The sequence below is a fragment of the Oncorhynchus mykiss genome, chromosome 27, assembly GCF_057628025.1.
Source record: "Oncorhynchus mykiss isolate SJ-2025 chromosome 27, ASM5762802v1, whole genome shotgun sequence".
NCBI classification, from domain to species: domain Eukaryota; kingdom Metazoa; phylum Chordata; class Actinopteri; order Salmoniformes; family Salmonidae; genus Oncorhynchus; species Oncorhynchus mykiss.
Window position 1 is genome coordinate 21,288,732 of NC_143048.1, and position 223,091 is coordinate 21,511,822.

At 42.5% G+C, this 223,091-nt stretch overlaps 4 protein-coding genes, 1 long non-coding RNA gene and 1 pseudogene across 10 annotated transcripts; 4 read left to right on the plus strand and 2 right to left on the minus strand.

Moving 5' to 3' along the window:
• The first annotated feature begins 3,153 nt into the window (after positions 1 to 3,153).
• Positions 3,154 to 113,016, plus strand: LOC110507730 (calcium-binding protein 8). Of its 4 annotated transcripts, none has more exons than XM_090223571.1 (6): positions 3,194 to 3,921; positions 29,442 to 29,566; positions 45,306 to 45,449; positions 51,362 to 51,474; positions 106,694 to 106,850; positions 110,985 to 113,016. In XM_090223571.1, exons 2-6 carry the CDS (start codon positions 29,449 to 29,451, stop codon positions 111,110 to 111,112), a joined length of 660 nt encoding a protein of 219 aa, XP_090079697.1. In that variant the 5' UTR covers positions 3,194 to 3,921; positions 29,442 to 29,448; the 3' UTR covers positions 111,113 to 113,016. The 4 variants fall into 4 exon arrangements, with proteins under 4 accessions (XP_021443605.2, XP_090079697.1, XP_021443604.1 ...); XM_021587929.3 differs by lacking the exon at positions 3,194 to 3,921 and adding an exon at positions 5,135 to 5,662; XM_021587930.3 differs by lacking the exon at positions 110,985 to 113,016 and having other exon boundaries at positions 3,154 to 3,921; positions 106,694 to 108,703.
• Positions 113,017 to 118,750: 5,734 nt separating this feature from the next.
• On the minus strand, positions 118,751 to 139,885 carry LOC110507731 (polypeptide N-acetylgalactosaminyltransferase 17). Its single transcript, XM_021587933.3, has 12 exons — positions 139,121 to 139,885; positions 138,572 to 138,983; positions 138,055 to 138,238; positions 135,289 to 135,455; positions 130,712 to 130,886; positions 129,968 to 130,165; positions 129,674 to 129,791; positions 129,166 to 129,351; positions 128,559 to 128,696; positions 128,278 to 128,373; positions 127,490 to 127,651; positions 118,751 to 119,038 (listed from the first exon to the last, which is right to left on the minus strand). The coding sequence occupies exons 2-12, from the start codon at positions 138,807 to 138,809 to the stop codon at positions 118,904 to 118,906; spliced, it is 1,797 nt and encodes a 598-aa protein (XP_021443608.2). The 5' UTR covers positions 138,810 to 138,983; positions 139,121 to 139,885; the 3' UTR covers positions 118,751 to 118,903.
• An 18,106-nt stretch (positions 139,886 to 157,991) lies between these two features.
• On the plus strand, positions 157,992 to 164,599 carry LOC149971270 (uncharacterized). The gene is made up of 2 exons (XR_016492506.1): positions 157,992 to 158,566; positions 163,540 to 164,599. It is a non-coding gene; the product is annotated as an uncharacterized LOC149971270 (long non-coding RNA).
• A 5,518-nt stretch (positions 164,600 to 170,117) lies between these two features.
• On the plus strand, positions 170,118 to 209,827 carry LOC110507733 (flotillin-2). Its single transcript, XM_021587936.3, has 11 exons — positions 170,118 to 170,379; positions 177,057 to 177,138; positions 178,216 to 178,306; positions 180,348 to 180,471; positions 197,756 to 197,874; positions 198,338 to 198,451; positions 200,010 to 200,129; positions 200,465 to 200,679; positions 200,992 to 201,175; positions 205,489 to 205,638; positions 205,919 to 209,827. Exons 1-11 carry the CDS (start codon positions 170,331 to 170,333, stop codon positions 205,955 to 205,957), a joined length of 1,287 nt encoding a protein of 428 aa, XP_021443611.2. The 5' UTR covers positions 170,118 to 170,330; the 3' UTR covers positions 205,958 to 209,827.
• Positions 172,247 to 177,002, minus strand: LOC149971271 (uncharacterized; annotated as a pseudogene). The gene is made up of 2 exons (XR_016492446.1): positions 172,600 to 177,002; positions 172,247 to 172,505 (listed from the first exon to the last, which is right to left on the minus strand). The product of XR_016492446.1 is annotated as an uncharacterized LOC149971271 (transcript).
• Positions 209,828 to 210,142: 315 nt separating the features above from the next.
• LOC110507734 (protein FAM222B) lies at positions 210,143 to 217,482 on the plus strand. 2 transcript variants are annotated; one of them, XM_021587938.3, is made up of 3 exons: positions 210,143 to 210,230; positions 212,327 to 212,457; positions 212,638 to 217,482. In XM_021587938.3, exons 2-3 carry the CDS (start codon positions 212,373 to 212,375, stop codon positions 214,824 to 214,826), a joined length of 2,274 nt encoding a protein of 757 aa, XP_021443613.3. In that variant the 5' UTR covers positions 210,143 to 210,230; positions 212,327 to 212,372; the 3' UTR covers positions 214,827 to 217,482. The 2 variants fall into 2 exon arrangements, with proteins under 2 accessions (XP_021443613.3, XP_021443614.3); XM_021587939.3 differs by having other exon boundaries at positions 210,184 to 210,485.
• Positions 217,483 to 223,091: the final 5,609 nt, after the last annotated feature.

Genomic DNA, 223,091 nt, shown 5'->3' on the forward strand with positions numbered 1-223,091 from the left:
AATTAAGCTAATTGATTACACCCAATTGGCCATTTTAATGTATAGGAATCATATAATATTCAATATTTATTGTACCTAAGATCCGATTTAGACCAAACTTTTTTCTAAGAATGAGCAAGACATGAGGGTCCAAAGAAATAGTCAAAAAGCCACCCATGACCCCCCTATACCCACATCAATCCCACCCTTCTCTTTCCATGACAGACTGACCAAGTGAATCCAGGTGAAAGCTATTATCTCTTATTGATATCTCCTGTTGAATCCACTTCAATCAGTTTATATGAAGGGGAGGAGCCAGGTTAAATAAATATTTTTAAGCCTTGAGACAATTGAGACATGGATTGTGCATGTGTGCCATTCAGGGGGTGAATGGGCGAGACAAAAGATTTAAGTGCCTTTGAACGGGGTATGGTAGTAAGTGCCAGCGCACCGTTTTGAATGTGTCAAGAACTGGGTTTTTCACGCTCAACAGTTTCCCATCTGTATCAAGAATGATCCACCACCCAAAGGACATCCAGCCAACTTAACACAACTGTGGGAAGCATTAGAGTCAACATGGGCCAGCATCCCTGTGGAACGCTTTCGATACCTTGTAGAATCCATGCCACGATATATTAGGAAGGTGTTTATTATGTTTTGTACACTCAGTGTATAGTATCAGTTATTTATGTTTGACAAGTAGTATGGAGCTGGAGCTCAGAGTATTGTTTCTTCATGTAATGTATTCTCAGTGAATTTGGTTATGTTTTTTTCCCCTGTTCAGAGAAATGTGTCATTGAAGTAGTTGGGTTTATGTCCCATCCATAGATGGTGCTGTTCCTGCTATTAGGTCGTTATTTTTTAAAGAATCACCCAAATTACAAAATGACATATTGGTTTTCTTAACCTTTAAGCAGTCTATAGACCAGGTATGACAACAACTCATGTTTGGGTTTAGTTTACCTTGCCACTGTTTCAAATGCAAACTTTTTAGCATTTGTGGCACAAATCCAATGCAAGTCAATGGTACCTATATTAGCATTTCCACGCTTCATATACAACTCATCTTTAAGTAACATCATTGGGTTACACAATCCATTTTTAGATACTTTAGGATGATTTGGACATGAAGTGTGAAAATGCTAATATATGTACCATTGACTTGCATTGAATTTGTGACACAAATGCTAAAAAGCTAGCATTTGAAACGGTGCCCAACAAAACAAACTCATGGATTGGGAAAACCAATATGTCATTTTGTAATTTGGATGAACTAACCCTTTAACATTGAACCATCTAGTGGTCCAAACTTGGTAATATCAGGATGTTGGATGGGATATAAACCTAACAACTTCAACTTCAGTGGGTGTCAAAATCCTCTTCTTGTGCTTTTTGATGCTGGTTGCAGTATGGTGAGTATGTGCCAGTGTCTCTCCATCAACCTCCATCCGTCCATGTGGTTGGACATAGCAGGCGGGAACTGAAGTAGGTAATTGCAGTATGACAGTAAAAAAAAGAGGGTGACATTTTAAGTTGAGTCCTTACTTGTGCTCTATGGTACTGAAGATGATGGATATACTGACAAGATACATGTCTCTCTGCCCTAACAATGGGAGTCATTGTCCACAAAGCAGCACAGCGGGCTGTATAGCTCCCGCCTATCCTTTCTTTGGATTGGTGGATGCATCTCATCATTGTAATCCGTTCTGGAATATTTGATGTGGGTTGTTGACGTCAACCGACTGTATTCAATGGAGAGAGATGTTATGCTACTAGCCTTGTACCATGAATATGCATAGCCATATTGAGACAACTCCGATATAAAGTGTTTTTTCCCAAAGTTGTCCTACTTACTTCCTACCTGTACACTCGTAACAACTTAAGCATTATGAAACTTATATTCGATCAAATAAACCTCACGTAGCAAATAAACCATTCATTTTTTGTTGTTGTTGATCAAATTCAACACTCTAATTGACCTCCACACAAAATCTCCTGGCGAAACAACTAAAAAACGCCACCTGCTGGAGAGAGACAGATTTTCCTGCCGAGTTGGGCCTCTTCCTCTTCCTCTCTGATAGTACGTACCAATGGACACATTGGCCTGGATCCACATTGTCTCTAACACCTACAGTGATGAAAGACTGTAAGTAAAGTTATTCATTAAACTAATGAGTGTGGATGCGAAACTAATTTAATCATCTAAGTTACCATGAAATGATAATGTCATAAGTAAATCAAACTTCAAGCTTGCTGCCTCTATACTACAGGCCTCACAAGTTTCAAATCAAAACTGACTTTAAATATTATGGTATAAGCACATTTTCTCACCCAATCCAGACACATGGGATTCAGCTGCAAATCTAATGTAATCTTCATTATGAAGCTAAACAAATCCCTGGGATATATTTGTATTAAATATTAATAGAAACGAACTTATTAATGATAAGTTAATTAATGATCTTATCTGTTTTTATCTACAGAACCGATTTCAGAACAATCTGAAAAGGTGGGTGTCATGGCTAATTTAATCATCTAAATATGCTTATCTGTCAAAAAAAATGCCCTTGTATGAGTCTCAAAGAAAAAATGGACAGTGTGGGGGCCTAACAGAAAAGAATGGTCCGGTGTGTTAGAAATGCCAAAGCCAATTTTTGGTCACAGTCCTCCTCCCGGGGAGGAGTGCCTGTCAAGAGAATTTCTGGAGATATGGCTCAGTATAATGGGGAAAATTACAATTATTCTGTTGGCGACTGTGAAATCTATAGCAATCTCGCTCTATTCATGCAGACTATAATGTTGCAACAGGAGTCTCCGGAATGGTAATTATACAGTGCGTTTAATCTTCTGAAAATGCCTGAAAGTCTAGAACACCCAAAAGGAAGATTAAAATGAAGTATTGAAAAACATGAATGAGATGGATTTAGGTGACCAATGACCATTTCATCTAAATTTACTCAAATGTATGGAAGACAATTAATGGGCTATATTAGCCATTTGTAACCTCAAAATGGTAATGGCTATGCATGTCCATTTTTTAAATGTTTTTATTTATATTAAAGTTCCCTAATTGTATAAGATAAACATTTTCATTATTGTTGTAATTTATTTTGGAGCATCCCACATTTCCAAATTGGGATGCAGATTGGGATGCAAATGAGCCCACTTTTCGATAAGGCGCGCAGACCTGACGGATAGTAGGCTGTGCTAAACCAGTTGAGCAAATGACTCTTGCCTGGTCAGTTTCTCCTTGTTGAGCGCGGGGGGCACATTGGTTAACAACAGCCTTTGGAAGAAGAACTTATGACTGAAGCATTTTCATAAGGTTGGGAACTGTTTCTCCGTAGAAAACCTAGAATTTACATAAAAAATGTGGATTGGCGAGGCAAACAACCGTTAAACACCGAACTCCTGAGACACTGATTGTGTGGGAGCGTCGTCTTGAACGCCGCTGAAGGCTCTAAGCGTCAACCTCTCCAGGCGTTCGGCACCAATACATCTGCCAGCTATAGGACGGTTACACGAAACAAACGGCTTGTGTTACGTAGGACACATTTTATAAGCAGTGAGCACCTAATATCAATGTAGCACATGGATATGGTGTGGACTGATAGGGGCTGTTAAAATTAATGGGACTTGGTCCAAAAGTGCTACCGTTCAATTGCGCCGGCTGGAACTGGGGCAGTGAATGTGCCCATTCGGCTACGCATGGATTTGTCAATAGAAAGACGATCAACCAACGCATCCTTTTGTTGTGGTGGATAAATTGTTCCACATTGTAGCTAAAATTGAATATTTTATTCCAACAATAAAAAAGACCAACATTTATGAGAATTCAGGGAAGGTATTTTAACTGGATCCAAGTGCGTCTAACTCGGGAATCCTGTCGACTACGGATTTGATTAATCGCTTTCAAAGACATCCCACTGCTCTCCAAAAACGGTAAGTCTGGAATTCAAGATATCATTTGAGTCATATTCAGTAACATTTGAACTTCTCGGTACCCATTGGAAATAGCCCATTTTCGACTGCTTAGACAAGGTGGTAGTTATACACTTGTTGTTATTTAATAGCATACGTTCCTCTGTCTAGTATGATTGGTCATTCTTTGATGGAGTGAATATAATTTTGGATGGAGTATTTCAGAGTGTTCCAGTATGATGTTTGAATTTTAGAATTGCTTAAATTTGTGTTATATGGAATCGAATTCATCCTCTGGCTTTATTTTAGAGTAGGCTTAATTAATAGCAAAGTCTTCATCAGACCATCATTTATTGTTGGTGTTATTGTGATAGAGAACAGGCTTTATTCGAAAATCAATAAATTAAACATTTTATTTTGACATTATGAAGTAGATAAAGAAAAAAACTAAGCTAATCACAGCACTGCATCATCATTTCGATCTTGTATGGCAGGCCTACTATGGCATGAATTAGCGAGTTCATTTGGATTTTGATCACAAGACACTGCACATTTCAGTGTAAATAAGAAAAGACCAAGACAAATTGGCTCCCGAGAGGCGCAGCAGTCTAAGGCGCTGCATCTCAGTGCAAGAAGGGTCACTACAGTCCCTGGTTCGAATCCAGGCTGTATCACATCAGGCCGTGATTGGGAGTCCCATAGGGCGGCGAATAATTGGCCCAGCGTCTTCCGGGGTTGGCTGTCATTGTAAATAATACTTTGTTCTTAGCTGACTTGCCTAGTTAAATAAAGGTTACATTTCATTTTAGTGACTGATAATTGATCCAAATGTATTATGATTATAAGATCATTCCATGTCAACACTGACCCTCTATCATACTGATGATGAGTGTGTTCTTAACAATTTACCGGAAGTTCTTCTGGAGAGCTGTGATGTTCTGGAGGTGTGAATTTCTGTGTTCACACATTTCATTAGAACACCTTGCCTCAGCGAGCCGATTGTCCATCCCGCGGGGGCTGTGAGGCGCAATGGGCGCTCCTCTGAGCCTGTATCACTGCTGAGCCTTGCAGTGACGCCCGCTTTTTACGCTTGCTTATCGTTGCATGTCACATATTTTTAAGAATGTCGCGCACCAGGTAGCCTTTTTCGACCTCTTGTCGCACATGATGCTGCTACGCGCTGTGAATGCACGCTGCTAGGTGTGAGCGCTAGCGCAGCCGCAGAGGAAAGGCCGTGTCAGTCATTGGGACTCAATAAATCAAATCAAATTCAGGCGGTTGAAGACTCATTATTGAGTCTTCAACGTGTTTCCCCCATGTGGAGGAATGTTTGAGTGAGTGAGTGAGTGAGAGAGAGAGAGAGAGAGAGAGAGAGAGAATGGGAGAGTCAGTAAAGTGAGTCAGTGAGTGAGCCACTTCCATGGCTCAAATATTAACAACGGATTTCCTTATACTGATGCTGCTGCTTTGGGAGAAGCCCAAATTCGGGAGGAAGCAGTCGGGCTCAGTTGTCTGGGGACAGGCACCCTGCTGCTGCTGTGTTTAGGACTAGGAATCTCTGCCTGCGGAGCCGTCCGATGGAGGAGGAGATGACAGAGCAGGAGCCTCTGGGTTGGACAGAGGAGCCTGTACCTGAGGTAGGAGGAGAAGGAGAGGGAGAGTTACCAGGCTTAGGAACCCCTACACTAAGAGACCTGATGGAGAGCCCGGTGAAGGAGCCTGTTGCACTGCATCTGTACCCCAACACAGAGTATCAGTATGGGTAAGCAACATAACAGCAGGGACTGGGAAACTGGGGTCTCCAACAACCTGCTCACATACACGTATAACCTGTGTAGTAGACTGAGCTGTGTGGGACTAGGAATTGTGTGCTTGTCTTTTCACACAGTATACTATAGTTGCAGAATATTTATTTTGTTATCTTTCCTTTGTCACTTGAATATATAATACCAGAGTTGTAATCGATATTGGTGGTATACTTTAACCTCAGTTGTCTTCAATAATAGTTTGTCTGTCCTTTTGCGGCTAGTATTTAATGGCTGTATTGAAAGGTTTTTAAAGTTCAGATTAAAGCCATAGAGCACATGGCAGATGATGACTCAATGGAGTTGTTCAATGTCATTTCAGCAAGCCATGACACCCACCTTTTCAGATTGTTCTGAAATCGGTTCTGTAGATAAAAACAGATAAGATAAGCATTCCGGAAAATAATTTGATCTCTGCGATATTAAGCTAATTGGTCGCACCCAAATTGGCCATTTTAATTTATAGGATTCATATAATATTCAGTAATTATAGTACCTAACATTCCCTTTGGACAAAGACTTTTTCTACAATGGGTGAGACATCAGGATCCAAAGAAATTGTCCAAATCTGAGATGGTGTGTGACGAAATCCTCTTTCTTGTGCTTTTTGAGGTGTAAAGACCCAAAGGTCTTTACATCATGAGGAAATGTATCATGTCATTGTGCCATTTAGACTTCTCCACTGGAGGAAATGTAGCAGAGGTACTGCTGTTGTCACCCTGCTGCACCTTACCTTCAGTAGTTGGCTAAAGGCTTTATACTGTATACTGTATTTATTTACACCAGACTAGTCATGGTAAAGGAGGTATAGGTAGGTTCTGGGTTTAGTAATGTGTTGACACGGCTCTTCTCTTAGAGACTGCAGATAGAGTAAATTGTGTTGTCAGTAAGCATGGACAGGTTATGATCTGATATCAACTGTCAGCCATGGCCACATTGGCGGGTGTCAATCCTCAATCTTCATTTCTAGTTCTACAGTATCATTGCTTACTTTGTGTGTAGGATAGATAAACATTATCATCATTCCTTTTTTTGGCTATGTACGCTGTACACACCGGTGAAGGGTTTTCATAACTAGAGATGTTTTAAAGCAGTGTGATGAGGGTGTCTTTAGCCCTCTGTGGAGCCGAAGGAGCTATGAATATGAACTACAGGAAGGATATTCAGCACCAGCTTAACTATACAGTATAACAGTTACGACCTTGGCTGTTGGGTGTCTTGCATTGTGCGCATTGTGCTGTGTACCTGCTGCTGCACTGTAACTTAAAGTATGCACTACTGTTCAACAGTTTGAGGTCACTTAGAAATGTCCCTGTTTTTTAAAGAAAAGCCATTTTTTTTGTCCATTAAAAGAACATACAATTGATCAGAAATACAGTGTAGACATTGTTAATGTTGAAAATTACTATTGTAGCTGAAAACAGCCAATTTTTTAATGGAATACCTACTACAGAAGCCCATTATCAGCAACCATCACTCCTGTGTTCCTGTGGCATGTTGTGTTAGCTAATCCAAGTTTATAATTTAAAAAGGCTAATTGATCATTAGAAAACCCTTTTGCAATTATGTTAGCACAGCTGAAAACTGTTGTTCTGATTAAAGAAACATTAAAACTTGCCTTCTTAAGACCTGTTGAGTATCTGGAGCATTAGCATTTGTGGGTTCGATTACAGGCTCAAAATGGCCAGACACAAATCACTTTCTTCTGAAACTCTCATTGTCAACAGTGAAGAGGCGATTCCGGGACGCTGGCCTTTAGGCAGAGTTGCAAAGAAAAAGCCATATCTCAGACTGGCCAATAAAAATAAATGATTTAGATGGGTAAAAGAACACAGACACCGGACAGAGACTGGTGTTTTGCGGGTACCGTTTAATGAAGTTGCCAGTTGAGGACTTGTGAGGTGTCTGTTTCTCAAACTAGACACTCTAATGTACTTGGCCTCTTGCTCAGTTGTGCACTGGGGCCTTCCACTCCACTTTCTATTCTGGTTAGGGCCAGTTTGCGCTGTTCTGTGAAGGGAGAAGTACACAGCGTTGTACGAGATCTTCAGTTCCTTGGTGATTTCTCGCATGGAATAGCATTCATTTCTCAGAACAAGAATAGACTTACGAGTTTCAGAAGAAAGTTCTATGTTTCTGGCCATTTTGAGCCTGTAATCGAACCCACAAATGCTGATTGATGCTCCAGATACTCAAATAGTTTAAAGAAGGCAAGTTGTATTACTTCTTTATTTAGAACAACAGTTTTGAGCTGTGCTAACATAATTGCAAAAGGGTTTTCTAATGATCAATTAGCCTTTTAAAATGATCAACTTGGATTAGCTAACACAACGTACCATTGGAACACAGGAGTGATGGTTGCTGATAATGGGCCTCTGTACGCTTATGTAGATATTCCATACAAATCAGCCGTTTCCAGCTACAATAGTCATTTACAACATTAACAATGTCTACGCTGTATTTCTGATCAATTTGATGTTATGTTCATGGACAAAAAATGGTCTTTCTTTCAAAAACAAGGACATTTCTAAGTGACCCCAAGCTTTTTGACGGTAGTGTATGTGTGAATCAACTTAATTTTGATAAGATTTTGCACATGAATTGCATCTTCCATAAGTTTTGTGTGTATTTTGTTTAGTGTGGCCCTATGATCATTTGTTGTTGTTCTGATCCAATTCTGAATATCTTAACACCATACGTTACGTTGTCTAACGCCATCATAAAATGTACTTTGTGTGTGTGCATGCTGTGGCCTTGGAATGAGGACTGGCCATCAGGTCTCCCCAGGCATCACAGACAAGGCCAATGCATAACACTGCTGCAGCCTGCAGTCAGCCTGCAGTTTGATTAGTCATGCCTACCCTCTGGAGTCTGGACACACAGTTGGTCCTTTAGCAGCAGGTTGATTCGCCATGCCTTGCTCTGCCTTGCCTTCAGGACATGGATTTCATATTTTGTTGAGCAGCAGGTAGATTAGTCATTCCTTAGGATAGGACACACACACAGGCTTGGCCTTCACTGACACAGCAGGTTGATTGGTCATGCCTTGCTCCCCTCTGTATGCCTCAAGACATTGGTGTCATGACTAGCCTCTGGACACAGGCACAATCCTAAGTGAGACAACAGGTTGATTAGTCATGCCTTCCAGCACTCTCTTAGGACTGAGGCTACGTACCCCTGTAGGTGGCAGGCTAATGGTCATACCTTGCCTCCACCTCTCCCCCACAGATATCTGCATAGCCTTCTGACCCACTCCCTGGGGGCAAGCCGTAATAGACAATATCATTTGTGGTCTGGTGATGCAGTGGGGCCTGATGCATAATATTCCAAGCAGGAGGAATGTAGCTTCTCTCTCTCGCTGTCTCTCACCGGTTGGTTTTAAAGCACACCATTAGTAATGAGTTTGCCATTAGTAATGGGTATATGACAAATCATTATGTACAGGACATTGTGCTCATTTTCACAAAACCATTACAGTTAGGTGTTGTTTTGGCAACTGTAAAATGAATTGTCGCTATGCAATGTTTACTACACATAGTGCTGTACACTGTCCTGATTTCCCTCCCGATTTAACAGACTAGCCAAATGCAAGTTTAGTGCTCTGTTTGGGCTATGATGTAATGGTATACATTACAGACTGGCTGGCTGCGTCTCTGTTTTACAGTCTATTATTAATGCAAATTAAATGGGACAACTTTTGAAGACCTCTGTAAAAAAGACATCTGTCATAGAGAATATACAGGCATGCTTCCAGTGTTAGAGGTGAAAGTTTGCATACTGAGAGTCTAGCCTACAACACTCTGAAATATTGATGCTTGATCTAATGATTATATCTCAATATGAGGCATTTCTACTGCCTATTTTATTAGGCTGTAAATCTTAGAGTGAAATCCAGACCACCTCTGCTTTCTGTATTGTACGCCTATATTTTAACTAATGGGGGGTAACATTATGCATTTGAATCACTAAATAATGAAAAGACAATAATTACTTTTCTAGAGTGGGATTTGTTGCCACTTCAGGTCAGTCTACTGCTGGGTCTGGAGCTAACTCTGTGTGTGTGCGTGTGTGTGTGTGTGTGTGTGTGCCTGTGTGCATGTGTGTGTGTACTCTGTCTCTCACTGATGTTTGTTCAACTCTGTCCTGCTGTTTGAAGTATGTATACAGTACAGTAGTGGATGGTTTAGTTAGCCCAGCACTGTCCTGCTGTTTCAACTATGTATACAGAACAGTAGCGGATGGTTTAGTTAGCCCAGCACTGTCCTGCTGTTTCAACTATGTATACAGAACAGTAGCGGATGGTTTAGTTAGCCCAGCACTGTCCTGCTGTTTCAACTATGTATACAGAACAGTAGCGGATGGTTTAGTTAGCCCAGCACTGTCCTGCTGTTTCAACTATGTATACAGAACAGTAGCGGATGGTTTAGTTAGCCCAGCACTGTCCTGCTGTTTCAACTATGTATACAGAACAGTAGCGGATGGTTTAGTTAGCCCAGCACTGTCCTGCTGTTTCAACTATGTATACAGAACAGTAGCGGATGGTTTAGTTAGCCCAGCACTGTCCTGCTGTTTCAACTATGTATACAGAACAGTAGCGGATGGTTTAGTTAGCCCAGCACTGTCCTGCTGTTTCAACTATGTATACAGAACAGTAGCGGATGGTTTAGTTAGCCCAGCACTGTCCTGCTGTTTCAACTATGTATACAGAACAGTAGCGGATGGTTTAGTTAGCCCAGCACTGTCCTGCTGTTTCAACTATGTATACAGAACAGTAGCGGATGGTTTAGTTAGCCCAGCACTGTCCTGCTGTTTCAACTATGTATACAGAACAGTAGCAGATGGTTTAGTTAGCCCAGCACTGTCCTGCTGTTTCAACTATGTATACAGAACAGTAGCAGATGGTTTAGTTAGCCCAGCACTGTCCTGCTGTTTCAACTATGTATACAGAACAGTAGCAGATGGTTTAGTTAGCCCAGCACTGTCCTGCTGTTTCAACTATGTATACAGAACAGTAGCAGATGGTTTAGTTAGCCCAGCACTGTCCTGCTGTTTCAACTATGTATACAGAACAGTAGCGGATGGTTTAGTTAGCCCAGCACTGTCCTGCTGTTTCAACTATGTATACAGAACAGTAGCAGATGGTTTAGTTAGCCCAGCACTGTCCTGCTGTTTCAACTATGTATACAGAACAGTAGCGGATGGTTTAGTTAGCCCAGCACTGTCCTGCTGTTTCAACTATGTATACAGAACAGTAGCAGATGGTTTAGTTAGCCCAGCACTGTCCTGCTGTTTCAACTATGTATACAGAACAGTAGCAGATGGTTTAGTTAGCCCAGCACTGTCCTGCTGTTTCAACTATGTATACAGAACAGTAGCGGATGGTTTAGTTAGCCCAGCACTGTCCTGCTGTTTCAACTATGTACAGTTGAAGTTGGAAGTTTACATACACTTATGTTGGAGTCATTAAAACTAATTTTCCATCCAGTCCACAAATTTCTTGTTAACAAACTACAGTTTTGGCAAGTCGGTTAGGACATAACTTTGTGCATGACACAAGTCATTTTTCCAACAATTGTTTACAGACAGATTATTTCACTTATAATTCACTGTATCACATTTATAGTGGGTCAGAAGTTTACATACACTAAATTGAATGTGCCTTTAAACAGCTTGCAAAATTCCAGAAAATGATGTCATGGCTTTAAAAGCTTCTGATGGGCTAATTGACATAATTTGAGTCAATTGGATGTGTACCTGTGGATGTATTGCAAGGCCTACCTTCAAACTCAGTGCCTCTTTGCTTGACATCATGGTAAAATCAAAAGAAATCAGCCAAGACCTCAGAAAATAAATTGTAGACCTCCACATGTCTGGTTCATCCTTGGGAGCATTTTCCAAACGGCATGAAGATACCCCGTTCATCTGTACAAACAATAGTACGCAAGTATAAACAACATTGGACCACGCAGCCGTCATACCGCTCAGGAAGGAGACTCGTTCTGTCTCCTAGAGATGAACGTACTTTGGTGCAAAAAGTGCAAATCAATCCCAGAACAACAGCAAAGGACCTTGTGAAGATTCTGAAGGAAACAGGTACAAAAGTATCTATATCCACAGTAAAACGAGTCCTATATTGACATAACCTGAAAGGCCGCTCAGCAAGGAAGGAGCCGCTGCTCCAAAACCGTCATAAAAAAACAGACTATGGTTTGCAACTGCACATGGGGACAAAGATCGTACCTTTTTGAAAAATGTCCTCTGGTCTGATGAAACAAAAATAGAACTGTTTGGCCATAATGACCATCGTTATGTTTGGAGGAAAAAGGGGGAGGCTTGCAAGCTGAAGAACACCATCCCAACCGTGAAGCACGGGGTGGCAGCATCATGTTGTGGCAGTGCTTTGCTGCAGGAGGGACTGGTGCACTTCACAAAATAGATGGCTTCATTAGGGAGGAAAATTATGTGGATTTATTGAAGCAACATCTCTTGACATCAATCAGGAAGTTAAAGCTTGGTCTCAAATGGGTCTTCCAAATGAACAATGACCCCAAGCATACTTCCAAAGTTGTGGAAAAATGGCTTAAGGACAACAAAGTCAAGGTATTGGAGTGGCCATCACACATCCCTGACCTCAATTCAATAGAAAATGTGTGGGCAGAACTGACTCAGTTACACCAGCTCTGTGTAAGGGATCTTGTCCTCCTCTTCTGAGGAGGAGTAGCGAGAAGGATCGGAGGACCAATTTGCAGCGTGGTAAGTGTCCATAATGTTTATTTTAATACATAAACTGAACACTACGAAATACAAAACAATAAACGTGAAATGAACGAAACAGTCCTGTGTGGTACGAACACTAACACGGCAGACAAACACCCACAAAACACAGGTGGAAGAAAGGCTACCTAAGTATGATTCTCAATCAGAGACAACTAACGACACCTGCCTCTGATTGAGAACCATACTAGGCCGAACACAGAAACCAACATAGAAAAAAAATAGACTGACCACCCCAACTAACGCCCTGACCATACTAAACAAAGACAAAACAAAGGAACTAAGGTCAGAACGTGACAGTACCCACCCCCAAAGGTGCGGACTCCGGTCGCAAAACCTAAACCTATAGGGGAGGGTCTGGGTGGGCGTCTGTCCGCGGTGGCGGCTCTGGCACGGGATGTGGACCCCACTCCACCATAGTCCTTCTCCGCCTCTCTATTCGCCTCCGTGGCCTCTTAAGAGTGGTGACCCTCGCCGCCGACCTCGGACTGGGGACCCTCGCCACGGGTCCCGAATGGACGGGAGATTCCGGCAGCGCTGGACGGACAAGAGATTCCGGCAGCGCCGGACAGGCGGGGGACTCCGGACAGGCGGGGGACTCCTGGCTGACTGATGGCTCAGGACAGACTGGCGGCTCTAGCAGCTCAGGACAGACTGGCGGCTCTGGCAGCTCAGGACAGACGGGAGACTCTGGCAGCACTGGAGAGGAGGAAGGCTCTGACAGCACTGGACAGGCGGGAGCGCCTGAAGGGAGAAGACGGGAAGACAGCCTGGTGCGTGGGGCTGCCACTGGAGGGCTGGTACATGGAGGTGGCACCGGATAGACCGGACTGTGAAGGCGCACAGGAGGTCTCGATCACAGAGCCTGCCCAACTTTACCTGGTTGAATGCCAGGCCAGTGCGGCGAGGTGGAATAGCCCGCACTGGGCTGTGCAGGTGAACCAGGGACACCATGCGTAAGGCTGGTGCCATGTACACCGGCCCGAGGAGACGCACTGGAGACCAGATGCGCTGAGCCGGCTTCATGGCACCTGGCTCAATGCCCACTCTAGCCCGGCCGATACGAGGAGCTGGGATGTACCGCACCGGGCTATGCACACACACCGGGAACACCGTGCGCCTCACGGTATAACACGGTGCCTGCCCGGTCCCTCTCTCTCTCCGGTAAGCAATGGAAGTTGGCGCAGGTCTCCTACCTGCCTTCGCCACACTCCCCGTGTGCCCCTTCCCAAGACATTTTTGGGGCTGCCTCTCGGGCTTCCAGCCGCGCTGCCGTGCTGCCTCCTCATACCACCGCCTCTCAGCTTTCGCTGCCTCCAGCTCAGCCTTGGGGCGGCGATAATCTCCAGCCTGTGCCCAGGGTCCCTTGCCTTCCAGAATCTCCTCCCATGTCCAGGAGTCCTGCGATCGCTGCTTCTGCTGCTGCTGCCCGTTACCACGCTGCTTGGTCCTTTTGTGGTGGGTGTTTCTGTAAGGGATCTCGTCCTCCTCTTCTGAGGAGGAGTAGCGAGAAGGATCGGAGGAACAATTTTCAGCGTGGTAAGTGTCCATAATGTTTATTTTAATACATAAACTGAACACTACGAAATAAAAAACAATAAACGAAACAGTCCCATGTGGTACGAACACTAACACGGAAGGCTACCTAAGTATGATTCTCAATCAGAGACAACTAACGACATCGGCCTCTGATTGAGAACCATACTAGACCGAACACAGAAACCAACATAGAAAAACAAACAGACTGCCTACCCCAACTCACGCCCTGACCATACTAAACAAAGACAAAACAAAGGAACTAAGGTCAGAACGTGACACTCTGTCAGGAGGAATGGGCCAAAAGTCACCCACTTATTGTGGGAACCATGTGGAAGGCTACCCGAAAAATTTGACCCAAGTTAAACAATTTAAAGGCAATGCTACCAAATACTAATGGAGTGTATGTAAACGTCTGACCCACTGGCATTGTAATGAAATAAATAAAAGCTGAAATAAATAATTCTCTCTACTATTATTCTCCTCAACTTTACATTCTGACGAGGGATGTGTGTTCCATTAACGTGTTGGTATGACGAGCATAGCTATTGCAATTATAGGGCCTTGTTCGTTCCACTGAGTGCAACAACACTGCTTGTACTGTCATACGTATCTGAACCCAGGACGTAGAGAAAATGAGGTGACTGTGTGGTTAGGGAAGTAAGGTATAGATGTAGGAGGTAGCTATAGGTTTACAGTAAGTGGGGTGGATGGCTCTCAAGCTGGAAACCATACAGAGCATGTCACACATTGCTCAGCTGGAGAGTGGTTGCAAGCCAAACCATGACAAAAGTCCCTCAATTGAGAGTGTTGGTTGGGGGAGTGTTCAGCTGAGAAAGTGTAGCCCTTTGGCCTATGAGCTACATGGTTCTGAGTGGTACAGTGGATTTTAAAATGTTTATATCACACATAGCCTCTTTCTTTTAACTCCTCATTCAGTTTCAAGAGGCGTCCCCCCATCCTCCTCTCAGTGTCTAATCAAAACAGAAGCTAATTAGAGCAAGGAAGTGCTTGCGCCCAAATCCCCTGCGCTCTCTCTCGCTCCCTGTTTTTATTTTCTGTTCTGTGATACCCCTGGGCTTCGATTTATTCAATAATGAATAGGAAAACATACCCCCTTGTTATGCTGGCATCACAGTGGGAGAGATTATTTATTATTACTTTTTTATGGGGGAGTAGATCAGCATTATTATTGCAGATAGATTCAAATCAGATGAAATGTACAGTGCCTTGCGAAAGTATTCGGCCCCCTTGAACTTTGCGACCTTTTGCCACATTTCAGGCTTCAAACATAAAGATATAAAACTGTATTTTTTTGTGAAGAATCAACAACAAGTGGGACACAATCATGAAGTGGAACGACATTTATTGGATATTTAAAACTTTTTTAACAAATCAAAAACTGAAAAATTGGGCGTGCAAAATTATTCAGCCCCCTTAAGTTAATACTTTGTAGCGCCACCTTTTGCTGCGATTACAGCTGTAAGTCGCTTGGGGTATGTCTCTATCAGTTTTGCACATCGAGAGACTGACATTTTTTCCCATTCCTCCTTGCAAAACAGCTCGAGCTCAGGGAGGTTGGATGGAGAGCATTTGTGAACAGCAGTTTTCAGTTCTTTCCACAGATTCTCGATTGGATTCAGGTCTGGACTTTGACTTGGCCATTCTAACACCTGGATATGTTTATTTTTGAACCATTCCATTGTAGATTTTGCTTTATGTTTTGGATCATCGTCTTGTTGGAAGACAAATCTCTGTCCCAGTCTCAGGTCTTTTGCAGACTCCATCAGGTTTTCTTCCAGAATGGTCCTGTATTTGGCTCCATCCATCTTCCCATCAATTTTAACCATCTTCCCTGTCCCTGCAGAAGAAAAGCAGGCCCAAACTATGATGCTGCCACCACCATGTTTGACAGTGGGGATGGTGTGTTCAGGGTGATGAGCTGTGTTGCTTTTACGCCAAACATAGCGTTTTGCATTGTTGCCAAAAAGTTCAATTTTGGTTTCATCTGACCAGAGCACCTTCCTCCACATGTTTGGTGTGTCTCCCAGGTGGCTTGTGGCAAACGTTAAACAATACTTTTTATGGATATCTTTAAGAAATGGCTTTCTTCTTGCCACTCTTCCATAAAGGCCAGATTTGTGCAATATACGACTGATTGTTGTCCTATGGACAGTCTCCCACCTCAGCTGTAGATCTCTGCAGTTCATCCAGAGTGATCATGGGCCTCTTGGCTGCATCTCTGATCAGTCTTCTCCTTGTATGAGCTGAAAGTTTAGATGGACGGCCAGGTCTTGGTAGATTTGCAGTGGTCTGATACTCCTTCCATTTCAATATTATCGCTTGCACAGTGCTCCTTGTGATGTTTAAAGCTTGGGAAATCTTTTTGTATCCAAATCCGGCTTTATACTTCTTCACAACAGTATCTCGGACCTGCCTGGTGTGTTCCTTGTTCTTCATGATGCTCTCTGCGCTTTTAACGGACCTCTGAGACTATCACAGTGCAGGTGCATTTATACGGAGACTTGATTACACACAGGTGGATTGTATTTATCATCATTAGTCATTTAGGTCAACATTGGATCATTCAGAGATCCTCACTGAACTTCTGGAGAGAGTTTGCTGCACTGAAAGTAAAGTGGCTGAATAATTTTGCACGCCCAATTTTTCAGTTTTTGATTTGTTAAAAAAGTTTGAAATATCCAATAAATGTCGTTCCACTTCATGATTGTGTCCCGCTTGTTGTTGATTCTTCACAAAAAAATACAGTTTTATATCTTTATGTTTGAAGCCTGAAATGTGGCAAAAGGTCGCAAAGTTCAAGGGGGCCGAATACTTTCGCAAGGCACTGTATTTATAAAGCCCTTCTTACATCAGCTGATATCTTAAAGTGCAAAGATTGTGGCTTCTATCAATGTCGTTGTCTGCAACATTTCCAATCCCCCATATATATATTTTTTGTAAATATATATTAATTTAAATATATACTGTATTTTATTATTAAATATATTTTCCTTCTTTATTATTTTCCCCTAACCCTACCAACCCTCCGCTAATTGAAGTAAACTAATGGACAACAATACGTAGGCTTCCATTTCCATTTTATACATACTATACTGAACAAAAATATAAACGCAGCAGTCCTATGCTTTAGCTGAAATAAAAGATCCCAGAAATGTTCCATATGCACATAGGCTTATTTCTCTCAAATTTTGTTTACATCCCCGTTCGTGAGCATTTCTCCTTTGCCAAAATAATCCATTCACCTGACAGGTGTGAAATATCAAGAAGCTGATTAAACAGCATGATCATTACACAGGTGTACCTTGTGCTGGAGACAATAAAAGGCCACTCTAAAATGTGCAGTTTTGTCACACAACACACTGCCACAGATGTGTCAAGTTTTGATGGAGCGTGCAATTGGCATGCTGACTGCAGGAATGTCAACCAGAGCTGTTGCCAGATCATTTAATGTTAATTTCTCTACCATAAGCCTCCAACATCATTTTAGAGAATTAGGCAGTACGTCCAACTGGCCTCACAACCACAGACCACGTGTAACCACGCCAGCCCACGACCTCCACATTCGCCTTTTTCACCTGCGGGATCGTCTGAGACCAGCCTCCTGAACAGTTGATGAAACTGAGGAGTATTTATGTCTGTAATAAAGCCTTTTTGTAGGGTACACTCATTCTGATTCCCCAATGGGTGGGCCTTTATCCCAAGTGGGTGGCTGCATCCCTGCCCAGTCATGTGAAATCCATATAGATTAGGGCCTAATGAATTTATTTAAATTGACTGATTTCCTTATGAACTGAAACTCAGTAAAATCATTGAAATTGTTGCATGTTGCATTTATACTTTTGTGCATTTATATTTTTGTTCAGTATATAACATTTTTACAGACACAGTATATTTTACATTAGTAATCTTTAAAAAAAAAAAATGTTTAGCTACCCTCAACCCCTCCCATCTATCTCTGAAAACCATCCAGTTTTGATTTCTAATTCCCATATATTTTTCAATTGTGCTGTGATGTTTCACAAAAGTTCTGAATCTTTCTATTCTCATAGTTTCTATGGATTGTAAATTGAAGATAAACATTTTTGCTAAGATTATTATTATATTATTGATCGACTGACTATGGCTTTTCAAGTCAACCAGCAGTGCTATTTGCAGAGTTAGCTCCAGGTAAATGTTACAATTCTTCAGCCATTCCTGAAGCTGCGAGTGGGAGAGTGTAACTACTACTTTGGCATCTGAAAATATGGACATCGTCACTTTTTGTTTGTTTGGTTTGTATTGTGTGTTTTGATTATATCACGTGGGAAAAAGGTAACTCAAGATAGTTCTCAGTCTCCAATTAAGGGTCTACTTTGGACTCAGCATGTTGTTTATCTTTCTAGTAACATATCCCACTAACTCACTGTTGAAGACCATCAGTAGGCTTGTGTGAGCAGCAGCATAGTGAGTCTCTAAGCTCACAGACTATCTGATGTAGACGGTGCAGGCTCAGAGAAGCCTCAGTAACTCCAGCCCTCACTTCCCCTAACCTGCTATAATTACTGCTATTCAGATGAACTGGCAGTGCCAGTGTTTCCTCTTCATCACGTTCAGCACCATGTACTGCAGGCTAATGATAGAGGTCAGCCATGTTTGGGTTACAGCTTGTTGTATGGGCACTTGGGCAGACAGACAGGAGCTCTAGTCTAATGACTGCACTCGCTTTTCCTCTCTCTCTCTCTCTTGTTTCCTTTCTTTCCTCTCTCTTTGTTGTTCTTCACTCTCTATCTCAACACGGGGGCCCCTCAGGGGTGCAAGACAATGGAGCTGACCGTGGACTACAGGAAGCGGAGAGCTGAGCACGCCCCCATCCACATCGACAGGGCTGTAGTGGAGTGGGTTGAGAGCTTCAAGTTCCTCAGTGTCCACATCACTAAGGAATTAGCATGGTCCAAACACACCAACACAGTAGTGAAGAGGGCACGACAACACCTTTTCCCCCTCAAGAGGCTGAAAATATTTGTCATGGGCTCTCAGATCCTCAAAAATGTCTACAGCTGCACCATTAGCATATTGACTGGCTGCATCACCGCTTGGTATGGCAACTGCTTGGTATCTGACTGTAAGCCATTACAGAGGGTAGTGCGTACGGTCCAGTACATCACAGGGGCCAATCTCCTTGCCATCCAGGACCTCCATACCAGGCGTTGTCAGAGGAAGGCCCCAAAAATTGTCAGACTCCAGCCACCAAAATCATAGACTGTTCTCTCTGCTACCGCACTGCAAGCGGCACCGATGAACGAAGTCTGGAACCAACAGGACCCTGAACAGCTTCTACCCAAAGCCATAACACTGCTAAATAGTTGGTTAAATATACTGAACAAAATTATAAACGCAACATGCAAAGTGTTGGTCCCATGTTTCATGAGCTGAAATAAAAGATCCCAAAATGTTCCATACGCACAAAATATTTTTTATCTCTAATTTTGTGCACACATTTGTTTACAACCCTGTTGGTGAGCATTTCTCCTTTGCCAAGACAATCCATCCATCTGACAGTGGTGGCATATCAATAAACTGATTAAACAGCATGAACATTACACAGGTGCTCCTTGTGCATGTGACATTAAAAAGGCCACAGATGTCTAACATTTTGAGGGAGCGTGCAATTGGCAGTACACCCAACTGGCCATGTGACCATGTGTATGTCGTGTGGGCGAGCGGTTTGCTGATGTCAACGTTGTGAACAGAATGCCCCATGATGGTGTTGTGGTTATGGTATGAGCAGGCATAAGCTGCGGACTATGAACACAATTGCATTTTATCTAAGGGAATTTTCCTGTTGTCGTGCTATTCATCTGGCGCTATCACCTCATATTTCAGCATAAGCCCTATATCGCAAGGATCTGCACACAATTCCTCGAAGCTGAAAATGTCCCAGTTCTTCCATGGCCTGCATACTCACCCGACATGTCACCCATTGAGCATGTTCGGGATGCTCTGGATCAACGTGTACGACAGCGTGTTCCCGTTCCAATATCCAGCAACTTCCCACAGCCATTGAAGAGGAGTGGGACAACATTCCACAGGCCATAATCAACAGCCTGATCAACTCTATGTGAAGGAGATGTGTCACACTGCATGAGGCAAATGGTGGTCACACCAGGTAATGCCTGGTTTTCTGATCCAAACCTTTTTTTTAAGGTGGATGTGACCAACAGATGCACATCTTTATTCCCAGTCATTTGAAATCCATTAAGGCCTAATTCATTTAAATTGACTGATTTCCTTGTATGAACTCAGTAAAATCTTTGAAATTGTTGCATGTTGTGTTTATATTTTTGTTCTGTGTAGTTAACGAAATAGCTACCCGGACTATCTGCATTGGCCCTTTGAGTCATCACATACGCTGCTGCTTCTGTTTATCTTGTCGCCTAGTCCCTACCTGTATGTACATATCTACCTCAATTACTCAAGTTACTCATTGTATATTTTTTCATTGTGTTATTATTTTTTAAATCATTTTTTAAATTTTTCTCTGCATTGTCGGGAGTTTCACGGTTAGCGTTTCACGGTTAGTTTACACCTGTTGTTTTACAAATCATGTGACACAACATTAGATATATTTCTCTCTCTCTCTCTCTCTCGCCAATTCAATTTAAGGGTCTTTATTGGCAAGGGAAACATGTGTTTACATTGACAAAGCAGGTGAAATAGATAATAAACAAAAGTTAAATGAACAATAAAAAATGTACAGTAAACATTACACTCACAAAAGTTCCAAAATAATAAAGACATTTAAAATGTCATATTATGTCTATATACAGTGTTGTAATGATGTGATAGTTAAAGTTCAAAAGGGAATATAAATAAACATAAATATAGGTTGCATGGTGTTTGTTCTTCACTGGTTGCCCTTTTCTTGTGGCAACAGGCCACAAATTTTGCTGCTGTGATTGCACATTGTGGTATTTCACCCAAAAGATATGGGAGTTTATCAAAATTGTATTTGTTTTCGAATTCTTTGTGGGTCTGTGTAATCTGAGGGAAATATGTGTCTCTAATATGGTCATACATTTGGCAGGAGGTTAGGAAGTGCAGTTCAGTGTCCACCTCATTTTGTGGGCAGTGTGCACATAACCTTTATTCTCTTGAGAGCTAGATCTTCCCTCTGCGGCCTTTCTCAATAGCAAGGCTATGCTAACTGAGTCTATACATAGTCAAAGATTTCCTTAATTTTGGGTCAGTCACAGTGGTCAGGGATTATACCACTGTACTCTCTGTTTAGGGCCAAATAGCATTCTAGTTTGCACTGTTTTTTTGTTATTTCTTTCCAATGTGTCAAGTATTTTTTTCTCTCTCGTGATTTGGTTGGGTCTAATTGTGTTGCTGTCCTGGGTCTCTGCGGGTTATGTTTGTGAACAGAGCCCCAGTGTCACGCCCTGACCTTAGAGATGTTTGTTTGTCTGTTTATTCTCTATATTTTGGTTAGGTCAGGGTTTGACTAGGGTGGGTACTTTAGATTTTGTATATCTATGTTTTCTTTTTCTTTGTTGGCCTAGTATGGCTCCCAAACAGAGACAGCTGTCTATCGTTGTCTTTGATTGGGGATCATACTTAGGCATCCCTTTTTCCCACCTTCAGTTGTGGGATCTTGTCTTTGTTTGGTTGCATGTATTTTTACACAAATAAACTTTTCGTTCGTTGAATTGTTTATTGTATTTTTTTGCTGGTTCACATTTTAATAAAATATGATGAACTCAAATCACTCTGCGCCTTGGTCTACCCTTAACGACGAACGTTACACCCAGGACAAGCTCGCTCTTCTCCAGGTTAATTTCTCTGTAGGTGATAGCTATGTTATGAAAGGTTTGAGAATCGCTTCCTTTGAGGTGGGTGTAGAATTTGTGTTGTGGAGAAATGACCAGGCAGGAGACGGGAGTACAGTTTGTTTCGCTTAGTCAAAACCTCTCGTGCTATACAGCCCCGGTCCAATAGTGCCCATGTGCATTTTCTTTTAGGTATAGTAACACAACACTTCCGTTATACATTACTGCTTAGTAACAGCATAGTAACTAATAATATAAACCATTACTTTTGTCTTATTGAGATTTACTGTCAGGGCTCAGGTCTGAGAGAATCTGTGCAGAAGATGTAGATGCTGCTGTAGGCCCTACTTGGTAGGGGACAGAAGCACCAGATCATCAGCAAACAGAAGACATTTGACTTCAGATTCTAGTAGGGTGAAGCCGGGTGCTGCAGACTGTTCTAGTGCCCTTGCCATTTTGTTGAAATATATGTTGAAGAGGGTGGGGCTTAAGCTGCATCCCTGTCTCAACCCCCGGCCCTGTGGAAAGAAATTTGTTTTTTGCTCATTTTAACCGCAAACTTGTTGTTTGTGTACATGGATTTTATAATGTCGTATGTTTTTCCCCCAACACCACTTTCCATCAATTTGTGTACCAGACCCTCAAGCCAAATTGAGACAAAAGCTTTTTTGAAATAAAAAAAACATGTCTTTGTTTGTCTTTGTTTTGGTTTGTTTGTTTGTCAATTAGGGTGTGCAGGGGAAATATGTGGTCTGTCGTACGGTAATTTGGTAAAAATACATTTTGACATTTGCTCAGTAGTTTGTTTTTGCTGAGGAAATGTATGAGTCTGCTGTTAATGATAATGCAGAGGATTTTCCCACGGTTGCTGTTATTGTGGTCAAATTTGTCTTGGGGTGATCAGTCCTTGGTTCCAAATATTTGGGAAGATGCCAGAGCGGAGGATGATGTTAAAGAGTTTAAGTATAGCCAATTGGAATTTGTGGTCTGTATATTTTATCATTTATACCATCAACCCCACAGGTCTTTTTGGGTTGGAGGGTTTGTATTTTGTCCTGTAGTTCATTCAATGTAATTGGAGAATACAGTAGGTTCTGGTAGTCCTTAAAAAGTTGATTCTGTCACGCCCTGACCATAGTTTACTTTGTATTTTCTATGTTTTGATTGGTCAGGGTGTGATCTGAGTGGGTATTCTATGTTTCATGTCTTGTTTGTCTATTTCTATGTTCAGCCTGATATGGTTCTCAGTCAGAGGCAGGTGTTCGTCATTGTCTCTGATTGGGAACCATATTTAGGTAGCCTGGGTTTCACTGTGTGTTTGTGGGTGATTGTTCCTGTCCTTAGTGTTAGTTTGCACCAGTGTAGGCTGTTTCGGTTTTCATTACGTTTATTATTTTGCACTGTTTGTATTTAGATTCATGTTGCTATAGTCAATAAACATGGATCGTAATCTACACGCCGCATTTTGGTCCGACTCTCCTTCACATACAGAAAACCGTGACAGAATCACCCACCACAAAAGGACCAAGCAGCGTGTCAACAGGCAGGAGCAGCGCGAGGAGATGCGCAATAAGGATTTCTGGACATGGGAGGAAATCCTCGACGGGAGAGGACCCTGGGCTAAACCAGGGGAGTGTAGCCGCCCAAAGGTGCAGCGGGAGAAGAAACAACAGGAGCAGCCCAAAGAGGAGTGCAGTATGGAGTATACGACTTGGGAGGAGATCGACAGGTGGGCGGCCGACCCAGGGAGAGTGCCGGAGCCCGCCTGGGATTCGATGGAGCAGTGCGCGGAAGGATATAGGAGAATGGAGTTTGCGAAGCAAGCAAGGCGGCGCGGACGGAGGCCCCATAGTCAGCCCCAAAAATTTCTTGGGGGGGGGCTCAGGGAGAGTGTGGCAGAGTCAGGAGCCAGACCTGAGCCAACTCTCCCTGTTTATCGTGAGGAGCCAAGGAGGAGAGCAGAACCAGAGCCGGTGTTGGAGGTGAGTGAAACAGAGACTGTGAAGGAGTTAATGGGGAAATTGGAGGAGAGAGAAATGAGGGAGTTGCTGTGTTGGTGCATTTTGCATAGAATTCGCCTGACGGAACGTGTCAGGGATTTGATGGCACCTGGGTTAGCGCTCCATACTCGTCCTGAGGTCCGTTTTAGTCGGCTGGTGAAGTTGGTTCCAGTCTCACGCATCAGGCCTCCTGTGCCCATCCCTAGCCTTGCACGTCCTGTGCCAGCACTATGCATCAGGCCTACAGTGCGCCTCGCCTGTTCAGCGCAGCCAGAGCCTCTCTCATCTCATGCGCTATCGGAGTCTTCCGCCTGTTCAGCGCAGCTAGAGCCTCTCTCCTCTCCTGCGCTGCCGGAGTCTCCCGCCTGTTCAGCGCAGCCAGAGCCTCTCTTCTCTACTGCGCTATCGGAGTCTCCCGACTGTTCAGCGCAGCCAGAGCCTTTCTACTCTCCTGCGCTGCCGGAGTCTCCCGCCTGTTCAGCGCAGCCAGAGCCTTTCTGCTCTCCTGCGCTGCCGGAATCTCCCGCCTGTTCAGCGCAGCCGGAGCCTCTCTCCTCTCCTGCGCTGTCGGAGTCTCCCGCCTGTTCAGCGCAGCCAGAACTGCCAGTCTGCATGAAGCAGCCCGAGCTGCCAGTCTGCAAGGAGCTGCCAGTCTGCAAGGAGCTGCCAGTCTGCAAGGAGCTGCCAGTCTGCAAGGAGCTGCCAGTCTGCATGGAGCAGCCTGAGCTGTCAGTCTGCATGGAGCAGCCTGAGCTGTCCGTCTGCATGGAGCAGCCTGAGCTGTCAGTTTGCAAGGAGCAGCCAGAACTGTCAGTCTACATGAAGCAGCCAGAGCTGCCAGTCTGCAAGGAGCTGCCAGTCTGCAAGGAGCTGCCAGTCTGCAAGGAGCTGCCAGTCTGCAAGGAGCTGCCAGTCTGCAAGGAGCTGCCAGCCTGCAAGGAGCTGCCAGTCTGCAAGGAGCCGCCAGAGCTGCCTGTCTGCAGGATGCCGCTAAAGCTGCCAGCCTGCAAGGAGCTGCCAGCCTGCAAGGAGCTGCCAGCCTGCAAGGAGCTGCCAGCCTGCAAGGAGCTGCCAGTCTGCAAGGAGCTGCCAGCCTGCAAGGAGCGGTCAGTCTGCATGGAGCAGCCTGAGCTGTCAGTCTGCATGGAGCAGCCTGAGCTGTCCGTCTGCATGAAGCAGCCCGAGCTGTCAGTTTGCAAGGAGCAGCCAGAGCTGTCAGTCTACATGAAGCAGCCAGAGCTGCCAGTCTACAAGGAGCTGCCAGCCTGCAAGGAGCTGCCAGCCTGCAAGGAGCTGCCAGCCTGCAAGGAGCTGCCAGCCTGCAAGGAGCTGCCAGCCTGCAAGGAGCTGCCAGTCTCCAAGGAGCCGCCAGAGCTGCCTGTCTGCAGGATGCCGCAAAAGCTGCCAGTCTGCAAGGAGCCGCCAGAGCTGCCAGTCTGCAAGGAGCCGCCAGAGCTGCCAGTTAGCATGGAGCAGCTGGAGCTGCCAGTCGGCATGGAGCTGCCAGTCAGTATGGAGCAGCCAGAGCCGCCAGTCAGCATGGAGCAGCCAGTCAGCATGGAGCAGCCAGAGCTGCCAGTCGGCATGGAGCTGCCAGTCAGCAAGGAGCAGCCAGAGCTGCCAGTCAGCATTGAGCAGCCAGTCAGCATGGAGCAGCCAGATCTGCCGGTCGACCAGACTCTCCCAGATCTGCCGGTCGACCAGACTCTCCCAGATCTGCCGGTCGACCAGACTCTCCCAGATCTGCCGGTCGACCAGACTCTCCCAGATCTGCCGGTCGACCAGACTCTCCCAGATCTGCCGGTCGACCAGACTCTCCCAGATCTGCCGGTCGACCAGACTCTCCCAGATCTGCCGGTCGACCAGACTCTCCCAGATCTGCCGGTCGACCAGACTCTCCCAGATCTGCCGGTCGACCAGACTCTCCCAGATCTGCCGGTCGACCAGACTCTCCCAGATCTGCCCGTCGTCCAGACTCTTCCAGATCTGCCAGTCGTCCAGACTCTTCCAGATCTGCCAGTCGTCCAGACTCTTCCAGATCTGCCAGTCGTCCAGACTCTTCCAGATCTGCCAGTCGTCCAGACTCTTCCAGATCTGCCAGTCGACCAGACTCTTCCAGATCTGCCAGTCGACCAGACTCTTCCAGATCTGCCAGTCGACCAGACTCTTCCAGATCTGCCAGTCGACCAGACTCTTCCAGATCTGCCAGTCGACCAGACTCTTCCAGATCTGCCAGTCGACCAGACTCTTCCAGATCTGCCAGTCGACCAGACTCTTCCAGATCTGCCAGTCGACCAGACTCTTCCAGATCTGCCAGTCGACCAGACTCTTCCAGATCTGCCAGTCGTCCAGACTCTTCCAGATCCGCCAGTCGTCCAGACTCTTCCAGATCCGCCAGTCGACCAGATTCTCCCAGATCCGCCAGTCGACCAGATTCTCCCAGATCCGCCAGTCGACCAGATTCTCCCAGTTCCGCCAGTCGACCAGATTCTCCCAGATCAGCCAGTCGACCAGATTCTCCCAGATCCGCCAGTCGACCAGATTCTCCCAGATCCGCCAGTCGACCAGATTCTTCCAGATCTGCTAGTCGACCAGGATCTGCTGAAACCGCCAGCCAGCCAGGTTCTGGTAGTTTCTACTACCTGCCTGGGCTTCTTCTCAGTGCTGGGCTTCTTCTCAGTGCTGAGCTACCCATCTGTCCCGAGTTACCTCTGTCCCGAGCTGTCCCTCTGTCCCATGTTATCATTGTGGTGGGTAACCTATTTAGGGACGTTTAGGAGGGGGATTAAAACTGTCATGGAGTGGGGTCCACGTCCAGTGCCAGAGCCGCCACCGCGGACAGATGCCCACCCAGACCCTCCCCTATAGGTTCAGGTTTTGCGGCCGGAGTCCGCACCTTGGGGGGGGGGTACTGTCACGCCCTGACCATAGTTTACTTTGTATTTTCTATGTTTTGATTGGTCAGGGTGTGATCTGAGTGGGTATTCTATGTTTCATGTCTTGTTTGTCTATTTCTATGTTCAGCCTGATATGGTTCTCAGTCAGAGGCAGGTGTTCGTCATTGTCTCTGATTGGGAACCATATTTAGGTAGCCTGGGTTTCACTGTGTGTTTGTGGGTGATTGTTCCTGTCCTTAGTGTTAGTTTGCACCAGTGTAGGCTGTTTCGGTTTTCATTACGTTTATTATTTTGCACTGTTTGTATTTAGATTCATGTTGCTATAGTCAATAAACATGGATCGTAATCTACACGCCGCATTTTGGTCCGACTCTCCTTCACATACAGAAAACCGTGACAGATTCTAAGATTTGTATTTGATCATGTATATGCTTTTGCTGTTTGTTCTTTGTTATAGACCCAAAAAGATTGGAGAAGTGGTTTATCCATACATCTCTGTTTTGGATAGATAACTCTTCGTGTTTTTGTTTGTTTAGAGTTTTCACATTTTCCCGGAAGTGGTTAGATTGTATGGATTCTTCAATTACATTGAGCTTATTTCTGGTGTGCTGTTCCTTCTTTTTCCATAGTGTATTTCAGTATTGTTTCAGTGATTCACCATAGTAAAGGCGTAGGCTCAGGTGAATCAGGATCTCTACATTTTTGGTTGGATAGGTTTCTCAATTTCTTTCTTAGGTTTTTTTATTCTTCATCAATCCATTTGTCAAAGTTGCTAATTTTCTTAGGTTGTCTGCTTGAATTTTTTTTATTTGATAGGGAAGCTGAGATGTCAAATATACCGTTTAGGTTTTCTACTGCCAGGTTTACATCTTCATTATTACAGTAAAACCCTTTTTATCAAGAAATTGTCTAGAAGGGATTACATTTCTTGTTGCCTAGTAGTTTTTTGGTAGATTTCCATACTAATTTACTTCCATCTACAGCATTTCTTAATATTATTTAGTTTCTTTGGCTTTGATGCCTCATGATTGAGCATAGCTCTGTTCATGTAGAGTGTGATTTTGCTGTGGTCTGATAGGGGGGTCAGTGGACTGACTGTGAACGCTCTAAGAGACTCTGGGTTGAGGTCAGTGATAAAGTAGTCTACAGTACTACTGCCAAGAGATGGGCTATAGGTGTACCTCCCAAAGGAGTCCCCTTGAAGCCTACCATTGACTATGTACATACCCAGCATCCGACAGAACGGCAGTAGTTGTGACCCGTTTTTGTTGGTCATAGTTGTTTCTATGGGGGCATAAGGGGGAGGGAATGCTGTCACCTCCAGGTAGGTGTTTGTCCCCCTATGTGCTGAGGGTGTCCGGTTATTGTCCAGTTCTGGTATTTAGGTCACCACAGACTAGTACATGTCCCTGAGCCTGGAAATTGTTGATCTCCCCCTTTAGGATGGAGAAGCTGTCATCAATAAAGTATGGGAATTTTATTGGGGGGACATAGGTAGCACACAAGGAATTTTTTCTCTGTTGAGATAATATCCTTATTAATTTTGAGACGGATGTAAAATGTTCCTGTTTTGACTAATTCAACAGAGTGGGTTAAGTCTGCTCTTTACCAAATTAGCATACCCCCTGCGTCTCTTCCCTGTTTCATACCTGGTAGTTTGGTGGATGGGACTACCAGCTCTCTGTAACCTAGAGGGCAACCAGTGGGTCCGTCTCCTTTATACTTTAGACCTCAAACCTTGTATATTCCAGGATGTGATAGTAAAAGCGTTGTGTTCCATAGTGTCTAGTGTTGTTTTTGTGTGGTTTAGGGCCGGACCATCAAAGTAGGTGTGAGCAGAGCATGTTGAGCATCTGATACATACCTCTTAGGTTGCAGGATGTGGCTTGGGTGGGTATAATAGGGTTAGGCCTGTTGCTCTTCTCATGGCTTGGGCATATGTCCTGCTGTCATGTTGAGGTCCTTGCCACAGGGACGGGGGCATGGGGTGGGCAGAAGGGGGGGCCTATATAGGCTGTGGCCAGCGTTGCTTGAGGTGGTCTTAGCTGTTTGGGGTGTGGCTGGTGATGCTGTGGTCTGGGTGTAGGTCCTCTTGGTGTGGGTTCTCTCAATGCAGGTCCTTCGGGAGGGGTCTTGCAGGTCTGGGAGGGCGTCTCGCTGGTCTGGGCGGGGTATACGTTGCTCTGTTGCTCCTGTGTGAGGTGCTGGGTCTTCGGTTGAAGGTGACGTCCTTCAGGGTCCTGGCAAAAGCTGAGATTGCTGCCTTGCAGAGGTGGACCTGGTTGTAAAGGCAGGGTGGAGTGGTGGGTATACATTAGGTTTTGAGACACAGTCTCGCGAAATGCTTGCATTCACCCGCTGTATGGTGGCAGGCTGAAAGTATTTTCTTGGTAGCAGGGTGGAGATAACCACTTGTGCGTTGGAGAAAGTGGAACAATCACTCCCCTGATTGCTCTCTCTCTCTCTCTCTCTCTCTCTCTCTCTCTCTCTCTCTCTCTCTCTCTCTCTCTCTCTCTCTCTCTCTCTCTCTCTCTCTCTCTCTCTCTCTCTCTCTCTCTCTCTCTCTCTCTCTCTCTCTCTCTCTCTCTCTCTCTCTCTCTCTCTCTCTCTCTCTCTCTCTCTCTCTCTCTCTCTCTCTGTCATGTTCAGATCTCACTGATCCTAAACTAATCAGTCCACCCTTTCTCTCTCACACAGGGACAAGATGCCGTTCCACCATGTGACGGCAGGACTGCTGTACAAGGGGAACTACCTGAGTCACTCTCTGTCTGAGGACAACGACAGTGACCAGCTGGCCAGCATCTCTGTGGAGGAGCTAGATGGTAAGTCTCCTCAGGGCTTGGGCTGGTACTACTGGGTCTAGGTTGGTTTGGGCTTGGTTTGGTTTGGTTGGGTTGGGCTTGGTTGTTTCTGGTGAGAGGGGATAGAGATTAGGACTGGGACTGTGGATTTGGCTGGTGAGGGTCATAGAGAGAGATTGAGTTTAGGCCGGGGTTTGTGTGTTTGAATTGGGCAGGATAAATAGTAGGCTATATATGGGATAAGTAGTAAGACCGTATTCTGAGCCATGAATCACAGAGGTTGGACCAGTCAAAACATGTATTTACAAACACCGCTTGCCCCTGTTGCTGGAGCCAACAAAGCATTGGCTTTATAAACTATGACTATGAATTTTCTTATCACTTATCGCACAAGTAGAATTTGATTAATGGGCTCTTGCTCTCCCTTGGCATTAATTAGAGGAAGTAGCTGAGTCTGTGTTTATGAATGCTTTTATCTTGTGTGTGTGTGTACGTTGTTCTGAAACTAATCACCCCACTGGCCAGCCCGGCGGTGGAACCCAGCCCAGGCCTGATCGATATTATTCTATCCTCTGCTGTAAACAACAACATCACAGTGCTCATAGTGGAGGGGGGGATTAACTACACTAGCTGCTCTCATACCATAAATATTGTATTAATAAAATTATGCCACATTAAAGGAAAATTCCACCCTAAAAATATATTTTGGTATTTGTTTCAATTGTCCATTGTTGAAATAGTCCCAAAATGTTTTGCTTGTCAGCAATCCTGTTGTCAAGATATGTAACTTTCAAAATACAGAAATCATCATCTTATGATGTATTTCTGATGCATTCTTTATTTGGTATTTTGTTACATTACAGCCGTATTCTAAAATGGATCAAATATATCTTTTTTCAGCTATCTACAAACAATACCTCATAATGACAAAGCGAAAACAGGTTTGGGCAAATGTATTAAAAATAAAAAATATAAATATATTTTTTACATAAGTATTCAGACCCTTTTCTATGAGACTTGAAATTGACCTTGTGTTGTGTGCCTTTGGAGTCCACCTTTGGTAAATTCAATTGATTGGACATGATCAGGCACACAACTGTCTACATAAGGTCCCACAGTTTACAGTGCATGTCAGAGCAAAAACCAAGCCATGAGTTCGAAGGAATTGTCCGTAGAGCTCCGAGATAGGATTATGTCGAGGCACAGATCTGGGGAAATGTACCAAAACATTCCTGGAGCATTGAATGTCCCCAATAACACAGTGGCCTCCATCATTCTTAAATGAACAAGTTTGGAACCGCCAAGTCTCTTCGTAGAGCTGGCCGCCCGGCCAAACTGAGAAATCAGGGGAGAAGGGCCTTGATCAGGGAGGTGACCAAGAACCCGATGGTCACTCTGACAGAGCTCCCAGAGTTCCTCTGTGGAGATGGGAGAACCTTCCAGAAGGACAACCATCACTGCAGCACTCCACCCAATCAGGCCTTTATGGTAGAGTGGCCAGAAGAGGGGCGGGGGCGTATGCCTTATGGTTAACGAGACGTGGTGTGGTCACAACAACATACAGGAACTCAAGTCCTTCTGTTCACCTGATTTAGAATTCCTCACAATCAAATGTCGACAGCATTATCTACCAAGGGAATTCTCTTCGACTATAATCACAGCCGTATATATTCCCCCCCAAGCAGACACATCGATTGCTCTGAACAAACTTTATTTGACTCTATGTAAACTGGAAACCACATATCCTGAGGCTGCATTCATTGTAGCTGGGGATTTTAACAAGGCTAATCTGAAAACAAGACTCCCTATATTGTATCAGGATATAGATTGTGCAACCAGGGCTGGTAAAACCTTGGATCATTGCTATTGTAACTTCCGCAACGCATATAAGGCCCTCCCCCGCCCTCCTTTCGGAAAAGCTGACCACGACTCCATTTTGTTGCTCCCTGCCTACAGACAGAAGCTAAAACAAGAAGCTCCCGCGCTCAGGTCTGTTCAACGCTGGTCCGACCAATCTGATTCCACGCTCCTAGACTGCTTCCATTACGTTGATTGGGATATGTTCCGCACTGCGTCCAACAACAGCATTGACGAATATGCTGATTCGGTGAGCGAGTTCATTAGAAAGGGCATTGAAGATGTCGTTGCCATAGCAACGATTTAAAACATTCCCAAACCAGAAACCGTGGATTGATGGCAGCATTCGCGTGAAACTGAAAGCCCGAACCACTGCTTTTAACCAGGGCAAGGTGACCGGAAACATGACCGAATACAAACAGTGTAGCTATTCCCTCCGCAAGGCAATCAAACAAGCTAAGCGTCAGTATAGAGACAAAGTAGAGTCGCAATTCAATGGCTCAGACACAAGAGGTATGTGGCAGGGTCTACAGTCAATCACGGATTACAACAAAAAAAAAAACAGCCCCGTCACGGACCAGGATGTCTTGCTCCCAGGCTGACTAAATAACTTTTTTGCCCGCTTTGAGGACAATATAGTGCCACTGACACGGCCCGCAACCAAAACATGTAGACTCTCTTTCACTGCAGCCGACGTGAGTAAAACATTTAAACGTGTTAACCCTCGCTGCAGGCCCAGACGGCATCCCCAGCCGCGCCCTCAGAGCATGCGCAGACCAGCTAGCTGGTGTGTTTACGGACATATTCAATCAATCTTTATCCCAGTCTGCTGTTCCCACATGCTTTAAGAGCGCCACCATTGTTCCTGTTCCCAAGAAAGTTAAGGTAACTGAGCTAAACGTCATCATGAAGTGCTTTGAGAGACTAGTCAAGGACCATATCACCTCCACCCTACCTGACACCCTAGACCCACTCCAATGTGCTTTCCGCCCAAATAGATCCACAGACGATGAAATCTCAACCACACTGCACACTGCCCTAACCCATCTGGACAAGAAGAATACCTATGTGAGAATGCTGTTCATCGACTACAGCTCAGCATTTAACACCATAGTACCCTCCAAACTCGTCATCAAGACCTGGGACCTGGGACCGAGACCCTGGGTCTCGACCCCGCCCTGTGCAACTGGGTACTGGACTTCCTGACGGGCCGCCCCCAGGTGGTGAGGGTAGGTAACAACATCTCCACCTCGCTGATCCTCAACATCGGGGCCCCACAAGGGTGCATTCTGAGCCCTCTCCTGTACTCCCTGTTCACCCATGACTGCGTGGCCATGCACGCCTCCAACTCAATCATCAAGTTTGCGGACGACACTACAGTGGTAGGCTTGATTACCAACAACGACGAGACAGCCTACAGGGAGGAGGTGAGGGCCCTCGGAGTGTGGTGTCAGGAAAATAACCTCACACTCAACGTCAACAAAACTAAGGAGATGATTGTGGACTTCAGGAAACAGCAGAGGGAGCACCCCCCTATCCACATCGATGGGACAGTAGTGGAGAGGGTAGTAAGTTTTAAGTTCCTCAGCGTACACATCACAGACAAACTGAATTGGTCCACCCACACAGACAGCATCGTGAAGAAGGTGCAGCAGCGCCTCTTCAACCTCAGGAGGCTGAAGAAATTCGGCTTGTCACCAAAAGTACTCACAAACTTCTACAGATGCACAATCGAGAGCATCCTGTCGGGCTGTATCACCGCCTGGTACGGCAACTGCTCCGCCAACAACCGTAAGGCTCTCTAGAGGGTAGTGAGGTCTGCACAACGCATCACGGGGGCAAATTACCTGCCCTCCAGGACACCTACACCACAGGAAGGCCATAAAGATCATCAAGGACAACAACCACCCGAGCCACTGCCTGTTCACCCCGCCATCATCCAGAAGGAGAGGTCAGTACAGGTGCTTCAAAGCAGGGACTGCTTCTATCTCAAGGCCATCAGACTGTTAAACAGCCACCACTAACATTGAGTGGCTGCTGCCAACACACAGACTCCAGCCACTTTAATAATGGGAATTGATGGGAATTGATGTAAAATATATCACTAGCCACTTTAAACAATGCTACTTAATATAATGTTTACATACCCTACATTATAAATCTCATATGTATATACTGTACCCTATATCATCTACTGCATCTTTATGTTATACATGTATCACTAGCCACTTTAAACTATGCCACTTTGTTTACATACCCTACATTACTCATCCCATATGTACAGTGCCTTGCGAAAGTATTCGGCCCCCTTGAACTTTGCGACCTTTTGCCACATTTCAGGCTTCAAACATAAAGATATAAAACTGTATTTTTTTGTGAAGAATCAATAACAAGTGGGACACAATCATGAAGTGGAACGACATTTATTGGATATTTCAAACTTTTTTAACAAATCAAAAACTGAAAAATTGGGCGTGCAAAATTATTCAGCCCCTTTACTTTCAGTGCAGCAAACTCTCTCCAGAAGTTCAATGAGGATCTCTGAATGATCCAATGTTGACCTAAATGACTAATGATGATAAATACAATCCGCCTGTGTGTAATCAAGTCTCCGTATAAATGCACCTGCACTGTGATAGTCTCAGAGTTCCGTTAAAAGCGCAGAGAGCATCATAAAGAACAAGGAACACACCAGGCAGGTCCAAGATAGTGTTGTGAAGAAGTTTAAAGCCGGATTTGGATACAAAAATATTTCCCAAGCTTTAAACATCCCAAGGAGCACTGTGCAAGCGATAATATTGAAATGGAAGGAGTATCAGACCACTGCTAATCTACCAAGTCCTGGCCGTCCATCTAAACTTTCAGCTCATACAAGGAGAAGACTGATCAGAGATGCAGCCAAGAGGCCCATGATCACTCTGGATGAACTGCAGAGATCTACAGCTGAGGTGGGAGACTCTGTCCATAGGACAACAATCAGTCGTATATTGCACAAATCTGGCCTTTATGGAAGAGTGGCAAGAAGAAAGCCATTTCTTAAAGATATCCATAAAAAGTGTATTTTAAAGTTTGCCACAAGCCACCTGGGAGACACACCAAACATGTGGAAGAAGGTGCTCTGATCAGATGAAACCAAAATTGAACTTTTTGGCAACAATGCAAAATGTTATGTTTGGCGTAAAAGCAACACAGCTGAACACACCATCCCCACTGTCAAACATGGTGGTGGCAGCATCATGGTTTGGGCCTGTTTTTCTTCAGCAGGGACAGGGAAGATGGTTCAAATTGATGGGAAGATGGATGGAGCCAAATACAGGACCATTCTGGAAGAAAACCTGATGGAGTCTGCAAAAGACCTGAGACTGGGACGGAGATTTGTCTTCCAACAAGACAATGATCCAAAACATAAAGCAAAATCTACAATGGAATGGTTCAAAAATAAACATATCCAGGTGTTAGAATGGCCAAGTCAAAGTCCAGACCTGAATCCAATCGAGAATCTGTGGAAAGAACTGAAAACTGCTGTTCACAAATGCTCTCCATCCAACCTCACTGAGCTCGAGCTGTTTTGCAAGGAGGAATGGGAAAAAATGTCAGTCTCTCGATGTGCAAAACTGATAGAGACATACCCCAAGCGACTTACAGCTGTAATCGCAGCAAAAGGTGGCGCTACAAAGTATTAACTTAAGGGGGCTGAATAATTTTGCACGCCCAATTTTTCAGTTTTTGATTTGTTAAAAAAGTTTGAAATATCCAATAAATGTCGTTCCACTTCATGATTGTGTCCCACTTGTTGTTGATTCTTCACAAAATAATACAGTTTTATATCTTTATGTTTGAAGCCTGAAATGTGGCAAAAGGTCGCAAAGTTCAAGGGGGCCGAATACTTTCGCAAGGCACTGTATATACTGTACTCGATTTATGTACATATTCTTAATCCCTTTACACTTGTGTGTATAAGGTAGTAGTTTTGGAATTGTCAGGTGAGATTACTCGTTGGTTATTACTGCATTGTCGGAACTAGAAGCATATGCATTTCACTACACTCGCATTAACATCTGCTAACCATGTGTATGTGACAAATACATTTGTTTCGATTTGATTTGATTTGAGAAGGAAGCCACTCCTAAAATTATTATTCTAAAATTGAGATTGCTTGGAGTTTGGCACCTAAAGGCACCTTAACACTCTCAGACCATGAGAAACAAGATTCTCTGGTCTGATGAAGCCAAGATTGAACTCTTTGGCCTGATTACCAAGTGTCATGTCTAGAGAAAACCTGGCACCATCATGCTGTGGAGATGTTTTTCAGCTGCAAGGAATGGGAGACTATTCAGTATGGAGGGAAAGAGGAGCGGAGCAAAGCAGAGAGAGATCCTTGATGAAAACCTGCTCCAGAGCACTCTGGACCTCAGACTGTCGCGAAGGTTCACCTTCCAACAGGACAACGACCCTAAGCACACAGCCAAGACATCGCAGGAGTGGCTTCGGGACAAGTCTCTGAATGTCCTTGAGGGGCCCAGCCAGAGACCAGACTTGAACCTGATCGAATATCTCTGGAGAGACCTGAAAATAGATGTGCAACGATGCTCCACGTCCAACCTGATAGAGCTTGAGGGGATCTGCAGAGAAGAATGGGAGAAACTCCCCAAATACAGGTGTGCCACGCTTGTAGCATCATACCTAAGAATACTCAAGGCTGTAATCGCTGCCAAAGATGCTTCAACAAAGTACTGAGTAAAGGGTCTGAATACTTATGAAAATAAGGTATTTCTGTTTTTTATTTTCAGAACATTTGCAAATATTTCTAAAAACCTGTTTTTGTTTTGCCATTATGGGGTGTTTTGTGTAGATTAATGAGGGGAAAAACTATCTAATCCATTTTAGAATATTTATTTAAAAAAATGTTAACCTTTATTTAACTAGGCAAGTCAGTTAAGAACAAATTCTTATTTACAATGATGGCCTACCCCGGCCAAACCCGGACGACGCTAGGCCAATACAGCATGGAATCGAACCAGAGATTGTAGTGACGCCTCTTACACTGAGATGCAGTGCCTTGGACTGCTGCGCCAATCGGGAGTGTAACGTAACAATGTGGAAAAAGAGAAGGGGCCTGAAAACTTTCCGAATGCACTGTAACACACTACACTAGAGTAATGATTAGCAATCATCTCCTTGGCTTATTAATTTATCCATAGTACTATACACAGGCAGCTACCATTTCAACCATGTTCACCATTTCTACCATGGGGATATTTACTGAGGAAATTTGGTGTTGCTACCTGTAAGTGTCTTTATCTATGGCCATTCAAGTGAAACAATGTTACTGTATTGCGTTGAACTAGCTGACTCACCACATACAGCACGTTGTCGTCAGTCAGCTTTAGTACAGGTACACATTGTTAACCTCTCAGCCTGTTGGAGGGGATGTAGTTTCCTTTTGTGTCTTATTCTACTTGCATGTTTTGGTTTGTGTGTGGTTGGTATGTGTGTGTATGCAGTGCTCTGAGAGCTGCAGCATGTAGAATAGATGTTGGTGTGGGTAGAGAGCTTTGTGTATCAGGTAGTCTTGCCTCCGTCGAGGCCGATCTGTGCTGCTACTGCTTCTGCTGCTGTGTCTGAAAGGTCAGACAAGATGTGGATATGAGATTGTAATTTATAGACACATACAGCACTGTCAGCACTAACTTCATATCACAAAGCACATAACACACATTTGATACACTGAGAAAGTGGGGATAAGTAGTGTTCAGTAGGGAGACACTATTTTCTAACCAGGAGCTACTACTTGAAGTTGTCCAATTAAAACAAATATTGAAGTTTTACGTTGTAAAAAGTTTTACTATGGTATGCCCTACTGAACATGAGTGCTGATGCACTTGGCCTAGATTGCAATGCAGGGTGCTGTTAAAGTGACTCTAAATTCAAGTCTTTTTTACTCTGATTCATTTCTCCATCTGACATTTTCCGTGGGTATTCCTGTTCCTTTGGTATTACTTTGTCATACAGGATGTTAAATTATTCTCCCCTGTAAAGCTTTGGTTTTCAGAGCATCAGAGCACGTGATTGATATGGGAGCAGTTGTGCATGAAATAGAGAAAAAGCGGGAGAGAGCTGTATGAGTATACGACCTGTGGTCTGAATGTTGTTGGTGTTCAAATGGGCCCGAGCCCTCACACAGGAACCTACTCTACAAAGGCCTGAGTCACTCACTGTTCTGTGCTGCTGTGATCCTCCTGATGGGTTTATTCATGAGGCGCTAATTTCAATGTACCAAAATAAACCCATACACCTTTGATGTGCTTGTGTTTTTCTCTGTTTTGTTGTGCTGTGTGTGTGTGTTTTCTTTCACAAACACATTGCTAGAACGAGTGTCTCTGGTTAGAACAAGCTTTTGTACTCTGTTATGAATGATAATGGCTGAGTGTGTTTGCTCGGGCCAGATGTTTTGGGAAGCAGGGAAGGACAAAATACTTTTCAGAGGCTAGTACAACAACTAACCTGAACCCTCGGTAACATCTGAGTGCTTTTATGATCCGAAATATCATTTCAGATTTTACGAGGTGATTTAAATACAGAGAAAAAACGTGACATTTACACACCATTGACCTCCTTGCAGCTCAGAGCTCCAAATCACTCCTACTAATCCTGACTGGCTATGAATAAATGACAGCTTCTCAGCACATGATTGACAGATGATTGACCAAGGATTGGTTAAAGATTGGCAGCATGGGCAGGCCTCCTCTAGCATGAAACTTTACTTCACGCTTAGGTTATCTTTAGACTACAATAAGTATCAGTTAACCTGTTGTTTGCTCCTTCTTATGGTTTCTTTGAAGAACTCTACCACTACGATGTTTTGTTTATTGACATGGTCTTTTCAAGACTGGACACGTAAGACTCATTTTCTTGTTAGCACATGTATTCCCAAGTGTATGACATTCTATCCCATATCTGGGACACGTTTGGAATTAATTCATGTTTTGAGTTAGCCTATGTCTTGGGTGAGGGGCAGTCCTGTCTAATACATTGTTGCATTGTTGCAAGGCCACTGGTCCTGGTGAATTAATTCTAAAATGGGGCAAAAAAGTATTTAGTCAGCCACCAATTGTGCAAGTTCTCCCACTTAAAAAGACGAGAGAGGCCTGTAATTTTCAACATAGGTACACTTCAACTATGACAGAAAAATGAGGGAAAAAAATCCAGAAAATCACATTGTAGGATTTTTAATGAATTTATTTGCAAATTATGGTGGAAAATAAGTATTTGGTCACCTACAAACAAGCAAGATTTCTGGCTCTCACAGACCTGTAACTTCTTCTTTAAGAGGCTCCTCTGTCCTCCACTCGTTACCTGTATTAATGGCACCTGTTTGAACTTGTTATCAGTATAAAAGACACCTGTCCACAACCTCAAACAGTCACACTCCAAACTCCACTATGGCCAAGACCAAAGAGCTGTCAAAGGACACCAGAAACAAAATTGTAGACCTGCACCAGGCTGGGAAGACTGAATCTGCAATAGGTAAGCAGCTTGGTTTGAAGAAATCAACTGTGGGAGCAATTATTAGGAAATGGAAGACATACAAGACCACTGATAATCTCCCTCGATCTGGGGCTCCACGCAAGATCTCACCCCGTGGGGTCAAAATGATCACAAGAACGGTGAGCAAAAATCCCAGAACCACACCTAGTGAATGACCTGCAGAGAGCTGGGACCAAAGTAACAAAGCCTACCATCAGCAAGGGCATTGAAGATGAAACGTGGTTGGGTCTTTCAGCATGACAATGATCCCAAACACACCGCCCGGGCAACGAAGGAGTGGCTTCGTAAGAAGCATTTCAAGGTCCTGGAGTGGCCTAGCCAGTCTCCAGATCTCAACCCCATAGAAAATCTTTGGAGGGAGTTGAAAGTCCGTGTTGCCCAACAACAGCCCCAAAAGGCGATCTGCATGGAGGAATGGGCCAAAATAATAGCAACAGTGTGTGAAAACCTTGTAAAGACTTACATAAAACGTTTGACCTCTGTCATTGCCAACAAAGGGTATATAACAAAGTATTGAGAAACTTTTGTTATTGACCAGATACTTATTTTCCACCATAATTTGCAAATAAATTCATAAAAAATCCTACAATGTGATCTTCAGGATTTTTTTTTCTCATTTTGTCTGTCATAGTTGAAGTGTACCTATGATGAAAATTACAGGCCTCTCATCTTTTTCAGTGGGAGAACTTGCACAATTGGTGGCTGACTAAATACTTTTTTGCCCCACTGTATGTATTCCAGTAGTACCCAGCCTCAAACTATTCAGTTTTCAGCTGTGTGCTGAAGCATACCATGCAATCATAGTGTTCTTTAGAGATCTGACATTCCATCTCTATTACATGCTTTAAGGTGGTCACTATTGTTCCTGTACCCAAGAAGCCAAAGGTAACTGAACTAAATAACTATCGCCCCGTGGCATTCACTTCTGTCATCATGAAGTGCTTTGAGAGACTGGTCAAGGATCATATCACCTCCACCTTACATGTCACACTAGACCCACTTCAATTTGCGTACTGCCCCAATAGTTCCACAGACAATGCAATTGCCATCACACTGCCCTATCTGGACAAGAGGAATACCTATGTAAGAATGTTGTTCATTGATTACAGCTCAGCATTCAACACCATAGTACCCTCCAAGCTCATCATTAAGCTTGAGGCCCTGGGTCTCAACCCCGCCCTGTGCAATTGGGTTCTGGACTTCCTGACGGGTTGCCCTCGGGTGGTGAAGGTAGGAAACAACATCCCCACTTCGCTGAACATCAACACTGGGGCCCCACAAAGGGGCATGCTCAGCCCCCACTTGTACTCCCTGTGAGTGAGGGCTCGGTTTTGTTGTTTTGAAAAGTTTGTTGTTTGAATGTGTGTTGGAAAGTTCTTGGTAGCTATCTAACTTCTTAGTTTGGACCCCGTGATGCAGTTGGCATCAGTTGCTGTGAGTGCTAGTCTCTGTTCAGTGATCTTGCTGACCAAGGACGGGTCTGAGGAGGTATTTGCTAGCTGCTAGCTAGCTGCATATCAAGCTTGCTGTGTTTTCTTGAACACAGCCCGCGATGCGGTTAGCCATTGTGGCTGGGACCGCGGATTGTCCCGGTTTTGTGGCTGTCTAGATCCCTGCTGTTTGTTGTTTTCAATCTTCCCTGTGACCTGCCCTATCTGGAACTGCGAGTAGTAACAGCGTAACCTTACGTTGCTAGCTACCATGACAAAGACCAATGCCGGCGGGAGTACCGTTGAGGACAGTGGTGTGTCTCTCTCACATGTGAACAATCTTTTAAACAAACTTAGAGTCCTACAAGCAGTTGTTACATCAACAAGAAAATAGCTTCAAGTGTTTTGTCCAAATACTTGTGGATTCTACTAATAAAAGAATGGACGACCTGACCAGAGAGGTCCATGACCTGAAGAACAGTTTTCAGTTCTCACAGGGTCAAGTCGATGAGTTGAAACAGGAGAACGGCAAGATGACAGCAATCTGTAAGTCATTGAGAGAGGACATCAGTTCAGTGTGTGAATCCATGATAACAATGACGGATAAATCTCGAGGGACAATCAAGGCAGAACAACATGGTTGTGGACGGATTTGCAGAATCTCCACATAAGACCTGGACGGAGTCTGAGGACAAGGTGAGGGAAATGATCTCTGAAATATTAGAGATGGACCACAAGAAGATTGAGGTGGAGCACGCCCACAGGACTAGAAAACCCACCACCAGCCCAGGTGATAGGCTCAATGCCGATAGTGGTCAAGTTCCTGAGGTTCAAGGACAAGATAGCTGTTCTGGAAAGAGCCAAGAACTTGTGAGGAACGTATATCTTCCTCAGCAAGGACTATCCTGAAGCTGTTCGCCAGTGAGGAAAGAACTGATCCCAGCCATGAAAGCTGCCAGAGCGCGTGAGGACATCGCTTACATCCGCTATGACAGGCTCATTGTCCACCCTCCCTCCCAGAAGCCTGGAAGGGATGAGAGAGAGCCAAGCCTATAGGTTCGTGGCTTCAACCCCGCAGCACACACACACCAATGCATCTATGGACTGCTGAATGTATATTTTTTTCTCTTGCTTTGTTTGCTCTTTTCAGTATTATGTCTATCTCTGATAAGCTACCCAGGAAAGGGCTGAAAATAGCCCATATTAATATATGTAGCCTTAGAAATAAGGTTAATGAAATCAATAACTTGCTAACATCAGAACATTCATATATTAGCCTTTTCTAATATATAATTAATTTGATGATACAGTAGTAGCAATACAAGGATGTAACATCTATAGAAGAGACAGAAATGCTTATGGGGGAGGTGTTGCTATATATATTCAGAGCCATATCCCTGTAATGCTTAGAGAAGATCTTATGTCAAGTGTTATTGAAGTGTTGTGGTTGGTCAGTGTCTAAATAATATGTGTGAAATACTTGATAGTGTATGTGATGTAAACAAAGAGGTCAACTTTTCTGGGGACCTGAATATTGACTGGTTTTCATCAAGCTGTCCACTCAAAAAGAAGCTTCTTACTGTAACCAGTGCCTGTAATCTGGTTCAGGTTATTAATCAACCTACCAGGGTGTTTACAAACACTACAGGAACAAGATCATCCACATGTATCGATCACATTTTTACTAATACTGTATTACTTTGTTCTAAAGCTTTATCCGTAACCATTGGATGCAGTGATTACAATATACTTACTATATCCAGGAAGCCAAAGTTCCAACAGCTGGCCCTAAAATAGTGTATAAGAGATCATACAAAAGATGTTGCTGTGACTTATGTGGATGATGTTAAAAATATTTGTTGTTCTGATGTGATTAATGAGGATCATCCAAGATGCTGCACTTGATGAACTTATGAAATTGCTTCTTCCAATTATTGATAAACATGCACCTGTTAAGTAACTGACTGTTAGAACTGTTAAGTTGCCATGGATTGATGAGGAATTGAAAAACTGTATGGTTGAAAGAGATTGGGAAAAGGAGTGGCTATTAAGTATGGCTGCACATCTGACTGGCTGTATTATGAAGCCAAGATCAATGATATAAAAAATGATGGAAAAACTACTTTGGAGTAGTTTAAATTAAATTATGGGCAGAAAGACAAATTCAACTCCATCTTTCATCGAATCAGATGGCTGATGGCATCACAAAATCATTGCGAATGTTGCCAATAATTTGAATGATTGTCATTGGCAAAGTGGGCAAACTTAAGCAGGAAACTCCAACAATGAACAGTGAGCAATTAAAATAAAAAAAATGAATAATTAATGAAAAGCATTGCAAGTTTACATTTTGTAAATTTAGTGTGTGAGAGGTGGGGAAATTATTGTTAGCAATCAATAATGACAAACCTCCTGGCATTGAGAACTTAGATGGAAAGCTACTGAGGATGGTAGTTGAATATATCCACTCCTATCTGTCCTATTTTCATCTGAGCCTAGAGGAAAGTCTTTGTCCTTAGGCCTGGAAGGAAGCCAAAGTAATTCCGCTACCCACGAGTGGTAAAGTGGCCTTTACTGGTTCTAACAGCAGACCTATAAGCTTGCTGCCAGTTCTTAGCAAACTGTTGTAAAAATGGTGTTTGACCAAATACAGTGCTATTTCTCTGTAAATAAATTAACAGCAGACTTTCAGCATGCTTATAGAGAAGGGCACTCAACATGTACTGCACTGACACAAATGACTGTGGAAGGGTACTGTTAGATTTCATTGCAGCTTTTGATATTATTTACCATAAGCTGTTGTTGAAAAACATATGTGTTATGGCTTTTCAACCTCTGCCATATTGTGGATTCAGAGCTATCTATCTAATAGAATTCAAAGGGTTTTCTTTAATGGAAGCTTCTCTAATGTCAAACATGTAAAGCGGGCAGTCTCTAGGCCCTCTACTCTTTTCACCAATGACCTGCCACTGGAATTAAACAAAGCATGTGTGTCCATGTATGCTGATGATTCAACCATATACACATCAGCAACCACAGCTAATGTTTTGGTACAAATCATTTCTTAAGTGCTAGACCTCAGCTGAATCTGGTAATGAATGGTGTGGCTGTTGAACAAGTTGAAGAGACTGGGCGTTACCTTAGATTGTAAACTGTCATGGTCAAAACAAATAGATTCAATGGTTGTAAAGATGGGGAGAGGTCTGTCGGTAATAAAGAGATGCTCTGCGTTTTTGACACTACACTCCAAAAAGCAAGTTCTGCAGTCTCTCATTTTGTCTAATCTTGATTATTGTCCTGTCGTGGGGTCCAGTGCTGCAAGGAAATACCTAGTTAAGCTGCAGCTGGCCCAGAACAGAGCGGCATGTTTTGATTTTCATTGTAATCAGAGGGCTGATATAAATACTATGCGTACCAGTCTCTCTTGGCTAAGAGTTGAGGTGAGACTGACTGCATCACTTCTTCTTTTTAAAAGAAACATTAGAACAAACGTGTTGGAAATCCCAAATTGTTTGCATAGTCAACTTACGCACAGCTCTGACACACACAATTACCCCATCAGACATGCCACCAGGGGTCTTTTCACAGTCCCCAAATCCATAACAAATTCAAGAAAGCGTAGAGTATCATATAGAGCCCTTATTGCATGGATCTTCCATCCATCTCATATTGCTCAAATAAACAGCAAACCTGGTTTAAAAAAAACAGATAGGGCAACACCTCACGGCACAACGCCTCTCCCCTATTTGACCTAGATAGTTTGTGTGTATACATTGATATGTAGGCTACGTGTGCCTTTAAAAAAATATGATATAGTTCTGTCCTTGAGCTGTTCTTGTCTATTGATGTTCTGTATTATGTCATGTTTCTTGTTTTGTGTGGACTCCAGGAAGAGTAGCTTCTGCTTTTGCAATAAAAAAACAAATACCAAAAACCAAACGTCACAGTAATGCCAAAAAGATTATCAAGGACAACAACCACCCGAGCCACTGCCTGTTCACCCTGCTACCATCCAGAAGGCGAGGTCAGTACAGGTGCATCAAAGCTGGGACCGAGAGACAGAAGCTATTTTTCTATCTCAAGGCCATCAGACTGTTAAATAGCCATCGCTAACATTGAGAGGCTGCTGCCTACATACAGACTTGAAATCATTGGCCACTTTAATAAATGGATCACTAGTCACTTTAATAATGCCACTTTAATACTGTTTACATATCTTACATTACTTATCTCATATGTATATACTGTATTTTATACCATCTATTGCATCTTGCCTATGCCGCTCGGTCATTGCTTATCCATATATTTATATGTATATTGTCTTATTCCATTCCTTTAATTTGATTTGTGTGTATTAGGTAGTTGTTGTGGAATTGTTAGATTACTTGTTAGATATTACTGCACTGTTGGAACTAGAAGCACAAGCATTTCACTAAACTCGCAATAACATCTGTTAACCATGTGTATGTGACCAATAAAATTTGATTTGATTTATTTAAAAACATCCTTGGCTGCCTCTCTCTCTCTCTTACAATCTCGCTGCATCTCTCTCTTTCCCCTCTCTCTCTTTCCTTCTACCCCCCCCCCCCCTCTCTATATATTTCTCTCTCCAGTTCTCTCTTTCTCTCCCTGCTTACTGCCTCCCTGCCATAAGCCCAATTTTCTCTGTAGACACACTAATAAAATATTAATTCATGAAAGCACAGAGGAGCCTGCTGACTTTTAGGCTTGACGCTGATGGGTATCTTTCAAACTGACACAGTACAGCGGCTTGTCGTACACACAGAGCAAGCTTATTTGTCACCACCATCTAAGTTGCCTGCAGGTTATTGCAGATGTCATTTGCAATGTTCTTGATATAAGGCACAGAGTTCAAATAATTCCTAACCATGGTGTATCCTCTCCTCTCCTCCTTGTGTTGACAGAGATCCGGGAGGCATTCAGAGTGCTGGACCGGGATGGGAACGGGTTCATCTCCAAGCAGGAGCTGGGTATGGCCATGAGGTCCCTGGGATACATGCCCAGTGAGGTGGAGCTGGCCATCATCATGCAGAGACTAGACATGGATGGTGAGTCACCTTCAGTACCCATTTCACACATTTACAGTACACAGACGAGTGTTGCATGTCTAGGGTTTAGGGTTTCTGGGATAATGGTGTTGATGTGATCCATGACCAGCATTTCAAAGCACTTCATGGCTACAGATGTGAGTGCTACGGTTCAGTAGTCATTTAGGTAGGTTACCTTAGTGTACTTGGGTACAGGGACCATGGTGGTCTGCTGGAAACATGTTGGTATTACAGTCTCGGTCAAATATAAGGTTGAAAATGTCAGTGAAGACACTTGCCAGTTGGTCAGTGCATGCTCGGAGTACACGTTCTGGTAATCTGTTTGGCCCTGCGGCCTTGTGAATGTAGACCTGTTTAAAGGTCTTACTCACATCGGCTATGGAGAGCATGAACACACAGTCGTCTGGAAAAGCTGATGCTCTCATGCATGCTTCAGTGTTGCTTTCCTCGAAGCGAGCATAGGCTTGTTTCACTGAGCAGCTCGCAGCTGTGCTTCCCTTTGTAGTCCGTAATAGTTTACGAACCCTGCCAAATCCAACGAGCGTCAGCGCCGGTGTAGTACGATTCAATCTTAGTCCTGTATTGACGCTTTGCCTGTTTGATAGTTCATCGGAGGGCATGGCGAGAATTCTTGTGAGCATCCAGGTTAGAGTCCCGCTCCTTGAAAGCAGCACCTCTACCCTTTATCTCAGTGTGAATGGTGCCTGTAATCCATGGCTTCTGGTTGGGGTATGTACATACGGTCACTGTGCGGACTACGTCATCAATGCACTTATTGATGAAGCCAGTGACTGATGTGGTGTACTATTCAATGCCATCTGAAGAATCCCAGAACATATTCCAGTCTGTGGTAGAAAAACAGTCCTCTAGCTTAGCATCTTTGTCATCTGACCACTTCCTTATTGAGCGAGTCGCTGGTACTTTTGGCTTGTAAGCAGGAATCAGGAGGATAGAGTTATGGTCAGATTTGCCAAATGGAGGGCGAGGGAGAGCTTTGTATGCGTCTCTGTGTGTGGAGTAAAGGTGGTCTAGAGTTTTTTTCCTATTGTTGCACATGTAACATGCTTATAGAAATGAGCTAAAACAGATTTAAGTTTCCCTGCATTAAAGTCCACGGCCACTAGGAGCGTTGCCTCTGGATGAGGATTTTCTTGTTTGCTTATGGCCTTATACAGCTCGTTGGCTGCCGTGTTAGTGCCAGTGGTGGTAAATAGACAGCTACGAAAAATATAGATAAAAACTCTCTTGGTAAATAGTGTGGTCTACAGCTTATCATGAGATACTCTACCTGAAGCGAGCAAAACCTCAAGACTTCCTTAGTATCAGATTTTGTGCACCAGCTGTTATTTACAAATAAACTCAGACTGCCACCCCACAGACCACCACAGCTGTTCTATCTTGCCGATGGACTGAAAACCCAGCCAGCTGTATTTTATTCATGTCGTCGTTCAGCCACTTCCATTTTATTATCCAATGATTTGACGTTGGACAAAATCAAATTAAACTTTATTTGTCACATGCGCCGAATACAACAAGTGTAGACTTTACCGTGAAATGCTTACTTACAAACCCTTAACCAACAGTGCAGTTCAAGGAGAAGAAAATATTTACCAAGTAGACTAAAATAAAAAGTAATAATAAAAAGTAACACAAATAGAATAACGAGGCTATATACAGGGGACACCGGTACCGAGTCAGTGTGTGAGGGTACAGGCTAGTTGAGGTAATCTGTACATGTAGGTGGGGGTGAAGTGACTATGCATAGGTAACAAACAAACAGCGAGTAGCAGCTGATGGTAAAGAGTAATCGCTGTCCTGATACCCAGAAGCTCTTTTTGGTCATAAGAGACGGTGGCAGACACATTATGTACAAAATACATTTCAAATAACACAAACAAACACACACAATAGCACAATTGGTTAGGAGCCTGTAACACGGCAGCCATCTCCTCCGGCGCCATCCAACCTGACAGAGCTTGAGAGGATCTGCAGAGAAGAATGGGACAAACTACCCAAATACAGGTGTGCCAAGCTTGTCGTGTCATACCCAAGACTCAAGGCTGTAATCCCTGCCAAAGGTGCTTCAACAAAGTACTGAGTAAAGGGACTGAATACTTATGTAAATGTAATATTTCAGTTTTTATTTGTAATACTTTTACAAAAATATCTAAAAACCTGTTTTTACTTTGTCATTACAGGGTATTGTGTGTAGATTGATGAGGGGGGGGGGACTATTTAATCAATTTTAGAATAAATCAGTAACCTAACAAAATGTGGAAAAAGTCAAGGGTAATTAATACTTTCCGAAGGCACAGTATGACTACATAATCACAAACATAATAAATACATTGACATGAGTGCTCATTCACCATTATGCACACACATTTGCATGTACATACAGTACATTACATGCACACAGTAATGTGCACTCATTCGCACCATACTTTCATATCACAACCTCCACTTTACACTATAAATAAGCATGAAGGATCCTACTATCCAAACAGACAGACACACACAGGAAGAGCACTTAACACATCCCATAGTCCCATTGTAGCAATATCTGTCTCTAAACTGTCTATGTGTAAAATGTTGGCTGTGGTCCCTTGCTCCCTTTCATCTTAATGAACTGTGTTGCACATATTTACGCTAACAAACACATGCGTATACACACAAACAAACACACACAACACACGTGATTACAAGTTGGGTGAATTTTGGCACATTTCTTCAGACAGAGATGGTGTAACTGAGTCAGGTTCGTAGGCTTCTTTGCTTGCACACCCTTTTCCAGTTCTGCCCACAAATTGTATTTAGGATTGAGGACAGGGCTTTGTCATGGCCACTCCAATACGTTGACTTTGTTGTCCTTAAGCCATTTTGCCACAACGTTGGAAGTACGCTTGGGGTCATTGTCCATTTGGAAGACCCATTTGCGACCAAGCTTTAACTTCCTGACTGATGTTTTGAGATGTTGCTTCAATACATCCATATAATTTTCCTCCCTCATGATGCCATCTATTTTGTGAAGTGCACCTCCTGCAGCAATGTATGCCCACAACATGACGCTGCCACCTCTTTGCTTCACGGTTGGGATGGTGTTCTTCGGCTTGCAAGCCTCCCCCTTTCTCCTCCAAACATAACGATGGTCATTATGGCCAAACAGTTCTATTTTTGTTTCATCAGACCAGAGGACGTTTCTCCAAAGGTACGATCTTTGTCCCCATGTGCAGTTGCAAACCGTAGTCTGGCTTTTTTATGGCGGCTTTGGAGCAGTGGCTTCTTCCTTACTGAGCGGCCTTTCAGGTTATGTCTTTATAGGACTCGTTTAACTGTGGATATAGATACTTTTGTACTTGTTTCCTCCAGCATCTTCACAAGGTCCTTTGCTGTTGTTCTGGGATTGATTTGCACTTTATTGATTTGCACGTATCTCCTTCCTGAGCGGTATGACGGCTGCGTGGTCTCACGGTGTTTATACTTGCGTACTATTGTTTGTACAGATGAATGTGGTACCTTCAAGCGTTTGGAAATTGCTCCCAAGGATGAACCAGACTTGTGGAGGTCTACCATTTTTTTCTGAGGTCTTGGCTGATTTCTTTAGATTTTCCCATGATGTCAAGCAAAGAGGCCCTGAGTTTGAAGGTAGGCCTTGAAATACATCCACAAGTACACCTTAAATTGACTCAAATTATGTCAATTAGCCTATCAGAAGCTTTTAAAGCCATGACATCAATTTCTGGAATTCTCCAAGCTGTTTAAAGGCACAGTCAACTTAGTGTATGTAAACTTCTGACCCACTGGAATTGTGATACAGTGAATTTTAGGTGAAATAATCTGTCTGTAAACAATTGTTGAAAAAATGACTTGTGTCATGCACAAAGTACATGTCCTAACCAACTTGCCAAAACTATAGTTTGTTAACAATACATTTGTGGAGTGGGTGATAAACGAGTTTTAATGACTCCAACCTAAGTCTATGTAAACTTCCGACTTCAACTGTACATGTGAAATTTTAACCATTTAGCAGGTGCTCTTATTCAGAGCAATTTACAGTATTAGTGCATTCATCTTAAGATAGCTAGGTGAGACAACCACATATCACAGTCAAATATACAGGATACAAACATTCCATTCCAGCTAAACAATGAAAATAGGCTAGCGTTTTGCTAAAACACATTTTCATACACATCTAAAATCTCTGTCAAACTCTTCAGTTAAACCTGAAGCAACAATATGTTCATGCCTACTGCAATTCCAATTACGGAAAACAATAACACATGGGTACACATGAAGTTACCATAAGAAATAATTTTTGATTAAAAAATGTGAAAAATGGTTGGATAAAGTGTTTTGGAAATAAACCTTCTGTGGAATTATTAGATGTGTCAAAACACTGGATAATTGGAGAAATATTCAACACGTTTTTCACCCAATTGTCTCTTTTTTAGCTTGGAATCTCCACTCAAATGTTTGTTGTTTTGTTTGTTTTGTTTTTTTGAAGCAGAATTGCTAGAAAAACTGTAGTGGACTGATCTCAGGAAGATCGGAAAGTCATACCTGAATGCTCAAGGTTGTGGACTGCTCTCCACTCCAGATAAGAATGATTAGTGAAATGATTTATCCTCCTCTACTATTAAGGTATACCTGCTGTCAAATTGAAGGTTTGCTTGATATACCGCTTTCATCTCCTGCTTTGACAAGTTAGAACATCTAGGAGGACCTATCTGTCATATTTGTTATAGATATTGCTTGTACACTCTGAGGTGTGACAGCAATCAATGTATGAGTTCCTGTTGGTTTGGTAGAGGGGGAGGACTGGAGGACCATTTGTCATCTGCGATGCCTTTGAAATTGTCAGTTGATTTTACTTGCTGTGACTGAATGAGGACACCCTGGCCAAGATAAGAAGGGTTGGCTGGATTGTTGTTGCGATTACATCTCTGTCATTACGGTGAGAGATGTTTTCAAAACATCAATTTGTGTTCTATTCAAAGCAATTTGCCTCAATCTCGTTTCATTTTCTTGTCTATAGACGCAACACAAAAGATCATGGTGATCAAATGGAGGAGGTGTCCATAGCCAGGTACATTACCAGATGAATGGGATTTGAGGGTGTTTATTGTGTCTTTGCCAAGCTAGCAGCAAGGTGAATTAGAGACACGTGACACATTCACGGATGGCCATTGATTTTTTTTCTCTTTGAGCAGCAGCTGCAACAGTCCAGCTGATCTCTATAAGATATGGATGGACTCATTGAGTTGATCTGATAATCTGTTCCACTGTCAGAACGATCCCTCAGATTGTTATCCAGCTCAGCAGAATGCCCTTGGTGGATTGCTTAGGAGCTTGTGGTCTTTGTTGGAGATCTCAGTATTGCAATCGCTCCCGTTGCTTTATATAGGGGTGTTATGCTCATAATACATGATGCCTGACATCGGCTGCTTTTGTTAGGAAGTGTTCTTGGTTTAAATCACATCCATCCGTCCATCCATCCAGCCATTCATCCATCCATCACGATAGTTCAGGGCCCTGACTGCACTGGCTGCACTGCCTGACTGTCCCCAGTGATGAGGCAGGATCCCACTCTGCATATGCATGGGCACAGAGAGGGACAATCGATGGCATCAAACGTGACAGTGCCAGCGTGACTAAGGAGTTCACCTTAGGGGAGAGGGAGGAGAGGAGGAGTGAAGGGGCAGATTGAGTCGCCCTGCATGGGCAGCACACAACCTCTTCTGCAGGGAAATTAGGAAGATGAAGGAGGAAGGAGAATAGGTATTGAAGGGAAGGAACACATACTCAAATGAAGACTTGGTATAAAATACAGTTATTGTCCTTTTTACTGATTTCAAATAAAACTTTTTTGTGAGTAAGACATGTCATACTGTGTGTCTGACTGTGTTTCTTAGGAGACGGGCAGGTGGACTTCGATGAGTTCATGACGATCCTAGGACCCAAGCTCCTGTCGTCTGAAACCAGGGAGGGCTTCCTTGGGAGCACGATAGACAGCATATTCTGGCAGGTAAGGACTTCTCTCTTTTCACCTCTATCTTCTCTCACCTTTCCTTTACCAAGCAGTGGCCTGCAATAGCTGCAGCCATGGCCAAGTTGTGCAATAGCTGGCAGTGAAATCGAAGACATTTATTCATCTTTATTTGCACAATGACGATCAGTGTAGAGGCAGCAAAGAGTGTAGTGTGTCAGTTCCTGATGGACAGTTGTTGTCCTGTCTGGTGGCAGTGCCTCCTGCCTTGGAGATGCTGGCAGGACATAATCTATGTGCCATTTGGCCAGATGTTCCTGCACTGAACCATAATGGAGGGGGGAGAGGATGATAGCTAGCGAGGGAGTCAGAGTAGTGAGTGGATGACTAAGATGGCATGACTGTGTAATAGAGGGGAACACAATTATTGTGTGTGTGTGTGTGTGTGTGTGTGTGTGTGTGTGTGTGTGTGTGTGTGTGTGTGTGTGTGTGTGTGTGTGTGTGTGTGTGTGTGTGTGTGTGTGTGTGTGTGTGTGTGTGTGTGAAAGAGAAGTAACAGAGTGAGTGGAAGGGACAAGGTGAGAAGATTCGAGCGAGTGAAAGAAGTGAGGGGTGAAAGCGAATGAATGAAAGAGTTAGAGAGTGTAAGGGAGAGAGAGAGAACAACCATAGCCATGGGAAGTAAGGGTAATGAGGGTGCTGCAGCAGCCCCTGAAAAATCTGAAAAATCTCTATATTATACAAAATAAATATGCAGTTTTTCTTTATTTTTACTATTTTCTACATTGTAGAATAATAGTGAAGACATCAAAACTATGAAATAACACATATGGAATCATGTAGTAACCAAAGAAGTGTTAAACAAATCTAAATATTTTTTATATTAGAGATTCTTCAAAGTAACCACCCTTTACCTTCAACCAGTTTCATGAGGAAAATAACATTTCTGACCTACGCTGAAGATTAACTTTTTCCTTTAACGAGTCCAACGAGAAGGATATACTACTTTCACTGGAACAGGCCCCGTAAAAGGGGCCGCAGATCGGGCTGCCTTCTGAGAATCCATAGGTAAGCTCCCACTGCCACCCGTTCTTCTTGCTAATGTGCAATCAATGGCAAATAAAATTGATGACCTACGGTTAAGATTATCCTACCAACGGGACATTCAAAACTGTAATATCTTATGCTTCACGGAGTCGTGGCTGAACGACGACATTATCAACATACAGCTGGCTAGTTTCACACTGTATCGGCAGGATAGAACAGCGGCGTCTGGTGATTTTTGTAAATAACAACTGGTGCACAATATCTAAAGAAGTCTCAAGGTTTTACTCGCCTATCTACCTAGAGAGTTTTCATCTGTATTTTTCATAGCTGTCTACAAACCACCACAGACTGATTCTGGCAATAAGACCGCTCTCAATGAGCTGTATTCCGCCATAAGCAAACAGGAAAGCGCTCACCCAGAGGCAGCTTGCTTAGTGGCCGGGACTTTAATGCAGGGAAACTTAAATTCGTCTTACAAAATTTCTATCAGCATGTTAAATGTGCAACAAGAGGGAAAATAACTCTAGACCACCTATACTCCACACACAGAGACGCATACAAAGCTTTCCCTCGCCCTCCATTTGGCAAATCTGACCATAATTCTGTCCTCCCGATTCCTGCTTACAAGCAAAAAGTAAAGCAGGAAGTACCAGTGACTCAATCAATAAAAAGTTGGTCAGATGAAGCAGATGCTAAGCTACAGGACTGTTTTCCTAGCACAGACTGGAATATGTTCCGGGGTTCCTCCGATGGCATTGAGGAGTACACCACATCAGCCATTGGCTTCATCAATAAGTGCATCGATGACGTCGCCCCAACAGTGACCGTACGTACTGTACATACCCCAACCAGAAGCCATGGATTATAGAGCTAAAGGCTAGAGCTACCGCTTTCAAGGAGCGGGACTCTAACCCGAAGCTATTAAGAAATCCTGCAATGCCCTCCGACAAACCATCAAACAGGCAAAGCGTCAATACAGGACTAAGATCGAATCGTACTACACCGGCTCTGATGCTCGTCGGATGTGGCAGGGCTTGCAAACCATTACAGACTGCAAAGTGAAGCACAGCCGAGAGCCGCCCAATGACACGAGCCTACCAGATGAGCTAAACTTCTTCTATGCTCGCTTCAAGGCAAATAACACTGAAACACACAAGAGCACCAGCTGTTCCTGAAGTCTGTGTGATAATGCTCTCCGCAGCCGATGTGAGTAAGACCTTTAAACAGGTCAACATTCACAAGGCCGCAGAGCCAAACGGATTACCAGGACATGTACTGCGAGCATGCACTGACCAACTGGCAAGTGTCTTCACTGACATTTTCAACCTCTCCCTGTCCGAGTCTGTAATACCAACATGTTCTAAGCAGACCACCATAGTCCCTGTACCCAAGAACACCAAGAAGACCTGCTTAAATGACTACTGACCCATAGCACTCACATCTGTAGCCATGAAGTGCTTTGAAAGGTTAGTCATGGCTCACATCAACACCATTAACTCAGAAACACTCTAATTTGCATACCGCCCTAAGATATCCGCAGATGATGCAATCTCTATTGCACACTCTGATCCTCAACACAGGGCCCCCTCATGGGTACATGCTGAGTCCCCTGCTTTACTCCCTGTTCACTCATTACTGCACAGCCAGAAACAACTCCAACACCATCATTAAGTTTGCCGATGACACAACAGTGGTAGGCCTGATCACCGACAACGACGAACCAGCCTATAGGGAGGAGGTCAGAGATCCCTCAACGTGATCAAGACAAAAGAGATGATTGTAGACAACAGGAAAAAGAGGACCGCGCACGCCCCCATTCTCATCGACGGGGCTGTAGTGGAGCAGGTTGAGAGCTTCAAGTTCCTTGGTGTCCACATCACCAACAAACTAACATGGTCCAAGCACACCAAGACAGTCGTGAAGAGGGCACGACAAAACCTATTCCCCTTCAGGAGAATGAAAAGATTTGGCATGGGTCCTCAGATTCTCAAAAGGTTCTACAGCTGCACCATCGGCGCATACGACTATACATTTGGTTGCATCACTGCTAGGAAAGGCAGCTGCTCTGCCTCTGACTGCAAGGCACTACAGAGGGTAGTAGACCTCTATACCAGGTGGTGTCAGAAGGAGGCCCTAATAATTGTCAAAGACTCCAGCCACCCTAGTCATAGACTGTTCTCTCTGCTACCCCTCGGCAAGCAGTACCAGAGCAAGTCCAGGTCCAAGAGGTTTCAAAACAGCTTCTACCCCCAAGCCATAAGACTCCTGAACATCTAATCAAATGGCTACGCAGACTATTTGCATTGCCCCCCCCCCCCCCCCCCCGCCCCCACCTGTCTTTTACATCGCCATTGCTCCCTGTTGTTATCATCTATGCATAGTCATTTTAATAAATCTACCCACATTTACATATTACCTCAATTACCTCGTCTAACCAGTGCCCCCGCACATTGACTCTGTACTGGTACCCCCCTGTATATAGTCTCTCTATTGGTATTTTACTGCTGCTCTTTAATTAGTTGTTACTTTTTTTCTTATTCTTATTCATATATATTTTTTTTACTGCATTGTTGGTTAGGGGCTCATAACTTCTCTAAGGTACGGGGCACTATTTTCACCTCCGGATGAAAAGTGTGCCCAGAGTAAACTGCCTGCTACTCAGGCCCAGAAGTTAGGATATGCACATAATTATGCACATAATTAGTATATTTGGATAGAAAACACTCTAAAGTTTCCAAAGCTGTTAAAATAATGTCTGTGAGTATAACAGAACTGATTTGGCTGCATTGTTGGTTAGGGGCTCATAAGTGAGCATTTCACTGTAAGGTGTTGTATTCGGCGCATACGACTAATAGATTTAGATTTATTTTGATTTGATGAGGTAGTCATCTAGAATGCATTTCAATTAACAGGTGTGCCTTGTTAAAAGTGAAGTTTGTGGAATTGATTTCCTTCTTAATGCGTTTGAGCCAATCAGTTATGTTGTGACAAGGTAGGGGTGGTAATACAGAAGATATCCCTGTTTGGGAAAAGACCAAGTCCATCAAGACTGTTGGAAAAGCATTCCAGCAAAGCTGTCATCAAGGCAAAGGTGGCTTCTTTAAAAAATCTAAAATATATTTTGATTTGTTTAACACTTTTTAGGTTGCTACATAATTTCCGTGTTATTTCATAGTTTGATATCTTCACTACTATTCTACAATGTAGAAAATAAAAAATTAAAACATTTTAAAAAACTTAAATGAGTAGGTGTGTCCAAACTTTTGACTGGTACTGTATATGTTTTGAAAAAATATATTTTTACAAAAGTTGTGCGCTGGGCCTTTCAATATATATATATATATATATATATATATATATAAAATTTAAAAAATAACCCATCACAGCACCCCTATGAGAACAACACTCTAGGGGGAGAGAGAGAAAGAAAAAGAGAGAAAAAGAGAGGGACATTTGGCTATGTGGAGCACACTTGGCAGGTTTCTCTCTCTGATGCTATCATTTGTCTCTGGTGAGCAGGAGCTCTTGGTTTACATTGTGAGGACATGCTCTCTGGTGCTGCAGGTGCAGACACTGTGGTCTCCGTGCCAACCCTGTTTGACTGAGATGAGCTGCTCTGACCTTGGCTTGCTGATATGAGAAGAGAGGATGGAGATCAGAGCGTGTGATTGTCTGAAAAGTGTTATATTTCAACAACAAATAAAGGGGGAAATCAGGGAATTGGAGTTGCTCATATGATTTCTAGCTACTACTTTCAAAATTGTGTCGACAGCTGTCCTCCAAAGAGGGGGGCTAGAGTTGGTTTTATGTCTCTGGAGGAATTGGTTCCCTCACATTCATGCTCACATTTATCACTGTTTGATAAATGAATATCCAGAGGCGCTTGGTTGATAATCTTGCTAATCTAATTTGATTTGTGAGGATATACCGTATATATCTTTGCTCTTCAGAAAAAAGTATCTTAATGTGATTCCATCCTGATAATCCCTCCTCATTCTTCATGGTCGATGTATTGTAGCCTACAGTTGTACATTTTTATGTCCGGCTTCCTGCATTAACTTGCAAAGAAGTGTGTGTGTGTGTGTGACACCTGTTTTTGTTGCTAAATGGTTCTCCTGCCCATTTCCTGTTTACTGGTTCTTATTTACGTACAGTAGCTTATCTCTCTGAGTCAGAAACCTTTTGTGTGTAGTATTTGGTAGTATTTATTTCTGAATTGAGAGCTGACTATTCATTCACCTGAGCTCCCTGCTCTCTGAGTTTGACAGAATCATTTTTATATATGTTTTACTTTAACGTCTCTGCATTCAAGTCGAGCAAAAAACAGACTTTTCTATTTTCTTTGCTTCTCAGTAACTTGAATTGTTAATCTATATTAATGTATATTTACTTAGACTACATAGCAATTTATGTTAAGGGGCTTGTTGGGAGGTGTAAAAACAGAGGTACTCTTTGGGATTTGAACTTGCAACACTGTGTTTTCAGCCAAGAATCCTCCAATTTAAGTAGGTGGAGAGAAAGAGTTAGAGAGAAGAATGCTGAACCAGCATGTCCTGTAGTTAAGACTAGTCTGAGTACCAGTCTCATTCCACTCCTTGCCACACCTTGTCATTGCCAAAGAGGCTCTTTGGCAATGCGCTGGATTTTACCACGGAGTTGCTCATTGCTTGTTGGAAATATTTTCCATGGCATGAAAACGTGGAGCCTCAAAAATAATTAGTAACAAAGTCAAAAACAAACATTTAGCTATTAGCTAGGAAAGTTTTTGTATTTTGAGGCTTAAAATAAAACTAAGACGTTTTGTGGTTGTAATTGCAGTATTTATTTAGTTTGAGAAATGAGATGTGAGCTAGCAACATTTGACTGACTGGTTTCATCTGGGCAATCGAGAGAAAAAAAGGTTGCTTAACAACCGGATAACAAGTTGTTCTGTGGAGAGAATAAAAAGTGATCAAGTTCCAATATTTGCATAATCGTTGTGATTGGAGGATAGCTGTGAGGGTGATTGAAACAGGATCAAATCTTCTGCTCTCCTTGAACTCATTAATGATAGAACATTCATATTTGAAAATGGCAGAAAGGCCAGTCTCTTTGGCACATGGGGTACAGGGAGTGGATTAGCTAAAGAGACTGATACCCAGGCTAAGTTAAGACTGCATCAAAAAAAGTACAGCTTATGGTAAATGCAAACAACAACCATATGGGCGCTATCCCAACTTCCATTCCATATTGATGTGTTTCAGTTACAGTAAATAGAGTACAAACACTTAATCTTAATGAATATAGTACTCTCTACCCGCTAGACACAGACCTCATTTCAATGTCCAGTTTTGATTTATATTTGATTGAGATGTCAACTAATATGAATTCAACATGAAATCAACAAACATTTGAAGCATGTTGTTGGCTTTAGGATAAAATTTGGGTGAAAAAAATACAAACATTTCGGAAATTCCTTTACATTGTTGACATCCTTTACGTTGTTGACTTTTAGCAAATCCAATCAGTTTTCCATGTTGATTCAACATAATCACATGTATTTTTTGTCGTTGAAATTACGTGGAAACAACATTGATTCAAACAGTTTGTGTCCAGTGGACATTTACTACATCTGTAAAGCACTTTGTTGATCTAAAAATAGCTTTATATAAATACTTTTATGTGATTGATTGATGGAATGAAAACCAGAAAGTGGCTATGATGAACAAGAACAAAGTAATAAAGGGCCATCATCAAACAAGACCGGCAAATCTTTCACATCACAGCGTTATGACGGTGCCTCTTGGCAGAACACATCCGAGGTGAAATCTGAATAGATTTGAATAGCCAGCTTCTCCCATACATGAATCAGGGTGACGGGCCAGACACACAACAATTCTGCAGCTCTGAAAGCATTAGCTGGGAGATGAGGAGAGTAACCTTACGAAAGTTTCTGGCATTTTATACATCTCTTATGCCTCGGAGGGGAGGATGGAGGATGAGGACAGTGCTGTTTTTTATTCTCTGTGGCATCTTGTGTCAGGGTCTTTCTCCATCAGGGGCTATGTGTGTCACCAAGCAGGTGCAGGGCTCCTCAGCTCAGTCTCACTGAGAGACACCAGGCTGTTTGTGTTCGTGCGCGTGTGTCACAGTCAGTTAGGAAAGCTAATGCTAGCTTTTTCAAAAATAAATGTGCATCCTGTAGCACTAATGCCAAAAAGTTTTGGGACACTGTAAAGTCCATGGAGAATAAGAGCACCTCCTCCCAGCTGCCCACTGCACTGAGGCTAGGAAACACTGTCACCACCAATAAATCTCTGACAATGGATAATTTCAATAAGCATTTTTCGACGGCTGGCCATGCATTCGACCTGGCTACCCCTACCCCGGCCAACAGCTCTAAACTCCCCACAGCAACTTGCCAAAGCCCTGGCCCTCGCTACATATTCATCGCCAAACCCACTGGCTCCAGGTCATCTATAAGTATTTGCTAGGTAAAGCCCCCCCCTTATCTCAGCTCACTGGTCACCATAGCATGCGGTCCAGCAGGTATATTTCACTGGTCATCCCGAAAGCCAACACCTACTTTGGCCAACTTTCTTTCCAGTTCTCTGCTGCCAATGCTGGAACAAATTGCAAAAATCACTGAAGCTGGAGACTTATATCTCCCTCTCTAACTTTAAGCATCAGCTGTCAGAGCAGCTTACCGATCACTGTACCTGTACAATCGCACACCCAACTACCTCATCCCCATATTGTTATTCATCTTCTTGCTCTTTTGCACCCCAGTATCTCTACCTGCACATCATCATCTGCACATCTATCACTCCAGTGTTAATGCTAAATTGTAATTATTTTTCCTCTATGGCCTATTTATTGCCTTACCTCCCTACTCTTCTACATTTGCACACACTGAACATTGATTTTTTTTCTATTGTGTTATTGAGAATTTGTAAATGAGAACTTGTTCTCAACTGGCCTACCTGGTTAAATAAAGGTGAAATAAAAAAATAAAATTAAGGCTCCTCAGCTCAGTCACTCTAAGACGCATGCTGAAGAAGGCACAAGGTATTATTAGACATTTCAGACTTTAGAGGTCTTCAGCGGTTCTGCATCTGGTGCCGCAGCAGAAGAGTTCTTAAGACGGAACATCGGAACGGAACATACCGGACCAATTTTTCTCTCCATGTCCCTGGATTTCAACTGCTCTCTGGACATTCATACCCGGATCTCACAGCTTTCGTCGATTCCGGAGCAAACATCGATTGTTCCGGTGCTAGCCAGCTCCGTCAATCACTCCCGAGTTCCATCATTCACTCCTGGGCTGCAGTCACCTATCCGGACCCGTTTTACTGCCTACGCGGAGCCCCACCGGGCCTTCACAACTGGACTGCCGACGTTATCTACCTGAAGGAGATCCGGCTGGCTCCTCCGTCGCGACGTTACCTGAACGCCCATCTGCGGCCCGCTAACCGTTAGCTGTCTTACCGGCTGCTATCTGAATAGACAATCGGACAATTTATTTATTTTTATTATTATTATTATGTTTTCTTCTCGGACCTCTATAACTATATCTATTGTTCTTATTTTTGTTGTTGTTGTGTGATTTGGATTAATCCCCTCTACCACACGGAACCCCACTAATCTACTGACCGAACGCAAGAGGTGGCTAACAACAGACCTCCATCCTATGCTAGCTTGCTACCGATGGCCTGGCTAGCTGTCTAAATCGCCGTGACCCTCAACCAACCTCTCCAGTCGATGGACCCTTTTGATCACTCGACTAAGCATGCCTCTCCTTAATGTCAATATGTCTTGTCCATTGCTGTTCTGGTTAGTGTTTATTGGCTTATTTCACTGTAGAGCCTCTAGTCCTGCTCACTATACCTTATCCAACCTATTAGTTCCACCACCCACACATGCAATGACATCTCCTGGTTTCAATGACGTTTCTAGAGACAATATCTCTCTCTTCATCACTCAATACCTAGGTTTACCTCCACTGTATTCACATCCTACCTTATCTTTGTCTGTACATTATACCTTGATGCTATTTTATCGCCCCCAGAAACCTCCTTTTACTCTCTGTTCCAGACGTTCTAGACGACCAATTCTTATTGCTTTTAGCCGCACCCTTATTCTACTCCTACTCTGTTCATCTGGCGATGTAGAGGTTAATCCAGGCCCTGCAGTGCCTAGCTCCACTCCTATTCCCCAGGCGCTCCCTTTTGACGACTTCTGTAACCGTAATAGCCTTGGTTTCATGCATGTTAACATTAGAAGCCTCCTCCCTAAGTTTGTTCTATTCACTGCTTTAGCACACTCTGCCAACCCGGATGTTCTAGCTGTGTCTGAATCCTGGCTTAGGAAGACCACCAAAAATTCAGACATTTTAATTCCAAACTACAACATTTTCAGACAAGATAGAACTGCCAAAGGGGGCGGTGTTGCAATCTACTGCAAAGATAGCCTGCAGAGTTCTGTCCTACTATCCAGGTCTGTACCCAAACAATTTGAACTTCTACTTTTAAAAATCCACCTCTCTAAAAACAAGTCTCTCACCGTTGCCGCCTGCTATAGACCACCCTCTGCCCCCAGCTGTGCTCTGGACACCATATGTGAACTGATTGCCCCCCATCTATCTTCAGAGCTCGTGCTGCTAGGCGACCTAAACTGGAACATGCTTAACACCCCAGCCATCCTACAATCTAAACTTGATGCCCTCAATCTCACACAAATTATCAATGAACCTACCAGGTACCTCCCCAAAGCCTTAAACACGGGCACCCTCATAGATATCATCCTAACCAACTTCCCCTCTAAATACACCTCTGCTGTCTTCAACCAAGATCTCAGCGATCACTGCCTCATTGCCTGCATCCGTAATGGGTCAGCGGTCAAACGACCTCCTCTCATCACTGTAAAACGCTCCCTGAAACACTTCAGCGAGCAGGCCTTTCTAATCGACCTGGCCGGGGTATCCTGGAAGGATATTGACCTCATCCCGTCAGTAGAGGCTGCCTGGATATTTTTTTTTAAATGCCTTCCTAACCATCTTAAATAAACATGCCCTATTCAAGAAATGTAGAACCAGGAACAGATATAGCCCTTGGTTCTCCCCAGACCTGACTGCCCAACCAACACAAAAACATCCTATGGCGTTCTGCATTAGCATCGAACAGCCTCCGTGATATGCAGCTGTTCAGGGAAGCTAGAAACCATTATACACAGGCAGTTAGAAAAGCCAAGGCTAGCTTTTTCAAGCAGAAATTTGCTTCTTGCAACACTAACTCAAAAAAGTTCTGGGACACTGTAAAGTCCATGGAGAATAAGAACACCTCCTCCCAGCTGCCCACTGCACTGAAGATAGGAAACACTGTCACCACTGATAAATCCACCATAATTGAACATTTCAATAAGCATTTTTCTACTGCTGGCCATGCTTTCCACCTGGCTACTCCTACCCCTGTCAACAGCACTGCACCCCCAACAGCAACTCGCCCAAGCCTTCCCCAGTTCTCCTTCTCCCAAATCCATTCAGCTGATGTTCTGAAAGAGCTGCAAAATCTGGACCCCTACAAATCAGCCGGGCTAGACAATCTGGACCCTTTCTTTCTAAAATTATCTGCCGAAATTGTTGCCACCCCTATTACTAGCCTGTTCAACCTCTCTTTCGTGTCGTCTGAGATTCCCAAAGATTGGAAAGCAGCTGCGGTCATCCCCCTCTTCAAAGGGGGGGACACTCTTGACCCAAACTGCTACAGACCTATATCTGTCCTACCATGCCTTTCTAAGGTCTTCGAAAGCCAAGTCAACAAACAGATTACCGACCATTTCGAATCTCGCCATACCTTCTCTGCTATGCAATCTGGTTTCAGAGCTGGTCATGGGTGCACCTCAGCCACACTCAAGGTCCTAAACGATATCTTAACCGCCATCGATAAGAAACATTACTGTGCAGCCATATTCATTTATCTGGCCAAGGCTTTCGACTCTGTCAATCACCACATCCTCATCGGCAGACTCAACAGCCTTGGTTTCTCAAATGATTGCCTCGCCTGGTTCACCAACTACTTCTCTGATAGAGTTCAGTGTGTCAAATCGGAGGGTCTGTTGTCCGGACCTCTGGCAGTCTCTATGGGGCTGCCACAGGGTTCAATTCTTGGACCGACTCTCTTCTCTGTATACAGCAATGAGGTCGCTCTTGCTGCTGGTGAGTCTCTGATCCACCTCTACGCAGACGACACCATTCTGTATACTTCCGGCTCTTCTTTGGACACTGTGTTAACAACCCTCCAGGCAAGCTTCAATGCCATACAACTCTCCTTCCGTGGCCTCCAATTGCTCTTAAATACAAGTAAAACTAAATGCATGCTCTTCAACCGATCGCTACCTGCACCTACCCGCCTGTCCAACATCACTACTCTGGACGGCTCTGACTTAGAATACGTGGACAACTACAAATACTTAGGTGTCTGGCTAGACTGTAAACTCTCCTTCCAGACCCATATCAAACATCTCCAATCCAAAGTTAAATCTAGAATTGGCTTCCTATTTCGCAACAAAGCATCCTTCACACATGCTGCCAAACATACCCTTGTAAAACTGACCATCCTACCAATCCTCGACTTTGGCGATGTCATTTACAAAATAGCCTCCAATACCCTACTCAACAAATTGGATGCAGTCTATCACAGTGCAATCCGTTTTGTCACCAAAGCCCCATATACTACCCACCATTGAGACCTGTACGCTCTCGTTGGCTGGCCCCCGCTTCATACTCGTCGCCAAACCCACTGGCTCCATGTCATCTACAAGACCCTGCTAGGTAAAGTCCCCCCTTATCTCAGCTCGCTGGTCACCATAGCATCTCCCACCTGTAGCACACGCTCCAGCAGGTATATCTCTCTAGTCACCCCCAAAACCAATTCTTTCTTTGGCCGCCTCTCTTTCCAGTTCTCTGCTGCCAATGACTGGAACGAGCTACAAAAATCTCTGAAACTGGAAACACTTATCTCCCTCACTAGCTTTAAGCACCAACTGTCAGAGCAGCTCACAGATTACTGCACCTGTACATAGCCCACCTATTATTTAGCCCAAACAACTACCTCTTTCCCAACTGTATTTAATTAATTAATTTATTTTGCTCCTTTGCACCCCATTATTTTTATTTCTACTTTGCACATTCTTCCATTGCAAAACTACCATTCCAGTGTTTTTCTTGCCAAATTGTATTTACCTTGCCACCATGGCCTTTTTTGCCTTTACCTCCCTTCTCACCTCATTTGCTCACATTGTATATAGATAGACTTGTTTATACTGTATTATTGACTGTATGTTTGTTTTACTCCATGTGTAACTCTGTGTCGTTGTATCTGTCGAACTGCTTTGCTTTATCTTGGCCAGGTCGCAATTGTAAATGAGAACTTGTTCTCAACTTGCCTACCTGGTTAAATAAAGGTAAAATAAAAATAAATAAAAATAAATAAGACCAGTGCCATTTCTGAGTCCTGTTTTTCTGTTATCTGAAAGCTACTCAGTCAACCATCTTTTTAGCAGTTGACTACAAAACCCCATGACATACCGTAACACTCAATCTATGTGAATTTCCTCAAGTCAAATTTTAGCTTAGTCATACATTGAGGTCAATGGAGTAAGTGAAAATGCACCTTAAATGTAAGTTTATGATTCGCTGGGTAGATAAACAATTAAATCTACTAATGTTGGGGTGATGATGTCACACTCACATCCTTCCCAGTAGGAGGTTGGTTCAGTAAGAAATGATTTAACATTCTGTCATGGCTCTTACCTACCTACTCACTCACCTGTGGTCTAGCAGTTCTTAATGTACCTAATTATCCCATTGGGGTGAATATGTGCATGTAATTAAACAACAGCAACATCTCATGTTCGTGTTGATGTTAATGTTAATCATCTGCCTCTCGCTTTCAGAGGGTTTCTCTAATGATACCACAATTACAAGCACACCTCATCAGCTTTTCATGTGGTTTGGCGTTTGAGTGTCATTGCTTTGATATTCTCTACACTCTGAGTAAGTCTCCATCAGTATTCCTGAGAGCATAAAAGGCATTACTCTGCCTCTCCCTCTTACTCTCCCTGCCTCTGACCAGCACACAAAGATAGTGAGGATCCAAATTAAACAAGTGTTATGAGAGCTTTATGTGTTACTTCTTTTACTCTGTTTCTCATTAGTACTGCAGAATACAAAAGACTGTCAACAGAATAGTGATGTACGGGTTGTCTCATAACCCGCGGTCACCACTGGTGGGTTTAGGGTCATTAAATGTTGTGTGGATGAAGGGCGGGTGAGTGGCGGGCGGGTTGAATAAACAGAAAACAGTACCTTAAAGAAATCCATAAATGTCACGTCCTGACCTTAGTTCCTTTTTATGTCTCTATTTTAGTTTGGTCAGGGCGTGAGTTGGGGTGGGCATTCTATGTTTTGGTTCTGTGTGTTATATTTCTAGGTGTTTGGCCTGGTATGGTTCCCAATCAGAGGCAGCTGTCAATCGATATCTCTGATTGATGACCTAGGCAGCCTGTTTTCCCACTATGGGTTGTGGGTAGTTGTTTTCCGTTTCAGTGTTTGCACCATACGGGACTGTTTCGGTTTTCATTTATTCTCTTGTTCTTTTGTTCTTTTGTATTTAGTGTTCAGTTAATTAAAGGAAATATGAACACGTACCACGCTGCGCTTTGGTCTACTCCTTCTTCCTCAGACGAACATCGTTACAATAAATGTATCATTCTTGTGCAATTTTTATCTATAGACTACATTTCGGGGTTTTTTCAGAAACTTTTTCTCAGATAAACTTCATCACATAGGCTATAGTCTGGCATGTTTATTAGTAATTGCAGGCGGGTGTGGGTGACTTGCAAGGCTCTTGCTACTTTCACCATTACTGACAAATGATTATATTAATTAGTCCCCGAGCAGAGAAGGGGAGGGAAGATTAGCAACACTTTTACCACACTCTCTATCTCTCGCTCTCTCTCTCAGACCCCAACAAGCTCGGTAGGCTAATGATAGATCAACTGCAGCTCTGAATCAGACATGAGGAGAATATTAGAAGCATCAAAGTCACAGCATGTTCTATCTACACTTCAGTCTAATTCTCCTCCCTATGGCAACAGGGGTTATTTAACAAGTGTAGGCCTACTTACGTGATAAGACAATGTTATTTGTATTATATAGGCCTATGTAAGAGCAACAAATATACTGAAAAAAGTTTTTGTTTTGTTTTTGACAAATAGTTTAATCTCAAACAGTGTCAATTAGGGGTGTAACAATACACGTCAGTGGTGCGCACTTCAGGTGTTTGTTCACCCACCCACAATTGCTAATAACCCATTCGCAACCACGACTATATGTGATAAAGTTCAAATCTAAGGCCCGCACCAGACACAAAAATAATCTGTAGGCTATAGCCAAAGATGGCGGAATAATTAATTTCCAACATTTTGGTAGGCTATTTGTTAGTCAACTACAGAACCATTCAAGAGTTACTTACCTCTGCTGAAGAGGATAAGTTGATTAGAGTTATCAGGCTCAGAAATGGGAAATTAACTGCACCTCAGATTGCAGCCCAAATAAATGCTTCACAGAGTTCAAGTAACATACACATCTCAACATCAACTGTTCAGAGGAGACTGTGTGAATCAGGCCTTCATGGTCGAATTGCTACAAAGAAACCACTACTAAAGGACACCAATAATAAGAAGAGGCTTGATTGGGGCAAGAAACATGACAAATGGACATTAGACTAGTGGAAATCTGTCCTTTGGTCTGATGAGTTCAAATTTGAGATTTTTGGTTACAACCGCTGTGTCTTTATGAGACGCAGAGTAGGTGAACAGGTGATCTGGTTCCCACCGTGAAGCATGGAGGAGGTCGTGTGATGGTGTGGGGGTGCATTACTGGTGACACTGTCAGTGATTTATTTAGAATTCAAGGCACACTTAACCAGCATGGCTACCTCAGCATTCTGCAGCGATACGCCATCCCGTCTGGTTTGCGCTTAGTGGGACTATCATTTGTTTTTCAACAGGTCAATGACTCAAAACACACCTCCAGGCTGTGTAAGGGATATTTGCCCAATAAGGAGAGTGATGGAGTTCTGCACCAGATAACCTGGCTTCCACAATCACCCTACCTCAACCCAATTGAGATGGTTTGGGATGAGTTGGACCGCAGAGTGAAGGAAAAGCAGTCAACAAGTGCTCAGCATATGTGGGTACTCCTTCAAGACTGTTGGAAAAGCATTACAGGTGAAGCTGGTTGAGAGAATGCCAAGAGTGTGCAACACTGTCATCAAGGCAAAGGGTGGATACTTTGAAGACTCTAAAATATACAATATATTTTGATTTGTTTAACACTTCTTTGGTTACTATATGATTCCTTATAAGTTATTTCATCGTTTTGATGTCTTCACTATTATTCTACAATGTAGAAAATAGTAAAAATAAAGAAAAAACGTTGAATGATTAGGTGTGTCCAAACTTTTGACTGGTACTGTATGATTAGATGCATGCAGCTTCTCTTCTGTCATTATATGTTGCCCTAGAAGACTAAATAAACCCTTGCTCACCAGAATATTGCCATAAATCAATAGAATTAATTCTTCAATCAATCTATTTGACATTAGTAATGTTTTCTCTGTCACATCTGCTTCTATTGCGGTGCGAAGATGGGAACGGGGAGAAAATGCAATAACTTAATATTATGGCTGTGTGAGAGGTTATCGACCCACGGTCACTGTTCAGATTTCAGTTTCCATTTAACCCTGAACTCTGAACCATAGTCTACAGTTCCCTTGATGTCCCTGTCTTGTGAATGTCAAATGTATTATTATTATTTTAATTTTATTAACCCACCCCACCCCCGCTCTTCAGAGGACACATACCTTTTTTTGTTTTTACAGCATTTCTGCTGCATATACATACATTTTACATATACATTTGACATACAGTGCCTTGCGAAAGTATTCGGCCCCCTTGAACTTTGCGACCTTTTGCCACATTTCAGGCTTCAAACATAAAGATATAAAACTGTATTTTTTTGTGAAGAATCAACAACAAGTGGGACACAATCATGAAGTGGAACGACATTTATTGGATATTTCAAACTTTTTTAACAAATCAAAAACTGAAAAATTGGGCGTGCAAAATTATTCAGCCCCCTTAAGTTAATACTTTGTAGCGCCACATTTTTCTGCGATTACAGCTGTAAGTCGCTTGGGGTATGTCTCTATCAGTTTTGCACATCGAGAGACTGAAATCTTTTCCCATTCCTCCTTGCAAAACAGCTCGAGCTCAGTGTTGGATGGAGAGCATTTGTGAACAGCAGTTTTTAGTTCTTTCCACAGATTCTCGATTGGATTCAGGTCTGTTCTTTGACTTGGCCATTCTAACACCTGGATATGTTTATTTTTGAACCATTCCATTGTAGATTTTGCTTTATGTTTTGGATCATTGTCTTGTTGGAAGACAAATCTCCGTCCCAGTCTCAGGTCTTTTGCAGACTCCATCAGGTTTTCTTCCAGAATGGTCCTGTATTTGGCTCCATGCATCTTCCCATCAATTTTAACCATCTTCCCTGTCCCTGCTGAAGAAAAGCAGGCCCAAACCATGATGCTGCCACCACCATGTTTGACAGTGGGGATGGTGTGTTCAGGGTGATGAGCTGTGTTGCTTTTACGCCAAACATAACGTTTTGCATTGTTGCCAAAAAGTTCAATTTTGGTTTCATCTGCCCAGAGCACCTTCTTCCACATGTTTGGTGTGTCTCCCAGGTGGCTTGTGGCAAACTTTAAACAACACTTTTTATGGATATCTTTAAGAAATGGCTTTCTTCTTGCCACTCTTCCATAAAGGCCAGATTTGTGCAATATACGACTGATTGTTGTCCTATGGACAGAGTCTCCCACCTCAGCTGTAGATCTCTGCAGTTCATCCAGAGTGATCATGGGCCTCTTGGCTGCATCTCTGATCAGTCTTCTCCTTGTATGAGCTGAAAGTTTAGAGGGACGGCCAGGTCTTGGTAGATTTGCAGTGGTCTGATACTCCTTCCATTTCAATATTATCGCTTGCACAGTGCTCCTTGGGATGTTTAAAGCTTGGGAAATCTTTTTGTATCCAAATACGGCTTTAAACTTCTTCACAACAGTATCTCGGACCTGCCTGGTGTGTTCCTTGTTCTTCATGATGCTCTCTGCGCTTTTAATGGACCTCTGAGACTATCACAGTGCAGGTGCATTTATTCGGAGACTTGATTACACACAGGTGGATTGTATTTATCATCATTAGTCATTTAGGTCAACATTGGATCATTCAGAGATCCTCACTGAACTTCTGGAGAGAGTTTGCTGCACTGAAAGTAAAGGGGCTGAATAATTTTGCACGCCCAATTTTTCAGTTTTTGATTTGTTAAAAAAGTTTGAAATATCCAATAAATATTGTTCCACTTCATGATTGTGTCCCACTTGTTGTTGATTCTTCACAAAAAAATACCGTTTTAATCTTTATGTTTGATGCCTGAAATGTGGCAAAAGGTCGCAAAGTTCAAGGGGGCCAAATACTTTCGCAAGGCACTGTACATGGTACTTTTTTAATAAATAACATTAATACATTATCGAACATATGCTCTTAATCCAACCCCTTCCTCAGCCACTCTCAGCCCATCCCACCTATCACAATAGACCATTCTCTTTTGGTTTCCATATGCTGTATATATTTTTTATTGTGCTGTAATGTTTTACATTATACAGTGTCCAAAGGGCCAGAAGTATACAGAATGGTGTCGTCTGCGTAGAGGTGGATCAGAGAATCACCAGCAGCAAGAGCGACATGGTGGGTGCTGCTATGGTGACCAGTGGGCTGAGATACGGCGGGGCTTTAACTAGCAAAGACTTGTAGATGACCTGGAGCCAGTGGGTTTGGCGACGAGTGTGAAGCGAGGGCTGGCCAACGAGAGCGTACAGGTCGCTGTGGTGGGTAGTATATGGGGCTTTGGTGACAAAACGGATGGCACTGTGATAGACTGCATCCAATTGGTTGATTAGAGTGTTGGAGGCTATTTTGTAAATGACATCACCGAAGTTGAGGATCGGTAGGATGGTCAGTTTTACGAGGGTATGTTTGGCAGCATGAGTGAAGGATGCTTTGTTGTGAAATAGGAAGCTGATTCTAGATTTAATTTTGGATTGGAGATGCTTAATGTGAGTCTGGAAAGAGAGTTTACAGTCTAAGCAGACACCTAGGTATTTGTAGTTGTCCACATATTCTACGTCAGAACCGTCCAGAGTAGTGATGCTGGATGGGCGGGCAGGTGCGGGCAGCGATCGGTTGAAGAGCATGCATTTAGTTTTACTTGCATTTAAGAGCAGTTGGAGGCCATGGAAGGAGAGTTGTATGGCATTGAAGCTTGTCTGGAGGTTAGTTGACATAGTGTCCAAAGGGAAGCGCCAGAAGGGCCAGAAGTATACAGAATGGTGTTGTCTGCGTAGAGTTGGATCAGAGAATCACCAGCAGCAAGAGCGACAGTCGGCCCGAGAATTGAACCCTGTGGCACCCCCATAGAGACTGCCAGAGGTCCAGACAACAGGCCCTCCGATTTGACACACTGAACTCTATCAGAGAAGTAGTTGGGGAACCAGGCGAGGCAGTCATTTGAGAAACCAAGGCTGTTGAGTCTGCCGATAAGAATGTGGTGATTGACCGAGTCGAAAGCCTTGGCCAGGTCGATGAATACGGCTGCACAATACTGTCTTTTATCGATGGCGGTTATGATATCGTTTAGGACCTTGAGTGTGGCTGAGGTGCACCAATGACCAGCTCGGAAACCAGATTGCATAGCGGAGAAGGTATGGTGAGATTCGAAATGGTCGGTAATCTGTTTGTTAACTTGGCCTTCGAAGACCTTTTAAAGGCAGGATAGGATAGATATAGGTCTTTAGCAGTTTGGGTCTAGAGTGTCTCCCCCTTTGAAGAGGGGGATGATCGCGGCAGCTTTCCAATCTTTGGGAATCTCAGACAATACGAAAGAGAGGTTGAACAGGCTAGTAATAGGGGTTGCAACAATTTTGGCAGATAATTTTAGAAAGAGAGGGTCCAGATTGTCTAGCCCGGCTGATTTGTAAGGGTCCAGATTTTGCAGCTCTTTCAGAACATTGGCTATCTGGATTTGGGTGAAGGAGAAATGGGGGAGGCTTGGGCGAGTTGCTGTGGGGGGTGCAGGGCAGTTGACCGGGGTAGGAGTAGCCAGGTGGAAAGCATGGCCAGCCGTAGAAAAATACTTATTGAAATTCTCAATTATGGTGGATTTATCTGTGGTGACAGTGTTTCCTAGCCTCAGTGCAGTGGGCAGCTGGGAGTAGGTGCTCTTATTCTCCATGGACTTTACAGTGTCCCAGAACTTGTTTGAGTTTGTGCTACAGGATGCAAATGTATTTTTGAAAAAGCTAGCCTTAGCTTTCCTAACTGCCTGTGTATAATGGTTCCTAGCTTCCATGAAAAGCTCCATATCACGGGGGCTATTCGACGCTAATGCACCACAGGATATTTTTGTGCTGGTCAAGGGCAGTCAGGTCTGTAGAGAACCAATGGCTGTATCTGTTCCTGGTTCTACATATTTTGAATGGGCCATGCTTATTTAAAATGGTGAGGAAGGCACTTTTAAAGAATAACCAGGCATCCTCTACTGACGGGATGAGGTAAATATCCTTCCAGGATACCCGGGCCAGGTTGATTAGAAAGGCCTGCTCGCTGAAGTGATTGAGGGAGCGTTTGACAGTGATGAGGGATGGTCGTTTGACCGCAGACCCATTGCGGATGCAGGCAATGAGGCAGTGATCGCTGAGATCTTGGTTGAATACAGCAGAGGTATATTTGCATGGCAAGTTGGTTATGACAATATCTATGAGGATGCCGTTTCTTTACGGATTTGGGGTTGTACCTGGTAGGTTAATTGATAACTTGTGTGAGATTGAGGGCATCAAGCTTAGATTGTAGGATGGCCGGGGTATTAAGCATGTCCCAGTTTAGGTCACCTAGCAGCACAAGCTCTGAAGATAGATGGGGGGCAATCAATTCACATATGGTGTCCAGTGCACAGCTGGGGGCAGAGGGTGGTCTATAGCAAACGGAAACGATGAGAGACTTGTTTCTGGAAAGGTGGATTTTTGAAAGTAGAAGCTCGAATTGTTTGGGTACAGACCTAGAGATAAGACAGAACTCTGCAGGCTATCTCTGCAGTAGATTGCAACTCCGCCCCCTTTGGCAGTTCTATCTTGTCGGAAAATGTTATAGTTAGCGATGGAATTTTCAGGGGTTTTGTTGGTCTTCCTAAGCCAGGATTCAGACACGGCTAGGACATCTGGGTTGGCAGAGTGTGCTAAAGCAGTGGATAAAACTAACTTAGGGAGGAGGTTTCTAATGTTAACATGCATGAAACCAAGGCTTTTACGGTTACAGAAGTCATCAAAAGAGAGCGCCTGGGGAATGGGAGTGGAGCTAGGCACTGCAGGTCCTGGATTAACCTCTACATCACCAGAGGAGGAGTAGGATAAGGATACGGCTAAAGGCTATAAGAACTGGTCGTCTAGTACGTTCGGAACAGAGAGTGGAAGGAGCAGGTGTCTGGTCGCGATAGAATAGATTCAAGGCATAATGTACAGACAAAGGTATGGTAGGATGTAAGTACATTGGAGGTAAACCTAGGCATTGAGTGATGATGAGAGTAATATTTTCTCTAGTCACATTTAAACCAGGTGATGTCACCGCATGTCTGGGAGGTGGAACTAAATGGTTGGCTAGGGTATATTGAGCAGGGCTAGAGGCTCTACAGTGAACTAAGAAAATAATCACTAACCAAAGCAGCAATGGACAACAGTGGGTTAACTGCCTGTTCAGGGGCAGAACGACAATGCAGGCGTAGAAACACAGTGGCTAGGAAAAACTCCCTAGAAAGGCCAGAACCTAGGAAGAAACCTAGAGAGGAACCAGGCTATGAGGGGTGGCCAGTCCTCTTCTGGCTGTGCCGGGTGGAGATTATAACAGAACATGGCCAAGATGTTCAAATGTTCATAAATGACCAGCATGGTCAAATAATAATAATTACAGTAGTTGTCGAGGGTTCAACAAGTCAGCACCTCAGGAGTAAATGTCAGTTGGCTTTTCATAGCCGATCATTGAGAGTATCTCTACCGCTCCTGCTGTCTCTAGAGAGTTGAAAACAGCAGTTCTGGGACAGGTAGCACGTCCGGTGAACAGGTCAGGGTTCCATAGCCGCAGGCAGAACAGTTGAAACTGGAGCAGCAGCACGGCCAGGTGGACTGGGGACAGCAAGGAGTCATCATGCCAGGTAGTCCTGAGGCATGGTCCTAGGGCTCAGGTCCTCCGAGAGAGAGAGAAAGAAAGAAAGAAGGAAAGAGAGAATTAGAGAGAGCATACTTAAATTAACACAGGACACAGGATAAGACAGGAGAAATACTCCAGGTATAACAAACTGACCCTAGCCCCCCGACACATAAACTACTGCAGCATATATACTGGAGGCTGAGACAGGAGGGGTCAGGAGACACTGTGGCCCCATCCGATGATACCCCCAGACAGGGCCAAACAGGCAGGATATAACCCCACCTACTTTGCCAAAGCACAGCCCCCACACCACTAGAGGGATATATTCAACCACCAACTTACCATCCTGAGACAACGCAGAGTATAGCCCACAAAGATCTCCGCCACGGCACAACCCAAGGGGGGGCGCCAACCCAGAGAGGAAGACCACGTCAGTGACTCAACCCACTCAAGTGACGCACCCCTCCTAGGGACGGCATGGAAGAGCACCAGTAAGCCAGTGACTCAGCCCCTGTAATAGGGTTAGAGGCAGATAATCCCAGTGGAGAGAGGGGAACCGGCCAGGCAGAGACAGAGACAGCAAGGGCGGTTCGTTGCTCCAGAGCCTTTCCGTTCACCTTCACACTCCTGGTCCAGACTACACTCAATCATATGATCTACTGAAGAGATGAGTCTTCAGTAAAGACTTAAAGGTTGAGACCGAGTCTGCGTCTCTCACATGGGTAGGCAGACCATTCCATAAAAATTGAGCTCTAAAGGAGAAAGCCTTGCCTCCAGCTGTTTGCTTAGAAATTCTAGGGACAATTAGAAGGCCTGCATCTTGTGACCGTAGCGTACGTGTAGGTATGTACGGCAGGACCAAATCGGAAAGATAGGTAGGAGCAAGCCCATGTAATGCTTTGTAAGTTAGCAGTAAAACCTTGAAATCAGCCCTTGCCTTAACAGGAAGCCACTGTAGGGAGGCTAGCACTGGAGTAATATGATCAAATTTTTCTAGTCAGGATTCTAGCAGCCGTATTTAGCACTAACAGAAGTTTATTTAGTGCTTTATCCAGGTAGCCGGAAAGTAAAGCATTGCAGTAGTCTAACCTAGAAGTAACAAAAGCATGGATACATTTTTCTGCATCATTTTTGGACAGAAAGTTTCAGATTTTTGCAATGTTACGTAAATGGAGAAAAGCTGTCCTTGAAACAGTCTTGATATGTTCGTCAAAAGAGAGATCAGAGTCCAGAGTATATAGGTCCGGTATGCTCTGGTTTGAATCGCATTGTCCAAACTGGCGAAAGTTTTCCGAGCTAAATGTTAGCCTATGACCGATAGCAGTGGTTAGCTGACTACTAGCTGGTAGCTTGTTAACTGGCTAGCTTCTGTTGGGGATTGCGGTTCAGAAGTAAAGAAAGATACTTTAGAAAAAAGCAGATCCACACCACATTGGGTGAGGCGGGTTGCGGGAGAGTATTTTGAAGTAGAAGTTTAGAAAAATATTTTAAAAAGGTATGTGAAGAAAAATATATATACACGGGACACGACAAGAGGACAAAGGACAAAGGACAAAGATGTCTGACTGCTACGACATCTTCGTAACAATTTTGAAAAGTAATTGCATAGTACCCACAGATTGTGAGCTGAAGATGAAAACCTTTCCTATGAGTATTATTATATTATTAATTGATTGACTATGGTTTTCTAAATTGCCCAACACTGCTATTTGTAAGGTTCATTTTAAGATAATGTTGTGATTATTTAACCATTCCTGAACCCGTGAACAGAAACAGGCTACATAGGGGCAATACCAAAATAAATGATCTGGTGATTTGGCTCTTCGCAGCAAAATCTACAGAGCTGAAATTGTTGTATGCCCCATATATATAGCATTATGTTGGTGGCAAGATTTTTGAATAATAATTTAAATTGAAAAACTCTTAAGTGTTGAATCAAGTGTTGTTTTTTGTATCAGTTCATATGTGACCGATCGCCTCGATTCGGTCTTATGTAGCAACATTTGAAATTGTGTTTTTAATAACATTGGATAAAAGTAGAAACTCAGAGCTAGAAAATTGTATATCATACACTACAGTTGAGGAGCAATGGGAAAGTAATTCTGCTTTGAAGGTTGATAAACCTCACTTTTGAGAAAGTGGCCCTTGAAAATGTTGGTACCTAGTGGAGAGCTCTTCTTTGTCTACACCCATTCAGCATAGTTCACACCCTCTTAAGCTTTAGCCCCACCAATCTCTTTAAGGATTCACATGTGAGGCTATGTATTAAACAACCAAAGATTTCAAGAATAAAGGCTGGTTTATACTACGGGTGTGTTCGTAAATATTATCTGGAGTGCCAGAGTGTGCTCTGGGCGTTCGTGAACTCGGAGCTTTGTCAGATTGTTCGTTCTTAGATCCAATTCGTGAAAGTTGTATTCCTGGTCATAGTGCTGTTGAGATACCGCCTCTCTGACATTATCCACAGCCGGAAATATGTTTTGTATAACACATTTTTTTCTTGGCTATTAGTGTAAGAAATAACACACAAAAACTGGAATAGTACAAAGTGGCTTAGGACCTAGAAGCAGAACAGTCATGTCTGTCGGTACCATCTCCCACACAGTTAAAAAGGCAGCATCAGAGTGGAAACTTGAGAGACCCAACATAACAGTCCGGTCACAACAGACAATGCAAGGAACATTGTGAATGCTGAAGATTGTGAATGACATTTCATTTTCCTGCTGTACCGAAACTGAACCGAACTGTGACCCCAAAACTGCAATACATACTGAGCAGTTTGGTGAACTGTTGCAACCCTAGTGTCAATATGCAACCTGTTTGTCCTCTCCAGTTTTTTTTATAAGCCCCTAGCAACCATTGACCAGATCACGTGTGTGCATATTCATCACATTATACAACCAAGGTACCTCAAGTAATCTTGGTTAACCCATAACTAAAATCTGGCATAATTTGGTCAGCTGCATGATTAAATTCTGGGTCTATATGTTAGAAATTGAGAGTTCTGGTTTGTGAGGTCTCCACCCATGCAAAATTAAACTCTCAACCAAAGCCCATGTGGGCACATGTGTGAGGCAGTCGAAGCAAAGCACTTTAAGTACCGCATTCGCCCAATCTTGATAAGTCAAAATAATCAATGACTCGCTGCTCATTGTCCCACACACCCCATCCCTTCGCGACAGATTCTATGGTTACGCACATATATCTGTCCACAATATATTATACCTCAAGTTACTTTTCTAAATCCATATTTTAAACGATTATATGTAAAGGACATCTCACTGCTTGCTTAGCCCCGATCCAGCTCATACCGAGACTTGAATTTGGGACGTCTGCCTCTCAAACAAACGTGACTAACCTTCTGAAGCATCCTAACCAATCACGCTACTGAAAAAGGCCACAAATCAGTGGCACAAGTGGCAATACTTCATGCTGAGGAATGAGTTTCACAGATCCCCATCTACGACATTTACTCCACAACAAACCCAGTGGTTCAGCTCACTATTTTAAAATACTTCACTGTGCTGGCTTAGCTGTACCTCTTCCCCGATACACCTCATACCGAGAATCAAACTCGGGACCTCTGCCTCGCAAACATCCTGACACCTCAGGCTGAGGAGTGAGTTTCACAGATACCCATCTGTTACATATGCACAATATGCCGTCTCTTTAATGATAAAAAATGCTGGCCTTTCTCTCTGGGCTTCATAGCCTGTGAAACCTTAATGAACTCTAGACACATTACCATTCTGCTCATTTATTTCATATTACCAGAACACATCACCAAACCTTTATATGACCTGCTGCTTTCATACAGCCTCAGTGAACTGAATCTGTTTAAGAGACATTACCATTGCATTATTCTCACAGTCCACAGTCAGTCAGTCAGTTAGTCAGTGTCTCTCTTTCTCTCTCCCTCAAAATAAACAACGCCTGCAAACCACTACTCATTATTTAGGCATGACATTTTGCTGGACTGTAATACATCCTGAAATATTTAAACAAACACTGTTTAATGGGTAACTTCAGGCGTTTATGTTAAGTCAATTGAATTCTTAAAAAGAGAGGGAGAGAGAGACAATGTTTACTGTGATGAATTCAGAGTCAGCCTGTCTGAGAGGAATACACAAGTTGGGATTCATTTCATTCCTATTAAAAATGTAAAAGGTTGCTCTTTCCCTCACACCAGAGTTTTGGCTGTTCTGAAAATGTAATAATTCTTGAATACAGATCAAGCCAGACTGATTGGTCAGGAACTCACAGACCTTGGCCTCATAAAGTTTCCATAATGCTTCCATCTTAAAGATGACGTGCATTACCCCTGGAACAGTTCAGTTTACATTAGCCTATCCTACAAAGTCACCTAAACCCTTCTCGTTTCAGATCATCTCACCTCCAGGGCCCATATACAAAAATATTCTCAGAGTATGTGCTGATCTAGGATTTGTTTAGTCTTTTAGGTCATAATGTCACGCCCTGACCATAGAGAGGCTTTTATTCTCTATTTTGGTTAGGCCAGGGTGTGACTCAGGTAGGCATTCTATGTTCCTTTTTTTTGCTGTCTATCGTTGTCTCTGATTGAGAACCATACTTAGGTAGCTCTTGCCCACATGGGTTTTGTGGGTAGTTTCTTCATGTTTTGTACCTGATGGAGCTGTTTCGCTTGTTCTTTTTATTACTTTGTATTTAGTGGTCAGTTCCATTTAATAAATGATGAACACGTACCACGCTACGCTTTGGTCCTCACCTTCTTCCACCAACGGCCGTTACACATAATGAGTACGATTACATGGACAATGGGGCAGAGCAATCCTACTCTGAGATACTTTATAAATATAGGCCCTGGATTTCAGTTTTATGATATTCTGGAAACTCCTACTTGTTTTGAATAATTAGCACCCTACTGGCACACACTGGTTGAATCAACGTTGTTTCCATGTCATTTCAACGAAATGACATTGAACCGATGTGGAATAGATGTTGATTGGTTTTCTGTGCCCAGAGGTCAAGTTACCTGATCTGTCCGATGTTAAATGGGCTGAGGGGCAGGCAGCAGTACTCTTACTAACCTAATATTAAACAGAATGCCTGTCTGCGTCATCTCCAGATATTCTGAAAGAAAGTATATTTTGTAGTTTTTTGGCTTGTGCCTAACATATCAATACCTTTTCCTGTAGCTGAGATAATTGACAGCCAGGTGAGATGACTGATTAGGACCTGCCTAGAGAAGCTTTGACAGAGCACAGCATGGGTGAGACTATTATTAAGAGGTTGAAACTTTCTAATTATTCACACAGCCTCACATACTGATTTTTTTCTCCTTCCACACCAGTCTGGAGCAGTGCTTATTATTACAGTCAGGAAGGTTCAAAACTTTTTCTACGGAAATGCATTTCCTATTTCCCTTGTACGAAATTAATCTCTGAAACGCACAAACCAGTAAGATTAAGTGATTTTAATATCACACAAATTTGTTGTTTGTTGTTTTCTCTCAGGCACAGTTGTGAATTGTGTTGCAGCCGAATGGCTATAAAGCTGAGGGATTAAGCTGGGGAAATGTACCACTCTCCAATTCGTTGAGCTATGATTGAACTGACAATCCATCGTGGTTTTTAACACATTCTGAAGCTATACATTGTTTGTAGATTTGCTGATGTTTTGACACAAACTGTTTTCCCTTAAAATAAGAATCTTGTGCTGTATCTAATCTAGGCCTATAGCTAGGTTTTCTTATTCTGATCCCTGCCGTATTCAGACAGTTTAAGATGTGTTGTGCGTTAGCCGGCACTCTGCCTAATATATTTTACTCTCATCATAAATTACTTCCATTAATCTTTCATTTTCTTTCCCTTTGTGCAGGGGTATCTCTTTTTGAAGCAAATCAAATATGATGAATAATACATGGACCATAAGAATATTTCTGTAGAGAAGAGAGAGAGGAGAGCTAGAGAGAGACAGAGAGAGAGAGGAATAATTTTTTTGTTTTTATTCCGGGCCTCATCAGTTACACAGTGGATGTTTTAACTGGGTGAGTTAATTATTAACTAATAATAATTGCTTCTCTGTGTTATGATTTGCTATAGGCAAGACGGGACATAATTTAACAGGCTTCTCTCACAGCACTGATAGTGTCACGCCCTGACCTTAGAGAGACGTTTTATTTCTCTATTTCTCTATTTTGTTAGGTCAGGGTGTGATGTGGGGTGGGCATTCTATGTTTTGTTTTCTATGTTTCCTTATAGAAACAGCTGTCTATCGTTCTCTCTGATCGGGAATCATACTTAGGTAGCCCTTTTCCCCTCCTTTCAGTATGGGTGGTTGACTTTGTTAGAGGCAGCATGGCCCTGTTAAGCGGCACGGTCGTATTGTTTATTGTTTTGTTGGCGACATCCAAATAACAGATAGTGATGTACAAATGGACAGGACAGTGAATGGTAGTAATTTCCTTGTTATGAGAAGAACCCCACAAGTGCCCACAGCTATTCCTTGTTAGTCTGCATGTCTGCCATATTCTCTCTGGTGACAGATGGACAATCATTTTAAAACCTGAACATCAGTGGCTCAGAGTTGTCCCTTTCGATATTACATTCATTTCTTTCCTATTTCTTCACATGAAGAGGGGTAGAAAAGGTAGCCTACAACCTTTGGGAAGAAAGACAGACTCATAAAACGATTTGCTCGGGGCAACTAAGACAACGATAAAGTTATAAAACATGATCTGATATTGTGCATCAATAAACATATCCTCTAGATCTCTCAGGCTAGAATTATGCCAAGGTGCAGTGAAATATTACTGTACAATAATCAAAATAAATGATAATCAGTCAAAGTCAAATAACAGGAAATTAGATGAAGGTAATATGTATAGTAATAAAATGATATGTACGCAATATGAAATTCAGTATAGATTATGAATGTGCTACAGTGCCTTGCGAAAGTATTCGGCCCCCTTGAACTTTGCGACCTTTTGCCACATTTCAGGCTTCAAACATAAAGATATAAAACTGTATTTTTTTGTGAAGAATCAACAACAAGTGGGACACAATCATGAAGTGGAACGACATTTATTGGATATTTCAAACTTTTTTAACAAATCAAAAACTGAAAAATTGGGCGTGCAAAATTATTCAGCCCCTTTACTTTCAGTGCAGGAAACTCTCTCCAGAAGTTCAGTGAGGATCTCTGAATGATCCAATGTTGACCTAAATGACTAATGATGATAAATACAATCCACCTGTGTGTAATCAAGTCTCCGTATAAATGCACCTGCACTGTGATAGTCTCAGAGGTCCGTTAAAAGCGCAGAGAGCATCATGAAGAACAAGGAACACACCAGGCAGGTCCGAGATACTGTTGTGAAGAAGTTTAAAGCCGGATTTGGATACAAAAAGATTTCCCAAGCTTTAAACATCCCAAGGAGCACTGTGCAAGCGATAATATTGAAATGGAAGGAGTATCAGACCACTGCAAATCTACCAAGACCTGGCCGTCCCTCTAAACTTTCAGCTCATACAAGGAGAAGACTGATCAGAGATGCAGCCAAGAGGCCCATGATCACTCTGGATGAACTGCAGAGATCTACAGCTGAGGTGGGAGACTCTGTCCATAGGACAACAATCAGTCGTATATTGCACAAATCTGGCCTTTATGGAAGAGTGGTAAGAAGAAAGCCATTTCTTAAAGATATCCATAAAAAGTGTTGTTTAAAGTTTGCCACAAGCCACCTGGGAGACACACCAAACATGTGGAAGAAGGTGCTCTGGTCAGATGAAACCAAAATTGAACTTTTTGGCAACAATGCAAAACGTTATGTTTGGCGTAAAAGCAACACAGCTGAACACACCACCCCCACTGTCAAACATGGTGGTGGCAGCATCATGGTTTGGGCCTGCTTTTCTTCAGCAGGGACAGGGAAGATGGTTAAAATTGATTGGAAGATGGATGGAGCCAAATACAGGACCATTCTGGAAGAAAACCTGATGGAGTCTGCAAAAGACCTGAGACTGGGACGGAGATTTGTCTTCCAACAAGACAATGATCCAAAACATAAAGCAAAATCTACAATGGAATGGTTCAAAAATAAACATATCCAGGTGTTAGAATGGCCAAGTCAAAGTCCAGACCTGAATCCAATCGAGAATCTGTGGAAAGAACTGAAAACTGCTGTTCACAAATGCTCTCCATCCAACCTCACTGAGCTCGAGCTGTTTTGCAAGGAGGAATGGGAAAAAAATTCAGTCTCTCGATGTGCAAAACTGATAGACATACCCCAAGCGACTTACAGCTGTAATCGCAGCAAAAGGTGGCGCTACAAAGTATTAACTTAAGGGGGCTGAATAATTTTGCACGCCCAATTTTTCAGTTTTTGATTTGTTAAAAAAGTTTGAAATATTCAATAAATGTTGTTCCACTTCATGATTGTGTCCCACTTGTTGTTGATTCTTCACAAAAAAATACAGTTTTATATCTTTATGTTTGAAGCCTGAAATGTGGCATAAGGTCGCAAAGTTCAAGGGGGCCGAATACTTTCGCAAGGCACTGTATGTCAAGTATGACAAACAGTGGGGAGAACAAGTATTTGATACACTGCCGATTTTGCAGGTTTTCCTACTTACAAAGCATGTAGAGGTCTGTAATTTTTTTTTATCATAGGTACACTTCAACTGTGAGAGATTGAATCTAAAACAAAAATTAAGAAAATCACATTGTATGATTTTTAAGTAATTAATTTGCATTTTATTGCATGACATAAGTATTTGATCACCTACCAACCAGTAAGCATTCCGGCTCTCACAGACCTGTTAGTTTTTCTTTAAGAAGCCCTCCTGTTCTCCACTCATTACCTGTATTAACTGCACCTGTTTGATCTCGTTACCTGTATAAAAGACACCTGTCCACACACTCAATCAAACAGACTCCAACCTCTCCACAATGGCCAAGACCAGAGAGCTGTGTAAGGACATCAGGGATAAAATTGTAGACCTGCACAAGGCTGGGATGGGCTACAGGACAATAGGCAAGCAGCTTGGTGAGAAGGCAACAACTGTTGGTGCAATTATTAGAAAATGGAAGAAGTTCAAGATGACGGTCAATCACCCTCGGTCTGGGGCTCCATGCAAGATCTCACCTCGTGGGGCATCAATGATCATGAGGAAGGTGAGGGATCAGCCCAGAACTACACGGCAGGACCTGGTCAATGACCCGAAGAGAGCTGGGACCACAGTCTCAAAGAAAACCATTAGTAACACACTACGCCGTCATGGATTAAAATCCTGCAGCGTACGCAAGGTCCCCCTGCTCAAGCCAGCACATGTCCAGGCCCGTCTGAAGTTTGCCAATGACCATCTGGATGATCCAGAGGAGGAATGGGAGAAGGTCATCTGGTCTGATGAGACAAAAATAGAGCTTTTTGGTCTAAACTCCACTCACCGTGTTCGGAGGAAGAAGAAGGATGAGTACAACCCCAAGAACACCATCCCAACCGTGAAGCATGGAGTTGGAAACATCATTCTTTGGGGATGCTTTTCTGCAAAGGGGACAGGACAACTGCATTGTATTGAGGGGAGGATGGATGGGGCCATGTATCGCTAGATCTTGGCCAACAACCTCCTTCCCTCAGTAAGAGCATTGAAGATGGGTCGTGGCTGGGTCTTCCTGCATGACATTGACCCGAAACACACAGCCAGGGCAACTAAGGAGTGGCTCCGTAAGAAGCATCTCAAGGTCCTGGAGTGGCCTAGCCAGTCTCCAGACCTGAACCCAATAGAACATCTTTGGAGGGAGCTGAAAGTCCGTATTGCCCAGCGACAGTCCCGAAACCTGAAGGATCTGGAGAAGGTCTGTATGGAGGAGTGGGCCAAAATCCCTGCTGCAGTGTCTGCAAACCTTGTCAAGAACTACAGGAAAGATATGATCTCTGTAATTGCAAACAAAGGTTTCTGTGCCAAATATTAAGTTCTGCTTTTCTGATGTATCAAATACTTAGGTCATGCAATAATATGCAAATTATTTACTTAAAAATCATACAATGTGATTTTCTGGATTTTTGTTTTAGATTCCATCTCTCACAGTGTACCTATGATACCTATGACCTCTACATGCTTTGTAAGTAGAAAAACCTGCAAAATCGGCAGTGTATCAAATACTCCCCACTGTATTTACAAATATATAGAGTCTCGGTCGAGCAGTTTAATAAATCGTACAGATGCATTATCTTAATTTGACTCTGCTTCTCACGGCAGGAAAATAATCCTGCAGCAACAGGAAATGGGAATTATTATGTGGATTATAATTAATGGACATTTTTGTAAGGTTTGATACATTTTTTGATAGGGCAAATCAATTCTGACATTTTTTAAGTGGATATTACAAAGCGTTTTTAAACCTTGAATGCTCTACAATTTTCATTTCTGCGCAGAAAAATTATCTGAGGCGACAGAGTGATGGAATTATGATAGTAGATCCGATCACCGGATTGCAAACAGATCACCGACCATTTCGAATCCCACCCTACCTTCTCCGCTATGCAATCTGGTTTCCGAGCTGGTCATGGCTGCACCTCAGCCACGCTCAAGGTCCTAAACGATATCATAACCGCCATCGATAAAAGACAGTACTGTGCAGTCGTCTTCATCGACCTGGCCAAGCCTTTCGACTCGGTCAATCACAACATTCTTATCGGCAGACTCAATAACCTTGGTTTCTCAAATGACTGCCTCGCCTAGTTCACCAACTACTTCTCAGACAGAGTTCAGTGTGTCAAATCGGAGGGCCTGTTGTCTGGACCTCTGGTATTCTCTATGCCACAGGGTTCAATTCTTGGGTCGACTCTTTTCTCTGTCTATACCAATGATGTCGCTCTTGCCACCTCTACGCAGACGACACTATTCTGTATACATCTGGCCTTTCTTTGGACACTGTGTTAACTAACCTCCAAACAAGCTTCAATGCCATACAACTCTCCTTCCATGGCCTCCAACTGCTCTTAAATACTAGTAAAATTAAATGCATGCTCTTCAACCGATCGCTGCCCGCACCCGCCCACCCAACTAGCATCACTACTCTGGACAGTTCTGACTTAGAATATGTGGACAACTAGAAATACCTAGGTGTCTGGTTAGACTGTAAACTCTCCTTCCAGACTCGCATTAAGCATCTCCAATCCAAAATGAAATCTAGAATTGGCTTCCTATTTCGCAACAAAGCCTCCTTCACTCATGCTGCCAAACAAAATAGCCTCCAACACTCTACTCAGCAAACTGGATGTAGTCTATCACAGTGCCATCCGTTTTGTCACCAAAGCCCCATATACTACCCACCACTGTTACCTGTACGCTGTCGTTGGCTGGCCCTCGCTTCATATTCGTCGCCACACCCACTGGCTCCAGGTCATCTATAAGTCTTTGCTAGGTAAAATCCTGCCTTATCTCAGCTCACGGGTCACCACAGCGACACTCACCAGTAGCATGCGCTCCAGCAGGTATATTTCACTGGTCATCCCGAAAGCCAACACCTCCTTTGGCCGCCATTCCTTCCAGTTCTCTGATGCCAATGACTAAAGCTGGAGACTTAGATCTCCCGCTCTAACTTTAAGCATCAGCTGTCAGAGCAGCTCACTGATCACTGTACCTGTACACTGCCCATCTGTAAATAGCACACCCAACTCATCTCATCAACTCACCTCATCCCCATGTTGTTATATTTTTTTGTTGCTCTTTTGCACCCCAGTATCTCTACTTGCACATCATCATCTGCACATCTACCACTCCAATGCCTAATTGTAATTATTTTGCCACTATTGCCTATTTATTACCTTACCTCCCAAGTCTTACTACATTTTCACACACTGTACATAGATTTGTATATTGTGTTATTGACTGTATGTTTGTTTATCTCATGTGTAACTCTGTGTTGTTGTTTGTTGTTGTTGTTTTTGTCGCACTGCTTTGCTTTATCTTGGCCAGGTCGCAGTTGTAAATGAGAACTTGTTTTCAACTGGCGTACCTGGTTTTCAACTGGCCTACCTGGATTATAAATGATGCTGTGTATAAAGAGAGAGTGGTCAGGGAAGAAGACCTGGGCCCATATTTAAAAAAGCATCTAAGAGTAGGAGTACTGATCTTCAGTCCGAATGGATCCTTCAGTATATCAACACTCCTACTTGAAGACTATGACTTTGTCCCTAATGGCATCATATTCCCTATAGTGCACTACTTTTTACCAGAGAACAGGGTCCCATTTGGGACAACTGCCTATTTGTGAATCCGGTCCATATGTCTCCACAGTCTACCCCTCTCTCTCCAGTGCTGACTGACACACTGCGACAGTTAATGACACGCGCCTCCACTGTGTCTCTGATGTCTTCAAGGCCGGCGCCGCGCCGAGGATGTTAATGCACTGTGGGGGCGTCATCCCGCGTGCCTGCCTGCTCTGCTTAAGGAGAGAGAAAAAATAGAGAGAAAAATCTTCGTAATATTCCTCCATGACAAACGATGTGTCTCTGCATACCAATGGAGGAAGAGACACAGCGTCACAGCAGACAAAGTCTAATCAACTTTGAGGAACAGTAGTGTAATGTTCTCATCCCTTGGTTCCAGCTAGTGTTAAAGGTCAGGAGTCTGGATTACAGGCTTCTTATTGCTGTAAAAATTACTCAATTTGTCTTAATCACTCCAAACCCAGCTAACTGTCATCATTACAGTTCCTCTGAAAAAAGAGAGGCAGGCACACACATACACACACACACACCAATAAACATACATTTGAGACATTACGAAAGTCCCTGGTTGTGGCACAGTGGCATTCTAGATTCCCTCTTGTCATTTTCCCGCACTTTGTCAGGATTACATTGTACAGGCAATAACATCTGGTTGGACAGTTAACTTTCCGAAACACAGACAGCAATAGGGAACGGACTGTAATATTCATTAATGAAATAAGAGGAGGTAGAGAACATGTGGGTCTTTAGCTACTGCTGATAGAAGAGACAATTTCACACAGTCAGATGCTGAATAATCATAATCACTTTGTGTGAGCTCTGCAAGAGATTTATGTGCAGCTGTGTAACTGTGTGTGAAACTGAGTTTGACACACTGAGTAACCATTTAACTAATGATCCTTTGAGACAGACACAAGAAACTCGTCAACATGTGCCATAAAAGATGTGACTTAGTTCTGTTGTTATTATATATAAAGTTAACACAAACACAGTTTTCTGTGGGAAGAACTAGTATGTCTGAAGAACTGAAGAACCAAACATGGTTTGGTAACATTGTACTGTATTTGAATACTGCTCCTTCTCCCATTGCTCAGATCAAAGGTTCCAATGTTTGATAGAACTTCCGCCTCCTGCGGAAAAGCAGCACTATCACACACTCAAAAACACTTGAGATGTGATATTTCTTTTTAATAAACTTTTTTTGACAAAGAGAGAGGAAACAACAGTCCGTCTCTCACATATATATACATAAATATATATATATATACATACATACATACATACATACATACATACATACAATTACAGCTTAAAATCAATAACATTTTGTTATTACTCAGGGTAATCTAATGAAAAGTCATCCAATCATGCTTCAAATCTTTATCACGCTTCATAACGATTTATTGGCCCGGCTAATTGAAGCTCCTGGATCTCAGTGTTGTTGCTTGATAAATTGATTAAAAAAAAAACAGATGATTAAATCAAATACAGATGATTAAATCAAATACTTTTATGTGTACTGTAAATTAAGTGCTCAAGTAGTGAGTATGAAGGTACTAATTCCATTTTTCACTAGTATTTTTCTGTAATGAATGAAATGGGGTGCCACACTGCACACGCCAGCCAAAGCAGGTGAGAATAAAATGTAGACTCTGGATTATACTTTAGTGCTTTCAGCTAGGAAATCAATACTACTGTAACTACTGTAGGATGTGGACATGTTGATGAGTCATATAGAATGACAAAAACTAAATATTTTAAGATGACAAAAACTGAATATTTTATGAGAGTTGTAGGATGACAGAACAGGATATTATATTCGCTAGTTGCCTAATAAATCAGAGCAACTGTAAGGCGTGATGACACTCATAGTTTGCACACAGCCACTGTCTGGCTCTGGAGGTCTTTAACCAATGGCAGACAATGACATTATTGACATTACTGTATACTGTAGTCTCTGTCCCAATATCCACAATTGAATCATACTACTTAGAATGAAATCATTGAATCAAAGACAGACTGGCTTGCATTTGTAAGTGTGTGCTAATATATAAAGTGAACCAAACCTTAATGCTATGGTTATCAATCAATCTGGTTGTCTCATACATTTATTTAGAATGTTTTATGGCAGAGAATCTGTATTTATTTCATCAGTTCTTACACACTAAACACATCCCATTTATAACTGTAAGATGGATGTTAAAATCTGAATTTGCATGACATTTCTTGTGGTAGAGACTCTTGAAATGTAATATGGCATTGAAATTAAATGACATCCTTCATCATGGTTTATGGTGTTAACATTTGCTTTAAGGTCACCGTAGTACATGTTGTTTTGACGGGAGAGTCCTCCATGTTAGCATTGCCTGCTCTTTGGAGAGATGGTTCAACTTTTCACTCACTGCTGTACTCCATCAGTGCTGGATCCGGCGAGAAGAAGGAAGTCTGTATGGGAGAATCTCAATTGGTTTTGCTCACCTCCTCTCCTCCATCCTCCATCCCCTCCTCGCCTCTTTTTGAAAAAGGTCAAAGGTAATCGAGTTGTGAACGCAAGGACAGGAAACTTGGAGAAAGAAATGTGTGTTGTATGAAGTGACTACCCACATGAAAAAATACTATAGTGTATACTATGGTAGGAATACTATAGTATGTACTGTAGTGTTTTTGCAGACTTTAGTGTAGTATTCACTGTATTGAAGTCCTTTTTTAAAAAGTAGGTAAAAACAGAGCAGTATATACTATAGTAATTACTGTAGTATTTACTGTATTGAAGTCCACAAGAACATTACAGGGAATACTGTAGTATCTACTGTAGTATACTGTAGTATTTACAGTTTACTATAGTATAAATACTGTCGTAAAAACATAGTATATACTATAGTTATTACTGTAGTGTTTTTGCAGACTGGAGTATACTGTAGTATTTACTATAGTGTTTTTGAGGGACGTTACTGTAGTATTTACTAAAGTGTTTTTGTTTATTTATGTTTGACATAGAAATGCGGGGCTTTCTCCTTGAGGAAACCTAATGAAGAAATAATAAAAGAGCAGATTTTCCATAACCTGTAGGTACTGTAGGTAGGACTGCGTTCTGACAGAAAAATTCAGTGCTTCTGCCTTTTTCTTTAGCCTGTTAAGAAACACAATATATCAGCTATACTTGGCATGTAGGTTTCTTACTTTGTGGCACATATTGGGACATGGGGAGGGGAATGGGCAGGTTATATGCTAATTAAATACTGTAGTATTTAAGAAACACAATATATCATCTATACTTGGCATGTAGGTTTCTTACTTTGTGGCACATATTGGGACATGGGGAGGGGAATGGGCAGGTTATATGCTAATTAAATACTGTAGTATTTACTATAATTAAAATAAAATACTTTTTTTAAGACTGTAGTGTTTTTGTGGACATTTCTGTAGTATTTACCACAGTTTTTCTTTGAGGATAATACTGCAGTGTTTACTATAGTCTACAGTATACTACAACATTCTATAGTAAATACAACACGTGCTCAAGGGATACTACAGTGTGTAGTATAGTATTCTACAGTGTACTACAGTTTACTACATAATTCTATAGTAAGTACTGTATTATTCCTTTTGCAAACTGTTGTATTGTTTTATGTGGGTTTCCTTCTCCACTCACGTGTCATCAGGTAAATTATTTTTTATTGTTTTATTTTATTTTACCTTTATTTAACCAGGTAGGCTAGTTGAGAACAAGTTCTCATTTACAACTGCGACCTGTCCAAGATAAAGCAGTGCGACAAACAGCAACACAGAGTTACACATGGAATAAACAAACATACAGTCAATAACACAATAGAAAAAAAGTATATATACAGTGTGTGCAAATGAGGTAAGATAAGGGAGGTAAGGCAATAAATAGGCCATAGTGGCAAAATAATTACAATTTAGCAATCAACACTGAAGTGATAGATGTGCAGAAGATGAATGTGCAAGTAGAGATACTGGGGTGCAAAGTAGCAAATTAAATAAATATCAGTATGGGGATGAGGTAGTTGGATGGGCTATGTACAGGTGCAGTGATGTGTGAGCTGTTCTGACCGCTGGTGCTTAAAGTTAGTGAGGGAGATATGAGTCTCCAGCTTCAGTGATTTTTGCAATTTGTTCCAGTCATTGGCAGCAGAGAACTGGAAGGAAAGGCGGCCAAAGGAGGAATTGGATTTGGGGGTGACCAGTGAAATATACCTGCTGGAGAGCGTGCTACAGGTGGGTGCTGCTATGGTGACCAGTGAGCTGAGATAAGGCGGGGATTTACCTAGCAAAGACTTATAGATGACCTGGAGCCAGTGGGTTTGGCGACGAATATGCAGCGAGGGCCAGCCAACGAGAGCATACAGGTCGCAGTGGTGGGTAGTATATGGGGCTTTGGTGACAAAGCGGATGGCACTGTGATAGACTACATCCAGTTTGCTGAGTAGAGTGTTGGAGGCTATTTTGTAAATGACATCACCGAAGTCAAGGATCGGCAGAATAGTCAGTTTTACGAGGGCATGTTTAGCAGCATGAGTGATTGATGCTTTGTTGCGAAATAGGAAGCCTATTCTAGATTTAATTTTGGATTAGAGATGCTTAATGTGAGTCTGGAAGGAGAGTTTACAGTCTATCCAAACACCTAGGTATTTGTAGTTGTCCACATATTCTAAGTCAGAACCGTCCAGAGTAGTGATGCTGGATGGGCGGGAAGGTGCGGGCAGCGATCGGTTGACGAGCATGCATTTAGTTTTACATGCATTGAAGAGCAGTTGGAGGCCACGGAAGGAGAGTTCTATGGCATTGAAGCTCGTCTGGAGGTTAGTTAACACAGTGTCCAAAGAAGGGCCAGAAGTATACAGAATGGTGTCGTCTGCGTAGAGGTGGATCAGAGAATCACCAGCAGCAAGAGCGACATCAATGATGTATACAGAGAAAAGACTTGGCCCAAGAATTGAACCCTGTGGCACCCCCATAGAGACTGCCAGAGGTCCGGACAACAGGCCCTCTGATTTGACACACTGAACTCTGTCTGAGAAGTAGTTGGTGAACCAGGCGAGGCAGTCATTAGAGAAACCAAGGCTGCTGAGCCTGCCGATAAGAATGTGGTGATTGACAGAGTCAAAAGCCTTGGCCAGGTCGATGAATACAGCTGCACAGTATTGTCTCTTATCGATGGCGGTTATGATATCGTTTAGGACCTTGAGCGTGGCTGAGGTGCACCCATGACCAGCTCGGAAACCAGATTGCATAGCGGAGAAGGTAGGGTGGGATTCGAAATGGTCGGTAATCTGTTTGTTAACTTGGCTTCGAAGGCCTTAGAAAGGCAGGGTAGGATAGATATAGGTCTGTAGCAGTTTGGGTCAAGATTGTCTCCCCCTTTGAAGAGGGGGATGACCGCAGCAGCTTTCCAATCTTTGGATATCTCAGACGATACGAAAGAGAGTTGAACAGGCTAGTAATAGGGGTTGCAACAATTTCGACTGGTCATTTTAGAAAGAGAGCATCATTAAAGAGATTATGTTTACAGGGGTGGAATCCCAAAATAAATGTGTAAAGTTACATAAAAAAAAAACTTTAATAAATTGTTATAGATAAAATGATAAGTAGCATATCATTGTTAAATGTGTGCAACCTCCCTATGAATTAACATCCTGTGGCTCAGAGAGCACTCTAGGAATGCTGGGTAATGCAGTCCTGGACAACAGAGCATGCATATTTAAACGGAGTGCTTTATGTGACGTTTCAGTGGAGATTATTTTAATTTCAGATATGGGAATAGGGCGGGAGCCAAAAGTGGTGATGTAGCGCTCCCCTCCTGTCGAGTCTGTTCCTGTGTAGGCGGTTGTTTTTAGGCCTGGCACAATAACCAACCAGCCCCAGAGAGAGCAGAGAGGAGAGAAGGAAGAGACAATGCCTCCTGTGAGGTTTTGCCATATGCATCAGTTTCATCTTGTGTGTCAGTTCTTTGAAGGTTATGAGGCTCAGATAGGCTGAATAACAGAGACACTGTATCAACGTAGCTGAGAGCTGGGCTGGGTTAGTTCGGGACAGGGGTAGCTTGTCACAGTACTCATAAAATACAATTAAAATTGTGAGAACCAAACCCACTCTCCCCTAATGTATGTGACTCAATTATACTCACATACTCAGTTACTACACGTTTGATTTCATTATCTTCCTTCACCTCCATCCCTCTCTTCCTCTATCATCTGCTCCTCTATCTCTTCTCTATCAATGGCATATACAGTATATTATTATATTATCTATCCTCTCATCTTATCTCAGCTTATCTTCCCTCTCCCTGTTGTGGTAGAGGTAATGACTAACACCAGGCATATTCTAGATCCACTAAACCCTAGTAATGAGGGAGGCGAGCCCCAGCCAACCAGCTCCTTTCCCCCCAGGCAGCCCTCTTCTACTGGGGTTAATGGAACTAATCTCCCCTTGATGAATCATACAGCAGTAATAGCCTATTGAGAGCTGACGCCATGCCCGCAGGTTATCTGTCTGTTTCCTTACCTCCTTCACCCTTGGCTTGCTTTTTTAGATAATTAAGGTCTGGTGTCCTTTGTGAATGAATACACTCTGTGACAAAGGCATTGTGTCAGTAAGATCTCCTGGCTGCAAAGTGAAAGTGAATGGAATTGGTATTTAATTGGGCTCTGGAAATGGAGCATGTTGAATGCTTCTTGTAATGTTTATCGATGGCTCCCTGTCAGGTTTCCTCACATTAGTTAATACCTAGTGAGATCCAAGTCTTTTTTATCTGAGGCTGCTTGATAATCACAGCTATGCCTGTGCTGTGCAGTCCACAGGTGTTCTAAGAAGACGGAACATAACCGTGTTTGTGACTATGTTAGTGTTAGGCCGGGATTCAATACAATCTGCGCAAGATACGCGTTATAGCCTGCTTGACATTTAAAGAGAATTTCTGATTGAGCCAATATGCACAGCAATTACAGTGAATGTGACCTCCGTGAACGTCAGAGAAAATGCCTTTAAAAGCCATATTGTCGTCTGTCCAGTGTGCTGCGCTATGAATTGAATCCCGGCCTTTGTCACTGTCTCACTGTAGTTGTGTTGTCTACTCTTTGTGGTCCAAATAATATGTACTGTTTATATTTGCTGTTGAATAAAATGGTAAAATTAAAAAGTTAGTTTACGATCTCACTGGATTAGGGAAGAGCAAGTCCCAGTCCCACACCACCCATACACTGAGATTATGAAAGTCCCAGTCCCACACCACCCATACACTGAGATTATGAAAGTCCCAGTCCCACACCACCCATACACTGAGATTATGAAAGTCCCAGTCCCAACATCACCCATACACTGAGATTATGAAAGTCCCAGTCCCACACCACCCATACACTGAGATTATGAAGGTCCCAGTCCCACACCACCCTTACACTGAGATTATGAAAGCATGAGTATATTTAGACGTGTGGTTCCTCTAATCAATAACCCAGGGTAGGTTATTGGAGTCATTACACTTGTTTATCAGAGTAAACAGGACTGTATAAAGGTATTGTCTGTCAGCTGTCTAAGAGAAATCACGTGACTAGCGTGAACTTTCTTGACATATTCAGAGAGGGAGAAAGGGAGATCTGCACAGAGGGGAGGCCTGCGATGGCTCATTCTGGTTAATAAATCTGGACACTTTGTAATGTGACAGACTGCTGTCCTCGTCACCTGAAGCCATCTGTCCTTCCTGTCCATTTCCAAACCTCCTGATGTAACTGACTGGATTCAAACTTGGGTCTTCTTTACTACCCTACAGGAACCTTCCTGTCATTCTGGAGTTGTTGCCCTAATAGCCCTATTACGGATCATTCTGGACTGCCAATAGTATCTAGTGTTGTATGGGCTTGTCATCATACACTCTGTGCCCCTGGTGGATCATGGACCCATTGTCTTTCTCACACCCTGTATGCCCAATCAGGCACAGTCAACACTTTTAGGGACACACCAGGCACGCACGCACACACACACACAGTCAACACCCTCTGCTGTAGTCTAATTATTGGTCTCCCGAGTGGCGCAGCGGTCTAAAGCACTGCATTTCAGTGCTAGAGGCGTCACTACAGACCCTGGTTCGATTCAAGGCTGTATCATAACTGGCCGTGTTTGGGAGTCCCATAGGGCAGCGCACAATTGGCCCAGAGTTGGCCAAGGTATGCCGTCATTGTAAATAAGAATTTGTTCTTAACTGACTTGCTTAGTTAAATAAAAATGAATTGGTTCAGACCTAGTTAACGCAAGCTAATGTTAAAAAAATGTGTCCATTGAGCTGTGATAATGAAGACGTACATATCTTCTAAAGGAACACGTTTTACTGGGGATATGCTATTTAGAGGCTGACATCGATATTGTTGCTGAGCGGCTATTTTAATTACAGCAACTACCACGTCAACTACCTCATTTCGGACATAAACCTATTGTAACGATCTTCGTCTTCATCGGATGAGGAGTAGGAAGGATTGGACCGAAACGCAGCGTGGTAAGTGTCCATGATTATTTATTAGAACAGAACACGAACATACAAAATAACCAAGTGAATGTAAGAAATGAAAATCGAAACAGTCCTGAAAGGTGAAAACAGGAAACAACCACCCACAAACACCAGGTGGGAAAAGGTTACCTAAGTATGGTTCTCAATCAGAAACAACAATATAGAGCTGCCTCTGATTGGGAACCATACCAGGCCAAACGCATAGAAAAGAAAACATAGAAAAACAACATAGAATGCCCACCCCAACTCACGCCCGACCAAACCAAAATAGAGACAAAGGAACTAAGGTCAGGGCGTGACACCTATGGCTAGAAATAGCAAGCTGTCAGAACAGAATCAATAAACATGAGTCTTCTTCAGGTTGGAGCGTAGAAATAATTTCAGTTGAGATTATAATCTTGCATAATGACTGAAAAGATTGGTTTGAAAGATCAGAAACCTGAATAGTTAGGCTACATACTGTAAGGCTTGTAGAGTTACATCATGACGTCTATTCTTGTGAAGTCAGTCAGTGCTCATTAGGCCTCAACTTTAACATTAACAGACTAAAAGATGTCAAGGCCATTTTCCTATCAGGATCCTCCGTCCATCACAAGCTGTTAGGGAATAGCAAATAAGTCTGACAACACAGCAGACTGGAAAACATACAGTAAATTGAGAAGTCATATAACTAAACTAAACAGAAATGATAAGAAAATATACTATGGAACAGTTATATAAAGAACTATATTAAAAAGCTCAGGAGTAACTTAAGTGAAATAATTGCAAATATTTGTTTTCTGATTTACTAATGACCTTCCAATCACCTTGAATAAACCCTGTGTGGCTATGCATTCTGATGACGCAACCGTGTACATACCACAGTAAAATAAACAACTGGCACCATTAGCATAGAGCTTCAGTCAGTTTTAGAATGAGTAACTACTAATAGGCTGGTGCTAAATATCTCAAAAACGAAAAGCATTCGCTCAACCCTAAACCTCATCTAGATCTATTATTGAATAATGAGCAAGTTGAGGAGACTAAACTGTTGGGTGTAACCCTAGTTAGTGAGCTGTCGTTATCAAAACATATAGACTCAATGGTTGCTAAAATGGGAAGAGATTTGTCCATGATAAGCCGTTGCTCTACTTTCTTGACATCTCAGACGACCAGACAGGTCCTACAGGCCCTAGTTTTGTTGCACTCGGATTACTGCCCAGTTGTATGGTTACGTGCGGCAAAGACGGACATGGGTAAATTGCAGTTGGCCAAGAACAGTTCAGCACATATTGCATTTAGATGTACACGGGGGGCAAATGTCAGTAACATGCAGGTGATCTCTCTTGGCTCAAAGTTGAGGAGAGATTGACTGCATCACTTTTGGTCTTTGTGCGAGGTGTTGAAGGTACCAAACTGCCTGTTCAGTTTAGTACCTGTTCCTGGAGCCCAGGAAGAGTAGCCGTTGCCTTGGCAGCGTCTAATTGGGAAAAATACCAAAATACTACTAAACCTTAAAGATGGGCAGCACATCCTTCCGACATCCATATTAACATTTTACTGAGTTATAAAACAACGTTATTTTTGTAACAGGTGTTGTCATAACACTTTGGAGAAGCAGCTCACAGGGTTCCTATATTTCCAGTTCTGGTTGGGTAACCGTGGTGATAATGGCACACTGATGGTTGGGTAACCGTTGTGATAATGGAACAGTGATGCAGTGTCCCCTGCTTAATGGGTTCTGGGAATTAGATAAGAAACAGTCTGGCCCTGAGGATTGGAGGCTTTTCTAATGGCTTGGAAATTAGTAATACTTTATTTAAAGCCTACAGGTATAACCCATGTTGATGATGAGTCTTGACTAGACTTTGTTATAACATGTAAGACAAACTTATTTAAGACTATATGTAGTTTCCACCAACCTTTGTTTACATCCCTATGTTTGTATGTTTTCCCAACTAAACAACTGCCAAACCCCTGTTGGCCTACTTAGGGTCCCAAGCCACCCTATCTGCCTGTGATGATGAGAATGCACTGCGTTCAGGCAGCCACCTCTCACCTCAGGTGTTCATATTTGAGATGTAACTGCTTTGCATTTGTCACGAACCGGCTCAAAGCCCGTAACAAAGGGAGACAACGTGGAGATAAGGCTTAACAAAATATATATTTATTAACTAAAGCAACTAAAGAAAATATACAATGGTGTGTGTAATCAGTAGTGTAAGTGAGTGTTTTGCATGCATGAATGTGATAATGCAGGTTGTTGAAAGGGACCAAAGCAAACAAACGGCCACCAAGAACCACAACACAATCTAAAAAGGTGTCTGCATGGAGAGAGTCTCCTCCATGAATGTGGAAGAGGTCTATTTATCCTGGGACACACCTGGCCCAGGTGTTTCCCATGTAGCTGACGACCCTCCCAACTCCGCCCACCGGCATCCTAATAAGGAAACAAGAACAAAGAGAGAATACGGCAGACAGAGTGGGAGGGTCTTCACACATTCCTGCCAGTGTCTATGTCCCAGCATAAATATAGAGCAGAGAGAAACCATCACCAAGGTAATGCAGGGAGTACCAGAACAGTCACTGTGACAGAGCTAATGCTGCTACCTGAAAACACTGGGACTGGCCAGTAGACAAATAAAGAAACAGAAGAACTCAGGGGCTGAAGAATTCAAATGTACAGCTTCCATATTTGCTCTCACTCAAACACCTACAGTTTGAAGGTTAGAGATAACATTGCCATGGTGGGGAAACAGGAGGCAGGTCGAGCAAACATTTTGATGGAAGAATATGGAAAAGATAGTTGTGTTTGGTGAAAGAATGGGAGAATATTCCCCATTATAAACTGGGTGGTTCGAGCCCTGAATGCTGAATGGCTGACAGCATGTATGTCAGACCACGGGTATGACAAAGCTTTTATTTTTACTGCTCTAATTAAGTTGGTAACCAATTTATCGCAATAAAGCACCTCGGGGGTTTATGGTATATGGCCAATTAAACACGGCTAAGGGCTGTGTCCAGGCACTCTGCAATGCGTTGTGCGTAAGAACAGCCCTTAGCCGTGGTATATTGGCCATATACCACACCCCCTCATGAGATATTGCTTAATTATATGCTGCTACTTCATTTATGGTTCTTCCTGTGCCTTGCATAAGGTAGAAGCAGTACACATGGGGGTGTGAGGTGAACTTCACTCTGTCTAGTCTGGCTGTATTGAACCTGTGGTGTTCAGACCAGCAGGAGAAATCAGATTGTGTCACAAATTGCCTTTAAGTGGACTGATGTGCAAGGTGGTCAGAGTACATCGATAAGCCTCTGCACTGTGACTGACACAGCCTCTCTGCTTCAGACAGTGGATTCAGTTGAAGAGTGCCAATATACAGTATTTTCACTGGCCACACTGCATAGAACCCCATCCCCATCCCCCTTTCTCTCTTGTTCTTCCTTCCTTGTAACCACTCACCCCCTAACTGTCACTCACTCTGCCAGGTGGTGTATAAATATACTGAGAGAGAAAGAGAGTCATCATTAGCACAAACAAATCTGGGACCAGTCCTAGCAAAACAAAGCCAGTGAGAGAGCTCTCCTTTTAGTGTGGCAGAGTGTAGCCAAGTGGATCTGCCCGCGGACACGCACACAAATCAAATCATATTTTATTCGTCACATGCTTCGTCATCAACAGGTGTAGAATAATAGTGAAATGTTTACTTACGGGCCCTTCCCAACAATGCAGAGAGAAATAAAATAGAATCATTGAAAAGTAATAACATGTAATAATAAATACACAATGAGTAAAGATAACTTGGTTCTATACACGGGGTACCAGTACTGAGTCGATGTGCAGGGGTACGAGGTAATTGAGGTAGATTTGTACATATGACTAGGAATAAAGTGACTAGTCAACAGGACAGATAATGAAAAGTAGCAGTAGCATATGTGATGAGTTTTAAAAAAGTGCAAAAAGTGCAGAATGCAGATAGTCTGGGTAGATATTTGGTTAACTATTTAGCAGTCTTGTAGCTTGGGGATAGAAGCTTTTCAGGGTCCTGTTGGTTCCAGACATGGTGCATCGGTGTGGTAGCAGAGAGAACAGTCTATGACTTGGGTGGCTGGAGTCTGACAATTCTTTGACGCACACACCATTAGTCTATCAACCCAGTGGGATAGGAGAGAGGAGGATAGGAGAGAGGAGGATAGGAGACAAGCAGGGTCTTTCTGTGCCACTTCTATAACAGCTGTTTCAGACTGGTGCTGCTCATGAATGGTAAAATGGACTTAATACAACTCGTGTTTTCCAAATGCAGTATTTTGGAACAGGTGGATTGAAACACTGCCTGCGTGACTGGCTGTGTGACATACATGATTGGGAGTGTGAAATAGGGTATTTGAAACTGTCACGCTCTTTCTGTCAATTGGTTTAAAGGTTTGAGAGCTCCACTTCCCTTACAAAGGTGTTGTTGTCGCATGCTCCTCATACTAATATGTTACTAATACCTCAGCAATGTCATCACTTTATATACTAGCACACGCTTAGAAATGCAAGCCCAATACATTGAATCAGTCTAAGATTCAAAGATTAAATTCTAAGTTGTATGATTGTTTGGCTATTAGGACAGATACTACAGTATAATGTATCATTGTCTGTGATTAGTTAAAGACCTCCAGAGCCAGACAGTGGCTGATTTATTAGGCAACTAGCGAATGTAATATCCTGTTCTGTCATCCTACACTGTAAAATATATATGTTAATTTAACGTACAATTGTTAGGCAACCAGCTGCAATAGGATTGTGACTTTACTCAGCATTTGGGCATATAGCTGAACCATCTAGAAGGAAAAGAAAGGCACACCTATTTAGGCGAGGTGCTGGCTAGCGGAGTAGAAAACTTGAAAATAAAAGAGAGCCGCACACTCTAGGAGGTCAGATGCAAAAATGTAATTACCAACGTTTTGACAGTCAAGCTGTCTTCATCAGGGTATAATCACAAACACAAATGACTTGTTTTTGTAGTGTCAAAAGACACAGGTGTCTGTAATCATGGCCAAGAGTGGCCTAATATCATTGGTTAATTATCAAATATTAAAATGGCATACAAAGAACAGCATACAAACAACAAATGGATAGCATACGATCATAAATTAATTTGACTACACAAGCTTACAAACAATTACAATGGCAAAGTCACAATAATCACAAGAATGGCTTCAGATAAAAGTCTACATTGAGACCGAAGGGCGCAAGGGTCTTTAAGTTAAAGATCCAGGCAGCCTCTCGTTTTAACAATAAATTATCAAGGTCACCCCCTCTCCTAGGGAGGGTGACATGTTCGATGCCAATATAACGGTGAGACGAAATCGAGTGGCCTGCCTCCAAGAAGTGGGCCGCAACTGGATAAGTAAAGTTTTTACACCTGATGGTGCTACGATGCTCTGAGATATGAACTTTTACTTCGCGCTTTGTTTTACCAACATCATTTTTACCACAAGGACATGTTATAAGATAAATAACTGCCTTAGTGGAGCACGTAATAACACCTTTGATTGGGATCGATTTCCCTGTTTGTGGGTGTTTGAAGGGTCTACATTTATAAGTGCCATTGCATTGAGCACAGCCATTACATTTGTAATTTCCATCCAGTAGGGGCGCAAATAGACGTTGTTCAGGAATATCTTGGGGTGGTAAATCAGAGTGTACCAATTGGTCTCTGAGATTTCTGCCCCGCGAGAATACGACCAAGGGAAGGTCCGAAAACACATTACCGAGACTATCACCGGATTTTAGAATGTGCCAATGTTTGTGAACAATTCCCTTCATTTGTTCAGAACGCTTTGAATAGCGGGTAGTTAGAACACAAGAATGGTCTTTTTGCGAGACTGACCTTGAAAAACGTCATGTCCATTTTGTTTAGAATTTTCCCAACGGCAATATTAATCTGATCATTTTTGTAGCCCCTCTCCTTGAACTTTCTTTGCGTCTCAGCCATATTTCTGTCGAAATCTGATCAAATTCCTTTGATTCGACAGAATGGCTGTAGGGTAAACTATTTTTCAAGGGAAGTGGGTGACAACTATCAGCCCTCAACAAACTGTTACGATCAGTAGGCTTCCTGTAAAGATCAGTGTATAGAACATTATCTTCACACAAGATCAGAAGATCAAGAAAACTGATTTAACGTGTATCAGATTGCATAGTAAATCTCAGATGATCAGAACAGGAGTTAAGAAAAGCATGGAATGCCTGGATCTGTTTTGCATCACCCATACATAGAACAAAAATATCATCAATATACCGTTTCCAAATAATGATGTTAGGCAAGAAAACATTTTTGAGAGGATTGAAAATAGACTGTTTCTCCATGTAACCCACATACAAATGGCATAGTTAGGAGCCATGTTGGATCCCATAGCAGTACCTTTCGTCTGAATAAAGAAATCATTTAGAAACATGAAATAGTTATGTGTGAGTACTATTTCAGCCAATGTTACAATGCATGCACTGGAAGGTAGTTCATTAGGGTCACGTTGCAGAAGAAAATGTTCCATAGCTTCAATTACCACCCTCGTGTGGAATATTTGTGTATAACGACTCAACATCAAAAGTTACTAACAAGGTATTCTCAGGGAGAGGATCAAGAGATTCAATGATAGAGATCATACTGCTGGTGTCCTTTGCAAAGGAGGGGAGCTGTTCTGCGAGTGGTCTAATAAAAAAGTCAACAAAAGTAGATAAAACAAGTTATATTAAGTGGCTAGCTAACAATTATTCTTATTTCCCTCACTGGCTTTCCTTCATTTCAAACGTGAGCTTGTTTGAGGTGTCAGGCTTGACGACAGTTGATTGGTTGCCCAAAATTCTGGGGCTGCATCCTGCACTGAGACTTAGGGAAGATAGTAGGGTAGGGAAGATTCATTATTGAGACTACCTAAATACCTAAACTGGAACAGCCATCTCAGCAACAGATGCAATAAAACCAGCTACTAAGAGATTGGATTAGTTTAGAAAAATGTATGTTATTCATGTTTGTGTAGCACAAAATTAATCAACCAATCAAAGTATATGCAAAAACACAGGAATTGAAACAAACCATTCTGAAAAATCTATCTGCAAGAGAGCATGCTGGGAAGTATGATAATGATGGGCATAGTTTTTAGTTGTTTTGAGCAAACATGAATTTGTAATTTTACTCAACAAGCTTGTTCAAATTCAACTGACTTTGAGCAGTGTTTGTTGATTAAAACACACTAACACATTAGCTCAAGTTCTTGTCCTTTTGAAGTCCACTCAACTCACAGAATAACACTGATTAAGCAATTTGTTAAGACGACTTTCAGAAAATATGTTTTTTTCATCCTAGACTATATGAGTCTCATGAAAATTGCCACAGTAGTTACCATAGTGTTTCCTTCCTAGTTGAAAGTGTTAAAGTGTAATCTAGAGTCTAGACATTCATTCTCACCTGCCCTGGCTGGCGTGTGTCGTGTGGCACCCCATTTAATTCTTTACAGAAGAACACTAGTGAAAAATTGAATTAGTACCGTCATACTTCACTACTTGAGCCCTTAATTTGCAGTACACATAAAAGCCTTTGATGTATAACTCTGTCATGCATCATCTCATTTATCTTTCTACTACCACTTCAACCTGCCTATTGATTTTTTTCATAAATTACCAGCTTTGCAAACAAAGCAACAACACTGACATCCAGAAGCTTCAGTTAGCTAGGCCAATAAATCTTTATGAACCAGGATACACATGTGAAGCATGATTGGATGACTATTCATTACCCTACCCTGAGTCTGTGAGATAACAAAATGTTATTGATTTTATGTTGAGAGAGAGAGCGAGAAAGAATTTAGGCTTAGGCAGGAAGTTCATAGAAATATTATCATTGTCTTGGATAATTGTTAATTGTTGTTGAAGTGGTACCCCTTTCCTGCAGTCAAATGACCAAATCACTCTCTAGTGGCCTCATGGGTGGAATGTTATTCATATTGTTTCATAATTAAATCAACATTATTTAAAACAAAATGCCACAAAAATCTGGTTTTGTTATATTTCAGTCCTCTGTGATGTACACTGAGTATGCCAAACATTAGGAACACCCTCCTAATATTAAATTGCACCCCCCCTTCCCAGAACAGCCTCAAAATCATTCTTTAACCCGTCTCCTCCCCTTCATCTACACTAATTGAAGAGGATTTAACAAGTGACATCAATAAATGATAATATCTTTCACCTGGATTCGCCTTGTCAGTCTATTTCATGGAAAGAGCAGGTGTTCTTAATGTTTTGTACACTCAGTATATAAAGTGCAATATTGGTATGAAAACTCAAAAGTTGAATACATTTCAACTCTATATCTGACATGGTACAGGTGTCTCCTTTTTTAATCCCATAACCATGCGTGTGAGGTGTATGCTTTTGTTTCAAAGTAGATTTGTTTAAGACTACCAAGGCACACTAAACTCTGTGTGACCCTGATTTAGCCCACTGCAATAAAAGGTTAAGCAGTTTTAGTCCCACTGTGGGAATAGTAACCTTGTCTGAGGATCTGATTATATGGATAGATTACTGGGTTGCTTGCTATACTCACGTTGTGTTTTTTTTTCAGTCCAACACTTTACTCCATGTAAACTGGTGTATCTGTCAGCACATCCATTGTCTCAGGGCCTTTCTATCTTTTTTCCACTTGAGCTTGATTGCTCTCTACTAAAAAACTAAAATAGCAAACACTCCAGAATTCACTAGAAGTCCAAGCCCAACCCTCTCATAGGACCTATTGTCTCAAAGCAGTTTGTATGATCCTTGGCCAGCATTTAATCACTTTTTGATATGTCTCACATAGCTCCAAACAAACTTAACTGACAACTTTTGTGCAAGTCAAGCATTCAAACTAACTGTGTGAGAAAGTGCCCTAAGAGTCCCATGGCTAAAAAGTGTTTTAGTTACTCGGCTGTGTGGTCTTTGAACGCTGTACGGACCAGTTTGAAACTCCAGGATCTTGTTTCTTTGGAGCAGCTTACAAGTTTGATTGACTCGTCTTACTGATGAATGTGATTGTCATTAAGAGTTCACACAGTGGTATGTAACCCTCTCACCAGGCTTGAATATGACTCTCACAATATTAACTTACATAGAGTATCTCAACAGCATGGGATGTTAGGTGAGAAGGACATCTCCAATAAGAATCCCTATTGTAAACCATCTAGGGTGATGACAAATAGGGTATTAACTTCAGATGGAATGATTATAGTTTTTTTTTGTTGTATAAGGATATACTTTCCCATGCATTAAATTGAATTGAAACAGTAAATGACTCCACCAAGGCAACATACATAAGGTTAAAAATGTGTATTATTACATTTTCAAAGAACCACATCAAAATAAATAAAAAATAATAACCCATGTCCAAATTATTTCAATCTTGCTTAACCTTAAATGACGACACACATAAAGTCCAGAAGCATCCCACCGTTGTGGTTACTCACTAACGTTACTCGTAGATATTCCCTCAGTGAAGTATAACAGTTCCTTGCTGGTTTCCTCACAAGTTCCACAGCAAGCACAGCTATCAATGTAGACAGTACTCTTTAGCTGTAACCAATATCCCATGGGAACATGAACTCGTTTATCTTTCCCAAGCAAATCTCTCTCGGTGTCACACGATGCTATGCTATTTTTTTATTTTTTATTTCACCTTTATTTAACCAGGTAGGCTAGTTGAGAACAAGTTCTCATTTACAACTGGGACCTGGCCAAGATAAAGCATAGCAGTGTGAACAGACAGCAACACAGAGTTGGAGTAAACAATAAACAAGTCAATAACACAGTAGAATTTGTTTACTTTTTTTTAAAAGAGTCTATATACATTGTGTGCAAAAGGCATGAGGAGGTAGGCGAATAATTACAATTTAGCAGATTAACACTGGAGTGATAAATGATCAGATGGTTATGTGCAGGTAGAAATAGTGGTGTGCAAAAGAGCAGAAAAGTTAATAAATAAAAACAGTATGGGGATGAGGTAGGTAAATTGGGTGGGCTATTTACCGATGGACTATGTACAGCTGCAGCGATCGGTTAGCTGCTCAGATAGCAAATGTTTAAAATTGGTGAGGGAGATAAAAGTCTCCAACTTCAACGATTTTTGCAATTCGTTCCAGTCACAAGCAGCAGAGAACTGGAAGGAAAGGCTGCCAAATGAGGTGTTGGCTTTAGGGATGATCAGTGAGATACACCTGCTGGAGCGCGTGCTACGGGTGGGTGTTGCCATCGTGACCAGTGAACTGAGATAAGGCGGAGCTTTACCTAGCATGGACTTGTAGATGACCTGGAGCCAGTGGGTCTGGCGACGAATATGTAGCGAGGGCCAGCCGACTAGAGCATACAGGTCGCAGTGGTGGGTGGTATAAGGTGCTTTAGTAACAAAGCGGATGGCACTGTGATAAACTGCATCCAGTTTGCTGAGTAGAGTATTGGAAGCCATTTTGTAGATGACATCGCCGAAGTCGAGGATCGGTAGGATAGTCAGTTTTACTAGGGTAAGTTTGGCGGCGTTAGTGAAGGAGGCTTTGTTGCCAAATAGAAAGCCGGTTCTAGATTTGATTTTGGATTGGAGATGTTTGATATGAGTCTGGAAGGAGAGTTTACAGTCTAGCCAGACACCTAGGTACTTATAGATGTTCACATATTCTAGGTCGGAACCATCCAGGGTGGTGATGCTAGTCGGGCGTGCGGTTGCAGGCAGCGAACGGTTGAAAAGCATGCATTTGGTTTTACTAGCGTTTAAGAGCAGTTGGAGGCCACGGAAGGAGTGTTGTATGACATTGAAGCTCGTTTGGAGGTTAGATAGCACAGTGTCTAAGGAAGGGCCAGAAGTATACAGAATGGTGTCGTCTGCGTAGAGGTGGATCAGGGAATTGCCCGCAGCAAGAGCAACATCATTGATATATACAGAGAAAAGAATCGGCCCGAGAATTGAACCCTGTGGCACCCCCATAGAGACTGTCAGAGGACCGGACAACATGCCCTCCGATTTGACACACTGAACTCTGTCTGCAAAGTAGTTGGAGAACCAGGCAAGGCAGTCATTAAAAAACTGAGGCTACTGAGTCTGCCGATAAGAATCTGGTGATTGACAGAGTTGAAAGCCTTGGCCAGGTCGATGAAGACGGCTGCACAGTACTGTCTTTTATCGATGGCGGTTATGATATCGTTTAGTACCTTTAGCGTGGCTGAGGTGCACCCGTGACCGGCTTGGAAACCAGATTGCACAGCGGAGAAGGTACGGTGGGATTCGAGATGGTCAGTGATCTGTTTGTTGACTTGACTTTCGAAGACCTTAGATAGGCAGGGCAGGATGGATATAGGTCTGTAACAGTTTGGGTCCAGGGTGTCTCCCACTTTGAAGAGGGGGATGACCGCGGCAGCTTTCCAGTCCTTGGGGATCTCAGATGATATGAAAGAGAGGTTGAACAGGCTGGTAATAGGGGTTGCGACAATTGCGGCGGATAGTTTCAGAAATAGAGGGTCCAGATTGTCAAGCCCAGCTGATTTGTACGGGTCCAGGTTTTGCAGCTCTTTCAGAACATCTGCTATCTGGATTTGGGTAAAGGAGAAGCTGGGGAGGCTTGGGTGAGTAGCTGCAGGGGGTGTGGAACTGTTGGCCGAGGTTGGAGTAGCCAGGAGGAAGGCATGGCCAGCTGTTGAGAAATGCTTGTTGAAGTTTTCGATTATCATGGATTTATCGGTGGTGACCGTGTTACCTAGCCTCAGTGCAGTGGGCAGCTGGGAGGAGGTGCTCTTGTTCTCCATGGACAGCCATGGCTAACCTCAAGGCTGTCAAATACCTCCACGATGAGACGGTAGCTTCAGTCTTCACTAAGTCTTTCTTAACAAAATTATAACAACTCTCTTCTAAAATAAAATCGTATTTCCCTTCAAAACTCGGTAGGTATGGGTTTTGTTCTATTGTTATCGTCTTCTTTTATCATTTTTCTTCACCAACATTATAATGTAATGTCCATCCTTTTCAAAGTCTCTCTCGCTCTTATTTTCCCAGGCCTCCCGTCAACCAGGTCAACTCCCATTGGCCACAACTTAACAAGTGACCTTTGATATGAGTGTGTGTCGACGTCTATAATTAGTTCATGGTGTGGCTATGTCTGTAAATTGTTATGTCGGAGATTTGTCTGAAACTTTGTTCTCTCCTGCCGCTGTCTTGGTTGGACCAGGTCTCTCTTGAAAAATAGATATCTCAATGAGATTACCTGGGTAAAAATTCAATAAAAAAAGGATAAATTATTCTAGTCTTTCACTTTTGTGTCAGCAGCATCAATGTCTGTTTGTGCACTGTTGGCTTTCACTACAAATACATTCTCAATTATAATTGATAGATCTTTGCATATTGTTGAATTGGAAACATCAGATTGATTTTAGGGGATCAAGATATGAATTCTTAATACCACAGACAGCCAGTGTAAGGAGGCAAAAACTGGAGAAATACCTGCAAAGTAAACTTTTAAACTCCTCCAAAACGTTGCCAAGGACTTTGGGAATCTTCCAAGCTTTTGGCATATGGCTCTGGGTGTTATTTCTTGTTATATTGGATTGCTTTGGATAATGGTTAAAAAGCATCAGCCATTCATCAACACCTAAGGTGAGATCAATCACTTTAAGGCTATAACTCTAGTCACTTGCAGTAGCTACTTTCATTAGAGTGAATGTACAGAGGAATGAACTAGAAAACACATGAAGCTAAAATGCAAGCGTTGTATTCTACTAGTCCTGTCTTATTGCTTGGGCCTTCAATCAGACCTTGAAATAGCATTCATTTGAGATTTTTATTTTAGCGTCCCTAGTCTGGATTTCCTGTATTGAAGTATGTTACAGAAATAGTTGCATGATGTGCATCCATCAGACAAAATGTACCTCAGTAGAGTAATCATGACTATTTTACAACAACAAAAAATTCACATTTTGTAAAAACTAAAAAAAATAATAAGAAATGTACAATTGATATGGGAACCTAAATTCCATTCCCCCTGTGTCAATGTAGCAAATTAAAGTGTGTTGTTTGCTTTCCCTCTCTTCAAAACTTTTCCCTCACTACTCTTTTACTCCCTTTTCCTCCCCCCTGCAGTTTGACATGCAGCGTATCACCCTTGAGGAGCTGAAACACATCCTGTTCCACGCCTTCAGAGACCACCTGACCATGAAGGACATCGAGAACATCATCATCAACGAGGAGGAGAGCCTCAACGAGAACTCGGGACACTGTCAGGCAGACTTTGAAGGAAGTGAGTTGAGTAGATTCTGTAGCCTGTGGAGAGAGATGGAGGGTGGACGAGAGAGAGAGATGGAGGGTGGATGTGTGGGAGAGAGAGAGTCTGCTAGCTGTCATCGGTGTGGCAGAGAGTGCTGCACGCCCCTCCACCCGTCAGGATGGATCTGACTCCACCTATCAGGATCCATAACCGTCAGACTCCACCTGCTGATTTATTGATTGAAGGTGTTCATGGTGTAGGAAGTCATTTGGTCACCTGGGCTATGATGAAAAAAGGTGTCATCAGGGAGTTATGAATACCATAGCAGTGGGGAAGGGTGATTAGGTTGATATGAATCTTTATTTTTTGTTTGTTATTGGGTCGTTCCACGAAAAGAATGCCTTTTGCGTCTCTTTGATATTTTAAGTACAAATATTGCACCAATATAGAATTTTAAAAGCCTGCTATATTAATTGAAGTGCCTTTTAATATAGACCACATGGAGAATTCAATAAATCCTATTTTCTTATCTGAATAAAGGCTTCCTAATGTGCCAAAATGCACCATTTTGACATGTCCCTCCATCAGCCCTGTGTCACTTCTAGAAAGATTTCAAACCACTTGATCCAAAAATGTCTCCAAGTTTCACCATCATCGTAAAAATCGAGTTATTTTTTGGCATAGGCATTTTTAAAGACGTTTTATTTATTTAATGTGATTAGTGATTCATTTACATCTGTCCTTTATTTTAAGATCAACCCTGTTAAGTGAATTACACTCATTTTAATATGTTGAAACTATTTATTTTAAAATGTTTTTTCAAAAGAAACATTGAACATCTAATAGTCAAATCATAGTTTAAAAGCAAGTGGTTCTAGTGGTTCTACTCTTTTTGGCCTTTTTCTGGTTTTGTGGTGGAAAACTGAGTGGGTTGAGTATAACACGTCAACCCTGTTACCCCATAGATAGACAGGATAGAAATGTTTTAGCAATTAAATTGTTTTGGTGCAGCTTGCACTCAATTACCACTCACTGTTGCACACAATAAGCTTCCATTCCTTCATTCACAAAGGGATGTATGGCTGATTTAAGATGACATCGTCAACCTGTTACGGTCAACCCTGCTACTTTATTTGGAATTCAATAGGCACTTCCTAAAGTCTATTTTAAAAGTATCCACTTGAGATGGAAAACATGTTTTTATGAAGTTGAACATGTGCTGTTTTTGACAGAATGTTAAAATTAGGTGGAATCAACATATTTTTTTGACCAAGTTACACTTCTCTAAAGGCACTGAATTGTTGGAATGACCCTATTATGTCTGTAGTGAAGATGATACAACCATTGAATGTCAGGAGCAGGAGACCAGTGTTCAGGTGAATCATTACAAAACATAAAATGTAGCATTTCCCCTGAGATCTGAGTCCAACTAGAACCTCCTTCCCCAGTAAGCTGTTGGTTCTGTAGCCTTTCAGGTTAGAGCTAAAATAGACACTCAGAGGTCATTCCCTTATTAATCTCTCTCTGTTGCAGTCTGAGACACACTGCTCCTTGTGAAACTGGAAAGGCTGTGCAATGCAGCAGAGCCGAAATGGCCTTTAAATTTACTGCTGTAAGAGTGGCAACAGACATCAGGGCTGGACATGGATTGTAAGGTGCTTTATCAGAGTATTAAAACCGGAAGGTGAGACTGAGAGATTGCAATGTGTCCTCTGTGCGAATGGGATGTTTCAACTGGGTTTGTGACTGGGAGTTACAGTTAGCACCACTATGGGCTAAATCACGTAGGGGAAGAGAATATCAGGCTCCAAGGTCTAAATGAACAGTACCCGCTATTGACGAACACTTGAATGTGTTCTGACCTATAGAAATAAATACTTGATGTCACTGTAGGGCACAATTGATTGTGTTATCGTAAAATGCTTCATGATACAGGTATGACAAATCTATACATTTTAGCTCATTTTGATTACTAATTTTAACCAAAAAAAACGGTTAAAGTTGACTTTTGTGTAAGTAAAGTGATTTGTTCAGTGCTTTCTGACGTCATAGTTGTAAATAGCTTGTGAGAGTGAGAGAGTGAAATGTAAAGGGAGGCGGGGGCAACCTACACACGACTTTGTACCTGCAGGTCATTGGCCCAGCCCATCTAATTACCACAGTTACCACGGCCCTGTAAACCAGCACCGCTGTTTCCAGGTCACTGATTGGGCAGGGGGAGGGAGAATTGCTGACTAACCATTTCATGTCGGAGGTAGTCTGAACCGGATAATGATATCATGGCCTGAAGTTCAAATCAAATCAAACTGTATTTGTCACATGCACGGAATACAACAAGTGTAGAACTTACCCTGAAATGCTAACTTACAAGCCCTTAATAACCAACAGTGCAGTTCAAGAAGAGTGAAGAAAATATTTACCAAAAGACTAAAGTCAAAAATTATAATAAAAGGTAACACAATAATAATAACAATAACGAGGCTATACACCGGGGGTACCGGTACCGAGTCAGTGTGCGGGGGTACAGGTCAGCCAAGGCAACTTGTACATGTAGGTAGAGGTGAAGTGACTATTCATAGATAATAAACAGCGAGCAGCAGCAGTATACAAAAGAAAGGGGGGTCAATGTAAATAATCTAGTGGCGATTTCATTAATTGTTCAGCAGTCTTATGGCTTTGGTCAAAAGCTGTCAAGGAAGACCCTCGGTCCCAGACCTGGTGCCCCGGCACCGCCTGCCATGCTGCGGCAAGAGAAAACAGTCCATAACTTGGGTGACTGGAGTCTCTGACAATGATATGGGCTTTTCTCTGACACTGCCTATTATATGGATGTTCGGAAGTTTGGATGTTCAGAAGTGCCTTAAGGTGCTACCCTCTGTAGCTCCTTACTGTCAGATGCCGAGCAGTTGCCATACTAGGAGGTGATGCAACCGGTCAGGATGCTCTCGATGCAGCTGTATAACCTTTTGAGGATCTGGGGAAGCATGCCAAATCTTGTCAGTCTCCTGAGGGGGAAAAGGTTTTGTCGTGCCCTCTTCACAACTGTCTTGGTATGTTGGACCATGATAGTTCATTGGAGATGTGGACACCAAGGAACTTGAAACTCTCGATCCACTCCACTACAGCCCCTTCAATGTTAATGGGGGCCTGTTCAGCCTGCCTTTTCCTGTAGTCCACGATCAGCTCCTTTGTCTTCCTTACATTGAGGGAGAGGTTGTTGTCCTTTCACCACACTTTCAAAGCACTTCATGGCTACCGACGTGGCAGTAGGAGCTTACTTGCTCACCTACGGATTCTCAGAAGGCATCCCGATCTGTGGCCCCTTTTCCTGCATCTTTTCTTCAAGTAAATTACGAGGATCTGGGCCTGTTTCAGTGAAAGCAGGATATCCTCCTCGTCGGACTCGTTAAAGGAAAAAGTTTCTTCCAGTCCGCGGTGAGTAATCGCTGTTCTGATGTCCAGAAGTTATTTTCGGTCATAAGAGACGGTAGCAGAAACATTATGTACAAAATCATAAAAAAAAATAAGTTACACAAAACGCAAATAAACTAAGAAAATAGCATAATTTGTTGGGAGAATGTAAAACGCCAGCCATGTTCTTCGGCGCCATCTTTTTTCGTGGGTAAACGGGGCGAGTATCTATGACTTTCAAGCTGTGTGTGTGTGTGTCTGTGTGCGTGTGAATGTGTGCATGCATATTTGTCCAGTTGTACTGTATATTTGTGTCAGTTCTATTTTCATCTCGGGTCCCACTGTGCTGCAGCCACAAACACAAACACATCATCTGACAGAGAGCAGAGCCTCACCTGAAGCATAGGATTGATCTCACCTCTGCTTTCTCTCTGCCAGAGTCACTCTCCCTGCCACTTACTCCTATCATTTCTTTCTTCCATCCCTCCCTCAATCACTTACTCACTTTCTGACACCTAAACTATATGATTCAGAAGAGAGCCTGGTGCAGTTTGTTCAATAGTAATTTCTCACCACATTGCTGAAAATGACTTGGTATTAGGCTTTCTCTTTTTCCCTTTCTTACACAGAGAATGGCAAATGGCAAATGGCAAAAATATGATGTGTAATGTGATGTGCCAGCTGGAAATTAAATGCATCTTTCTCTTTCTGGCTTTCTCTCTCTTTCTCCCTTTCCCCCTTTCTCTCTTCTATTAGTCCATTCTAAAAATAAGAACCGGCAGACGTGCGTGAGGAAGAGTCTGATCTGCGCTTTCGCCATGGCCTTCATCATCAGTGTCATGCTCATCGCAGCCAATCAAATGCTGCGGAACGGCTTGGAGTAGCCACGCCCGGCCACGCCCACTGTGAGCGGAAAAAACAAACCTGCATGTGCATGATGACAGTGGGTGAGGTCATTTCCAGTTTCTTTAGAAGAAAAAAAACTACTTCAAAAATGCCTCACTGATGGTGACTTACAAACAAAGAACACTGACTGATAAATCACCAGATTTTTCTGAGTGAATGACAGTCCGACATCCAACAACACTGAGAAGCCAGCATGAGGAGGCCAGCGAGACCCCTCATAACCCCTTTACTCTGGCAGGGACATTCAAGGGCTGACTTTCGCTTACTCTGCTGTCTCTGTTCCCTAATGCAATAAAAACACAAGTACAGGAGTTCAGTACTCTTCTTCTCTTCCCTTCCCTACCCAGAGTCTTCATATGAAGGTACTTCAGAATGCAATTTTAACTTTTTCCTCAGAAGTCAGAATTCATGGTGGATTGAGACAGGCCCTCAGTGTATCTGTATAAGGCAGCATCCTTGTAGATTGAGACATATCCTCAATTGTATCTGTGTGAGAGAGACTGGAGTTAGGAGTGCCTCCTGCGCTGCAGCCTGATGAGCCTGAAGAGCTATGGGATGCACCGCTGCAATCTGGCTACGCACACACGTACTTATGCATGCACTACCACACGCACGCACGTACACGCACACACACACACACACACACACACACACACACACACACACACACACACACACACACACACACACACACACACACACACACACACACACACACACACACACACACACACACACACACACACACACACACACACACACACACACACACACACACACTGAATTAATTGGCCTGTTATTCTAGTTTCCTGAGGGGAGGTGGAAGCCAGCTCATCATTGGAGCATACAGTAAGGCTTTGGATGCGACAGGCATGATGGTGTCGTCTGCTGTGGGGCTGGTGTTTAAACTGTTCTAGAAGCTTTCATCCGGAGTTAAGGAGTGAAATCGGTTGGTATTCTTGTGGCCAATATTTTCCCAATATGTAAAATTGAAAAATACCTCACTCTTACTTTCTCTGTGGAAGGTTATCCAGTGCTAAACAGAACAGTGTTTGGAAGACCATAGCTGTGAAAAGTCTGGGCTGTAATTTACCTATGATCTAATTCCTCTTGAGGTAGGTAGGTCTGAACTCCTGTATTGTATTGACTCTCATGGTAATATTGAAACCACCTTCAGTTTTGCTGAGGACTGCTTGTAATAGCTACAGTACTGCATGCGATCAAGTCCAACGTCGATATGTAAATATGTATGTAACCCATGTTGTTGTTGTCTAAGTGTATTGGTTGACAGTGTTCTATGTGCATGATTGTTGGTACAGTCTGCTCTAGCAGATTTAGAGGTGGAGGGAAGGAGAGAGCACTGTGAAACCAGATGCTAATGCCTTCAACGTCACAATACACAGGCAGGTAGACACACAGCTCTCTGGTCAAAGCCATAGAACTCAATAGAGATGTACTGAATGAAGAACACTAAACGGTTGTTGTTTTCTGTTATAAATGTGTATTTTTGGTAGGAACAGTCCATCATTTGTGGGTTCCTTCACCCACCCTTTTGCACTGTATATTAAGTACCATCTATCCCCATGAGCAGAGAGGAGAGTAGAATCACAGACTGGTGCCAGAGCCCCATCTAGAGGTTGGCTCCAGAATTCTGATATTTTTTGTAACAATTTATGTGCTCTCCTAACCAGGGTGTTAGTGCAGCCTGCAAACACTTTTTTTCACCTTTATTTAACCAGGTAGGCCAGTTGAGAGCAAGTTCTCATTTACAACTGCGACCTGGCCAAGATAAAAAACAAAGCAGTGCGACACAAACAACAACACAGAGTTACACATGGAATAAACAAGTGTACAGTCAATAACACAATAGAAAAAAAAGAAAGTCTATATACAGTGTGTGCAAATGGCGTGAGGTTAGGCAATAAATAGGCCATAGTAGCGAAGTAATTAAAATTTAGCAAATTAACACTGGAGTGACAGATGTGCAGATGATGATGTGCAAGTAGAAATACTGGTGTGCAAAAGAGCAGAAAAGTAAATAAAAACAAAATGGGGATGAGGTAGGTAGATTGGATGGGCTATTTACAGATGGGCTTTGTACAGCTGTACAATCTGTTAGCTGCTCAGATAGCTGATGTTTAAAGTTAGTGAGGAAAATATAGAGCCTAATATACCCTGAGCCGAGAGTTAGCAGGCCGCACTAACGCCATGGACCAGAGTTAGTGCTCCACCAACATGGTGTCGTTCTGCATACTGTAGTGCTCTCATTTATTACACGAAAGTTATGCGGAAATGTTAGCTGAATTATCCATCCCTTGTATTCAGATGTATAATCATCAGAACGTGAAATGTTGAAGTATAATATTATGATTCTTATCTATCTTATCTGTATTGAACGTTTTATGAAATGGTGAATGTTCTACCAAAATAAATGTTGGTTCGATTAACTGCACTGTTTGTGGAACATACCGTTGAAGTCAGAAGTTTACATACACTTAGGTTGGAGTCATTAAAACTCGTATTTCAACCACCCCACAAATGTCTTGTGAACAAACTATAGTTTTGGCAAGTCGGTTAGGACATCTACTTTGTGCATGACAAGTAATTCTTCCAACAATTGTTTACAGACAGATTATTTCACTTATAATTCACTGTATCACAATTCCAGTGGGTCAGAAGTTTACATACACTAAGTTGACTGTGCCTTTAAACAGCTTGGAAAATTCTAGAAAATGTTGTCATGGCTTTAGAAGCTTCTGATAGGCTAATTAGCATAGTTTGAGTCAATAGGAGGTGTACCTGTAGATGTATTTCAAGGCCTACATTCAAACTCAGTTCCTCTTTGCTTGACATCATGGGAAAAACAATATAAATCAGCCAAGACCTCAGAAAAAATTGTAACCCTCCACAAGTCTGGTTCATCCTTGGGAGCAATTTCCAAACTCCTGAAGGTACCATCTGTACAAACAATAGTACGCAAATATAAACACCATGGGACTGCGCAGCCTTCATACCACTGAGGAAGGAGACGCGTTCTGTCTCCTACAGGTGAACTTATTTTGGTGTGAAAAGTGCAAATCAATCCCAGAACAACAACAAAGGACCTTGTGAAGATGCTGCAGGAAACAGGTACAACAGTATCTATACCCACAGTAAAACGAGTCCTATATTGACATAACCTGAAAGGCCGCTCTGCAAGGAAGAAGCCACTGCTCCAAAACCGCCAAAAAAGCCAGACTACGGTTTGCAACTGCACATGGGGACAAAGATTGTACTTTTTGGAGAAATGTCCTCTGGTCTGATGAAACATAAATAGAACTGTTTGGCCTTAATGACCATCGTTATGTTTAGAGGAAAAAGGCGGAGGCTAGCAAGCCGAAGAACACCATCCCAACCGTGAAGCACGGGGTGGCAGAATAATGTTGTGGGGGTGCTTTGCTGCAGGAGGGACTGGTGCACTTCACAAAATAGATTGCGTCATGAGGCAGGAAAATGATGTGGATATATTGAAGCAACATCTCAAGGCATCAGTCAGGAAGTTAAAGCTTGGTCGCAAAGGGGTCTTCCAAATGGACAATGACCCCAAGCATACTTCCAAAGTTGTGACAAAATGGCTTAAGGACAACAAAGTCAAGGTATTGGAGTGGCCATTACAAAGCCCCGACCTCAATCCTATAGATGGGCAGAACTGAAAACGCGTGTGCGAGCAAGGAGGCCTACAAACCTGACTCAGTTACACCATCTCTGTCAGGAGGAATGGGCCAAAATTCACCCAACTTATTGTGGGAAGCTTGTGGAAGGCTACCCGAAACGTTTGACCCAAGTTAAACAATTTAAAGGCAAAACTACCAAATGCTAATTGAGTGTATGTGAACGACTGACCCAATGGGAATGTGATGAAAGAAATAAAAGCTGAAATAAATCATTCTCTCAACTATTATTCTGACATTTCACATTCTTAAAATAAAGTGTTGATCCTAACTGACCTAAGATATGGGATTTTTACTAGGATTAAATGTCAGGAATTGTGAGAAATGTATATCGCTAAGGTGTATGTAAACTTCCGACGTCAACTGTACATACTAGTGTGTTTATTGGAATTATGTATGTCTTTCCCATGGCAGAAAATCTATTTTCTAATCACATTGAAGAGGTTTGCATTTAAGTATGATCAATGAATGTCCTCTTTCATTTTAACATCATGCTTGGATGGATGGCTCCTCTGTGAAGTTTTCATATGTGTTTTATGATGTCAAAGTAAAAGCACTGATTTGTGTGCAATATCATCTTGCAGATATAGTAGGCCGCACTGGATTTAATATTGTTGAGACCACCAATTTAAGCCTAATAGATGGCAAATTCTCTCCTCATTCATTATATAATGTATTCTGTCAAACTGGAGCTTGTTCCTTATTTTGCTGTTTTGAGCCGTCACCCTTGTCCGCTTCATTAATGGTACCCTAATACATATGTAGCGCACTACTATTGACCAGGGCCCATGGGGCCCTGGTCAATGTATTGCACTATAGAGGGAATCGTGAGTCATTTGGGACACAGACCTGCCCTAACCCCACGATACACTGTAATACCAGGGTATCGTCAGAGCCTTATGTTTATTAAGAAATAAATGCATAGTAGCCCACATAAAAGGCTCTAGCCTGGGTATATTATACAGTTACAGGTGATGGAGCTGTACCTGCCCTCACAGAATCAATGCATTTCTTAATAATTAAAACTGATGGTGAATTAGGCTGGAAAACTAACACAGTCTCACTTCAGTAGCATGGTGGTTGAATTGCCTTCGGAAAGTATTCAGACCTCTTGACTTTTTCCACATTTTGTTATGTTACAGCCTTATTCTAAAACTCATTAAATCGTTTTTTCCCCCATCATCAATCTACACACAATAACCCATAATGACAAAGAAAAAACTGTTTTTTAGACATTTTTGCACATTTATTAAAAATAAAAAAACTGTCACATTTACATAAGTATTCAGACCCTTTATTCGGTACTTTGTTGAAGCACCTTTGGCAGCGATTACAGCCTCGATTCTTCTTGGGTTTGACGCTACAAGCTTGACACACCTGTATTTGGGGAGTTTCTCCCATTCTTCTCTGCACTTCCTCTCAAACTCTGTCAGGTTGGATGGGGAGCGTTGCTGCACAGCTATTTTCAGGTCTCTCCAGAGATGTTTGATCGGGTTCAAGTCTGGGCTCTGGCTGGGCCACTCAAGGACATTCAGAGACTTGTGCTAAGCCACTACTGCTTTGTCTTGGCTGTGTGCTTAGGGTCGTTGTCCTGTTGGAAGGTGAACCTTCGCCCCAGTCTGAGTGCTCTGGAGAAGGTTTTCATTAAGGATCTCTCTGTACTTTGCTCAGTTAATCTTTGCCATGATCCTGACTAGACTCCCAGTCCCTGCCGCTCCAGTCCCTCCCCACAGCATGATGCTGCCACCACCATGCTTCACCATAGGGATGGTGCCAGGTTTCCTCCAGATATGATGCCTGGCATTCAGGCCAAAGAGTTCAACCTTGGTTTCATCCGACCAGAGAATCTTGTTTCTCATGGTCTGAGTCCTTTAGGTGCCTTTTGGCAAACTCCAAGCGGGATGTCATGTGCCTTTTACGGAGGAGTGGCTTCCGTCTGGCCACTCTACCATAAAGGCCTGATTGGTAAAGTGCTGCAGAGATGGTTGTCCTTCTGGAAGGTTCTCCTATCTCCACAGGGGAGCTCTAGAGCTCTGTCAGAGTTCCCTGACCAAGGTCTTCTTCCTTGATTGCTCAGTTTGACCGGGCGGACAGCTCTAGGAAGAGTCTTGGTGGTTGCAAACTGATGGAGGCCACAGTGTTCTTGGGGACCTTCAATGCTGCAGACATTTTTTGGTATCCTTCACCAGATCTGTGCCTCGACACAATTCTGTCTCAGAGCTCTACAGACAATTCCTTCGACCTCCAGGCTTGTTTTTTTTTCTCTGACATGCACTGTCAACTGTGGGACCTTATATAGACAGATGTGTGCCTTTCCAAATCACGTCCAATCAATTGAATTCACCACAGGTTGACTCCAATCAAGTTGTAGAAACATCTCAAGGATGATCAAACAGGGCAGATCAAACCTGATCTCAATTTCAAGTCTCATAGCAAGGGGTCTGAATACTTATGTAAATAAGATATTTCAGGTTTTTATTTTTAATACATTTACAAACATTTCTAAAAACCTGTTTTCACTTTGTCATTATGGGGTATTGTGTTTAGATTGCTAAGGATTTGTATGTATTTAATCCATTTTAGAATAAGGCTGTAACGTAACAAAATTAGGAAAAAGTCAAGGGTTCTGATTACTTTCCGAAGGCACTGTATGTGCTGTATGGACACTGTACATAAAATACATATATATATATATATATATATATATATATGTATATATATACAGTACATACACTTACACATGTAAACTTTTCATGCACATCATTAAAACATGTAGGGGTAGTTTCCCGGACACAGATTAAGCCTTGTGCTGGACTAAAAAGCAAGATCAATGGAAAATCTCTATTGAAAGTGCTTTTTAGTCCAGATTTAAGTTAATATTAAGAATAGCCTGAATATTGTCTATGTAAATATTAAAATCTGTAAAAATAAAATAAAAAATAAAAGTAAATGGAAAGCATTTATGCAATAAAACATCTCTTTTTTGGTAACGGTTGTTTTTCTCATTGTCTTCCATCAGATAGGACTAGTGTTGTGTAGGAGAACACAACAAGATGGATGTATAAGCCAGTAAATAGCTTTTCTGTAAACCTGGTTGTAAGTTATAGATCAGGGCCCATATTTACAAATCATCTCAGAGTAGGATCAGCCCCCCCCCCATCCATGTAATCTTATTCATTGTGATCTAAAAGGCAAAACTGATCCTAATTACTAGGTGAACCGATTATACAGCCCACTGTTACACTATACTTGCTGAGTCTAGGGTCCCTAGGCTTGCCTAATTGTTCTTTAACCTGACTAGGTGTGTTCATTAACATGGAAGTATGAGTGTATGGACCTTGTTGGGTGTGTGTGTGTGTACCTGAGGACAGCAGGCTCACTTACCAGGGATCTAGGGGGTCAGTGCTGGCGTGACTCCGTGGTCATCACTTCTTGATCAGCACTTCTAATCTGAAGCCAGGCCCTGGTCCTGGGCCTGTATTCATAACGCGTCTCAAAGTAGAAGTGCTGATCTGGGATCAAGTCCATGTAATCTTCTTCGTTATGATCTAAATAGGCTAAAATGATCCTAGATCAGCACTACTACTCTGAGAATCTTTATGAATACGGGCCATGGTCTGCTTGACTGCCTCCTCGTGTTTTTAATGGCTGCCTCCTCCTTTACTCCCTCACAGACACTCCACATAGTCAATGTGATTGTTCTATTCCTACACCAGCCGCATTCTCATGGCTCTGCTAGAAGTGCCCTCCGCTGATGCTAGCCAGCGGGGTTAGCCCGCTGACAGTCTTTTGAAATCGATTGAATAAAGTTGAATAAATCTGTTACAGTAAAGGCTGTATGGTTTCGTAATATGGTGTCAACTTATTCACCCCATGTGGTGTAATAGTTATTTGCGTACACAAATGTTTTTGTTTTTTAAACCATCAGACCAGCAGTTTATTGGAAGACAATCTTGGAAAACACCAACTGAAGAATTTTAATAATACAGTATGACAACTGATTCAATTCAGTACAATAACACTATCTTGGTCAGGGAATAATTCTGCATCATGCTGTGGCTACTGCTTCATTGTGTTTTTGATGTTCCACTTCTGTCCAGAGCAGGTCTGAAGCACCAGCGAGTGTCCGAAGTAAGCGTTCGCCTGTATCACCTCCAGACAGCGACCCGTGGCTCTGTTGATAATTGAGTCGTTCTGAAGGACAGAGGAAATCAAATGTTCTCAATTGAGTAGGCTACTACCTTCATGTGACCTCACAGTATTCATAAAGACTCTAAGACTAAAAGTGCTGATCTAGGAATAGTTTAGCCTTTTAAATTATAATGAATGCACAAGGGGGGATCTGATCCTAGATCAGCACTCCTACCCTGAGATGCTTTAAGAATACAGGCCCTGATCAGTGTCAGCAACAGTCCCCTCCAAGCAGCTTCTAGCATTTTGTATTTCTGCTTCACAGGACCTTACAATGTGGTTATATTACAGTGTTACTACACAGGGTTAGCCTGCACAGGACCTTACAATGTGGTTATATTACAGTGTTACTACACAGGGTTAGCCTGCACAGGACCTTACACTGTGGTTATATTACAGTGTTACTACACAGGGTTAGCCTGCACAGGACCTTACACTGTGGTTATATTACAGTGTTACTACACAGGGTTAGCCTGCACAGGACCTTACACTGTGGTTATATTACAGTGTTACTACACAGGGTTAACCTGCACAGGTCCTTATAATGTGGTTATATTACAGTGTTACTACACAGGGTTAGCCTGCACAGGACCTTACACTGTGGTTACAGTATATTACAGTGTTACTACACAGGGTTAGCCTGGACAGGACCTTACAATGTGGTTATATTACAGTGTTACTACACAGGGTTAGCCTGCACAGGACCTTACAATGTGGTTATATTACAGTGTTACTGCACAGGGTTAGCCTGCACAGGACCATACAATGTGGTTATATTACAGTGTTACTACACAGGGTTAGCCTGCACAGGACCATACAATGTGGTTACAGTATATTACAGTGTTACTACACAGGGTTAGCCTGCACAGGACCTTACAATGTGGTTACAGTATATTACAGTGTTACTACACAGGGTTAGCCTGCACAGGACCTTACAATGTGGTTATATTACAGTGTTACTACACAGGGTTAGCCTGCACAGGACCTTACAATGTGGTTATATTACAGTGTTACTACACAGGGTTAGCCTGCACAGGACCATACAATGTGGTTATATTACAGTGTTACTACACTGGGTTAGCCTGCACAGGACCTTACAATGTGATTACAGTATATTACAGTGTTACTACACAGGGTTAGCCTGCACAGGACCTTACAATGTGGTTATATTACACTGTCACTACAAAGGGTTAGCCTGCACAGGACCTTACAATGTGATTACAGTATATTACAATGTTACTACACAGGGTTAGCCTGCACAGGACCTTACACTGTGGTTATATTACAGTGTTACTACACAGGGTTAGCCTGCACAGGACCTTACACTGTGGTTATATTACAGTGTTACTACACAGGGTTAGCCTGCACAGGACCTTACACTGTGGTTATATTACAGTGTTACTACACAGGGTTAGCCTGCACAGGACCTTACAATGTGGTTATATTACAGTGTTACTACACAGGGTTAGCCTGCACAGGACCATACAATGTGGTTACAGTATATTACACTGTCACTACACAGGGTTAGCCTGCACAGGACCTTACAATGTGGTTATATTACAGTGTTACTACACAGGGTTAGCCTGCACAGGACCTTACAATGTGGTTATATTACACTGTCACTACACAGGGTTAGCCTGCACAGGACCTTACAATGTGGTTACAGTATATTACAGTGTTACTGCACAGGGTTAGCCTGCACAGGACCATACAATGTGGTTACATTACAGTGTTACTACACAGGGTTAGCCTGCACAGGACCTTACAATGTGGTTATATTACAGTGTTACTACACAGGGTTAGCCTGCACAGGACCTTACAATGTGGTTACAGTATATTACAGTGTTACTACACAGGGTTAGCCTGCACAGGACCTTACAATGTGGTTACAGTATATTACAGGGTTACTACACAGGGTTAGCCTGCACAGGACCATACAATGTGGTTACAGTATATTACAGTGTTACTACACAGGGTTAGCCTGCACAGGACCTTACAATGTGGTTATATTACAGTGTTACTACACAGGGTTAGCCTGCACAGGACCTTACAATGTGATTACAGTATATTACAGTGTTACTACACAGGGTTAGCCTGCACAGGACCATACAATGTGGTTATATTACAGTGTTACTACACAGGGTGGGCCTGCACAGGACCTTACACTGTGGTTACATTACAGTGTTACTACACAGGGTTAGCCTGCACAGGACCTTACACTGTGGTTATATTACAGTGTTACTACACATGGTTAGCCTGCACAGGACCATACAATGTGGTTATATTACAGTGTTACTACACAGGGTTAGCCTGCACAGGACCTTACACTGTGGTTATATTACAGTGTTCCTACACAAGGTTAGCCTGCACAGGACCTTACAAAGTGGTTATATTACACTGTCACTACACAGGGTTAGCCTGCACAGGACCTTACAATGTGGTTACAGTATATTACAGTCTTACTACACAGGGTTAGCCTGCACAGGACCTTACAATGTGGTTATATTACAGTGTTACTACACAGGGTTAGCCTGCACAGGACCTTATAATGTGATTACAGTATATTACAGTGTTACTACACAGGGTTAGCCTGCACAGGACCATACAATGTGATTACAGTATATTACAGTGTTACTACACAGGGTTAGCCTGCACAGGACCTTACAATGTGATTACAGTATATTACAGTGTTACTACACAGGGTTAGCCTGCACAGGACCTTACACTGTGGTTATATTACAGTGTTACTACACAGGGTTAGCCTGCACAGGAACTTACAATGTGATTACAGTATATTACAGTGTTACTACACAGGGTTAGCCTGCATAGGACCATACAATGTGGTTATATTACAGTGTTACTACACAGGGTTAGCCTGCACAGGACCTTACAATGTGGTTATATTACAGTGTTACTACACAGGGTTAGCCTGCACAGGACCTTACAATGTGATTACAGTATATTACAGTGTTACTACACAGGGTTAGCCTGCACAGGACCTTACAATGTGGTTATATTACAGTGTTACTACACAGGGTTAGCCTGCACAGGAACTTACAATGTGATTACAGTATATTACAGTGTTACTACACAGGGTTAGCCTGCATAGGACCATACAATGTGGTTATATTACAGTGTTACTACACAGGGTTAGCCTGCACAGGACCTTACAATGTGGTTATATTACAGTGTTACTACACAGGGTTAGCCTGCACAGGACCTTACAATGTGATTACAGTATATTACAGTGTTACTACACAGGGTTAGCCTGCACAGGACCTTACAATGTGGTTATATTACAGTGTTACTACACAGGGTTAGCCTGCACAGGACCTTACACTGTGGTTATATTACAGTGTTACTACACAGGGTTAGCCTGCACAGGACCTTACAATGTGGTTATATTACAGTGTCACTACACAGGGTTAGCCTGCACAGGACCTTACACTGTGGTTATATTACAGTGTTACTACACAGGGTTAGCCTGCACAGGACCATACAATGTGGTTATATTACAGTGTTACTACACAGGGTTAGCCTGCACAGGACCTTACACTGTGGTTATATTACAGTGTCACTACACAGGGTTAACCTGCACAGGACCTTACACTGTGGTTATATTACAGTGTTACTACACAGGGTTAGCCTGCACAGGACCTTACACTGTGGTTATATTACAGTGTCACTACACAGGCTTAGCCTGCACAGGACCTTACACTGTGGTTATATTACAGTGTTACTACACAGGGTTAGCCTGCACAGTACCATACAATGTGGTTACAGTATATTACAGTGTTACTACACAGGGTTAGCCTGCACAGGACCTTATAATGTGGTTATATTACAGTGTTACTACACAGAGTTAGCCTGCACAGGACCTTACAATGTGGTTATATTACAGTGTTACTACACAGGGTTAGCCTGCACAGGACCTTACACTGTGGTTATATTACAGTGTTACTACACAGGGTTAGCCTGCACAGGACCATACAATGTGGTTACAGTATATTACAGTGTTACTACACAGGGTTAGCCTGCACAGGACCTTACAATGTGGTTATATTACAGTGTTACTACACAGGGTTAGCCTGCACAGGACCATACAATGTGGTTACAGTATATTACAGTGTTACTACACAGGGTTAGCCTGCACAGGACCTTACAATGTGGTTACAGTATATTACAGTGTTACTACACAGGGTTAGCCTGCATAGGACCATACAATGTGGTTATATTACAGTGTTACTACACAGGGTTAGCCTGCACAGGACCTTACAATGTGGTTATATTACAGTGTTACTACACAGGGTTAGCCTGCACAGGACCTTACAATGTGATTACAGTATATTACAGTGTTACTACACAGGGTTAGCCTGCACAGGACCTTACAATGTGGTTATATTACAGTGTTACTACACAGGGTTAGCCTGCACAGGACCTTACACTGTGGTTATATTACAGTGTTACTACACAGGGTTAGCCTGCACAGGACCTTACAATGTGGTTATATTACAGTGTCACTACACAGGGTTAGCCTGCACAGGACCTTACACTGTGGTTATATTACAGTGTTACTACACAGGGTTAGCCTGCACAGGACCATACAATGTGGTTATATTACAGTGTTACTACACAGGGTTAGCCTGCACAGGACCTTACACTGTGGTTATATTACAGTGTCACTACACAGGGTTAACCTGCACAGGACCTTACACTGTGGTTATATTACAGTGTTACTACACAGGGTTAGCCTGCACAGGACCTTACACTGTGGTTATATTACAGTGTCACTACACAGGGTTAGCCTGCACAGGACCTTACACTGTGGTTATATTACAGTGTTACTACACAGGGTTAGCCTGCACAGTACCATACAATGTGGTTACAGTATATTACAGTGTTACTACACAGGGTTAGCCTGCACAGGACCTTATAATGTGGTTATATTACAGTGTTACTACACAGAGTTAGCCTGCACAGGACCTTACAATGTGGTTATATTACAGTGTTACTACACAGGGTTAGCCTGCACAGGACCTTACACTGTGGTTATATTACAGTGTTACTACACAGGGTTAGCCTGCACAGGACCATACAATGTGGTTACAGTATATTACAGTGTTACTACACAGGGTTAGCCTGCACAGGACCTTACAATGTGGTTATATTACAGTGTTACTACACAGGGTTAGCCTGCACAGGACCATACAATGTGGTTACAGTATATTACAGTGTTACTACACAGGGTTAGCCTGCACAGGACCTTACAATGTGGTTACAGTATATTACAGTGTTACTACACAGGGTTAGCCTGCACAGGACCTTACAATGTGGTTATATTACAGTGTTACTACACAGGGTTAGCCTGCACAGGACCTTACAATGTGGTTATATTACAGTGTTACTACACAGGGTTAGCCTGCACAGGACCATACAATGTGGTTATATTACAGTGTTACTACACTGGGTTAGCCTGCACAGGACCTTACAATGTGATTACAGTATATTACAGTGTTACTACACAGGGTTAGCCTGCACAGGACCTTACAATGTGGTTATATTACACTGTCACTACAAAGGGTTAGCCTGCACAGGACCTTACAATGTGATTACAGTATATTACAATGTTACTACACAGGGTTAGCCTGCACAGGACCTTACACTGTGGTTATATTACAGTGTTACTACACAGGGTTAGCCTGCACAGGACCTTACACTGTGGTTATATTACAGTGTTACTACACAGGGTTAGCCTGCACAGGACCTTACACTGTGGTTATATTACAGTGTTACTACACAGGGTTAGCCTGCACAGGACCTTACAATGTGGTTATATTACAGTGTTACTACACAGGGTTAGCCTGCACAGGACCATACAATGTGGTTACAGTATATTACAGTGTCACTACACAGGGTTAGCCTGCACAGGACCTTACAATGTGGTTATATTACACTGTCACTACACAGGGTTAGCCTGCACAGGACCTTACAATGTGGTTATATTACAGTGTTACTACACAGGGTTAGCCTGCACAGGACCTTACAATGTGGTTATATTACACTGTCACTACACAGGGTTAGCCTGCACAGGACCTTACAATGTGGTTACAGTATATTACAGTGTTACTGCACAGGGTTAGCCTGCACAGGACCATACAATGTGGTTACATTACAGTGTTACTACACAGGGTTAGCCTGCACAGGACCTTACAATGTGGTTATATTACAGTGTTACTACACAGGGTTAGCCTGCACAGGACCTTACAATGTGGTTACAGTATATTACAGTGTTACTACACAGGGTTAGCCTGCACAGGACCTTACAATGTGGTTACAGTATATTACAGGGTTACTACACAGGGTTAGCCTGCACAGGACCATACAATGTGGTTACAGTATATTACAGTGTTACTACACAGGGTTAGCCTGCACAGGACCTTACAATGTGGTTATATTACAGTGTTACTACACAGGGTTAGCCTGCACAGGACCTTACAATGTGATTACAGTATATTACAGTGTTACTACACAGGGTTAGCCTGCACAGGACCATACAATGTGGTTATATTACAGTGTTACTACACAGGGTGGGCCTGCACAGGACCTTACACTGTGGTTACATTACAGTGTTACTACACAGGGTTAGCCTGCACAGGACCTTACACTGTGGTTATATTGCAGTGTTACTACACAGGGTTAGCCTGCACAGGACCATACAATGTGGTTATATTACAGTGTTACTACACAGGGTTAGCCTGCACAGGACCTTACACTGTGGTTATATTACAGTGTTCCTACACAAGGTTAGCCTGCACAGGACCTTACAAAGTGGTTATATTACACTGTCACTACACAGGGTTAGCCTGCACAGGACCTTACAATGTGGTTACAGTATATTACAGTCTTACTACACAGGGTTAGCCTGCACAGGACCTTACAATGTGGTTATATTACAGTGTTACTACACAGGGTTAGCCTGCACAGGACCTTATAATGTGATTACAGTATATTACAGTGTTACTACACAGGGTTAGCCTGCACAGGACCATACAATGTGATTACAGTATATTACAGTGTTACTACACAGGGTTAGCCTGCACAGGACCTTACAATGTGATTACAGTATATTACAGTGTTACTACACAGGGTTAGCCTGCACAGGACCTTACACTGTGGTTATATTACAGTGTTACTACACAGGGTTAGCCTGCACAGGACCTTACAATGTGATTACAGTATATTACAGTGTTACTACACAGGGTTAGCCTGCATAGGACCATACAATGTGGTTATATTACAGTGTTACTACACAGGGTTAGCCTGCACAGGACCTTACAATGTGGTTATATTACAGTGTTACTACACAGGGTTAGCCTGCACAGGACCTTACAATGTGATTACAGTATATTACAGTGTTACTACACAGGGTTAGCCTGCACAGGACCTTACAATGTGGTTATATTACAGTGTTACTACACAGGGTTAGCCTGCACAGGACCTTACACTGTGGTTATATTACAGTGTTACTACACAGGGTTAGCCTGCACAGGACCTTACAATGTGGTTATATTACAGTGTCACTACACAGGGTTAGCCTGCACAGGACCTTACACTGTGGTTATATTACAGTGTTACTACACAGGGTTAGCCTGCACAGGACCATACAATGTGGTTATATTACAGTGTTACTACACAGGGTTAGCCTGCACAGGACCTTACACTGTGGTTATATTACAGTGTCACTACACAGGGTTAACCTGCACAGGACCTTACACTGTGGTTATATTACAGTGTTACTACACAGGGTTAGCCTGCACAGGACCTTACACTGTGGTTATATTACAGTGTCACTACACAGGGTTAGCCTGCACAGGACCTTACACTGTGGTTATATTACAGTGTTACTACACAGGGTTAGCCTGCACAGTACCATACAATGTGGTTACAGTATATTACAGTGTTACTACACAGGGTTAGCCTGCACAGGACCTTATAATGTGGTTATATTACAGTGTTACTACACAGAGTTAGCCTGCACAGGACCTTACAATGTGGTTATATTACAGTGTTACTACACAGGGTTAGCCTGCACAGGACCTTACACTGTGGTTATATTACAGTGTTACTACACAGGGTTAGCCTGCACAGGACCATACAATGTGGTTACAGTATATTACAGTGTTACTACACAGGGTTAGCCTGCACAGGACCTTACACTGTGGTTATATTACAGTGTTACTACACAGGGTTAGCCTGCACAGGACCTTATAATGTGGTTATATTACAGTGTTACTACACAGGGTTAGCCTACACAGGTCTGGCATGGCAGGGGCTTGTTGCGGCCCTATGCTCTACAGGAAACGAAGACGAGTAAGTAACACGGTATAAGAGCAACTTAATTGGAAATAATGAGCCATAGTTAAAAATAAAAAACTATGTCAACATGAGTCTGACCTGAGAGAAGTGCCATGTGGTCAGCCTGGTGTTGGTGACTTTGTCACAGTTGAGGAGCTGAGGAAAATTGGAGACCTGATCGTCCATCAGACAGCGTGTTTCCTCCCCTGTACTGCCCAGAGCACCGAGGAAAAACTGTCCCTCCTTGGTGTACCGACCCAACTAAAGGAACAGGGAGACACTACTGTGAATGGCTGGTCAAGGGCTATCAAAAACAACTATATGTGTTCTCCCCTGTACTGGCCAGAACACCCAGGAAGAACTGACCCTCTTTGGTGTTCCAACTGGTAGGAAAGAGGCACAGGGAGACAAAATTAAGTAAGTGGTGGATGGTAAATAGTTTCTATTCTTTGAAATTAATTGAAATGATTTGTGATATGATATCATATCTGCTCTCATTCAAAGTGGATCTTAAAAAAACTCTAAAGCCTTAACATAATATGATTTTGATACTGTTTTGACTGTAGAACAAGTCATGATATCTGCTACATTTGTATGTCACAGGGGCAAAGGGCTACATTCTGGTAGTTTTCCTGACGTTTTGTCTATGTTTGTGTATGAACCACATCATGTAATTTGGTTAAAAAAAACACATTCTGGTATAAAAGAAAAATGCATGGTATAAAAACGTTTCCCTGCTGATTTTGCTCTCACAGCTTGCAGGCACAGTGCATCTCCGGTGAACCTCGAATGTGTCCCAAATAGCACCCTATTTCTTTTGGTCAAAAGTAGTGAACTAAGTAGGGAATAAGGTGCCATTTGGGACATATACTAGTATAATAGGTTACCTGGGGTCCCATTCCGTGACAGGGGTGCAGGGTGGCTGTATGGTTCACCTTCTCTCCCTGGTCCATACACAGATGGGTCGCTTTGCTACTACGAATCTACAGGGAAAGAGCAAGAGAGAGAGAGAAAGAGAGGGATGGAGGGGAGAGAGAGAGAAAGACAAAGCGAGAACAGATAGGAAAATGTTTATGAATGGAGAAAGCTACTTGGCTGCTAAAAGCATCTTATGAGTGTTTGATGAGTGTTTAGACTTTGTGTAGGCCCTGTCATCAGTCAGACTCACCTCCCCGTAAAAGACGGTGTTGTTGTACCTCCTCATCTCTGGATAGACGTTGTCCAGGTACCACTCAAAGTTCTTACATTGCAGAGATTTCCTCAATGCTACCCTCTGAGAGATGTCTCCATAGTCTATCCCATGGTTCTGGAACAGAGAGTGGTTGATTACAGATTGTGTTCCAAATGGCACCCCAATGTAGCCTCGCAAGCCATCCTGATCTCGCAAGCTTACAATAATGGTTCGCTGCACGGAATTCCAGGTGGCTCGTGAGGCTAACACCGTAGGGCTCTGGTCAAAAGTAGTGCATTATATGGGGAATGGGGTGCTATTTGAGACACAGTCACAATTATAAATATGTAACATTAGCAATGAAACGTATGGTGTACATATACTGTATAATGTAGTTAGGATAATGAATAGATTCATTTTAATAGACTACTGAAAATCTAGGTAGGGGAATAGGCGTTTTATCTGAATTTATGACCTCAAAACTGGTCATAGATCAACTTCATCCGACTCCCTGACCTAGAGTTCCATCTGAACATACATTTGCATATGCCCACAAAAACAGAAAAAAATACAGACTTTAAATCAGTATTTAGGGGCAACTCACCTCCATTGGGATGTTCCAAGCCAGGTAGACATGCGACTTAAACTGGTCCATCCAGACCTCGGCCACGCGCAGGGCATTACGCCGCGTGCTGGAGGCTATGTTGCTGTGGTAGGGCTTCTTCATCCTGGCAATGTGAGCTACCCTGGAGCAGGGAAGCACCTCCATACTGCCCCCACACAGCCACACCTGGTAGTGCATGTTGGTGGAGAAAATATTATGAGAACAGAACACATACCTTCACACACAACAAATGTTCTGCAGGACTAACACGAATAAGAAGGCAATGCTTAGCTCTACTCAGAGAACCACAATTGCGTACTTGCTGAAATAGGACAAGACACACAACAAATACAGAATGCACTATTCACACACTAGTCACCCTGCCTCTCGCCACCCTAACATACAATGAATGCATCCCAAATGGCACCATATTCCCTTTATAGTGCTCTACTTTTGACCAGGGCCCAATTATGCTCAGCCTTCACAGAAAAATGGGTGCCACACAAACCTTGATCCCCAGTTCGATGTTCTCTCCTCCGTAGACGTCCATGCCAGAGTCCAGCAGCCCCAGGTGCCCAAAGTAGTCCCGGTTCACCACAAAGGAGCAACCAATCATTGCAGGAGTTCTGCGGGGGGAAATAAGGGGATTCTGTTTTCCTCATTTTGTCAATTGGGTTCTCTAAATGCAAGTGTTTATTTTGTTGTGTGTGCGCGTGCAGGTGTGCCTGTGTGTGTGCATATGTGTGTGTGTACGCATGCCCGTTCCTGTGTGCATATGCGTGTCAGTGTGTTTGTAGCCTACCTAATGGGTGCGGAGGTGTCCCCGTCATCCCACCACTGTTTTGGGGGGTTGATGTACATGCACCACAGCTCCCAGTTGTAGCCATGGCCAGAGTTCTCGTAGCGCTCCAGCTCAAACGTCTCATGCTTGATGTTATCGATGGAGGGCAGGATGATCCTCTTGTGGTCCTCTTTGATTCTGGTCAGAACCGGCTCAGCCCTGACATAGAGAGATTGCTAGATGGGGTTGGAGGTTTCTTAAGATCTTCTCTCTTCTCCCTCCCCTCTTCCTCCCTATGCCTCCAAGTCAGTCCCCTTAGTTCTTCTGAGTTAGGTTTATAAGTTCTTATTTTTGAGTCGACTCAAAGGGTTGCGACTCCATAGGGAGAAGCAGCTCCCTGTGTAGTGGGTAGTTCTTCTGTTTATCTGTGGGCCCTGGTCAACTCTAGTGTGTACATAAAGAACATACCAACCCTGTGACAGTACTTGAATACTAGGCACACTTTTAAAACCGTAATTTCATAAAATCTTATGGCAATTCACTTCTTTAGACTTTCATCACAAATATGGTCATGCAGATACAGTATGCTAGATGGCTAGATGGTTAGTAGTAGTATGCAATTCCTTCAGCTGGAAAATCTCACATTGCTGCGTGACCAACTGCTACATTCAAGTATTCCTTCTGATCCACCCTTTAAGTCAAAGTTTTTTAAACCATCGATCCCAACAACTCAAAGTTCAAGTTGAAACCCACACCTACACTCACCAGGAGGGTGTGAACTCAACGTGGGCATCGAAGAATCCAGTCACCTCGCCACTGGCTGCCTTCCAGCCCTCGATGCGGGCACGGATCAGTCCCTCACGCTTCTGGTTCCTCACCATTTTCACCAGGCCTGGGTAACGCTTGTTTACATAATCCTCCAATGGCCCTTTCAGTTGTTCTAGGACACAACCAAATACAACTAAGCAAAGCTATACCCACAGACAAACATATGCATGCAGACACACCCACAAACATTTTCAGAAAAACACTCAAGTGCATGTGAGCACACACACGCACGCACAGAGAGAGAGAGAGAGAGAGGAAATTAATCTGTTTTCATGGGCCCCAGCGCTCCAGTGCTTTCTAACAGTCTCACAACAACACCAGGGGGAGTTGGATGTTTCCTGAGCTATGTCTTCTGTTCTATCTTTTTTCTCTTGCACAACTGATCAGTTTATCCCACCTGAACACACTCTCAGAACCCCCACTCCTCTCACAGAAATACTGGTGGATGTGTTCAGCAGGCCATTGGTTCCTGCATGAGCCAGCACGACATCTTCATGCCCTTAACACTTTGAATGTGGGTCAAAAGGGAAATAAAAGTATTATCTGAGTCTTTTCACCCACATCATCTCCCGGAGTCCTCCTTCCTAGATAGCTGGAGTGACACCTGTAGACAGTGTCCTTTGCTCCCACCTGCCGAACACCTGCCCTCACTGTCATTAACAGAACTGCCTTAACTAGCTAGCTTGTTAGAAACACTGTATGCTTGCTAGCTAGCTAGCACAAGGTGTCGCTGCAGCCTCCCGCCTGATGAGAAAACAGTGCCCGAGGGGGGTCGAAGGACACTCTCTACCGGAGTATCCCACCGCCTACCGCTAGAACAGCAGGTGGGAGGATGGGGGGGGGACTGTATGCTAGCTAACTAGCTAGCTTGTGAGTTAGTGACACTGCATGCTATCTTGCTAGTTAGCTAGCACACAGTGTCACCCCCGCCTCCCGCCTGCTGTGTACCGGACTAGCTGGCTAAGCTAGCACACATTGTTCTTTGCTCCCATCTGCCGAACACCTTCCCTCGCTGTTGTTAACTGAACTGTGGGAAAACAGTGCCCGACAGGTGGAGGCGAAGGACACTGTCTACCGGTGTAAGGCTAGCAAGTTACGGTTGCCTCCCGCATGTCCTAGCTTAAACATTTACAAATAGAAGTATAAAAAGGGGTACCTGCAGATGCAGGAATGCCCACATGCAGGAATCCCCCGAATTGCAGGCCACAATTGCACCCTTCTAAATGTGCAGGCGGGTGTGCAGTGGATGTGTGGCTGAGTGGAGAAGAGTTATGCAGACAGTAAGAGGGTGTGTGTTATTTATTTGCATGCCTCTCCATCTCAACCACTGCAATAGCTTCTTTTTCCCCCTCCATGATGGATTGCTGGCCCTATGCCATCCCGCCGTGCCAGGAACATTGGGGAAATTGACCAGTCTATATCTCCTTTTTCTCTTTCCCTCTCTGCCCCTGACTTTGTACTAAATTCTCTTCCACCCTTTCACTCTCTCCTTCTACCCACATCTCTCCCTCTTCATTTCTATATGCACCTTTCATTGTCTCTGTCTTCCTCTCTCTAACCACCGCTCTCTCTGCCCAGTGCTTACTTTCTTCACAACTGTCCGTCTCCTCCCTTCCTGTCCCCCTCCCTGGATGGATGTTGTCAAACAGACATGTTCTCTTGCCTTTATTTGACTGTTCTGTCCGTGCAGCAAAACAGCATGTTGGACAAGGATGTCTTTATAAAGCATATAATATAATATAATTTATAATATCACTACATTAAATGCATAAACAAATTGTACATCATATGAATATGTATCAATGTATACTACTGTTCAAAAGTTTGCGGTCACTTAGAAATGTCCAAAGCATCCCGGAGTCGCCACTTCACTGTTGACATTGAGACTGGTGTTTTGCAGGTACTATTTAAAGAAGCTGCCAGTTGAGGACTTGTGAGGCATCTGTTTCTCAAACTAGACACTCTAATGTATTTGTCCTCTTGCTCAGTTGTGCACCGGGGCCTCCCACTCCTCTTTCTATTCTGGTTAGAGCCCGTTTGCGCTGTCCTGTAAAGGGAGTAGTACACAGCGTTGTACGAGATCTTCAGTTTCTCACATGGAATAGCCTTCAGTTCTCAGAACAAGAATAGGCTGACGAGTTTCAAAGAAAGTTATTTGTTTCTGGACATTTTGAGCCTGTAATCAAACCCACCAATGCTAATGCTCCAGATACTCAACTAGTCTAAAGAAGGCCAGTTTTATTGCTCCTTTAAATCAGGACAAACATTTTCAGCTGTGCTAACATAATTGCAAAAGGGTTTTCTAATGATCAACTAGACTTTTAAAATGATAAACTTGGATTACCTAACACAACGTGCCATTGGAACACAGGAGTGATGTGTCACGCCCTGAACATAGATAGCCCTTGTTTCTCTATGGTGTAGTAGGTCAGGGCGTGACTAGGGGGCATTATAGTTTATATTTTCTATGTTAGTGTTTTGTATGATTCCCAATTAGAGGCAGCTGGTAATCGTTGTCTCTAATTGGGGATCATATTTAAGTAGATACTTTTCCCACCTGTGTTTGTGGGCTATTATTTTGTGTTTGTGCACCACGTAGTCACGTTCTGTTGTTAGTTTATTTGATTTATTGTTTTGGCTTATGTTTCACTTTTGGAATAAATATGTGGAACTGAATATCCGCTGCGCCTTGGTCCCGTTCTGACAACCATGACAGAATATCCCACCAACAAAGGACCAAGCAGCATGAAAATGAGGTAAGGATGTTTTGGACTTGGGAGGACATGAGAGGACACGAGACCCTTCCTTGGCGGAAGTCACCAAGGAGCATGGAAGGACAGCAATGACACCGGGGACCACAGCCACAGAAACTCCAAGATTTTTTGGGTGGGGGAAACATGGAGCTGGCGGTCGAGCAGCAGAGAGAGAGCCTGCCAGAGCCTGTTTGGGAGTCGGAGGAGGAATTTGACGAAAGATTCCAAAGAGAGGTGGTAGCGATGAGAAATCTGCCATACAGGTGTGCTGAAGAGCGTGACACCAGTCCGGTACGTCCTGTGTCAGCTTCTCGCACTCGCCCTGAAGTGCATGTCACCAGTCCGGTGCCACCTGTGCCGGCTCCACGCATCAGGCCTCCAGTGCACCTTCCCAGTCCGGTCCGTCCTGTGCCTCCTCCTCACACTCGCCCTGAAGTGCGTGTCACCAGTCCTGTGCCACCTGTGCCGGCTCCACGCATTAGGCCTCCAGTGCGCCTACCCAGTCCGGTATGTCCTGTGCTTCCTCCTCACACTTGCCCTGAAGTGTGTGTCACCAGTCCGGTGCCACCTGTACCGGCTCCACGCACTAGGCCTCCAGTGCGCCTTCACAGTCCAGAGTTTCCGGTGACAGTCCCCAGTCAAGAGCTTCCGGCGACGGTCCCCAGTCCAGAGCTTCCGGCGGGGTCCCCAGTCCGGAACCTCCTGCGACGGTCCCCAGTCCGGAACCTCCTGCGACGGTCCACGGTCCAGAGCTTCCAGGCAAGGCGTCCAATCCAGATCCAGGGCAGGAGCCTTCCTCTGCGCCGGTGGCCAGTCCAGGCACGGTGTCCAGTCCAGCTCCAAGGCAGGAGCCTTCCTCTGCGCCGGTGGCCAGTCCAGGCACGGCGTCCAACCCAGCTCCAGTGTCAGAGCCCTCCTCTGCGCCGGTGCCCAGTCCAGGCACGGCGTTCAGCCCGGTGCCATGGTCGGATCCGGGGTCTGGGGGGGGGGCTACGACCTGCACCGGAGCCACCACCGACACTAGTCACCCCCCTAACCCCCCCATTTGGTTTCAGGTTTTGCGTCCGGAGTCCGCACCTTTGGGGGGGGGGGTGGGGGGGGGGTACTGTTACGCCCTGACCATAGAGAGCCCTTGTTCCTCTATGGTGTAGTAGGTCAGGGCGTGACTAGGGGGCATTCTAGCTTATAATTTATATGTTGTGTTCTAGTTTATATTTTCTATGTTAGTATTTTGTATGATTCCCAATTAGAGGCAGCTGGTAATCGTCTCTAACTGGGGATCATAGTTAAGTAGATATTTTTCCCACCTGTGTTTGTGGGATATCATTTTGTATTTGTGCACCACGGAGTCACTTCGTTTATTGGATTTATTGTTTTGGCTTATGTTTCACTTTTGAAATAAATATGTGGAACTCAATATCCGCTGCGCCTTGGTCCCGTTCTTATGACAACCGTGACATGATGGTTGCTGATAATAGGCCTCTGTGCATCTATTTAAAAAATAAAACATCTGCCATTTCCAGCTACAATAGTTATTTATAACATGAACAATATCTACACTGTATTTCTGATCAATGTTATGTTATGTCAATATTATGTTATTTTAATGGACAAAAAAAAGCTTTTCTTTCAAAAACAAGGACATTTCTAAGTGACCCCAAACTTTTGAACGGTAGTGTATATTGGATGTGTGGATGTGTGTATGTTCTTATACCATTTCTTCACCAAAATGTGAGTGCGTGCATGTATATTTCTCCTCACCATCATCGCTGTAGTCGTCCACCAAGATGATCTCTTTGAGGAGGTGTGCCGGTGTGTGATTGACAGCTGAGTGGACCGAGCGGAGGATTACTGACAACGCCTCGTTGACAAAGATAAAGATAAGGGAGATGTTTGGAAGATCCCTGGGGAAGCTGGCCTTTTTACACCTGGAGACCACACACACACAGTCACACATAAAGACATATGCAGAAACACACGCACACACAGAGAGAGACACACACACACACATCATTAGCTATCATCACTAATTACAACAAACACTAATACATCCTTATATATAACAGATAAAGGCAAACGGTGAGTCCATCATTCAATGTTCAGTAATACGGTACTTGAACCCTCTTATATAAAGCTAATGTCTTAAGTAGCCCTATATAATATGTATATAATATAATGTAGCCCGCCCTTTTGGTACTACCCAACATTCTAATGTAGGTTTCCAAGTTCATTACCATCACACAAGATTCTTCTTCTCCAAGTCTCTTCTATACATTATGATCCCTGTTGATGAGCTCACACATTTTTGTTTTGCAATTGAAAATGAGAACCATGTGCCTCTTCCTGTTCCCCACAATCACATTTTTCAAAAAACTTACCCACATCCCCCCTCTCCCTAGGCTCACAGTGGGTGCACTGTGGGAGAGAGAGATAAGAGTCCTATTTTTATTGTAGCTTTCGTTATAACGAGAGCCAGCCTTGATGAGAGGGAGTGAGGAATCTGTGGCTGGCTACATCCTAATAGTTAAAAGAGACTTTTGTTTTGGAGTGTTTGCCATTTGAAAGGAAACACTTTGAAGTTTGTGGAAATGTGAAAGGAATGTAGGAGAATGTAACACAATAGATCTGGTAAAAGATAATACAAAGAAAAAAACAACCTTTCTCTTGTATGTCTTTTGTACCATCATCTTTGAAATTTAAGAGAAAGGCCATAATGTATTATGGCAGCCCAGGTGCAATTTAGATTTTGACCACTAAATGGCAGCACTGCATGTGCAAAGTTTTAGACTGATCCAATGAACCATTGCATTTCTATTCCAAATGTTGTATCAAGACTGCCTAAATGTGCCTAATTTGCTTATTAAAAACTTTTCATGTTAAAAAATTGTGTGCTCTCCTCAAACAATAGCATGGCATTATTTCACTGTAATAGCTACTGTACATTAGACAGTGCAGTCAGATTAACAAGAATTTAAGCTTTCGCCAATATAAGATATGTCTATGTCCTGGGAATTGTTCTTGTTACTTACAACCTCATGCTAATCGCATTATCCTACATTAGCTCAACTGTCCAGTGGACGGGACACCGATCCCGAATAAGTTTTGTCACGTTCTGACCTGACGTTCTTTTGTTATGTCTTTGTTTTAGTATGGTCAGGGCGTGAGTTGGGTGGGTTGTCTATGTTCCTTTTTCTAAGTTTTAGGATTTCTGTGTTTGGCCTGGTATGGTTCTCAATCAGAGGCAGCTGTCAATCTTTGTCCCTGATTGAGAACCATACTTAGGTAGCCTGGTTTCACTTTTGAGTGGTGGGTGAATATTTTCCGTGTCAGTGTTTGTGCCACACGGGACAGTTTAATTTGTTTCGGTATTTCACGTGGTTATTTTGTAGTTTAGTGTTCATGTCAATAAAGTATCGTTATGGACACTTACCACGCTGCACATTGGTCCGACCTCTCTTACTCCTCGTCAGAAGAAGAAGATGAACGTTACAAGTTTTAAGTTGTATTTTTATATATATGATATATATGTACTTTACTATACTGTTTATAGTTTTGACAACTTTTTGTTTTACTTCACTACATTCACTACATTTTCCATGACACTCAAAAGTACTCATTCCATTTTGAATGCTTAGCAGGACAGGACAAGGGTCCAATTCACACACTTATCAAGAGAACAACCCTTGTCATCCCTAATGCCTCTGATCTAGCGGACTCACTAAACACAAATGCTTCATTTGTAAATTCTGTGTTGGAGTGTGCCCCTGGCTATCCGTAAATTTAAAAAACAAGAAAATGGTGCCGTCTGGTTTGCTTAATATAAAAATTTGAAATTATTAATACTTTTACATTTGATACTTAATTATATTTGAGCAATTATATTTACCTTTGTGTGTGTGTGTGTGTGTGTGTGTGTGTGTGTGTGTGTGTGTGTGTGTGTGTGTGTGTGTGTGTGTGTGTGTGTGTGTGTGTGTGTGTGTGTGTGAGAGTGTCCAGAGTGTGTGCACGTGTCAATTGGCGCATTTGACTGCAACTTCATAACAAATAAGACCACAAAAAAGCACAACAAAGAAAGAGGGATTAGGCTACAGAGATATTAATAGATGGTTTTAAGAATATTGTATTTTTAACCACAAAGCTAAGTGGTGCCAAAACAAAAACATCTGCTGACATAGCTTTAATCATTAGTCTCTCCGACCATGGCAACAACCCAGTAGCAGCGAAACAACTAAGACAGCAAAGTATACACTATCATGCTTATCAGTTTTGATTAGAGCATGAACCCAAGATATGGCTGAGATCTAGATATGGGTATCAAATAATACGAAGTGCACACACACACACACTAATGCTTGGATTGGTCTTTGGAAAAACATAAAAGCACATGAAAATTGTAGTGGGTATATTGTACTGAAACACTGTTGTCAACTGAGCTACAGTAAGTGTGACCCTGGTCAAAAGTAATGCTGTACTATATAAGGAATAGAGTGCACTATAGGGATGCACTATAAGGTGCCTAAAACTTACTTGCTGGGCCGGTAGTCTGGTATGGACCGATCCAGTGATATCTTTTGGCTGAGGTAAGCGTTGTATCCATACTTTTCCCTCAGTACTTTTGCGTCGTCCTCTTCTTTTGTGGCTAGGGTGGCAGGGAGGCCCCCTTTACCTCGCCCCCCGAAACCCTCAATCAGCCCCAGGGACTTGGACAGACCTGTAGTTCACAGTCAAGAAAAGGTCACTATGCTATAACACGTTTGCTTAGTTGTTTTGAAAATTATAGACTTTTAACAAAGGAGGTAGCTGTATACTAAACTTATGTCCCAAATGGCACCCTATTCCCTATATAGTGCACTACCCTGTGGGCCCTGGTCAAAAGTAGTAGTACACTAATTATAGAGTGCCATTTTGGATGGATCCTGAGCCGCAGACTATGTAAATAACAGCAATCATGGTAGATTTTGAGTGACAGCAAATAAAAAATAACCAATGAGCCATAGTCATTGTTTTTAGGTGGGTAGGCTAGAGTGCTAGAGTCATAGCCTACCATTAAGCTGTCTGTAGACCACGTCCTCCAATGACCCGAGTCTCTTTAGTAATACTTCATGACTGATGCTCAAACCTTGAGCCGTGCCGTTAGAGCGTGATTGTCTTTTCACATCGTCCTGACCGATGGTTTTTGTCACTCGGTTGTGGGTGCACTTGGTCCAAAGCGTCATGAACCCCGCAACCGCAATCACGTTCAGCACCAATAACACTCTCCATCGTCTGAACACAAAAGCCATTAAAGTTGTTGATGTCCGGGATCCAAATAGCAGTGTTTTTGGAATGAATCAGGACAAATTCAGGAGTCCTCCTCTTTGTGATGCGCAATAAGGTTCAATGTAGATTTGTGTTTATGAAGGTATTTTCAAAATATATATATACCGTAGACGACATTCCACCTGGAGAAGCTGGTGCTGCAAATCAACAGTAGATAATTGCTATGGTCAAATTGAACTCTGTGTGCGCATTGATAGGCTAAGTTTAGATTGCTCGTTTTGTAACATAACGTAGACTAATTACAACATTTCACTGATAAGCTTTAACCACCTACCATTTCGCATTGGAGCAATTGTAGGGCTGCGTCCTCGTTCGGGGTAATTTTGGAGCCTGGTCATGGGCTCTCATCCGTGACTTCTCTGTTTAAAATGTATTGATAGAAGATCATGCATAGAATATGTTAGACAAAGAGACTAGCATATCTTCAGTTTTGAAGAGTCCATATCCTTAAATATTTAAAGAGTCTCAAGTCTGTCTTTCTTTGCATTCAGCAGAAGTGGGCTATGACGCGATTGAGAAGGACTGCGTACTGAGCCGCTGTCTGTCTCTGACCGCGGATCTTCAAAATCGTAGCAGATAAATACTGACCACATAAAACGCATAGGCCTATCCCATGTTTAAGCATTCTCTGTGCAGTTTTGATCCTCCGCGTGTAGGCAAAATAATTGTGAGATGTTTTGAGCGGTGTATTGCACGAGTAGACTTCTACACAACCAGTCAGCCTAAAATATAACGGTCCGTGGACGCAGCATCGCCAATGAAAGACACCTCATATGCAGCGCAGAAATGCGGCTGAAATAACTCCATCCGAGGTGTCTTCTCATATTCTGACTATTCAAAATAATGCAAAACGTTATCCCCCTGTACCCTTATTTTCGCCGATTTCTTATTATGTCCTGTTATTTAATTTAGCCAAATTCTTCCTATGCGCTAGATAGCGCCTAATAATGGCGCGCAGGAAAACACGGAATGGGATTCCTAGGAAGAGATTCGTATTGAACGTTCCTGGTGAGTGTGGCAACCAGTCACACAGTGAATTAAGAAGATCGTTGATGCGGGTGGGTAGGTAGAGTTGACTCACACCAATTATCTGCAATTATACTGCATTCAAATCATATTTTGACTGAACATTTCCTCCCATGATTATTGTAGGCAACAGTAAGCCTATGTTCTAAGTTGAAATAATGTATTTGAAATAACATAAAAATGTGACATAATTATTAACTATAAGGCCCGAGAGGGTGTGGTACATTGGCCATATACCACAAACCCACGAGGTGCCTTATTGCTATTGTTTACCAACGTAATTAGCGTAGTAAAAATAAAATGTTTTGTCATACCCGTGCTATATGGTCTGATATACCACGGCTATCAGGCAATCAGCATTCAGGACTCAAACCACCCAGTTTATAATTAAGCAATAAGGCCCGAGGGGGTGTGGTACATGACCAATATACCACAGCTAAGGGCTGTTCTTTGCAAGACGCAACATGGAGTGCCTGGATACAGCCATTAGACGTGGTATATTGACCATATATTGTTTATATATTGTGGTATATTGGCCATATACCACAAACCCCTGAGGTGACTTATTGCTATTATAAACTAGTTACCAACATAATTAGAGCAATTAAAATAACTGTTTTGTTTTACCTATGGTATATGGCCGTGTATACCACGGCTGTCAGCCAATCAGCATCCAGGACTCGAACCACCTATTTTATAATGAACACCATTTCCCCCACTTTTATCTTTCAAAGACTTTCAATGAACACATAGGCCTAACTATTTTACAATTACAAAGCTGATCGGAATACTGACATCATTTTTAGTCTGCTTTTTAAAAGTAATTATTGCATGCTTAAAAAGACAGCAGAAGCTGCAGATTGGATTTTTCTGGACCCCTTTTCCCAAAAGCTACAGTTCCCGAAGCTTCTGTGCTTGTGTCGGATTCTCTACTTTACACAGTCTCTGCTCTACTTGTAGAGAACCTCCCTTCACATTTCTACTGTCAATTGTGAATGATAAATCTTGAAGTTTTAGCGGTGAAAGGTCCATTCAGCATCTGCATACCAACCATTTTATCTCAGTTTAATGGGGATGCGTTTAGATCTTCTTGAGATATACAGATATACTAGTCAAAAGTTTGGACACACCTAATCTAAGTGTTTTTCTTTATTTTCACTATTTTCTACATTGTAGAATAATAATGAAGATGTCAAAACTATGAAATAACACATATGGAATCATGTCGTAAACAAAAAAGTGTTAAACAAATCTAAATTTATTTTATATTTGAGATTCTTCAAAGTAGCCACCCATTGATGACAGCTTTGCACACTCTTGGCATTCTCTCAACCAGACAGACAATTTTGGGATACATTTTATTCCCCGCAGATTATTTGGAAACGGTTGTCTTTCTGCTTTGTATGCATTAGTCTATTTATTGTATTGAAAGCACATCTGTGTCGCATTATTCACACACTCTCAGCATTCACTGCTTCAAGTTCTAGTCTACCTTTCCTTTTCTATAGGCTATAGCCTATTTTATTTATTTATTTGTATGTAACCTTTATTTAACTAGGCAAGTGAGTTAAGAACAAATTCTTGTTTACAATGACAGCCTACCTATGCATACTCAAAGAATCAAGTGGCAGTTATCTTTACAAAGAAATGAACTTAAACATGATTAGGCTATGGTTGAAATGGCAAGATGGCGCCAACAGAAATGGCAGCTCTGCTTCTAGCTCCTAAGCAACTGCAGTATTTCGTTTTTTTGAGTGTTATTTCTTACATTATTAGCCTAGAACGTTTTTGTGTTATTAGATGCCGCCGGAAATAACTTTTGGATATCAAAGCAGCGCTAACTCACCAGCTTTACTACCAGGAATACGACTTTCCCAAATTGGATCCTTTGTTCGTACCCCCAAGGGCAATTTAACTTATCCCAGAGGCTGCTCCAAGACGGTGCCGGTGGAGCAGACGTATTCGTAGTGGACATCAGTCCGACTCAGGAGGCGGGCACACCATCCACCGCTCCCGAGTATATTACTCACTAATATTCAGTCTCTGGACAATAAAGTAGATGAGCTCAGGGCGAGGATCTCCTTCCAGAGAGACATCAGGGACTGTAACATTGTTACGTGCCTCCTAGAAGGAAGGAGCTGCAGGAATCAGGAGCAGGAGAGCAAGGAAGTCCCAGTGGCACAATTATTTATTCAGAAGTCCCAACTCAACAACAACATGGGGGGGAAACATGCCCAAACGAGGTCGCCACACACAGTGAAATAAACTCTACACATGGAGGAGAAACCTCTACTCCTAAACACATACCAAAACGGTACAACTGCCGTGAGAAAGAAAACCCCGTGGTGCAGACACGCACCCCTAACAAAGTAACCACAGCAACCAATCCCGCACAAAGACTAGCAGGCAGCAGAGGTTAATAAACCCACCGAAATCAACTAATAGGACACAGGTGTAAACAAAACAGACAGACACAAACGAAAAGGAAAAATGGATCGGTGGCAGCTAGTAGGCCGGCGACGACGACCGCCGAGCACCGCCCGAACAGGGAGAGGAGCCACCTTCGGTGGAAGTCGTGACAAACAGCCTCTATTTCACGGAATGATGGCTCTCTTGGGATATACTGTCCTTGTCCTTACAGCCAGATGGGTTTTCAGTTCATCGCGCAGACAGGAATAAAGAACTCTCCGTGAAGAAGAAAGGTGGGGTGTATGTTTCATGATTAACTGCTCCTGGTGTAATTGTGATAACATACAGAAACTCAAGTCATTTTGTTAACTGACCTAGAATACCTCACAATGAAATGCCGACTGTATTACCTCCCAAGATAATTCTCTTCGGTTATAGTCACAGTCGTGTATATTCCCCCTCAAGCCGATACCACAGCGTCTATCAAGGAACTTCACTGGACTTTATGCAAACTGGAAACCACATGCTGTATCTTGAGGTCTCATTTATTGTAGCTGGGCATTTTAACAAAGCAAATTTGAGGAAAACGATACCAAAGTTCTATCAACACATTGACCGTAGTACTCGCTTAGGAAAAACACTAGACCACTGATACTTGCCTTTTCAAGATGCCTACAAGGCCTCTGGCTATCCGTAAATTAATAAAAAACTAGAAAATGTGGCCAGCTGCTTTGCTTAATATAAGGAATTTGAAATGATTAGTGTAGTATAGCAATTACATGTACTTTTGATACTAAAGTATATTTAAATCCAAATAATTTTAGACTTTTACTCAAGTAGTATTTTACTGGGTAACTTTCATTTTCTATTAAGGTATCTTTACTTTTACTCAAGTATGACAATTTGGTACTTTATTTACCACTGCCGGCTACAACCCAGCTACTCAACCCTGCATCTTAGAGGCTGCTTCCCTATATACATAGACATGGAATCACTGGCCACTTTAATAATAGAACACTTGTCACTTTCATAATGTTTACATACTCCTTTACTCAATCTCAATGTATATACTGTATTCTATCCTACTGTATTTTAGTCATGGCTCGTCCTGATATTTATATATTTCTTAATTCCATTACTTTGTTTGTGTATTGTTAGATACTACTGCACTGTTGGAGTAGGAACACAAGCATTTCGCTACACCCGCAATAACATCTGTCAAATATGTGTATGTGACCAATAGCGTTTTATTTGATATTTAGTTTAGGCTACTAGTGTCTGTAAATAAATATTGACAATGGAAATAAGTGGCGGGCACTTAACCGACGTGAGTCGAGGTGCAATCCAAAAAAATATCATAATTGAAAAGGAAAAGGCGCAACATGGGCATACCATTGTGAACTAGATTGGCGCCATTTATTTCTCTGCCTGCAAATTGTCCGGCTCCTAAAAGGTAGGCTACACCCTATATTCAAAATGTAGCTCAAGAGAAAGTGCAAGTGTCCAGGTCTCATCATTCTTGCTGCTCAAGTTCAGTAGCCTACCTCGCCTCTCCTAGTTGGGTGTGTGAGATCAGGTGTGGATTTGGTATCAATTAAATATAGTAGGCTACATGCATGGGTGAAGAAGCACGGGGCAGTTATCTTTTCAAGGACATTAATTTCGTAAATATGATAAGGGCTATAGTTTACTACATTGCCTGGAAATAAATATTGATCACCATATATCGTCCCGCTCCTACAAAGGTAGGAAAGATAGAACGTGCAAGAGTCCGCTCTCGCTCCAACTCCGCTCTCTTCAAACTATGTCTAGCCTATTGGCTAATATAGCCCAGCAATACTGTTACGTTAGCCTAATATAATAGGTCACGTGAGAATATCTGGTCATTTAACCTATTTCTTAGGTTATTTTTGCAAATTATGATATTAAATTGCTGTGACCATGGCTGCCAAGCAGGTGCATCACTGGCTTTTTAAAATAAAATTTGTGGGACTGCAGTTGGGTTCGGAACCAGTTCTTGCGGGAGCAGGTGGAAATCAGACAAAAAGCCAGCTAGAGCGGCAGGTGTAGTATGAAAATCTGCGGGAGAAGTATGAAGAAATCAGTACCGCACATACCTCTATTTTGAATTGTAAACACTGCAGATTGTGTTAACAAACTGTAGTATAGCCTACCTCTGTTCAGTTTCAATCAAAGCACATAGCCTAGTGGCACTCACTGTTGAATTTTGGTCGCATGAGAGAAAAATATGAAAAAATGTCACAGTAATGTTGTAATACTTTGCTATTACATTGTTATGTTATGTAAAATACCCTCATTACGTTTTTTTGCAAAAATTGTTCAGCTTTGATCTAACTTTATTAAACAAGCACCCTTCCCCGTAGCATGTTCTCTATGAGTAGAGCAAAGACCATGCATAAAGTAGACCATCATGCATGAGCAGAAGCTTCGGGACCTTTAGCTGTTGGGAAGAGGGGTCCAGAAAAGTCAGATCCAGAGTCACTTCATAAAAAGACATCAACATGACTGAGGAACAAGACTTTAAAGATAGTGTGGGAGCTATTCTCCTCTTCTTGACTGTGGATGGTTGAGTTACTGTTGAAATATGCTTTACTTAATATCACAGCATTAAAATCCATGAGTATAAGCAGAAATAGGTCACCCAGATAGCTGGGAGGAATCAAGGAGTCTGGTAACTGAGCAGCTAACTGAGAGACATACCCTCTCTGATCTATGTAGGCGCTCAGAGAAGCGGGATTGAGAGGGAGAAAGGGAGAGAGAAGGAGGGGGGTAGAGCAGGAGGGAGACAGAGAGTGGGAGAGAGACTGGGGTAGATGGGGGAGGGAGAGAGGGAGGGAGGGGGAAGAGAGTCTGAGGGACAGTGACAGGAGAATTGGAGAATGGAAAGAAAGAGAGGATAGAAATTCAAAAAGGCCAGAGAGAGATAAGAGAGGAGGTGCAGATAGAAGGGTCTGAGAGAGAGAGAGAGAGAGAGAGGTGGGAGGTACAGATAGAAGGGTCTGGGAGAGAGAGAGAGATCCTGAAGGATACATAAGAACCCAACAGAAAGAAAGGGGCAGCATAGATTGAGGAACAAAGGGGGATTTAGAGAGACTACTCAATATTTACTGAGTGGGTTGATGTAACAATCTCAAGCACTCATTTATCGTCTGACTTTAAAAAGACAGAAGGAACTAAGGCTAAATGTCATTTTGAGCAATGTGACGACCCTCCCACTCTGTCTGCCGTATTTTGTCTTTGTTCTTGTTTCCTTATTAGGATGCCGGTGGGCGGAGTTGAGAGGGTCGTCAGCTACATGGGAAACACCTGGGCCCAGGTGTTTCCCAGGATAAATACACCCCTTCCCCATTCATGGAGGAGACTCTGTCCATGCAGACATTTGTAGATTGTGTTGTGGTTCTTGGTGGCCTTTTTGTTTGTTTGCTTTGGCACCTTTCAACACCCTGCATTATCACATTCATGCATGCAAAACACTCACTTACGCTACTGATTACTGATTACACACATCATTGTATATTTTCCTTAGTTGCTTTAGTTAATAAATATATATTTTGTCACTCCTTATCTCCACGTTGTCTCCCTTTGTTACGGGCTTTGAGCCGGTTCGTGACAAGCAATGACATCATCACATGCCTTGTGAGGCTAGTTATGAGCATTTTGTTGAATTTTAGTAATACTACATGAATGGACTGATATTATTTTACAACTACAGTAGGCCTATTTTAATCCAAGTGGGTTTTAAGATCACAATGACTTGTTCATCTAAAAGGCATCTTATTCTCTTATCCTCTGGATCTTCTGTGTTCTTCCTGATTTCCGGCCCTTTGCTGGTCATTACAGTTCAGGCTGAGGTTGATGAATCAAAGCCCCTTTATAATCTATTCTACAGCATCTTTCAGCAAGAGATAACGTTTTGTCGGTTGTTAGAGATCTAAAGGCACTACGTATCCTCTGATGACAGATTTGTTGACTATTATAGAACATCCACTAAAAGGTTCTTGATGCAAAATCCAAACAGAGTCAATGTTGTATAAAAACACACAGAGGGTTGTGTACAGTAAATATGTCTAAAAGTATAGGTATTCATGTACATATTTACACATTAAATATTATTTTATTTTCACTCTATTCATTAGCAGCGACCTTTCAACTTGAAGCCTTTGTCAAAGGTATAAAATGCCAACTGGTTTACTTTAGTTTAAATGCAAAAAAATCTGACCATGTATATAATACACAATGATCTTAGATACGGGACATGAGAACAGGATGATTTTGCTATCAACGCCCAAAAGCCAAACAACGCTACAAGCTCTCACAGTCTCATGTCAGAATTAGACATTCTACCATGTTTCTCAAACTTCTAACTTCAAAGTTGTTCCAAACGTCAAATGTGGTGGTGTTTAAGGGTACGTTTAGGCACTAACTCCACATTTTTTATGTTAAGCTTAAGTTTAGGAATGAACTCCGAATTCTTAAGGTTAGGCATTAACTCTGAATGGTTACGGTAAAGGCAAAGGTTAAGGTTAACTCCTTAGCAAAACTGCCCATAGTGGCCGGTTTCCACATCATCACCCGACGTCCTCAGACACGGATGGATGTCGAATACTGACTTGTATCACGGGTGACCTGCCTGAATAACAAGCATCTAAATGATAAAACAGGAAGTGCCATTGTTGGGCAGGGAACTGAAACGCAGTGAAAGTGGATTACACACACACACATACACAAGCGCTCAGGGAACTGTGGTGAAAGTGGAGTACAAAGTATTGGAGATAATCAGAAGTGTGAGGAGGGAGCTGGAGGGAGGCTAGCTCCATGGCTGGGAGGGATTGCATGAGATTATCCTATAATTAGTGTAGAAATCTGAAACTTTGTTGACTCATCATCACACAAGTCTACAAGTCTGATGTGATAACACTGCAGTATTGTAGAGTTGGTCCTCAACATACTCTATTCTCCCCAATCTGCAGAATGTTCAGAGTAGGATGCCATACTGTCTCTGGGTGGATCTCACTGGATCATCTCAGTGAGTGAATGGGTTGGATTTGTAGTCACCGCATAAGAGTAAGAGGCGCAACTCTTCATGTTAAACATACATTGGAAACACGTTTTGGTCACCCATAACCTTAACTGGAATTGGAAGGGGATCTGTGTATTCTACAGTAGAGGTCTAACCAAAAAGTCCAGTTCCATCTCGTACCAATCGCCTGCTCATTTATGCAATGATAAATGTATCGGTCCCATGGGAGGGTATGTCTCTATGCACAGATCCAAACACACAATTCATTGAGGTTTAGTTGGCTTTGGCAGATACAGAGACAAATTGACCTTCACGTTGGATTGAGCTAAATCTTTTCCCCAGTGAATGGGGCCTCGGAGGACCTCAGTACTTCTCCGTGGAGCTCAGAGCCAGAAACACTATGCAGTTTTGTTTGGCCGTCCAGAGAAGCATTCAATACTCTGCCTTCTTCCTCTGCCTCCCAGTCATGGTTAAATCATTCCTTTCATAGTTCACAGAAGACAGATTCAGGTAATTAAATTGAATGATTTTGTAAAGATGGTCATTACTGTACGATCTCATTCTCCCACCAAAATACACACACAAGCACGACACACGGACACGCACACACACACCAGTCTGCAGCTCAATGCAGCACAGCATCTGCTGTTAAGTTGTGCGTCAGCCAGTCATGTCCCCATCCTGTCACTGTCACTCTGAGCAGACGCTAAGCCACCCTCTTCCCCATTCATGTGCTTCCAGGGCCTGGAGTGTGTGTGTGTGTACAACTCTGTTCCCATGCTCCCATTGGCTGGCTGTGTTGAAACTATGCAAGCTGTCAACTCCAACTGATGTCAGTATAGTCACATGCAGTCACATGCTGTACACAAACCATCACATAGACATATACTCTTGCTATCTAGAACTTAAAACGTCTCTTCAGCTGTCCCCATAGGAGAACCCTTTGAATAACCCTTTTAAGTTGGCACAGCGGTCTAAGGCACTGCATCTCAGTGCTAGAGGTGTCACTACAGACCCTGGTTCGGTTCAAGGCTGTAACACAATCTGTTGTGATTGGGATTCCCATAGGGCAGTGCACAATTGGCCCAGCGTTGTCCGGGTTAGGGTTTGGCCGTGGTATGCCGTCATTGTAAATAAGAATTTGTTCTTAACTGACTTGCCTAGTTAAATAAAGGTTAATATTTAAAAAAAAGTTCCAGGTAGAAACCTTTACACAGAAAGTTCTACATGGAACCCAAAATAGTTCTACCTGGAACCAAAAACGGTTGTACCTGGAACCAAAAAGGTTATCTTATGGGGACAGCTGAAGATCCCTTTTGGAACCTTTTTTCTAAGACTGTATAGTGGCAGTGGTCCACTAATTTCTGTGTCCTTTCATATGATATTCTATGCATTTTAACAGTTGAGCGGGCAGAGATCTTGTTCAGATAGACTTTCAAAGACAAATGGAGGAAACAGCAGGAGGTTCTGTTGGGCCTGTGTGTGTGGGGCTACGGATGTACTTTCTTCACTCATATAGCCTGCCCTAGTTACTGCCATGCCTGAAGGCTTCAAGGTAATGAGAGCCAATGATGCTCTTAGAAGTCTGTTCCCATGCAGCAGTCTGGAGTAGCCTGATTACTAGAGAGGAAAGATATCTATGAGCCATGCTGGGGTACTATTTTACTAGATGCATTAGTCTGTGAGTGGACTATAAACTGCAGCATTGAGGACAACAGACTGGACATTTACTGTGTTGTACGGATGATAACTGTAAAATGTGTGTGGTGTGTTTTAGATTGTGTTTCACATTTTTTTCACTTCAGAACATATCAGTTTGGATTACAAGCTAGGACATTCAAACAGTGGGAACGAGTTAGAAGTTGCCTCAACACAAGTATTTCAGTATCTCTAAATGAGCTGATTTACAACGCAAATCCCAAGAATCGATCCCACAGCTCTCAGACTGTGCACTGCAAATAAATAAATAATGACATCTCTAAAAGGTCATTTTCCACAGCGACAGACACGCCATTCTCCAATCCTCCAGGAAATACATGCAAGTGCCTGTGTAATCCTGATGATGGCGGACAGGCCCGTAACTGCAGTGTTGCACTTGATAATTGCTGCCATTGCAGAAATGGTCGTTAATGCAACATTGGCTTCCATCTCTCTCTCTCTCTCTCTCAGTAGTTGTGGAGTGAAAGTAATTACGGTGAATCTTTATCCAAGAGCTCCTGCTCCTCTCTCTGTCTCTGTGAGAGAAGACAGGCAAGGCAACCAAACCAACTGTGAACGCCGCACATTAGACGAGTCGCAGTCATAAGGTTGTGGGCTTTAACAAACAGGAGAAAAAAGCCAGATCAGACTCTGCTTCTTCTCTCCAGAGCGCTGGGATTCTTTTAACGACTCGCCTGGAGGACATATGTCCAAAGGGAGAGGAGAGGTTTGGGATTAATGTGGAGCAGACAGGCAGGCTGTCGCTGGTGCCATGCATATTCTGATTTACCCACTCCACTGGCTGGCAGATTAACTATTGAGTTGGATTAGGTGGGGAAAATGACAAGCATTTAGACTTAATTAGCCAGAATATTTCACATTATTTTCACACTATCTGGGACTACTGTCGCTAACTATAGACTAGGAGCAACAAATTCAGCATTTTGACGTGCATCCTCTGACTTGTAGTCCCAGATATGCATTTTGCATCATATGATGTCAAATACATCATACAGGCTATATTTCTGTATTTTGAAAGTTATACATTTTAAACTTTCTTGCTGACATGCAAAAGATTTTGGGACAATATCAACAATAGACTAATGAAACAAATGCCAAAAACATACTACTACCAGAAAGTATAAAATTAGCTCATTGGAATTATCCATTAAATCAAATCAAATTTTATTTGTCACATACACATGGTTAGCAGATGTTAATGTGAGTGTAGCGAAATGCTTGTGCTTCTAGTTCCAACAATGCAGTAATAACCAACAAGTAATCTAACTAACAATTCCAAAACTACTGTCTTGTACACAGTGTAAGGGGATAAAGAATATGTACATAAGGATATATGAATGAGTGATGGTACAGAGCAGCATAGGCAAGATACAGTAGATGGTATCGAGTACAGTATATACATATGAGATGAGTATGTAAACAAAGTGGCATAGTTAAAGTGGCTAGTGATACATGTATTACATAAGGATGCAGTCGATGATATAGAGTACAGTATATACGTATGCATATGAGATTAATAATGTAGGGTAAGTAACATTATATTAGGTAGCATTGTTTAAAGTGGCTAGTGATATATTTACATCATTTCCCATCAATTCCCATTATTAAAGTGGCTGGAGTTGAGTCAGTGTCAGTGTCAGTGTGTTGGCAACAGCCACTCAATGTTAGTGGTGGCTGTTTAACAGTCTGATGGCCTTGAGATAGAAGCTGTTTTTCCGTCTCTCGGTCCCAGCTTTGATGCACCTGTACTGACCTCGCCTTCTGGATGATAGCGGGGTGAACAGGCAGTGGCTCGGGTGGTTGTTGTCCTTGATGATCTTTATGGCCTTCCTGTGACATCGGGTGGTGTAGGTGTCCTGGAGGGCAGGTAGTTTGCCCCCGGTGATGCGTTGTGCAGACCTCACTACCCTCTGGAGAGCCTTACGGTTGAGGGCGGAGCAGTTGCCGTACCAGGCGGTGATACAGCCTGACAGGATGCTCTCGATTGTGCATCTGTAGAAGTTTGTGAGTGCTTTTGGTGACAAGCCGAATTTCTTCAGCCTCCTGAGGTTGAAGAGGCGCTGCTGCGCCTTCTTCACAATGCTGTCTGTGTGAGTGGACCAATTCAGTTTGTCTGTGATGTGTATGCCGAGGAACTTAAAACATGCTAAAACTTGCTACCCTCTCCATTAGTTGCAAGAATGATGATGATGCTAATGATAATGATGATGGCCTACACCTGCCTATGAAAAACTATGTGGTACAGTATTCCATGAAACACTGTCAATAACAAGCTGTTATAGATTTGAACCACAGGGTGGCACACAAAAAATATGATATGGCATGGCACTCAGCAGACTCAGCTCAACTTCAGTAGGCCTAGAGCTGACATTATACATTAATACTATTAGGCCAAAAGTCCCATTATCAGAGCAGGATGTGTTTGAAAATGTCTATTATACGGTACTGCCGATTCCCTAAATAAAGGTCACTGGCACCGGTTGAGAGCAGTTCATCACGCGTCCACATAGAACTGCCTTTCCAGACTTAGATCTTTAGTTGGGTGAACTATTTATTGCAGAATGTAAGATAATTTAGTTTACAATTAAAATAAATGTCTTCAAAATGGAAGGTGGTTAGCCTGGGCACCAGTCTCTTTAACTAATCCACTCCCTTTACTCCATGTCATGTGCCAAATACACTTTGGCAATGAGAAGGAGTGGCAAGGAGTGAAATGTTAGCTAAAGAGACTGGTACTCAGACTAGAAGGCAGTTCAGATCAGGTGGGACCATTCTAGCCAATGAGAGGGGAGAAACGCATTTGAACAACAAGCACAACTCATATATATATATATATATATATATATTTTTTTTTTTAAATTACGCTTATTAAATAACACTGATTGACCAGATGGTGGCGCTATAACAAGAGATTGAAACTGCTAACTTTGAAATGTCACGACCCTCACCCCGTTTGACCAAAAATCACGAAATTCTGTATGTAGGTCCCTCTCCTTACAAATTTGCTTCAGTGACCCATAAGGTCTGCTATGGTGGATTTTCCACCATTTAGAATTTTGTGAAAAACACTTACAACGCTACTCTTCTGGAACCAAATGACCCATCTGCACAAAACTTGATATGTGGCATTTATGGACAAAGCCTTTCAACGCTATATTTTCCAGACTAGTACCTAAAACAATATGGCCGCTATTGACCAATAAACATTCACGTGAGCGTGGTCTGGCAGATAAATGCATATAAATCAGTCAACGATATCCGTATTGTCAGTGGTTTAAATTAAGTAAAAATACTTTTAAGTACTACTTAAGTTGTTTTTTGGGGTATCTGTGCTTTCCTTTACTATTTATATTTTTGACAACTTTTACTTTTACTCCACTATATTCCTAAAGAAAATAATGTACTTTTTACTCCTTACATTTTCCCTGACACAAAAGTACTCGTTACATTTAGAATGCTCAAGTAGGGCAGAATTATGGCACCTATCAATATAACGCTTTGTCATCCATACTGCCTCTGATCTGGCGTACTCACGAAACACAACTACTGTGTTTGTAAATTATGTCTGAGTTTTGGAGTGTGCCCCTTTCTGTCCGTAATGAAAAATAATTAAAAAATAGTACCGTCCAGTTTGCTTAATATAAGGAATTTGATTTACTTTTACACAAGTATGACAATTTGTTACTTTTTATACCACTCTACTTAAGTACATTTAAAACCAGATACTTTTAGACTTTTACTGAAGTAGTATTTTACTGGGTACAGTGCCTTGCGAAAGTATTCGGCCCCCTTGAACTTTGCGACCTTTTGCCACATTTCAGGCTTCAAACATAAAGATATAAAACTGTATTTTTTTGTGAAGAATCAACAACAAGTGGGACACAATCATGAAGTGGAACGACATTTATTGGATATTTCAAACTTTTTTAACAAATCAAAAAGTGAAAAATTGGGCGTGCAAAATTATTCAGCCCCCTTAAGTTAATACTTTGTAGCGCCACCTTTTGCTGCGATTACAGCTGTAAGTCGCTTGGGGTATGTCTCTATCAGTTTTGCACATCGAGAGACTGAATTTTTTTCCCATTCCTCCTTGCAAAACAGCTCGAGCTCAGTGAGGTTGGATGGAGAGCATTTGTGAACAGCAGTTTTCAGTTCTTTCCACAGATTCTCGATTGGATTCAGGTCTGGACTTTGACTTGGCCATTCTAACACCTGGATATGTTTATTTTTGAACCATTCCATTGTAGATTTTGCTTTATGTTTTGGATCATTGTCTTGTTGGAAGACAAATCTCCGTCCCAGTCTCAGGTCTTTTGCAGACTCCATCAGGTTTTCTTCCAGAATGGTCCTGTATTTGGCTCCATCCATCTTCCCATCAATTTTAACCATCTTCCCTGTCCCTGCTGAAGAAAAGCAGGCCCAAACCATGATGCTGCCACCACCATGTTTGACAGTGGGGATGGTGTGTTCAGCTGTGTTGCTTTTACGCCAAACATAACGTTTTGCATTGTTGCCAAAAAGTTCAATTTTGGTTTCATCTGACCAGAGCACCTTCTTCCACATGTTTGGTGTGTCTCCCAGGTGGCTTATGGCAAACTTTAAAATACACTTTTTATGGATATCTTTAAGAAATGGCTTTCTTCTTGCCATTCTTCCATAAAGGCCAGATTTGTGCAATATATGACTGATTGTTGTCCTATGGACAGAGTCTCCCACCTCAGCTGTAGATCTCTGCAGTTCATCCAGAGTGATCATGGGCCTCTTGGCTGCATCTCTGATCAGTCTTCTCCTTGTATGAGCTGAAAGTTTAGAGGGACGGTCAGGTCTTGGTAGATTTGCAGTGGTCTGATACTCCTTCCATTTCAATATTATTGCTTGCACAGTGCTCATTGGGATGTTTAAAGCTTGGGAAATGTTTTTGTATCCAAATCTGGCTTTAAACTTCTTCACAACAGTATCTCGGACCTGCCTGGTGTGTTCCTTGTTCTTCATGATGCTCTCTGCGCTTTTAACGGACCTCTGAGACTATCACAGTGCAGGTGCATTTATACGAAGACTTGATTACACACAGGTGGATTGTATTTATCATCATTAGTCATTTAGGTCAACATTGGATCATTCAGAGATCCTCACTGAACTTCTGGAGAGAGTTTGCTGCACTGAAAGTAAAGGGGCTGAATCATTTTGCACGCCCAATTTTTCAGTTTTTGATTTTTAAAAAAAGTTTGAAATATCCAATAAATGTCGTTCCACTTCATGATTGTGTCCCACTTGTTGTTGATTCTTCACAAAAAAATACAGTTTTATATCTTTATGTTTGAAGCCTGAAATGTGGCAAAAGGTCGCAAAGTTCAAGGGGGCCGAATACTTTCGCAAGGCACTGTAAATTTCACATTTACTTGAGTCATTTTCTGTTAAAGGAATCTTTACTTTTACTCAAGTATGACAATTGAGTACTTTTTCCGCCACTGTGTATTGTAACAACATACTGTCAAGGCTTAAAATATGCAAGAACATTCATATCGACCTCAAGGTGGCGCTATAATGGGCACATGTTTATATTTCTTGATCTGTTTGACTTAGAGTGATGGAATTTGGCACAGATGCTCAGGGATATTTTGTATTTATTAGGGATCCCTAACTAATGCGATATCTAAGACAACCACTAGCCCGATTTTGTCGAAACTTGGGTGAATGATGAATCTTGCCATAGAGATCCGGCATTTACAAAATTAGTAGTCAACTGTACATATGTTAGTCACACGTGATATCTCAGTCACCATTTTGATACACTGATTGGCCCAAGGGGGCCAGGGTAGGCCCAAGAGGGCCAGCGTAGGCCGTCATTGTAAATAATAATTTGTTATTAACTGACTTGGCCTAGTTAAATAAAGGTTAAATAAAAATATCCATGCGGCACCACAGCACCATGCATATTCAGAAAAGCACGCCTCAGCCTCAGACGATGCCCTTCTGGAGACATGCAGTCATAGAATCATTATACCCTAATGTAGGACTATTTGCCTACTAGCCAAATAAAGTGCAGAGCATGCATGATCCGTGCAACCCGTCATTCCAACATATTTGGAACATTTAATTCATCCTTCAGTCAGTTCAGTCAGTCAGTATGTCATCCATTCAGGCATTTGTCTGAGTTGCAATAGGAACTAAATAAAATAGAATAAAAATGTCTTATCCATTTGTTTACTGAATTCAAAATGATCAAAGTTCTTAAGCATATCACTTTAATAATTCAAAATAAGCCTTCAACTTGTAGGCATTGCAATTTAGGCTATCATTTTGGGTATTGATGTCTTGCGGAATAATTTTAGAACTCTATTTGTATTTTATAACCGTTTTTATTATAGGGCTCCCCTTAAAACTTCTTATGGCTGGGGGCAGTATTGAGTAGCTTGGATGAATAAGGTGCCCAGAGTAAACTGCCTGCTACTCAGGCCCAGTTGCTAATATATGCATATATTATTAGTAGTTATTATTATTATTATTATTATTACTATATTATTAGTATTATTAGTAGATTTGGATAGAAAACACTCACTCAGTTTCTAAAACTGTTTGAATGATGTCTGTGAGTATAACAGAACTCATATGACAGGCAAAAAACTGAGAAAAAATCCAACCAGGAAGTGGGAAATCTGAGGTTTGTAGTTTTTCAATTCTTTGCCTATCAAATATAGTGTCTATGGGGTCAAATTGCACTTCCTAAGGCTTCCACTAGATGTCAACAGTCTTTAGAACCTTGTTTGATGCTTCTACTGTGAAGGAGGGGGGAATGGGAGCTGAATGAGTTTGTGGTCTGGCAGAGTGGCATGAGCTGACCACTTACGTTCAGGTGAGAGTTAGCTTGAGTTCCATTGCATTTCTGAAGACAAAGGAATTCCCCAGTTGGAACGTTATTGAACATTTATAATAAAAACATCCTAAATATTGATTCTATACTTCGTTCGACATGTTTCTATGGACTGTAATGGAACTGTTTTACTTTTCATCTGCTCGCGCGTCATGAATTTGGATTACTGTGCTAAACGCGTGAAAAGAAAGGAGGTATTTGGACATAAATGATGGACTTTATCAAACAAATCAAACATTTATTGTGGAACTGGGATTCCTGGGAGTGCATTCTGATGAAGATCATCAAAGGTAAGTGAATATTTATAATGTTATTTCTGACTTCTGTTGACTCCACAACATGGCGGATATCTGTATGGCTTGATTTGTTGTCTGAGCGCTGTACTCAGATTATTGCATGGTGTGTTTTTTTTAAGTCTGACACAGCGGTTGCATTAAGGAGAAGTGTATCTATAATTCCATGCATAATAGTTGTATCTTTTATCAATGTTTATTATGAGATTTCTGTTGTTTTGAATTTGGCGCCCTGCACTTTCACTGGCTGTTGTCATTATTGATCCCTTTAGCGGGATTCAAGCCATAAGAATGTATCCTCTTGAGCCGCTGGGGGCGATGAAGCCCTGCTGCCGGCTTCTGATGGCCTGTCAGTCTGGTATCCCCGCTCACGGTGGTGAACAGTGCCAGCATCATCCCCCAGGAACTGCCTATCACTGGCCAACAGGGAACAGCTGTCGTCGCCATCAAAGCTATCAACCTCCTGATGCAGGGTATGCGCCCTCCGTTCAAGGTGGTGACTCCTGTCACCGTCCAGGACTAGCAGCAGATGGGCTCTGCCTGCGGTGGCTCCGGCCAAGCTTCCTGGGAGTGGTACCGGGCCCAGTAGAGGGACTAACAGCTTGCGGGTGCACCACTCCTGAGGGAGGGAGCTTGTCCCCAGCCTGAGCCAGAGCCTGGCCGACCCACACGCACATGGCCTTCAATCGTGCCAGGTGCAGGCATTCTGAGAACAACACACAAAACAGGCTTCCGGTAGGGCGCTCTACCACCCTCTCTGCGTGGCTCAAACCCAGGCAGTGCATACACAAGGTATGCAGATCCCCAGGGGGGATGCCACCATCACCTCTCACAAAGTGAAGCCATAAGCTCAGCCAAGCCAACAAGGCAACGGAGCAGGGGTCCGACGCCCTGGAAGAGCTTATGTCGTGACCTGCTTGGAGGAATAGGAACCCAGGGAGGGATAAATTACCCAGTATCTCTGCAAAAAAACATGGAAGACCTGTTTGGGAAAAGCAAGCAGACAAAAAAATAACAGTAACCAGGTAATGGATTTGATTTATCTGTTTTTTTGTTTACACCAACTGCAATGTTACCTAGCCGGTTTAATATCCAAGCAGTAAAAACAGCACCATATGATGGAGTAATTCAGTTAAGGAACTCCCAAGTTAATGTCTCAACGTAGTGGAAAGCCCCACCACAATATTCTTACACTCTGCAGGAGAAAGAACAAGAAAAATTACCTGCAGAGAACCTGCACCTAAGGCGCGGTTAAAGCAATTCACAACACACACATGGAACAAGCCAGTTGTCAAGTTGTGTAAGGTAAATTACAGTTTGTGGCAGCAAGAGCCACCATGCTAATGGATGCACACAGAGTCGTAGTGTAACGCTAACGAAACACAAGTACGACAAATCACGGGAGGAAGATACAGATCAACCCTGTGCAGCGAGTGGAGCACTCAAGAGGAGGGGCTGGCCATGTGGCCAGCTGCTCCAGGCTACAAACAGTCAGTGAGTATACTTCCACGCAAGATATTACACTTACGAAGCGAACTTTCATAAGTTTGTACCTCAAATCATACAGACGTCCGCGAGAAAATTAAGACAACTTGTGTCGCGGCCATGGGGTCTAAATATAGGGGCGGACCCCAGCCGTGACACAGGTGTACACGTGAGTTAATCTGTAAATCCTCACCTCGGATGTATCCCTCTGCCGTGGAGTGATACCAATATATTGGAGTGATCAAATATAGTGAAACATAAAATTAAAAGTAAATGTTAAAATAGATCTGTAAACTGTTATATAAGTATTCATACACATAGCTCATATAAACAAAGACATTCCGTCGTAAGAACACATACACCCAGCCACAAGACTGACCCCCTCTATTGGTCGGATGCTCAGGATAAGGCTCTGCTGTGCACCAATGGGGCTTCTGCTCTGGCTAGAGCAAGGCCCGCCTCCAACCCTCCGACCAGTCAAGAAGACCGAAACGACAAGACTCCACCTACTTTATTCTATGTATAAAAATGAATGTAACCGTTGTATAGGCTCTCTTTTTCACCTGGCTCCTTGCCGAGTTATGTGAACTAGGTCCGTGCACGTAAAACTGCGGGACAAGATATCTCTGACTCATTAAAACTGTGTTTTGTTACAACTGAAATCCACTCTGTCCAGCGTCCGTGATTTGGTCTCAACTCTCCAGTATTTGAACACTAACAGAACTTGGTAGCAGAGTTTGGTTATTCTTGAATTCGATCTATTATAAGTTAGTGTGAGAGGACGAGACTGATCACGGCTAAAAAATCAGACGGAAGAGTGACTTCCCCAGCCATTCATCTTGCCTCAGGAAATCTGATCGGAGCGCTCTATATAAGGTGAGCAGAGCCCGTTATATCGAAATCTGCATATTGTATTATAGCCTAAACCAAATTTTGATCAGAAAGTACTGGGCGTGAGTATGAATCGGTGCCCAAATTTTTACATAAGAACCTAAGACATTGATCGGGGAGATCTTGTTTTGCTCGTTTTTATTTTTTATTTGTATTTTTATTTTTTTTATCAATTGGCCTATTATTAGAAGTGTAGTATACATGTAAAAGATCCTATTAAATAAGTGCTTACTGTTTAATTGGTTGTGGTTTAGAAGTGTAGTATGCATGTAAAAGTTCCTATTGAATAAGTTCTAAACTGTTTAATTGGTTATGTTAGAGGTGTAGTCGAATAGATATAGGATATGTAAGTTTGGCCTTCCACAAGACAGAGATCGGGAATGATGTGGCTATTGCACATCAAACAATAAACATAACATGAACCAGAGTTGACATTCCATGATTTGGAGATGGGGGAAATTAAATTGAAAGAAACGTTTGTCGCGGAGTAGGTTGGGATACGTAACTGGGCTATTAGGCACACGTGCTGATAGACAAAGCCACCTTAGTATCGAATGGCCGTGCAACTTTGATTGACAGCAGCCGGGCTGGAATACTGATTTTCGCTTTTTTTCATTCCTGTTGATATTGCCTAAAGTTTAAAATTATTCTGACAATTGCTATAGAATCGATGGAATTTACTGATATAAGTTCATAAAGGAACTTACTGAATTGTTTCTAGAAAGTATTTAAATAAGCCGCCGAGCTTAGTACAGACTTTGTTTGACAGACGCTAAAAGCTACACACTGATTTTTGGGTTTTTCTATTCTATCCATATTTCCTAAAGATATAGAATTATTCTGACAATTGCTATAGAATCGCTCGAATTTACTGATATAAGTTCATAAAGGAATTTACCGAATGGTTTACAGAAAGTATTTAAATAATTCACTGAACAACTCTGAGTTGTCTAGAAATTCTATCTATATTTCCTAAAGAGCTAGAATTACTCTGAAAATTGTTATAGAACCGCATATATTCACTGATATATTGTTCCAAAAGGAAATCGCCGAATCATTTCTAGAAAATACCTAAACGAATCGCTGAACAAATTCAAATAAAATACCGGAGAAATACACACGTGGCGGGCGTCACATACTGATAACCCCCTTTGTATGCGAGGGTGGGGGTGGAAGAGATAAGCCATTGCCAGTACAGCAGCACATCCCTGGTCTCGACCAGGGACAGGCTAAGCATACAACGATAGAAATAAACACCACATAGTAAGGATTGAATATACCTAAATAACGCATTATACACATTATCAGACGAACTAGATAAAATGTCTGCAGCTACCACGCCCAAACAAAAATTCAATGAATATTTAGATCAGAGTATGATTGATAGAGCGGGAGGTAAAGAACAGTATGGGAAAGTGGAGAAAGTGTGGAAAGGATTACGGATAAGATGGACACAAGCAGGTTATTTTAGCGGAGGACCACCTACAGGGGGGAAACTCCAAGATATGCAGACAGAATTAGAGGACGCAGTAGAGCATGCAAAAGCGAGTGAGGCGGAGAGAAACAAGATACACAGGTTCAAAAAAGTAGGTACAAGAGAGAGAGAGAGAGCGGAGGGGGAGCTCAAGATAGGTACATGGGCCATACAGGAGAGTAGGAGGGTGCTACCCAAATACACACCAGACATGATGTGCGTGGCTATTGTGGCGTCGGGGGATGTTAAAGCTCCGCCTGAGAACTTGCCCACGGCTCCCCCTGTGGCCGTTTCTCCCTCACTATATCCACAATTGACAATGGAGGCAGTTCAGCCCCAGCCATACTCAAAGGGACAAAATCACCGGAGCCCGTCACACAACCCATTCCTGCCCAGGGCACCTCCCACAATACAGGCTCCAGTTCTGAGAATAGACCAAGGGGAGTTAAAAGGGGAAATTACCCTGGGGATAACGGCTGGCCATATGGTATGTGAACAGTTCGAAACTGGGATTCCAGGAGCAGGAGACCTCCCCCAGGAACGGAGGCCGCAATGCTCCTCTGTGAACTCTCTCACCTCTGAAACCAGAGGACACCTACAAACAAGATTAGATTCAAACCACTTCTATCACACGGATAGGGAGGACTATCATCAGAACATGGATATCGAAAACGAAGAAGAAATTGACATGGTGCTCACCCCAGCTCCGATGGGAGCTCCAAACGTGACTAAGATGCAGGAGCTGCTGAAATCATCAATAGCTCGAGCTAAGGAACTCAGGGAGCTAATAGCTAACCAAGATAACAACAGAGAGGGAGCCTACCGTGTGGAAGGCATAATGAGAGGAACAGTAACCAAAGTTACCGAATCAATGGGGTCCGAAACACTCCGTCGGTCCTCCAGAATTGCTGATAGAAGAGAGCGAGAGCAGGAGATGGCAGGACAGTACCCCCTGCGACCGACACCAGGTGATGCACACACTGTGGAGTACCAGCCCTGGAAAATGACTGATTTAACAACACTGATGGGACAGATGCCTAGCCTACATGGAGGAGCTTCAGCGTGGCTACTTCAACTGCAGACACTTACGTCAGGCCTGCAACTCTGCCTAGGAGACATGAAAGCACTTCTAGCAAGAGCCACCGACCACGGAACCATGGAGGCCCTCATGACAGCAGCTGACCTTGGATGGCGGGCCCCAACACTGCCCATAGACCACTTCCGTACCAGATTATGGGAAGTTCTACGGAGAGCATACCCTACAGAAAGAAACCATGCCACCTTATCCTCCTTTACAATCAACCCAGGTGAGCAACCTGCAGCATACCTGGACAGGGCTAAGACCACATGGAGATCGGTCCACGAAGAACCATTCGATCACACTGATACCACACTCAGCATGTGGAAGGAAATGGTGGTCAACGGGTGTCCCGGAGATGTTAAAACCAAACTCAGAGGAACGGTAGGGTTGATTGCACTTCCTCTGACCCAATTCAACACTCATGTGCACCACCATGTGACCCAGCACAACAAGGAAAGAGGGGGTGCTGAGAGCCAGGTGCAGTCCCTCCAGGTACAACTCCTGAAACTCCAATTGAAGGAAGCACAACAAGGAGAAAAACCTAAGAAACAGATGGTGCGGAAGAAACGAAGGAGACAGGCACCAAAACAGACATCTCTCAAATAGTGGCCCAGACTATCTCCCAGATGATTCAACAGCAGGCCGGTCCTCAACCAGCCAACCCGGGGCCTTGGTATCCCCCGCAACCATTTATGAACATTTGAACATCTTGGCCATGTTCTGTTATAATCTCCACCCGGCACAGCCAGAAGAGGACTGGCCATCCCACATATGCTCTCTCTAATTCTCTCTTTCTTTCTCTCTCTCGGAGGACCTGAGCCCTAGGACCATGCCCCAGGAATACCTGACATGATGACTCCTTGCTGTCCCCAGTCCACCTGACTGTGCTGCTGCTCCAGTTTCAACTATTCTGCCTTATTATTATTCGACCATGCTGGTCATTTATGAACATTTGAACATCTTGACCATGTTTTGTTATAATCTCCACCCGGCACAGCCAGAAGAGGACTGGCCACCCCACATAGCCTGGTTCCTCTCTAGGTTTCTTCCTAGGTTTTGGCCTTTCTAGGGAGTTTTTCCTAGCCACCGTGCTTCTTCACCTGCATTGCTTGCTGTTTGGGGTTTTAGGCTGGGTTTCTGTACAGCACTTTGAGATATCAGCTGATGTACGAAGGGCTATATAAAATAAATTTGATTGAAAATTTGATTGAACCACAATTTGCATACCAGCCGCAATGGATACCAGGCCATCCAAGAGGAGGGGTTTGTTTCAACTGTAGAACTCCAGGGCACTACTCACGAGAGTGTCCATACCCACTCACACCACAACAACGCCAGTGGAACTCTACGAGAGGTCCATATGGGAAGGAAAGGGGTGGAAATAGACCTCAACAGTACGAACATCAGCAACCAGGACCCACACCCATGCATCAGCAACCCGCATACAACCAACCGCAGTTCCAGGGAATGACTGGGAACACCATCCCCTGGCCATAAAAATGCCCACCACCCACGGCAGAAGAAGGAAACAGCAACTCCCAGACGGTTCACATGTCACCCTTCAATCAGCCATCATCCCTCAACCAGCATCGGCCAAATTAGCTGAAATCATCGGATTGACGCAGGTCCTCATCAGAGGAAAAGGAAAGACTGAATATCTATACAGACTCAGCCCATGCCCATGAAGCAGGCCACACTGATGGACCCAGAACTTTTATGAGAAACACATGGCCCCACACACGAAGGCAAACTAAAGACCCTCCAAAAAGGCCTCGCACATCTGGTGGCACCCTCACATAAAAAATATGACTGACTTATTTTATGACAATGATTTATTTTGTGACGAATGCAATGGTTGTGACAGACACAACCCAAAGAAACCATATCAAACACCAATGGGCTCATACGTAATACCTAATGCATGTTTTCAGGATATTAGTATAGACTACACCGACATGGGCCCCGAAAATGTATCTAAAGGCAAACTCTATCTCCTAGTCATTAGTAGATAGGTTCTCCAAATGGGTAGAGGCAATAATAACAAAAGGGGAGGATGCTAGGTCAGTCTTTGAGTGGCTACAAACCAAACTAATACCCAGGTATGGCATCCCAAGACAAATCAAATTTGACAAATGGCTTACATTTAACAAACACCTGAGACAGGTGGAAGAAAGATTTGGCATAACCCACAGATTTGGATCTGTGTACAGGCCCCAATCCCAAAATCTGGTGGAACGTCAAACCAAAAGCAAAAGCTAAGATAGCTAAAGTATGTGCCTCATGGGATAATGACTGGTAGAGTCATACATGGTCCACCAAGGGAGGGAGGTCATATGCCCGCCCTTGATGTACAACAAATTGTAATGTCTAATTATGTGAAAAAACTGACGGTTCTCTCTGCAGCACTCTCTACCCAGGTTCACAAGGTCCAGGAGGGGGAGCTGCCGGGGGACACGCCACTACTGAAGGTAAAGGTTGGTGACGGGGTGAGGGTTACAGTCCACAAGAGAAAGTGGCTGGAACCCAGGTGGACTGGACCGTACGAAGTGAAGGAGGTTACTTCACACTCAGTCCAGGTCAAAGGTAAATCAGGCACACCTTGGCACCGCCTTACACATTGCACCCCAGCCCCAATTCCTTCTAGAACACTGACTGAAGTCAGAGCTGATTTGAGCGGCCTAAATTCGATTCCAAATGAAGACACTCCTTCCTCAGGTGATGCGGCATCAAACTCTGCCTCCCCTGAGAAGGGAACCTCGCCCAGTTAGAGGGAAATTTCTCCCTCTCTGGGTGAGGCTGGGGATATCTGGTCCCTTATTTGTGATATTCCTACTGATATTTGGAGTAACCCTAGGACTTTCACATGGTTAATTGAACAACTATTTCACCCTGCCACATCACATACACCAACCCCTACACATGTCCCTAACTCCTTTCCTGATATCACTCCCTCCAATCACTCCCGTCCCAAACGTAGCACTACACCTACAGACCCACCATGCAAACCAGACAAGGTTAGGAGCACCACCTTATGTATACCCACGATTGCAACCGCCACCTTTCTGCTATAGTTTTCACGTCTAATAGACGTGAAGAGAGGGATTTGTTATATAAGTATTCATACACATAGCTCATATAAACAAAGACATTCCGTCGTAAGAACACATACACCCAGCCACAAGACTGACCCCCTCTATTGGTCGGATGCTCAGGATAAGGCTCTGCTGTGCACCAATGGGGCTTCTGCTCTGGCTAGAGCAAGGCCCGCCTCCAACCAGTCAAGAAGACCGAAACGACAAGACTCCACCTACTTTATTCTATGTATAAAAATGAATGTAACCGTTGTATAGGCTCTCTTTTTCACCTGGCTCCTTGCCGAGTTATGTGAACTAGGTCCGTGCACGTAAAACTGCGGGACAAGATATCTCTGACTCATTAAAACTGTCTTTTGTTACAACTGAAATCCACTCTGTCCAGCGTCCGTGATTTGGTCTCAACTCTCCAGTATTTGAACACTAACAAAACCCTATGTTACGACTATGAATGAACATTTACACATTCAATTCTTACTTTACGTCTCACTTTACTCGGTTATAGATATTTCTTATGTGTGCAAACTTTTGTCAATAATGTGGTATCTGCTAAATATATGAACCGGATGTAGCTAGTCGAAGTTAGCTAGTCGATTAAGCAACTAGCCCAGATGTTAAAGCTGCTTTGCAGCTTCCGGTTTAATTTCCAAAATAAAAGTCTAAAGCTTGTTTTAGAACTGCATTCAACAACAACGTTATACCAGTAGATGATGTACTGTAGTATATCTTTAAAAAACAAACATTTTTTAACCTTTACTTAACTAGGCAAGTCAGTTAAGAACAAATTCTTATTTACAATGACAGCCTACACCGGCCAAACCTGTACCAATTGTGCGCCGCCCTATGGGACTCCCAATCACGGCCAGTTGTGATACAGCCTGGATTTGAACCAGGGTGTTTTTAGTGATATGATATGAGATGCAGTGCCTTAGACCGCTGCGCCACTCGAGAGCCCTGAAGACTTGAGCCTTCAGCAAATTACTTGTGTGAGAAGGATAAAGACACAGAAGATCCTTGTCTAGAATATCCGCCTGAGCTGCCAAATAGAAAGTAAATATGATTTAGGCTATGCCTATTCCGCTATCTAAATATGCCATTCTGTTGTGTGTTATTTAATGGCCATATAATTGCATAATTATTTTTTTTATAGACGTGTGGGTCTACTGTGGTGATCATGTAACCTAATCAATCACACTTTTTCCAGTATTTGGGAAGGCCTTATATTAGGCATTTTGACGGTTGTATTAGTGAATTCCTCTCTGTATGTAGACTTGTTATAGCCATTTACGTTGCACAACCACATCACGCAGAGGCTATATCCATATCAATTAATGATACAAAACAAAATATTGGTTAAGTCTGGGCTATAACCTGTCCTGAGCGAAATAGCCAAAGGGTCCCAAATGGTCAAGACTATCTATAACCTATTCTTATTACCAGATCTGTTTTCCCTATCAGCCAGTGCTTCTTCAATTATTTTGTTTAAAATGTATTTAGAGGCTATATTTAGAGACCTGTTAGCTAGGGTCTCTTTTAATAATGAGGAGCCTACTCACTCGGGTAGCCACTGCACTGGACATCAAATTGGTGGACAGTGATGACTCTCCATTTGTCCCCATCTCTGTTGAGTTCCGCTAGGTCTTGCAGGAGAGCTGGTCTTCTACGAGGGGTCGCTGCCGATTAAAAGGCAGAGATTGGACCATGGAGTTATGTTGCGTGTGCAGAGTCACTCGGCCTCCGGGAGTACCCGACCATGGACACCATGATAGCTTCCTTGGTCCTCCCGGACCGGACCCACGACTGAAGCCGGGACCCTCCAGAGTTTTTGATGAGGACTTGAAAGCCACATATGGGTCCTTCTGCTCTCTTGGCCGCCTTACCAATGCAGCCAAGGCCTACCTGCAGACTCTGTTGCCCCGGCAGCAGGAGGGTACAGAGGAGCTTCTTCAGGAAGCGATGGAGGTGTCTCGCCTGCTGTCCCTGCTTCAGAGGGATGTGGCCCATGCCAACAAACGGGCCATGGCGCAGGTGGTTACCTCCCAGCACCATCTCTGGCTGGCCCAATCCCGTCTGCCAGCTGCTCTCCAGATCACATTTGCCACTCTCCCCATCACCCCAGGTCTGACATTTGGCCAAGGGGTTGATGACATTCTCGAGTGGACCGATAAGGTTCGTAGGGACTAGGAGACCATGAGACGGTTCATGCCGCCTCCTCAGGACCCGGGTCCGAGGCAGACGGACCGTCGCCACCCACATGCACCCAAATGACAGTGGTATCCCTCTCCTGCCCCATCGCCTCGTGCTGAGGGACGACAGCGGGGAGGGGCACAGTGTGCGAGGGAAAAACAACCTGCCAACCGTCACTGCCATAGGGACGTGTCTGGGAGACCCAGGCTCTCAGGGCTCCAGAGGAGAGGCGGGCACCAGCAGGACCCTTGACACACCCTTCCCCGGCCTCGGCCACTTCTCCCGGTCTCAAAGGACAAAGTGGGAGGAGGGTGTGGAGTTCCTCTGGGTGTTGTCCATAATGCTTGAAAGGGCTACCGACTCCAATTCCACGGTGGCTGACCCCCTGAAGAAAACCCTGAGGCTGGAAATCTCCTAACTCCTGGACAATGATGTCATCCGCAGGATTAAGACATCAGAACGGCTAGGTGGGTTCTACTTATTTTGTGGTTCCAAAAAGAGACAGAGGGTTTCGATGGTTCTGGACCTCCGCAACCTCAATGAGTACTTGAAGGTACTGAGGTTCCACATACTGTCCCCAGCCCACATTTTGCAGGCCGTGTCCAGGGACCAGTAGTTTGTGACGCTGGACCTGAGGGATGCGTACTTCCATGTTCCTGTTTACCCAGCTCATTGGCAGTACCTCCGATTCACTTTCAAAGGGACAGCTTACGAATTCATGGTCAAGGCCTCTCCTTGGCATCCCGCACTTTCACAAAGTACATGGACACTGTCCTGGCACCTCTCACGTCCTGAGGATTGTTGATCCTCAATTACCTGGACAATTGGCTGATTTGTGCCCCGACCAGGACTCAAGTCCTGTCAGACAGAAACATGCTCCTGAACCACATTGGCGGGCTGAGCATTATTGTAAACAACAAGAAGAGTCGTTTGACGCCCACCCAGAGGGTGGCCTTCATTGGCATGGAACTGGACTCAGTCCTCATGAGAGCACGCCTGCCCACCAGAAGGGTTCAGGCGATCTTATCTTGCCTTGACCACCTCCAGCAGGGGTGGGTGGTGTCGGTCCTGACAATGCATGTTGGGATTGCTGACCACAGTCTCGTTGCTGATTAACCTGGGCCTGCTCCATCTCCGGCCTCTTCAACAGTGGTTCAACTCCCACCGGCTGCACCCCACCCTGCACCCGTCACCGCCAGCTGCGGGTGATCGCACAGTGCCTCAGGGCATTGTTGAGGTGGCGCTGTCGCTCCTTTCTCTCAGGGGATGGAGATGCTGAGGATGTGCCGCCGGGAGCTGGTCAGCACAGACGCCTTTCAGATCGGCTGGGGGGGATGTGACCAAGGGCAGGTTGGCTAGAGGCTGTTTGCTACCTCCTTGGAGCGGCAGGCACATCAATACATTAGAGCTCTGAGCTGTACTGCTATCCCTGCGGTCTTTCCTTCCACATCCGAAGGGAAGATATATCCTGGTGAGAACGGTGGTGGCTTACATCAACCATCAGGGTGGACTGAGGTCCCACCACCTCCATCTTATGGCACAGGAGCTTCTTCTCTGGGCTCAGGGACGTCTAGCGCCTCTATGCGCAGCGCACGTACCTAGCATCCTAAATGTGGCAGCGAATATGCTGTTGAGGGAGGGACCACCACCTTGGGACTGGAGCCTACATCCCCAGGGGTGCAGCACCTGTGGGACAAGTTTGGGAGAGCGCAGGTGGACCTGTTTGCAATGCACACTGGACATCTGGGCTTGGATGCTCTGGCTTATGATTGGCCAGGGCTGGAGCTTTACACATTTCCCCTTTTCCCCTGATCCAGGCTGTGCTGGACAGGACCAGGATGCTGGTAGCGCCATACTGGCCCAGACGACTCTGGTTCAGCCTTCTCTTGTCCCTGTTGTCTGGGACACCTTGGCAACTGCCCCTGAGACCGGACCTGCTGTCTCAGACCGGGTGAACTCTGTGGCATCCGAGACCACACCGCCTCAGTCTGTGGGCTTGGCCGCTGAACGGTACCAACGGTCCATGTTAGGACTACAGGAGGGCATAATGAACACCATGCAGAGCGCAGGGGCACCGGCTACAGTTGCACTGGCAGTTGTTCTGCTCTTGGTGCACTGGTATTGAGGTTGTGCCCGAGTCATGCGGGGTGCAGTATGTCCTTCAATACCTGCAGTCTCGCTTGGATGAGGGCTTGGCAACCTCTACACCGAGAAGGTATTTGGCCACTATATCGGCGTGCCATGTGGGGTGGATGGACAGGCCAGTGGGGCGTCCCTTGGTCTCCAGATTTATGAAGGGTGTTTGTCGCCTACCTCCAGCTAGGACCCGCTCAATGGCAAGCTGGGATCTGGGTGTGGTCTTGGCAGCTTTGGCAAAGCCGCCTTTCGAACCGTTGGAGTCTACCTCCCTGAAAGACCTCTCTAAGAAGGTGGTTTATTTGGTAGAATTTACTTCCATGAAGAGGGTGGGTGAGCTCCATGCTCTTTTAGTAAGTTCTGAGTGCTACCGGATGGACCCCGGTGAGAGGAGTATATCTCTCCGCCCCAACCGTTCATTCCTCCTGATGATTCTGTCAGACACGCATGTGAACATCTCTTTTATCCTGTCTGCTTACGACCCCCTGGCAGTGGCGGGGGAGTCTGGGCCTCCCTCCGACATGCTGTGCCCTGTGTGGGCACTGGCTGCCTATGAGGAGCGGATACGGTCAGTTAGAACAACAGACCAGCTCTTTGTCTGCTATGGTGAGAGAGTCCTGGGGGCTGGGCAATCAAAGCAAAGGCTCTCTCACTGGATTGTGGACATGATTATGACAGCATACCGCTTGGCTGGCAGGCCAGTGCTGGGATCTGTGGTGGCACATTCAACACGAGGTGTGGCTGCTTCCTGGGCTCTACTGAGAGGAGAGCCCATCACTGATATTTGTGCTGCGGCCAGCTGGGTAAATGTGGAACCTCCCTATCGGGTAAATGTGGAAATCTCCCTCTGTGGTTGGTTCAGCGGTCCTGGGCGTTGCCTCCCCTTCCGGGGACTGTGCCGAGACCTTCCCCCGCCCCTTCCACATTGATGGCCCCTGTGTCTCGATCCCGCGCTGGGACTTTGCCGCTGGCTGGCCAGGGTCCCCTAGCACCGACTAAATCTGGTATGGGTATACCAATATATTTCAGTGATCCAATATAGTGAAACATAACGAAGGTTACATATGTAACCACGGTTATGTGAGCTATATGGATCACTCCAATCCTCTACGGTGCTAGAGGCGCCTCAAAAATGATGTAGAGAATGTGTGTCGCGGCCATTGGGTCTATATATAGGGGCGGACCCCATCCATGATACAGGTGTACACGGGAGTAAATCTGTAAATACTCACCTCGGACGTATCTCTCCGGCGCAGAGTGATACCAATATATTTGACTGATCTATATAGCTCATATAACCGTGGTTACATACGTAACCTTTGTTTCACGCATGGCTTTTCTTACAATCCTAATAATTTACGTATAGATTTTGTTATAATGCTAATGATATGTTTGTTCAACCTTTTGGCAAGTATCTGGCTCCATATGTCTGCATCGTTGATACAGACAGGCAGGGCGAAACGTTAGTCAGATAGTAGAGTAGATGCTCGCTACTACCATTGGTTTTTACCAAAGACAGTACAGTTTAGAAAATGCTACTCCCTAGCGGCTACGAGTGCACACTGCATGGGAAGGGAGGGAGCCCCTGAAGTGGGCAGGGCAAACGTTAGCTACTAGCTAGGCTACGTCACAGTCTTGATTTGGGGCGAGGGCTTGCAGGAGATTGAATAGTGGCAGAGACGCTGTGAATATTGACGTTTTTTTAAACCACACAACCAAAGTATATTACAATACAGAACGGTTTCACGCATATTTGTGAGGATATATCACCGGAAGAAGATGGGTAGCTGCCTTACAGTTGGACCAAATGAAGCCGTGGTTGTTTCTGGTAACGTTAGGTGTTCTGCCTGCATGCTAACGTTAGCTAGCCAACAAAATGCTTAGTTGTTATTAATCTATGGTTATTTTGTTAACCAAATCAAATGTTATTTGTCACATACACCTGGTTAGCAGATGTTAATGCGAGTGTAGCGAAATGCTTGTGCTTCTAGTTCCGGCAATGCAGTAATAACCAACAAGTAATCTAGCTAACAATTCCAAAACTACTACCTTATAGACACAAGTGTAAGGGGATAAAGAATATGTACATAAATATATGAATGAGTGATGGTACAGAGCGGCATAGGCAAGATACAGTAGATGGTATTGAGTACAGTATATACATATGAGATGAGTATGTAAACAAAGTGGCATAGTTAAAGTGGCTAGTGATACATGTATTACATAAAGATGCAGTAGATGATATAGAGTACAGTATATTATACATATGAGATGAATAATGTAGGGTATGTAAACATTATATTAGGTAGCATTGTTTAAAGTGGCTATTGATATATTTTACATTTCCCATCAATTCCCATTATTAAAGTGGCTGGAGTTGAGGCTGTTTAACAGTCTGATGGCCTTGAGATAGAAGCTGTTTTTCAGTCTCTCGGTCCCAGCTTTGATGCACCTGTACTGACCTCGCCTTCTGGATGATAGCGGGGTGAACAGGCAGTGGCTCGGGTGGTTGTTGTCCTTGATGATCTTTATGGCCTTCCTGTGACATCGGGTGGTGTAGGTGTCCTGGAGGGCAGGTAGTTTGCCCCCGGTGATGCGTTGTGCAGACCTCACTACCCTCTGGAGACAGCCAAAACCTGTTAGTTTGGTGACAGCCAAAACCTGTTAGTTTGCCAAGTGTTTTCAGTTAATGTATAGCTAACGTTAGCTAGTTAATGAAACAGTAATTGCGTTGCTTTTGCTCGATGGATAAACATAAATCATGTCTCTTCACTAACGTTAGTTAGTTGTTACTAGCCATTGATAATGTATATAAGTTATATTACATTACACATTAAGAGTCAATGGACGAAGACGTCTTCTGTGGGGGAGTTTTATCTGTACGGGCAAGTTTTATTGTCTGGGTAATTTTGTTTGGAGGACCGCTCAGTCTGAATATTAACACACATTGCTTGCAGTATGATTTGTGAAGCATAAGGACCGTATCTTTCATATCAGAGAAACCATTCTCAAAAAAACGAAATGTTACATTGATACACACCTTTATAGGGTTAGTGTTCCCACACAGCTATATTTCCGTGTTTACTGTTTACGGAAGACAAAGGGACCACCTGTACTAATTAGCAATCTAGCATGCTCGGAACACCTGTGTGTAACCGAAGAAGGCCGCCATAAACGTGTTGCTGTCGTCTGCAACTGTAATAAAGCCAGTTAAAACAGTATACGTTACGTGTGTATTGTGTTTCTAGAACCGTATCACAATTGAGAATCGATAGATTGAGTGTTTGGCTGCAAGGGCCAGTCTACCTCTGAAAATAACATACTCAGCAAAAAATGAAACTTCTCACTGTCAACTGCGTTTATTTTCCAGCAAACTTAAAATGTGTAAATATTTGTATGAACATAACAAGATCCAACAACTAAGACAAACTGAACAAGTTCCACAGACATGTGACTAACAGAAATGGAATAATGTGTCCCTGAACAATGTGTCCCTGAACAAAATCAAAAGTAAGTCAGTATCTGGTGTGGGTACCAGCTGCATTAATTACTGCAGTGGATCTCCTCCTCATGGCCTGCACCAGATTTGCCAGTTCTTGCTGTGAGATGTTACCCCACTCTTCCACCAAGGCACCTGCAAGTTCCCGGACATTTCTGGGGGGAATGGCCCTAGCCCTCACCCTCCGATTCAACAGGTCCCAGACGTGCTCAATGGGATTGAGATCCGGGCTCTTTGCTGGCCATGGCAGAACACTGACATTCCTTGTCTTGCAGGAAATCACGCACAGAACGAGCAGTATGGCAGGTGGCATTGTCATGCTGGAGGGTCATGTCAGGATGAGCCTGCAGGAAAGGTACCACATGAGGGAGGAGGATGTCTTCCTTGTAACGCACAGTGTTGAGATTGCCTACTATGACGGACCCTCCATCTCCAAATTGATCTCACACCGAGTCCTGTACTCTGGAGCAACGCTCATTCCTTTGACGATAAACGTAAATCCGACCATCACCCCTGGTGAGACACAACCGCGACTCGTCAGTGATGAGCACTTTTTGCCGGTCCTGTCTGGTCCACCGACGGTGGGTTTATGCCCATAGGCGACATTGTTGCCGGTGATGTCTGGTGAGGACCTGCCTTACAACAGGCCTACAAGCCCTCAGTCAAGCCTCTCTCAGCCTATTGCGGACAGTCTGAGCACTGATGGAGGGATTGTGCCTTCCTGGTGTAACTCGGGCAGTTGTTGCCATCCTGTACCTGTCCCGTATGTGTGATGTTTGGATGTACCGATCCTGTGCAGGTGTTGTTACACGGGGTCTGCCACTGTGAGGACGATCAGCTGTCCATCCTGTCTCCCTGTAGCGCTGTCTTAGTCGTCTCACAGTACGGACATTGTGATTTATTGCCCTGGCCACATCTGCAGTCCTCATACCTCCTTGCAGCACGCCTAAGGCACGTTCACGCAGATGAGCAGGGACCCTGGGCATCTTTCTTTTGGTGTTTTTCAGAGTCAGTAGAAAGGCCTCTTTAGTGTCCTAAGTTTTCAGAACTGTGACCTCAATTGCCTACCATCTGTAAGCTGTTAGTGTCTTAACGGCTATTCCACAGGTGAATGTTCATTCATTGTTTATGGTTCATTGAACAAGCATGGAAAACAGTGTTTAAACCCTTTACACTGAAGATCTGTGAAGTTATTTGGATTTTTGCGAATTATCTTTGAAAGACAGGGTCCTGAAAGGACCTTTAAGAAGTAACAGTAAAGTTAGGCTCCTTAAGAGTACATCTTGGGCTAGGTTGTTACCAGCTGGTTAACCAACCTGGTGTCAGAGAATTTCGTATTGTTCTGTACGTAAATATGAGATATCATTTAGTATGATATGTTTCGTATGGTAAAATGGAGGCTCCTCATGGGAGGAAGGGGAGGACCATCCTCGGTGAATTTCATAAAAACAAAAATATTGAAACATTTAAAGTTGTCCTTTTTTAGATAACTTTAGCAAATGTCTTAACTTCTCCAAATAATTGATTAAAACACACTGTTTTGCAATGAAAGTCTAAAGTAGCCTCAGCAGCACACTCTAGGGTCACACCAAGCTGTAGCTGGAGGACAGCTAGCTTCTGTCCTCCTCTGGGTGCATTGACGTCAATAAAAAAAATCCAGGAGGCTCTTGGTTCTCACCCCCTTCCATAGACTTGCACAGTAATATGACAACTTCCGGAGGACGTCCTCCAACCTATCAGAGCTCTTGCAGCATGAATTGAAATGTTGTCCACCCAATCAAAGGATCAGAGAATTAATCTAGTACTGAAAGCATAAACTAAAGCTAGCTTGCACAGCATAAAATGTGGTGAGTAGTTGACTCAGAGAGAAAGACAATTGTTAAACAGTTTTGAACAAATGTATTTCTTCTAAAATTTAAGGAGGCACAAGAGAGAGCTAGCTATATTTGGTTGTATTTAAAAAAATATTTATTTAGCTAGCTGAATGCCAACAGCTAGTTTAGTTTATACAAACACCTGGCTCAAACAGAGAAGCTAGCTGGTTATGGCTAGCCAAAATTGGAAATCTAACAATTCAAGGTAAGATTTTGGTTTAATTAATTTAATGCCCCTGGGGCCTGCCGGTGTAACTGTTAAACTGTGTTCTGACTGTACACTACTGCATGATTGTAGCGGGTTTACTAACCCATTAGTTCCAGTAGCTATGTTGACTGTGAGGTGACAACGATATAGTCTCTGCGTAGTGGTTAGCAGTCATGATATAGTTTGGTTTTGAAAGGTTTTTTCGCCCGGTCACAGACAGCTTATCTGTGGTGCACTGAAGTCCACAAGTGAAGGGAAAAGGTGAGAGGAGGAGAGCGCGTATATGGTTGCGAGATGGAATGATATACACTGCTCAAAAAAATAAAGGGAACACTAAAATAACACATTCTAGATCTGAATGAATGAAATATTCTTATTAAATATTTTTTTCTTTACACAGTTTACACAACAAAATCACACAAATTATCAATGGAAATCAAATGTATCAACCCATGGAGGTCTGGATTTAGAGTCACACTCAAAATTAAAGTGGAAAACCACACTACAGGCTGATTCAACGTTGATGTAATGTTCTTAAAACAAGTCAAAATGAGGCTCAGTAGTGTGTGTGGCCTCCACGTGCATGTATGATGAGGTGGTGGATGGTCTCCTGAGGGATCTCCTCCCAGACCTGGACTAAAGTATCCGCCAACTCCTGGACAGTCTGTGGTGCAACGTGGCATTGGTGGATGGAGCGAGACATGATGTCCCAGCTGTGCTCAATTGGATTCAGGTCTGGGGAACGGGCGGGCCAGTCCATAGCATCAATGCCTTCCTCTTGCAGGAACTGCTGACACACTCCAGCCACATGAGGTCTAGCATTGTCTTGTATTAGGAGGAACCCAGGGCCAATCGCACCAGCATATGGTCTCACAAGGGGTCTGAGGATCTCATATCGGTACCTAATGGCAGTCAGGCTACCTCTGGCGAGCACATGGAGGGCTGTGCGGCACCCCAAAGAAATGCCACCCCACACCATGACTGACCCACTGCCAAACCGGTCATGCTGGAGGATGTTGCAGGCAACAGAACGTTCTCCACGGCGTCTCCAGACTGTCACGTCTGTCACATCCTCAGTGTGAACCTGCTTTCATCTGTGAAGAGCACAGGGCGCCAGTGGCAAATTTGCCAATCTTGGTGTTCTCTGGCAAATGCCAAACGTCCTGCAAGGTGTTGGGCTGTAAGCACAACCCCCACCTGTGGACGTCGGGCCCTCATACCACCCTCATGAAGTCTGTTTCTGATCGTTTGAGCAGACACATGCACATTTGTGGCCTGCTGGAGGTAATTTTTCAGGGCTCTGGCAGTGCTCCTCCTGCTCCTCCTTGCACAAAGGCGGAGGTAGCGGTCCTGCTGCTGGGTTGTTGCCCTCCTACGGCCTCCTCCACATCTCCTGATGTACTGGCCTGTCTTCTGGTAGCGCCTCCATGCTCTGGACACTACGCTGACAGACACAGCAAACCTTCTTGCCACAGCTCGCATTGATGTGCCATCCTGGATGAGCTGCACTACCTGAGTCACTTGTGTGGGTTGTAGACTCCGTTTCATGCTACCACTAAAGTGAAAGCACCGCCAGCATTCAAAAGTGACCAAAACATCCGCCAGGAAGCATAGGAACTGAGAAGTGGTCTGTGGTCCCCACCCGCAGAATCACTCCTTTATTGGGAGTGTCTTGCTAATTGCCTATTATTTCCACCTGTTGTCTATTCCATTATGAATTTGAAAAACGTACAATATGTTACGAATTCTAGCTAGGTGGCTAACTTTAGCTCAGGCTAGGGGTTAGGGTTAAGATTAGTAGTTAGGTAACCCTAACAATAACCCCTTTAGTTAACCCTGACCCTTTAACCTAACATTCTAAGTAGTTGCAAAGTAGTTGAAAAGTTGCTAATTAGCTAACATGCTCAAGTTGTCCGTGATGAGATTTGAACTCGCAACAATAAATCGCAAACAATTCACACAATGAAGTTATGAAACAATGAATGTGCACAAGTTGGTTGGAGAGTGCGCATTCTGGAGAGAGAAGTGCGTTGTGCAGCTCGGTGCATTTCAATCTGACCTCTGCATTGGCCATGCAGCATTTACATTTATGGCCTCAGCAGAAGTCAGGGCATTCATACTTCTTGCACTTCACAGAGCAGTGCAGAGCTGTTGTCAAGGAAGTGAATGTGTGTTTATACAAGATCTACCGCCCCCACCTACCGTCAACCAATCATGTCAATGCGGAGCTATACAGGGCCCTCCACATTGTTACAACATTTGGGAGGCGCATGGCGATACTGTACAAAGCTCGAATTGGCCTCTGCATTCCTCTGGAGAATCCACAATTGTCTCAGACCCTCGATATGGAGCCTCCGCTCACATTTTCAGATCAAGCGTAAATTGGCTTTCAGTCTAGGCCTCCGCAATGGATTAGTTCACTGAGATCGGCACGCAAATATGTGTTTTAGTCAAGCAGTAACTCACACAATCTCGGTCGAACAAATAGCCTATCGACCAAACACTCGACCAGTCGACTAATTGGGGTCAGCCCTAAGCTAAATGATACCGACACTTCCATGTTTTGATTGGTTTTGTTACTACATCCTTAGCTATATACACTGTAATAGGATATACACTTAGCTTCCAAGGCCAAGGGATTTCTGAGCTTGCAGGAAAATTATACACAAGGCTAGGTAATCATGTAGGCTACCCTTATAGAAGTTTACGAGTAGCCTATACCTAAACATTTTACATTTTGGCCCTGTAGTAACATAGCTAGTGCAGGGCAACAAGACAAAGGACTTGTTGTGCTAACAACCTAAGAAGGTCTTGGACAAGGGTGTCAACTGAGTATCAATAATGAATGCTGATGAACGATGGAAGTCTTTCCCCAATGGAAATCTTGTGCCACTGACTCACGTCTTGTCTGTTTAATTTCTCAGGTGCCTGTTGTGGCTCAGATGAGAAGACCTACATGGTGGGGGGCTGGGCCTGGGCCTGGTGGCTCATCACTGACATTCAAAGGTGAGACCGTTGATGATGGCATAGACTGATAGATGAAGACAATTATATCAGCAGTTATGGGTTGTTTTGCTAATGGCCTGGAGGAGGCTTGTTTTATTTCTTCAATGGCTAAATAATCCTACACGTTTCCGTACAAATACTCAATTGGATAAACGGCCTTCCTAAGGTTTAGAGACCCTCTATTATTTATGAACACGGCTCCAACAGGTTATCCAACATCTTAGATTTCCACAATGATAGCCTATAATTCACTAAGCACACCCATATGCGGCCTGACAATCAGCCAGGTGGCTTGCGTGAAAGACTATTTTATTCTGTGCCACACTTTACTTACTGACCTACATTGTGTTAATGAGTTCTGGATGTTTCAAATGGAAACACTGCAAAGGACACTTGGCCTCACCTTCTTAAAATACAGTACACATTCACTCTTCTGCCTTCTTTCCAGTGTGTCACTTGGCACAATTCTTACCCTTTTTCACTGTAGGTTAGCTGCTGTCCTCTGTTTATTAACTGACTGTAAGGCATTATCCCCTGGGTTTACATGAAAGCATGCAATGCAATGTTTTGTTTAGGTTTTCTTCAGGTTATATTTGGCAGGTTTGCTCAATAGCCAGTAACTAGTCTTTAGTCATTTTGGCCGTGTGTCAAGGAAGTGTGTGGCAATAGAGGTAATACATCTCCAGAAACAATAAACATTCCACTATAGAAATATTCCATGGCTGAAATGTCGCCATTGTGAAACTCCTCATGTGACTTCCAAATAATATTTATTCAATGATGAGAGAAGATATTTCAGCTGAGCCTCCAAATTATCCCATTACTTCTGCTCCAGATGTTTTGTCAGTGACAACATTGTCCCATAATACTGATGCAGAGCTTTTTCTCTCCTCTGCCTGTTAACTTCAGGATTGGTGGGTCCTTACATCCATAGCTCTATGAATTTCAGTTGTTGCATTTCTACAGCCCCATCTCATAGTTTTTTACCCAAACAGTGGGAAGAGAACGTGTTATTGTTTCAACTGCAGGTTGCCCCTTTAAGGTCTGGATTACTTAATACTGTTTTTCCTCATACAGGATTACACTGGAGATTATGACACTCAAACCTAAGTGTGAGGATGTTGAGACTGCTGAAGGGGTCGCCATCACTGTCACTGGGGTGGCACAGGTAAAAAATAAAATTCTGGAAAGAGACCAGTTACCACCATGACATGCCTCCGTCATTTGTCTCACAAAATGCGTTGTCAGTGAAAACAATGACAAAGTATAATTTTGTCAATTGTATCGAAAATACAGTTAAAGTTGGAGGTTTACATACACTTAGGTTGGAGTCATTGAAACTCGTTTTTCAACCACCCCACAAATTTCTTGTTAACAAAAAATAGTTTTGGCAAGTCGGTTAGGACGTCTACTTTGTGCATGACACAAGTAATTTTTCCAACAATTGTTTACAGATAGATTATTTAACTTATAATTCACCGTGTCACAATTCCAGTGGGTCAGAAGTTTACATACATGAAGTTGACTGTGTCTTTAAATAGCTTGGAAAATTCCAGAAAATGATGTCATGGCTTTAGAAGCTTCTGATAGGCTAATTGACATAATTTGAGTCAATAGGCGGTGTACCTGTGGATGAATTTCAAGGTCTATCTTCAAACTCAGTGCCTCTTTGCTTGACATCATGGGAAAATCTAAAGAAATCAGCCAAGACATCAGAAAAAAAATTGTAGGCCTCCACAAGTCTGGTTCATCCTTGGGAGCAATTTCCAAATGCCTGAAGGTACCACATTCATCTGTACAAACAATAGTATGCAAGTATAAACACTATGGGACCACGCAGCCGCCATACCGCTCAGGAAGGAGACGCATTCTGTCTCCTAGAGATGAATGTACTTTGGTACAAAAGGTGCAAATCAATCCCAGAACAACAGCAAAGGACCTTGTGAAGATGCTGGAGGAAACAGGTACAAAAGTATCTATATCCACATTAAAACGAGTCCTGTATCGTCATAACTTGAAAGGCCGTTCAGCAAGGAAGAAGCCACTGCTCAAAAACCGCCATAAAAAAGCCAGACTACGGTTTGCAACTGCACATGGGGACAAATATCGTACTTTTTGGAGAAATATCCTCTGGTCTGATGAAACAAAAATAGAACTGTTTGGCCATAATGACCATCGTTATGTTTGGAGGAAAAAGGCAGAGGCTTGCAAGCCGAAGAACACCATCCCAACCGTGAAGCACGGGTGTGGCAGCATCATGTTGTGGGGGTGCTTTGCTGCAGGAGGGACTGGTGCACTTCACAAAATAGATGGCGTCATGAGGCAGGAAAATGTTGCTTCAATATATCCACATCATCTCAAGACATCAGTCAGGAAGTTAAAGCTTGGTTGCAAATGGGTCTTCCAAATGGACAATGATCCCAAGCATACTTCCAAAGTTGTGACAAAATGGCTTAAGGACAACAAAGTCAAGGTATTGGAGTGGCCATCACAAATCCCTGACCTCAATGCTATAGAAAATGTGTGGGCAGAACTGAAAGTGTGTGTGAGCAAGGAGGCCTACAAACCTGACTCAGTTACACCATCTCTGTCAGGAGGAATGGGCCAAAATTCACCCAACTTATTGTGGGAAGCTTGTGGAAGTCTACCTGAAATGTTTGACCCAAGTAAATTGATTTAAAGGAAATGCTACCAAATACTAATTGAGTGTATGTAAACTTCTTACCCACTGGGAATGTGTTGAAAAAAATAAAAGCTGAAATAAATCATTCTCTACTATTATTTTGACATTTCACATTCTTATAATAAAGTGGTGATCCTATCTGACCTAAGACAATACATTTTTACTAGGTTTAAATTTAAGGAATTGTTAAATAAAAAGGGTTTAAATGTTTGGCTAGGGTGAATGTAAACTTCCGACTTCAACTGTATGTCTTACTTATTTATAACTCTAACTGTTATTGATTTAATATCTCATTGTGGCATACCAGTTTACCACTGCTGCAGGAGCTACTCCATGTACTGTAAGCTCTTTTTGTGTCACAGGAAAGATTCTGTTCCGAGTATGCAAAATACATTCATGTAAACCAAGGACTAAATCCTTGTGTAAACTAACTTATAGCCATAGATCAAGTTAAAGCACAGTGATTCATATTCGCGCATGCAACCTGGCCACAGTCCTTCTAACCCTTTCCTTCATCTTTCTCCAGATCAAAGTGATGACAGATCATGATCTTTTGGCAATTGCTTGCGAGCAGTTTTTGGGCAAATCCGTCCCTGAAATCAAAGGAGTGGTTTTGCAAACCTTGGAGGGACATTTACGCTCAATTCTAGGTAAGGAGAATCTTTCCAAAGTGATCTTTGTCTATTATGGTCATCTGTTGATTTCAGTTGGTTGTTTTCAGCTTTGTTCTCTGTTAGCTGATGTAAATCAGTGGCTAAACCTCATCTGTTGTATAATGAGTCTAATCCTGGATGTTGATTGTCTAGAATGCAGTTTTAACCCGTGTCTATTCCACAAGCGACCACTGGCTAAATGCATGACGTTGAAATGCCAATTTACTCTGTTCCATCTCACATCAGCCCAGCCATTTGATATCCACTATAAAAAAAACATCTAGACATTGTCGCCAATTTCTTTTAGACTAGCATATATTCTCAACAGTGGAGATTTGTATAAACCTTGCTGTCTGTCTCTCTGACATTTGCAACATTGTTTCAATATTGAAATTCGATCTCGAGCTGTTCCATAGTAATGAAAGTGTCAGGACGAGAATAATGGGCAGGCAGCTTTTCTCAGCCAGTCGAAATCATGAATCAACTGCCATCATTTGTATTGATATACAGGTATACAAATAAATGTCAATAGAAAACAGGTAAAAAGTTTAGCTAGTTTGCTGTCTTTCCAGCTTCAGTATGAAGTGATTGTGTTAGCTGTGGTGTTGGCTAGCTTCTTTGAACAGCAGTGTCCTGGCGAGAGAGCACATTTTGTATGCCAGGCGAAATTGAACATCATTAGCTCATTGTTATGGATGCATCCAAATAAATGTCACTAGAAAACAGCTTAGACAAACGGAAATGCAGCTACTTTTCTGTTATTCTGGCTGAACTGTTTGACGTGACTAAGTTAGCCATAGTTTGCTTGCTAGCAAGCAAGGTATAAGAATGTTGCCAGCCAGTATGGCATTGGAACATTTAGAACGAACGACTGGGTTGCGTCTAAAGATACAGAACAAAAATACTTGACTGGGTCACGTCTCTGGCAACCTAACTGCTAGAACAAACGACCAGCCGGCTTGGGTAGCAACCTTAGATATCTGTCGGGACTATATCTTGTGGAAGGATGAAACACTGGCTCCTCGGGCATTATCGGGCATTATCACTTAAGCGTCCCACACATGTTCATTCAAAATGACACAATGACAAGGTTCCAGTTTAACAACTTTTACACAACCGTATTAGCACAATACATGGTTTCCATTGCACTCAGGCCAGGTTCATCAACAATGAGACTCCTGCGCAGGCACACTAATAATGATAGCACCGTAATAACAGAAATATAGGGATACTTAAAACATGAACTTAACAATCTCCCACTTTTCTTTAAAGACAAAACATCAATGACATAATTAAATGTCCCAAGTATTATTTAAGTTACCCATTACAAATGGGTTGTGTGACAAAGTTTTTAATTGTATTACTCAAGCTGCCACTTTCAATTACTGATTGCCTTTTGGAGCACAAGACCGGATGCTCCCTTTTTAGTCAGACAGTCCGCAAGCTGCTCCTTTGTGGCCGACCTGGAAAACAGCTTTGAGGTGTGGAATCACAGTTGTAGCAAAGGTCTGTGAGCCACCCCAGATGAAGTCATCAATATGACAAGCAAGTACTCCAGTCACATTGCAGTCTTGATCAAGCCAACAGAAGACTGCTGGATCCACTTGACATTTTTCCACCTGTACTTAGCATTGTTGTCTTGAATTTGTTGTAGCAGTAGAGCGATGCATTTGCCAAGTCATACACACACTTTTTAAATTTCCACAGTGTTCCTTCGCGCTTAGCTTCAGGCGAGGTCGGATGTGTCCCTTAACAGCTCTGTTCCCTGCAAAAATGCAGATTTGATGTCTATGGAAGGAAGTTTCCATTTTTTCTGGCAGATCACTGTCAGCAGCAATCTGAGTGAGTGAGGAGCATGTCGGTGAATCTTTTGGGAGTTCTTCAGCAGCCAGCTCCTCAAAACCTCTAGCCACAAGATGTGCTTTTGGCACTATTCCAGTTAAGGATTCTTTAAGGGTACACACCCACCTTGTTGAGGCCAATGTCTTTGACTTCCTCAAACTCTCAATTTTTCCTCCAATTACTGAGCTCATCTAGTTTAGCTGAATTAAATGACCTTTGTTTCAAGTACATCATCATTTTGCATGTCATTCTGTTTTTCTCGATTTTTCCATTGGTTCAATAATGAGATTATCTACAAGTGACAGGTCAGCTGACCCTGTTGTACCAGAAAGTGTAGCTGGTTCAGAGTATTGCAAGTTGTACCAGTTCTGGTGTTTTCCTTTGGCTTTTCCTGCTCATCCAAGGACGGTTGCTGTATGTGGAATACCACTTTCTCTGTTCATGTATTTAACAGTTTGTCCAGTTTTCAGATTGGAACAACCATGTTGTCTTAACACATGGCTGTTGTTGAATGTTTTACCAATTTGAACGCTCAATAGTATTACCTGTGTCATGGTTGAAGGTTTCTGCTCCATTTCCTGTTTCAGTGTCCATATCCTTGGATGCGACATCTGGTAGGCTTGTGTCTGTTAATGTGTCCTTTTTGTCATTTTCAGTAGGAGACTGATTCTCAACAACAGCCCCTCCATCTTATTGATCACTTACTTTCCGCAATCTTGAGTGATGCACCCTGACAGTGGTGCCTCCGAGCCTCACAAATATCACGACATCATCTTGGTCAATGACTACTCCTGGTCCTTTCCACTCTTGACAGTCAACTCGTTTGTAGTACCCTTTGTTTCCAGTTTTGCACTTCTCAATGGTGGGTCGAAGCTGTTTATGCAGAGCCCTGGGAATTCTCTCTGAACACTGCTTCAGTGAAAGCTTTTCTTGCCACATGTAGTGCTGAAAGGTGCTGTCCCACCTATGTACTCACACTGGTCCCTTCTAGTGCTGGTGGCTTGTCAACCAGTACAGAAGGAAGATTAGGGTTCTGCCCAACACTAGTTGCTATGGGCTGTAACTATGAACATTGTGCATTTAGTTTTTTGCCATCAAAGGCCAATCTAGGGCTGTTTTCCAGTCACATCCATTGTCTTGCTTCACTTTCAGCATAATCTCTGAGTGTTTGTTTGTCTCTACAGAAGTCCATTGCTCCATGAACTGTATGCAGCAGTTGTCTTTACTTCCATGTGGAATTTCTGAGCCATTTCTCTTATTTCTTTATTATTGAATTCTCCTCCATTGTCACTGTACAATTTCTGGGGCGGGCAATGCACACTTATCCAGGAATGAATGAAGTGCTTGATGATTTCACTGGATTTCTTTGTATTCACAATGCTTCCAGCACTGAAGTGTGTGAAGTGGTTGATTATGTGAAGGTGTACCACACACTTGGTCCTAGCTCATGTAGATCTACAGCCACTGTTTCATTGTACAGTCATGGCCAAATGTTTTGAGAATGATACAATCATTAATTTTCACAGTCTGCTGCCTCAGTTTGTATGATGGCAATTTGCATTAACTCCAGAATGTTATGAAGAGTGATCAGATGAATTGCAATTAATTACAAAGTCCCTCTTTGCCATGCAAATGAACTGAATCCCAAAAAACATTTCCACTGCATTTCAGCCCTGCCACAAAAGGACCAGCTGACATGTCAGTGATTCTCTCGCACAGGTGTGAGTGTTGACAAGGCTGGAGATCACTCTCATGCTGATTGAGTTCGAATAACAGACTGGAAGCTTCAAAAGGAGGGTGGTGCTTGGAATCATTGATCTTCCTCTGTCATCCATGGTTACCTGCAAGAAAACACGTGTCGTCATCATTGCTTTGCACAAAAAGGGCTTCGCAGGCAAAGATATTGCTGCCAGTAATATTTCACCTAAATCAAACATTTATCGGATCATCAAGAACTTCAAGGAGAGCGGTTCAATTGTTGTGAAGAAAGCTTCAGGGAGCCCAAGAAAGTCCATCTAGCTCCAGGACCGTCTCCTAAAATTTATTCAGCTGTGGTATCGGGGCACCACCAGTACAGAGCTTGCTCAGGAATGGCAGCAGGCTTGTGTGAGTGCATCTGCACACAGTGAGGTGAAGACTTTTGGAGGATGGCCTGGTGTCAAGAAGGGCAGCAAAGAAGCCACTTCTCTCCAGGAAAAACATCAGGGACAGACTGATATTCTGCTAAAGTTACAGGGATTGAACTGCTGAGGACTGGGGTAAAGTCATTTTCTCTGATGAATCCCCTTTCCGATTGTTTGGGGTATCTGGAAAAAAGCTTGTCCGGAGAAGACGAGGTGAGCGCTAACATCAGTCCTGTGTCATGCCAACACTAAAGCATCCTGAGACCATTCATGTGTGGGGTTGCTTCTCAGCCAAGGGAGTGGGCTCACTCACAATTTTGCCTAAGAACACAGCCATGAATAAAGAATGGTACTAACACATCCTCCAAGAGCAACTTCTCCCAACCATCCAGGAACAGTTTGATGCCTTTTCCAGCATGATGGAGCACCTTGCCATAAGGCAAAAGTGATAACTAAGTGGCTCGGGGAACAAAACATAAATGTTTTGGGTCCATGGCCAGGAAACTCCCCAGACCGTAATCCCATTGAGAATTTGTGGTCAATCCTCAAGAGGCGGGTGGTCAAACAAAACCCCACAAATTCTGAAAAACTCCAAGCATTGATTATGCAAGAATGGGCTGAAAAAGGGTCAGCACTGCAAATATTGACTCTTTGCATCAACTTCATGTAATTTTCAATAAAAGCCTTTGACACTTATGAAATGCTTGTAATTATACTTCAGTATTCCATAGTAACATCTGACAAAACATATCTAAAGACACTGAAGCAGCAGACGTTGTGAAAATTAATATTTGTGTCATTCTCAAAACTTTTGGCCACGACTGTACTTGGAAGCCAGTGGCAAACCAAAAGCTAGTCTGGGCTTAGCTTTGCTTTATTTCTGACATGTCTCACAACTGTTAACTATCTGCTGTAGAATGGAAATACTCTCATTATTCCCAGAACTGCTGAGTAATTTCTGACGTCTGTCAACTGTAGCATGTCCAAACTGTTTAACAATACTTTGTTTTTCGTTTGTGTTCATGTTCTCTGTGAGTGTCAGAATCTCCTAGCGCTCTGTGTGACGTCTTTGTCTAAAATGTTTACACAATAGTGGCCTGAGGTAGTAAGTTCAAGGGTCACTGGTTGTTTAAACATCACTGCCTTGTAATTTTTTATGTCTAGTACAGCCTCTGCCTTCTTTAAGGAAGCTTTGCTTAATAGTAAGGGGATATCTGTAGTGACCACCTCTGTTTCAATGTGACACTTAATCTGACCAATTGTTGCAGGTATCTTAACTTTCGGTAGAATGGACGATTCTCCCATCTCCAAATTTGAAAGCTCTGTTGCTTGGTGTGTCAATCATATTGTGTACTTATTTTATATTTAGTTCACTGACATAGCTATCAAGCCATTTAGCACCACACACTGTGCGTGTACATGCAGTATCAATCACAGCAGATCCTAAGGATTCAACTATAAAGATCTCAGAAGCAGATTGGTTTGAAAACAGTGTAATGTTACACTGCTCTCTCTGTTTACTTTTTCCTCTGTTATTTTAACTTGTTCATTTTTATGACAGTCATTAACCCAATGGTAATTGCTTTGACAAATAACAAATTTTGATCTCCTTCCATCTGTCCAGTGGATTTGTGCCGAGCAATGGCGCCCTCGTCAGGTTGTCTTGAGAACGTTACTTTTTGGCGCCTTTTCTCTGCTGACCAGTGTAATATGCTGCTTCACTCACTTGCATTCCATCTGTTATTGGCGCCACAGACGTCTTTTCACCCAAAATTATTTTTAGTGCCGACTTCATTGACGCAAAAGTCAGCACTTTACAAACATTCAAAGCCAACTGTTTCTCCTTACCATCCAGACAGGCAGTATCTAGCAACTTGAAAACTAACATTGCATCTGGGAGAACCATCTCCCGGAGGGGGGGAGGCCAAGACGGTGGCTTGAACAGACGCTTTTGACCGCGCTCCGCACCAAATTTCAGAAAGATTGTGAAAAAAAAACACGTTTACAGTCATTACTATTACTGTTTTTATTTGTTCAAGATATAAGAACTTTCCTGTGACTGGAATAAGAATTTGATCATTTATTTCAGCATGTCCATGCGAAGTCGTGACAAAAAAAGAAAGGAAGGAGCTAACTGTTCTATTGCTAATCAACAAGAGAGAAACGTGCTTATAGACAACTGCCATAACTACGCTTGCCCTATGGATAATATCATGCTGTTGAAGATGACAAATTCCCCTCTTTACCGGTTACTCTGTGCAAACCTCCACCCTCCAAAAAACCCAACATGAACTCTGACATCGTGGCTACCCTTTCCTTACTCATCAACTCCAAGGTCTGACGCCATTGAGAAAATGGTAGGCGCGAACACCATAGTTATCGAAGGCTTGAATAAGACGAGTTAGCATGTGGTGAAATCAAAGATGTGAAAATGAGTGGCAAAAGTTGAAAAAAGTGTGGGAAAGAATAACAATGTCTACCATACTGCCCTCCAAAGCAAAAAGGCAGTAACTGCTCATTTGGTCGAAAATGAGTTAACCTCTCTAGGGTATGTGGGACGCTAGCGTCCCATCTGGCCAACATCCAGTGAGGTTGCAGAGCGCCAAATTCAATTACAGAAATGCTCATTATAAAAATTCAGAATACAAAACATATTTTACATAGGTTTAAAGATTAACTTCTTGTTAAACCAACCACAGTGTCATATTTATAAAATGCTTTTCGGCGAAAGCATACCTAGCCCAGAACATACATAGCCCAAAACATAGCCCAGTTGACAAATTATTACAAACAGTAACCAGCCAAGCAGAAGCGTTACAAAACTCAGAAATAGAGATAAAATGAATCCCATACCTTTGATGATCTTCATATGGTGGCAATCAGAAGACATTCATTTATTCAATAAATGTTCCTTTTGTTCGATGAAGTCTCTTTATATCCAAAAACCTCAGTTTTGTTAGCGCGTTTTCTTCAGTAATCCACAGGTTCAAACTCAGTCAAAACAGACAAAAAATCCAAATTGTATCCGTAAAGTTCATAGAAACATGTCAAACGATGTTTATATTCAATCCTCAGGTTGTTTTTTAGCCTAAATTATCTAATATTTCAACCGGACAATAATGTTGTCAATATAAAAGATAAACAAGAAATGCACATGCGCCTGAAAAAACTCTGCGTCACGTTAGGGTCCACTCGTTCAGACTGGTCTTACTCCCTCATAAGAATACAAGCCTGAAACGATTTCTAAAGACTGTTGACATCTAGTGGGAGGCATAGGAACTGCAAATGGAGTCCTAAGTCAATGGATACTGTAATGGCATTGAATAGAAAACTACAAAACCACAAAAAAAACTACTTCCTGAATGGATTTTTCTCAGGTTTTCACCTGCTAAATCAGTTCTGTTATACTCACAGACACTGTTTTAACAGTTTTGGAAACTTTAGATTGTTTTCTATCAAAATCCAGTTATATGCATATCATATCTTCTGGGCCCGAGTAGCAGGCCGTTTAATTTGGGCATGCTTTTCATCCAAAATTCCGAATGCTGCCCCCTACCCTAGAGAGGTTAAAGTAATTTTTGTTACGTTAAATGCATGCTTAATCATGTGGACAAGTATCCTGCCTCTATTGTGTTTTGGAGAAAATGGGGGTCATATTGGCACTAATGACAAAAAGTTACTGTGAAACCAAGGTTTTAGCTTGATTTCAACCTGCCCTTGGCTGCAGTTACTGCGTTTTCGCTTGGTATCATATCATTATATTCTGATAGTGTCATAAAGGTTTGATTGCATCAATGACTGACAGCTACAAACACATACTTTACTAATCTAGGGATACAACACCAGGGCACAGCATTCCCGGGGGAAAATGATGGTTGAACTTGCTCTGAAACGCTGACATCCAGATACTGGTAATAACTAGCTAGCTAAGTAGATCTGAGATCAAAATAAATTAGCTAGCTAGCAAGATAAACTAGCTAACTAGCTAGCGAGCATAGATTAACAATGCTACCTGCTCTCATAAGAGGAGATCTGCAATTGATACTAACTTCAATCTATTAGCTGTTTAATGAATTTATATTCTGAAATTTCATCTGATGGTTTCTTTGAATCAGTACACCTTATACACTATTTCTAGCCAGTGACAGCCATCTAGCTAAAACTGACACGCCCCTTCCAAAACGTCAAAACCAACCTAGCTAGCATTAGCATGAAGCAATAGATTTGTGCTACATGCTCCCATAAGAGATTATCAGCAGTTTATACTAGCTTCAATCTATTATACCTAGAATTAATATAATCCCTAGTTGTATTGTGACATTCCATGGGTTATTCGAATCCGTAACGTTACACCATACACACCGACAGTCAGTTGGATGTGCACCCCAGTTGGACGTGCACCCCATACTGAATTGTCAAAAGCCATGCACACTCGTTTCTGGTTTTCTTTTATATTCCAGTATTGTGTGACTGTCCCAGTCAGGAAAGTTAAAATCCCAAATTGTATCCATCACCTTTGTTGGTGGCATATGTAATTAGTACAACAAGCTTTGACATGCCAAATGTGTGCTCAATGTGTCTGCTTCAGTGCCATCATTACATGAATGCAGAAAAAACAGTTTTGCATGACTTCCACCAATCCCTGTGGTCTAGATAATAAGTATCTGTGCGGATCAAAGTTGCCACGTGAGGGTGCATTAGGACAGTACAACCACGTCAATACTAGGTTTTATTCCTGTCAATGTCCATCCATGCAATTTTTTTGTATTTGTAAATACAAATGGGAGCAGATATGAAATTAATAGATGAACTGATGTATGACAGTGAATTTATTCTAATGTTTGCACAAAATAAAATCGACATTTTATATCCTGTATTATAGAATAACTGAAAAGGATTATGATCAAACGTTTGCACACCACAAAATGTCAGTAATTATTATCATCCATGACAGAATAGAATCATTAGGATGCATGTTCCTGATTATTTGCTCGATTTATTTCAGTTGAGTTTGAGGGCCACATTCCAACAAAGATTTGTGATCTATAACTGAATTCGGTGTCAACACTGTTTGAAGAAATAGAGAACCAGTGGGTGGTCTCTGACTCCTTAAACATCAGTCTATCAGATGAGACATCAATTGCCAATGATGAAGATTATCATCCACCTTCAGCCTATCAAACAAGAAATCCAAGATTCCACAAATTGGTAAGCCATGTGGTCCGAAATGTAATAGGCAATGTACTCAGAATATTTCAGAGGGTAGGCGAAAGTAAATATGGGAGAAGAGGACATGGATCTTCCACATGGTGGTACAGCAATCTAAGAAAAATATCACTGTTGGTGCTGACAGTCGACGCTGCAAGTCGTTTCTGTACCATCTTCCAAACCAGAGCGGTTCTGCACAACAGGTGTGCAAAGTGTTTCTTTTTACATTGGGCTACCACCCCAAAAATGACTGTCACAATGATGGGCAAGTCAATCACCACCAAACTGATTCCACCAAAGGATCAGAGGGGAAAGAAGGCTCCAGCGAGCAAATTGAACATGAACGTAACAGCACTGGAGAGGGAGAGAGATGTCAAGCATGCAGTGTATTGGGTGGATAACTGTACTTCTCAAAACAAAAACTGGTGCCTCCTAACATCACTGGGGAGTGTTGTCAATGCTGACTCAACTTTGATGCAGGACATCACCCTCAAGTTCTTCGAGCCAGGACACACTTTCATGGAACAGGAAATGAAAGCTCGACCCAGAGGTGTTGTGTACGACTTCAGGGACTTCCTCTATGTGGTCGCTACTTCCAATTTAGGCAAGGTGGAGGTGGTCGAAATGAAAAAGGAAAACATCCTATCATGGAAAGCTGGCAATTCCATCGTCAAGCTGAAGAAGGCAGCAGCACCAAAGCTGGAAGAGATGGCTGAGATCCAGTTGAGGTGTGGATCCAGGAGCCTCTTCTACAAAGTCTCCCATGAAGAAAAGGACTTTGGAGCTTGACTTCATCATGAAGAAAGTCACGAGACACCCTCGACACTACGTACACATAGAGTCCAAGAAGATGGACATAATCACCAAAATGTGTCCTCTGATGCCTGCAAATCGAAGGCAGTTCTGGAATGCCTTGGCTGTGAACAGCATTGATGAGGAGTGATATGGAAGAGCACTGAAGAAGTTTTACTTAAAATGCTGAAGTTACATTTCATTTTTATCAATTGAAGCTAAATGTAATTTGGGTCCTATTATGAACATGTAAATATGTTTACAATGTATTCTTAAAGCTGTTATTTATTCATTCAAAAGTGTCATTTGAAAAAATAAATATATATTTTTTATTAGCAAACTCATGGTCATTTTTTATCATTTGTATTACCCTACATCATACTTCTATCATGTTCCATCATTATATATTAAAAGACAGGTAATCATTTCATGTAATTCAAACAATTGCAATGCTGCATTTCAAATTTATTCTTATAACAAGACATGGGCTACTTGTCAAACACGGTATGTAATGTGACTGATGCAGAACCTACATCTCTAAGTAAATGTAACTGGTATCTTAGTGGAAGACACAAAGGATGCAGTTTCAACTCTGTTACACTGTCAGTAATTACACTGCTCTTGTATTAATAGCATAAATGAGAAGTATAGTAAACTTTCAAATGAAAATGGCAGATCCGGCTCTTTGCTTAGGTATTACCCTGCAATTTATAACGTATCATGCCAAGGAAGAAGGCAGTAACTGCCGTTTAAGGGTCAGGGTCAACATTAATAAAAAATTTACTCATAGTAAGGCAACAGATAATTACTTCTCCAATAATCACCCTAGAATTCATTTGGCTGGACAATTAAAAAAAACTTTGAAGACATTTTTCTCAGTTCCGCTCTATGAGCTGTTACTGCCTTATTGCTTGGGAGGGCAGCATAGACGTCTCACTGATCTGGAACAATACACAAGAAGATGGAACCTGAGACTACGGCGTGCCAGAGGTGGAGAATGAGGATGTGCGAGGAGAGGCTATCCGCATCTGCCAAGAAGTTATGCCTGCAGAGAAAAATAAAGTTGGTGATACCACCGATGTTGTGCATCGCCTCGGCAAGAAGCAACAGCAAAACGATTCAAGACCGAGGGGTATCATCATCCTCTTCACTGTCAGATTCTACAGGGATGCTGTCTGGAAAGCTGTTAGGAAAAACACCTTCCTTCAGAGCCATGGTATGCGTTTCGCCGAACATCTCAGCCCGGAGGACATAGAAAGAAGGAACAAATTGTGGCCAACGATCAAGAAAGCACGAAATTAGGGAAATGCTGCTTACTTCATCGGAGGACGAGGCTTCATCAACGGTTCAGAAATCCATATTCCTCCCTAAAATCTCACCAGAAGGAACAGACTGATGGTTTTGACCATGGTATTCTCATTTATCTTGTATTGTTTAACTTTACCTAACAAGCATCAGGTGACTATTTTTCGGAATACTCAGTTACTTCAATTTATTAGTTTGTTCTTGTATGACCAGAAGGCCTATTTTGTTTACAAACTTACGAAAAAGACTGAAAGTTGTATTTATTATTTATGTATACAGTAACTAAGATACTGTTTTAAAGGGCATACAGGTCTGCTCTGACATTACACAGTTATTGTTCTATTAAGTTATTAATACTTATTTCCAAGTGAAAAAGGTCTTAGGAACATGTATATGTAAAACATTTTTTATTAAATTGTTTTATGATCAGTTTTCATATTCACTTAAAATAGTAGGTACCCTTTTTTTTCAATTTAAAAAAAAAATTATTTTGTATTTTATTTCTCAGAATAGTTCCTGATTACACTAAAGAGGGTTTTTAGTCTCTTCGAACCCTTGGTTTGGTCTTGAACATAATTTTCAGTTGAGTTGAATTTCAAAAGCCGGATAACATCTAGCTCAGAGTTTATGGAATAAGCTATTTTCACTTTAAGTTTACTTAAATGGTGCATATCTCGGTTCCTTATCCCTTACGTTCACTGCGCCTACATTTTTGACTAATCTTACTACAGTTTATACTTGTATATACTCTTTGTTTTGTCTTTGTCTATAGTTTCTCTTAATGCTAGATGGTTATGAAACAATGTGAAGCAAAAGGCCTTATTTTTATTTGCTAAACAATTTCGAACAGATTTTTGCTTTTTTCAAGAGTCACTCAAGAGTCACTCAATTTCTGCTGATGCCAACTTCTGGAGGTCACAGAGGGGGCAACGATATTTGGCTTTCCCATGGATCTGAATGCTCCGTTGGTGTCACTACAATGAAAAATAACTTTAGTTATATTATACCCCTTTGGTCACTTTATTTGTCTTGTGATCAGTTGTGACATTATGCTCATTACTGTAAACTTCTACGGGTACAACACCAAACATGAGAATGATGAGTTGCTTGAATCTATAGAGTAACATATACTTAATTGGTTATCTAAATTTCCAAATTCATTATTATTGATAGGAGGATACCTTAACATTTCTATAGATAATTAAACTGATAGATGGTCTCCAGGTAGGCCAACCAATCAGAATTTGGGTTTAATGCTTTTTATGGAAACGTTTCATCTTACTGATATATGGGGAGAGAGGTTTCTGGCCGATAGATCATTCACTTGGAGTAACAAAACAGGTTCCAGACAACCCAGAATAGATTTTTGGCTTATATCCAAATGTATTGATAGTGAGTGTGTTACTACAAATATTTGTACTACTCCCCTCACAGACCATAGGACCATTTACATTGATATCAAAATATTTACCCCTGATACTAACCTTGGTAGAGCTTTCTACTGGAAGCAAAATAGCTCATTATTAAATAATGATATAGTTAAGTTTGAGGTTAAAGATCCGCTTTCACACTTTTGGGAAAGGGCTTGTGGAGAAAATTCTTATTGCAAGAACTGGGAGCTCTTTAAATTTGAGGTGTCCAAATACCTTAGAAAATATGGTAGTAATCTTGCTAAGACCAGAAGAGTTGAGGAGGAAAAGGTGATCATTAAGATATCTTCCCTTTCTTAGAGGTCCCCAGCCAGCCTCTCGGGGGAGGAGACGATGGAACTGATTGAGTTACAAAATAAACTGGATAATATATATAAATTAAAAGCAGAAGGAGCCTTTATTAGATCTAGGGAAAAATGGATTGAGGAGGGAGAACAGAATTCATCCCATTTCTTTAGACTTGAGAAATGTCACTCTACAAATAACACTATCCATACGTTAAACATTGATGGTGTTATTACAGATGACCAAAAATGAATCTCTAAATACTGTAGCAATGTTTACAGAAAATTGTATAGCTCTATGTACTGTCAGGAATCGACAGATATGTTTTTTGACTAACTGAATAATGTTTATTCAGTGACATATAGATTATACAGTATGTCACTATCAGTGACATATAATCTAAACAGTGTGATGAACCCATCAAAGTTGAAGAGATTATAGAGTCTATCAAACATCTACAGAACAATAAATCACCAGGTGTTGATGGAATTACATCAGAATTTGACAAATGATTTTTTGAACAAGTAGCTCCCTTCCTATTTGAAGTCTTTTTTTAGAGAGTATTAAAAATAATGTTCTCCCCCCTACAATGAGTCAGGGGTTAATAACACTGATACCTACGCCTAAACAAGAAGTGCTGCTCATCGATAACTGGCGTCCAATTTGTCTTCTTAATAATGACTATAAGATATTAGCCTTACTACTTGCAGTCTGGCTTTATGAGGAACAGACATATTTCTAACAATGTCAGACTAATATTAGACATACTTGACTACTCAGACCTAATAACCGAGGATAGCTTCATATTATTTTTTAGATTTTTTTAAAGCATTTGACACAGTAGAGCGTCAGTTCCTCCTCCACTCCCTTGAGAGACTTGGCTTTGGGGATTTTTCTTTAAGGCTATTATGACTCTCTATACAAATGGTAACAGCTCTATCAAATTGAAATATGGCACCTCACCTAGATTTGAGTTAGAGAGGAATTAGGCAAGGTTGTCCTATCTCTCCGTACCTGTTTTTATTAATCACCCAACTTTTACAAATTCTTTAAATAATAGGTACAAGGTATTTCCATAGCTGGCAAAGAAATTATTATAAGCAAGCTGGCTGACGATACTACACTTTTTTATGAAAGATGCTAACCAAATTCCCATATCGATCAATGTGATACAATCCTTTTCCAAAGCGTCTGGTCTATATCTTAACATTAATAAATGTGAACTCATGGCTGTCAAAGATTGTGTGACACCTTCATATTATAGTATTTCAGTAAAAGAAGAACTTACATATTTAGGCATAACCATTACAAAGGATCAGAAGTCTAGAGGCTTACTAGATTTTAATGCTCTTATTTAAAAAAAAAAAATATATATATATATATATATATATATATATATATATATTTAAAGGGAAGTCCTAATAACCAAGGCTGAAGGTCTCTCTAGACTAACATATGGCGCTCTATCTATTTATCTTGACAGTAAAATAAGCAAGGCAATAGACCAGATGCTTTTCAACTTTCTGTGCAGAAACCGTACCCATTACATTATGAAAACTGTTGTAATGAACACTTATGAGAATGATGGGCTGAATTTTCTGGACTTTATTACCTTAAATAATACTTAAGATCAATTGGATAAAACAATCCCTAAGAATCCCCACTTCTATGTGGAATTTTATTCCTCATCATGTCTTCTCTACTTTTGGTGGCCTTAACTTCATGTTGGTTTGCAATTATAATATTGACAAAGTTTCAGTGAAAGTTTCTGCTTTTCACCGGCAGGTTTTCTTGTCATGGTCCTTAATTTATAAGCATATTTTTTCTTTTATTTATTTTTTGGTTCCGAAATAATATCCTATTGGTGAGCCAACTGGTAAATGCAGAGGGTATTTTACTCAGTTGTAAGGAATTCTTATCACTTTACAAGGTCCCTGTAACACCTAAAGATTTTGCAATTGTTTTAGATGCCATTCCCCCAGGTGTTGCTTTATTATTCAGGAACATGTCAAGACCTGACCCTCAGAGCCTACCTTCTGTTGACCCTGTTGACTCATCAGTAGGAAAGACCTGACCCTCAGAGCCTACCTTCCTTTGACCCTGTTGACTCATCAGTAGGAAAGATTTGTTTCTCTTTTGGTCCATTCAACAACAGAGCTATACGAACCTTGTTTCAGCAGGATGTTGTATGTCATGCCTTATTGGAATTTAATTTATTGATAATATCGGTTGGAAAAAAGTTTGGATGTTGCCACACACATACCTACTTGTTAACAAAATTAAGGAAGTTTCCTTTAAAATTATTCATAAATATTATCCTGCCAACCACTATATGAAGAAGTTTAAGGAAAACATCAACTCAAATTGCTCCTTTTGTAATGACCACCCAGTAACAGTGTTGCATCTTTTTTGGCATTGTATTCATGTAAGAAAACTGTGGCAAGATATCAGCAGATTTATAATTGAACACATTTATGAAGATTTTACACTATTGTGGAGAGATGTACTGCTTGGATTCTTTACCTACAATATAAATAATCAGACACGCAGTGTCAACCAATGAACCAAAGATGCGTGAGGGAGGGCCAAGCCAACTCACTCAGTCACACACTTAGCAGTCGAGGAGAGCGAGGAAGGACAGCTGTGAAAACAACAGCTGGAAAATGGATCGGAAGCACAGTAGCATTTAGATGCATTTTAATCATGTAGACAATTTTAGAACACAGTGTAGAATTTGCCATTTCCACACGTGGAGATGTATCCACTCAGTTAAGTAGGCCTACTCCGCGACCCACAGCAACGCAGTCTTCTATGGACCAGTTTATGCCAAAGTCTATGTCCGTAGCAAAACAAGGCCAAATTGATATTGCATTGGCTAAAATGATTGCCACCGATTTCCAGGCATTTTTGATCGTGGATGACAGAGGTTTTAGAAATTATAGCAGTAGTCTAAATCCAATGTACACAATTCCAAGCAGGAAAACTCGTTAAAAATCACTTATTCCACAACTGTACGAGAGCACACAGGCTTCAGTGCAGGAAAGAATCCAAAAAGCTACTGCACTGAGTGCTGGACGTCAAGGGTAACCACTTCTTACATGTCGTTTACTTTCACTTCATTGAATGCCAGATGGGGAAGCCTGAGCTGAGGCCTAAACAAGACTGCACTACAACTTGGAATTCAACATTTTATATGTTGAAGCGGTTTCTTAGTCAAATGATGCCATCATCTCTACCCTGGCTATTGTCAATGCATCTGTTTGTTACATTTATATGCACTTTGTTTATATACATTAAAAAAGTTAAACTTTAAATGCACATGTAATAGCATCTTTTTTTACATTGTGGGATGCTGCAGTTCTGCAAATTGTTATTTATTTTTCTTTGATATGGTGCAATATTCTATTATACTGTTCGTTTTGAATGATTAGATTTATATGCACTTTGTTTATATACATACAAAATGTATACTTTAAATCCAAAAATGTTTAATAGCATTCTTTTCCATAACAAATCAATGCATTTTTAAATACGTTGTGGTTAAGGTAGAGTATGATTTAATTTAATTAGACTTGTTTTAACACCAATCATAGTCATAGTATCTCAAACTGTTTGACTTGAAAAAATACAAAACATATATTTTTTTAAAGGGCTATTTGGGAGCCAAAAGAGCCAGCTCTTTTTGGTGAGCTGAGCCGAGCCGAACGAGCCAGCTCACTGAAAAGAGCCGGAATGCCCGTCACTAGTAAATGATATCTGAATGTTGTAGTGTGCCCTTGGTTTTCTGTAAATTAAAAAACAAAGGGTGCCATCCAGTTTGCTTAATTTAAGGAATTTTAAATGATTTATACTTTTACTTTTGATATTTAAGTATATTTTAAACCAAATACTTAGACTTTTACTCAAGTAAAATTTTACTGGGTGACTTTTACTTGTCATTTTCGATTAAGGTATCTTTACTTTTACTCAAGTATGGCAGTTGGGTACTTTTTCCACCATTGGTAACTTCTAAAACCACAAACATGAAATCCAAGAATATATAGACTGCACTATTGAAAAGTAAACATTATGTGTTCTGTATTATGAGATTTTTATCATGTTTTACTATATGATGATGACGACTTTATAGATCTGTGCTTTTAACAATGCATTTTGTCTTTGTAAATACCCATGAATTTCAGTGATTATTTGACAACCATGTGGGATAGCTTTAATAAAGTAGTCAGTAAGTGAAGTGGGTCTATATCCAGTGTTGTAGAGACACTGACGGGCTCTGCTGCTCTCCCCTCTCCACAGGCACACTGACAGTGGAGCAAATCTACCAGGACAGGGACAAGTTTGCCCAGCTGGTAAGGGAGGTGGCAGCTCCCGACGTGGGCAGGATGGGCATCGAGATCCTCAGCTTCACTATCAAGGTGAGTCTGTTGGGGGTGTCATGAAGAGTGGAGGGTAAAGGCAGTTAAACACACCTTTTTTATATTTCGAATGTTGTTGTTTTTGTCTTTGCTGTGTTTATCGTGTGACTTTAAAAATATATATATATTTTCCATTCCATGGTATTGGTGCTTGTTTTCCTATGGAATTTAATGGATGATGTTGATTGGGAGGCGACTCCAATTAACTAGTCTTCACCGTTGTTGATTATGATTGACTGTGGACTGGTAGTAGTTCTAATAGCTGTGAATTAGCCTAGACTGTCACAGTCCCCATCAATGAGATCCACTTTTAATTATCAGCTCTTCACTGCAAGGGCTACAATCAATTAGATGTTATCACATGTTGTTGGACATTTTATTGACATTTTTGTTCCCTCAAGTGTCTCAGGTTGTGTGTTGTAATCTGAGCTTGTGTGTGTGTGTGTGTGTGGGTGTGTTGTAGGATGTCTATGATAAACTGGACTACCTGAGCTCCCTGGGGAAAACTCAGACAGCAGCAGTTCAGAGGGATGCAGACATCGGTGTGGCAGAGGCAGAAAGGGATGCTGGGATAAGAGTAAGATTCAATGAACTTGATTCATTCCAGAGGGCGGAGTAATGAGTGTGTGCTGGTGGCTGGGAAGTCAGGCACAGATGTGTGAACTTGGTATAAATGGAGCAGTTTAATAAATGCTAAAAAACTCAGAAAACCAATATATACAAAAATAATATAAAAAGGGTAGAAAACCCGTCACATACCAGAACATGACTTGCACAAAACATACAACAAACAATCACCAACAAAGACATGAGGGGTAACAGAGGGTTAAATACACAACATGTAATTGATGGGATTGAAACCAGGTGTTTTCTTTTATTTAACCTTTATTTAACCAGGAAGGGCTCATTGAGATTAAAATCTATTTTTCAAGAGCGCCCTGGCCAAGATAGGCAGCACCAAGTCATTACAAAAAAATGACAGACAGACATCATGAAGAACTACAAGTAATCTAGTAAAAACCATTGAATTCACAAGAGTATAAAACAGCAAATTAAAAACATTTTGAGGAATCAGCCTCAAAATCCTTCATCAGTGATTTAAAAACACCAATCGGGTCAAGTTCTTCCAGTTTAAAAGTATTTTGTAAGGTGTTCCAAGACGATGGCGCAGAGTACATAAAAGCCCTTTTACCAAATTCAGTTCGGACATTTGGAACACTTAGCAGGATAAAGTCCAGTGAACGAAGAGAGTACCCACCACATTTCTGAACAATAAAAATGCACAAATAAAAAGGTAATAAACCCAAAATGGCTTTGTAAAAAGTATACCAGTGACTGAGCCTACGAGTGACTAGAGAAGGCCAGCCAACCCTGGTATACAAAGTGCAGTGGTGCGTAAGGGTTTTGCAGTTTAAAATAAATCTCAAAGTGCCATGGTAAAGAGTGTCAATTGATCTCAAACACTGAGCGGAAGCAGTCATATATAAAATATCCAGTAACGGCATACATGTAGCTGATACTAGCCTCCTTCTGGCTTCAAAAGAAAAACAGGCCTTATTCCTAAAATAAAATCCCAATTTCAGCTTCAATTTTTTTGTAAGTTGTTGAATATGCAATTTAAAAGAGGCCGTCATCAATTAAAATTCCAAGATATTTATATGAGGTTACAACCTCAATCTCCTTGCCCTGACAGGTAGTAGTAATAGGTGAAAGGTTGAGGTCTATTTCTTGCATTAGAAAACACCATTAGTTTAGTTTTGTCAGTATTGAGGATAAGCTTCAATTGACACAAGGTATGTTGAACAGTATAAAATCAGTTTGCATGTTCTGGAAAGCTTTTGTAAGAGACGAGGCACAACAGTAAATAACGTGTGATGGAAGACAAGACAAAACCAATGAAAAATGGATCAGCAATGTCTAGAAGGTCGGTGACGTCGACCGCCGAACACCACCCGAAAAAGGAGAGGGACCAACTTCGGCGGAAGTTGTGACAGGCAGTTATTTCTGGGGCTCTGTTTGTCTGTATTAATATACATACTTTTCATTTGAGAGGTTTGTATGCTCATTTTATTAATTTCCCCTTTTCCTCTCACCCTCTCTCTCATGAATATTATTCTCTCTCACTCTCTCGTCAGGAAGCAGAGTGCAAGAAGGAGATGATGGATGTCAGGTTCCTGGCCGACACCAAGATGGCCGACTCCAAACGAAAACTTGAACTGCAGAAGGCTGCTTTCAACCAAGAAGTCAACACCAAGGTCTGCATGAACTTTATGCTCCACTCTTGAATGCCAGTTAAATCAGTACAGTGTGGTAGAAATTCCAGTCTACTAAATTATTCTATGATGTTGGTCGATCCGAGTCTTAATTATCATTAGGCGTTAGAAATTTAGGTAATGCGACATCTTACGTGATCAGAGAGCCTGGAATGAACATTGAATATCGCCCTAAGCAGCCAAATGCTCCCCCCAGCCAACCTTAACATTAAAACTCCTCTATCAACATAGACAGCCAAGTCATGATCCTGTCTCGCTGTCTGTGTGCTTCAACATGGACGTCATGGTCATGTCTCTCTCTGTCCCTGTGCCTCCAGAAAGCGGAAGCTCAGCTGGCCTATGAGCTGCAGGCAGCTAAAGAACAGCAGAAGATCAGGCTGGAGGAGATAGAGATTGAGGTGGTTCAGAGGAAGAAGCAGATCACCATTGAGGAGAAGGAGATTGTCCGCACAGAGAAGGAGCTCATCGCCATGGTGAAGAGGCCTGCCGAGGCAGAGGCATACAAGATGCAGCAGCTGGCTGAGGGACAGAAGTAGGAACACCTTTTATATTATAACAGAACATATCCACAGTCTATTTCCCATTATACGTTTACCTATCTTTAACATACAAACTATGTCCTTCACTAGTGATTCCACTCAACTTTTGTGCAGTCTGGAATGCTTCAAGACATATAGATTGGTAGCACTTCATTTAACAGTGCAAAAATGTCCCGGTATTTACTAAGTGATCAGGTTAAATGGTAATCACACAATAATAGCATATGAATTACATACAAATTGTTTGTTTCGGAAATCAATCTTGTTTCCAATTTGTTCTGATACGAGTGTGTTGTGTCTTTCAGGATGAAGAAGGTTCTGATGGCCCAGGCGGAGGCAGAGAAGATCCGGAGGATAGGCGAGGCAGAGGCCTGCTCCATAGAGGCTATAGGGAAGGCTGAGGCTGAGAAGATGAGGCTGAAGGCTGAGGCCTACCAGCAGTATGGAGAGGCAGCCAAGACTGCTCTGGTCCTGGAGGCCCTACCCAAGGTAACACACTATGGATATAAGTCACATAAGTCATATTGTGTTTATTGTTTTTAAATGCAGTGTATCTACATGTGTATCTACATGTTTGAATTGTTTAGATTGAATCAGATTAAATCACTACTGCCTTGACGAGACCTTTATACAGATGTATTCATATTGAGGTAGTAATGTGTAGATTTACTGTAGACACCAGTGTTGTAGTACTCAAGACTATTCTCAAAACCATATATTGAGTATCTCTGTCTTGTCTTGGTGTCAGATCGGTCTTGACTCGGTCTCGGACAGTGAGTGTCTGTTTGCATCATAGACATGGATGGGCCTGGGTGGACAGAGGCCCACCCACTGGGGAGCCCTGGCAGGCCCACCCAATAAGCTTGATGTGGTTTAAACATGGTTGTTCCCCTTCCTGAGAGTATATCCACTTCTCCAGGCACCACTACACCATTGCATAGGGACGATGGAAAGACAGCAGTCACACACAGCATGATGTTAACCTCTCTGGGATATGTGGGACGGTAGCGTCTCACCTCACCAACAGCCAGTGAAATTGCAGGGCGCCAAATTCAAAACCCACAGAAATCCCATAATTAAAATTCCTCTAGCATACAACTATTTTACACAATTTTAAAGATAAACTTGTTGTAAATCCAGCCACTGTGTCCGATTTCAAAAAGGCTTTACGACGAAAGCACACCAAACGATTATGTTAGGTCAGCACCTAGTCACAGAAAAACACAGCCATTTTTCCAGCCAAAGAGAGGAGTCACAAAAATCAGAAATAGAGATATAATTAATCACTAACCTTTGATGATCTTCATCAGATGACACTCATAGGACTTCATGTTACACAATACATGTATGTTTTGTTCGATAAAGTTCATATTTATATCCAAAAATCTCAGTTTACATTGGTGCGTAATGTTCAGTAGTTCCAAAGCATCCAGTGATTTTGCAGAGAGCCACATCAATTTACAGAAGTACTCATAATAAACATTGCTAAAAGATACAAGTGTTACGCATGGAATTTTAGATCAACTTGTCCTTAACTTCTTATGGCTGAGATCCCGTTACCGGGAGCGATATAACAACAATCAGTTATAATACAATGCCATATTCAAAAGAACAGAAATCTCATAATTAAAATTCCTCAAACATACATGTATCTTATATCGTTTTCAAGGTAGTCTTGTTGTTAATCCCACCACAGTGTCCGATTTCAAATAGGATTTATGGGGAAAGCACCACAAACGATTATGTTAGCTCACCAACAACTCACTAAAATACACAGCCAATTTTACCAGCCAAAGAGAGAGAGAGAGAAAAAGCACATATAGAGATAAAATGAATCACTAACCTTTGATAATCTTCATCAGATGACACTCATAGGACTTCATGTTACACAATACATGCATGTTTTGTTTGATAAAGTTCATATTTATATCAGAAAATCTGAGTTTACATTGGAGCATTCCATTCACTTAGTTCCAAAAACATCCAGTGATTTTGCATAGCCACATCATTCAACAGAAATACTCATCATAAATGTAGATGATAATACAAGTTATACACATGGAATTATAGATATACCTCTCCTTAATGCAACCGCTGTGTCAGATTGTTTTTATTTTTATTACGGAAAAATAAACACATGCAATAATCTGAGACGGCGCTCAGAACAATAGAAAAATTAGCCTCCATGTTGGAGTCAACAGAAACCAGAAAATACATGATAAATGTTTCCTTACCTTTGATGAACTTCATCAGAATGCAGTCCTAGGAATCCCAGGTCCACAATAAATGCTTGATTTGTTCAATAATGTCCGTTAGTTATGTCCAATTAGCTACTTTGGTTAGCGCGTTTGGTAAACAATTCCAAAGTCACAAAGCGCGTCCACTATAACGGGACAAAATGTCCAAAAGTTCCGTAACAGTCAGTAGAAACATGTCAAACGATGTACTGAATCAATCTTTAGAATGTTGTTTACATACATCTTGAATAACGTTCCAACTGGAGAATTATAATGACTTCAAATGAGCGGTGGAACGCAGGTCCTTCCCTTGTGAACGCGCATAGTGAAAGCATGGTCAACTCGTGGCAGTGGTGACTATTTCCTGTCTCATTCGACCCCCCTTCACATTAGTCATCAGACAAAGTTCTATTGACTATTGACATCTAGTGGAAGGCGTAGGAAGTGAAAACTCATCCATATCTCGCTGTAATTTCAATGAGGGCTAGGTTGAAAATCTGCCACCCGCAGAAAAAATTCAAACAGGAAGGGGAATTTCTCAGGTTTTTGCCTGCAATATGAGTTCTGTTATACTCACAGACATAATTCAAACAGTTTTAGAAACTCCAGAGTGCTTTCTATCCCATAATAATAATAATATGCATATATTAGCAACTGAGACTGAGGAGCTGGCCGTTTACAATGGACACCTTTTCATCCAAGCTACTCAATACTGCCCCTGCAGCCATAAAAAGTTAATGCAACCGCTATGTCAGATTTCAAAAAAACTTTACGGAAAAAGCAAACCATGCAATAATCTGAGTACGGCGCTCAGACACAAAAACAAGCAATGCAGATACCTGCCATGTTGTGGAGTCAACAGAAGTCAGAAATAGCATTATAAATATTCACTTACCTTTGATGATCTTCATCAGAATGCACTCCCAGGAATCCCAGTTCCACAATAAATGTTTGTTTTGTTCGATAAAGTCCATAATTTATGTCCAAATACCTCCTTTTTGTTTGCGCTTTTAGCACACAAATCCAAACTCAGGAGGCGCGGGCAAGTCCAGGCGAAAGTTCAGCCGAAAAGTCATATTACAGTTCGTAGAAACATGTAAAACGAAGTATAGAATCAATCTTTAGGATGTTTTTATCATACATCTTCAATAATGTTTCAACCAGAGAATTCCTTTGTCTGTGGACATGCAATGGAATGCAGCTAACTCTCACGGGAGTGTGCGAGACTGAGCTCATGGCACTCTGCCAGACACCTGACTCAATCAGCTCTCATTCCCCCCTCCTTCACAGTAGAAGCCTCAAACATGGTTCTAAAGACTGTTGACATCTAGTGAAAGCCCTAGGAAGTGCAATATGACCCCATAGACACTGTATATTCGATAGACAATGACTTGAAAAACTACAAACCTCAGATTTCCCACTTCCTGGTTAGATTTTTTCTCAGGTTTTTGCCTGCCATATGAGTTCTGTTATACTCACAGACATCATTCAACCTGTTTTAGAAACTTCATCTAGCTAGACCGTGGGAAAACTACAGCTCACTATTGAGCAGTGACCAGTTAGCCTGCAAGAAGGCAGAAGTTTCCATATGTTTTTGTAAAAACAGTCCTACCCATTAAGTCAAAATGTGATTGGTTGATTCCACTGTCACTCCAAATTTTGTTCCAATATAGTTGAATCCCAGACACCTTTATTTAGCCTATCCAATGGCTGATTTTTAGCTAGCTAGATTTAGCTCCCTAGAGATCAGTGAAGTTAAAGACTGATTGGATTTTTTCCCCCTTCAGTGTTAACCCTTTCCAACAAAAACTGAAGAGATTAAATCAGAACATCATTGAAGATAGTTATATAATCATTCTATACATTCTTAGCCCTTCTCTGAAGGTGTAGAAGGCCCATAATAATTTGTAGTCGCTATATTTTCCATCAGCATGCATTTTTTCAGTATTCTGAATGTCCAAAGAATCCATATGTTCTGAAATATGAACACAGAAATACTGGACATTTTTAACTCTTATTATGGTGGTGATTTGACAAATGGTGGTTTTGAATTAGACATTTTTCTGGTCTCAGTCTTGACTCGGTCTCGGACCCCTTGTCCCTCTCCCGGTCTCGGTCTTGGCTCTGACTCGATTTGCTCCGGTCTTGGTCTTGAATCCGTCTCGCTTTAGGTAGTCTTGAACACAACATTGGTAGACACACTCAGTATCATGCCCCCAGGTAAACCTAGTCACATTTGATATTAATAAAGCAGTAATAAACAGTTAATCTCGTCACTGTAATAATGACAAGCCAGTGTATGACTTGTATTTGTTTGTTTCTTTTTGACTGGACAGTAGTATCAGTCATAACCCACCAGTAGTTATCTACAGTATCTTTGTCAGCCAGTGTTAGAGGTGGTAGTACAAGTGGCAGATTACACCATTTTAAAGTGACTCACAAGTGATTTGTTCAACCAGAGGTTTACATCAGTTGATGTAATATTACATCATATACCTTAAACGTGTCTTGTGATGTGAGCACAATAAAATAAAAAAACATCTCAATGTGCCCGTGTCTTCCTAGATTGCAGCCAAGGTGGCGGCACCGCTGGCCAGGACCAATGAGATAGTCATCCTGAGCGGGAAGGGCAACCGTGTGACTGGGGAAGTGAATCGCCTCCTGGCTGAACTTCCAGTGTCCGTCAACGCCCTCACTGGAATTGACCTATCAAAGGTAATTAGGGGTGTGGTCTATGGTGAAAATTGTATGTGAAACATATATTAGTGTGTCTATAGAAATAGAATTACACTCATTATTGCTGCCAGATGGTCCACCTATCATGGAACGTTGACTTGAATAGAGTGGTAATGTCTGTTCTAGTAATTCTATGAATTAGCTAATATGTTGCATAGGATCCTATTGGTGCTGTTGGATTTTCCAGCCTACATGCAATTTTTTAAGAAGTATTGAAATTAAACCTTAGAATACAATATTTTTGTTTTCTATTCAACAGATCCCACTACTGCAGAAGATGAGCTATGCTCAGGCCTGAAAACAATCTCTCCCTTCTACTCCGATATCTGTTTTATGCACTCCCATAGACTGCCTTCAATACACTTGAAATTATATATATATATACACACACACACACACACACACAGTGGGGAGAACAAGTATTTGATACACTGCCGATTTTGCAGGTTTTCCTACTTACAAAGCATGTAGATTTTTATCATAGGTACACTTCGACTGTGAGAGACGTAATCTAAAACAAAAAATGTTAAGTAATTCATTAGCATTTTATTGCATGACATAAGTATTTGATACATCAGAAAAGCAGAACTTAATATTTGGTACAGAAAACTTTGTTTGCAATTACAGAGATCATACGTTTCCTGTAGTGCTTGACCAGGTTTGCACACACTGCAGCAGGGATTTTGGCCCACTCCTCCATACAGACCTTCTCCAGATCCTTCAGGTTTTGGGGCTGTCGCTGGGCAATACGGACTTTCAGCTCCCTCCAAAGATGTTCTATTGGGTTCCGGTCTGGAGACTGGCTAGGCCACTCCAGGACCTTGAGATGCTTCTTACGGAGCCACTCCTTAGTTGCCCTAGCTGTGTGTTTCGGGTCGTTGTCATGCTGGAAGACCCAGCCACGACCCATCTTCAATGCTCTTACTGAGGGAAGGAGGTTGTTGAACAGGATCTCGCAATACATGGCCCCATCCATCCTCCCCTCAATACGGTGTAGTCGTCCTGTCCCCTTTGCAGAAAAGCATCCCCAAAGAATGATGTTTCCACCTCCATGCTTCACGGTTGGGATGGTGTTCTTGGGGTTGTACTCATCCTTCTTCTTCCTCCAAACACGGCGAGTGGAGTTTTGACCAAAAAGCTCTATTTTCTCATCAGACCACATGACCTTCTCCCATTCTTCCTCTGGATCATCCAGATGGTCATTGGCAAACTTCAGACGGGCCTGGACATGCGCTGGCTTGAGCAGTGGGACCTTGCGTGCGCTGCAGGATTTTAATCCATGGCGGCGTAGTGTGTTACTAATGGTTTTCTTTGAGACTGTGGACCCAGCTCTCTTCAGGTCATTGACCAGGTCCTGCCGTGTAGTTCTGGGCTGATCCCTCACCTTCCTCATGATCATTGATGCCCCACGAGGTGAGATCTTGCATGGAGCCCCAGACCGAGGGTGATTGACCGTCATCTTGAACTTCTTTCATTCTCTATTTATTTTCTGTCCTGTAGCCCATCCCAGCCTTGTGCAGGTCTACAATTTTATCCCTGATGTCCTTGCAGAGCTCTCTGGTCTTGGCCATTGTGGAGAGGTTGGAGTCTGTTTGATTGAGTGTGTGGACAGGTGTCTTTTATACAGGTAACGAGTTCAAACAGGTGCAGTTAATACAGTGGAGAACAGGAGGGCTTCCTAAAAAAAAAAAGAACAGGTCTGTGAGAGCCGGAATTCTTACTGGTTGGTAGGTGATCAAATACTTATGTCATGCAATAAAATGCTAATTAATTACCTAAAAATCATACAATGGGATTTTCTGGATTGTTTTTTTAGATTCCGTCTCACAGTTGAAGTGTACCTATGATTTAAAAAATTACAGACCTCTGCATGCTTTGTAAGTAGGGAAACCTGCAAAATCTGCAGTGTATCAAATAATGCTTCTCCCCACTGTATATATATTTTTTTATATGAAGTGAATTTTTTTTAACCTCTGGTGCCTTAATTTTTACAGGACCAGAATATCTGCATGTACTGCTGCTCCTTTATATACTCTGTATCTTCGAGTTCACTACTTTTTTAATCATGGAAGCCTTTTACAATCAGTAGATCACACGGGATGCATTGTTATCATTTAGCATGAACTGAGCCTTTTTTTATTTAACTTATATACCTCTCTAGTCTCTACCTTACCATGTAATTTCAGTGAACAGTTAGCTGTTAAGAAGAGCAACCTCAGTGATTTTCTTCCAAAGGTGTACTCACCTTGCCAATTATACACTTCATGATTACTGAGTCATTATCCATTCCTGCTATCACGTGATTATTGTATAGGTTATGGAAGTTACTGTACTCTAATGTATATAACTTTTAATTTAACTGATTTCATTTGTATCCTTTATGATGAGTTATGGGTTTTCGCAATCAGGTGACAAGTTGTATGAAGTGCTACATAAAATAAGGTGCTTACTATCCTCAAATTTATTTAGGCTTCTACTACAAAACTGGGAATTCTTCCCACTCAACAAGCAATCATGTGTTTTCATTTAGTTGTATGTTGTAAAAAATATGTTTAGTACATTATTCCTAACACTTTAATTTATAGCAACAATAATGGCTTTTTTTTTTTTTACTAATCACAGAAACCTGATTGCCAGACCTTTATTTCTTTGGCTACGATGCATGTTTCTGATTTGGCTCAAAGTAAGTTGAAGTACTGAATTGACTTGAAGTTTGAGGGAGAGATTATGAACTTTGTGGGATGCTATGATCCAGGGTAATTTATTGAGAGAACTCTTTGCCCTGGAGAAGGTTCAGTATGTGAAATATTGAAGGGTTTTTGAGTCAAAGAAGAAGTAAAATGGTGTTATTCATAGCCAAATACTAGTCATTGCACCGTATCATTTTTTATTATACACAAGTTTTTATATATATATATATATATATATTAAAAAAAACATGAGCTGGGATATGTTTTAAGAAATGAGTTTGTTCATTCTGTTGAATTCTTAATTTCATGTTTAATTTGATTAGTGTGACTTGACTATAACATTGACAGACACTTATTCTTTGGGGGGGGGGGGGGTTGCAGTTTTATATAGTAATATGTCAATGTTAAACCATGTAAGACAGCCCTTCAGGTTCTGTGCACAATGTAATTTTTGCTAAAGATAACTTTGTATATCATACACTTGTCAGAGAAAGATATCACTCCTGTTCAATGTATTTAGTAATTTATCTTGCTTTTAATGAAATATAATTGTGAAAATGGGTATATGTGCTGTTATACTATTGTCATTCCACATTACCTCCATGTTTATGATCTGTTTGTTGAGCTCATTCCAAGACGGATAATCACAATCTGATTATATTGGCTTTTTTTGTGGAGGTAGACTAACATTCTTCTTGTTTAGTATCACTATTTACGTTATAATCTTAAACAAGGTGGAGAGTAGCCCTTTGTACAAGGATAGGGAAATGGCAGATATTGTTCATTTTTAATATATGTGGATGCCATCATCACTGATTTGGTGACTTGCACTATTTAACATAAGATCATGGGAAATGGCAAACCAAGATGGGAAAAGTCCAGCTATCATGTAAGTAGACAGATTCTAACTTGCTCAGTGCTTTTTCAAACAATGTTCAATTGGAAAAATGTTGTCCTTTCCCCCTCCCAGACATATCGTAACATTCTTTGTAATAAGTCAAATGAAAGTTACTACTATGAAGGACTGTGAAACTGTTATGTTTATTTTTTGCTGCCCTCATTGATTTGACTCATTGCCAGTGTTATTTTTCTAATACTGTGAAAATGTGTCAGTTGTGTAGCAGCTGTAATTTAGATTTTTGAGTTGCATTGTGGCTTCATGTCCAAATGCATTGTTCTGGCTAAGCATACAATTTGTAGACAAACCACTGAAGATATTGTATGTTTGATCCAGAGGTAATTTGGAAATGTGCTTTTGTCATTTTTGTGTGAAAATCATCACTTTACTGTTGTGTCAAATGTAGAGATAATCATTCACAGTGCATGTACTTATGCCACCAGTTTTGTGGTAATGTAGATATTTTTTCTCAACAGGACACAAGTGATCCTACATATGTGTGAATGTTATTCATCTGTAACATTATATACAATTACCATATTTGTCTTCATCTGTCATTGTAATAAAATTACAACAAATAGTTGTGCTGTTTTTCTAATGGCAATGTAATAATTCAGTAGACAACAGGGTGGGTGTACATCATAGATATTGATATATGGTCTGGGGTGAACAGTATGATCAAAGCTAGCTGACACATTCATGGCATGTAAAACCAGTTAGTAAAGTATTGCATTCTAGAAAGACTAACTTGAGCCAAGGCCTGTCATTCATTCAATCAATCCTTATCATAAATCGTCTTTAAAACCTCTTGCATGAAGAATCTCAGCACTTCCATCTCTTGTCAGATCACCAAGGAATATTAGTCAGGTATTCAGTATGCACACCTAAAATATACCGAATAAAGGTCCTAGAACTCCGGGTACCTAATGCGCATGCCTTCTCAAAGTTTCTGTTGCAGAAAGCAAGCAGCAGAAAAAGCATCGGTGAGCTAACATCATAACCAAAATATCGATGTTCGATCATCTCGCAAGAATGTTTTCTCAAATAGCTTTCTCTTGATTTCGCGGGGGAGTATGTATTTTGCGTATTATGACTTTCCAGCGTTTCCTTTTGAAAAATGTTTACTTCAGTAGCTATCAGACGCCGGTTATGATAGCTGGCTAACGTTAGCTAGTTAACCTAGCTGATCGCTAGCAGCACAAAGAAGTGTTCAATGCTTTGTGGTGCTATGACTCGAGGTATTTAACACTAGCTTGTTCGCTCGCTATATTGCTTGCTTCTTTATCAACTGACTAACTTAATGGTTAACATCTCGTGTAAACAGTACGTTAGCCTAAGCAACGTTACTGATTAGAACTACAATGCCTGTGTTGTGTAGTTTGTTTGGGAAAAAAATAAGTACTTTTTGGCACGCTAATATTGTGTAGCCAAATAGTTAGCGCTCATTTACATTTGAAGTGGTCTATTGACTACTAGACGACAATGCTACTCAACGATGACACCAGCTAGTTTGTATTTAAGGTCTTTGTTCATAACTAGTTATATTAATGTCCTCGCATTCTAGATCAGAAAAACCCTACCCAGGCCAGAGCCAACGTTAAATGACTTATTGATATTTACGCAATGATGCAATAACATTTATGGTAGACCTAGTAGTCATCAGACTGTCTGAGTATATTTATTGTAACTAGTAGCTCCATCCTTTTCAAGAACTGGTCAGCTGGACACTAATCAGCTACAGTGTAAGACTTTGCATTCTTGAGTCATTGGGACTTCTGGGTTCTGACATTTAGCTTTGTTCCAGAACTGAAAGGTGTTCTGTGTGACGTTAAAGCACCATTACATACTTTAAACACAGCTGTCCTGCATCGCTTAGTATTGTAAAGCATTTACATTAGTCATTTAGCAGACTCTGATCCGGATAGACTTACAGTATTGAGTGCATACATTTTCATACTGGTCCCCCACTATTGGCCCAGCATCATTAGGGATTGGCCGGTGTAGGCAGTCATTGTTAGTAAAAATTTGTTCTTAACTGACTTGGTTAGACAAATAAAAATAGGAATTGAACCCACAACCCTGGGGTTGCAAGTGCCATGCTCTACCAACTGAGCTGCACATAAGCACTAGACCTGAGCTCATTTTCCCTGGCTAAACAAGCATTTCGGTACACCCGCAATAACATCTAAATATGTCTTTATGACCAATAAAATTTGATTTAAACCAGCTGGCTAACTGAACTATGCTAGTTTTCAACCTCATTACCAAACTTCATATACTGTACTCTCAACTTCAAAACTCCTTTGCTAGTTGTACAATCATGTAACTAAGTCATTTGCTGGAAAGAAACTTAAATTGTATTTTGTTGCAACGTCATGACCGTTTCAAGATATGCCGTAAGACGACAGTTGGCGTAAGATATCATTGCTACTTAACTCTGATCCAAGTTCAGTTTTGAGATCCACCATCTTCATTTGCATAGGGTTAGCTGGAAGTATCTGACTGGTCTTGGAACTGTGACAACAGGCAGCTTCTCCCCGCTTGGCTTGATGGGATATGTAGGGATTTTTCCATATGTACACGGTCTTGTACCCTTAACCTTTTTTCAACTGACTTTACTGGATTACTCATTAATAATGTCGAGTTAATTGACTCAAGAAAACTTAAAAAAATATCAACTCTACACATCGCAATGGCTAAATTACTTCTGGAGGCTAAGGGTCTGTGGAGCTCCTCTTCCTCCTCACCACTCTATGGTCCCTGGTCAGTAGTAGTACACTATACAGGGTGTAATTTGGAATGCAGACACAGATTGGTGGAGCCAGCTTGAGGTTCTCTAGCCAGTAGCCATCATGCAGTATGTCCTGCTGTGCCCTAGGAAAGGAGAAAAGGCGTCTCCATCTTAAGCCCCCTGCTCTGTCTGTCTAGCAGCAGGCAGGGTGTTTGCTGTAAAAGGCTGAGGCACAAATGCGGGCTGATTACCAACTGACTGCCATTTTAGAAAGGTTACAATGTACAGGAAATAAATAGCCTTATGGCGGAGTCATTTTACATGGTCAATGTGGCGTCTCTCTCTCAGCATGGTGAGGAGAGTGTTTCCCATGTTGCATTAGTGGAAGTGTGACATGCTGGCCTGTCTGCCAGCATCATCAGGTGACCCTACAACCCGATTTCTCTCCCACACGCAGATGAACACTGGACTTCAGCAATGTAAGTGTTTTTATCTGATAGAATTGAATACTATAGTTTCATAGAAATCTAAAATAAGTTTCCTATTCATATTTCCACTTAATGAGTTGTAAATCCTTTCCAGTCACTAGTTGAATGAAGAAACGTTGGTTATGCAAAAATTCCTTGTTCTGTCTCTCTCTGTCCTTCTTTCCATCCTAGGGGACACTACACAGAAGATGAGATCTGCCAACTATCCAACCCCAGCAGAATTAGATGCCTTTGCTAAGAAAGTCGCCAACAAGCCTCTGACCATAAAGATCTTCCCCAACAGTGTCAAAGTACCTCAGAGAAAGCACATCCGCCGCACAGTGAACGGGTTGGACACGTCCAGCCAGCGCCACAGCCCCTACCAGTCTCAGGTCAGCAGCACCAGAGCGGGCCTCCTAGCCGTCCTCCGCACTTCGACCGGGAAAAGCACCCTCAAAGACACAGACGGCAGCCAAGCCCATCTGCTTCCCAAAGCAGCCATGAACCTCCACAGCGGGTCGCACGTCACTCAAAGCTCTTTAAATCTCCCCGAGCCTGTCCCCCACCTCCAGGGCATGTCCCAAACCCAACACCAGGCATTGAACCAGAAACAGGGCCTCCCCCACCCACATCCACAGCATGCTGTACAGCAGCACAACATGGCTCATCGTGTGACTTCACAGCCACATATTCCTCAACCTAAAACTTTACAGCAACAAAACATGGCCCACCCTCAAACTTTACAGCGGCAACCAAGCTTGTCCCAGCTGCAAACTGTACAGCAGCAACAGCAGAATCTGGCGCACCCCCAGAATATCCAGCGGCAGCAAAGTTTGCCTCACACGCAGACTTTACGACAGCAAGATCAGACTCGGCCACAAACCTTACAGCAGCAGCATCTTTTTCATCCTCAGACGCTGCAGCACCAGACTCTTCCTCAACAAGCTTTAGTACAGCAGGCTGTGGCTCAGGCTCAAGGTCTCCGGCACCTGCCTGACTTAGCCCAGGCCCAGCCTCCACCTAGTCTGCAACATTCCCAGGGCATGCAGCACCCCCAGAGCCTGTCACAGCCTCTCCCCCAGGGCATCCGGCACCAGCCTGACGTAGCCCAGTCCCAGCCTCCACCCAGTCTGCAACATTCCCAGGGCCTCCCCCCATCTCAGCAGTTCCCCCAGGCCTCCGGTGCCGGCCCTGGCCCTCACTCTGCCCTGCAGCCCCAGCCAGGCCCCCCCTATGGCCCCAGGAAGCTGCCAGACGCAGACGTCCCGCCAAACGTAACTGTATCTACCTCCACCATCCCGCTATCCATGGCGGCCTGCCTGCACCACAACCGGCCGGGCACAGACCTGAGTAGCATCGTGCACCAGATCAACCAGTTCTGTCAGGCTCGGGCCGGAATGGGTGCCACCTCGGTGTGTGAGGGCCAGATTGCCAACCCCAGCCCCATCAGCCGTAACCTTCTCATCAATGCCAGCTCCAGGGTCAACACACCCCACAATCTGGACCTCCTTCCCTCCTGCCTGCTGGGCCCCACAGAGAAGGCCCCTGAAGAGTCCCAGGGCCCTGCTGGTGGCCTACAGCCCAACATAGCTGTCATGAACAGGTTGCCACCTGCTTTCCACACTGACATAAAGCAGCAGTTACAGCAGCAGCAATTACAGCAGTTACAACAGGTTCACCAGCAACAACAACATAATCAGGTACAGCAGCTCCAACAGGTTCACCAGCAGCAACAGCTACAACATCAGTTACAGCAGCAACTCCAACAGCAGCAACTCCAACAGCAACACTCCTGGAACCAGCACCAGCTGGCTCACATGCAGCACCTGCCCGAGGGAACCAACCCCAGCAAGAACCCCAGGAGAGAAATCCCCTCTGGGCCTGTCTTCCCTGCCAAGACCCTCAACTATCCCCACGTGCTGCTGGCCTCGCAGCCAGAAGCTTTCTACCTTAAACACCCATCAGACAAGACAACCCCCTCGTCCTCCGTAACCGGCCCACCGGGTGGCACCATGCCCAGCTACACCAACGGGTGCTACCTGCAGGCTCCATGGGGCAGTGTCCTACAAGCAGGCAAAAGTGATGGTCTTGGCCCTCTGGATTTGGCCTTCCAGGGGGGCCCGTCAGGGGCCTCCATAGACTGCAGCACACCAGGATCACAGTACCGACCAGGAGCCAGACCCGGGTTCCCAGGTTCGGGTCAGACCAAGCTGATGAAGCAGAACGTGTCTGATTACCTGGCTGGGGATTTCCAGGCATTCCAGCATAACCCAGGTGCCATGGGGAAGATGCACAGGCCTCCCATGAGTAGAGCTCTAGCCCAGGGCCCAGAGTTAGGCAACGGTAGAAATATCCCCGCTCATCACCCAGGCTATAGATAGATAGCAGTCTTCACCTCACCAGTTGTGTGTCATGGTTGGTGAATGATTCAAGATTATAATCAGGTGTCCACATGTTGTAGAGTTCTTGCAAGTGATCAATTGAATGTTCTCCCTAGTCGGTTGCTCCTGCTCTCAATGTTTAATCACTGACTTATGTGTTTTAAAAGTAGGTCCTTAGCCCTTAAAGGTATCTGTTAAACCTTAGTGCCAGATGAAGGGTTTTTGATTGTTATTCTAATGATGAAGAATACTTACTCATACCACAACATGGACATCTGCTTCTTGTAGTATTTTCTGGAATACTCTATTGTTATCTAGGACTAAGTAGAGAACCTAGTAGAGCTACTTCCTTTCCACATAATAATTACCATAGTTATCCCCAGGTTGTCATGGAACCAACCACGCCCTTTTACAACATTAGTGGCAGCGGCTGAAAATGGGGTGTTATTTCCTGGCCTATGTTTACATTTGAATGGGTATTTTTGTATGCTAATATGAATCAGGTTCATGTCTGAGTATATTCTTACTTCAATCTCTCCCCATTTTGTCCTGTCCTCTTGTGTGTGATAAGACCTTAACAGAGTACTTTTGAAGTCGTTTTTAGTTGGTTTTTTTTTATCCCTACCTTGTTCTGTTACTTAAGTTAAATTGTCTCTACTTGAATTTCTCCAGTGACGCTTTCAGTATGAGGACTTAGAGAATCGAAATGTCATGCTAAACATTTACAAAAGGAACAAAACCTCCCTTTGGGAAAAACATTGTCTTTTGAATAATGTGAACCCAGTAGGATCAATCCCCTGATCTTGAAAGGAATTGTCTGTGTTTGCTTAGACCAAATTGATCACTTGCAAGTACAACCGAACATACCGGAGGGTTAAAATATTTATTTGTTTCACCACTATACTACTGTAAACAAGTGAATGGATTCCTTGTGGATCTTTACCTGTCTGGGGGTTCTGGTAAGCTGAGGGGTATCCTACGAAGCAGGTTTGAAGAGTTAGCGAGCTAACTTTTGTCAACTGAGTCTTAATGAAAAGTATGGCATTCGACTAGCCATGTGCAACGTGCAGTTACAAGCCTGCTAGAATTAGTGTCGTTACTGTCGTAGTACGGCTAAAGACTGAGCTTGAATGTGACGCTAACAGAAGCTGGTTCGCTTCAGAAAACAGATCTAGCTTGCTTATTGGGATACCTCTTTTCCTTCACTTGCTAGCCTAACCCCAACTGTATTGTCTCTCTACTACCTAGAAAGGGGAACCGAGGTTCAGTCCAGTTATTTTATATGCAGGTTACCTCCTCATGCTTGTAGATGGGTCTAGCCATAGAAATATAATTACGTCTAAGTAATGATATTTCTATGGGTCTAGCATGCTGTGTTTTTCCTCAGTTTAATTTGGCTTACTCTTTCCTCCTCCCTAATAACTCTTGGGGAAAAAAGCCTTAAATGTTATATTAGTTACCTTCTACCTTAAATGTTGACTTTTTACACCATGCCGGATTTCCGTAAACAGTGCGTGGTGTCGCATCCTATATCGAAAATTGTTTCTGCATATGTTTTCATTTAAGGCCATTGTTAAATTGCTAAGTAAAAGTCCTCCATTTAAAGGATAATAAGCATGAATAGTGTTAAGCAGAGTTTCATAGGTGTGTGGCACTGGGCTGTAACTATGGTCTTTGGAGTACGTTTCTTTCGTTGTTTCTACGTGACAAATGCCCTTACACTAATTTAGTTCTTAGCTAATTTATTTATTTGAACACTGCATCCTGAAGCCATAGGTTTTTCCACACGGGTGCCATAGGTAACGCATATGATCAGACACAAAACAATGCAAACTGATGTCTCACAACTAGCTGCATTCAGTAAGCGATGGAAAGGTTAAGTCATAGAGGTAATTTGATTAATAGAGGTTATGTAGCCTTAAAGGCGCTACACCTTTTTTTTTTTTCAAAAAAAAAAAGCATTGTCATTCAGAAAATTGCCATAATATATCTGCAGTACTGGGGGAATGATACGTGGTTCACAGTATTACTTACCTGACCGCCAGTGCTGTTATAAACACCTATTGATTTCTCCCGCCAGAGCGGCATCTGTCAAAATGGGAAAGCTGTTTTGACTTTGCTTGTGTGGAAATCGGGTCAAGCAGCCAATGTAAAAATATCTCTAATTTCCTGGTTGCTAAAATTCTACACTGCTCATTTTCAGTTTGTGAGAAAAACAAGCACTGAATAGTGGAGGGAATCATTGTACCTTCTAAATTGCTGTGAAATATCTTTTTAATAACAAAACATTTTTTTACAGCTGTTTAAAGCTGGTGGACCAAAACCGAAAGTAAAAGGCTCAAGCGTGTGTCTCCATGTTGTGGGGGAGATGGTACATTTGTTTTGAATGCAGCCTAGTGCTGTTGCAATTCTCCTAGCTTCCACATAGGGGAGATGTTCTGTGTAGCACCTTTAATGTTATGGATTGAGCTTTCTTCCCTTGAGGGCAGTAGCTAGATTCTGTTTGGCTCTTACTACTGTTGTGTTCCTGATGTGCCTGGCCCTTGAAGCTGCTATTGAATTCTAATCTGAACACACAAGAGTGTGTGTGTGTGTGTGTGTATGTATAGTAATGATGTATGGGTTGTACTATTGGAATAAAGGTTCCTATTTATAATGTGTTGTCATGGATTTTTGAAATGCGAGATTGTAAATCTGTGTAGTGGAAATGGACCAACTGTTGCTGCAGTGAACCAAGCGATGTACCTGTTGTTCCATTTGACCTGATTTACTTATTCTATAATGTTGTACAGCCATGTTACAGCCCGAGAACGTCAGGTTTACAGTTACACTTTCTAATATTAAGCCCAGCGGAGACATTTCATATGAAATAGTATGTGTGGGTGTGTGTGAGAGAAAGGGTGTAAAGCCTAGATACTTGTGCACACTACACAGTGGTACACATCTATCCATTTTGGGGGTGACCAAGCTTCTAACTGTAACTACTGATACTGGACAGGCGTCCGCGTTTACATACCACAATGATTCCAGACAATGTTGGGAGTCTGAACGGCTGCTGCTGAATCACTGACCAAACTCACCAAGCCTTCCCCTCAACCATAATCACCATGGCCCAAAGCCTAGTTACATTCTATGTCTGAAATGGCATCCTATTCACTACTGTACGACTTGACCTAGGGTCATAGTCAAAAGTGGTGCACTGTTTCGAAAGTCGTGTGCCATTTTGGATGCTAACATTCTTTAGCCATCTTGGTTTGTATTAGTTTTAAAGAATCATGCTATTTTAAGGTTGTGACAAAATAGTGGTCTGCTGCCCTCTAGACAGTTATAGGAACAGAATGTGGGACTGTGATGTTAATGGTGCTGGTGAGTGTTTTTGCTCCACATAAGTGGAAGTGTGAGATGAATGGCAGTGGTTGTGTTATTCCAGCTTACCTATCCTTGAACTATGCTTTGCACTAACATTCCCCCCTAACCAAAATAAAGTTTGCATTTGCAAAACTGATACCTTTTTATTTTCAGTTTATTTTATTTGTAACAGCAAGGCTTGAGATGTCTATGGAACTGGGGATTTTCAAAGGATATAAAAACATTTCTAATAGTCATTCTTCTGTCAATTTATGGATGGAATGAAGTTAAACACTTCCAATTGTTTATAATTCCCAAACATCGATTATACATTTTTTATGGATTTGTTGACAGTCTAGAAATAATATCCAATAGTCATATGGTTGGTGTGCTAATGAAAGATTTGACAGACACCAATGCAAACATGTCAGAAATCACCGTCTAGGGTGTGTGAGGTTAGGTAGGATGAACTCAAGACTCCAGAGCTCATGGATGTGGAGCTGCGGCGAGTGGACAAGCTAAACCTTTTCAGGATAGAGCCATCTCCCTGCAAATACAAACGTCAGCTTGAGTGGATATGGTTCTGCTAATCATTGTTGCCTCATACTGGCACCTTCTGTAGCATACTGGACAACACCTTTATATGTATATTAATGTATCGAATAAAGGCCAATACAAATATAGTAAGTATTCAAAAAATGAATAGTTCAGATTTATTAGTTTGAATAATGGACTTGAGCAGATGAGGAATAACCTCTGTTAGCTCTACAGATCTGTTTGTCACCATACATACAGTGCCTTGCGAAAGTATTCGGCCCCCTTGAACTTTGTGACCTTTTGCCACATGTCAGGCTTCAAACATAAAGATATGAAACTATTTTTTTGTGAAGAATCAACAACAAGTGGGACATAATCATGAAGTGGAACAACATTTATTGGATATTTCAAACTTTTTTAACAAATCAAAAACTGAAAAATTGGGCGTGCAAAATTAATCAGCCCCCTTAAGTTAATACTTTGTAGCGCCACCTTTTGCTGCGATTACAGCTGTAAGTCGCTTGGGGTATGTCTCTATCAGTTTTGCACATCGAGAGACTACATTTTTTTCCCATTCTTCCTTGCAAAACAGCTCGAGCTCAGTGAGGTTGGATGGAGAGCATTTGTGAACAGCAGTTTTCAGTTCTTTCCACAGATTCTCGATTGGATACAGGTCTGGACTTTGACTTGGCCATTCTAACACCTGGATATGTTTATTTTTGAACCATTCCATTGTAGATTTTGCTTTATGTTTTGGATCATTGTCTTGTTGGAAGACAAATCTCCGTCCCAGTCTCAGGTCTTTTGCAGACTCCATCAGGTTTTCTTACAGAATGGTCCTGTATTTGGCTCCATCCATCTTCCCATCAATTTTAACCATCTTCCCTGTCCCTGCTGAAGAAAAGCAGGCCCAAACCATGATGCTGCCACCACCATGTTTGACAGTGGGGATGGTGTGTTCAGCTGTGTTGCTTTTACGCCAAACATAACGTTTTGCATTGTTGCCAAAAAGTTCAATTTTGGTTTCATCTGACCAGAGCACCTTCTTCCACATATTTGGTGTGTCTCCCAGGTGGCTTGTGGCAAACTTTAAACGACACTTTTTATGGATATCTTTAAGAAATGGCTTTCTTCTTGCCACTCTTCCATAAAGGCCAGATTTGTGCAATATACGACGACTGATTGTTGTCCTATGGACAGAGTCTCCCACCTCAGCTGTAGATCTCTGCAGTTCATCCAGAGTTATCATGGGCCTCTTGGCTGCATCTCTGATCAGTCTTCTCCTTGTATGAGCTGAAAGTTTAGAGGGACGGCCAGGTCTTGGTAGATTTGCAGTGGTCTGATACTCCTTCCATTTCAATATTATCGCTTGCACAGTGCTCCTTGGGATGTTTAAGGCTTGGGAAATCTTTTTGTATCCAAATCCAGCTTTAAACTTCTTCACAACAGTATCTCGGACCTGCCTGGTGTGTTCCTTGTTCTTCATGATGCTCTCTGCGCTTTTAACGGACCTCTGAGACTATCACAGTGCAGGTACATTTATGCGGAGACTTGATTACACACAGGTGGATTGTGTTTATCATCATTAGTCATTTAGGTCAACATTGGATCATTCAGAGATCCTCACTGAACTTCTGGAGAGAGTTTGCTGCACTGAAAGTAAAGGGGCTGAATAATTTTGCACGCCCAATTTTTCAGTTTTTGATTTGTTAAAAAAAATTGAAATATCCAATAAATGTCATTCCACTTCATGATTGTGTCCCACTTGTTGTTGATTCTTCACAAAAAAAATACAGTTTTATATCTTTATGTTTGAAGCCTGAAATGTGGCAATAGGTCGCAAAGTTCAAGGGGGCCGAATACTTTCGCAAGGCACTGTATATATATAACACTTTTTTTGGTTACTACATGATTCCATGTGTTATTTCATAGTTTTGATGTCTTCACTATTATTCTACAATGTAGAAAATAGTAAAAATAAAGAAAAACCGTTGAATGAGTAGGTGTGTCCAAACTTTTGACTGGTACTGTACATAACCAGGTGTCGTATTCTCGCGAGGCTATCCTTTGTCCTACTATAGGAAGGTACTCAAGGGACCGGTTTCCTGGACAAAGATTAAGTCTAGTTCTAGAGTAAAAATAATGTTTAATGGAGAATCTCCATTGAAATAGCTTTTTAGTCCAGGACTAGGCTTAATTCCTGGCCTGGAAATCAGCCCAAGGAGGTTTACCTGAAAAACATTCTACTTTCATCTCCGGCCAACGATCCTTTCTTCTGCACCTCTCCTGAGCACAGTTTCTCTTTCAGACACATGGGCAGGTAGCTCTCCAGGTCCAGGATAGTACACAGGCTCTCTGTGGACACACACACACCCAATCCAGACTTCTAAGCAAGTCACTTGCTTACACACAAGCACATACATGTAAAGTATTTTTATACACTCATTATCGTAAGCCATTTTCTTTTTAGAATCACTGACTCGTCAGTGGGTTTGTTTACCTGTAGTTGCTAGATCCTTTTGCTCTCTGGAAATATTTTCCACTGTCTTTCCCATGAGGGTGATAAGCATGGTGGGCGTAGGTGAGCACAATGTAGGATATGAGTAGAATCTAAAACACCTGTAAGGTCGATAATAAAGAACGATGATTCAGGGGCACTATGACAACTTCAGTATAAGACGCAAAGGTTAAATTCAATCAGAGTACTACACACCTTACTCTGGATTTTTTTTTAATAACACATAAAATGAGCACATACCCTGCCCTTTACCCCAAAGCCAGAAAAATATAATTAAAGTCTCACTATCAAAATAAAGGTCTCACAATACAGATCCCATGTACACACCTCTTTGTACTGGACCTGCTCCATGAACTCCAGGTCTCCTCTGCCAATGGTGAACTTGAACAGTTCCATTGTGGTGTCATGACTGTCATATGAGTATCACAATGGATCAGATCAGCTTGGCAATGGCTGACAATAACCAGACCTTCTCTCACCGTAAATTAAGCAGGAGAGGACTCTCTCTCTACCCTCCAGTATTGGCTTAAGGAATGTCCCTTTGTCTCCAGAGACATTTGCCCGCTCAAAACTCTCTAACGTCCAAAAAGTGGATAATGGAACAATAATTCTAACATAAAGAATGTGGGGAATTGTCAGTGGGGAGATGTAGAAAACTAATGTCATATTGTTCTTCATTTTGTGATGTCATTGAAACTGTATGGATGAAATACTGTAACTTGGAAAGGATACCCCCTTTATCTGTCAAATTTCCATCCAATATGTTGTGCATATGAAATGAACAATGATGAAAGTATTGTTGTTAAAATATGACTGTGATTTTAGGAGTCATAAGAGATAACTTCTAATCATATCCTTTATACATTAAGTAGCCACACCCCGAGTGAGGTCAGAAGGGTATGTCAGATGAACAGAGCTGTCCCTTAAAGCCAGAGTGCATAAAATGCCTTGGTAACGAAATTAACATTAGACCAGAAATGAAGGTACATGTCTGAAATGGTTGGAACTTTGAACCTCAACATGAGGTGAAGAATTAAACTCACCTTTCTTTGAACCAGGAAAGACAGGGAGCTGCAGCCCATGTCTGAAGTGGTCTAAATCCTGACTATCAACACGAGGAGAAAGAGGCGACAAACTCCCCTCTCAGACAATCACTGATACAGCTGATCAGCTGTCCCGAGTCAAATATCTCACACTCTTCAAACCATCCCATCCTACTACGAGTCTCAAGTCACCGTACGCTACTCTCTTCACCCCACTGGAACCATCGGCACAGCTGGCTTATCTTCAAATAAGCAGCTTCAGAAGCAAATGGAAGAGGGAACTCTGTTGTTCTGTTCAGAACTACACAACGAACAAGGGCACTCACAAGTAAATACATTAACCTTTTATAACTAGGGGGCAGTATTTTCATTTTTGGATAAAAACGTTCCCGTTTTAAACGGGATATTTTGTCACGACAAGATGCTCGACTATGCATATAATTGACAGCTTTGGATAGAAAACACTTTCCAAAACTGCAAAGATATTGTCTGTGAGTGCAACAGAACTGATGTTACAGGCGAAACCCAGATAAAAATCCAATCAAGAAGTGCCGCATTTTTTGAAACCGCCTCATGCCAATGACTCCTTATATGGCTGTGAATGAGCTACGAATGAGCTTACGTTTTCTACGTATTCCCCAAGGTGTCTAAAGCATTGTGACGTCTTTTTACGCATTTATGTTGAAGAATAGCCGTAAGGGATCACATTTAGCAAGTGGTCACATGATGGCTCCGGCAGAAAATCTTGCATAAAGTACACAAGTAGCCATTTTTCCAATCGCTTCTTATGAGAAACCAATTGTCCCGACGGATATTTTA

Bases quoted from the DNA above. Each gene is read 5' to 3' on its own strand.
- LOC110507730 (XM_036965480.2), top strand. From the start codon at position 5,478: ATGGAGGAGGAGATGACAGAGCAGGAGCCTCTGGGTTGGACAGAGGAG. The intron at 29,567-45,305 runs GTAAGTCTCCTC...TTGTGTTGACAG, and splicing joins CTCTGTGGAGGAGCTAGATG to AGATCCGGGAGGCATTCAGA. The intron at 45,450-51,361 runs GTGAGTCACCTT...TGTGTTTCTTAG, and splicing joins GCAGAGACTAGACATGGATG to GAGACGGGCAGGTGGACTTC.
- LOC110507731 (XM_021587933.3), bottom strand. From the start codon at position 138,809: ATGGCTTTTGTGTTCAGACGATGGAGAGTGTTATTGGTGCTGAACGTG. The intron at 138,239-138,571 runs GTAGGCTATGAC...TGTGAACTACAG, and splicing joins GGTCTACAGACAGCTTAATG to GTCTGTCCAAGTCCCTGGGG. The intron at 119,039-127,489 runs GTCAGACTCATG...TCTGTCCTTCAG, and splicing joins CCACATGGCACTTCTCTCAG to AACGACTCAATTATCAACAG.
- LOC110507733 (XM_021587936.3), top strand. From the start codon at position 170,331: ATGGGTAGCTGCCTTACAGTTGGACCAAATGAAGCCGTGGTTGTTTCT. The intron at 200,130-200,464 runs GTCTGCATGAAC...CTGTGCCTCCAG, and splicing joins ACCAAGAAGTCAACACCAAG to AAAGCGGAAGCTCAGCTGGC. The intron at 201,176-205,488 runs GTAACACACTAT...GTGTCTTCCTAG, and splicing joins TCCTGGAGGCCCTACCCAAG to ATTGCAGCCAAGGTGGCGGC.
- LOC110507734 (XM_021587938.3), top strand. From the start codon at position 212,373: ATGCTGGCCTGTCTGCCAGCATCATCAGGTGACCCTACAACCCGATTT. The intron at 212,458-212,637 runs GTAAGTGTTTTT...TTTCCATCCTAG, and splicing joins GAACACTGGACTTCAGCAAT to GGGACACTACACAGAAGATG.